At 45.4% G+C, this 235,465-nt stretch overlaps 1 protein-coding gene across 1 annotated transcript; it reads right to left on the bottom strand.

The window, feature by feature from the left end:
* Nucleotides 1-22,246: 22,246 nt before the first annotated feature.
* Nucleotides 22,247-222,992, bottom strand: LOC138246144 (germ cell-specific gene 1-like protein). Its single transcript, XM_069200420.1, has 5 exons — nucleotides 222,453-222,992; nucleotides 108,132-108,179; nucleotides 66,533-66,685; nucleotides 64,342-64,453; nucleotides 22,247-26,029 (listed from the first exon to the last, which is right to left on the bottom strand). The coding sequence occupies exons 1-5, from the start codon at nucleotides 222,745-222,747 to the stop codon at nucleotides 25,729-25,731; spliced, it is 909 nt and encodes a 302-aa protein (XP_069056521.1). The 5' UTR covers nucleotides 222,748-222,992; the 3' UTR covers nucleotides 22,247-25,728.
* Between the last annotated feature and the right edge of the window lie 12,473 nt (nucleotides 222,993-235,465).

The following is a 235,465-nucleotide window of genomic DNA, read 5'->3' as shown; positions in this document are numbered from 1 at the left end:
CAGGAAATGGAGAACAGATAGGACTTGCACAAGAGGGGAGATCCCAGTGGGATTATGGGTTGCAGATATTAGGTCAGGCCCCAATTGGGCACACAGCTCTGTGATTCAAGTCTATAGGTGAAGATAATGTGCCTGTCCTCCATTGTTGCCAAATCCACAAGGGGTCTGTACATGGGGGTATGTCTCCATCTCCTGTTCATCCGCAGCGGTAGCAATCTATGGGGCAAAAGAGTGAGGAGCCGGTCACAAACTGTACATTGTAGCCACAACAGTACAATGCATAATGTTAATTTTTAATTTATAAGTGGCATTTGTCCTGTATGTCCAATTTTAAACTGTGAAGCAGTTATTATTCTGGGCCTACCCTCCCCCCCCCTCCTGAAATGGCGTCTGCCTGTCCTGTGTGGACGGACATGTGGAAGTGAGGTATTTCCGCTGACATTGTGAGCCGTTGCGGTAGGCGGTCGAGATCCACAGTGCAACTCCTCATTGGTTATTATTGGGCCCTATGGGTACAGTGGCCAATGGTGATGTACGCCGGCGGTAACGGTATGCACTGCCGTGGATGTAACTGCCATTTTCTATCTGATCACTCACTTGCTACCTTACCTTCAACAGGAGAGAACCTACACTGCATGTGCTTCTGTGACCTGTGTTTGGAACCTACAATGGCTTGTGTGACTGGTGAAAGCACCCCTGACTTCACCTCGGCGGAGTTGGAGTGACTGGTGGATAGGGTCCTAAACCAGTACGGACTGATGTATGGGCCTCCAGACCAACAGGTGAGTACACTGTGAGCACGATGCATGGGGCATGAATGCATGGAGTGGAGTGTGTGAAGGCCTCGTGTAGGGGGGGTTGGTGGATGTCCCCTGGGTGGCGTGCAGCTTGTTTGCTGGGCCCTGTGTGTGCAAATGGCGATGTGAATGGGTATGGTGGGCCATATGTGTAACAGGCAGGACAGTCTGACTGATACCTTTTCCTGTGTGCATTTCTCTGCAGGCCAGCTCCCATTAAAAGAAGAGTATATGGCGTGCCATCAACAAGGACGTGTGGACCCTGGAGGTCTACAGCAGGCAGAGCACCCACTGTCAGAAACAGTGGGAGAACCTGAGACGCTGGGCATGGAAGACAGCAGAGGCCCAGCTGGGGATGGCCTCCCAATGAGGAAGGGGTGGCTGTTGAACCCTGAACCCCCTGATGGCCCGCATACTGGTGGTGGCCTATCCTGAGCTTGGTGGGCGTTGAGGGCATCACAGCAGCCACAAGGGGGTGAGTACAGTTCCAATCAATACAACTTACACATGGTAGGGGGGTACTCAGGTGGGGGATGTGTGTCAGTGGGTGCTCCTAGGCCAGGCTTGACATTGCAGAGTAGGCCCCATGCTGGGCAGGGTTCTGAAGTGATAATCCTGCTACCTAGCTTGTAGGCATCCACTACTGGTCAGGGCTGTGTAGGTCTAAGGTGTGCTGCAGTTGGCGGTATGTGCCCTGGTGGCTAGCATTATTACTGGTGGTGCATTGCATAGTGCGCAGGGCTGTTCCCTGTATGTGGCGGTGGTGTGTATGCCAACGGTGGTGTTGGTGCACCATTGACCCAGTGTATCCTTTGTCTCTCTCTCCCCCTTTTTTGTTTTGTGGTCCTGTCCTTATGTGCATTAGCATCACCTGGCAGAGGAGCAGAGGCACCGGCGATGGAGGGAACTGCATCCCACAGGGCCCAGGAGGCAGAGTCCACCGATGCTGAGGGCACCAGTGGGACGGAGGGCTAGGGGAGCACCACAGCGGAGACTGGAGGGGAAAGTTAAGACACAGATAGCTCCTCCAATGGAAGGTCCCTGGTGGTGTCGAACACTTCAGTGAACACCCCAGCTACAGGTACAGCTGCCAGCCCCCATACCAGCACCGCCCTCCCAGCAGCCATCAGCGAGTTGCCCGTGCCCGCTCACCCAGGAGGGTGGGCATCTCCTTTGCCCCAGGCACCTAAGGTCCTGCCCCAGTTAGCCCTGCTGCCCTGAGTGAGGAGGCTATTGACCTCCTGCGATCCATCTCTGTAGGGCAGTCAACCACTGTGAATGCCATCAGGGGCTTGCACTGCAAATGCAACAGACAAATGCATTCCTGGAGGGCATTCACACTGGCTTGGCGGCCCAACAGAGATCAATCCAGGCTCTGGCCTCCTCTCTGATGGCAGCCATTGTCCCTGTTTCCACCCTCCAACTTCCTCTTCCAAATCCCATTCCCCTCAACCCCAACCTATCCCAAGCACACAGGCAGACGAGCATGCACACAAGCACCACATATCATCCCACAGGCACTCACACAAACACCATCCAGATGCAGACATACCAACATTCACTGCCTCCACTGTGTCCCCCCCTCCTCCTGCTCCAACTCCCTCCCAGTTGCGTCTACACTCACACCTGCATGCACTACATCCTCATCTACTACCACCATCACCACCACACCTATCAGAACACACACCTCACTGGTAGACACCACCACAACAGCCATGCTCATGTCCCCTGTGTCCTCTCCCACTTTGTCTGTCCCCACCCTCCCAAGGTACACAAACGCAAGCACTCAGAGACCCAACAGCCATCCACCTCACAACAGCATCCAGCCCTTGCACCTGCACCCAAACACAGCAGACAGACACCTCCAACAACCACTCCCTCTTCCTCTACTCCCAAACCTTCTACCTCTTCCCACTCCAATGTCCCTAAGAAGCTTTTCCTCTCCACCATTTACCTCTTCCCTACCCCTCCCCCCTTTCACATCTGGGCAGGGTGGCAAAAACCCAGGCAAGCACCTCAGCCGCCCAGTCACAGGACCAGTAGTCTCCACACCCACTCGTGGTGGGAAAGGATTCAGGGCACCAGGCAGCCTAAAGGAAAGGGTGCCTGCTCCTAGTGCTGCCAGGAAGGGTAAGGAGCCATCAACAGCTGCTGCCAGGAAGGGCAAGGAGCCTGCCCCTAGTGCTGCCAGGAAGGGCAAGGAGTCTGCCTTTAGTGCTGCCAGGAAGGGCAAGGAGCCATCCCCAGCTGCTGCCAGGAAGGGCAAGGGGCCTGCACCAGCAGGCAGGATGGACAAGGGGCCAGGTGCAGGGACTCAGTCAGAGCCCTCACCACCAACCATAGTTGTGCAGCCATCCGAGGGTGCAAGGGATGGGCTGGAGCCTCCCCCCACCAGCAGCAGCAGCACCATCACCAGCAGTGGGCAGCCATCCGAGGCTGCAAGGGATGGGCTGGAGCCTCCCCCAACCACCAGCTGCAGCAGCAGCACTCCCACCACCAGCAGTGGGCAGCCGTCTGAGGCTGCAGGGGATGGGCTGGAGCCTCCCCCCACAACCATCAGCAGCATCAGCAGTACCACCACTGACCAGCCATCACCGCCGACGGACGGTCTGTAGTCCTGCCTCCATAGGCTGCTGTGCAGCCTGCCCCCTGCAAATCCTGTGGGAATGACACCCCCCTGAGAGACTGTGACCTTGCACTCCCCAGGATCTGAAGCACAGGGCACGACGACTCCTCCAAAACCAGTGGGTATGACACCCACTCATCCCGTCCTCCCCAGGATCTGAAGCACAGGGCACAACGCCCCCTCCAGAACCAGTGGGTATGACACCCACTCACCCCATCCTCCCCAGCATCAGAAGCACAGGGCATGGAGCCCCCTCCAGAACCAGTGGGCAAGTCACCCACTCCAGAGCCAGTGGGCAGGAAACCCACTCGAGAGACTGTGGCCCTGCACTTCCCAGGACCAAGCAGTGGGCAAATCACTCACTTGAGAGACTGTGGCCTTGCACTCCCCAGAACCAAGCAGTGGGCAAATCACCCACTTGAGAGACTGTGGCCTTGCACTCCACAGGACCACGCAGTGGGCAAGTCACCCACTTGAGAGACTGTGGCCTTACACTCCCCAGGATGAAGCACAGGGCATGTTGCCCCCTCCAGGACCAGTGGTGTTGTTCCATCTGACGACTGAGGTGCCCCCCTGTTCCCCGTCCCCCTGAGGTGCCTGCCTATTTTTCAACTGGTGCCCCTGCAGTGTTCTCTCTGTGTTGTTGCTGGTGACAAGTAGGGCCTTGGACTTTGGCCTGTGGCCCACACACATTGAGGACTGAGCATTGTCCCTTGAACTGTACATATGTATAGACCATTAGATTGAATTTTCAAATTTCTACTGTATTTATATTATTACACTCACTTTTCCTTTTGTCCTTGCATTGTTCCTAAGGGGTGTGGGGCAAAAATGTTTTATTACTGCATCTGATTGTGTGTATGGTGTTGGGGGTGTGTGTTGTGCGTGTGTGTGTGTCACTCTCGTTTTCCTTGCCCCCTCCCCTGTGTGCTATGTGGCTGTACTCACCGTGGTCGTCTTCGCCATCGTTGGTGTTCGTGGTGGAGCAGGACATAGAAAATTATTGGGAAGATCTGAAGTTCAGGCTCCAGGGCAGCGTGGTTGTTCCCTGTGTCTCCAAAGGTGAGTCTTTTCCCTTCTGATGTCTGTTTCCGCGAGGCTTTTGATGTTGTTGGTACCGCCCCGGAAAAGGTGGCAGATTTGTGTCTCTTAATATGGTGGGCGGAACCCCAGCTGTAGGCGGCTGTTGTTTACGCCCTGACGGTCGGTGTGGTAAAGTGGCTGTCAATCTGAGCTGCCATGGTCATAATGGTCATAATCATAATTTGGCAGTAGTTACCGCCAGCTTGTTGGCGGTATTACCGCCACTTTATCACCAACCACCAGGGTTGTAGTGAGGGCCTAAATGTTTTTTAGTGCATAGAAAATAAAAGAGCCAATCTGGACATCTTGTCGCATTCGACCGGGGCAAACTCAAAATTTGAGTCCGACCACAATGAAGCCCTGCTCGGCTACAGTGAGTGGGAGCCCTTGGTCAAAGTTTTACCTTCAGACTTAGGGCCTGATTACGACCTTGGTGGATGAGATACTCCCTAATAAAAATCACAGATGTCCCGCCCACCGTTTTACAAGTTCCATATGGTATAATGGAACTGTAATATGGCAGACGGGATATCCGTCACATTTGTGATGGAGTATCCCATCCGCCAAAGTCGTAATCAGGCCCTTAGTCTTTTTTTTCAAGATTTTCTTCACCAAGATGAAGTCGCACATCGGATCTGACCTCTCTGGAGCCCTCTTTGGATCTGCATCATAGGAGAACTCATTGAAGAATTCTACGTTCGGAATTAGATGATTTTTCATGACCGAAATCTTCGTCTGCGGTCTACTTGAAATTGAAACCGAGCCCTTGGAGCCCTCCGCCGATACGCTGCTCTGGAAGCTTCAGTCAACTTTTTACGTTCGGACTTAGAAACATTTTTGGAGCTTTATCTCTCTAATGTCGGCCGACCCTCCACAGCAAGCTGATTTTGAGTCAACATTGTGAGGTTGCCTTTCCACGAGCCCCTGGTGAAATCTTTGAAGTCTGAGTCTCTGGAGCTTTTCAGCTGGACGAACCTGAAAGTCAGGCTGGGTCAATGTAAGCCGGCTTGACTCACAACGCCAGGTCAGTCCACTTATGGAGCTTTTTTCCAGAGTTGCTCCAATCTTCTGGATCTTCTTCCAGAAGGTCCTTGAAAGTCCTTTAAGAGTCCGCAACTCAACCCAAAGTTCCAGAAGCTCTGAGTTGCTCCTTGAGGGTTAGGACACCAACTCCCATGATGTACCAGGCTCAAATCTAAAAATGACCACTTGTCTGCTTGTCAGTTTCTTGAGGGCTTGATGCAGGGGACATTGGTCAGCTATTTTCTGCCTGTAGCAAAGAGGGAGTCCCGTCTTAAAGCAGATGAAAACAGGCAAAGTAATTTAAGTGGTGAAGCCCAAGTGTGCAGCTGGTGCAATTCTTCATAGTGAAATGTCCAGGGGTCCAGCAGGGCAGTCCTTCTTCTTCTTGAATTGTTCTTGTAGGAAGTGGAGTGGAGCTCTGCCAGTTTTATCCTTGCTCCTAAGGGTGGAAAGCAGGGGGGCCTCTGTCCAATCACATGCAGGCCACCACCCTCTTGAGTGACCACTTCCTGGGAAGCGTGGCAAAAATCAATCCCAGGGAGAATCAATCCAAGGGAACTACATTCTCGAACAATCCATGATGGCAAAAATTTATTCTCAGAGGTTAGGTCTGGCTGAGCACATCCACTGGTGTGGCTAAGTTTTTCTTGGCACACCCCTTTCCAGCCATCTCTTAATCTAATTAGGGGGCACCTGGCTGTCTGGTTTTGCAGGAAATGGGGGCAGTCCACTTGCTAGCCCAAATGTCTTCCCTCTTTAAAGTATAGTTTGGCTGCTCCCCCTCATCCTGTGTCACCATCTGCTGAGGCAGTTTCCTCCCCCAGGCACTTCCTTTGTGTTCAGCTCAGGCCACTTCACACCTCATCAAGGCAGCCTGACAAGCGTGCCAGAGGCTGGCCAATCAGAGAAGGGCACTACAGAGCTGAAACTGGTAACTTTTGGAAAGAGTTCTAAAATTATTTCTAGGTGCTTGTTCTATTAATTCCAACAGTGGCAAGTTGTTGGATTTATTATAACTCAATTTGGTACTAAACATTTCATATTTAGCTCCTTGCTATGGAAAATAAGACTTTATTATTTTAAAATAAAGTCTTCCCATGTTAGCCTATGCAGCCACTTCACTACAATCTGGGAAAACTAATTTAGCTATTTTTCCCTCACCAGGGCTTTAAAACATATTTTATAAGGTCCCCGTTTATATCTACAGTACACCCAATCCTGGAAGCACCTCAGGCACACCTTAGGGGTGACTTACATGTAAATAGAAGGTAGCTTAAGGCTTTGTAAGTACCTTTAATTCCAAAATCGAAATTGAGGTTAACTTAAAAGAAGCCAGCAAGGCAGGCCTGCCTGTAAAATGACACTGGGCAGCTCAGCAGTGCACCTGTTGTCCACTACCTATGCTGGGGTCCCTAAACCTACATGCCCTACCATATACTAGGGACTTACAGGTAGGTTGATTCAGGCAATTATAATTAGCCTAATTTGAATAAGCCATTTTACACAGAACACTGGTCCGCAGTATACAAGGCACAGTCAAGAGTCAGTAACCTCCAGTATCAGTCCAAAACGTTTGGGGGGGACCAAGGGAAAAAGGAGGATTTTCCTACATGTGCTTTAGGAAGTTAATCTACAATTGTGATGATATATATTAATCTGTCACTTTGGACCTGATTCACAAAGATAGAATTACACTTTTGTGTAGGCTTACAAATGTTTCTCATTCACAGCTATTTTATGAGAAGTATCTTTACAACTATGGAGTCTCTACAATCATGGCAGAGACACAGCATATTAAAAAAATAGAACAGTCTTTAGTAATTCAGTCTGGAAACGGATTATCTGAAGGAAGATTTATTTTATAGACAGAGACCGTTTCTCTGCACAGCCTTCTCAGGTAACAGCCTTGTGATAACTGACTTCAACTCAACCTGTATAATCCACAAAAGAATGTAATACAAGAACTAAATGACATCACTTTGAATACTTCATTACTTTCCCCTTTCAGAAAATAACTAAAACTAAAGCAAAGTAAAGGACATACACTATGTACAAATACAGTACAGGAAACTCAGTCATAAACTAACATTTTTAATAAAGAAGAACTGAAATTACCACAACTCATACCACACTGAAAAAAGGTCTTTAAACATGACAAATGTCCAACAAGAGATCAGAAATAAAAAAATGAAACCTGTTTCAATATAAAGAAATGGTGCATGTTTACAACACATGAAAAGTATAAACCACATAACATTAATTCAAACATCTAGAGAAAGTAATGTGATAAACAGTGACTAGAATAACGGAACCTGATGCGCAAGTTCCTTCCGAGATTACTTCCACAAGGAAATACCTTGCCTCCCCTTTTCTTAGTGGCCATACAGGGTTGCCCATGATCCTCCTCCTCTAGTTTCTTTATCTCTGCAAACAGTTTCTTGACTTTCACCAATTTCTCAACATCCCATCTACATACCATATCCGCATCCCCACAAACTTCATCAATAATCATAGGTTCACTAAATTGAATTCCACCCTTAATTGTGTGAACAGGAACCTTGATCTTTACAACTTCTTCCACCACAAAATGTTGAGTACTGACTCTATTCCTTAGCTCAAAAGATATTTTTTGTTTAGTTTGTACTTCACATTCCTTCTGACTACATTGTCAATACTGTGCACATGTTCCTGCTTGAACACTTGGATATTCATCGTGGACAAACTTTAGAAAAAGGTTTGCACATCTTTTTTGTAGGATGAAGAGCTGTGTGAGAACTCCATTACATGGAACGCCCAGCATGATTTACCACACACTTATTATTTGTGGGCTACTGAACACATTCAAACAAAACAGGATTCATTTGTTCAACCAAACCATTGGTCTGTAGGTGATAAAACAAACTTTTGAGATGTTTAATATCACCTTACTTCAAAAACATTTGAAACTCCTCACTCACAAAGTGGACACCTTTTTCCAAAACCTAAAAAGATGAAAACATTCTCTCAAGAAAACATCCCTGAATAATTGAATGGCACCTTTGGAAATAGTTCACCAAAAAACTGAACTTTGGGACATATCGAGTAGTAGTCAATTAGAAATAAAGCAAAATGTAAGTGACTTGGTAAAGAATTGAATGAACCAATAAGATCAGTACCTACATTCCCCCAAGGTTTGGATGATAAATCAATAGGTTGTAATGAAGGATCTTCAATCTCTTCTCACAACTGTTATGCACAGCACAATTACTTACATGCCTATTTCCGAGATGATTCATGCCAGGTCATCAGAATACCTCATGCATCCTACGTTTCGTTAGTATCCTTCCCAAATGACCTTCATGAGCACCCCGAATAAGCCTTCTTCATAAATTATCTGGGGGTAAAATTTCTTTCTCTGGCAACAATGCCATCTTCCGCTAAAAGATCTGAAGATATTTTGACAAATGTTTGTCAAGAGTACCATACATTTATCCCTCTTGGCCAACCGTGCATAACAGAATTTGTGACAGCAACAAATCTTTGGTTAGTTCTTCACTTCATTGAACCTCACGGATGGCACACATAATGTCCAAATCAATGGCAGTAACGAAACAAGCTTCATTATCTTCATCATCAACACATCAATACCATTCACATTCAACTCATCCGATGAAAGTCTAGACAAATGGACAGCTCTAAAATTCTCACTCCCCGGTAAATAAGAAATATCAAAATTATACTGCAACAATTTTGGAGAAATACAAGAAATACAAGTTGTGTGGTCTTTAAGCTTTTCACCTCATGAAAATTAGACTAATGGATTGTGATCTGTTCTGATCATAGATTTGCTGCCTCAGATATACGAGTGAAATTTTCGTATTGCCGACCAACATGCTAGCAGTTCCTCTCCATAACAGAAAAAATAATCTTAGCACATCTCAAAACAAGGGAAGTGTTAGAAATGGGGTCTTTGGTTGGCAGTCAGGTTATCCCCTGTCCAAGCAAGGACCCTTACTCTAGTCAGGGTAAAGGAAAATCACCCTCAGTTAACCCCCACCCACCCTTTGGTAGCTTGGCACAAGCAGGCAGGTTTAACTTCGAGACTAGGTGTAAAGTATTTTTACCAACACACACAGTAACTCAGTGAAAGCACTACAAAATGACACAACACCGGTTTAGAAAAATAGGTAATATTTATCTAAACAAAACAGGATAAAAATGACACAAATCCACCATACACAAGTTAAGTTATGAATTAAAAAGCAAAAAGAGTCTTAAATCCTTAGAAAACAGTGCTAACACTGTTAGCGTGAAAAAGTACCTGGGTTGCATCAAAATAACACCGCACGGGTGAATGTGCGTCGGAAAAGGCCAGCAACGCGTCGATTTCTCACTTGCAGGTGAGACCGCGCGTCGTTTCTTCTCCGGTCGGGTCAGCGTGCATTGTTTTTCCTCTCCGCAGGAGAGCGATGCGTCGATCTGGACAGGCACCCTCGAGTTCGGGCACGCTTTGCGATGTTTTTCCACGCTCAGTGATGTTGTGTAGAAAATTCAGTCGCACGGTATCACAAAACCGCGCTGCGTCGGGTTTGCGTTGTTATCAGCCTCCGTTAGCAGGTTTTGCACATCATTTCTCCAGCCACACTGCATCGACCTTCCAGCTGCGATGCAGGTGGAACGTCGATTTCAGCCGCGGAGCCGGCGACGCATCGTTTCTCAGCCGCGTCTCGGAAGGTGCATTGAAAATTTACCCACACAACGGTCTGTGCGTGGATTTTCAGTCTTTGGCTGCCAGCTTTACCTTTCAAGGGCCCAGGAACCCGATAGGGCATCACTTGGCAGGGCAGGAGTCTCAGCAGAGAGTCCAGGTGCTGGCAGGGGAAGACTTTGATGGCCCTGAGACTTCATTACACATGGAGAGAGGAAGAGGGAGAAGGAGGGACAAATGTGGAGGAACACACCGTACTTAGCTCCCTATAACTCAAAATACACAAGAAAGTACGGGGTTCTCTTAACGAGGGCGTCGCGGATATCAGCGTAGCCCTGGGTTGTATGTGTTCCTATTTGGAAGGGAAATGTCAGTGAAATGTCAGTAGGTAACTGCAGAGTGCATGCGCGGGGAGGAACAGCGGGGGGAGGAAATTCCTTTTACGGACTAGGTGGTCTCACACACTATATAGTGTCATGCTTCATCATTTGACCACCTAGACCCACCCAGGTAGGACAGTGCCACCTGGGCGGACTCAACCTCACTGTTAAAGGAACAGGAGGGAGTGCGTAAATAAACTTGTTTCTGGAAAGATCGGGATCCAGCTAATCTACTGAAAAAATTAAAAACACCTAAGCAGACACCTGTGAGGAGTAACAAATTTAATAGTGGTATCTGATTGGTGTAGTTAAAACGGGGGTTGGGACACCTCTGTGAGGACAAGGACTCACAGGGTCACCTAACTAATAGCCAACATGTTTCTGCCCTCAGAAGTGAGCCAATGAAGGTCTCGGGGAATTCGTCAGGGCCTAGGATCCCTACGTCTCACGTTGGAGAAAATAACTATATGTGAAAGTCAAAGAGTGTGAAGTAAAAGGTCTACCTTACCCAAGGAATTACCTTGAGGCGGCCTAAGGGGGATAAACAAACAATTAGAACACTAGTGGCACACAGCACTGCAAAACCAACCAACTGCACACGTGTCAAGGAGATGCATTCATGCACGTAACACATATTTAAAACCCGAACAGAACTAGCGGGTTTGTTCCGTAAAATTCGCTTGAAAACTTTCTTTTTGGGTAAACATTTCGAGGCTCCTGAACCAAACACTGGTCTACGCCCCAAGTCCACTTTCTGCCCAACCACTGGACAGATGCCCCCCCGAGGTCCTGGCTTTCGAGAAATCAGTATCCTTAAAAGTCAACGCACTTACCGGGACCACCAACAAAACATACCATAACATGAGTATGGCTGAGCTTTCAGCTCTAAAAGGTCTAACATCTGACCCTACGATAATCATTAAACCAGCAGACAAAGGGGAGCAACGGTAATTTCTCCACTAAAAATGTATAGAGATGAGTGCGAACGTCTACTGGGTAATACCCATCATTACAAACGCTTATCTCGAGACTCCACACCTGATATTCAAGACGAGATTTCCTTTCTCGTGATGAAAGGAATGGAGAATGACTGGATTACTCGACATGAGGCAGACTTCCTGATACAGGCAAACTCTAGGATTGCCTATTTTTATATTCTTCCTAAAGTGCACAAAGGGAAAATCCCCCCTCCAGGTAGACCTATAGTATCCGGTATCGGATCGGTTTTAGAACCCCTCTCTCAATTCATGGATTTCTTCCTTCAGCCACTGGTCAAAAGAATTCCAACTTACCTAAAAGACACTACGGGTGTGTTAGTCTTATTAGACTCTGTGTCCTTTGACACAACTAGAGAATTGTTGATCACCCTGGATGTGGAATCCCTGTACACCAACATTCCCCAGGAGGCCACTCTGCAGGTCATCAGCGACCTCTTGGAAGCCAATAGAGGAGAGTCACGTACACCCCCTGACTTCATACTGGACCTGGCACATTTGGCTCTCACAAGGAACTATTTCAAGTTCGAGGATAACTTTTTCCTGCAAATACAAGGAACATCTATGGGCAGCACTTTCGCACCTAGCCTGGCATGCCTTTATGTTGATCACTTTGAGAGACAGGTGGTCAATCATGATGACAACCCGTTCCTCCAGCAGATTAAACTCTGGAAACGATATATAGATGATATTCTATTGGCCTGGACAGGAACTAGAGATGAGGCTATGATTTTTGCAAATTGGTTGAATGCAGCGAACCCTTTCCTGAACATCACCATGACCATAAGTGACAACCAACTAGCATTTCTTGATTTATCAATCTATGAAAGCAATGGGGCACTGGCCACAGAGGTTTATTATAAACCCACAGACCGGAACAACCTGCTCCAATTTCAGAGTTTCCATCCAAGGTCCCTGAGGGAGAATCTCCCTGTAGGTCAATTTTTACGTCTGCGACGGAATTGTTCCACCCTCACAGACTACCGTAAACACGCTGATAAATTGGCTATTAAGCTACAAACCAAGGACTATCCTACACATCTGGTGAAAAGAGCATACAAAAGAGCGTGCAATAATAACAGGGACCAACTATTGCAACCACGCACTGGGACATCAGACACTGAACAAATAGTGTGTGTAACTACTTTTAACCCACTCTCCAATAAGATTCTGAAAATCATTAAAGAGGAGTGGAAAATCCTTACATCTGGGGGTTTACCTTTTCAGCAGCCACTACATGCTTTTAAAAGAGCCGCAAACATACGGGACATGGTTGTCCACACAAGACCCAAAGAAAAAAACAATTCCCTCACTACACAAACCACACTATGGGGTCTTCCACCACCAAGAGGACACTACCCATGTGGCAACTGTAGTGTCTGTTGTTTTACTCAAAAATCAACAACAGTAGACCTAGACCTTAAGACTCCATGGGTTCAAAAATCCCTAACCAACTGTAACAGCAAAAACGTGATCTATTTGATCAGATGCCCCTGTAACCTCAAATACGTGGGTATGACATCAAGAAAGGTCGCCACAAGAATCTGTGAACACAGGAGCACGATCCGTTGTAAACGAGAGGCCACTAAATTGACTAACAACTTCCTTTTGAAAAAACATTCTGCAGATGACTTAAACTGGACGGTCATAGAGCAATTACCTCCATCGACCTCCAATATGACACAGAGACTGCTCCAGACCGAACAACGTTGGGTCTGGAGATTACACACGGACACCGATGGTCTTAATGACGAGATCCCCTTGTTCACACTCAACAAATGAGTTCTTCGACTAAGCTATGAGTCCTCTAATCCTTCCGCTTCTGCCCCTGCTTCCCTGCTCCTCCCCCTTAGGACCCCGCCCCCCCCAACCCCAAACCCCCCCCTTCCCCTCTTCCTGACCCCGACTTCTTGCTCCTCCCCCTGCTGGTTTCACCTTCTTCTCCTTCCCCCTCTCGGTCTCCTTTTTCTTTGACCCCTCTTCTTCTCTGCTCTTCTCTTTCACCCTGTTTGTCTAACCCCCTACCTTGTCTCTTTTTAAAGAAAGTCTCCCCATCACTCTCTCTTACCCTTGCCCCCTCGTTTCCCTCTCGGTTGTCACTCCCTCCCTTCACCTTTCCTTCTTCTCCCCCTCCTTGTATCCCCTTTTTCTCCCCCCCCTCCCCCCTTGGTTGTCACCCCCTCCCTCCCTCCCTTTCCTTCTCCTTTCCTTCTCCCTCTTTCCCCCCTTTTGCATCTCTTAAACCCCCCCTTTTTTCCCCCCCTAAACCCTCCCTCTTCCTCCGTTCCTTTCTGTCTTCTCCTTTTCCTTTTCCTTTTTTTCCCCCCCTAAACCCTCCCTCTTCCTTCGTTCCTTTCTGTCTTCTCCTTTTTCTTTTCTTCTCTCCACTGGGCCACGGGACCGCTGGGAACTACGTTTCCCAGCGGCCACCAGGAACGCGAGACTTCCGGTTGTGGCGCTCGGGCCGGAACCTTCCGGCCTGGGCCCTACCCGAGCATTCGCTCGCATTCATGCCGGCGCCCCGGCTCAGCTGGGGCGCCCGCCATTACGGCGACCATATCGAGGTCCTAAACGCTAAAAGGCCCGCGGCGGTGATTGACTTGAATTGAACTCTAATGACCGTGCTAACAGGGCGCACATGGAACATCTTACAGCCATAAATAGATCGTTCTCCCTCAGCCACTTGTCACAAGCGGTCCAAGGGGAGGACGATATAGGCGCACGGCGAGCGTCCCCTTTGATGTAGTGAGTGGCTGCACGGGTCACAGGCAGCACAGATAAGCCTTCCCTCATTAATTTTAACTTTACTTTCTACCTGTTTTTATGACTATTATCTATAGCCCTTCGGGTTACTACTTTTTCTATTAAGCAGTATCTCTTTATTTTAGCAATGATAGTGGGTCCCTAGTGGAAACCCCCCTCTAGTGCCCCCCTGTATCTATCCTAGCTACTCCCTCCCCTTCCTCACTTTATCTTTGTGTCCGTCTCTTTCTATGTCTTCCCTTAGTGTTTGACTATAAGGGGACACTCCCCCTCCTGGATACCAGAGGCTAGCAGCCTCTATGAAAAGGGTAAGAATTGTAATTCCCTGCTGTGGTAGGACTGTCCACCTGTATAGATAGATATATCCACTTGGTCACTCCACGCATGTTTTTTGCCTATTTTGAACATATGTGTTACGTGCATGAATGCATCCCCTTGACACGTGTGCAGTTGGTTGGTTTTGCAGTGCTGTGTGCCACTAGTGTTCTAATTGTTTGTTTATCCCCCTTAGGCCGCCTCAAGGTAATTCCTTGGGTAAGGTAGACCTTTTACTTCACACTCTTTGACTTTCACATAGTTATTTTCTCCAACGTGAGACGTAGGGATCCTAGGCCCTGACGAATGCCCCGAGACCTTCATTGGCTCACTTCTGAGGGCAGAAACATGTTGGCTATTAGTTAGGTGACCCTGTGAGTCCTTGTCCTCACAGAGGTGTCCCAACCCCCGTTTTAACTACACCAATCAGATACCACTATTAAATTTGTTACTCCTCACAGGTGTCTGCTTAGGTGTTTTTAATTTTTTCAGTAGATTAGCTGGATCCCGATCTTTCCAGAAACAAATTTATTTACGCACTCCCTCCTGTTCCATTAACAGTGAGGTTTAGTCCGCCCAGGTGGCACTGTCCTACCTGGGTGGGTCTAGGTGGTCAAATGATGAAGCATGACACTTTATAGTGTGTGAGACCACCTAGTCCGTAAAAGGAATTTCCTCCCCCCGCTGTTCCTCCCCGCGCATGCACTCTGCAGTTACCTACTGACATTTCCCTTCCAGATAGGAACACATACAACCCAGGGCTACGCTGATATCCGCGACGCCCTCGTTAAGAGAACCCCGTACTTTCTTGTGTATTTTGGCCCTGAGACTTCAACAACAGGAGGCAAGCTCAGGTCAAGCCCTTGGAGGTTTCTTCACAAGCAGGAATGCACAACAAAGTCCAGTCTTTGTCCCCTTTCACAGGCAGAAGCAGCAACTGCAGGATAGGTCCACAAAGACTAGTCACAGGCAGGGCAGCACTTCTCAGCTCTTCAGCTCTTCTTCTTGGCAGAGGTTCCTCTTGATGTCCAGAAGGGATCTAATGTTTCTGGGGTTTGGGTGCTCTTCTCATAGCCATTTTGGCCTTTGGAGTAGGCCTACTTCAAAGGAAAGTCTCTCTTGTTTGTGAGATCCTGCCTTGCCCTGGCCAGGCCCCAGACACACACCAGAGGGTTGGAGACTGCATTGTGTGAGGGCAGGCACAGCCCTTTCACGTGTAAGTGACCACTCCCCCCTCCCTCCTAGCACAGATGGCTCATCAGGATATGCAGGCTACACCCCAGCTCCCTTTGTGTCACTGTCTAAAGAGAGGTGTAAACAGCCCAACTGTCAAACTGACCCAGACAGGGACAAACAGGCAGAGCCACAGAATGGTTTAAGCAAGAAAATGCTTACTTTCTAAAAGTGCCATTTTTAAACACACAATCTCAAAACCAACTGTACTAAAAAAAATGTATTTTTAAATTGTGAGGTTCAGAGACCCCAAACTCCACATGTCCATCTGCTCCCAAAGGGAAGCTACACTTAAATCATATTTAAAGGTAGCCTCCATGTTAACCTATGAGAGAGATAGGCCTTGCAACAGTGAAAAACGAATTTGGCAGTATTTCACTGTCAGGACATATAAAACACATTAGTATATGTCTTACCTTAAACATAAACTGCACCCTGCCCATGGGGCTACCTAGGGCCTACCTTACGGGTGTCTTGCATATAAGAAAAGGGAAGGTTTAGGCTTGGCAAGTGGACTCACTTGCCAAGTCGAAATGGCAGTTTAAAACTGCACACACAGACACTGGAGTGGAAGGTCTGAGCCATGTTTACAGAGTTACTAATTTTGGTGGCACAACCAGTGCTGCAGGCCCACTAGTAGCATTTGATTTACAGGCTTTGGGCACCTCTAGTGCACTGTAGTAGGGGCTTACCAGTAATTCAAATATGTCAATCATGGAAATCCAATTACACACACATTTTACATAGGAGCACTTGCACTTTAGCACTGGATAGCAGTGGTAAAGTGCCCAGAGTAACAAAACCAGCAACAACAGAGTCCAGCACAAATCAACAACCTGGAAACAGAGGCAAAAAGTTAGGGGAGACTATGCCAAGGATGCCAAGTCTAACAGGAAGCATAACTTGATGTGTTCTGAGCTCTATTCTTGAGTTAATCAAAACTGCAGCAAGACCTAAATTATACCAAAAGGTTTAAGAATAATTGATGCAACTAACTGTGGCTTAATCCATTCAAACGCTCCTTCACAAGATTTGTTCCAAACGAAAACAACATTCTTCCTTATTAGTGCCATTTTAGGTTTCACACCACTTCTCAGCACAGCCTTCTCAAATAACAACCTTGTGTCAACTGAATCTTCTCTGTCAACCCAACCTGAACATTCCACATTAGAACGAAATACAAGAACTAAATGACAGAGACTCATCAGTCATAAATCAGTCATAAAGTTATTACTCGTAAAATACCCTCATAAAGAGGAAAACACCATAAACTTACACAAAAGTGTATGTTCATCTTTGTGAATTGGGAACTAAGGGCCAGATGTAGGAAGCCTTTTGCATGTCGCAAACTGCGAAAACGCAGTTTGCGGCATGCAAAAGGCCGAACGCGATGCACAACCTCAAATTGCGAGTCGGTACCGACTTGCAATTTGAAGATGCGACTCGCAAATAGGAAGGGGTGTTCCCTTCCTATTTGCGACCGCATTGCCATGCTGAGTTGCTTTGTGACCGCGAATGCCGTCGCAAACCAACTCGCAGTTACCAACCACTTGAAGTGGGTGGTAACTCATTCGCAAAAGGGAAGGGGTCCCTATGGGACCCCTTCCCCTTTGTGAATGCCGAAAAAAATGTTTTTTCAGAGCAGGCAGTGGTCCTATGGACCACTGCCTACTCTGAAAAAAACGAAGCCAAATGGTTTCGGAAGTTTTTCTTTTTGCAACTCGTTTTCCTTTATGGAAAACGGGCTGCAAAAAGAAAAAAAAACTGCTTTATTAAAAAAGCAGTCACAGTCATGGAGGTCTGCTGTCTCCAGAAGGCCACCATCCCTGTGAGTGCATTGGCTCGCTATGGTGTCGCAAAATGCAACCCACCTCATTAATATTCATGAGGCGGGTCTTTGCGACCCCATAGCGAGTTGCAGAAGGTGTCTGAGACACCTTTCTGCAAACAATTTTGCGAGTTGCAAATTGCGAGTCGGTCTGACTCGCAATTTGCAAGTCGTAAAAATGTAGATTGCTACATCTGGCCCTAAGAGTGTAAGATCTAAATACAAATATGATGGTTCATACCTTTATTTAGATGCAGCTTCCAGTGGTATTTCTTTCAGTGCGGTTGTTTGAAGCAGTGCCCCACCAAACATGGAAGAGGTAGGAAGAGAAAGTGATCAACTTGATGATCTGTTGCTGCTCTCCCACTGGCCAGACTGGCAGTAGAAGTGCAGAACAGCAATGTACATACAAACACTGGACATGTAAGGATGGATACCTCCACTTTCGAAATATTGTGTGTGCACTGTGAGTGAGTGAAGCAGCAGTGAAGGTGGACAGGTGCTGCCATAGACGCAAGTTTTCTCAAGTTCGGGTGAGTAACTGGTTTACCGTGAGACCTGAAGCAGGCTGAGCCCAAATATTCCAGATCTTGTACCCTGTTCTTATTTGCTGGCCCATTTTACAGTCACACAATGAAAGGAGAAGACACTATCCGGGAAAGACAGAGCTTCAGACAACAAATGTTGCCTTTGATCAGGCGTGTACTCACCGCTGGGAGCCTCTTCTATCATCTTGTCTTTATATTCTTCCTCCCCCTGTTCTTTCAGACTACAGCCTTTATCCTGAGCCGCTGGACCATTTTATGTTCACGTTTGGCCTCCTAGGGACTCAGGAGGGGGTGATCCCGTCCGTGACATGCGGTAGGCATTCGTAGATTTGCTATCGTGATCATAATAGTGGCCCGTTTATGACATACTGTGTACATTTATAGTGACATTCTTGGCAGTATAGGCATAATACAGGGACATTCATTGTATACCATAGGTATTCAGAGCAATATTCTGGCTACCCCAGACACAAAAGGGCTCCATCTTTGACATACTCTGAGCTCCCCTGATGCCATTCATTTTGCCTATTCCTAGGATAAAATAAGTTACCTATTTATGACTTACGGTGGCCATTCATGTAGATTTTCTGGCTATCATGACAATGCTAAGGGCTCATCCATCACAGACTATGGGCATTCATGGTAACAACCTGGCTGCTCAAGACATACTAGGAGACCATTCACCTCATATTATGGACTTTCACACCAACATTCTGCATATAGGAAAAACAATGGCACATCCCTGACATAATATGGGCATTCAGGGTGACATTCTAGTTACCCCGTGCGTAATCGGGGCCCATCCATCACATGCTGTGGGCACTCATGGAAGCATTCTGCTTATCCTAGGCATATTGTGGCCATATTTGACAAAATTGTGGTCATCCATCGCCTAGTGGAGGCTCTGTCACAACGGTGCATATCCATGACCGACTGTGTCCATTTTTTACATATTTGTTAATGTTCCTGGCACAATGATGGTGAAAATCACTATTGTATCATGGACATCTTTGGTTTTTTATTACGATGATAAATAGGTGTGAAAAGCAGAATCCGTCCAGGAGTGAAAGCATAAAATGTAACTGGTTGGCATACATAATACACAGCCGTTTGGGAGCCAAACATGTATTAGCTAAGAATTTATTTATGATATTTCAGAACAAAAATACTGTACTATGATGAAAACCAGAAGCTTCTGTTGGGAGTGGGAGAGGAGTTAGCTTACAGTGCAAAAATAAAATGTGGTTTTTCATGCTGAAATATCAGAATTTTCAGAAACTGCTATGCAGGCTGATTGTTTTACTCAAAATAAAATTACAAACTAATATTTAAAGGATGTTTCATGTTAGGTTTTCGGGAGTTTTACTGATACTAACTGGTTGGTAGGTAACAGAGGGTTCGTACTGCTAAGACTGTTATTTCATGACTTCTTTGGAGGCATTTCATTATCTATATTATGAAACAATTCAACAACATTATTAATACTGCCGTCTGAGGTTTGAGCTTGTGAGACTGGTGTTACGGCATTCTGCCTGATCCTGTTTGTTGCATATAATTTAGCTGTGGCATTCCATTATTGAATAAGACAGTATGATTAGTCTAGATTTATTGTCTATAGTCTCTTATTATTTATAATTTGTATAACTTTAGATTCTTTTTTATTTTGTTTAATATTTTCCTTAGAGATTCCCCCCACATACGCTCCTGAATATGAATTTACACCTCACCACTTTAAAGGTTCGCCGTTCATCACTGGTACTATCTTATCAACACAAGACTCCATTCTTTTCTTAATCAACATGTATCAAGTGTACTTTTATGTTCCACTTCGTTATGATTTGGTGTTATAGTTAAACATTTATTTAGAAGCATAAGCAGGTAAAATGTTTAAGAAAGATGAATCCTGCCTGGTTTCTCAAAATTCAATAGTGACTCCGCTTTTCACCAGGCTGGTGTACTCAGTGGCGTAGCGTGAGGGGTGCAGGGGGGGCCGGCCGCACCGGGCGCAACATCTGGGGGGGGGGCGCGCTCGCACTCGCGAGTGCTAAAATCCACGGGTTAGGGGGCGCAAATTACTTGCCTTGCCCCGGGTGCTGACAACCCACGCTACGCCACTGGGTGTACTTACGGTAGAGCACTCACTATTCTCAGTATGTAGCAGATAAAAGCAGACTCTCATTTGGTCTCATTTTGAGCACTTTGTTCCATCAAACATAAACCAACCACCACGAATCAATTGATTAAGTACTAATTTAAGCCGGAGGTTGACCTTAGTGGGCACTTTCATGTATTTTTGGAGACCAGAACATTTTTTCACCATCAGACGTTCACTCAAGGGCAAGCCAGAGAAAGGCAGTTAAAAGGAGAAAGGAGTAAGGGCCAGATGTAGTAAGCTGTTTGCATGGTGCACAATGCAAAAATCGCAGTTTGCGCCATGCAAACAGCCTTCTGCGATGCACATTCACAATTTGCGAGTCGGTACCGACTCGCAAATTGTGAATGCGACTTGCAAATAGGAAGGGGTGTTCCCTTCCTATTTGCGACTCGCATCGCAATGCAGAATTGCTTTGTGACCGCGAATGCGGTTGCAAAGCAATTTGCAGTTACCACCAGTGTCACACTGGTGGTAACTCATTCACAAAAGGGAAGGGGTCCCCATGGGACCCCTTCCGCTTTGTGAATGTTGCCCAAAAGGTTTTTTCAGAGCAGGCAGTGGTCCAATGGACCACTGCCTACACTGAAAAAATGAAACCAAATGGTTTCGTTATTTTTTTTATTTTGCAACTCGTTTTCCTTTAAGGAAAACGGGCTGCAAAATTTAAAAAAAAACTGCTTTATTGAAAAAGCAGTCACAGACATGGAGGTCTGCTGACTTCAGCAGGCCACCATCCCTGTGAGTGCAGGGACTCGCTATGGGGTCGCAAAATGCGACCCACGTCATTAATATTTATGAGGTGGGTCTTTGCGACCCCATAGCGAGTCGCACACGGTGTCTGAGACACCGTTCTGCATCAGGATTTGCGATTCTGAAATTGCGAGTCGCACCGACTCGCAATTTCAGAATCGCAAATTCTGACCTTGCTACATCTGGCCCTAAGAGAATGATGGGCATAACTACCAAATGCACCAGAGTCCGGGCATGAGGAGCCCCCTGCACCCCCATTATTGCTATTTCTTCTACCGAATCAGTGGGTGGCAGCTCAGTTTCGCTGCTTGCATTAGGGCGCATGGTGGTGAAGAGAAAGATAGAAAAGCAGTGACAAAGATGGAATGAAAAAGCATCAGCAAGTCTGGGATAAAGAGAGGATGAGTGCAGAGTACTGCCAGAAAGGGCATGGGCTGGAATCAAGAATAAGCAGCCTTGGTCTTCAGCAATCCTGGCATTTTGTATCACTGGCAGTAGGGTGCAAATAAACAGTTTGGGACCCTGCTCTTACTTATTGTTGGCAAAGTAAGCATTGCAGATGAGTAGAAGACATGAATTCCACTAAGCAAGCGTTCAATGTCGCCTCTTGGCATGAATGCGAGCTGCGTAACCCTTCATCGCTCCTTGTCGTTGGTAAGCGTAAGTAACAATTTATTGTACAGTTAATTAAAACCTTAATGGCGTATGTTCAGGACAACAGTTTAAAACAGAACGTGAACCACCGTTAAAAACGTATTAAAATGAACCACAGGACTCCCGAGGGAGTTAGTTGAGACATTAAAAAAGGCAAAAGTGCAAGCCAGGCGATCTTTTATAGACGGATACTTAGCAGCAAAGCAGGAGAAGCGATTCTAATTAGTCGGATACTTGGCAGCAGGGTATATGAAGGAGCAAAAAGCAAAGTGCCAAAGAGTGCAAGAAAAAGTACAAAGTGGAGAGTGTAAGAGTATCTTAATGCAAGAGCTGAGAAAGTTCCATATAATTCATTGAATAACCAGTCCTACTCATTCAAATGTAAAACTTGATTTACTTTGAAAAAAAAATGTATGTCAGTTTAAATGCACCTTATACACATTTTGTAACTTAATATTGACTATTACAGCTATTTCATCCATGTTTATTACTATTTTCAACTTATCTCTAAATTTACAAAAAAATAGGATTCATACTAATCTTATTGCACACATAAATCTTTTATAGATTCATTGCTTCTTCCTCATTACATCAAAATATTTCAAAAATCAGAAAGGACTACATTTTGTGTGGTAAGGATGTACCGGCTATAATCAAGTAGAAAACTGACAAATGTTTTAACCTCTATATTACAGTGGTATTTCATTTATTTCTCTCAACATCTTGCCAAGTACCCGCTTTTTCACACATTGGATCAATTTCAAAATATATTTAAATCACTAACCCTATGCAGATGAAATAAAACACTGTGAGCCCAAAGTACCTTCAAAATGGTAGAATGAAGACACATTGAGGCAGAAAGGTATACATGATGGTGCAGGAGTTCCTCTTCTATCAACACCTCAACTGTATTTCCACATTCATTCAAATACAGATTCTGAATCAGTTTATGTCAGACCAGCTATCCTCGGATATAATCAAAGAACCTGCAAAATAAAGATTTCATTGCGTCTTCTTTTCTGCATATTCCCAGTACTAAGTAAATACATTTTATACGCGTTAGATTAGTGACACCCAATTGACCACATAACACCTTCTCGTTGAAGAAAATGCCAATTTCACAGATATTGCTGAACATCTGGTTAAGTAGGACGAGCACATTTATAGTAGTTTGAACAGCAACCGACCTAATCACTGATAAGTAAGTAAGGGTAAGGTATGTTGTGAAACTGAATTCCTAAATCTGAATATCCTTGTAGATTCTTCAATTCATATCCTTTAGTTTACCAGTCATGGACCTGGTATTGAGCAGCCTGCCAGTGGATAATCCTTTAATTGTTGTAGCAATTGCTAAATCCAGTTGAGAATCTGCAGGTGGAATTTCCTTCATCATAGGCTTAGTAGTATAAAGGTAAAACCACCCCCATTTTCACTCAAATCTAAATCAGTCCCAACATATAGTTGTCTACACCCAAAATCATTACGTTTGTTTCCTAATTATTAACAATAGCACTAATTTAACAGTAACCTAATGATGCCTCCATAGTTTGATGAAGCGCATCCAACCTGTGATCCACTGCTACAGAGCCAGTTCACAGAAAGGATACGTTTATTTGGCAGCAACATACTTGCCTGACTTTAAAACTTGATGCAACACTTTGAAGGGCATCACTTCAAACTGCACCCTGAAAAGAGTCCAGTCCTTTCCGCTTTTGAAATTTAAGTAATGCTCCAGCTGTTTGGGTTTCTACGGCCAATGGGAAATTCCGGAACAGTTGCTGTGCTACTTGTAATTAGGACCTGAGGATTCCCAGTCTTGATTTATCAGTGAATACTCCATATGTCACCACCTGTAGTGGATGCACAGAACATTTTACAAATAATGTGTTTATTTATTTAATCTAAATGTTTTTGCACGGCATTCATAGCACAAAAAAGAAGTTAGAAATTTCTATAAAAAAAGAAATGTGGGGGAGGGAGTGAAACTGAGTGGGGTCATTAGGAGACCAGTGTATGGCAGAGCAGGGAAGTCTTTGGACATTTGTGGAAAGAAAGACAGACTTTAGATTCCACCACTGACCAAACAATTATTCAAAATCTGTGTTGTCCAGCAACCAAACTACATCCCTGGTTATGGCACTCACTGCCATGCAACTCTGCAACTCAATAGCAGAATAAATGATCAGAAAAAGCAAAAAGAAAAAGAAAAAGATCTTGAGACCTACATTCTAACAAAAACAGGTAAGAACCTACCACATTACTAATGACTCCACATGATAACCATAACAATCTACACGCCAAGCTTTTCATGTAGACAACTACTAATAAGAGATATAATCAACCGCTAACCTGCAGACGCATATCCACTGCTTAACTCGAAGACCAGTCTCAAATCTAGCTCTGGGCCAAACCAGCAGGAGTAATCATCAAGAAATTACTATTAAATTACTATCACCAGGAGAATTCCCCTCGGACTTAAAAATATCCTGTATTCAATCAATCTTGAAGAAGCGAGGACTAGACCCAGAATACTTTCCAAACTACAGAACCATGTCAAGTGGATGATTGCAAAAGGAGCTCTTTTCCTGATTTCAGAATTCAAACAGCTTCTTTGTCTAGACCGAATATGCAGTATTCATGCTTGAAAACACAGCAAATCAATGCCTATTATAATCTGAGATGACCTCAAAACACTATTCATTATAACGCAGTTGCTCTACTAATTCTACTCTACATCCTATGTGCTTTTCAGTAACAATCCAATAACCAGCTACCTCTCCTATCACTATCACTATTTCACTGTGTGCTTGCCTTTTACTCGGTACAACACTCTTTTGCCTTTTTTAGCCAGTTTTGCGCTATACAAATCACATACATACAGGTTATTTTTCAAACCTGCAGTTACTTAACATTATGAAATGAATTCCTGTTTAAGGCTCCACAGTTGCTCTCCTCAAGGGCATCCTACACACTACTGTATGTCTCATTCAATGCCTGAAGAAAGACAGTCACATCACCCCCATCTTGATTGACCACACCATTTTCAAAACCAGCTGCATAGTTTACAAACTCATCACAGTCTGCACTGCCATTTATCTTGCAGACAAGCTCACCATCTCTGGTTGTTCTTGGCAGAACTGCAGTCAGAGCACCATCAGTTTGCAAACTAAGAAGTGTGAAAAAGAAAATGCAAGCAGACTTTTCATCTATGCATCCAGGATCTGGAGCCACATCCTTAAATCTGTCAGGACTGCACCAACACTGCTCCAATTTCGGAAATAGTTGAAAACTCACCTTTTTAAAAGAACAATATATCACAAAGCATTACTACCATCAAACCAGATTCCTCTCCTATTACTCATTGACTTTATGCTTGTCTATGACCCTGTATAGTGCACCTCTGCATTTTGGCTAAGTTCATGCAATAGGCATACCACATACATACATACCTCAGTATCATCCCCCTAGCCTTAATTCATGCTAGGTCAATCCAACAATAAGAAGACTTTAATCAAGGTGAAGAAAAATGTAACTACAGAGAGAATGTAGGGGTTGAGGCCAACACCTAGTGGTTCAATATTTCTAATAAATTGGATTGCAAGAGGGATTATGAAGTTAACTATACGTAGTACTAGTGTAAAGTAAAGCTCCGGTTGGAATACCACTCCCTATGAAGGCAATCTCAGTGATAGTGCAATTAAAGTGCTTTGTAGTTGGTATTTTGTTAAAATACACCAAGTACTGCTCTTTTTATTGGTTTTATAAATGACAACTATCTTTTTAAAACTGTTCAACAGCCACTGATGTCTGTTAAATTTGAAACAGTCTATCAAAATGAGTACAGTAAACGTATTCACGGTCATAAAACACCTTTTGAATGTGTTCTTTTTCTTAGCAGTATTCCTCCGACTGTGTTTTGGTAACCATGTTCACATTTGCAAACATTGAGGTGCTGTTTGTGTTATGTCCATTAACAGGAAGGTCCATCAAGTTGTCTGTAGTGCTGTGGACAGTTCCAATATACATATCCCAAACCTGCTGTGCAGCTGCATGTGCCGGCATCTTGTGTTTACTTTTCAAGGTTCTTTCAAGATTCCTCTTCTTGTGTTTGAATTCTAAAATGGTTTTCGTATATCTGTTAATTGTAGTCACAGAGGCGGCCATGCAGCAGGTAAATGATCCCCATGCAAGGCTGAAAAAGAAAGTTTGATGAGAAAACAGGAGATTAAATGCCTATACATGTTCTTCGAATATGAACAAAAATATGCTTCTTGCAAAAACATCTACAAATGAACCTAAATGTTTCCCAAAAAACATATCACTAATGTAGACATTGTCCTTTGTTTAATATACAAAGGGTTCTGAATTGAAGTGATCCAGTGACCTCACCATTTTCTGCATAATTATGAACTAGACACACTTGCCACACAATCCATCTTCTATTGCATAATTTTCAGACTTAAAAAAACACTCAAAAACATCAGGCCCGTCCCCATGGTTAACTGTGAAGGACAACTCAGACATCTATTGTTCGGAGGTTACTGAAATGAGTGTTATTTAACTGTACTGTGAAAATGTGACACATGAGCTATAATTAAGTAAAGTTACTTGCTTAATTTTTTTTTACATTTGAAGAGAGGTAAAGAAACATTTTGGACAGGTTATCACAAAAGCTCATATGTAGGTGACCCCTGCAATGTCATCACATGTTATCAAAATGGAACAATGCAAATGACATCATCAATGACATTGTAGGGAACTGGCTCCTTGTTGCATTCCCCCCCCCTTTTTGCCTGATATTGATGCTGACTTTACTTAGAAGAGTGCTGGGATCCTGCTAACCAGGCCCCAGCACCAGTGTTCTTTCACTAAAAATGTACCATTGTTTCCACAATTGGCACACCCCTGACACACAGATATGTCCCTTGTAAAAGGTACCATTAGTCCCTAAGGGCTGCAGCCTGTGTTGTGCCACACTATGGGACCCCTCACCTAACACATGAACAATATCATTGCAGATTGTGTGTGTTGGTGGGTAAAACAGGCAAAGTCGACATGGCATTCCCCCTCAGGATGCCATGCACCCAAAGTACTGCCTGTGGCATAGGTAAGTCACCCCTCCAGCAGGCCTTAAAGCGGTAAGGCAGAGTGCACTATACCACAGGTGAGGGCATGGCTGTATAAGCAATACACCCCTACAGTGTCTACGTCCATTCTTAGACATTGTAAGTACAGTATGGCCATATTAAGTATATGGTCTGAGAGTCTGTCAAAACAAACTCCTAAGCTCCATAATGGCTACACTGAATACTGCAAAGTTTGGTATCAAACTTCTCATAATAATAAACCCACACTGATGCTAGTGCTGGAGTTATTACAAAGTGCACACAGAGGGCATCTTAGAGATGCCCCCTGTATTTTTACCCAATCCTTCAGTACAGGACTGACTGGTCTGTGCCAGCCTGCAACTGAGACAAGTTTCGGTCCCCCTGGGGTGAGAGCCTTTGTGCTCTTTGAAGCCAGAAACAAAGCCTGCACTGGGTGGAGGTGCTTTGCACCTCCCCCCTGCAGGAACTGTAAGACCTAGCAGTGAGCCTCAAAGGCTTAGGCTTTGTGTTACAAAGCCCGAGGGCACTCTAGCTCATGGAGATGCCCAACCCCCGGACACAGCCCCCACTTTTGGCGGCAAGTCCGGAGGAGATAATAGAAAAACAAGGAGGAGTCACCCTCCAGCCAGGACAGCCCCTAAGGTGTCCTGAGCGGAGGTGACCCCTGCCTTAGAAATTCCTCCATCTTGTTTTGGAGGACTTAGCCCAATAGGAATAGGGATGTGCCCTCCTCTCCAAAGGGAGGAGGCACAAGGAGGGTGTAACCATCCTCAGGGACAGTAGCCATTGGCTAGTGCCCTCCAGCCCTAACACACCCATGAATTTAATATTTAGGGGCAATCCTGAACCAGGAAATCAGATTCCTGCAACCTGAAGAATGAAGACGGACTGCTGACCTGAAAGCCCCGCAGAGACGACAGAGATGACAACTGACTTTACCCCAGCCCTACCGGCCTCTCTCCAGACTCAGAGAACCTGGACAGCGATGCATTCAGCAGGACCAGCAACCTCTAAGGACCTGCATCTAAAGGACCAAGAAACTCCCAAGGACAGCAGCACTATCCAGAAACAGCAACAAAGAAACTAACTTTAAAGAGACTCCCGCCTCACTCCAGAAGCATGAGTCTTCCCACTCTGCACCCAACGCCCCCGGCTCGAGTTTGGAGAAACAAACACTGCAGAGAGGACTCCCAGGTGACTCCAATGACGTAGACACCCTGGGTCGACCTCCCTGCACCACCACAGTGACAACTGCCGAGAGGATCCAGAGGCTCCCCCTGACCGCGACTGCCTGGTAACAAAGGAACCCGATGTCTGGACAAAGCACTTCTTCTCGCAGCCCCCAGGACTGAGAAGAAACAACTACTGGTGCAGGAGTGACCAGCAGGCAGCCCTCATCCTAGCCCAGTTGGTGGCTTGCCCGAGAAGCCCCCCTGTGCCCTATCTGCATTGCCAGAGTGACCTCCGGGTCCCTCCATTGCTTTCAACGCAAAACCCAACACCTACTTTGCACACTGCACCCGGCCGCCCCTGTGCAGCTGAGGGTGTATTTTATGTGCCTGTTTGTGACCCCCCCAGTGCTCTACAACCACCCCCTGGTCTGCTCCCCAAGGACGGCGGGACTTACCTGCTAGCAGACTGGAACCAGAGCACCCCTGTTCTCCATAGGCTCCTATGTTATTTGGGCCCTACATTGACCTCTGCACCTGACCGGTCCTGTGGTGCTGGGTGTTTGGGGTTGACTTGAACCCCCAACGGTGGCCTGCCTATGCCCAGGAGACTGAACTTGTAAGTGCTTTACTTACCTGAGAAACTAACCACTACTTACCTCCCCCAGGAACTGTTGATTTTTGCAGTGTCCACTTTTAATATAGCTTATTGCAATTTTTGCCAAAACTGTGTACATTACTGTTTTAATTAAAATTTCCTTACTTACCTGTGTGAAGTACCTTACAATTTATGTACTTACATAAATTCGGAATCTTGTGGTTCTCAAATAAATTAAGAAAATAATATTTTTCTATATAAAAACCTAATGGCCTGGAGTTAATTTTTTGAGTGTGTATTCTCATTTATTGCCTGTGTGGGCACAAAAAATGCTTAACACTACCCTCTGATAAGCCTACTGCTCAACCACACTACCACAAAATAGAGTATTAGTATTATCTAATTTTGCCACTATCAACCTCTAAGGGGAACCCTTGGACTCTGTGCACACTATCTCTCACTTTGAGAAAGTATATGCAGAGCCAACGTCCTACAGACATCATACATGATATTACCAAACTCATCATATATGATACAGTCAAGATATCAGGGTTTGGAGAGATTTCTGAAGCGATACTCTTCCCCATGTGGAAAAAACCTGAAATTCAATTCATTGCCGGAGAAATGCTAGGATATTGATACCAGGGTTTGAGAATCTGTGTTGGAGTGTTTTAGGGAAATCGCCAATGTCTTGAACACTTGAACAATGAACACTTAAGTTCCAGTACTGTACCCACAACAAACCCAGAAACAGAGATCTGATTGGACAAAAGCAGGGTCCATCAGCACCAAGGCAGAGGATACACAATAATTGTCTCGGCATCCTTTTGTCTTCCTTTGAAGTGTACCCGAAAGTGTAACTCAACAGACTGTGAGTCAGGATTTTACAGCCTGGTGTCACAGGATGCCCACTGTCCCCACTCTGAATGTTTTGTGGAGTTCAGAGGAGTCCTCTCTGCTCATTTAGCCCAGCTTATTGTGTGCTCCTGGGAGGACTTTCACCCCTCATTCACACCTTAATTAGGATAACTATAGGCTGGGAGAAGCTGGCAAGATAATGCAAATTAGCCTTGAAGAACTTTAGGCAGGGAAACAGTGGTATTCTAAAAGAATATGGGGCATATTTATGAAAAGTGGCACTGCGCTTAGTACAGCACCATTTTTTTTGCGTCCCTTAGCTCCCCCCTAACGCCACCATCGTAGCGCCGTATTAACAATACAGCACACCATGGCAGTAGTTAGGGTGACTAGTGTCGTAATTTTTTACGCTAGTCTGATGCTTTGCAGATTGAGCATCAAAAATGATGACGCTAATCCTGCAAAGTACCAAGAGGCCCACTGTAATCAATGGGAGCCTCTTTTTAATGCCTACACTTAACAGGCTTTACAAAATGGAGATAAAATTGGTGCAAAGGAATCTAATAGATTCCTTTGCACCTTTTTCACGGTCCTCCTAGTGCTGAACACCCCCTAGCATACATTATGCCTGGCACAGGCATATTGTGGCACAAGGATTGATAAAGTGGCACAATACATGCATTGCGCCACTTTAAAAATATGGCACTGCGTTTTTCCCTTCCAACGACAAAATTAGCATTAAAAAAATGACACTAATGTGATGTTGGAATGGCACAAGGGCTCCATAAATCTGGCCCTATGTTTCTCTAATATTCTTTAAAATATGATTTTACAATTGAATTGGATTTTTTTATAACTATTAGAAACAGTTGTTTAATTAATTTTCTAGTTGGCCCTATTCCTGAAATAGCAATGTAGCATTTTAATATGTAGTTCGGTTTTCTACTTTGGTCAGCTACGCTGCCCAGACTGGAAATAGCTTTTAGGGCCTTATCACTGTAGAGGCATGGTAAGAACAATTTTCTACATTTTCCACTTTTTAATATAATGCACCCTACCTTGTGGGCTACAATGCTTACATAAGAGTGATTTACTAATATTTAAAAGGGATTGTTATTTTAACAGGCTACACTGCTGGTTTTACACTGCAGCAGTCAGGCTACACTGGTGGGACTGAAGCCATGATTCACTTTGTCACACTAGTGGGTGGCACAATAACTGCTGCAACCCACCGCTGTCATTTAACTTTCCATGCCATAGGTGTAGTTTTTACACTACATATTATGGTCTTATGGGAGAGTTAAACCTGCAAATTTTTACATGCTTTAGGGGTTAGAGCACATACACTGAGCACTGGACAGCAGTGTCCCAGTCTGCAGGGTATAAAAGCCAGCAATAAAATTCAGCTAAAAAATGTGGGTGACCACACAAAAAAGGCATTTTTTCACAGCTACTTTGTCAGAGCAATTACGAATAGTACATAATGGAATCAATGAACTTTCAGAATTACAAAATGTCATGTAGAGGCTCCAGAAAAAATAACATTACTTATCAACCAATGTATACTTGCCAATTCCACCAAACATTGGGGCAGATTTAAGAAAAGTGGTGCTGCCCCCAGTGCAGCACCACTTTCCTTGCGCCCCTTAGCGCCCCACTACCACCACCATGTGTGCACTGTATTTAAAATACAGCGCACAATGGCGTAGGGTAGGGGGCAATAGTGTCCGAATTTTTTATGCTATTGATGCACTGTTTAGGGTTAGCACCAAAATGTTGGCGCTAGCCCTGAACAGTACATAGATGCAATTATAAACAATGGTGTGCCCCCTTTTAACGCCTGCTCTGAGCATGCATTAAAATTAAAAATGCTGAAAATAATGACGCAAAGAAATCTGGCACAGGCATAATGTGGCGCAAGGGGTTACAAAGTGGCACAATGCATGCGTTGCGCCACCTTGTAAATCTAGTGCGGTGTTTTTGCCATAAAATTGCCATACTAGCTTAAATAAAATAACACTACTGTGATGATATTATGGCACAAGGAGCTCTTAAATCCATTGTGCGGTAATAGACAATGATGCCGATATGACCCAGCAAAGGTGTGCATATAAGTCAGTAAATTATTATGAACGTGCGATAATCATTAGACAGGAGGAAATATAAACAGCCCAGGCTGAGGTTTATGGCCACAGCCTCATTTTTCACATCTCATAAACATGTGTCCAGCACAAGGATTTGATCAGCAGTGCTTTTGACAGTGATAATGAATGGCAGGAATATCTATATTGACCTTCATCCAATTTATAACAACATGTGACCAGTATAGGGATCAGAGTGTAGACGTTTAGTCTTAACATGTAGCGATGCAATGAGTAAACACAACTCACGCCCTTGTAATTACTTGATATTTCCAAAGGCCAGAGTACAGCTCCTGGAAGATGTGCAACTAGGCAGCAAGGGACAGAGCATGTCCACGAGTAAGATAAAATAGTCAGCAAAAGGCACCATTCTCCTCCGACAGAATTAAGAACCCCAGCTCGGTATTCATACCTAGACATTTCGAGCAAGCAGGAAAAATGCTGGCATCCTGAAGTCACTGCAAGATTTGAGTCACAGTACATAGAGAAAAATGAACAACATTGACAGGAAAAGGTGAGTGGGAATAGTTTGCAAAACAGAGGTCTTTGCACAGCATTTGCTTGTTGATTTGTTCTGCATCTTATTGCCTTTCCAATGTTTTTTTTATTTAAAAAATCACAAACTGTAAATAAATGAATGCCAGGTGAGGGGACACACAGGTTGAACTGGTACCAACACACTAAATGGCAGATTTAAGAGCCTCTAGTGCCTCCTTGCGCCACATTAGCGTCATTTTATTTTACGCTAATGTGGCCCAATGAGGCAAAAATCGATGAACCAAATTTACAAAGTGGTGCAAAGCATTCATTGTGCCATTTTGTAACCCTTTGCTCTACATTGTGCCTACACCAGGCACTCATAGCAGGCGTTAAAAGGAGAGACACCATTGTTTACAATGGTCCTCAATGGGCTTTGCAGGATTAGTGTCAACACTTTTTATACCACTCCTGCAAAGCTCCAAACTAGCATCCAAAATGTTGATGCTGGTTCTCTAACTACCGCCATGGTGCGCCGTATCTTAGATACAGCGCAAAACATGGTGGTGTTAGGGGGGCACTAAGGGGTGCAAGAAAAGTGGCGCTGCACTTGGTGCAGTGCCACTTTTTAAAAATCAGGCCCTAATTTTTAGACCAATTTAATGAAAAACGATTTTAAAATAAGCATATACTGTTTTGATTTTCTAGACTTATAATTTCCATGTGAATCACGCCCTGGTTATCTGGTTACCCAGGTGCATTCTTATGGTCAGTATCTATGAATATGCACCTACTTATAACCATTTATAAAATAAGTCCATCATAGCCAATAGTTCAGAAATTATTTTTTATGCTTTGTAGAAAAAAACAAAGCCGGAAGAAGACTTCATAAATTATTTTTTTCCTATAAAAAGATGTTGAATCGTTTTAGAGGATCTAAATACTGAGAAGATTCAGTGACCTTTGAAAACTTATGGTTCTAATATTTTGCTGAACTGTCCAAGAAAAATATTAAAGTGTAGGCTATGTTGCTCACTACGGGCACAAAAACCATTTAATTTTTGGATTGGGCAGTTTAAAAAAAACATGAGCCTTTGATGCTGTTACAAAAATAAAAACAAATCAACACTAGAATATTTTTCAAACTAACCATTTGCACAATTCTCACTTCAAGTCACAGGATCTAGATTTGCAGAATGCAATTAAATTCTGATAGGAATAAAAACTCTTATAACAGCTATAACATTTCAGATAGGTTTATTTTCATGAAGTTGCATATATATGTTATAAGTGAAACGATTTTAAGGTAAGTGATTGCAATTTTCCACTAGAATTATGTTCACATAGAGCAATACTTGTAGTAAAAGATTAATCTATGGTTGAGTGAAGGATGCTTACGGAGAAAACTGTTTATTGATTCAACATGACAATTGCCCCATCCATTTATGAGCCAAAGACCATGCACCATCGCAATTCACCATCAGCCAAATGCACAGCCAGGTGACATGTTCTTGAGTCAACAGAAAGACTTCTCCAGCTTGGGTTTCATGAATTAGAAAAGGTGTATTTTTATTTCTGGACATACACACCACCCAGCTCTCTTTGTCATGATATATGGTTATCTTTCAGCTCAATCAATTTGGCTGTTTCATGTTTCCTCACCTTTCTACTACTACCTGAACATGATTTGAAGTGTCAGAGGAGTGGCACATTGTGCTTTGCAAACGTTATAATAACCAATAGTATTATTCAGTGGCAGTCACCACAGAGCAGATGTAGTGATGACCATGTTGAAATTGATTTTTTGGTTTGTGGACAACTCTGATGCCATTTAATGAACCTTCACGAAACATTAAAAAAAAAAAAGTCTTATCTCACTCAGCTCCTTCCTGGAAGGTTTTGGGGTGATCCATCAAGGGGGAGCTAATTGAAAGGAGGTCAGGGTGTTTCTTAAACATGTTTTCCACATACAAGTTTACACAGGAAAATTGGACACAAGTACAGCAAAACTGCCAAACGGAATTATACTAAATTTGGCAAAAAGTGAGATCCTAATCCAGAAATCATGCTTTTTCTAATTTGATGTGCATCAATTCAATAGTTCTTGAGTAATTATGATTCAAAGTGCATGTATATGTGACGCCATAGGGGATCCCCAGATGAGCCTGATCTAAAAATAAAATCTGATGGCTGCCACCACAACAAAGATGTAGCAGCAGCCAATTTGGGCCTCTGGAAATCAGTTATCTGTCCTGCAAAAACGTTAAAAAACATATGGGGTGACAGTACAGGGATACCCTGCTCCCTGGACCAGGAGGGGCGGTTGCAGACGGACAGAAACATACATATTTTTTTAAGTACTGTGTATATACAGATCTGCGGTCCCCTTAAAACAAAGGCAGGCTCCCACCTGCTCTAAATATAAGCCCTCTGGGGTAGGCCAGGGTTGGAGGATAGCGCAATTGCTTTTTTATGAGGAGAGGACATAATTTTACATTTTTTTATGTATATGTTGTCGCTGCAGTGTGTTTGAACTTCACTGGGTTGCCAAAAGCTAAATCTGCGCTGCATATGAAAATCAGGTTCATTTATATGAAAAGAATTGTCAAGGTGACTTGAAATATAAAATGCTTTGTCATCTTTAGCTTTGCATGGTTAAGACTTTACTCACTCGTGAGCTTTGCAGAAAATGTAATTAGGATTCGTCCTTTTCTGGCCAGGGTTGCATAACAATTAAGCTAATCTTACTCTTAAAACTTTATGAGAAAACAGGTATTTAATGTCAAGGTAATGGTTCAAACAAGGGGAAACTAATAAAAAAGAAGAGGTAGGCCCACAAGAACAGGATGAAACTAAAGGAGGCCAGCGAATAGAATACAATAGCCTTCTGCTTGAAAGGATGTGATGATACTACATAGTTCAGTAAAACGACAAAGTAAAGGTTTAAAGGGCTTGGAAGTGCTGCAGAAGCGCCTTCTTCAAATATAGAGGCTGGAAACGGTCCATTAGTTGGTTATATAACGAGGCATCCGTTCCTGGGATTCTATAAATTACCCAGTAATATCTCTATGGGCCATAACAGGGAATCGTTTTGTTATTACAGTTTCAACGAACCACCCTACCAGTGTTTGCCTCGGTAACTATGTGTTCTGTTGGTAAAAGATACATTCATTTGAACTTTGAGTCTATAGATTAGCTCTGCATTCAATCATGCAGATTGTGGTTTTGTTTGGAGAGAATTAGTTGGGTGGTCTGATCCTATAGTCAAGCAAATTGCAGAGTTGCACAGGCGTGTGTATTGTGGTGAAAAACATTTTTAATTTTGCTATCATATTGCAGCCTTGGGTAGGGTAAAGTAGGGATGCATTTTAGCCCCCACATCTCTTAAGTAAGATGGATAGATAGAAGGATGACACGTTCTAGCCTGGACTGAGACGTCTGAGTTGCAGATGAATGCGGATTACCAGCTAACTGGGAATTATGGACAATCAGCTTTCAAAACCAATTCCGCACATCCTGTCACTACCCCTAAAGCTAATGTCTCTACCTAGACAGCTGCGGACTGGCTCGGCCACAGTCCCTGCACTAATACTGCTGTTGCTCCCAGCCATCTGCCTTTGAATCAGTGTTCTCAAGTTTCTAATCCTTTGTCATCTATAGCTTCGGAGGAAAGCAATATATCCACTTCCCCAAATCACCCACATCTGAGAAAGTTACAGCTTTTATCTGAAGCTACAGCAGTCTTGTTTGTCCTTAAAGGGGCTCCCCCCACTTGGGCTTCCTCAGCTTGAGGGACATGATCAGCTGCTCAACAAGGTGACTCATTGGCTGAAAGGGAGAACTGGTGGCAGTAATTCATTGCAGAGTGAGATTAAGATGGTGTAGAGCACTTCACGGGTAGGGAATATGCCGAAATCGTTTCTTAATGACTGTATTGTCACCAGCTTCAGAAATGAATTTGTCGTTTGTGATTCGATACTGACTCCACTTCACAAGCCGAAGTTGGAACAGGATGGAGGCATTCCCTCTGTGTTGTTTTATTTTTTAATCATAGTAGATTTAAAGCCATGAGGCTTGATAATGCAAAGAATGTGCGGAGTGAATGCAATGCTCTGACATGTTTTACTTTCCCAGTTGTGAACAGATTTATGGCGTTGGCCCAGCACGTGTCTATAAACTGACAACTGGGAGTTTCTGAAGTGAAACCTTCAAACAGACCTGCCCAAAAACACAAAGGGGGTCATTTTAACCCTGGCGGTCCAAGACCGCCAGGGCTAAAATGACGGGGGCACCGCCAACAGGCTGGCGGTGCCCCGCTGGGCATTCTGACCGCGGCAGTTTGACCGCGGTCAGAAGTGGAAAACCGGCGGTCTCCCGCCGGTTTTCCGCTGCCCATTTGAATCCTCCATGCCGCCATGGGGATTCTGACAGCCCATACCGCCATCCTGTTCCTGGCGGTTTGCCCGCCAGGAACAGGATGGCGGTATGGGTTGTCGTGGGGCCCCTAGGGGCCCCTGCAGTGCCCATGCCAATGGCATGGGCACTGCAGGGGCCCCCGTAAGAGGGCCCCACAAAGAATTTCACTGTCTGCATTGCAGACAGTGAAATTCGCGATGGGTGCCACTGCACCCGTCGCACCTTCCCACTCCGCCGGCTCCATTCGGAGCCGGCGTCCTCGTGGGAAGGTAGCTTTGCACTGGGCTAGCGGGCGACCTTTTGGCGGTCGCCCGCCAGCCCAGTGCAAAAACCAAAATACCCTCAGCGGTCTTTCGACTGCGGAGTGGTATTTTGGAGGGGAAAGTCTGGCGGGCGGCCTCCGCCGCCCGCCAGACTTAGAATCACCCCCAAAGTGCGTTCCAACAGAGTTGTTTTACTGCATAATACCAATGCGTGCTTGTCCCCCACATTTTTACCAGTTACTCATCGTATTCCCCATAGATTCCTCATAGATTCGCCTCATGTCATATAGTAGGCCTGGGTTCCAGGTTAAAAAATCCAAAATGGTTGGGTCTTTAAGATGTTTTGGCATTCCTTCATGAAACCTGGGGCTTAGATCGACAACATAGGGATGAGTTCAGTTCACATTTTTCATCTGGGGTCCCTCACCTTCAGGTAGGGCAAAGGGTGGCCTAATCACAGCGGCATCACCCTTGTTCCCTGGGAACGTTGTCTAGTCATATTTGGGGTCTCCATACTTCCAATTGTCGTGGTTCGACTGTAGCCCTATGAAGTTTTAATTAGTTAATTTTTATAATGACAACTTTGAGTTGAGCAACACTGATATTGTCAACTCTTTGACTAGGGAAATAGAAAGCTTTGTAATCAGACATATTGGCCCAGTTTCTTTTGTATGGATGGGATATTTTAATCTTAGGGGCTCTTATCTTTCCAGCTCGGCTGTCTGTCGAATAGTGAATCTGACTAGTGAAGCTTGAACACTCTACTGCTGTACACCCCACTGTGAAGCCCTTAATCTGCGTCTTTACAAAAATAGTCTGCAGTTTGCCTTTGTTTCTTTCTCAGGCATCCCGGTGTTAAAACTCACATTTATTGGTAGTGGCCACACTAGTTTAATTGATTTTGTTTTGATTTTGAGCGATGTGTTCGGGCTTTTTTTCTGATTACATAGTCCTAGGAAATGCACAAAGGAATCACGACCCATGGTGAATCTCCTACTACGGTAGCATGATCGCCGAGGGATGAGTAGCAAACACTTTAACACTCACAGCGATTAAGAATAAGGTGGTCTTGATGCGGTGGGAGTGAATTGACACGGAAAGAGTATACCAACTTAATTTAAAATAGCAAGACTTAGCTCTTAGCTACCCAGATGAGGGAACTGGAGCAGAAGACCTTATCATCTGCTTTGCGGTGTTCTGCAGATCAATTAGAGAGTTTCGGCTGGTCCCTCTCCACCCCGGAAATGTAAGCATACAAGATGGTTCAATGTGCAATGCTTAAAAACACAAATTAATATGATAAAAGCACTTAAATTATTCCCCACAAACTCTGAGGATGTGCGCTATTTCAGACCAGAACATAACAGGCCAATTGCTAAGAGAAAGAAAGTGACGAGGCTGGAGACTTATGAATCTTTACCAGCGACCTGTTGTAATGAATATAGCAGAGTCTTCAGGCAGTAACCTTCCTTTTTTTCAAGGATTCCCAGGATTCAGGGCTTGATCTTGTAATCCTCCCTGACAATCAGATAAGCCATATTAGGGAGGTCTACAGTGCCACTACAATTTTTGTTGAGCCCATAGGGAGTGTGGTGGCACAGTGTGAAGACCTTGGTGTACACCTTAAAAATGTGATGATTGTAATTAATAGATACGCTAAAAACAAGGCCCATGGCTACAATATGGTCCCAGTAGATTTATTCAGGGAGAATATTGACCATTGTCTGATATGATACTAAAGGACTGCATCATATCAGACAATGGTTTGAAGAATCTGTAAATGGTCTATAAAAAGTAAACTATAGCTTGATTACGCCAGAAATGTTTTGCAATCCAGAGGCCACGTCCCCCTCTTGCAAAAACACATTAAAGACCAACTTTCTTGCCATGTGAAAAATCAAAGAACAATTAAGAGTCTTTGAAACATAGTGAGAGAACACATGTTAATAATCACAACGCTTGGGATGGAGCCTTATTTTCCTGGATACTCAATAGCCATAGTTATTTGTTGATATGATTAAGACTGAATACGATGCACTTTATGGCTGCCTTCCCTGCACATTTTATTTACAGCGCTTCGACCTGTATGCTCTTGTGATGCCTGTTCTCTCTAGACCATGATGCATTTTCTTGTTTTGCACATTTTATGCATCTTTCAGGTGACGTTTTTCGTCAAATACTGAGACATGCCAATTTTAGGTATTTTTGTATTCAATCTTTAACTTCCATTCACCTCTTCTGGGTGGAGGGTAAAGAATATAAAGCATGCTGAGAATTAGAAATGCTTTAGCAGTGTTCAACTGTTTCTCATGTTTGTTCTGATTTTGAATTATCTCTTGCTGCTTTTTCAGCCATATGTTTTAAAATGATGAGTCTGTGACCCTTGTCAGAGATTTTATGAGAATATGTAATTTCTTCTATTGTTTTTACCCTAATGTTTTGGAATGGTGTGTGATGCTGGACATTACGTCTGCATTTCATGGTTATTCTGTTTGTTTCTTTCATGGTTAAAGTATTAACCTCATAGAAATGCTGATGCAAGCAGCGAATGCGCTTTATACTATCTTCAAGGAGGCAGGTTTTTCCAGAACAGACATGCCCACAAATTTTACTGGGCGAGGACAGGAAACTGGTTTCCCCTCTTGAGGAACAATTCTTTGACCCAGTGATTCAAAGAAGGGGAGTAAAGGAACCAGGGACTCTGCAATTCTTATGAACATCTTCTTTATTCAAGTCCAGATGTACACATCCAACCCTGGCAGATCTCAGCAGCAACTGAGCCCACCTCACATTCTACCTCAGCATTCTACACGTTGCTAAGCACAAATAGAACCTAACTAATTCCCACTATAATACAACATATCTCCCCCCTTAAAATAACAAAAAAATGAAGACACTACAAAACTAACTAACCAATAATACATTTCCGTAAACTAAATAAGACATATATAATTAAACATTATTCCTTATTCAATATGGTAATCTTTCAAATATTCCGGTCTCCTTGTCACCCTTTGTGGCCATTTCCTAAGACACTTATCAGTATAATCATCACCCATATATTCATGTTTCTCCCATTTCTCCCTCTCCTTAACACAACATTTAACTACATCAACCATGTTCCACTTCTTTCCATCATTCAACACCACACTGTACGTCCTTACTTTGACCACTTGTTTAGCTTCTGACCACTTAGATAAACCCTTCCTTGTGCCTTGCCATAGCCTAGTACGCACCCAGTCTCCGATTACTAAATTATGTGCTCTTGATTTCTCCAGACATCTTTCGTCATATTTTTCTTGTTTTTTTTCTACACGTGCCAACACACTTCTCACATTACACACTTTCTTTCCTGCTCTACCCATCCATCCAGGGACGGCTTTCGTACAAGGCTTCCTACCTTTCAATAACATAAATGGAGTTTCTAAAGTCGTTGAATGTGGAGTAGTGCGATAATTCCACAACATTTTTTTAATTTCAGATCTCCAGTTCAAATTACTCTGTAGTGAAAGTTGAATGTTATCACCCAAAACTCTATTAAATCGTTCAACTAATCCATTTTCCCTTGGATGTGCCACAGCAGTCCTAGCATGCGTACAAACCTAAAAGCCCCTTTGGGTGTAACAAATGACGTGAGATGACGAGAATCAGGATGTAACATGATCTGGTGATATGCATTTGATAGGTCCAATGTTGAATACACTTCACCCCCTTGAATCCACATACCAAGTCATTAATGTTCGGAATCGGATGCCTATCAACCCATATATTATCATTTAGATCTCTTAAATCTACACACATTCTTATTTTTCCATTTGGTTTGCGGGCCAAAACAACCGGGCTTAACCACTCCGATGCTTCTATTCTTTCAATCACACCCAAATTTAACAGTCTTGATAACTCCTCTCTAAGTGCATCTCTCAGAACAACTGGCACACTCCTCACCTTATGCACACTCGGAACCGCCCCATCCTTTAACACGATGGAGTGTTGAAATTTCTTTAAGCATCCTAACTTACTACTAAACAGATTTGGAAATCTCGTCCTCCATTTTTTGGTATTTTCTTGTACAACTGTACTAACTTGTTCTTTACTATTAGGATCCAACACTACTTTTAAATTCTTCTGTTCGTTCCAGCCGACATCGCCCACATTCCAACACATACACATCTCAAACCACCTGTCTATGATTAAACATCAAATTCCCTTGGAAATACCCCAAAACAGGAATCTTGTTACCTCCATAGCCCACCAAATCCACTTCGGCATTAACCAATTCTTGACCACCCACTCTCTCCCATGTTGTTTTATCTATAAGAGTATATGGTGAACAGGAGTCAGCTCACATGCACACCATTACACCATTTACACTGACTTCACATTTAGGAGGTGAGTACTTACTCAGTTCCATTGCTGAAATATTTTTTTGTTCACACATAGACATACTATCAAGCATCAATATTTCAATATGGTCATCTTTTACCTCCTCACCACTGCTGGAACTTTCATTTTCACCTCTTGTATGTGCACCATCATATAAATAATTCACACTTCTCTTTTTGCATAATGCTTTCTTCTGATTGCACACTTTTGAAAAATGCCCCCTCTTGTCGCATGTGAAACATTTGGCATCTCTTGCAGGACAACTTGTTGAAGACTCCAAATGCCTTGTACTTCCACACTTATAACATTTCTTTTTTTCATCCAACTTGTTCAGATTCCTAGAAATCTTAACAGAATTTACAGCTTGTATTAATGCATTCTCATCATCTTTCTTATTCAATTCTCTTACATACTTTGATGTACTTTCTACTCGTTTTGCAACCCTTATTGTCTCCTCCAAAGATGGATTCCTCAAATTTAACAACTTTTCCTGAATCTTCAAACACTTCGTATGATTAATTAACTGATCTCTGATAATTTCCTCATGTAAGTCCCTAAATTTACATGTATTTGCTAATGTACGTAATGCACTTACAAATTGATCTACAGATTCATGAGCAGCTTGAGCTCTAGAAAAAAAACAATGTCGCTCCACAACAATGTTCAGTTTCCGACCAAAATGTTCCTCCAAAGCTTCAAATGCCCTTGTATACACATCATCTACATCACCGTTCTCATCTTCATCCGAACCCCTACCTTCAGTAGTTAATAAATTTGCAGAAGGTAATGTTTTCAGAATTTTCTTACCTTCTACTCCCAAGTTGTGTTTTAACAAAGCAAGCTTCCTCTTATCAGTGAAAATAGCCCCTCCTAAAGCTTCTAGATAAGTTTCAAATGTCTCTCTCCAATCCTCCCACGACATGCTCGGTTCACCCGGTACGCCCAAAAATATAGGTGGAGGTGCAATAGATTGCATTTTTCTATATTATAACGTACCTATAATGAATTTAATAATTCAAATATGCATACAAAACAACAAACTAACATAAAAAATGTAGTCACCGTCGTCTTTCGCTGAACCCACTTGGAACCAAATGCAATAAATGTCTAATAACACTCAAGTCTTGAAATCCGATGCGCAATCGGCACAAAAAATAATGTAGCTAATGTCACAAAAAAACGATGCTCTCCCGTTAAAACAAACGATCCATGTTTTTGTAAGGAAACAAACCAATGGGTTTGTTTCTATGGGTGGTTTCCCTCATACAGCGTCAGCGTCATACGTGCGTCATGACGCAGCTCGTCTCGCGTCAATCCACACACATCTACCCTCGCGGACCCGGTGAGCCAACACGCGAGGTAAGATGCAGACACGCGACTTAATAACAGCAGACGCACAAGAGTTTACTAACGGCAAACGCGTGAGCTTAACGAACTTAAACAAAATTAATGTCTCTTCCCTCACACGCTGCTGCTTGCGTTGTGACCCACAACATTACCACTTGTACCGTGAATAGCGCTCGAACATATCTTCTTCCTTCTGTTTCCTTCTGTTTTCTTTTCAAATTTAAGTTCCTAAACACCGTTATGTGCGTCCAAACTTAGCGCTTTCCAACCAAACTAATGCCTTTCAAAAGTCCAAAAGACTACAGTTCACTCGTCTTAAATCCGAAAAAAAAAAAATTCAGTACAGCAATTAAAGAAGACGGAACGGAAAAAAAACATCCATCAAAACCAGATGCTCTGCCAGGGTTGATCCTTATAAACGATATCCCATCCTCGTCACCACTAAAGGAACCAGGGACTCTGCAATTCTTATGAACATCTTCTTTATTCCAGTCCAGATGTACACATCCAACCCTGGCAGATCTCAGCAGCAACTGAGCCCACCTCACATTCTACCTCAGCATTCTACACGTTGCTAAGCACAAATAGAACCTAACTAATTCCCACTATCATACAACAGGGAGGAACAAAGTCTTGTCCAAATCGAATTCCCAGGAGTAAAACATCTCCTCAATATAGGCAGAAAGTCTCTTCTTGGGCGTTCCAAGCATTCCCATGAACCCTATTGTTAATTTTACTTCCGGGTCCTGTAATTGCTGTGCCTACTGGTATCAGAATCCCCCCCAGATTGCTTTGTGTCTAAAAATTGACTGTGGCACACAAGATTCGAGATTCTGGAGCAAAGCTCGACCTCTTCCAATTCCAACTTCTCCTCTGTCATCCAGTTCAGCCCACCTCATATCAAAGGAGCTCAAATAATATTGACCAACACTATCTCAGAAAACAAACTCAGTAAATCTTGTTACACAGATGAATTACTTGGTATAAGAAAACAATTACCTGTCATATTCAGACCAACAGGTGCAAACAGTACTTCTAAATACCACCATTTCCACTTACTGACTTAAATGTGCAAGTTCGTTTGAAGCAGAGCAGAAAATACTCTCGGGAGGATGGTAAAGAGGTTTTAGCTTAATCTGTCTCCTCCAGGCAGAGGCGAACAGTAGCTAGGAGAACGGAGCTAAATTACGCCTTAAATTAGGCAATACGACGACTAGGTATGGCATGTGATATCCCTAGTCACAAGAGGCACAACATTAAAATATTTGAGTATTTCAGGCTAAATTATGTCTAGCGTATAATTGATATGTTTTTTTGTATTTTCAAAAGTGAAGTATACATGAGGTATCCATGGAAATATAGTGACTATATATTCTGTATTAATAATATAGGACATGGTGGGTTTATTTTTATTTTGAATTTGAATTGGCAGATAAGATAACGGGGCATATTTACAAGTCCTTAGTGCCACCTTGCGTACTTTTCATATACATGATCACATTTTGTGAAGTTCTCAGACTAACTTCACGTTTGTGGAGGGTGTTCTCTAAATCATCTTATATACGGAACCCCTGGGATTCTCCTACTAAACCAAGATACCACAATCTCCCAATATGCTAAAAAGATGCAACTGTTCTTGAAAGTAGAATTAGCAATATCTTTAAGATATCTCTATTCTTCATTTAAACTTGGATGTCAAATGTCTACCTACTCACTTGAATGAGTCTTTTACTACTACAGAAACAATCACTCACAAAAAGTTCCTGGCAGCTAGATATTAGACTTGGTGCTAGAGGGCTTCGGCTATTAACACAGATTAGATCCCCAGTCTACCCCACTATTTCAATATTTCTGAAACATCTCCCATAAATATATATAGACTGTGCTAAACCAGGTCTTTTTAGAGTATCCCCTTACTTTTTGCCCCTATTCCTGACCCCTAGGTACTGGTTTTCTAGCTCTGAGGGTGCCCTGGGCTCCTCTAACCAGAACCAGGGCTGGTGCCCTGATTAAAAGCATATGCAAATAGGCACAACTGTAATTGGCATGACAACCTACCTATAAGTCCCTATGATATAATTGGGACATGGAGGGTTATAGGCCCAGTGGATTTAATGCACTTAAGTGTGCATTGTTGTGGTGCTTGTTGCCATTTTAAAGGCAACCCTGCTTTGCAGGCTGCTTTTAAAAGTAAATGATATCCAAATTTGACTTTGGAATAAAAGGTACTTCCAAAGATTCAAACTAACTTATTTTTACATATGTGTCACCCTATGGCCTCCCCTAAGTGCCCAGCAGTAGGGCGCCTTGTAACTACATGCAGGGACATGATAAAAGATATGATGTTTTATATGCCCTGGTGAGGGAAAAACTGTCAATTTTGATCTTCCCCAATGTAGTACAGTAGCTCCATAGGCTAACATTGGAAAACTTTATCAAAGTATAACTTTTGCTAGACATGGGCTACAATTTCCATTCTCAGAATAAAAATAATAGTTAGAATAAATCCAACAATTTGCCAAAGTTAGATTTTTTATAACTATCACAGAAAATAAGTTATAGAACTTTCTTTTCTGTAAACCAACATCTAGCTCTCCAGCTGCTCTTCTTTGTTTGGCCAGCCTTTTCCAGGCTGAGCCATGCTGTCTTATTGAGCTGTGAAGTGGCCTGCATTGAGACATCTGGTGAGTAGAGGTAAGCACGCTGCAGAGCAACAGGCTTAAAGGGGGCTGTGTAGCCAAACTGGTCTTCAAAAGGAAACTGACACTTTGAACAGGACACAGGTTCACCCCCACATCCTGCCACCCCAGATAGATGGGAGCCCCAGTAATGAGATTAGCAGAAGGAATGGAGAAGGAGTGTTTTTGTGGAAATAAGCCACACCAGTGGGATGGCTTAGCCAGACCCGGATCTCAAGGAGAGACTTTCTCCATCTTGGATTTTAAAAGAATAGTGTTTCCTGGGATAGATTTTTGCCACACTGCTCAGGAGGTGGTCACACCAGAGGGTAACACCCTACACCCCACTGGTCAGTGGTGCCTTCCTGCTTGCCAGCCCAGGAACACTGGATACATATGGGAGAGTTGGCCAGCAATGCAGAACACTGCCTGAACTACAAGGAGAAGGACTGCCTTGCTGGAACCCTGGTCTGCACCACAAAGGACTGCACTTGCATGACTGCACCTCCTGCACACTGAGGAACTACAGCTCTAAGGACTTTGCTTCACTTCAAGAGAGGGAAGGAGTGGACTCCCTGACAGCAACAGGTTGAATGTGCTTCAACTGCAACATCCTCACCAAGAAGGACCCAGCTGACCACCTTCAGCTGTACTTTTGCAGATTTGCCTGGTGCATTCTGGGAAACATAGTCTCAACATTTCAAGGACCATCTCAGACCTGCTAGACCCTTTGATTGGTGTTGTTGACCACTGGACACCCAAAGAAGGACTTCTGGCAGGAGATCCAAAAGTTTGGAGAAGATTGGAGAACTTCTGGAAAAAAGCTCCATAAGGTGAACAACCCATCGACAAGAGTGAATCCGCTGATGCAGAACTGTGACCCGGCCTAAAATTCAAGTTTATTTTGCTGAAGCTCCGGAGCTTTTCCCCGTCAACCAGACTTCCAGGAGTTGACCGGGAGCGTGCGTTGAGCCAAGCCAACAATGTTGCATTGAATCTTGGCCTGACGAGGAGCCTCATCCAATGACAAGAGAAAAATCTCCAGAAAAACACCTACGTCCGAAGGCCAATCTCTGACCGAGGACTCCCACTAAGTGCATCTGAGCAGAGCTCCATCACGGTCAGCCTCAAATTGTGAATTGCTTCCAGACAAGTGTGACCAGATGTCCCCAGTTGCTGCTATTGTTTTTTTAAGCACTAGAAAGCAATTTTTTTGTTTATTCATTAAAAATTAATATCTCTGGTATCGTACATTGGATTGTATTTCTTATGGTGTCATTTTAAAGATAAAAATATTATGGCCCATATTTATACTCGGTTTGCGCTGAATTAGCATCATTTGTTTATGCTAATTCAGCGCAAACCTAACTCCATATTTATACTTTGGCAAAGTTATGGAGTTAACGTTGTTTTCTGGAGGGGAAAACCTACCTTACGTCAATGAGATGCAAGGTAGGCATTCCCGTCCGGAAAAGGATGATATGGCCTTTGCGCCATATTTATCCCCCTGTGCTAAAATCCAGCACGGGGAGATGGGGGCCTTAAACAATGGCAAACAGCTTGCTTAGCGCCATTATTTAACACCTGGGTCTGGGCAGGTGTAAGGGGACCTGTAGGCATATTTCCATGGTCAGAGACCATGGAAATTGGCCACAGGTGCCCTTCCATGGCCCCAGGGACAACCCCACCAAGCCCACCCACACCAGGGGGACACCTAAGGATGGGGGACCCATCCCAGGTAAGTCCGGGTGAGTATTTTTATTTTTTTTCCAAAACACTGCTCGGGGCCCTGACTTGGGGGCCCTCTGCACTGCGATTGCTCCAGTAGCCATGCCCAGGGGGCATTCATCCCCTGGGCATGGCCATTGTGGTGGTGGGTATGGCTCCTGTCTTTATGTAGACGGAAACCATGTCCATAGGGGTTGTGTGCCAGAAAATGGTGCTACGCTGCTTAGAGGCAATTCTTTTGCCTCTAAACAGTATAGCGCCTAATTTGGTGCACAAGCCCCGGTTCCCCTTATGCCTCCCCAGCTCTGTTAGCGTCCTTTCCAAGGATGCTAAAAGGGTGTTAGTGATGGCTAGCGCTAGGCTAGCTACAAAACATTGACAAAGCCAGTAGGTCTTGAATAGGTGAGACATATTGGCTTTGCCAATGCTTGTTTTATGAGATGTGTGGCTTCAGTAATGGCTCATTACTTCATCTAAATACAGAACTCTAATTTGTGTGTGGGCTAGATGCTGAATTTGCGTGTCTTACAGCAGTCACCCTTGTAAAACATTCTTTGAATGTTGGAATAATCTTGTGTTTCATTCACACATGAATGACTTTTGCTCAGCCCTTGTCCTGAGCACGCCCAGCCCTTGTCCTGAGCCACCTGTACACATTTTATGTGAGCCAAAAAACAGCTACACCCTTTTCACTAAAAAGTATTTTTTTCTTTTTATAAACAGCAGTACCTGGTATCAGATCCCTTGAAGCCTGTAAGATTGTGTACTGTTAGCTGCTTCCAGAGACTGTTTGGTTTGTAGAAAGCGCTATACTATTGCTAATGAGGAATTTATTGTTAAATATGATGGTAAAGAACTCTGCGTTTGGAGCACATTATGCTCAACCTGCATGGATGAGTGGATGGGAGGGGGAAGAAGGATGCAACATTATGGGCAAAGATGACGACTTCAGAACTGAGGAACCAGTTTCAAGTCTCAGCATCACCTCAACATCTTATGATTCTGGGCACATCACTTAATCTCCTCCTCATTAAAAAATGAATGTGAACTTGTGTTATGTAACTGGTGCTCATGTAAAGCACCCCAATGACTTCCAGTCAGGTATAATTTGAGTTATTTAAGGATGCAAAAAAAGAAGAAATAGTACATCAATCACAGTGAATGGGCACTAATTACGGTAAATCAAGATGTACTTGATCCATGCTCCACATGAAGACAAGGAAGTGACAGCATTACACTCACTGCCAAACTAGAAGGCAGCAGAGATGAGTGATAATGATACTAACAAATAGTAAGTAGTAGGCAAGCTTAAAAGAGTTTTTTTCAGATACAACAGATCCTTACCATAGCAATAGCGTAGTCTCGACCCGAAAAGTAAAAAACACTGATTACAATATAAGCTCTCATGCTGAGTACTGCAGAACTGTTTGGAGATAAAATTGCTGAAGGCAAATATTGCTACTGCACATTCTGGCCATTCTTCTGGATGACATTACCTCCCTGAGCCAGGTTCTGCGGGTCAGAATTACAGTTAAGTTGTGGTGTTTGTTTTACAACATGGTAAAACTGCACATGTTCTCTCCATATTTTCTCAGCCTTAGGGTGGTTTGCCCTAAATTGTTTTTGCTGATGTTGTTTTTGGTGGCTTTAGGAGTCTGTGCACTTTGCCACTGATAACCAGTGCCAAAGTGTGTGTGATCTCTCCTTTAAACATGGTGAAATTGGCTTACACCGAATTGACACAATTAATTTACTTGTGAATCTCTAGTAAAGTGGTACTACCTGTAGAGGGGGGCCTGCAAATTAAATTCTACTAGTGGCCTGCAGTACTGATTGCACCACCCGCTTAAATCTTAAGTAGCCTTTAAACATGTCTCAGGCCTGCCATTGCAGCCTGTGTGTGAAGTTTTAAACTGACATTTTGACCTGGCAAAATAAACCTTTTGCCAGACAGACCTAAACCTTCCTTTTTAATGGATATAAGTCAACCCTAGGGAAGGCCCTAAAAAGAACATAGGACAAAGTTCATTGCATTAAAAATGGTGGACAGTAATTTTAACTTTTACATGTCCTGGTAGTGAAAAACAATTACATTTGTTTTTACTGCAAGGCCTACCTTACCAATAGAATGATATTGAGTTATTACATTTAATAAGTGATGATCTTCAATTAGGAGCAAATCAGAATATTGAGTTTGGTGTCCAAAGAATTGTAATTGAAACCCCTCTTTAATGGTAATGCCAGATTATTAGTCACAATTCTGAAAATGCCTCTTTTAGAAAGTTGACATGTGCTTGTTGCAACCATTTGGTGCCTGCAGCCTGTATCATGGTTCACATGAGTAGGTGTATCTGGCAGTTGAAACAAAGCACAACACCTAGGCATGGTAGGGTAGGCCATCTCTGGGTTGAGGAGGGAGAGGAGCTGTCACGTACCATGCTTGCACATCACAAACACGCTGCTTTGGCACATCCGTAAATGGTTTAACACATGTTTTTTGTGATCCCCAGACAAGCTGGGACAAGGGCAGGAAATTCCTGCCACGACTGGGTTTGGAAATCACCAGAACCTTTCTTTACTTCAAAGTGAGCACCAAATTTTAAATTGGACCACTAGACCCAACTCTTTAGTGCACCACTGGACTTGTTGAATACTCAGAAAAACAGCTGAGCTGCTCTGCAAGAAAGATTGCTACTCAGTTGCCCTGCTGCCCTACTACCTTGCTATCTGGGTCACAGGACTGGACCTGCATCTTGATCCCAATACTACTAGAGTGACTCCAAGGTCAAGTTGGATGGCCTCCTCATCAGAGCTTCAGGGACTGAAAAGATTCCAACAACCTTGACCCCAGCACCTAGACCCTGTTTTCTGTGAGTCCTACTCCCAAACTGGTGCACCTCCACTCCTGGACCCTTGGAAGTGGGGGTGAAGGTACTCTGCTAGTCAAGCTGTGGTCCTGTCCGCAGAACCAATGCAGTTTGATACATTTTCTTACAACTCCGCTTCAGAGCTGTAGCAGTGTAATGCATGTCTTCGCAGCTCCACTTTGGAATCACCGCAGTTCAATGCATCCCCCACACTGCACCTCACATTGCAGCCTACAGTCTCCTCAGAACATCCTTGAGGCAAGCCTTTGCATTGCAAGCCCCTAACTGACAGCCTCCTCAATGATGACGCAGGACTCTGCATTGCAGCTCTACAGCTTCTTCCGAACCACGGGTGTGTGATGCATCTTTGACACAAGACTTTGTTTTGCAAGCTCCTGGTCGACGACACCCTCAATGATGATACAGGACTTGGAAATGCACCGTTGTAGCTCTCCAGAATTGCCGCTGCATGACCCATTCTTGATGCAGGATTTTGCGACACTTCACAACCAACTAGAATTCAAGTTACTTTGTTAAGTGGGCCTAGCTTGGTCCCTGTATATGTCCTGCAATCTATCACAGTCGGCCTGAACTTGTGACTTTGTCCTTGTCCGGCCGCACCAGATAACCAGACTGGCACTTTGTGCTGCATGACATTATTTTTACTGAAAAAAATGAAATTGCATATCTCCATTTCTACTGATAGGAGTTTTGTTGTTTTGGTCTCAAATGATTTATTCAATTTTAATCTGTTTTTCTGAATTAGTGTGGAATTATTCTTGTGTTGTGTTTTCACTTTATCACTGTATTAATTGCTGCACCAGTACTTTACACATTGTCTCTAAGGTAAACCTGACTGCTTTGTGCCAAGCTATGAGAGGGTTAAGCAAAGTTTAATTTGGGGTTGCTTGTGACTTCATACTGGCAGGAATGGTGGTTTCTGCTTGAGTAGGGTTTCATCCCCTTAACCAGTAACCCAATTTCCAACAGTCCTGTACTGCAAAACTTTGAATCTGGACATTTTACAGTCACAAACTCCTTCAGGTGACACATGGAGGGGGTTTTGTTGGGAAAGAGCAAGAGTATGAGTGCAACACTTGCAATCTGAAATGTCAAATTTGGGTACATTGTTGGCATGTGGTTTTACAAACTCTGAATGTAGGTCTCCTTCACAAAATAACATCATCTCATTATGAAAATTGCACCGTGGTACATAGTTTTTTTAATCTAGAAAGGGATACTTATTTAATGACAGGCATGCCAAACTTCCCTTTCAATCATTATGGTATTATCTCCCCAGCGACACATATGATAGAAGAAAAAGTGTCTATGTGACTATATCATTGGCATGTGGGTAATCATTTTCTGGTTTCCACTCAAAAAGGGCATTCCATTCAAGAATAAAACTAAGTTAAAGTGTAATCTTCACACACAGAATGAGTCAGAATCAGGAAACTTGGCCATTTGCTATGTTTGGTAAAGTTTCTGAAATTTCCACAAGACAATCATTATTCTGACTGACACACCAAAGGTCTAGATTGCCTGCCTTCTTCACATTTTCCTGAGCTCTCAAGACTTGTGTAGGAAATTGGAGTATTATGCAGTGATGCTGGTTAGACTTCAGGATGTAATACTCTCACAATACACCAAGGATGACCCTTTGGATTCACAATAATGAATCATTAGCTCAGTCCTGGTAAAACAATGCGTCAGGCTTTGCTTGAGGAACATGTGTTAAGCATTTCAGAGCACCAACATGAATGATAAGTATTTGAGATGACTTGAAAGAACCCCAACACCAACATATAAAATTAAAGCAGATTCTTAGATAAATGTAGACATCAAAACAAAGTAAATCCCATATGTATAACCAGAGTTATGAATTTTAGAGTGAAAATACAATCAGTACATTTACAAGCTGTCAAACGTTACCATTGCAGTCTCTGGGGAAAATCACTACCAATTTTACCTGGCTTGTGGGGACCCGGATGCAAGGTGTCCTCGATGTCCTTGGTGCTTGTAGTGAATCCTAGTTTGTTTTATTGGGATACAGGAGTAAGCTTAGCCTTTGGCTTGCAGACTCGTTCCCCCGTTACCTAGTGACTTTTACCCTACTTAGCTTGCTCTGTTTTAGCACATTTATTTAATTAAATATTTTTAGATGGCTGCCTTGTTTTTAGTTAGGCCCATGCTTTAGTTTGCGTTATCAGTGCCACGCGCTAAGGCATCAATATCAAGCGACAAAGATAAACAAACTGTAGGTGTTCACTTGAAGTACTTTCCCTCTTCACGCTTTCGAGGGATTGTTTATATGTCCCAAGCATGCTTTTTTAACTACTGTTTGGGAACAGACCTACGTCAGGGGTCCAAGCAGATCTGTATGAATACTCCTCACTTAAATAGATAGTCAGAGGGATTCCAACCAGATGCCATTGCTGCTATCGATGCTGCACATTGCCTTGACGCTCACCCAGTCTTCGTGTCCCTACTGAATCTAAGCTAGAGACCTCATTCCAAGGTAACAAAGGTTGGGGCTCTTCTCATTAACATGGCATTGGCAGATTAGGTTTAACACGCCTAGCTCTCTTTTAAATTAGAGATTAGGTACATAAAATTACGGTTTTAGAACATATTTCACATTCCATGTCTTTTCATGTTATTGCAAGATGGTTGGGGTCTTTGTATTAATGACTCTTGTCTCTACCATTCTGTTTCTTGCACTGTTCATTATCCTAATCATTGCAGCCCATGCAATTTATCGCAGATTGCAGTTTTGCTAAATAAAACCTATTGAAAACCTATTGAAACTTTACTGCATCTTCTTCATTGCCTGTGTTTGATTGAGATATGTTGTTAATGTGAGAAAGGGGTAATCTACGTTTAACCACAACACTACCTGAGATGTCACACTCTTGAGCCAATGCGTAAAGGCTGCCACAAATCACCTTTGCCTACTTGGGTTTCTGGTGAGGTGCTGCTTGTAAACCGGGAGGATTGGGACGACAGTGGCGGCTTGTGGTAGGACTGGCATAGTCGCCTAAAAACATAAGTACTGTCATCTTTAAACCAGCAGTCTTGTCTAGAGCAAGAGTCCAACTACGACTACATGGATGCTGTGGGAGCTGAAAAATGGTACTTGTGATGCGCAGTCACTTGCAGGTTGAGTTAGTGGAAGCCCACTGGAGGTTATGGTTGTGTGGGACCCTGGACCAGGATTCACCAAGCAGCCAACTCCACCTAACTTAGGCGTCTTGGGTGCAAAGGTGTGCTTGGCTATACTTGGTGCTGAACAGGAGCAGCAGTTGCTGGATTTACTACTGTGAAGTGTGGAAACCGAGCCACTGCTGATGTTGGATGTAGGTGTTGAAGTGTGCCCTCAGTTTGCGGCGTCGAGTAAAGGTTGTGATGACCAGACTGGTCACCAACAAGCCTTGGCAGTGGTAAGGTGGAGTAGAAGCTAGCTTCTCTTCTGGAGGTCCAGTGGAAAACGGTAGCCGGCTGTAACTTGGAGAAAAGCTGGACTACACTTCCTACAATGCAATGGACCATCACTTTTGGGCGATCCACCTGAGAGCCCGATGGCCTCACCTTTTGATTTTGGTGGGACAGAGGACTAGTGCCACTAGTCCAAGTGTGCCTGGTCTTGACTTTGGCTCACAAAGGTTTCCCTCTTGCTGGGGGAAGCAGTCTTTGGTCCAGGAATAGCTGCCGTCAAGCAGTTCCAGGAAGGCTGCCACAGATTCAAGGTATCACATCTTTTTTTAGTGCATGTTTCTGTTGTAGTAATTGTCCTTTCTTCCTAAGTTGTTTCAGATCTGAAGATGTGGTGTCAGGGGAGCCCCTTAAATCCTAGATTTAGATGTGTTAGGGGTGTAGGCTACTACCCTAGCAGCTAATCCGCCCCTGAGGTGACCACATCCGTTGAGTTGTGGTACCTTTTCCACCCTGAACCCTATATTTTGCCACATTTTAAATGGCGGAAGTCTTCCTCAGTTGTACAGACCAGTCTGCCCACCCTAGAGGTGTGGCCAGCTCTCTGGGGGGTACTCCTCCTGACTAATTAATTTTCCCACCTGCCCAGGTGCAAATGTGCCTTGGGGCATGGGATCTGATTTGTCCTCCGCCATGGGACAGCCTGCTTGCATATCAGATGCAGTGTGCCCTTTGAAGCTCACCACCCTGATGTGCCACTTCACTAGGCTCCCGGGCAGAGAGGGAGGGAGGTGTGACCATTGTTCTGACTCCTGGGAGTGTTCACACCACTGCCCGGGGGGTTCACCTGGACACCTAACCTGCCACTTGCCTGTGGCTTCCAGTTTCTGCTTACTCCAGACAGTGACACCGCAACTGCCTGGGTTTTCCTGACGGGTTTTCCCACTCACCATTCTTTCCAGCAAAGAAGCCCTGCCGACCCCGGGACCTACTTAACGAAGGCCGCAGCATGACTATATCAGTAGGCATCTGGACACCTAGTCTGCCACTTGCCTGTGCCTCCCAGCTCCTGCTTGTTCCACACTGATCCAGTGACACCACAGCTGCCTGAGTTTTTCTGCTGGGGTTTTCCAGACTGGATTTTCCCTCTCACTGTTCTTCTCAACAACAGCAGCCCTACTTTATGCAACCCGCAGTGCGACCACTCAGCAGATACATGCGGAGGATGTGCTGCTGGCATGCCAAAGGCAAGCCCATCTGTGCCTAGGCTGTGCTCATCACCACAACACCTTGGCCCTCCCTCCCCTCGAAGATATACCATCGCTGAATTCTACACCCTCGACTCCAGACACCTCAACAAACACTGCCACTATGCTCAACCATGCTCCACGTTAGGACCTTTCACCTGCACTCAATGCCACTTCACGTGCCACTGCACACACACCAGCCTCACCCTGAATACACCTCAGACACCAGCTGAACAAAAACACCAACTTTCATGCTCCCTTCTTAACACATGCTCACTATGCAAGTATTCCACCAAATTATGGGACCTCATCACCATTCTCGCACCTGACATCGTGTTCCTCATCGAGACCTCACTCAACCCCACATCTGTCCTAGGCATTTCCACAACGATCCCCGATTGATAGAAAATCACTCACCATGACAGAACCAACAAGCCGGGAGGAGGAACAGCCATCATCCACAAAGAGACCCTAGAGTGCACCACCACCACCGACACCACCACCCCCATGGAACATCTCAACTTCAAGCTCCACAAGGACGACAAAACAACCTTCAGGGGCACCCATGCATACTGACCCCAGGGCCCATGCTCCAGCTTCTGCAACACAAATGCAGACTTGATTGTGCCCCTAGCCTTAGACTCAAAGGACTACATCTTCCTCAGCACCTTCAATTTCCACAGTGACAAGCCCAATGACAACAACACTGTACACCTCCTCAACGGTATGAGTAGCCTTGGATTGACCCAGATCATCCCTGACCCTACACACTGCAAAAACACCCTCCGCCAACCCCAGTGAATCCAAAAACTATCAGCCAATCTCCCTGCTCCCATTCCCACCGAAGGTACTGGAAAAAATCATCAACAAGCAACTCATGATATACCTGGAGCAGAACCAGCTACTCAACGCCTCCCAATTTGGCTTCTGCAGCAATCACAGCGCCAAAATTACCCTGAACTTAGCCACTAGCACATCCAAACCCTCCTTGACCTAGGAAAAAACAGCAGCTTTGATCCTCCTTGACCTCTCGGCAGCCTTGAACACCATATCCCATCACATGCTGATCGAAAGATTCCACCACATTGGCATCCAAGGGAACAATCTGAGATGGATTACCTCCTTCTTCACCGGAAGAACCCAAAGCACCCACCGTCTACCTTTCACCTCCGAATCCAAGGAGATCACTTCCAGTGTCCCCCAGGTCTCATCCCTCAGTCCCATGCTCTTCAGTGCATCTATGACCCCACTGCCCAATATCTGACCAGTATCCTCAGATTCCACGGTCTCAACATCATTTCCTACGCTTTCGACACCCAACTCATCCTCTCACTCACGATGACCCCTCGACCACCTGAAGGAACTTCTACAGATGCATGTCATGGTCACTGACTGGATGAAGAACAACTGCCTATCAGGTGAACACAGACAAGAGAGAAGTACTGATCATGGCAACAGCGGCAACACACCTGGTGGCCATCAGACTTAAGACACGCACCCATTCACTCCGACCTCGCCCAAAACCTCGGAATCATCATTGACAACAAGCTCACCATGAAATCACAGATCAACTCCATCTCCTCTGTCTGCTTTCTCACTTTGTACATGCTACATAAAATCTTCAAGTGGCTACCCCTACATGCGAGACGCACTGTGACACAGGCCTTCATCACCAGCCAACTGGACTACGCCAAAGCCCTCTACATAGGAATCACCACAAATCTCCTACTGAGACTTTAGACCATACAGAATGCTGCGGCCAGACTTATCCTTGGCCTTCCCCAACGAACCCACATCAGACCCCTCCTCAGGCAACTCCAGTGGCCCTCATACAGAGGAGATGCCAATTCAAGCTGCTGACCCACGCACACAAGGCTCTACACAACCATGGACCCGCGTACATTATCCACCACCTGAACTTTCACCAATCCTTGAGAAGACTACGCTCTGTCTCCCTTTCACTTACCCATACTCCCTGCATCTACCGAAGCAGATGTGGGGGATGCTCCTTCTCTCACATCACACCAAAAACCTGCAACAGCCTCACCATGCACCTCTTGACTGTCACCTCACTTCTGGAATTCTGAATGGCCCTCAAGACAAGGCTGTTCAAATAAGCCTTCGGGGCCTGCAAGCGCCTGGATATCCTATCGGGTCATTAGCCGCGCTTTATAAATCCTGATTGATTGATTTACCTTAACAAGCAATAACCCACTTTGTTGCAGTTGCAAAGTGTCAGATTTGCAAACTTTGCAATGTCATATTCCCCACACCTTCCTATTTTGTTGTGGGAAAAGATCTCGAAGTCTTATTCCTCATGGAACATCTATCACCACAGAACTGAAAACTCAAACTCCCTATGGCAACCGCCTTGGCAACCCATATATTCATTATGAATGACGATTGAATCGTATCCGTTGTTTATATAAAAAAATAAAGTAAATGATACATTTTACTGCAGAATGTAACAATTCTCATATGACCATTCATACAATTGTTGTCGCCCTATGGGATGTGATCAGTCAATTTTTGAATGCTGAAAAAAGGTGAGTGTATCTCCCTAGCTTTAAGATTACTACACATTTCTGCTTTCAGAATTACAATTGTAATGATTAACAAATTATTTTACATTTGATTATTTTTTAATTATATTACTTCTATTTGCTTTTCATTCATCCGCCTATTTTTAACACTACATATACAGTATAATTAGGTGATTCCTCGTTGTAATTTATAAAACCTTGACAAACCTTTTCCATATTTTAGTGTTTATTCAGTTACAAAAAACAATACCAAAATTAATGACACTTTTCACGTATTCATCGCTCACAGAATCTAGGTTATTTAAAACTGCTTCTTTTTTATTTGAATCTTAATTTTTTACTGCTTCTGTTACTCTCAAGCCTATGGCCCCTCCTAGGGCATGCATAATCCCCAAGGACTGTGTTTTATATTCACGCGGTTATGTTGCATCTCCATGTGAAGTAATGTTCACATTGCTAAAGAGCACGAAAGGACAAAAACAAGGGCACGAAGGACATGCTTCATTATGAACATAGTCCTTGATAGCCACAAGCCCTGCACTTGCTGACTGGACGTTTAAAGATGCCGCAACAAAAAGGCAATGTATTTGGCATATTATTTTCATATTATTGTCACAACAGAATTTGGAAACATGATAGAAGCTTCTTTATTTACCGTCAACAGCGAATTCATTGAAGAAGGGCTGGGATTTCAGGTTGGCTATATCCGTAATTATTTTTTACATCAAAGAGAGCATAATCATTCGGTTTTTGAAATTGGTGTCCCCCAAAAGCTACCACAAACATCAGAGCTAGAACGTTGTCATTTGGTTGATGTTCTCTCTATTTTTGGCTGTAATGCCCAGAGCTGATGAGCTCATCAATCGGTTGGCAGCTGCTGAGTTCCTCAACTTGTTTGACTTAATGCTGGGGTACTGGCAGATTGCCTTGACTGTGGGAGCCAAAAAGAGGTCTGCATTCTGTGAGCGAGAATGGCACTTCCAGTTCCAGGTAATGTTCTTAGGGTTGAAGAACTCCTCTGTCACCTTCCAGATGTTAGTTACCCAGGTCCTGGCTGGGTTGGAAAAAAAACAGTGCCACATGTCTAGAAGACATTACTGTCTTCAGCTGTAGCTGGGAGGACCACCAGTGCCACCTTAGGGAAGTGTTTCAGGATCTGCTGAGGGCAGGCCTGACTATCAGGCCAGTAAGTGCCAGATAGGGCATAGTTCACTGGTCTACAGGTCTACTCCCAACACCAGGTTGTAGGAGGGAAGGTGCAGCCCCTCAAGGCCAAAATCCACACCATCCTGACTTGGTAACCCCCCAAGACCCAGACAGAGGTAAGAGCCTTCTTCGGCCTCAGTGGCTGTTACAGGATATTTGCCAAGGTGTATGGCACTATTGTTGCTCCCGTAACAGAACTGACTTGTAAGAAGCAGCCCAAACAGGTGATCCGGAAGGAGGCATGCCAGAATGCTTTTGATACCCTGAAGGGGGCCATGTGCACAGCACCCATGCTCAGGGTCCCTGACTTCTCCAGGAATACATTGTCCAGGTGGACACCTCTGAGCGTGGCATGGGGTAATTTTCTCACAGCTAAATAAAGAGATCCAGGATCAACCCCTAGTCTTCATTGGTAGGAGGTTACTTCCCTGGGAACAGAGGTGGTGTGTAATAGAGAGGGAAGCCTTTGCAGTGGTCTGAGCGCTGAAAAAGCTGAGACCATACCTATTTGGTGCTCACTTCCAGGTTCAGACAGACCACATAGATGAGGGAGGGGAGAGAATACCAGAATGTTGCGGTTGTCCATCTTCATACATGGAATGGACTTTAAGGTACAACTCCATCCTGAAATGGACCATGCCAATACTTATGGTCTCTTCAGGTTTTTCCACCTTAGTAAAGAGAACTCCCAAAGGGTTGGGTAGTTCTTCCCACTTTCAGCTTGGAGGGACTAGTGTTAGACCATGCATCCTGGCATGGTATTTCCATAACTCTTTTGCCTTCAGACTTCTTGTTTTGCTGACTTCATTTCCGTTGGCCTAAGGACTCTGCACACTTTACCCTTGCTAATCAGTACTAGAGTGCCTGTGCTGTCTCCTTAAAACATGATAGAATTGTCATATACCCAAGTGACATATGTAATTAATTTGTACATCCCTAGCAAAGTGGCACTATCTGAACCCAGGACCTGTAAATTAAATGCTATTAGTGGGCCTGAACCATTGATTGTGCCCCCCATTTAAGCAGCTCTTTGAAAATGTCTCAGGACTTCCATTTCTGTCTGTGTGGGCAGTTTTGCCCTTGCAGAAAAACAAACTTTTGCCAGGGTCACTCCTTCCTTTTTAATACCCTTAAGTCACCCCCTATGGTAGGCCCTGGATGGCAAAGTGCACTGTCTTTAGAAAGTTGGATGTCTACTATGAAGTTTACATGCCCAGGTAGTGAAACCTCTTAAATGTGTTTTTCACTACTGTACGGCTTATCTCTCATGTAGAATAGCATGAGAGTTACCTTATTACATTTATTAAGCTATAAAAATCCGAATAGGAGCAGGTAACCAGATCATGGTTGGTGTATGATGAAATTGTGATGAAAAATCCTAACTTATGGTGAAGGTGGATTTTAAATTGCAATTCTGAAAATTCAACTTTTAGAAAGTTGGCGTTTTCCTGTCTTAGCCATTTGGTGCCTGCAGCCTGTCTCTGGGTCACATGACTGGGAGTAGTTGACAGTTGGGCTTTGTGTTTTCCTCCTATGCAGCCACACACAACAGGGAGCTTAGGTGTGCCTGGATAGGCCATCCCTTGTGGCATGGAAGGGAAAGCTGGGCCCAGTCCCACCTACACATGATTAGGCTGTGTCCTGTCTCCACTCAAAGGCCTGCATACCCACTGTAAATAGACTGATGACAAGGCTATGAAGGCAGGATAACTGTATACCTCAAAGACATGCTTCTAGAAGCTTCTCCCCACTTCAAAGGCACAATTGGGTATAAGTATTGGAGCTCAGACATCAACTCTACAATACATTTCTGGACCTTTGAATGCACCAAGAAGAAGGACTGCTGTGCTGCCGAAAAGACTGCCACTATGCTGGACTGATGCTCTGAAGGACTGCTCCCTGCTGTGCTGACCTGCTGCATGCTGCCTACCTCCCTGGGTAAAAAGATCTGGACCTGCATCTGTTGAACCCAGGACCCCAAAGTGACTCCAAGTGCTATGTGACGCTAAGAGGTAGAGCATCAGGGATAGAAGGCTCCAACAACCTTGAAACCAGCACCTGGACTCTTCCAGCAGTGAGTCGACCCTGGCAAGTGGTGTCACCACAGTCCTGGATTCTTGGAAATGGACCTAATGAGCTTTGCCAGCCTTTGTGGTTCCAGTGGAACTGGTGCATCTACTCTGATGCACAGCGCAACCCTGAGCAGAACAGATGCATCACTGCTGCTGCATGGATTAGTACCAACACAAAGACCCGCATTCCAGGCTGACATCTCATTGGAACGGCCGCTGTGCTCTGTATTCTCAGTGCAGGCCCTCACATCTCTTGTCAATGGCAGTCTCGACAATGATGCCGGAATCCGTATTGCAGCTTTGCTACTCGGTGGAACTGCTGTATCGCCCGGACTGTGTGCAGCATCCTCAATGTCAGACTTCTCATCACAAGACCTCTTCAACAGGATCCTTGACAATGATGCAGGACCTCACACGGCACCCTCACTGCACCTTAGAACGAACACACCTCTTTCGCTGTGCAACACATCTTTGATACAGAGGCTCACAATGCTCCACAAACCAGAAGTTAAAGCATCATGTTCAGTGGGCCTAACTGGATCCCTGTGGCTGGCTCAGGCTCCATCGCAGGTGGCCTGAACTTGTGACTTTGTCTCAGTCTATTGTGACCAGATTTTCACAGTTGGTGCTTTGTGCTTTTTGGCACTGATTTAACTGAATTATTTAAACCTTCATAACTCCGGTTCTACTGAAAGGATGTTTTGTTATTTAGTCTTGCTATATTTAAAAAAACATAACTCTATATCTGTAATTTGGATTGCTATCCTTTTTGTATGATGTTTGTCACTTTATTACTGTTTGAAGTGTTTCACAAATGCTTTAGACATTGCCTCTAAGTTAGGCCTGACTTCTCTGTGCCAAGCTATCAGAGGATTGAGCACAGGTTAATTTAGGGTTTGCTTGAGCTTCACCCTCACAAGGATAGTTGTTGCTGCTTGAACAGGGCTCACATCCCAGTCAAGCAACAACAGAGTTTCTCAAAAGCACCTATTTCCATTACTCTGCTGCTATGCTCAATGTTTGGTACCTATTTCCATTACTTTGCCAATATGCTCAATGTTTGGCAGCCATTTCCATTACCCTGCCACTATGTTCAACTACAAGTCTTGGATTCTGAGTATAAAGAGTGCTTATGCTTGGCATTTTTGCAATTGGTAACCTACTTTCTGCAGCATGTCCTCACAATGAACACAATTTATCTGACTCTGAAAAGAAAATAAACAATGGCTACATAGTAGGATGCAATGTGTACCTTGTAACAATGGTTATGCTGTCCAGTTCAGTCTCTCGCCCTCAAAAAAGCAAAAGCTACCAGATGACTCCATGTCATTAGGGACATCTTACTCTGGTCCTCGGCTTTCCTTTATATAACATTTTTTACCAGTGGCAGACAGTCATTTTAGCAGGAAGAGGGACAGATGTGACACACATGCACACATACCCACTCACTCACACCCATGCATCCACACATGCTCACGTACACATACACATGCACACAAATCCATTTACAGCACTCACTTCTAAATATTCAGACATACACACAACAAACATTAAAAGCAATCACACTTACCTACTGAAGCTCTGCCTCCGACATCCCAGTAGGGTTGAGATTGCTACCTTCTCTCACTGGCTGACCTTAGATCAACCAATGAGAGAAGGCAGAAGTCCCTACCTCATCACAGAGGGGGATGGTGCCATTGAGAGTTGCTGATCCCACCTTACTCTGTGATGTGGTGTCACTGATTGACACTCGGCACTGGGCACTTTAGGACTTAAACCTGAAGTGCCCAGGTCTGAGGAAATCATCTCAGGTGGAGGACCTCAATGTGTTTTGCTAGACTGAAGTGGTTATGCCCACAGGAGGTATGACATCATATGCTCAACAGAGTGCAGCTCAGGAAGGCAGGAGCCTCCACATTTAGAGCATGTCTAGCTCCTGGCTGCCTAAGCTGAACAAGAAGAGTGTCTGTCAGGCCGACCTTTCCGCAGCCTGTCAGATATACTTCTTGTTAGACAAAATGTGAGTGGACATGGCCCCTTTCCTCTTCAGGGCGGACAGTAGCTGTTATTTTTGTGTGGTTTAGTTTGTTGGTTGGTTGGTTTAGTTGATGTGAACTAGGAATACAGCTTCCAAAATGCATTAGCTTGGTAATCGAACACCAGGACTGTAAAAACAGTACCCCTGATAGTACGAAGTTGAGTGGAATTTTTAAGAACCCATCAGCAGCAAAGACAAGGGAGTGTTACAATGAAAAGCTTTTTCTACTTAAATTCGAAGGAAATACTGAATGCCTTAATGCAGTAATATATCTGTCCAGTGATAGCCTCAAGAACATATATACAACAAGTTCACAATATTATAAAATGAGTGACTTATCTGTATAACATGGCATGCCTTATAGCAGAATGCTATTTTTGAAAGCTGCAAAACCTGCTACCATCTTTTGACAGTTTTTTCTAAGTATGCTTAAGAGAATGTATTAGGTGTTTTTGAGAAATATAACTTATTTTCATTTTTATAGATCGTGCTTTATTTCTTGATTCTCGATGCATAGTAATAGGCATGTTCTATGGGTTGCACTTGATCGTGATACCCAATTCATCATCCCTGTTTCTAGAAAAAACTGGGAGGAAGTGGCAGATCGGGTCTGGAATTGTATGCGTGAGATTAATCGTTGGATTGGTCAGAATTGGCTAAAGCTTAAAGGTGACAAAACAGAAATTATGCTTTTCGGCTCTAGTAATGAGCTGTGAAATCCCCGATGGTGGCCCCCAGAGTGTGGTGAGCTTCCCACTCCTATTACTGCCACCAGAAACCTGGGAGTCATCTTCGATAACTGTCTATGTTTCAAGCCTCAAGTAAACTCCATGGTCAAAACAAGTTATTGGATTTTAAAAACTTTGAAGAAAATTCTTCCTTACTTGCAGTTGGAGGAGAGAGTTGCGGTCATTATGGCTTTGGTGATGTCCAGACTTGACTACTGTAACTCTATGCTGCTTGATCTGGATAAAATGTCACTGAGAAAGCTCCAACTGATTCAAAATAAAGCGGCCCGTTTGATTTTAGATCTCCCTCGCTCGGCCTCTGCCAGCAATAGCCTGAAATTATTGCACTGGCTTCTGGTTGCGAAGCGGATTATATTTAAAACTCTATGTTTAACGTTCAAGTTTGTATATGGAGGAGGAGCAGATTACCTAGCTTCTAGGCTACGCTGGTACAGGCCAAGTCAGCAACTCAGATCAAAAGATGCTCATCTGATTCAAGTCTGTCATACTTGCAGGGCTAGATGGGGAGAGAAGGCGTTCACAGTTGCTGCGGCTAGGCACTGGAACTCGCTTCCTTTTGACATAAGGAAGGAGCACAATTTCCTGATTTTCAGGAGGTTGGTAAAAATGTGGCTTTTTCCTCGATAATCTTCTGTCTTCTCACCTCCTCCTGCTTTTGAACACTTATTGCTTTCACTCCAGCGCTTTGATGCCAAGGCCGGAAAGCACTTTATATATATTAAATACAATACAAATACAATTGTGGGCAATGGTAGGTTGTTTGGTGCTTAGACGATCACTGGATAAATGTTTGATGTACATGACGTGGGCAATGATTAGTTTACGTGTAGGTGGATGGGACAATGTGTAGTATGTAGATGGTCATGTCACCATGGTTGTAATATACATGATCATGGGAGGAATGTTTAGTTGCTAGGTTAGTTGATAATCATGGAACAATGTTTGGAGTGTGGATGATCATATGGCAATGTTTCATTGGTATGTAGACATTGAGCATGGGGTAATGTTTAGTTACCTGGTTATATTGAAAATCTAGTTGGCTATATTCGTTGTGCAAATTATTATACAGTATTCTTGAAATGCTTGTGATGTATGTAAGCATGGGGGAATGTTTGTGTGTGTGGGCTGCAGATGACCATGTTTGGAATACTTCTTTTCTATTCAGATATTTATGAGCTGCTCACCAGTAGGACCACCCGTAATCCCACGTCTGTGGCTTCCAGTCCTCTGGGCCGAGATTCACCGTCATTTGAAATACAGTTGTGTACATCATGTGTGCCACCATTCCAAAAAGTCCTGTGGAAATAAAATATGTGTAGGAACAAAAAAGTGTAAATATATTTTCAACTGGAAACTAGTGAATTGTAGTAAAATTGTATTTTAGTGTAACTGTGGGCTGCAGTCGAGCTAGATTTGGCTAGTCACACACATTTATCTTTTAAGCTATCACTCTTAAAGGAAAAACGTTTTTAATGCCATAATATTTGTGTTCAGAGTAGAGGATAAATTCCTAATTTCTAGGTGAGTGCTTAATTAACTTATACTTCACGGGTTCTGCAAGAAAGGGGGCCAGGTACTCTGGAGGTTTGTTATTGCATGAAGTTTTTCATTTCTCACATAAACCTCCTTCCTAAAATATCATACGGGACATTAGAGTGACCACTTCACTGCAGGTCATTACAGACACTGTCTTCAGTCCTGAACTTTTCACCTACAAATTATTGATTTTGAGTGTATTAGTCTATTTAGTTCAATGGAAGCAAACACCCAGACTACATTATCACAAAAGCCCAGGACTGCAAAAAGTTTCTGTATTGACCAAGAGAGAGGTGGTAACCCTCTGTGAAGTACATTTCTACTAAATGACTACATATTCCCCAGTAAGGTAAGTAAAGCTTAGTTCACCGCAATATTATATGTGTGTGTGGTTATGGCAGGATTTTAATTATATTTACAACATGTCAGCGTTAACCACTGTCTTTTCTTTTCATATAGTGCCTCTTGATGGTTAATCTGTCTCTAAAGACCCCCAAGTTAACAAACGATAAACACAGGAAGCCACACTATGGGCCTCATTATGACCCTGGAGGTCACCAGACTGCCAGGGTCACGGTCGGGCCTCCATCAAAGTGGCGGTCCAACCACAATATTATGGCGGTGGCAGTCGGACCACCGACACAGACAGGTTGCTGCCAGCTGACGGCCTGTCTTGGTGGTTGTAATCCTCCAGGGCAGCGCTGCTTGCAGTGCTACCCTGGGGATTATGAGTCCCCTTTCCTCAAGCCTTTGCATGGCGGTAGCCCCGCCATGCAAAGGCTGGCAGAAAGGGGGTGCTGGGTGCCCCTGCTTGCCCTTGCCATGGGCAGTGAAGGGGTCCCCATGGACATCCCCATTGTGCGTTCCCCTGCCAAATTACAGGCAGTGGAATGAGCGATGGGTGCTGCTGCATCTGCCGCACCGCTGTATTGGCGCCGGCTCCTAATGTTAATGCTCTGTTCACTGCTGGGCCGGCGAGCGGAAACGCTGTTTCTGCCAGCCGGCCCTGCACTGAACTCTTTATAGGGCATGCAGTGTTCAGGCCGTACAGGTGGCCTGACACGGGACGAGTTTGGCGGGGGGCCTCAACCCCCTGCCAAACTCGTAATGAAGAGCTAAGTTTCCAAAGGTTTCACGATCTAGTCAAATTAGAGAGCCAGAACTAAGATCCTGGCTTTAGATTATTAAATTGTCCCACATCTCCAATTTGCACTTTGTGGCACCCTCTCACAGATCGTCAGACACATGCCAGTGTCCATTTACCAAAAAACTGCAGATTTGCAATCATGCTAGCACATGCGGAGGTGCATAAAAGACAGCACAGCACACAAAGGCAGTACACTTTCTGCTCGTGGAAGGAGGAAGTGACATACGAACATCTGACTATTAACATTTGCTAACAAGAACGAGTCACTGACATGCGTGACTGTGCTATTGAATAGTGGTTGTACAAAGTTTTTTTAGAATAACATTTTGAATAATTCCCGATTACTCATAGTTCATACTGATAATCTTTTCTCTATTTTACTATTTTCAGCAAAAGATGAATGCTCATCTTTTTCTCGCATATTAACGTTAAAACAGTTTCTTGCGACTTTAAAACTATGTGGATATTATTTGATCAAAACAACCTAAAATAGGTGCGAGAGCCAAGATATTAATTTGAAAACCAAAGGCAGAACATTTTGCGAACTTCAGGCAGTACTAACAGAATCCGCAAGAAACGGGCTAGGTTCGCAAGAGAAAAACTTACGCACTCACACGATTGAATGGCCCTATGAAGTGTCAACCAGATCACTCAAGGAGTAGTTACAAAACAGAAGGAGATTGCACATTTACCTGATAGGACGGTCACTATTGCTGCAAACGCATTCAGCTTTAACCCATCGATAAACGTGGTGTAGTGACAAACTTCAATCGACATGAGACTAACTCCAGCGAGAAGTAACATTATATAAATTAACTCTGCCACAATCGAAAGCCATAAGACACCTGAAGATACAAAAGCACAGTAACAGCATGAATATTTTCACCAGAACAACGATGTTACTATAACTAGCAGAGATTTGTTTGCACACATGCACTGATGATTGCTTGGAGAAACTAATCGTAACACATACGGCCCACACTTGATGAAATTATAGATTAGTCTCAGACAAGGCCCACCAACATGTAAGGATTTATGTTGATTCAACTACTGTAAAATGAAAACACAGGTGTGCAGGCTGACTTAGTTTTTTTATTTGCATTTCCTAAAATGTTTCCCTAGGCGTTCATTAAGTGTAATATTCTGGGGGTACTTATGAAAGAGACGGTTGTTTGAATTATAGTGTGATATTTGGAATACACTGCTAGATCATGAGGACTATAAGACACTTGAGGTCAGATTTACAAGAAAGTAAAGCATCAGTACTGATGCAGCACTTTTTTTTGCGTCGCCCTTGCCCCATCTAATGACACCATGGGCCATATTTATACTTTTTGACGCTAAACTGCGCTAACGCAGTTTAGCGTCAAAAAATTTAGCGCCGTCTAACGCCATTCTGAAGCGCCATGCGGGCGCCGTATTTATGGAATGGCGTTAGCCGGCGCAAGCAGACCGGCGCTGCCTGGTTTGCGTGGAAAAAAACCACGTACACCAGACAGCGCCGGCGTAGGGGGAAAATGGCGTATGGGCGTCTTAAAATGGGGCAAGTCAGGTTACGTAGAAAAAATCGTCGTAACCCGACTTGCGCCATTTTTTTTCGACGCCCATCCCCCATCAACATGACTCCTATCATTGTAAAGATAGGAGTCATGCCCCCTTGCCCAATGGCCATGCCCAGGGGACTTCTGTCCCCTGGGCATGGTCATTGGGCATAGTGGCATGTAGGGGGGCACAAATCAGGCCCCCCTATGCCAAAAAAAAAAAAAAAAAAAATACTTACCTGAACTTACCTTAATGTCCATGGGATGGGTCCCTCCGTCCTTGGGTGTCCTCCTGGGGTGGGCAAGGGGGGCAGGGGGGGTCCCTGGGGGCAGGGGAGGGCACTCTGGGCTCATTTTGAGCCCACTTGTCCCTTAACGCCATGCCTGACCCAGGCGTTAAAAAGCGGCGCAAATGCGCCGTTTTTGGCCACGCCCACTCCCGGGCGTCATTTTTGCCCGGGAGTATAAATACCACGTAAAGGCCTGGGAGTCATTTTTTAAGACGGGAACGCCTCCCTTGCATATCATTAACGCAAGGAAGGGGTTCACGCTAAAAAATGACGCACACTCCGGGCACTTTGGCGCCCGAAGCGTCTAACGCCATAGTATAAATATGGCGTTAGTTGGCGTTAGTTTAGCGTCGAATTTGCGTCGAAAAAAACGACGCAAATTCGGCGCAACCAGAGTATAAATACGGCCCCATGTGTGTGCCCTATTTATAATACAGCAAACCATGGCTGTCATTAGAACAACAGCTTCAACATTTGTGACGTTATTGTGGCGCTTTGCTACACTAGCGTCAACAACTTTGACACTAGTGTAGCAAAGTGCAAGGAGGCCCATTGATTTCAATGGGTGCGTAATTTTAACACCTGTTCTGAGCAGGCATTAAAATTGATGATGCCAAAAATGGTGCAATGAAATCTTGTAGATTTTACTGCGTCATTTTTGCAGGCCCCTTGCATACATTATGTCTGATGTAGGCATAATGTGGCACAAGGGGTCTCAAAGTGAAGCAATGCATGCATTGTGCCACTTTGTAAATATGGCACAGCGAAAAGTGCCTCCTTGAGCCACAGCATAAAAAACGGATGCTAATGTGGCACAAAGATGCTCTAGGGCCTTGTAAATCTGGCCCTTAGTGAGTAGGTCAGCAAGTCTTGGCCAGAGAATATCAGGTGAAATTCTAAAGGTGATAAACCAGGCTTCGAAATAAAGAGAAATATGACCATAAAGAGAACTAAAGGAGTGCAAAAGGACTGTATTCAGTGTGCTCACAACCACTCTCTTTGCTACCCCCTCCTTCTTCAACGAGGTAACAAGGCCTGATAGACTAGTGGAAGGACCAGCCAGGAGTCCATAGAAAGTACAGAGGGAGGCCTACTCTGCTACCTGTACAGTGGAGACTGTCAGGAAACAATATTATATTAGATGTATTTCTACAGTTATCCAACACTCCATCACTTCTTTAGGGGCCGTTTGTTGCCTTATGCAATCATCAACGGGTAAGTGAAAGGTTGAATGCAGCATTGATAAGGTGCTATCTCAGATTATCGTTTTTCTAAAGTAAGAACCAGCAAGTAAAACCTTCTGACCTCAAGCACAATAGTGTAAGAGCTTTTCCTGCCTGAGGAAGAAAGTCATCATGTCATGCATGAGTATCTTATATATGAACCAGACTTTTACTTTGGTTAAAATAACTATTTTAACAATTCACCATGGTACTTAATGTGAGGAAATAGGGTGTATTATTTGGTGTGGTTATACAACCTCACCGTGAAATACACTTACCTTACCTTACCTTTGGGTCCAGTAGGTTTTGCCTGGAAAAACTCTCAGCTCAACCCAGGGTAGCTGTGGCACTGAGCAGCAAGGTTTACACATAGGAACAAGTGTTAAGCATTGAAACAGCATCAAAACAATTGAAGAAGAAATTGACGCAACGCTCAAGAAATCCGACACCAATTTATAAAAATATGTTGTATTTTTATAAGAATTTAGAGACTAGAATGAAAACGATCCACTGGAGGATTCTGTAGATATAGATTTTACAAGCAATATTAAATCACTTCAATTTCACTCAACCACGAACAAGCCTTGGCAAAGGCAAGAAATTGGACACAAACTTTTTAAGGAAAACTTAGGCAAGTGTCAATGCAGTTGATTAGAGGTTCTTGGGGTGACCAACTCTGGCAGAGAGCTAGTCAAGGGGACCAGCAACGTCCTCTAGAATGATTGTCTTCACAGGAGAAGCAGTCCTTCAACAGTTCCAAACACTTTATCTGCGTTGCAATGGATTCCTATGGAGTGGCCCTAATGCAAAGGATGAAGGATGCTGAAGATGCTCATTGGGTGCTGTGAATGTGACGTGGTCAAGGGGGATCTTCCTGCAGGGATTGTTTTTAGTCCAGAAAGATGGTGACGGGGTCCTAGTTTCAGGGTCAAAATTCCATGAAGTCCTCCAGACTGATGGAAGTCCAGTTGCCACTGGACTACCAGTTGCATTGTTGCAGTCACTGGGCAATAATCCCTAGGTTGATAGCTTTCCTTTAGAGGATCCCAGCAACTCTCTGACAGCACTTCTGGAATCAGTGGACTTGGGTGCAACTCTGTGCAGCAGGTCTTGGTACTCAGTAGTGCATGGCGGCAGTGGTAACAGCTTGAAGACTTTGGGCTACCAACTTGCCCCAGCATACTTCTTCAGCTGGTGTGTCCTTGTGCTGAGAACAGGAGGACAGTCAGCTGGCCCTTGGAGTTCTGTTGGCTTAGCTGAGCTCTGGAGACAACTCTCCCCCCCGAGGAGACCATGACAGGCAGAGTCCCTCTCTTCAAAAGCCACCAGGTGCAATAGGTGCATTCTTCGATAGTGCAGCTTCTCTTTGCTGTTTCCTAGGTGCAGCAGGGCTGTTCTTCTTTGGACCTTTTTTCAAGTTGGTTGGGATCTGAGTTCTGGTGCTAGGGGTGCCCTATTTATCTTCAGTAAAGGCCCTCAAGGTAGGATGCGGATGGTAGGCAATGGACTACCAGGTTTCCTCCCTCCTGATGACCACTTCCTGGGAAGTGTGGCCTCTGTCTATCCAAGGATGTACCACTATGCCCACTCTAACACATGGTGAGACCTCTATCTTGACACTTGGAGCTCCCTAGCCCACCCCCAGAGTTGTGGCTACCAATGGACTACAAGGCCCTGGAAAAAACAGTTTGACAACTGCTTCTCCTCTCCTTTCTCTAGTGCCATCTTGGCTGCCTAAACAAATGAGTAGCACCTCTGCCAAGTGTTACCCATTTCTCCTTCAAAGGCAGCTTCTCCTCTAAAGCTCACCTTTTGGGCTAACACCTGTGTGGCTTCCAGCAGAAGGGAGGTAACACCTCTCTTGCATGCAGGCCCTTCTTGTGTCGTTTCCTGGGTGTTGTTAGCACACCTCCCCAAGAGCGCAGAAAGCTGTCGGCAGGGCAAGTCAGGTGTACTTCAGTAAACGGGCACTGGAAATCTTGGAATGAAGTTGCAACTTCTAAAGTTGCCCTTTACCCACCAGTGACATCAACTTCGATGTAACCATTAAATTGGATTTACTGTACTCATTCTTTTGACACAAAACAGTACCAACATTAGTAGTCCCATTGAGAAGTTAGCAGGGTTGGGTTGTCAGTCTGTAACCCTGTATTGACCAATGGGGCTACTATCCTTTCCACAGTAAAAATGACATTTTAGGGTTTTTACTGCTGCAACATGTAAAAGTACATTTTCCACTTTTTTTGAACAGCCATTTTCACAACAAAATATCCACCATCTACAGGAAATTCAATCTCCAACGCAAAACCTCCACATCCTCCTCACCCCAACGGATGCCTCTCCCAACCAGCCACTCACCGCATGGGAACAGATCACCAGACAGAACACCACAGCCATCATGATCTCCATCCACTCGGGAGCAGCCATGGCCCCCTGTACCCACCGCCCCTTTAACCTAGGAAACACAAATATCAGCTGCCAACTCACGACCATCCTCAACACATCAATCGTTACAACCCCCTTTCCAGATGCATGGAAACATGCAGAAGTCAGACGTCTCCTCAAGAAACCCTCTGCCAACCCAAGTGAACTCCAGAACTACCATTCCATCTCGCTCGTCAAAGTCCTCGAGAAAGCCATCAACCAGCAGCCCACAAAATACCTTGAAAGAAACAACCTGCTAGATGCCTCCCAATCCGGTTTATGCACCAACCACAGCACAAAGTCCATCCTGATCACTGCCACTGATAACATCCACATCCTACTCAACAGAGGAGAATCGGCAGCCCTGATCTTCCTCAACCACTCCACCATGTTTAACACCATATCACACCACACACTCATCAAGAAGAGACTGCACCACATTGGGATACAGGGAGACGCACTCAGCTGGATTGCTTTGTTCCTCACAGAACAAACTCAGAGGATCCGCTTACCTCCCTTCACCCCGGGACCCAAGAGCATCATCTGCGGCATCCATCAAGATTCATCCCTTAACCCCACCCTCTTCAAACCTACATGACACCTCTAGCTGACATCATCAGAACCCACAATCTCAATGTTATATCTTACTCCAACGTTACCCACCTCATCCTCTCACTCTCAACAGAACCCACCACCCTGAAGAGCAACTTTCATAACAGCATGAAACATGTCGCCGACTGGATGAAGGCCAACTGTCCAAACCTCAACATTGACAAGACAGAAGTGTTGATCTTAGACAACAATGCATCCCCTTGGAAGGACACCTGGGGGCCTACCAAACTAGGACCTACGCCCACATTGACAGACCACACCCACAATCTCAGCATCATCCTGGACTGCACATTTACCATGAAACAACAGATCAATTCAGTCTCTGCCACCTACTTCCACACTCTCCTCATGCTTCGAAGAATCTTCAAATGGCTCCCCATCGGCACAAGAAACACCATCACTGAAGCCCTAATCACCATCCGGTTGGACTACTGCAACACACTGTATGCACGGACCACCACTGAACTCATGAGAAGACTCAAGATGGTCCCGAACTCACACACCTTAGGAACCTCCAGTGGCTGCCCATTGAAAAAAGATGCCAATTCAGGATATTGACACACAACACAAAACACTTCATGACCAAGGACCGGCATACATGAACCACCGCCTGAACTTCCACCAAACATCCAGAACCTCCTTCGCCCTCGCACAGACCCTGAGCATCTGCCAAAGCCACAGTGGAGGTCATTCCTTTTGCTACCTCGCATCCAAGTCCTGGAATGGCCTCCTCCTCCACCTCCAAACATCACCCTTGTTGGCAGACTTCAGGAAGAGATTCAAGGCCTGGATTTTCAATTGAGCTCAGCAATCTAGAGCCTGTGATAATATACAGCACCCTACCTTAGGACTCATTAGGCCTGTATCGATTAAAAATGGAGTTTTGGGCTTTGCCATTCCCTTAAATGCAGAGCCAAGTTAGCAGTTTTTAAACTGCCCTACCGGTCTGCAGTGGCAGACTGGCAGACATGTTTTATTTTGTCCCACTCAGGGTGGCACAACATGTGCTGTAGTCCTTGCAGATCCTGTTTTTTTCATGTGGCTCGCCCATGGCCTAGTTGTTGAGCACAAGCGAGACTTTGCCTCCCTGCAAATTATATGAAATAATTGCATTATTGATAACACACAGATGATATTTTGCAGACAAGTCCTCTTCCAGCTACAGGGTTGGATGCCCGAACACCAGATTTTTGTCGAACTTTCAGGCAGGCCTCCTTTGACTAGATGTTTTACTTCATGACCATTTTTTGGAAGTACTTCTCCATTAAGAAAGACCATTTATTCGTAGCCTTCATAAATATGGGGGCTGCATTCAACTTTATGGGAGGTACTGGGATAATATGGAATGCCACAAGATGTCCTTAATATTATAGTTAGATTAATTCAGGTGTTTATGCACAGTTCAGGTGGAATGCCCAGAGGGAGTTCATCACCAGGGTCACAAAGGGTGCGTCCTGGCTCCCACCTGTTCTCTCTGTACATGAACAGTGTAGTGGAAACACTGAATGAATGCCAGCAGGATGCCCCCAGGATAGCTGGTACCAGCACCCCGATATTGCTGTTTGCTGCTTGTACTTTGTTATTGTCACACACACCAATGGGTTTGCATGAGTTGCTGGACTACTTTGTGATGTTTAGCAAGTCCAAGAGCTTGGAGATTAATGCCGGCCAGTCTAAATTCATGGCCTCATACCCCCATCATATATTCAAGAATAACATGTTTGTGAATGGAGCTACCATTGAGACAGTCAAGAACTTTGACTCCTTAGGTGTGAGAAGTATAAATATGCTTTCTTGGGAGCTCCAGCTTTCAAAAGGTAACTCTATTATCCTGCATAGATTAGCAGCTAAAACAAATAAGTCAACTTCTAGCAGGGCAGTATTACCAGCCCTTGAGGTATACAGAGCTGTAGCCTTCAGGGGAGCTCTGTATGGGGCATGAATTTGTGCATTGGGGTGTTGCATCCAACTCAATCACTAACAAATTGAGAGATCTCTCCTAAATCTTCAGCTAGCACACGGCAAATACTCCTAAGGTGGGACTTGAATTTATAATGGATTGATCATATTGCATGACTTAAAATCTTGATTTACTGGGTTTGAATTTGGATAATGTCTGCACTGACGTCATACAGAGCTGCTCTTGAGAAGCTAATCACTTTAGCCATGCAATGTATCACGCTATTGGCTGAAAGCTGTGAAAGTCTTGTGTAGCCTGCTGAAAACAGAGGGAGTTTTGAAAGAGTCCAGTACAATTGGAAAACAAAACCTTTAATTGGATTAAGAGTATATCTAGTTTTTAATTCACAAATGTAGCCCACTATTTGAATTATTTCTTAACAGAATCACCCCTTTAAGACTTTGTACATTGGTTTTAGACTTGACACATTGTGACTTAAGGCCTTATCAACTAAGATGGGATGCCCCTTCTGTCTTAATACTTCAGAATCTGATGCAAATTGTTTATTCTACTGCCATAGATATAAATACCCGAGGTCAAAGTAGATTCTTCCATAATGCGTCACTTAGGTGTGAGATGGCATATGGATGCCTTACGTTTACTAAAATCTGATACTTCAGAAACAGTTGTCTTGCCCTGTATAGATTTTTAAAGTGTGCTTGGTTTTTAAGAATTAGCTTTGAATAGCCACTGAACAGAGATTTCTCCTTGCCATAGACTATTGCATTAATAAATTATGGTTACCTTTATGTAGGCATACTAGCATATTCTCCTGTTTTAGACATGTAGTTTCATAATGCTTTAACTATCCACATATTCAAGCTGTTTGTCAAGTCAGGATCTGAGACCCTCACACAATCAATGCCAAGTGTTAGGATCTTCATAATTGGTATTTTCCTCTAAATATGTTGTATATACTGTATACTCTGTAGCACAAGCCACTTTAAAATTGCTTGGCCTTTTTTTTTCTTGTTAAAGCAAGTGAACTGCTATCTTGAATTACTGAATCTTGTTATTTTGAATCATGAACTTGATGTGTAAGTTATATGTGTTCTGGCCTTGGGATCATTTCCCGAAAAGTTTAATTTGTCCCTCATAAATTCTTGTAGTTTGCACATGCTGACCTCTTCATATGTTTTAAATGTAGGTTCACACAAACTAGACATTTTATAGCTGGCTGGCTTTTTATCTTGTTGCTGGAAAATGGGTTATTGGTAAGGGCAGGTAAGTACCTACATTCAGCAATAGGCCACTAACCTCCACTTAGATACAGTTAGGTCTCAGTAAATGAAACCCAGTTCAACCCTCGGTAGCTTGGCAATGAGCGACAAGGCTTAATTTAGGAGACAAAGCGTAAAGCATTCAAATATCACAAAACAGTAATTAAGTAAAACACAGGAAACAGTTTAAAAATCGAAAATCAATTTATAAGGATAGGAAATATTTTTAGCTTTAAAATTACACCAAAACAAATACAATCGGGTAAGGGGAACCGGAGATGTGAATTTAAAAAAAATTATTGCTTTCTAGCACATAGAAACAAAAAGCGGCAATCTGGTCATCTGGGCGCACCTCGACTGGGGCAAAGTCAAAGTTTAAGGCCGACCGCGATGGACCCCAGCTCGGCTACAGCCCGCGGGAGGTCTCGGTCAAAAGTTTACCTTAGGACTTAGTCGTTTTTCTGGAGATTTTCTCCAGTGGAATGAACCTGCCAGTCCAATCCGACCTCCTGGAACTCTTCCTCGGATACGTGTCATGGAAGCCATTGGTGAAGGTTTTTACCTTCAGACTTAGTCATTTTTTCAAGGTGAAAATCCTTCGACCGGGGCAAACCTGAATCTTGATCTAACGTCCTTGGAGCCCTCTTGAATACGCTGGCTGGGAGGTCCCGGTCAGCTTCCTACGTACGGACGTAGTCTCTTTTTTGGAGATTTTCTTCACCGGGACAAACCTGCAAGTCAGGCCGGGTCGCTGTTGAGGCAAGCCGGCTAGAGTTGCCGCTGCGGGTCGGTCCCTCTATGGAGCTTTTTTTCAAAAGTTCCCCAAACTTTTCCAAACTTCTGGATCTTCTTCCAGATGTTCTTTTAAGATTCTTTTGAGGTCCACAGCTCACCCCAAGGTTCCAGAAGCTCTGAGATGCTCCTTGAGGGTGCGGACTACAACTCCCAGAATGCACTTGGCACAAACTCCTTTTTGGCTACTGGACAGGGTCAGCTGGTTGGTTTCTTCAGGAGTTGGTGCAGGGGACTCTGGTTAGCAATTTTTCACCTGTAGCAAACCGGGAGTCCCTACTTGAACCAGTTGAAGCCTGGCAAAGTCCTTCTTGTGGTGAAGCCCAAGTGTGCAGCTGGTGCACTCCTTTAGAGTGCAGTGTCCAGGTGCAGGTCAGGGGTCCAGCAGGGCAGTCCTTCTTCTTCTGTAGTTCTTCCTGGTAGGTATCTGGTAGGGAACTGAGGTGTGGGTAAGGTCTGCCAGTTTTATCCTTGCTCCTGGGTGAAAAACAGGAGGGGGTCCTTGTTCTCCAATCAGGGGCATGGTCCTTCCCCCTGTGATGACCACTTCCTGGGATGTGTGGCAAACATCAATCCCAGGGAGCAACATTCCTCAAAAGTCCATCATGGCTGAAAGTGATTTTTGGAGGTTACATCTGGCTGAGCCCACCCACTGGTGTGGCTAAAAATGCTAAACATGCCTCTCTCCTGCCCTCTCCTAATCTAATCAAGGGAGCACCTAATTGCCTGGTTTTGCAGGATGTGAGGGTGTTGCTGGGTTGCTCCAAATCTCCTTTCCTGCCTTTGAAGACCAGTTTGTATGGCAGCTCCCCCCCCTCCTGCTTCCCCATCTGCTGAGGGGAGATCTCCTCCCCCCAGGCACATCTCTTTGTGTTTAGCCAGGCCACTTCACACCTCATCAAGGCAGCCTGGCCAGGCTGCCAGAGGCTGATCAATCAGAGCAAAGCAGCAAAAACACTGCAGGGCTGAAGTTGGCAACTTTTCAGGTAAAGTTTAAAACTCTTTACCTGAACAAGGTATGTATAATATTTATTATAACAATTAATTTGATACCACACTTGTGGTATCTGTTTCTTAAGGAGACTTTTCAAATTAAAATAAAGTCTCCCCATTTGAGCCTATGGAGGCCATTCAATGCAATGAGGGCAAAACTAATTTGGCTGTTTTACCACACCAGGGCTTATAAAACTATTTTTATAAGGTCGCTGCTTATAGTTACATGGCACCCAGCCCTAGGGGAACATAGGGCACACCTTAGGGGTGACATATATGTAAGAATAAGGTAGTTTAAGGCTTTGGAACTACTTTTAATTCCAAAGTCGAATTTGTATGCAACTTTAATTTAAAAGCAGCCAGCAAGGCAGGACTGCCTTTAAAATGACACTGGGCACCTCAGCAGTGCACCAATGGGTGCACTACCTATGCTAGGGTCCCTAAACCTACATGTCCTACCATATACTAGGGACTTAGCCAATTATAGTTAGCCTAATTTGCATACTGATTTTACACAGAGCACAGACCCTGGGACTGGTTAGCAGTACTCAGGGCACCATCAGAGTCAGGAAAACACCAGCAAAAAGTGAAAAATGGGGGCAAAAAGTTAGGGGGCCTCTGTAATCAGCCCTGTTTTCTCACACTTGCAATTTGATTTTATTGGGAATTGTGACATTACACATGTGAAGCAGTGGATTATTTTAAATTTGCTAATTTGTATCAAAGTATACTTAATCTAAAATGCTTAAAAAAAATTTATTATGTTTGTAGTGTACTTTTATGGTTGATTATGATTAAAATGAAGTAAATACCGAATTGGTGTCCCCTTGTATGATTTTTGGGTGCTAGGAGGGCAAGCAAAGAGGTCACTGGCAGTCACTACCATTCATGGTGAGAAAGCTGCCGCTCAAGTAGAATATGTACTCAAGCAGCAGCAATATCAAGTCAAGCAGCAGTGCCCTCTGGTGCACCATGTGATACCGTTCTCGTTGATTTATCATAGCGGAATGAGCTCCCAAAGGTAATAATAGGCAGCTCCAGCGTGCCATGGCAACTTCCACCTGTTCGTGGTACTCTGCAGAATCTTGTGGAGTTTTCATGTAAATCCACTGAATAGGCACGTTGAGAAGCTCTGTGAGTTCTGCCCACCCTTAATAAATGCATGCATATTAAACTAAAGAAGAATCAGACCACTATAAACAGAGACATTGATAAAGAAATGTAGTTTTTAAGCATCCATGCTTGATACAAAGTCTTCAATTAGAACAATGTACATATCTTCAAATTTCAATTATTTAAGCAGTGAAAGGCATAGCATAATCCAGGTGTACTGAAAGAGGTGAGACATCATTGTATGATATATGAAAGCATAGTCTCAGAAAATGTAAACAGTGATCGGAAAATGTCATCCAACTGCAGTGATAGGTAAGGAAATTATTAATTATGTCTGGAAAGAAATACCTTATACAGCAATAGTTAATTGATCAATACAAGATACTGAAACCCTATAGAGGAATTGTTTCAGAAACTAAATCCCTGGCATAGCTCAAGATAGCTATCTTTTGATAAATTTTCATCTAGCCCAATTCACTGTGCCCATGTTGTCTACATTTTGTGTAAGGTTCATAAATCAATAAATGACTCCTCAGAGGAAACAACCGTTTCTCGCAAAGAAATGTCCCCACTCACAAGAATTAATGTATCTTCCAACACGTTAACAGTATGTAATCCTATGTGCAAGATCCAAAAGATGTATTGAAGAAGATTCAAATACTAAATTGTGAGTCTACATAAACATGCATGGAAGAACTGAATAGAAGAGTATAAAGTTTAGTGTGGAGATGCTCATTGAATTATTAAATGTTCTTCTAAGAGGCAGCCATTGTTGTGACATTCAGTTTTAAAATATGAAGTTAAAATATGCACAGAAGGGCAGGGGCTGGAGCAGGGGGATGTAACTCCCTTTTTGTTTTACCACTTCTCTCCAGTTTACCACAGACACTGTCTTCAGTTCCGGACTTTTGTGTGATACGTAAGGCATGTTTGGTGCTGTAGCCTTCTTATGATTCCATTGTACTAATTCAAGAAAAACATATACAATCATTCATTTGTAGGTAAATAATTCAGGACAGGAGACAGTGTCCATAATAACCTGGTGTGAGGTGGTAACCTTACCAACTTTGTCCCAACCTATTTTAACCTATAGATTGGCTGTGAAGTGGAGACAATGATGTGACTGATGAGTGGTATGTGCACTCCTAAGTGCCGGCCAAACTGACATGCTCACTTAGAACTCTCCACCCGGCTGTGTTGCACAGCCAGGTGGAGACCAAGCGTAGTCTCTCACTCCCTTCCTGAGCAGCATTTCAGCCAGCTCTGGCCAATCCCGGTGCTTCTCTCATGCTGGGTAACAGCATGAATGAAGCGTCGGGATTGGGTGGGGAGGGAAGGAAGAAGTTGAAAAGAACCAATGCAGCGGGAGCGAGGTAACACCGAGGTGGCAAGTATGTTTTTGAAAAATTATTATTGCCCTCCCACCCTCCTCTCTGTGCACTGCCTCGCACCCTCCCACCCTTTCCTGGCAGCAGCTGCTACAGCAATACTACTGTCATTCTAAAGTAACTTACTGGTTGAGATATATTGTATGGTTAGGGGAAGAATTGTTCTGGTTGGAATATGTGTACATTTTACATGTTAATTACCTTGATCTGCAATATGTAAGTACAATTTCTAATGAGTCTGCAATATAATTTAGCTTAGAAATAAGATTAAAAGAAACTGGTTAGATAAAGCAATTCATTACATGCTACATTCTTGCACAAGTTAAGATGGTAAACCCCTATTGGAAATTATTGAATGCAGAGAAACATAGCAAGAGGGAAATTACTTTTGAATAGATCAAAGCAGTATGTCAAAGCTTGATTGACTGCTAAAATGACTTACTGCGAAAGTAAAGGTACTCCCTCTTAGAGAATAACTACTACACCTCATGTGACACTGGTAGATTTAAAAGTAACATTAGAAGTTGAAACCAAATCCAAGAATTCAAGCAAGTCATGACAGAATGCTAAATCTAGAGCACGCCCTAGGCAAGATGAATAAATATTAGCAGGATACTGATTGGTCTCCTAGGTCATGTTACAACTAGGGGTTTGTGAAACTTGCCATAATGGTGTCGTTTTGGAATTTCATGTAACATGAAATGCTGCAAATAGGCAAGATTATTTCAGCATAACAAAAAAGATGCCCACGCCTAGTAACAAACCGATGGATTGTACACATATGGGCACAACAGCATATGTAATTTGACAATCAGGGACGCAAAGAGAGCTGGTCAATTAAATAGAACATGAATGTATGTACATGATACATTGTGTTTCTACAGTGGCATCCCCTCTGCTATAGCGGAGAAGCGTTGCCCCACTGCTGAAAGCAGAAAAATAAAGTGATAATAAAATACTTTTATTATCACTTTATTTTTCCAGTTAGTTAGGGTGGGATAGGGCCAGCATCCTCCATGTCAGCAGGTGGAGGATGAGTGGTATGTGCACTCCTAAGTGCGCATGTCAGTTTGGCTGGCCATCTGATGCCAGCCAAACCGACATGCGCACTTAGAACTCTCCACCCGGCTGTGTTTCACAGCCGGGTGGAGACCAAGCGTAGTCTCTCACTCCTCCCTGAGCGGCATTTCAGCCAGCTCTGGCCAATCCTGGTGCTTCTCTCATGCTGGTTAACAGCATGAGAGAAGCGTCGGGATTGGGTGGGGAGGGAAGGAAGAAGTCGAGAAGAACCAATGCAGCGGGAGCGAGGTAACATAAGGTGGCAAGTATGTTTTAAAAAAATTATTATTGCCCTCCCACCCTCCTCTCTGTGCACTGCCTCACACCCTCCCACCCTTTCCCGGCAGCAGCCGCTACAGTAATTTTATAGCAGGCACCTGGCCAAAAGACAGTGGAATACAGTACAAGATCAAAGACAAGTAAGCATACAGTCAATGAGTGAGTGATAGAAGAGGAAACTGGATCTAAGACAATTTATAAACTAGAATTCACATTGGTACTGTATTATCTCAATTGTATTTGTGATTCTCTCTACATAGGATGGGGTAACAAAATTAAAGTAAAAAATCGTAGGGCACAACTGATTTATCAGGAATGAATCTTTCTTGTGTCCAATATCAACGCACTTCGAAACCCAACATATCAGTTATTTTTACCTTTTGTGAGTTGCAGCTGATCAAGCACCTTGGATGCACAGGTAAGCAAGAAAAAACGTTAACAATAAAGCCGGCTCCATAAATGGATTAAATCCACAAAGGGGGCTTTATTTCTTTCTTTACTAATATTCATGCGTTTTGTGGTGTGAGTTCTTTTTATAATAATAAAAATCTATTTTTTTCATTTGGTCTACAACAAAAAAAATAAAAATTCTGATATAGACAAGCAATGATCATAAAATGTTAGTGGGAGATGAGAATTCAGGAATACTGGAGAAGCCCTAAAGCATGCCAGAAGATGCATAGTCCCATCCCATTAATGCATGTTAAATGCCACCGGGGAAACGACAAATGGGTCCCTTAGAGCATCTCACAAGTGGGTTCAGGCATTTCACTTCTAATACTCCTAAATGGTGATTCTCAGACCTTCCTAATTTGCCACAGCTGTCCCTCTAGGGAGTTTGAGGCAGTTTGTGGCACCTTAAGTAAATGTAGAGTCTAGCCTCCATTACACCATTCTGACACCAAGAACCATGTGCAAACTCCTCAAGTCTCAATGAATAACGTTCTACTAATTGTCATGAGATGAACACTCATCCCCCTAAAAAACAGACTGATGTTCCACAAGCTCTGATCCACAAGGTTTACAGCCCTACTATAGCAGTTCAGAGATGCTGTTCATTTGCTTTACCTCTTCTTAATTTGCTTTCCCAGTCAACATAAGCTTTTGGGCCCAGCTCAGTGAGCTGGAAGACAGACACGCAGCAGTGAAATGACCAGTAGCAGCCATTGAGCAGTGCATTCCTCAGTCCGTCTATAAAATGCCTTTGCAGCCTGTACTTCAAGTACAGCTATTATACTTAGGTAAATGTGCCAAAGATGATCTTTAGGGAAAGAGTGATTAACAATGTGTGGTCTGGCCAGGGGTGTGTTGGAGTGTCGTCACAGCTCAGGTCAACACCCACTCTTCCATCTGGCATGTCAAGTGGACCTGTTACACGTCAATGAGATATTGCTATGGGTATACATATACTTTTCCCTTTGGTACATGTCTCAGTATACCAGACCCCATAATCTCAAAGTTCTAGCTAGGGCATCCTAAGGTAGCAAGGCTGTGCTGTGAGAATTCTCTAGGGTGCAGTTGCTTAAAATATCTCTCAATTACCAAAAGAACACTGCCTCTAGGGGCCTCTGTTTCATGCTGTAAATTTCCTCTGCGAAATCTCAAAATGCTACAGATTACCTTAGACATTAACATTATTCTCTTGTGAATCAACATGATTCCAAATCTCTACAGTAAATCCACGATGGCAAACAGTCAGCCACATACAACCAGCATACAGGGCTAGAGAAAGGTACAGAAAAGTGGAATTAACACTCGTGTAGCACATTTATAAAACTGGGTCAAATGCCATTATAGGTTTTTTGGTTAATAGGAAATCATAGCTGCATTTGTTTTTTTTAACAACTTTACTTTTGGATTCTAAGGAAGACATACACTTTGGCATTAAAGTGTACTTTGATTATCTGTTTGTAGAGGCAGATAGTTCAAGATTACATTGTTTCATCCATACAGGCAGTTTTATCTTTGAGCGACCCGAACTTGCTACCCCAGGAAACCCCACCACCCCTCAGTGTCAATAAAAAAGACAATACGCAATGCAACATATTGACCTCTAGTCAAAATGTCTTAAGAAGGATGACTGGCTCCTCGCTGCAGAGAAAGGCATCTCTCACACACTAGTGACGTCCGCAGAGTCTTAGACATTATCATAGGTAGCCCTCCAGAGCTTTGCTGTCTCTTCACAATTGTGGTGAAGGGGTGCCAGAGAGTGTCAAACTTTGCAACTTGATTGGTCAATTGTTGCGAGTTTCTCATTGCATTTATTGACCACAGCCTCCCCACCACATATTAAGCATTTGCACCTGTTTCCACACCTGGGCCACATTCAAGCAAGTGGACAGTGAGAGGTCAGAGAATAGCCTGCTCAAAGGGGTCTTTGTAGGCTATATCCTATTGTTCCAGGGGTTGACCCAGGAGTGGGTCTGGGGCAAACAGAAATTAGTGAGACCTTTGCCCAAAATGCTTGAATTCGTGGGCATGACCACCATGCATGCTTGAATGTATCCCTATCTCTGCGACCCTTCCAGCACAACTCTGAACCCTCAAACATCTTGCGGAGGGGCACGGGTGTGAGGTACCAGCATGTCAGTATTTTGTAGCCATTTTCTTTATAGTGTAGGCAAATGGAGGATTTGGAAGACAAAGAGCCTCCCAGGCTTTCTCTGTGATGCTAATAGTTAAAATGTAGCAGAACTGCCAGGATATCCCTATATGTCCTATATTGTTGGTGTATAAGCTTTCTATTGCACTTTCCTCCCTCTGTAATGCTCTACGAGCAGGATCCCTGCCTGGCCAGTGTAGCCGTTGCATAAGCCTATAGGTGTCCCATCGGGTCACTGCATATTTCTCAGTGAGTTCCTCCCTAGTCTGCACTTCCCCGTCATTGAAGAAGTCTTTTAAAGAAGGTGATCAACCCTGGTCCCAGCAAAAGGGGCGCAGGTCTGATATACCTAGAGGAAATTCTGGGCTAGGTGAGATAAGTAGGCAGGAAATGTATGTTTGCACCTTACAATTCACCAATTGGCCAGCAGTTTGGCTGTAAGTGGTGGAGGGCCATCCCAGGCAGAGGATGGAAGCCACAGAAGCTATCTAAGAGGGACTGGTGAGAAAGCTTGTTCTACATGTCCCCAAGGTTTGCCCTCGAAATCGTGGTTTCAATCGAGGCTGGGACATACCATGGATGCCAGTTTGTACATTGTATCATCTGGGAAGCACAAACCCCTCTCAGCTCTGGTAAGGAAGATTTTGCTACCCTAGGAGCTTGCTGTCCCACACAAAATTAAGATTTTGCCTCTGATCAGGGATTGAGTTGGTTTGAGGACTGAAAGACGCAGAGTTTGCAAAAAGTATTGAAGTCGGGCATGAAATTCATTTTGCAGCTATTGAGTCTATACAGCTAAGGTATCTCCAGCTCTCCACAGTGGTAGAGGTCCTTGAAAAAGGTTGTGAAAAATGGAGGGATGTTGCTGTCGTATAGGGCATTTGTATGTGCCAGAAGATGAATCCCCGGGTACCGGATAGAATATTCTGCCCATGTAGAATTGTCTTGTTGGATGGGATTGCGAAGGGCACACTACGGGTCCACCAGGCCTTGGCCCTGGAACTTAGAGTGGTTGATTTTAAAGCCTGGTACCCAGGCCAACCAGTCTAACGCCTCAAGCAATGCCGCAATAGTAATAGCAGGCTTGGTTATGAAACACAGTATGTAATAAGCAAGGATGGCTAGTTTGTGTTCTATTCTCTCCACCATCATGCCATCAATAGTGTGATTGTTCTGGATCTTAGCAACCAATGGTTCTATGGCCAAGGCAAAGATGAGAAGGAACGGGGCAACCCTATCTCATATCCCTTATTAAAGATTAAAGGAATGTTGAGGGTAAGGGGTTCATTGATTTTAAGCTTGACAGACAGCTTCTTGTATTTAGCCCCGATAAAGGCCCAAGAAGCCTTGTCTAAGAACCTCAACAGGTATGCCCAGCTTATTCTATTAAATGTCTTCTTAGCATCCAAGGAAGGGCCGTTGGTTGGTGGCAACGTTCTTCTACCTGCATGAGTGTGTGAGCGTGTCTGACTTTACTTGGTCTTTCATAATTTATTCATATGGGGACACGTTGGAGGTTCAACAGATCTCTTGACCGCGCTTAGAGGAATCTCACCATCACCCTTTTCAGTCTATTCACAACCAAATCGAGAGACCACAACGAATACAACAATCAATTTGTCAGAAATCTTGAGTCAGTAAACTTCTTGCACCATGACCCATGTGGCCATGAAAAATCACACCTTTTAGTAAAAGTTTGAAAGTTTATTTCCCTATATTAACAATGCTAACATCACATATATTAGTCTCAATACCAAATGATAAACACATAAGAATAACACCGGCTGACCAAATTTTCTAAAGAATCTCAATTTAACTAATGCTTTTATAATCAAGCATTCAAGAGTCACAGAACAAATCAATAGTAACAATAGCTGCACAATAGAAATGACATACATCTAAATTCAACAGGTGAACACAATCAATTCTTAGTTAATAACATTTATCAGCACTGGTATGACTAACTAACCCTCCAATTAGCATGGCATGTTTGGACTTCATGCAAAAGTAATTTAGTCATAAGTTAATTTGGAAAACATCTAACTAGGCCTCTATCAAAATAGCGGTAGGTACTTAGAAAGCTAAGAACAAAACCTACAGCCAAGACAATAGCATTTTGTTATACTTCTCCTCAATGGATTGGCAAGCTGCCATTCCCTTCGTCTGTAGGACTTCCGTCTGGTCAGCTTCAGCAATGGAACAGTGAAAGGGTATGGCTCAGACATGGTGGGCTCTATGTTGCCAGAACCATTTAAGAAGCAATTTCTAAGGGATAAGCATCCACTATTAGCAAAGTATGCTATAAAGTCAAAGTTTAGAAATAAAAAGACATCAGGAACTGCTCAGCTCCTCAAGCAGAATAAGACAGTGCTCAAAGGAAAAGAATGGCTCCTCTCCCTCTGTGCAGTCAGGCTAAGTTAGAATTCCCTAAAGAATCTTCCCACATTGTTAGGAAATTGTATGTTTACAGCTGGTCCAATAAAAACTAAAACCCAAATCTGAGATATAACTAAACTTTCTTTTGCATGGCGATGATTGGCTCCTCTTCTCCTGTTCTCACTGTCAGGCTCGTTAGGTAACTCTTTTGTTGCTATCCATACTCCAGCCAGTGCATCCATTGTTTGTTCCTGGGAACACCGTTGTCTCATGCGTCAAGTTTACTTTGTTGCATTTTCTAGTTTTCTAGTACAACATGGTTCTACAAGCAGTTCTCATGAGAAAGTTGAAGGAAAATCTACAAATCGTTTGGTCAACACAGCCTGAACAATGAAAACAATAATTCTCTAGGCTTACAATATATTTTCCACCATTTATTAAACATTGCAGCTTGACATGAGGCTTTGCAAACTAGGCCCAAACCTCACCATCTTATGGCCTCAAGTTATTAAAGCAAGCACATAGCATGAAATCATTAATATGATATACTAATATATTTTGTTCTGTTAACATGATTTCTTTTACGCTAATTCGGCGCAAACTTAACCCCATATTTATACTTTGACGCTAGACGCGTCTAACGTCAAAATATCCCAGTGTGCGCCATTTTCTGGATGCGTGAAACTGCCTTGCATCAATGCGATGTAGGGTAGGCGTTCCCGTCTAAGAAATGACTTAAACACCCGTGGGACATATTTATCAAACTGCGCAAAAATGGAGCATGTCTGGTAGGCGGAAATCCCGATTTGCAGCAAAATGTAATGCCTGGGTCAAGGCAGGCGTTAAAATGGGGCAAACACACCACTACTTAAGGAAAACTCACAGAAGCAACGTCACAGCTCAAAAAGGAAGACATGGAGGTGATACTCATGCTGCATGCAGGAAGACGCAGAGCACAGGAGAAACCGCAGCAGCTACCACCACACCAACATGGACCCCAAAGGCAACGCAGAAGGCAGAAGAGGATATTCAGAACCAGGACAACTCTTCAGGGCCTCAGGAAACATGACATCATCCAGAGGTACAGACTAAACTGGCAAGCCATACAGCAGCTGCAGCGCCACATTGATCCACAGTTGGCACCCAGCTTGCAGACACCCCACATCATTCCACCGGAGACCAAGCTGTCCTGCACATGTTGGCAAGTGGCTCTTTTCAAACCACTGGTGGCCTGGTTGCTGGGATCTCACAGCCCTCATTCTCTGCCTTCCTTCCCAAGGTACTTGATGCCATCATCTCCCTCACACCCGCCACATCCGCTTCCCCAACACACAGCAGAAGCAGCAGGAGACCAAACAGTGGTATTATCAAATTCATGGCTTCCCGCACGTGCTTGGTGTCATTGACTGCACACATGTCAGGATTGTGCCACATGCTGCAATGGAGCACCTATACCGCAACAGGAAGCACTCACACTCCATCAATGTGCAGGCCATTGTAGATCACTGTGGATTGTTCACCAACATTATGACACAGTATCCTGGGAGTGTACATGATTCATTCATCTTCCGCCACAGCACCATCAATCAGCACTTCCAAAATGGATGATGCGGCAATGGCCTACTTGTTGGTAAGTACAGAAACCTAGGTATTTACACACAGCACAGCAACCCTGTAGGACACTCAACACATACACCACTATATTGACACGTAGCCAGGAAGACACTGAGGTGTGACACTGGTAATCATGTTTGATATCCTGACCCAATGGGATATACACCTATAGACAAATGACAGATGCAAATAACAAAAGATGCCACTCTAGAGCCACACAGGATCAATTTAAATCCACACAGTTACAATGACATGGCCTTAACTGGCAGTACAACTTGGAAGATGAACCTTTCAATATCACATCAATAACACTCAATCCCACACCCTTCCAAGCAATACGTCCTGTGTAAGGGGTGTGTAATGTGTTTTGCTGCAGGTCAAACACCATGAGACACATAGCATGATGGCGCTGACTCTAATGAAGGTGACATGGAATCATTGAGGCAGTACCAACATCTCACATCACTCCTGGGGTGACATTGCCAGCTAGCAATAAGGAAGCGGACTGTGCTATGAAAACATGTGGATGTGACACTAATGCAAAGCGCACACTGCTACACATACGGAGTGAGACAATTCCCCATGTACATAACAGATGTACAGGCTGATGGACCTTCCGACACTAAAACCTTCACCCCCCACAACCAAGTTAGCCAGCTTACCTGGAGCAAGTTCAATAGAGTAGGTACACATTTGCACATGAGCCAACTCGGTGAGTGCACAAAAATAGGTTTTCAAAGAACTTGTCACACATGGGATAATTGTGCATTGTCAATTGTGAACACTTCAGTGCTGCCAACTTGTGGAGATGTGTTGTGCATTGTTACCTAACCAAATCACTGTTGCATTTCACCTGCAATTATATATGTCTAATTGGATGGGATGTTCAGGCCATATAGTGCAACCGTGTTACCACCACAGTGGAATCTATTGTGGGTGTGGAAGTATCATGTCACCTCCAGTGAAGGCACACAGACACTTTTTTCACATTACATAACGCATGGGAGATACACACTGAAATGCAAGTTTCTAAATATACCACTGATATCATGTCAATCAGCCAAACACCAGTTTTGATAGTTAAACAAGCCAATGCAGAAATAACATCACAGAATCCTAGGATGCCACACAATACCACAAACACAGATGAGTCACAGACAACACAAGAGAACAACTGCCATGCAAAGTGACAATCACGGTACAACCAACAACCAAATACTTACCCTCATTTTCTCTTTCAGCTGATCAGGGTTATGGGATCCAGCCATGGGTCATGACCCCAAGTGCCAACCCAAGCACAGCAGCAGAGCGTGTCTATAATGAGGCACATCATAGGACACGCACCGTAGTTGAGAGGACTTTTGGCATCCTGAAGTCCAGATTCAGGTGCCTGGACATCACCGGAGGCAGCCTCCTATATTCCCCTGAAATGGTCTGCAAGATCATTTTGACCTGTGCCATCCTGGACAACATTTGTGTGAGGAGGAACATTCCCCTCTGTGAACCGGATCCACAAATGCCTGAAGAGGAGGATGCTGTCTGTGAAAATGAGGGGGAACATCCAAACACAACTACAGGATTCCGTCGGAGACAACACATCGTACAAAACTTCTTCTAACTGCAGTCACCATCACCACTTTGTTATCATATGTAATTAAACACCTCACTTCATCAATCAATCATGCTCTGGGTAATTATTTATACATCACATGATCTCTAGGATTCATAATCAGAGTTTTGCCCCATGGAGCATTGCAGAAATACAAATTTGCATTCTGAAAAAGCCACATCACATTTGATGGGTATGAATGTATTTGTGCCAATTTCCATACCTATAGCGTAAACAAAGGAAGCAAATGCAACACCAAAAAAGAAAACACATCTGGCCCTTAGCTCATAGTTTCTGTGTGTTTATGTCTGGACAGATAATCTTTCACATGGCCAAACCCAATTGTGCCAAGATGCTACCAGTTTGCAGTAGCCCAAAACAGGTTCATCTTGTGGCTTTTCGGAGTAGGCGTTGCAATCCTATTATTGAGTAGCATGGCCCAACAACATTTTTGCCTTGGGCGCAATGAGTGGTACTGAGCTAGTGCAGTTGCCATCTGTGTCACTTTATAGGCAAACAATTTTGTAAAGTGAATGGCTCATCATGGGATCCCTGCTCTTTGTGAATGCATGGTCACAAACTATTTATTAGCATTATGTTGTGCAAGGGACCACTGACTGTGTCCATTATACCATTTTAGTGACAAAATAGGTTGCTATTTTACTTTTGGTACACCCCTGCTGATATAGTGCAGAATATGTACAATTGTTAACTTCTCAGTCTGAAGGCTATCACAGACATGGTGGTATGCTAAGATCAGCAGGCCAGCATTCCTGTGAGTACCGACATTCCCAAGGTGCTTTCAAATAGAGTCCTACCTCATCAAGATTGCAGAAGTAGGACATTTGCTAACCCATGTTTTAATTAGCGGACAGTGTCAGTTCGGTTGTATTACCACAGATCACCCAACTTGGCAATTCTAAGTTAATGAATGTGGCAAAGTGTGATTTACAATACCTGATATAGGTACACAGGGCCCAGAGTACCACATTTCGGCCCACAATAATACTTTTTTGGCACTGCTTTTGCATCTTTTTTTACTCAAAATCGGCCCAAACTTACAAAATACAATTGTATTTAGTAAGTTTGCGCTGCTTTTACATAAAAAAATGATGCAAATGGGGCGCCAAAAAAGTATAAATATGGGCCTTCATGTGCAATCACTACACCTGTGCCCATGCATTCTGTCACGGATGATCAAATTAGGCACTGTCAGCATACATTTTTGTTGTTGTTTTGAATCAGATAAATGGCCAGTCCATGTTTAGCATAACATTGTCATCAAGTAACACACAGGATCCCTGTCATCATGTTGTCATAGGGGACATATACTGCTCTGGGTACACTGCCAATGTGGCATATGTAACCTACATACAACACTGGCACACATATAATGGACCATTGAAAGCACAATCATTCCTGAACGCAAATCAACCTACATGAGCATCACACAGTAAGTCATTGTTCCTTGATGCACAAGCCGCAATACCTGAGTCACTGGTATTGCAGTGCACCAGGAATGTGGCATTGCATGTCTCTCATAATCACAAATGAAGAAATGGAGTACCCTCTAGAATGACTTAAGCACAAAATTGAGTAATCATGTTTGGCACCGCATGAATGTTAGGGCCTATGCCTGTTTGCATATGTGTGTCTATCACTCATTGGAGTGACAGTGTCAATGCATGTTTGCAGTAGTATGTCTGTTGGTGTGTCTACATGCCTGATGTGCAGCTCTATCAGATAAAATGTCACACACAGTTATTTGTTGTTCCAAGTTTTGTACAGCGAGCAGACATTGAGCACATATCACCCTTCCATGTTTTACAGGTGGACCAGCCCTCTATACGATTGGTGAAGTGGCTCTATTTGCGGACCCAGACGTATCCAGTAAGTGTTAATATGTTTGTCCTGTGTTGTGTTTGCAGCTGTTGTGTGATATTGAACCCTGTGTGTTGGACTCATTGCAAAGTATGATGTGCTGGCACTCGATCTGATATGTGACTTGACTGGAGGTTGACATTTTGTTCCATGTTAGAGTTAGACATTATGCGGCGGAGAGTCATATATTGGGAGTCGAGTGCTGCGCTATAGGCATGGGCAGGTGAACTAGGTGATTAGTTGCTACATGTATGCCAATAATTAATGTGGAAGTGGCCAGTGTCATAATTTAGTCAGCAAGTCCAGTGTGTATATGTTTTACACACAGACTTGAGCATCCCTGTTATGTAATGAACATGTAGGACTGTATGGGTGACTTTCCGGCAGCATCTAGCTTCACATGTTGTACTCCATTTATGTGGTACTTGAATGTAATATCATAGGCGTGCATGCAGGTCAAGGCCAGATGGGTGCTTGCATCAATGTACTTGATTTTGGAAATGTGTCAGTGAGATCTAATGATGTTGACAATTGTTCGTAATTAGAAAAATAAATGTAGAAGTGATTGTCCAATGGTTGACTCAATCCTAGTTGGCAGGCCTCCTTACCTATGGTGGACTGACTAAACCCATGTACAGCTGTCCAAAGCTTTGTGGTTGTCCTTGATGTTTGAAAGTATGTGTTGCATTTCCATCCCTCCCTGAGGCTCAAGGTTAGGTCTTGAAAATATGTGTACCTAGGTGTGATGGTCACAGTGTAGATTGTCTTGAAGGAAAAGTTGGCCACATTGAGTCTCATCTTATAAAAACTTTGGAGCTGACTTTTTCAGTTCTACACAGCATTATACTGTTTGTTATCTTTTAACTTCAGAAATAAGCCTAAGGAAGCACAGATGGCATTAATGCTGTGTACTTCATAATGTAAGTAACAATACCTGATGTGTATTGCGCCTACAGACATAAGCATTTGACAGGATTTACACTTTGTTAGGAAATACGGGGGATTGATAACGTTGTCATCCTGAACCCTCTAATTTGGGTGTGTTTGACCCATGGGCACCTAACTGCCATTTGCTACTTGACCAGCACACACAGCACAGGTGGTAGTGGCAACTGTTGTCAATGGTACATGCCACTTGTGGATATGGCCTGAGACTGGAAATTGAGACCTAGTTCATGTTCTGACAATACCAGCTGTCCTGTGACAGCAGGACAGTTTTACGTTCTACCCTACCCTCCTGGACTGGCTTTGCCTTTCCGACAGCCTTGGCATGGCAGAGTACCCCCATGCAAAGGTTTTTGGTGTAGTGTTATGCTGTGCTCCTGGTTTCTCCTGCAAAGCCCATGCACCCATCCCGTGCCCCTTTGCCCTTTCCACTTCCTGATTTCCATGGCTGACATGCATTGTGCAGTAGGTATGTACCTCCCCCTGCTTGCAGTTGACATTTAGGCATTTTTGTCCCCCATACAACTTACCCTGCATCTGTGTTGTTTCCTGGTAGACTGCGCTGTCCTTTCCTCGAATTCCTGTGATGATCTCCTCTGGGATGACGGCTGCCACCATCTCCTCCACCTGGTCCCGGGCCTCCTGCAGTGATGGACTCCCACCTCCAGTCTACAGTGCTGCCTTCCTGTTCCCTGCCATTTTTTCCTTTATCCTGCACTTGCAGTCATGCCAGCATTTCTTGCACTCAGTGACTGTTCTCCGTACTTCTGCCACACTGTTTATCTTGTCCACAATTTGTTGCCAAATTGCCTCTCTCCTCCCAATTGACAATTTTGAGGTGACAAAAAGTTGATGCTGATGTTTCGTCACCTCTTTCACCAGTATTTCCTCCTCACTGAAACAACACTTCCTTTTCTTCTTCTCCCTCTCCTGGGTCTTGTCTGGGTCCTCCTGGCTGGTTCCTGGTCGTTTGGGGTCTCCCTGGGGACTCTCCTGGCTTCTGGGATCCATTTTTAGGTTCCTTTGCACATTTTGCTGTGTTTGTGCCGCTTTTTGATGCTATTGCGGGAAAAAATGGCGTGTATCGTGTTTGCGACATCGTAAACCGGATTAAAGCCATTTTCTCTGCGTTAACGTCGTTTTGCTTCACGATGTGGCGCAATGGCTAGATTAAAAAAAAATGACTCTAACCCGTGGTTTGTGCCACGGAGCATCAAAGTATAAATTTGACGCCCGGGTGGCGCAAACAAATGGAGTTAGCCGGCATTAAACTTTTTGATGCAAAACTGCGTATAAGTAGGGCCCTAGGTATTTATTGGCAGCCACTCAAGGGGGCACATTTTCCAAGTCGCACATTATTTTCTATGCTAGCCTAATTCCATGCCAATTCTTAACCCATAATAAATGCAAAATTATTAGAAATTCATTCAGCTTTCACAACCCATCCTCTGATGACTAAATATATCATCACACCTTACATGCTTCCATACAATTTTTTTGTTTACCTAAAATTTGGATTCGCTTTAGCTTTTAATTCTTCCTCCCCTTTTCAAATTTTCTCTAAAGTACTTCTCCATCTTAATTTCTTCTCTCCTCTAATCATTTTTTAACTTCTTCATTTTAATCACGATACAATTTCTAAATTCCCCTGGCTCCAATTATACAAGTTTCAATAATCAATATTATCCGTATTATTTTCAAAATATACCTTTCCCTAGGTTGCCCAACCAATTTTCCACAAAAGCAAAACCTTTGCCAACCTTTTCCCTAACTCCGGGCTCTTTTAATTTGGTTAAATCAGAGCTGCTATTAGTCAAATTGTTAATAAAGCTTCTAATTTTCTTACTATTGTCTAAAAGTACAACAGTGTTGTGATCGTAGCAATTTACACACTCCGTCCCCTTTTCCTAAAAGGATGTCTAATGCAAGATGGTTCTGAAGAGTCATAGATCTTACCGCAGCCATTTCTGTATCCATTAGGATCATGGCTCCTGAAAATTAGTTAGCATGTTATCCACAACAGTAGATAACTTTTGAATTTTCACTGAATTCAGAATAACTCTCACTGAGGGAGTCATTGCTCCAAATATATCTCCTGCTATGCCAGAATAAGATTCTCTATTTGGTCTAACATGATGTAATCCTTTCAGGTTCTTGAGGTGATAAATCTTTGGGAAGACTATCCCCAAGTAACATGTGCCATACCATTCTCTTGGAAGAAGGTAATAGACATTTGGTCCACAGATGTAATAAACCCCTGGAATTGCTGGGTTTTGTCCATTTAACATAAAAGTCAATTTATTCTGGAAAAGAAACACATGTCTACATTCGCTCGTTCCCACAAACAGTGTGTTAGTTCTAGATTTAGTCCTATATACGCAAAGCTTCCCTACGTGTTGTGCATCTAAAGCTAATTTCCCTTGGGTTTTGATTTCATTAAATGCATAGTCATTTCTAAATGTCCTTTTCTTTAGGGCTTTTTTATAACTTCTCCTTCAGTGCCTTTCTCCTGTCATCAGTCTGATCTAAAAATCTCTTTTTCTATTGGTGTTAACAGACATGTCAAATTGTTCCTGTGTGTGTAAGCTGCCCCAAATGTCAATGTAGGTTCACAAAAACCTCTCACTAATTCTATACTATTTTCTTTAGTTACCCTACTCAAATACTTAATTATAGGAACAAACGAAAACATTACATCATGATTTGAATAGAAATACTGGATAAACTCCTGGTTATAGAATCTTGTTAGTAAAAGACTGCAACTAATCCCATATGTTAATGGCAAGCTATGACAGGTATTCCCTTCCTCTACTGATGAAGGAATTTGCATGCATACATACAGAACATTTTTTCGCATTCATCGTCTCAACATACTCATCTAATAAGCGATAGAAGACATTAGATGAAAGATCTCCCTGTGAATTATTTGCATGTAAATATATCTCATCCCTCTTAAACTTCTCTAATTCTGTAACTGTAGTGGTTGTCTCTAAAGCAGAAGCATTATTAGCCATAGTTTTCTCAAGAAGACTCACCTTCACAATCAATATCAAGCATACTAACATGCACACAATTGCTAAGCCAATACCTATATTTGCAATACCTACTCTTTCTAATTTGCTTGTTAGGGTTACTCATGGTCCGTAAAGAACCAGAAAGTAGAAAGAACCCAAAAATGTACTTATGCAGCAAAAACAAAAATCTCCCTTTACAAATATTTACATCTTTCAGTCTCTTTTCCAGGACCTTTTGTTGAAAATAGTTAACTTGTCAAAATCGGCAATTGTTGTCACAAATCAGTTTAGCAACTTAGTCAAATCAGTTTACTCAAAATGTCTCATCTGGTTAATTTCAATTGTCTCTTTTCAATTTTTAGTTTCACAACATTTATAAAGTTCATATTGACCTGGAATTTCCTGATCAAAACAAAAAGACAAAAAATCACTCTGCCATTCACTTGTCATTGTGTACGCCCATTCGGGACTTGCGTACCTTCTGCTTGCAATTCGCTTTCTTTTCAGTCTTCGATCTCCATTTAACCCTCCATCACTCAAATCTTCTCTCCTTGTTGTGTCTATTTCTTCTTCAATTGTTGTCACTGTAACCTATTCTTTTCTCTCGGCTTGTGATTTCAGCCACTTATCTCCTTTTAGTGGACTCTTGGTCAATGCTCTTTTTCAACGTTGGACTTTCAATTTTTTCTAGTTCTGCAGGATTTTGACTTGATATACCTGCAACTTCTGTCGGGGGAGTAAGAACTTTTTTACTTTGATCTGCCTCGAATTCTTTAACCTCTGGGTCTGCGGCTTGCTCTCTTTGTCCTTCAAGACCATCTGCTTCTGGAAGAACCCTCCTCTGACTAGACTCTCCTGTTGTCTCATTTAAGGTTGGTTCGCTATTACCCTCCTGTATGTCTTCTACTTTGTCTCTCACAGGAGTGCCTAAACGATTTTTGGTGTGCTCAGAGTCAGTCTCTGATTCTCCAGTTTCCTTCTCCCTTTCTGGAGATTGTATACTAGTTGTTGGTACCCTCAACAACTTGTCTTCATTGTCCAGAGGACAGGCTCCTTTCCGAGTACGGCTGGTATGAATCCAGTTAGGGACTCCTGCACACTTCACAACTGTAGTAGTAACCAGTACTACTTGAGACGGACCTTTCCACTGAGGCTCCAAGCAAGTCTTCCTCACGTGTTTTCTGATCACAACCCAATTTCTAGCTCTCAGGTTGGGACGGTTGCACAGTGGTGGCTTCCACATCTTTGCAAGTCTTGACTTCAAGGTACCATTCATTTGCTCAACAAGTCCTGATGCTTCAGGCAGTAGCTACAATGCAATTTCTGCTCACTGCTGAAAGCTGACCATACAAATTTAATAACTTCATTGTTGAAGTGACTTCCTCTATTTGATTCTAAAGAGACCGGAAACCGAAAACGAGGTATCAGTTCCCTAAGCTATAGTTTAGTTACAGTAAGACCACCATTTCTTAATGTGGGGTAAGCGTCAATCCAATGAATAAAAACGCACACAATCACCAGCACATGACTCAATCCGCCCCACATACAGGCATCTCAATAAAATTCATCTGCATCCTGCTAAATAGACCTCCGCTCTTCCAATGTGGCTCACATTAACCACAGTTCCCTTTCCCACATTCATCTGCTCACACATGATGCAACAGTGGCAAACTGCTTCCGTAACCTGTCTAAACTTAGGATTGAACCCAAACAGTTTAAAGGTGCGAATCATGGCATCCCTCCCAACATGTGCTTGACCATGATAATATCTAGCCATTTGAGTCAAAAACGTATTGGGTAAGACCACTTGTCCCTCCCCGGACACCCAAACATCGTCTTCTCGCTGAACAAGTTTTCAATTTTACCCAAATTTTCTTTTCCTCCTTGTCAACATTATCCTGAAGCGCTTTCAATTATTCCCAAGTTTCAATCACATTTAGAGAAAAAGTTGTACATATTTCTTCCTCAGGTAACAGTTCCCATTTGTCCTTGAAGGATATACAATTTAGGGAGCAAAACCTTGTGACCTGATCTGCATATCTATTTCTTATTGATACAAAATCTTGTGACTTTAGATGTGCACTGCATTTCACCACAGCAAGCTTTTCAGGCGTTTGTAAATCTTGTAACAAATCATGTATTCTTTCCTCATTTCTAACTGGCAAACCAGAAGAGGTCAGGAAACCTCTCTGTGACCATAGCTGACCAAAGTCATGGACTATTTCGAATCCATACTGACTGTCAGTATAAATGGTAACTTTAAGCTGTGCAGAAACATGGCATGCTCTAGTAAGAGCCACTAATTCAGCCACCTGTGCAGAATACATTCCTCAAAGCCAAGGCACTTCGAGTATACCAGAAATCGTACACACAGCATATCCTTCTCTCAATGTTCCCATGTTATCTCTTAAAAAGGAACCATCAACAAAAATGATTTGGTAATTTTCTTTCAATCGAGTATCCTTAGTGTCAGGTCTCAGTTTTGTGCACAAATCAGTTCCTTCCAGGCAGTCATGTTCAACCTCCTTCCATTTATCGGTTTCAACATTTTCGTTGGGAAGCAAAGTTGATGGGTTAAGCACTGTACACTTTTTCAGAGTGACATTCGGAGAACCCAAAATTAAAGTTTCATATCTGGTCAACCTTGCAGTGGTTAGATATTGGGTCTTGGTTCGAGTAAGCAAAACTTCGATAGAGTGAGGGACCATAACAGTTAAAAGATGTCCAGTCACAATGCTCTCACTCTGAGTGAGGCTCAGTCCAACTGCTGCTACTGTGCGCAAACAGCCAGGTAGTGCTGCTATGACAGGTTCCAAAGTAGCTGGAAAATGAGCTACTGGGTGGTTCACACCACCATGGACTTGAGTCAAAACAGACAAGGAACACGCATCACGCTCATGAAAAAACAACGTGAAGGGTTTTGTATAATCGGGCATTCCCAAAGCTGGATTATGCACAGACTCTCTCTCAATTCAGTAAAGGCTTTCATACAGACTTGGTCTAATACTAAGGGATCAGTAACTTCTTTGTGAGTCAGCTTTTGAAATGGCTTTGAAATAATTGAAAAGTTGGGAATCCACTGGTGACAATAGCTCACCATTCCCAGAAACATTCTGACATCTCTCTGTGTGACAGGGGGATTCATCTGTAATATTGCTGTAATTCTCTCCCTGGAAATTTTCCTATCTCCCTTTTCAATTTGGTGTACCAAATAATTTACTTGTTTCTGACATTACTGTAATTTAGCAGGGGACACTCTATGTCTGTTCTTTTCTAAGTGATTTAACAAGGCAATAGTATGATACTTGCATTCTTCTCTTGTCTGTGAAGCAACCAATAAATCATCAATGTACTGTACCAAAGTTGATTGGAAAGGCATCTCCAATGACTCCAGATTCTTCTTCAATATCTGATTGAAAATGCACAATGACTCTGAAAATCCTTGAGGAATTCTGCACCAACAATAGACTTTGTCCATTAATTTAAAGTAAAAGATAAACTGGCTATCCTCATGAAGAGGCACAGAAATGAATGCATGTGACAGGTCCTCTACGGTAAATCATTCAGCATCACATGGGATCTATAACAATATCACTGCTGGATTTGGCACCATGGGACAACACTTAATCACAATATCATTAACTTTCCTCAAACCCTGAACAATTCTAAATTTCCCACAAGGCTTTTGCAAACCCATTATTGGTGAGTTACATGGGCTGCTCAGTACCTCTTTTAGAACACCTTCGTTTACAAATTCTGCAATTGTAGGTGCAATCCCTTCAATAGTATCCTGTGTCATGTTGTACTGGGGAATATGGGGAAAAATCGCATTTGGCTTGAATGGAACTGGATCAACTCCTTTGATTAGACCAATGTCTTTTCCTGTAAAATCCCACACTTTCATTTTAACTGATCCCTGCATGTCAGAGGGAAGATCTTGTATAGTAAAAACTGGAAATAAATTGATCAAAGGATACTCAACATTCACTGAGTCACAATCTGTTCCTGCAGGCAAGTCATCTTCATCAACACTGTTTGTCTGGATGGAAATGCCATCATTCAAACAATTAATTGAACATCGTGTTTGACATAGCACATCTCTTCGTGGTAAGGAAACCGGACTTGAGTCACAAACTACGCATTTGTGTAATCCTTTAAAGTTACAAATTTTAACTGGAACTGTTTCAGTGTTCGGGTTTGTCAAATACTGATTTGCAACTCCTACAGTCTGCACTGTTTTCCCTGAAAGGGGCAGGTTTGAAACTTCTGCAGTCCTCACTGTAGATCATGTAGCTCCTGTGTCAACTAAAAATGAGACTTTGTGACCCATCACTTTTCCCTTCACTATTGACCATTCTGATCTACTTCAAATGAAGCTGCTAACATGCATTCCTCTTCATCTGAACTCTCACTCACCCACTCATCATTCGCTTTATCCTCACTGTGTAATTGGTATTGGTGTATTGTGTTATTACTCAGGTTAAGCCTTTGACCTGTGACCTGCTGAGGAAGCATCATCTGCTGCCATTCCATTGGGGCTTGAGGTATCTGAATTTGCTGCCTAGGTACTGTTTGGACTTGAGGGTTTCATTGGCTGCGACTGTGGCATCTGCAAACGTGGTATTCCATCTGGTTCATTCATTTTGGAAATTGGGATTTTGATCTCTCATATTTGGAAAATAATTAATTTTGTTTGTCTGCTGAACAACACTTTCCCGACTTTAACATCGGACACTCCTGTTTGTAATGTCCGAGGCCTCCGTAAGAGTGACAAAGTAACATCCTTTTCATCCCTTGCACGTCATTCTTAATAACCACAGGATTTAAATCAGGACCACGGTTCACATTTCCAACTCCACCATGACCTCTACCTCTTGCCTGGTACTGCCACCACGTGTTTCCCTGCTGCTGCTGCAGAAAACTTCCCTGTATAACTGATTGTGCCACTTTAATCAATATCACCATTGCCTTTTCTTTCAACATTCTCTGCTTCAACTCAATCTTGTCTCTACAGTAGCTTGCATACTGCAACACGTCATTGATCGGCTTTGCTTGCCAACAACTCAAATGAGTCTTAAACATCTGGCTAATTTCAGGTCTCAATCCTTCAACAAACCTGAACACAAAATAAATCATGTCTTTCGGCTCGATTGTTTCTGCACCACTGTAATGTTTGAATGCCTGCAACAATATCTCATAGTACTCATGTATTGACTCTTTCCCTTCCTGAGCTGTCCTGTCTATCCTCTCAGAAGTTCTCTTGTTGGCCAATCTACACTCCTCTTGCATTCGACCGATAAGTCTGCTGGAATTACTATTTCTAACAGGGTGTCCAGAACCTCCCAGAGGCATTTTGAGAGTTTCACAAACCTCCCTGTTTGCTGGTACCATTCTGCAAACAGGGGTAATCATTGGTGAACAACAATATGTCCCTTCTGCCCGAGGGGCATGAACAAAATTCCCTCACAGAATCTCTGTCATTGGTAATATTTTAACTGGGTCCTCAACCTGTGGCACATTTGCAGTAAGATTCACAGAATGAATTTTCTTCCTGTCTCTTTTCTTCACCCATCTGCCTTCCCACTTATTTAATGCTCCCCATGTTTGAATGTTCTGAATTAATTCCCTGATGTGAATGTTCATTCCTGGTATTCTCATGTTCTCAAAGAACTCTGAGTCAAACTCTAATCTGTAACTCCTCTTTAAATGCTTTGTTTTCACAATTTCGACGTCATATTACTCTGCCAGGTCTGCTAATCTCTGATGTACTATTCCTGCTTTGTTGGTAATCAGTTTGCACAAATAATTCAATTCCCTTTCATAGTATGAGTTAATTCTGTCTAACCCTAATTGTTCCTTCAATTATGTCTTCTACTTCTAGTCTAAGCCTGGTCAAATTCAGTGCACTTCCTCCACTGGAATCCAGTGGCGGCTCCTCCGCTTGGGCGCCAGCAGGAGAAGCTTCAAACCTTTCACAAGGATAGGACAATAAACATAGTTTATTGAACCTTCCTTGTGAAAAGGGTGGGGCCATGGGGTGACAAGCAATGAGGGGAGTGCACTGTGCATTCCCTCACTGCGCATGTATGTTTGACCGGCTGTCTCCGGCCGGCCAAACATGCATGCGCAGTAGGCTGTCTCCAGCCCAGCAACACTGTTGCCGGGCTGGAGAGAGCCTGCAAGGGCTCCCAGTCTGCACGGGAGCACCCTAGCTGGGCATTCCCAGCCAATCCTGACACTGCTCTGTGCAGAGTCAGGATTGGCTGCAGTGCAGGCTGGGAGCCTGTGCCTGCATGCAGCGTCAACGAGGGAGAGAAGCGCAGAGGTAAGTTTGTTTTTTATTTTTTTATATCAATTCCATTACGCTATCACCCCCCACCCCCAGGCACTACCCTGCCCTGCCCTCTATAATCCTGGCAAGCTGCAGCTGCTGGAATCTCCCTGTTTGCTACGCAGCTTCTCTAACCATTCAGTTAAATGCTGAGCTGTCAAATCTTGTAATGAAATGTTGTTATTACTTACACTAGGCACTTGCTGTAACATTAGGCTTGGGGTCTCTGGTGTTACCAAGCTTGGATTGGAGTCTATGTCGAATCTTCCCTGATTATTTGGAGGAGTCCTAAAATAACTCAAATTGATTAACAGACCTGTTCCATCAAATGTAGGTCTCATGGGAGTCATCCTTCCTGCATTTTCAATCAATCTCTCCTTTCTACGCTTGGATTCAGAATTTTCTTTTCACTGCTTTCAATATTTCCCTGGGCAAACAATGGTATAACTGGACCTATGGTAACCGGTACTGAAACATTATCTGGACTTGACCGGACATTTAGATCTCTAAGATACATTATTTCTGTATTCTGACTTATCAATGGAGACATCTCTGTCTGTGACCCTATTATTCAGGTTTATCTCGGGCTTGTCTGTGTTTGTATTGGAGACATTAAATTTGGGGTAGACTCTATCTGGATCAGCATTAGCTTCTGATGAACCTGTCTCATGTGGGCAGCCTCTCCTGTCAGCACCAATAGGTTTGTTGCAGTGTCTATAATAGATACATCTGGATAGATTCTGGGTATGTCAATCTTTGGCATGGGCATTTGAGTCACATCCAATAGGCATCAGAGCTGTAGGGTCTGCACAAGTGCTTGTACTTGACTAATGTGCTGCATATGGTGGGGGACGATTCCTCAATAATTGCAAAATAAACTTGTCTTCATCTGAGTCTTCAACAAAAGTCATTTTTTTTCTAGACTCGGTCGTCTCTGCTCCTTGTCATCAGAAGGATAGGAATCCCTCATCTTAGTACTTTTTCTAGCCTCCCTCTCGTTCTCTTCTGTAATTGCAGAAGACAACTTAATTCCCCGTAAAGCCTCAGCTCTCCAAAATTTCTCCTCACTATCCCATCTTGCCTCAGCTTTTCTCATTCTCCTTTCAAATTTCTATTGCTGTTGCTGTATGGCCACTAATTCTGAAATAGCTAATGCTTCATATTGTGCAGGTCTCAGAAGAGGCTTCGAATCATATAGTACTCTCCTCAAATTCTCTGAAATTCTCAAATTAAATGATCCATGGGCAGTGAATGCTAAGCTCCCATCTCCTTCTGTTTCTTTGCACCATTGTTTCAGCCATTGACATGGCGCATCACCTTGTTCTTCCAATACAATATAGGCAGGTCTACCTTCTGGCGGTGTAATTTCTCCTATTCCAATTAGAATGAATGCATCTCCCCTTAGGACACTTTTTAAACCTTTGATGGATTTAATTTTCTGTAATTTACACTACTTCAGTCGAATCAGGAAGTATATTTCAATCCCAAAATCCCTTTCGTCTACCTTCTCAACCAATTACGCTTCACGGTTCATGACCTTTCTCACTAACTGACCTATTCCAGCACGGCTCTAGTGACGTCACACTCACACGTACACCGGCTGACAAAGCCTTTTGGCTTGCCCTCCTAAACTCGGATCCGCGCAAAACTAAATGCAAATATTGTGAGCACTAAATAAAAATCAACACACATCTTGTCTGTTTATTACAGGTAGGTAACACAATCACATCAGAAACCTTACAAAATTTTCAACTGTGGCATTTGCTCTAACAGATCCTCCTTCTATCTCAGTTTCCCTGACTCACAAGCAAAATTCGACCAGCAAATGTTACCCTCAACTGATCAGTGGATCCTTTTGGTGCACAGAGGACTCACCAAATCTCAGTCGAAAACCTATCACTCACTCTAACACGCACCCTGAGTTTGTCAACCTCGCCGACTGACCTATTAAACAGACAAATTACAATGTAACCAAGTGTCTCATACACGTATACAATATTTCAGAGCCTTAGACCATGCAGTGCCCATATACCAACAACCACATGGGTAATTTTGAGCACAAAGTGCCACACACAGGTGAACTTCGATGACTTCCCTACTCACACGCTTTGGTGTACACAAACACTCTAAACAACTTCATTTGGATTACGGAAACTTCCGAAACAACTTAATTTGAAAAATTCACTATCCACTCACAAACATCACAGTTCACCTGCGATTTGCTTAAGCTGTGCAAGCAGAAAACCTATTTCATTCACCCTCTTACTAGAACGCTGAGAACATCTTCAAACAATCATTGGCAAACTCCAAGGTTTCGGGTAAATCATGGTAGACTCCTATGGAGACATAGGGGGTCATTTTGACTCCGGCGGTCGGTGGTAATGTGGCGGTGGTACCACTAACAGGCTGGTGGTACATACCGCCACATTATGAGAATGGCGGTTTGCCTGAAGCCAACCTGCCAATGTACCACTCGACCGCCATGGCGGTAGCAGCCGCCGGGCTGGAGATAAGAATCTCCATCCTGGCAGTCACTATTGTACTGCCTCAGGCATTTTGACCCTGCCAACCGCCATGGTTTTCGTGGTGTTTGTAATGGCAGGAAAACCATGGTGGTAGGCCCTATCAGTGACAGGGAATTCCTTCCCTGTCACTTATAGAAGGCCCCCCTCCCACCAAACACTCCCCAGATGCCCCCCATCCACGCTACCCCTTCCAATCCCCCACCCCTCTACACACACACACGCAGACACGCACCACGCATACAAACACTCACCCACACAGGCATACATGCTTTCATACATGTATGCATCCATTCATTCATGCACACATCCATACCACATTCACACTGACACGCATTCACATATCAATTCATACATGCATTCTCACACATGCATACACACACAAACAATACTACACATACATTCGCATTCACGCACACACTCACACATTCATGCACACATACCCACACACACACACACGGCATCCCCCACCCCCGTTCCCCTGTCAGAAACCGGACTTACCTGAATCCAGGGGGTCTTCCTGCAGGGGATGGGACGGGCGTTGTTATCACCAGCAGCGCCCGCCAGCAGAACACCGCCAGGCCGTATTATTTTTCATGATACAGCTGGCAGCGGTCTACTAGCGTGGCGCTGCTGGTGGTAGCAGTGCCACCGTAACACCGTCCGCCAGCATGGCCACAGCTGGATTTCCGTCCTTCTTGCAGCGGAATCCGGCTGTGGTCATTATTTGGCAGTTGGCTCTTAGCCGTGGCGATGACCTTATGGCGGCTGTCATCACAGAGGTAGGTGGCACTTACGCCAATGTCTTAATGAGGGCCATAATCCTTTGTTTCTTTTACCAAATCTGAGATATTATAGCTGTTGTATCTGGGGAATCATGAGGGTATCTACTGAATTGTAACACTCCGTTATTGTTACCAAGAACTAAAATGTTGACCTCTTTGAGGAGATAAACCATCCGACTCTCCAAGGAGACAAACCATCCACCTCTTCCAAAAACTGAAAAATTATGGTGTCCTCCCAAGGAGACAAACCATTCGGCTGTCCAGAAACTGAAAAATGACAAAAACTGAAAAATGATGGCGTCCTCGTAAGGAGGCAAACCATCCGACTGTGCTACCAAAAAAACTGTGAGCGCTTCTGACCTTATTTGGTCTTTTATAAATTATTCATAATTCATAAGGAGTCGCGTTAGTGGTTTGATAGATCTTTTGACCGTGCTTAGAGGAAGCTCACCATCATCCTTTTAAGTCTATTTACAACCAAATCAAGTGACCACAATGTACACAACAATCAGTTCATCAGAAATCTTGAAGTCAGTAAAAGTCACACACCATGAACCATGTGGCCATGAAGAACCACATCTTTTAGTAAAAGTTATAAAGTTTATTTCCCTCTATTAACAATGCTAACATCACGTATATTAGCCTCAATACCAAATGATAAACATATAAGAATAATACCGGCTGACAAAATCTTATAAAGAATCTCAAATTAACTAATGATTTTACAATTAAGCATTCAAAAGTCACAGTACAAATCAATAGCAACAATAACTGCACAATAGAAATGACATACTTCTAAATTCAACAGGAGAACAAGATCAATTCTTAGTTAATAACATTTATCAACATTGGGATTACTAACTAACCCTCCAATTAGCATAACATGTTTGGACTTCATGCAAAAGTAATGTAGTTAAAAGTTAATTTGGAAAACATCTAACTATGACTCTATCAAAATAGCCGTTGGTACCCAGAAAGCAAAGAACTGAACCTACAGCAAAGACAATAGCATTTTGCTATACTTCTCCTCAATGGATTGGCAAGCTGCAATTCTCTTTGTCAGCTGGGCATCCATCCGGTCAGCTTCTGCAACGGGACAGTGAAAGGGTATGGCTCAGACACGGTGGGCTCTAAGCTTTCTGAACCATTTAAGAAGTAATTTCTACGGGAACAGCAGTCACCATTAGCAAACTAAGCAATAAAGTCAAAGTTTAGAAATTAAAAGGCATCAGGAACTGTTCAGCTTCTCAAACAGATGAAGACACTGTGTGAAGGAAAAGAATGGCCCCTCTCTCTCTGCACAGTCAGGCTAAGTTAGAATTCCCTAAAGAATCTTACCACATTGTCATTGGTCAGGAAGTCATACATTTACAGTTGAACCAATAAAACTAACTAAATTTTCTTTCACAAGTCGATGATTGACTCCTCTTCTCCTGTTCCCATGGTCAGGCTCGTCAGGCAACTCTTTTGTTACAATTCATACTCCAGTCAGTGCATCCATTGTTAGTTCCTGGGAACATCTCTGTCTCACGCATCAAGTTTACTTTGTTGCATTTTCTAGTACAACATGGTTCTACTAGCAGTTCTCATGAGAAAGTTAAAGGACAGTCTACAAATCATTTGGTCAGCACAGCGTGAACAATGAAAGCATTGATTCTCTAGGCTTACAATAAATTTTCTACAATTTATTAAACATTGCAGCTTGACGAGAGGTTTTGCAAACTAGGCCCAAACCTCACCATCCTATGGCCTAAATTTCATAGCATGAAATCATTAATATGATATACTACTACATTTTGTTCTCTACACGTGCACACTAACTAATAATAAGATGCATTCAGTGAAAGCATTACGAATTCAAAAGCGACCACTAAGCGGACACATTTTCCAAGTAGCACATTATTTTCTATGTTAGCCTAATTCTGTGCAAATTCGAAACCCACAATAAATGCAAAGTTATCAGAAATTAATTCAGCTTTCACAATTCCCACCACTAGCCTTGCGTTGCCATTTGCTTGCCTATTGTGAATGAAGCCCGACTGCTGAGGAACGATCACAGCAAGCCAAACAGGTTGAAGCTGGGACAGTAAAATCAAGAGAAAGATTATGATGTCACAATTCAACAGTGTGATTGGCTTGTAAGAGGAGCAGAGTGTTGGGGGCTTGTTAGGCTTCAGAAAGGTAAAATGGAACAACAGCATTGTGTCCGTCACCACCCCAGATACCAAAATAGAGATGAAACCTTTGTGAGGGGTTCCAACATTTGAGAAGCATAAGCCTTGTAAAAGGAGGCCTAGAACTCATTAGGACTAGGGGTCTTTCGGGATGGAAGACTCTTAATGGCTGCCCAAACCTCCTCTGTTGTGATCCCCTTCTCTAGCAATATCAACTCGGAATCCATGTCCAGAGGCATAAAGTGAATCAGATATTCACCTTGCTGCTGCTCATCTAGGACTTGGGCCTGGAACAGTGTGGTGTAGTATTAGTAAACAAGCATTTGCAATGCAATAGGTCTTGCATATTTCGAAAAAGTTAATTGTCATCTTTTGACAACAGCGCCCATGAGCAAAACCAAAAGAAAACATAAGAAGAAACCGAGAAAAGATGACTTGGCAAAATAACAGAAAGTTGGCTTTAAAAACTTAGCAATTTTGTGCCTACTGAGCATGTTTTTCCCAGTCACAAACCTTCTGTTTGCAGGGCACTCAAAGATAAAAACAACAACTAGTACCTCGATAATCTGAGGATCAGTGGACAGGCACTAATTAAGTTGCATCAATTAGTGCTTGAACCCTGCTTCACACAGAGAAATGGAAATGATGCCAGGCGTGCCTTGACGAATTACGGGCCTGTCAAGAAGAGTGTCACGCAAACCAACAAATGGTAAGCGGCATGCAGGCTCCATGCCCTTTATGGAACACAACAGTCCCTTGCAAACGAGATGCATGCACTAGCACATGCATTCTCAGGCTCGACCATAAAAGCAACGCCAATCTCCGCCGTCTCTCGATAACAGCTGTCTCTTCTCGTCCCTCATCTCATACAAAGGCATTTGTAAGAAAGTGGAAAATATTTTCCTGCTCTGCTACCACACATAAAAAATACTTTATAGGAAAAGAAAGAATATTTTTTGGGGAAAGAAAGCCAACAGTGACCCTGCATATGAAGCTTAAATCCTTTCTAACAGTACCCTATACCTGTTAGTTCGAATTCCCACAATATAAAACGATGCTATATATCAACAGGAATTGATGCATCGGTTAGAAGCTAGCAATGCATTTTGAAATAACACTATTAGGAATATCATTGTGTATTTTTGTTAAAGCAAAATTTATCAAAAGGTTGAAATCAATCCTGATTATCACATTTATACATCCACAATCTAATCTATAAATTGAATACATATAAAAGTCCAGCATGAATGTTCACAAGATACAAAGTTCATAATATTTCATTCAATTTTAATAGTTTCTTTGTGTATTTACTAGTTAAATGCCAGTAGAATCATTCAGTTTCTCAACAGATCCAAAGTAGAAGAAGCAAAAACCTCCAAATTAAGGTTCTATTGTGTTATGTCGCCAGAGACATACAAAGTATTAAGGATAACAAGTCCACCATTATAGGGAACCAGTCTATTACCACACATGCTGCTTTGGTCTGTTCTGTATGAGAAACGATGGCATCTGTGTAAACTCAAATTTTATTAGATTATATTTACCTCGATCCTCTAGAGGGGTTAGGGTAATAAAGCTTCGGCATTTTTCACCTATAAAAAAAAATATCCCGTGTTATTAAATAATAAAGAAGCAGAGGTAAACGAGGTAATGACATAAACACCTGCCAAAATATATACAGAGGCATCAGGCAAATATGACTAACACCGGTAAAGAAAAAAATAACATGGCTCTACATAAATCATTTGAAAAAAACACACGCATTTTATTCACATAACAATACAGTAATATTATGCAGGGGCAGGTCTCTTAAAAGTAGTTCCTCATTTCATAGCATGGTAAAACGAGACACAAAGAGAAAAACCTCAAAGTATGGCATATAACGTAGCTTTTACCGTGCTGGGCATTACAAGCACTGCTCCTGCTGGAAAACAATTTAGAAAAAAATGTAATGACATTTCTATTTTGTTCTTCCAGACATAGAAACATGTAAATATATATGTGAGCTTAGATTTTGTTTAATGTTTTAGGGACGTGGCCTTGTCTTGATTTTATGGAACTTAATTGGTAATTGATAAATTAATTTACTTATTTAATTATTACATTCAATTTGGAGGTAAAACATTGTTTTTTGCATTGCAGATGGTGAATATACGGGAAACTTTTTAATCTACTGCGTTTGATGGGATGTGATTAGTGACGTTAAACAATTATCCCAGTGGATACAACTCATGCAACACTCTTTTTGAAGTTCCATACTTGGCGTGCAGTGGAGGCTTGATCTTGACATTTTCACCAATTATTATTATGCTTTCCAGTATTTTGGATGCAAGAATGACTCTGTGCATAATCACCGCCATTTCTTTGGACTGATGCTGCTGATTTTTTGACAATGTGCACTGGGGCTCAGCTATCCAGGCTACAGTGCAGGTGCACTGATCCTTAAAGATCCTTAAAATATGTTAAAATAGGCATATTTTACTTGCATATTGCTCCCTAGTATATGGTACAGAGTGTTGCCAGGGTCTTTTAGGTAAATGCTTCTAGTGAACTACAGCACCCCACAGGTCTGGGGTGGGCATAGGAGCTTTTCATAGGGGAAGAAAGATTCTTTGTTTTAAGCTGAGAGGGGCACTATAGTGCTGTCTGCAGTAGGGGACTAGGAACTGCTGCAAAAGTGGGTAAGGTTACAGAGGAGAAAACACACAGGCTAGTACTAGACATAAATGTGGCCATCCAGGGCACCCTCACAGAATACCAATTGGCCTGTTGAAAACAGAAAAGGGACTGCACCTGCTGTTGAGACCTGAGAGTCGACCCAAAAGGCTGGACCTGCTCCAATCTGTACACAGGGCAAAAAAAGTGAACTCCAAGGGTCGGTTAGCAGAACTCCTGTTAGGCTAGAGGGATACAACAAGCTGCCAGAAGTCCTTTCCCTGAGGAGCCAGGCTGACCAGTTTCAACTGGACCTACCCTGGACCATGTTGGTGGCTTCTGCTAGAGTGAGCCTTGAATCCCAAGTGCAGTTCCTGGGATGCAGAAACTCTTGGCTATGTCAAAGTGTACTCCTCCTAAAATCCTGAAAAACTTGAGACATGGAAGGTGTTTGGCCCCAAAGACCTCCAAAGGACTGGTAAAACCATTGAAAGTGTGTTGCCACTGGGCCAAAGATCCAGGTCCCTGTCACTTGGAACTTTTCCACAACAGCAGATCTCATTCAGCAGGCAGTCACAAAGAGTGTATCGGGCCATGTGGAGCCATGTTTGGCTACAGCTTGTAGCCTTGCCCCGCTGGAGGAATTTGATCTCCATAAAAGTGACTAAGGACCCGATTACAAGTTTGGCGGTCAGATCACCAGATTGCCATGGTGGCGGTGGTCTCAAAAAGACCATTGTGGTGGCGGTGCGCAGACTGCCATATTATGAAGTATATAACCAGAACCACCACCCATCAAGCCAAAGTGCTGACCGCCGGAGGCGGTCTGTTATTTTGTCAGTTGGTACTCCAGCTCAGTCTGTGCCTTAGCCAACTACTGAGCCAATTCCAAACACACAGTCCATGTGGTGATCTTCTTGCGGTGGATCGCCAACGGCTGTCGACCACGGTGGCATACGTTCAGCAAAGCACCAGACAAGTGCCCCCTGGATGAATTAAAAAACAACACAGATGTCAATCATGGGCCCAGTGGACACACCTTCAACCATACTATAAAACACACCCCTCCACAGTCCATGACCCTTTGTATCTTCACTGCAACCAATAATTGGTTTTGTTAAGAGATGTGAGGAACCCCTTTTTTCACTATCCCTCAAACTCCTTTCACTCAATTTTCTCCATTTACTCCCCACATCACTTTCTTTTTGCAAGTAACTCCCTGTTACCCGCGTTAATTCCCCACCATGTTACATCTCATAAATCCCTGTTTTTCAGAGGAGGAGTTGGGAGCCATGGTGGATGAAATAATAAAAGTAGAACCACAATTGTTTGGAGCCCAACTCCAGCACACTCCTTTCCCTAGGAAAATGAAACTGTGCAAAGGATTGTCGACAGAGTGAAAGCTGTAGTCACCCCCCTGCTCACAAAGGAGAATATTAGGAAGAGGGGGAACGACATGATGGGCAAGGTACCTTCTCTGGCCTCCACGCAAAATATGAAGGCCAGCAAGACTGGTGGTGGCCCTTCGGGTGCCCCATTACAACTCTTTCCCTGCGAGAAAAAGGTCTTGGCCATCCTGCATCCTGAGGGCTTGACAGGAATAACTGGGGGAGCTGAGTCTGGTAAGTTACAACACAAAAACTGTTGCAAACAGCAATGTCATGCATGCTCACAGCTCAGCGTTTGTCACAGTGTTGATCATTGATTTTACCAACATTCAATAACCAAAATATCTGAAATGTAAGACTGCTAATGTGTATTGTTGCACCTAACATCACAACTACCAGTGCCCAATACATGCCATCATTTGGAACAGTACCTGAAAGTGTTCCAATATCAAAAATTCATCCCAGGACTCAAGGTATGTCTCAACATGTAAATGAGTGCTCCAACCTAAATGCAGTTTGGCAACAAATATGTAACACCCAACATTTGTCAAGTGTTGGGAAATAGAGGGAGGGACCTGACTGCAACTCCCAGGAGGCGCTCTTTCTGTAACTCCAACCACCAGCCTAGTGTTAACTTGCCCCAATAAATCTGTTAGAGAGCTCTCAATGATGGTTTATCACCTGGGAGGACATTATTTGTCAAGTATTGGGAAGTAGAGGGAGTGACCTGACTACAAAGCCCAATAGGCCCATGTTTCTGTAACCCCAACCACCAGCCCAGTGTTTACTTGTCCCAATACATCTGTTAGTGAACTCTCAAATGAGGTTTGATCACTTGGGACTCAACTCAAAGACATACGTGTCTAAATAGTTCCATTTTGACCTGGTATCCAAAGATTAAAACATTGAGGACAGGAATGACATCTTATCATGTAAGTAATCCAAAGTCAATAAGATGCATCTGCAGATTGGTAGCAGCAGCAAACATATTGACACTGCACTGCTCACATGATGACTTCCGGTACAGATACAACAAAGTTGTGTGTTTCCCTGTATCACACTCCACCACGCCTCCTATTGGTCAAATGGACTTGTTGCCTCTCCATTTGTGTTGGCTTCACAGTGGTGAGATGTCATTTTCATTCCCTCATCCAAAGTGCAACTGATCAGCACATCGAATGAGCTGCTTGCGTCGAATAGTTTAGGTAAGCTTCACATGTCATGTAAAAGACTCCAAAACCATGGTAACATGGCATAATAGGCTAAGCTACCACTTAAGAGTGTCCCACATTTCTAATTACTGTAACACAAAAACTTTGGCTATAGATGTCACACTTCAATCAATACCAATGTACCCTCTTACTCAACAGGTCGACCTGGCACAGCCCCTGAGCACACCTTCTCCACCAACTAGACTCACACACCACGCCTGGATGAAGACCTAAGTGATGACAACACTCCTGGACTTGTGGATGTGGAGGACCGTGCTGGTACATCTGGACAACCTGGTCCAACAGTAAAAGTGAGTCTCACTGTGCCCACAATTACACCTCCCAGTCCTGTTGCCTCAACATCAAAGGCAACAATGCACCCCCCACAACCTGTGTACCCAGCACCATTTCAACTATCTTGTGCACCCCAGTCCTGGATCCTGAGGTACAACCCAACACTCTTGATACTGAGAGTCCAGGACCCAGTTGGAGAGCGCACCCTGTGCGAAGGGCAAAGGCTTGTGGGGGGAGGGTGTGTGGGAGGGATGCCGTGGGCCAGCAGAGTGAGGTGCTGCTGTTGACCAAGATACCATCAGCCACATCTTGGGGGGTCTATCAGGAGTTCCAAGGGGTGATGGGCCAGGTCTTAACTGAACTCTGGGAAATTAAGCAGCTGAGGAGGAATATGATCCAAATAATTCACAATTCAAACATAGGCACCTTAACAGCGATGCTGAGGGACATTCACACAACCTTGAACAAGGCTTTTCCACCACCATCCACCCCTTACAGTGGGCCAAATAACTTAAGCCCAAGTACATCTGCAGCTGCTGTAGGAAGAAAGGGCCACATCCACCCTCAGCCACTCCTGCCTCTGCAGCAGCTGATCCCCCTCCTCGCAAGCAGGGATATCCAAGCAAGAATCCAGGAGGTGCGGATGGCAAGACACCCACCACTGTCATCAAGAAACCTCTACCTTAATGTCTTCCTTTGTGTGTCACACATACACTCAGTGGACTGAACCACATTCCAGTTCCAATGCAAGGAGTGATCTGGACTTCCGATGGTGTGGTGTCTACTCCAATGATTTCATTCACCAGGACTGACCCCTTCACTGTACATTTGTGATTCTTTTTGCCCCAAATTGACTTTCTGTATTATCATAGTAATAAATTCGCCCATCACAAACTCATTTTCTGCTGTCTTAAAATTCACATTTAGTTATGTAGATATGTAAGACCATGTGAACCATACAAACCATACGATGAAGATACAAGCTACTTGGACAAGCAGGGATATGTTTAACATACAATGTGTCCAGCTCAGGATTTACAACCAGTACACACCAACACATTCATACACGTTTCCAAGATGTCAGAATCATAGAAATTCAGACATGACTATATCAGACTATGTGGGCCACCAAATATACCGGTACAGACCCCCAGAGCAATGTAGGAATGGATAAATCAGCCATTGTCCTGTTCAGTAGGCAAAAATGGATATGGTTGATGTCATTAACTGGAGCCATATCCCTGGTTCTCAAAGAGAAGCCCACCTCATATAGAGATGGCAGTACAACTGTTCCTGATCACAGGGTCATTGCAATCCAGTGCTACTGCATCTGGTGTTATGACACAAACAAATGTCAGTTATGTGCCACAGACCTACGATGATGAAACACATAAACGGCTATAAACAGTGCAGACAAAAAGAGTGTTTAGCCAATGTGAAGGGGAACAGACATGATTGTGGCATACAACAACATTTTAATGACCACATGATGACACACATGAAGCATCAGGACCACCACACAACAATGATGAACAAGTCCAACAAAGTCTTCTGCACTTCCATCTTATCACTGTGCAAGGTGTCTTGACACAGGTTCTCTACACCCAAAGTCTGTGAAATACATTCCCAAGAACAATCCATTTCCACTTTGTATGTCACAACAGCACAATATACCTGCCAATATCACAACTCTTAAATGCCCAAATGAAGATCTCATGGTACCTGAACAAAGAAAAAAACAAGGAATCTAGTTATGAAACCATACATATGACACAAGTCACATAGCAGACATCTAGAGAAAAAAGTCCATTAGAAAAATCTGACACAAATAAAGCAATATCATCAAAATGTGATTGTGTCAATAGCTTCCTCAACAAACGCCCTTTGGCAGTTTTTGCCTAAGCATCAGCTCCCTAACTATTTCCAAAAATATACTCCATACATTATCACAACTACAGTTCATTGTACAGTCAAAGTAATGACATCTAAATACATACTTACACTCATGAAAAGAAGCTGTCAATGAGATCTTGGTGCAAGTCGGCTTCTTCCTCTTCACCATTATTATCTTCATTTGCCCTTTCCAGATTCTCACCCGATGGCACCACAGGCTCCTCTGGGATGTAAGGGATATTCCTCTGTGGGGTGATGTTATGGAGAATACAGCATGCCACAGTGATCTGACACAGCTTCACAGGTGAGTAGAAGAGGGCTCCCTCAATCTGTCCAGACAGCAAAATCTGGCCTTCAGGAGCCCCAAATCCCTCTCCACTGCCCACTGTTCTTCCATGGGCCTCATTGAAGAGGACTTCCACTGGAGCAGTTGGATTCCTCAGCGGTGTCAAAAACCACAGACAGTTTAGATATGCTAACGCTTCTGTTATGGAATGAGACATAAGCCCCACAGTTCTTGATTGTAGTACCTGACATTGTACACACAAAATAAGGACAGATGTGACTTACCACCCAGCCAGGTCCTTTCTGGTTGCAGTTGTGACAACAGTGAGGGCATGGTGCTGTTCCTCATTAAAAGGAATCATGAGCTAAAACTGGAAACTGGGCACAGGCGTTTGAGATGTAGAAATCTGAAAAACAGACAACTTGCACGTTGATAGAAAGGAAGTGCTTCTTGTTGTGATAGACTTGTTCACTGATCTGGGGTAGCACCAAGGCAATATGTGTGCCATCAATGGCTCCACCATATCTGGGAGGCAACCAAAACCATAGAAGTCAGCCTTCACATTGGATAAATCCTCATGTCTCGTGAACATAATATAGCTGTCAATGTGTTTCCTTATTGCTGATGGCACACCTCTTAACAGACCACTGAACATGGGTTGGGACATACCACCAGATATGGCCACTCCATATTGGAAGGACTCTGTGGCCAGGAAGTGTAACACCAAACTATCTGTTCCTCATGTGCCCTCTGAAATTTAACAGTCTGTTCCGACCACCAAAAATACTGTCACCGGCAGTGGACAGTGTACCGCCGTAATATCCCATCTGTGACCAGCGAGATACTACACTGTTGATTGTGTAGGAGGACACACACAACAAGGCAGTTGCACATTGTTTGACATGACCAGACACATATATTGATGTTGTGACTCATTTAACAGGGCCCAACACTAGTTACAATTGCCTAAATGGCAGAAGCCTGACCTAGTTCTCTGAACATTAGGTACCGCCCGTGGCACCCGGCGGAAGTTGACTACACAGTGGGCAATTTTAACTGTGGTGAACACAACCATAGACTAACATTGGTGACTGTGACAGATGTGGGCCAATGGCTCTGGCCGTCATCGGTGATGACCCTATATGTGGCATACATGTACACCATGTTTTGTTTACTCACTCACTTGACTCCTGACACTGCTGCCATCAATTACTCCACCACTTTAGCTGTTGTATGCCACCTCTGCGAGCAATCATGCCAGGTCAAGCAGGTGAAAGGGCCCCTGCTTTCTCTACTGAGGAGCTGGAGATGGAAAGGATCGTTGAGGAGGCACTTCCCCTGTGTGCTCAGCACTATGGATCACCAGAGGAACAGGTAAGAACCTCCTTTCCTTCCTTACAGGCTACAATGTGCCTCGGAGTATCAGTTAGACTTTTCGGGTGCCTGTTGTCACATTTGGTGTACCAATCGTGGGATGTACATGGTACTTGCAGTGGTGGTACGTACTCCGTGTATTTCACATTAGCATTGTTTTGTGTTTTGTGTGATGAGCACTAGATTCCCCTTCTGTTGCAATCCTATAACTAGGCAAGGAGACTTTACAACTATACAATGACATATCTTCGGATATGATGTTTGTAAATGGAAAACAACATGTAAGTGCATTACAGCATGAGATGCATATGTATACTGTTTGAGTCATTTTATGATCTCATTAGCAATGTGTATATTCCCACAGTTCACTCAGCCCACATGTGTCCTTGCCAAACTGTTGTATGAGACCCATGAAAAACTCACTGTGTCGATCAGAGTGCCACACAACCCTGAACGCACATAGAGGATGGGTACAAGATATACTGTCATGCATTGAAGTGATGGAAATGTGGGTCTTATGTAGGTTACGTATGCTAAGCCTGCAGAGACCAAGAAGTGTCAAATGTTTCTCCAACTATGGGACATAGACCACGCTGGGGTAGAGATACTGTGGCTATGTAACTGTGGCATCAGTCTCACGCCCTGTAGACCTGTAGATCCTTGGATATGGCCACTGTAGGTAAGTACCCTCTTTTTGGCATGTTACCCTCAATTTCTGCCTGATGTCAGGGTCTTTTGAATGTGTCACTGGGATCCTGCTAGTCAGGACCCTAGTGCTTATGGTTTTGTGGCCTGCTTGTCAGTATGTTTCACTGTTTTCTAAAGTGTCACTGGATGCCTGCTAACTCAGTATTTTACTCCAAATTGGCACACTGCCCCCCTTAGAAGTCCATAGTATATAGTACCTAGGACCTCAAGGCATTGGGGTTCCAAGGGATACCTATGGGCTGCAGCATTACCTTTGCCACCCATAGGGAGTCCATGCAAAGACTTCTGCAGGACTGCCATTGCTGCCTGCGTGAAATGGTGTGCATCCTTTAACATCCATATTCACTGCACCAGGTCACTTATAATTCACCCATATGTCAGGCCTTCCAACCCTAAAGGCTGGGTGCAAAGTACCTGTGTGTGAGGGGACCCCTGCACTAGCAGAGGTGTCCCCACATCATTCAAGACCATTTTTCCACACTTCATGAGTGTGGGGATGTCATTTTACGCATGCACTGGACATAGATCAATACCTATGTCCAGCTTCTCACTGGTAACCCCAAATATGGCCATGTAAGGTATCTAACAACTGGGAATTGTACCCCAATACCGATTCCAGCATTGGTTGCACAATCCTATGCACTCTGGGGGCTCCACAGTGGACCCCCAGTACTGTCATACCAGCCTTCTGAGGTTTTCAAGGCAGCCCCAGCTGTTGCCACCTCACAGACAGGATTCTGCCCTCTTGCTGCTTGAGCAGCTCAGGCCCAGGAAGGCAGAACAAAGCATTTCCTTTGGGAAATAGGTGTTACAGGCATGGGAGAGGAATAATCCCAGAGCCTCGAAATGCTTTGAAGGGCACAGATGGTGCCCTCATTGCATAATCGAGTCTAAACCAGTTCAGGGACCCCCCATGCCTGCTCTGGTAAGAAAGTGGACAAACGAAAGGGGAGAAAGTGCCCAGAGCTCCTCCAGAGTGTCCCTGGGTTTTGCCATCTTGGATTCCAAGGTGGTGGGGCACTCTGGGAGCATCTGAGTGTCCAGTGCCAGCAGGTGACATCAGAGCCCTCCCCTGATAGATCCTTACCTGGTTAGGTGACCAATCCCCCAGACTGCAGCAGGATTTCTCTGCATTCTTTACTTGATCTTCTACTGACGGATCAACCACTGACCACTCCGGGAACTTCAGCTCCTGCCAGAAACTGCAACAGTTTGCAGGTCATGCATCCTCTGAGGACTGCCTGTCTTCAGCCTGCACCAGAAGAACTGAAGGAATCTCCAATTAAGTGACAGAGTCACTTCCTGCTTCAGCAGGCACCTCTCTGCAGTGACGACTGGTGGCGTGGGTCCCCTTTCCAGATGACGAGCATGGATCCAGCATCACGGGTGGTGGACTAAAGTTACCCCAACAGTCCCAAGGTCCAGCTAACCAACTTTGGTGGAGTTAAGATCTTGCCTCCCCACGCAAGATAGTACCCCTGTGCACCGCGTGACTTGCAGTTGCCAAGGACTGTATCCGATCTTCCACAAAGTTCTTCTTGCACAGCCCAACTTAGGCCCCCAGCACTCCATCCTGTGATGCACAGCTTTCTTAGTGGTTCTCCGGCGGCATGCGACCCCTATGTGTCTTGCTGGGTGGGCCTCCATTTGCACCCCCTTGTCCCCATGCTGTGGGACTCCTGTGCATGTTGCCTGGTCTTCTGAGGGCTCTCTGAGTTGCTGAGAGATCCCTCTGCTTCCTCCTCCTGGGTAGAGGCTACCAGGTCTCTCCTGGTCCCAGGCAGTGCCATTTTACACTAACTGAGAGCTTTGTGGGTGCCAAGGCTTGTTGGTGAAATCCAGTGATGCAAACCAGACTGCAATCATCCATCCGATGTGGGATATCTTCTGCACCAACCAGGAACCCGCATCTGTCTTCTTTAGTGCATTACTGACTTTGTCTTCTCACTGGTGGTTCTTCTTTTGCACCTTCATCCGGGTTAGCAGGGACTCCTGGACTCTTCAGTGCTTCTTGGACTTGGTCCTCTTCTTCCACAGGTCTTCAGGTCCAGGAATACATTGTTGGTGTCTTGCAGTATCTTCTGGTTCTTGCATTATCTTTTATCATGCCTTCTTGTGTGTTTCAGGAAACTTACTGTGATTTAGTCCTGTTTTCCTGGGTTCTGGGGTGGAGTCTAATACTTACCTTTATTGTTTTCTTACACTTCCAGTGCCCCTCTACACACTACTCTTGCCTAGGTGGGAAACCGACTTTCGCATTCCACTATTTTAGTATATGGTTTGTGTTCCCTCTGGGCCCATTGCAACCTAATGAGATTTTCACTATTTGCACTGTTTTCTGAATGTGTACTTACCTGTTTTTAGTTACTAGTGTATATATTGTGTATAATACTTCTTTCCAGCCCCCTCGCAATGTTCACTGTCTGCTGGGAGGGTGCTGGTGCCCCCTGCGGCAACAGCATTGCCGCTGGTTCGATTTCGAACTGGAAATAATGCTGCTGCCAGTTTCCCGCTAGGCTGATGGGTGGAAACCTCTGTTTCCGCCTGTCAGTCTTGCAGGAAACTCACAATAGCTCCAACTAGATGGTCACCACTACCGCAGCAGCCACCATGTTAGGAGTTTGGCGGACGGGTGTTCCTGTTTGCCAAACACATAATTAGGCCCTTAGTTATACCATTGGTTGTCCCTGCGATACTGGAGCCCCAGTTCCTGTGCAAATCATTTTTTAGGGGCATGTGCAATGTGCAATGTGTCCCAGGAAGGCATCCTTCCTGGGGTCCCCCTGATGCCACCATTCCTTTTCTACAGGTATTGTTTACATTGTGAGCTTTGGATATTTGTCTCACAAAATATTGTGCATCCTATTTACCTTTCATTCTCATATTACAGGGATGTTGCATTGAAGGAATGTTTGGGTTAAATGACAAATCCATACATATGTGTATTCAATATCATGACAGGCCATGGCATGTGAGCAATGTGATGGTGTCAATTCACTTAGTAGGTGTTATATTGATGTGGTGTTACTGTTGTGTAACACAATATATTGTACACTTCACTGTCCCTGAAACTGGAATGTGCAGACGTGTGGTTTTATGTAGTGTGGTGGTGCAGTGTCAGTGACCTGTCCACAGGCGGCATCATGGGGCTGGGATTGGGTGATACTTTTTTAATTACTCTGACCCGGGACACACAAATTTATACTTGGTCCAAGGTGCACAGCCCCCATATCAGGTGTATGGTGGCACATCGATTTGCTGTTGAGTTTGGGGATACAGGTAGGTGTTTTGTCTTAGCATTGGTTGCGTCAACGTTGGTATTGATCTTGTGCTCCTTCTAACAGAAGTGGCAGGATGTGAAGGATAGGTTCTATGGCAGCACAGAATGTGAAAAGCTGCCTACAATTGAGTTTCTGCCTTATATGCCTCTGTTTCTTCTGGCTGAGATGTAGTGGATGGACCGCCACAGTGACATCAGCAGAAAGCACCATCATAATAAGTCTGGCTGACACACTAGTGGTCTGCCTTCTCAGAGCCTCATTGGGCTATCTCGCAACCGCAGTGGTTTGTGCTGCCTAGCAGTTTCATCAATGGAACCCCATGCATCATAATACAGTGGTCTGACTGCCAACCTGGCGGTGGTTGGACTGCCACCACTGCCATGGCGGTCCATGGACCACCAAACTCGTAATCAGGCCCTAAGTCTGAATGTAGAAATCTTCACTGGGTGAAGGTGCTAAAAGTATCCAGCCCATTACGGGCCTTCCTTGGCTGCAAATTTTGAATTTTTCTCACTCAGAGATTTCCTCAAAAAATCAAAGGCCTCACCCAGACCTCGTTCAAGGTTATCTGGCCTCATGGAACCCTTCTTGGCCACAGCCTGTTGACTTGTCCTTCTCATAAGTTTTGATTTCTATTTTTGAGAATGTCTGAGGGTAAAAGTTTGGACTGCTACAAAGCTAGTTGCTGAATCCAACCCGAGCTCCATCACGGTCAGCATTAAATCATGCCTAGGTCCAGATCAAGAACAACCAAGTGGCTACAGTTGCTGAATAATGCTATTCTGCACTATTTTCATTTAAAACTTTAAAAATGGATATCTCTAGTTCCTCATAGTGCATATTTGTTGCTATGGTGTTATGTTGGTTATTAAATTATTAACTATTCCTATCAATTAGTGTTGTGGTTATTATTTTGTTGTATTTTTTTACTTTTTAACTGTTTTGTTACTTCTCATTACTTTACACATTTTCTTAAGTTAAGACTGTCTGCTCTGTGTGATTGCCACTTGGGGCTGGACACTGGTTTAATTAAAGGAAACTTTTATTACAGGACCTAACAAGAATAGTGAGATTATTACTTTTGGTGGACTACCATCTACATCAACTAATAATCAACTTGTTAATGCCTCCTTACACTTGAATTTGGCCTTACACTTGAATTTCTTCTATGGAACGTGATTAAGGAATATCTTATTGACCGCATATTTGGTGAGTAATATCAGGGCCACCCAGAACAAACATTTGAACTGCATATATGTGGGAAAACAGTGAGTTAGGGAGTCAGCAATGTGCACAGTTTTGTATGTGCCACAGTGCAATGCACTGTGGGGGTCATTACGAACTCATTGGGAAAACCCGCCGAGTTCGGTGCTGGCGGTCAACAAAAGACCTCCAGCGTGCAGAAGACCCTGTTGGCCACATTATGTACATTCAGGTGGGCCGGTGCCGGCAGCAGTGTTTCCATCAGCCGGCCCAGCTGAATGCAGGGCCTGTACATTGACGCCGGCTCCACATGGAGCCGGCGGCAATGTAGCAGTCTGGCGGGTGCAGCAGCACCCGTTACGCATTTCACTGCCCATAAACCAGGCAGTGAAATGCGCAATAGGGCTGTGCATGGGGGTCCCTGCACTGCCCATGCCTAGTACATAGGCAGTGCAGGAGCCCCCAGGGGGGCCCGAGGCACCCATTCTGCAGCCTTTCCCTGGTGGGGTAAACTGCCAGGGAAAGGCTGGTGGAACCAGGAACATTATCTGGCGGGCAGCACTCCATCGCCAGGCTGCCTGGTGGCGGAAGCCTGGCAGTGGGGGAGGGACACAAGTGGCGGTTCTGCCACAATTATTATATGGTGGTCTGGGCCGCCATCGCCAGCATGGCGGCCCAGACCGTCATGTTCATAAGGAAGGCTTGCATCTTCTTAATAAGAATAATGCTCAGCCCGAGGGATCAGGTGGAGGTGGGGAAGAGTGAGGGATGCTGCTTAGAAGACTGAAGAGTGCTTTGTTTTATTTTTCTCCTTTTTCTGGATCATAGCGGTAGATTGTTGCATGATGTGCAGAGTGATGATATTTTCTACTTGAACCACTCTCCTGATCCCTTCTTCCCTTCCAAGCCCAAGCCAATCCTACAAGAGAAGGCCACAATTTTTTAAATGGCAAACACATTTCCTGCAGCTGACGGGTTGGGCAAGATTATGAAAATTGACATTGAGGGGCTATTTGCCAACATGTAATATAAGGGTGTGCTTTGGGTGTGCTACGTTGCTCCATTTGTGTTTGTTGCCATCATTCCTGCCCTGGTTCAGCAGCAATACATATGCGTGTTTATCTATATCGATAGAATAACTTTTCAATTCCAGTGATTATTGGAGTATGGAAATGATGGGAAAGGAGGTGATTCAAGGTATCTCAAAATGCACCTCACCGGACAACACAGTAGCTACTATAGCGCTTTGTATACATAACAGCAGAAGTGGTAATCCATCTCAACCTCTGCATTCACTCTGACTATAGGCAATGGTTGGCAGGGGGAATGGGAGCAGGCAGAGGGAAGCAAAGTTGTTCGAATGAATGTCACTTTGGTCCCTTCATTATAATCCTAACTAGCTTATCCTGCCTTCTTCCCCCCCTGTCACCTGCCCCTCTGATTTACTCCTCTCTCCTACGCCCCTGGTCTCTCCCAGACGACAGGAAGAAATGCTGTTAATGAAATGTCACACAACCAGCATTGTTATTAAAACTCACAAATTACATAAAACAATCACCATGGGTTAAGTAAAAATCCTAATGGGATCTGAAAAAACGTGTACTAGCAGAAGCTGTTTCATGCATGAGAACCCCGCTCAGTACCGGAGACCTTGTTCTTTTCTCTCTCCTCAAGGGCATGGCTAGCAGAATATATTGATGTTGTCCTCTGCAAAATTTTAAATGGCTCACATATTAGGTGTCTGCAAGTCCTTCGTTTGCCTTCACACCATAATGAGCGTATTTCTGCCCTGCACCAGACCCGACCAGACTATAATTCAATGCATTTCTTCTGCATTTGCTCGTGGTCTTTATCTACGTTAACCCGTGTCGCCCTATAAGAATACATTTTCTTGATTAATTTTGCCTTAGCATAACACTTTTCAAGTGTAACCTATATTCCGCACCTGTAGAGCAGGACTCCTTTTACATTTCTCACTCACAATATTTCTTCGAATGTGCTGCCGTGTGTTTAAAGGAACATATGTTGTCTTTTCCATCTTCATTTTGCCTTTTGGTAAAAAAAAACTAAAAAAACCACAGAACTGAATGACCCGAATTTGAAATTATTTCTTTATAATTTCTCTGTTTCAAAAATCTGGCTTAGATTTACTGCAGGTGCTAGTGGTGTTTAACTCTAATACCGATGTAAAAGATCATGTAATATTAATATAGTTAAAAAAACATACGTTGGTGACAACAATATCGTGAGTCATATTATCACAGGTATGACTATTGTTATTTTTATTAATATTGAAATGTTAAATAAAAAAAGTGTTTCATGTACGATTGATTGTAATAACTGCTTTTGACTTTTTTCGAATGTTTAACAGTTCTACTGTTCTAAATTATTATTTGATAGTTTTGTGTGAATATATGTATTGTAAAATGATTAGTATTTTATCAACGAAATATGTTTTTTTTATTTATTGGTGTAATGTTGAATTTGTCGCGGAATAAGATGGGACATGTTTACAAAAAATATATTTTGTAATATATTACAAATTGTCACTGTATTACTTTTTTATTGCTAATTTAATTATTTAAGTATACGCTTGTGTATATTAAAATGTATTACATTTCTTTTTTATTATTATTTCAATGTAATAGGTGTGGCCTTTTTATATCAGAATGTTACTTTTCAATTATATTTTGATTTTGGCAGGGTGTTTTGTAGGGAATAGGGTAGAAAATATCAATTCATTTTTAATTTTGTATATATATATATATCCTAAACTATAAATCAATTCATTGTTAATTCTTTAGTTTGTGAAGTAAATATTAAAGATAATGTAATTTTTTCTACAACATTTTATAAGTATTTGTTCTATAAAATTGCTGAATACAAATTTTATATTTGTTTGAATTGGTTCAAATTGTATTTTGTGTATGATAATAAAAAATAATCGATATATATTTTAAATATTTTTTAGTTTTTACAATTGGTGGGTTTGATTTGTAGGGAAGTAGTGTGGAATTGTTATTTATATTATTTTTTAATTTTATGTAGTAATATGTAGTGCTATTATTTAATAAACAGTAAATTAATTTTTTTATATTGTATATTTAATTGATATTGTTTATATATTTTATATTATTTCATTTATGCGGAAGCTGCATTTTCAATTATTGTGCTAATGCTCTGTCCCTCCTAAATCCAATACTTCCTCTACCTTTGTTTAGGTTGGAGTCTGAAAAGTAATTCTAGTCCCTCCAAAACCCAACCTTCTGCCCATTGTAAATCTGACCACTCTAACGTGAATATTTTCACTGCTGTTGCTTAGGTTGTAGGTTCAGTAGTAAATATTTTCTTGGACTTTTGCATTTTTAAATGTTTTGTTCGAATGGAATAATAATAGAATGCTCTTTAATAATTTTGTATTAAGTTGAAGTTAAAATTGTAATTGTTGTTTTCTTAAGTTGTATTTTATTAATGTTTTTTAATTACATTTTCAGCAGTTGATGGTATTAGGTATAGTTTTACATGGTTTATTATATCATTTTTTTAAACAATTTAATCAAAATGTGTATCCATTAGTTTATATATAAATATATATATATTTGTATATATATATATTTATATAAATAGTCACTTAACAAAATCAAAGGTTTCAGGGACGTTATAGTTAGGTTCTAAATTTACTCGTACAAAGCCATAGAAATTCAGCAGCTATAGTTATGGTTATTTCAAGTAACTTTAGCACGTGCCCTAAGGTAACTATAACTCTTGCTCCCACCATTCACAGTTTTCCTATTAATAATGTAACTGCAAATGTTACAGTGATATTATCACTGATGTTATAAAAGATATCATGAAGGCGCAAGTTGTAATTACCATAGGGCGCGAGTTATAGTTGCCTGAGATAGCCATAACTATAACTGCTCAATTTCCATGGTTTTATGCGAGTAAATTCAAATCTAACTTTAGCTATAATGTCCCTGTCACCTTTGTTCTTTTAGAGAATTTCTATGCTTTCTTAAAATGTAAAGTAAATTACTTTATGTTACTCCAACCACCAACGTGCAAGACCTTTGGCCGGGGTTGGCCATAGAGCCGGGCCTGTGGCCAGGCCTTGCTGCCAACCTCCTATAACCACCCAAGCCTGTGTCACGCATGGCTCTTGGCCATGTGCAGTGAGGGTTGGCTGCAGGGCCTGGCTGAAGGCCAGGACCTGTGGCCAACGCTGTATAACCACCCAACCCTACACCACTCACGGCCTTCATCCGTGAGCAGCGGGGGTTGGTCGCAGGGCTTGGCCTGTGGACATCTCCAAAATCATTGGGCAACACATTTTTTTTTTTTTTTTTAGTAAGCTGTTCATCTGCCTTGGAAAATGGGAGGAAGAAGTTGCATATCATTAAGATATATGGGTTAGGGCCAAAAGAGTGGGGCTTCTAGACCATGTCACTACATGAGATTCCGCACTCAAAAAATGCAATGATACAAACACCTCCTTCAAGATTTACAGATAACTTGTCACTGTGGAAATGCAGAGAAAACACACTTACTGTGCCTTGGCCATGTGCCCGAAGTTAGGTTGCTTATTACTTTACAGAAGAGGAGCTTTAAATTGGGCATCTGCTTTGTTTTTATCTTAAAGTGCTTCCCAATGAGGTTTAATTTCTGTGAAAAGAGCTTTGTGTCAGAATAAATCCTGCCCTGCATATTTAGCTATCACAAATATGCAAGGTAGAATTCATTTTTTTTTATTTGTTGGGGATTGTGGGGGGAGTCTCAAGGGCCTCGCTGTCCCAGCCAGCTCCCTGCCCCCTGTGGGAGCCCTCATTGCTCCTGCACGCAGGGAGCTGCGGAAAATGCAGCTCCCTGTGTGCAAGAGCAATACTTTTATCTCTTTCCCTGCCTGCTTGTCTGTGGGCAGGGAAAGAGATTAAATCTCAACTTCTAGCAAGTGGGAGCATTTTTACGGCTCCCGCTTGCTGGAAGCAAAGTGTTTGCTTTTGCTTGGTAGGAGATGTCATAGCCCCAAACCAAGCAAAATCAAACAGCTATCTCCAGAGGGTGGGCACCTCCATAGACTGCAGGAGCTGGCCTTGGGGAGTGGCAGTCCCTAGAGTCCTTTATGCCTCCAGGAAGGGGGGGGGGCAAATGCACGGGCCAGCCCCGGGGAGCTGGGGCTGTATATGGCCTAGGAGGGAGGCCCCCTTCCCATATTAATTGTTGTAGTTGCCACAGGGAGTTAGTGGTCCCCGGGACACAGGGGGGCAGTCACCAGTAGGTAGTCATATAGACAGTAAATAGAAAGGGCCCCTCCTGGAGCCATACATGGCCCTGGAGACCGCCACTCCTCAGGGCCAGCTCCTGCTACCACACACCAAGCAAAAGCAAACACTCCATTTTCAGTAAGTAGGAGCTTTAAAAATGCTCCCGATTGCTGAAAGCAGAGTTTTCATCTCTTTCCCTGACCACCATGCGGTTGACTTCCAGGCCGGCCCCATTACAAGTTTCATGCTGGTCAGCTCAGTGGGGAATGTGTGGTAGCATTGTCGCTGGCTCATAATAGAGCCAGCGGCAATGCTGCCATATGCAGGGGGCACCAGCTCCCTTGAAATGCACACTGTCTGCACAGCAGAGAGTGTGCATTTTGAGGATGCTGGGCAGGTGGGCCCCTGTGGCCCCCGCACCTGTTCTCCACCAGCCTTTACATAGCGGTGGTACAGCCATGAGAAGGCTGGGGGCGAACAAGGTTGTAATCAGCAGGGCGGCGCTGATGTCAGTGCCACCCTGGGTGATTGTAACCTGCACCGCCATCTGCCCATCGGGATTTGAGATCCTGGTGGGGACGGTGGAAGGTTGGTGGTTCTGCCCACCAACCTCGTAATGTGGCAGTCAGACCGCTACAGCCGTGGTGGTCTGACAGCCAGAGCGAGGCTGGCAGTCTTCGGACCACCTTTCCTGTAATCTGGCCCTAAGTGTGAAGGTAGAAATCTTGATCAGGCATAACTGCAAAAAATATCAGCTCAATGAGAGGACTTCATTGAGTATGAAATCAAGATTTTCCCTCTTGGAGCTTTTCACATCAAAGCCATCTCATCTTTGAGAGGACTTTGATGAATACAGCCTTGTAACGAACCATACGGAAGGATTTTGTCTTCCATCAAAAACTATAAAGGCCTCATTGTAGGAGGCTGGCCTGGCTTGTAGTGGGTACCAAGGGGTACTTACACTCTGTACCAGGTCCAGTTATTCCTTATTAGTGTAGAAGAGGTGTTTCTAGCAGCTTAGGCAGATAGAAGGTAGCTATAGCAGAGCAGCTTAGGAGACATGCAAAGCTCCTACTATACCACTGGCGTCATATGCACAATATCATAAGAAAACACAATACACAGATATACTAAAAATAAAGGTACTTTATTTTTATGACAATATGCCAAAAGTATCTCAGTGAGTACCCTCAGTATGAGGATGCCAAATATACACAAGATATATGTACACAATACCAAAAATATGCAGTAATAGCAAAAGGAAGTAATGCAAGCAGTGTAAAGTTACAGTAGATTGCAATAGGAGCACATAGGTATAGGGGCAACACAAACCATATGCTCCAAAAGTGGAATGCGAACCACGAATGGACCCCAAACCTAGGTGACTTGTAGAGGGTCGCTGGGACTGTAAGAAAACAGTGAGGGTTAGAAAAATAGCCCACCCCAAGACCCTGAAAAGTAGGTGTAAAGTGCACCTATAACCCCCAGAGAGCACAGAAGTCGTGATAGGGGGTTTCGGCAAGGAAGACCAACACCAGCAAAGCAACAACAGTGGATTTCCAGACCTGAGTACCTGTGAAACAAGGGGACCAAGTCCAAGAGTCGCGACAATGTTGAGAGTGGGCAGATGCCCAGGAAATGCCAGCTGAGGGTGCAAAGAAGCTGCCACCAGATGGAAGAAGCTTTGGTTTCTGCAAGAACGAAGAGGACTAGGAACTTCACCTTTGGAGGATGGATATCCCACGTCGTGAAGAAGCTTGCAGAGGTATTCCCATGCAGAAAGACCGCAAACAAGCCTTGCTAGCTGCAAGGGTCGTGGTTAGGGTTTTTGGATGCTGCTGTGGCCCACGAGGGACCAGGATGTCGCCACTTGGATGAGGAGACAGAGGGGGCGCCCAGCAAGTCAGGGAGCCCTCACAGAAGCAGGCAGCACCCGCAGAAGTACTGGAACAGGCACTTAGAAGAGGAGTGAACTGGAGTCCACCCGAAGTCAGAAAAGGGAGTCCCACGACACCGGAGGACAACTCTGAAGGTTGTGCACTGCAGGTTAGAGTGTTGGGGACCAAGGCTTGGCTGTGCACAAAGGAAATCCTGAAAGAGTGCATAGGAGCCGGAGTAGCTGCAAATCACGCGTTACTCAGCAATGCAGTCTAGCGTGGGGAGGCAAGGACTTACCTCCACCAAACTTGGACTGAAGAGTCACTGGACTGTGGGAGTCACTTGGACATAGTTGCTGAGTTCCAGGGACCACGCTCGTCGTGCGGAGAGGGGACCCAGAGGACTGGTGATGCAGTCTTTTGTTGCCTGCGGTTGCAGGGGGAAGAGTCCGTCGACCCACAGGAGATTTCTTCAGAGCTCCTGGTGCAGAAAGGAGGCAGGCTACTCCCAGAGCATGCACCACCAGGAAACAGTCGAGAAGGCGGCAGGATGAGCGATACAAGGTTGCAGTAGTCGTCTTTGCTACTTTGTTGCAGTTTTGCAAGCGTCCTGAGCAGTCAGTGGTCGATCCTTTGGCAGAAGTTGAAGAGGGAGATGCAGAGGAACTCTGATGAGATCTTGCATTCGGTATCTGAAGAATTCCCCAAAGCAGATACCCTAAATAGCCAGAAAAGGAGGTTTGGCTACCTATGAAGGAGGATAGGCTAGTAACACAGGTAAGAGCCTATCAGAAGGAGTCTCTGACGTCACCTGCTGGCCCTGGCGACTCAGAGCAGTCCAGTGTGCCAGCACACCTCTGAATCCAAGATGGCAGAGGTCTGGGGCACGCTGGAGGAGCTCTGGGCACCTCCCCTGGGAGGTGCAGGTCAGGGGAGTGGTCACTCCCCTTTCCTTTGTCCAGTTTCGCACCAGAGCAGGGCTGGGGGATCCCTGAACCGGTGTAGACTGGTTTATGCAGAGATGGGCACCATCTGCGCCCATCAAAGCATTTCCAGAGGCTGGGGGAGGCTACTCCTCCCCAGCCCTGACACCTTTTTACAAAGGGAGAGGGTGTAACACCCTCTCTCTGAGGAAGTCCTTTGTTCTGCCTTCCTGGGCCAGGCCTGGCTGGACCCCAGGAGGGCAGAAACCTGTCTGAGGGGTTGGCAGCAGCAGCAGCTGCAGTGAAACCCCAGGAAAGGCAGTTTGGCAGTACCCGGGTCTGTGCTAGAGACTCGGGGGATCATGGAATTGTCTCCCCAATGCCAGAATGGCATTGGGGTGACAATTCCATGATCTTAGACATGTTACATGGCCATGTTCGGAGTTACCATTGTGACGCTATACATAGGTAGTGACCTATGTATAGTGCAAGCGTGAAATGGTGTCCCCCACTCACAAAGTCTGGGGAATTTGCCCTGAACGATGTGGGGGCACCTTGGCTAGTGCCAGGGTGCCCACACACTAAGTAACTTTGCACCCAACCTTCACCAGGCGAAGGTTAGACATATAGGTGACTTATAAGTTACTTAAGTGCAGTGGTAAATGGCTTTGAAATAACGTGGACGTTATTTCACTCAGGCTGCAGTGGCAGGCCTGTGTAAGAATTGTCAGAGCTCCCTATGGGTGGCAAAAGAAATGCTGCAGCCCATGGGGATCTCCTGGAACCCCAATACCCTGGGTACCTCAGTACCATATAATAGGGAATTATAAGGGTGTTCCAGTATGCCAATGTTAATTGGTGAAATTTGTCACTAGCCTGTTAGTGACAATTTAGAAAGCAGAGAGAGCATAACCACTGAGGTTCTGATTAGTAGAGCCTCAGTGAGACAGTCATCACACAGGGAACACATACAGGGCACACTTATGAGCACTGGGGCCCTGGCTGGCAGGGTCCCAGTGACACATACACCAAAACAACATATATACAGTGAAATATGGGGGTAACATGCCCGGCAAGATGGCACTTTCCTACACTCATTACGAGTTTGGCAGTCGGACCACCAGGCCGCCATGTTAGAGGTCCCAAAAAGAGCAGCACCCTGGCAGTCGCCAGAGCGCCGTATTGCGATGCAAACAGGCAAAACCACTACCGACCAAGCAAAAAAGGTAGACTTACCAACCAGCCAGGCACTCTCTGGTTGCAGTTATGACACCAGCTGGGGTATGATTCTGTTCTGCATTATGAAGGAATCATGGGTGATCCAGGGAAATAGGCACACATTTTTGAGATGTAGAGACCAAAAAAGCAGACAACTTGCAGATTGATTGAATGGAAGTTCTTCCTGGTTTTTTATACTTGTTCAGTGGCCTGTGCTGGCACCAAGGCAACAGGTGTGCCAACAATGGCCCCCACCACATGTGGGAGGTGGGCAAAACCATTGAAATCAGCCTTCACATTGGCCAAATCCTCACATCAGGGGAACATGATATAGCTGTCAATGTGTTTCAGTGTGCTGATAGGAGCTCTCTCAACACATAGGTTGGGACATACCACCAGATATGGTCACTGTATGTTGGAAGGACCATGTGGCCAGGAAGTGCAATACTGCCATGACTCTCACAATGGGTGGTATGCATGTTGGATTGGTATTTTCATGCATTAGATCTGGCTCCAACTGATGGCATTACTCCTCTATTGTTTGTCTTTTCAGATGGTACGTTGTGGCGTTCTTCCATGGTTAGAAGGCCTGGCAGTGGATGGTACACTGGAGATCGTTGCATGCTCCCTCTCCCTGAGTACACATGTGTGAAAATACATGAGTGGAAGGATTAGCCACTGTGTCTACACCAACAAACATGATGAATTTCAACAAAAGCATATGACAAAGCATTTCTGACTTGAAATACATTACAATCAGTATACATCACAGCTGTCAAATACACTGGAGTCAATTATGACCCCCATGGTTGACAAGACATGTGTCCACAACAAGGATTCATGCAACACCCGACCATCTGCTACTCAATTGCCCCTCCAAATTTAACAGTGTTTTACAATCGTCAAAAAAACATCAATAGTGGTGTACAGTGCGCAACCATCATATGACATCTGTGCCCAGAAACACACTACATTGGTGATTGTGTGGTAGGACCTGCACATCAAGATGATTTGAGATGTTTGTGATGATCACACACATATATTGTTGTTGTGATGCATTTAGCAGGGTCACTTACTGTATTTCCAACCTCCAAAATGGCGGATGCCTGACCTACTCCACTGGACATTAGGAACCTCCCGCGACGGCTGGCAGAAGTCATCTGCATGGTGTGCGGTATGAACCATGGCGGGAACAGCCATAGGATAACACTGATGCCTGTGGTGGTCTTGGTCCAATGCCTGTGGCCATTGGTGGTGAGGATCGCATACAGTGTTGTAGGAGGCTGGCCTGGTTTATAGTGGGTACCTAAGGTGCTTACACCTTATACCAGGTCCAGTTATCCCTTATTAGTGAAATGTAGACAGTTTTTAGAAGCCAGGCTCTCTAGGGGCAGTGTGGATGAGCAGCCAAGGCCTAACTATGAGACATGCAAAGATTATGCAATACCACTGTAGTCACACCGTACTCACATACATGAAAGAAAATACTCAGTGTTACAAAAATAAAGGTGCTTTATTTTAGTGTCACAAATGCCAAAGATACCATAGAGACTATACTCCTTTAGGAGGTGAGTAATACACAAATTATATACACTAGTATGCAGAAATAGCTGTAAAAACTGTTAGAAAACAGTGTAAATAGTGAAAATCACAATAGTTAGAAATGGGAATGCGAAAGTCGGTTTCCCACCTAGGCAAGTGTAGTGTGTAGGGGGGCACTGGGAGTATTAGAAAACACCAAAGGTAAGTAATAGAACCCACCACAAAGCCCAGGAAAGTAGGAGTAAATCGCAGTAACTTTCCTAAAACACACAAGAACACGAGTAAGAACATAATGCAATAACCGGAAGAGACTGCAAGACATCAATAATGGATTCCTGGACCTGAAGACCTGTGGAAGAAGGGGACCAAGTCCAAGAAGCACTGAATAGTCCAGGGAGAACAGGAGCCCCTGCTAACTTGGATGAAGGTGCAAAAGAAGAACCACCAGTGAAGAACAACAGTCAGTTCTGCACTCAAGAAGATGGATACGGGTTCCTGGTTGGTGCAGATAGTGTCCCACACTGAATGGATGATTGCAGTCTGGTTTGCGTCGCTGGATTCCACCAACAAGCCTTGGCACATGCAAAAATTGCCTCTGACAAAAAATGACGCTGTCCGGGACCATGAGGGACCTGGTGGACTCTACCCATGAGGGGGAGTCAGAAGTGGCTCTCAGCAACTCTGAGAGCCCTCAGAAGACCAGGCAGAATTCAGAGGAGTCCCACAGCACGGGGACAAAGGAGGTGTAAAAGGAGGCCCATGCAGCACTACACAAAGGGATCTCACGCCGCCGGAGAACCACTCAGGAAGCTGTGTGTCACAGGAAGGACTGCTGGGGGCCACAGCTGCATGGTGCATGAAGAACTTTGTGAAAGAATTCCAACAAGCCTTGGCAACTGCAAAACATGCAGTACACAAGGGTACTGTCTTTCGTGGGGAAGCAAGCTCTTACCTCCACCAAAGTTGGACAGTAGGACGTCTGGACGGTCGGGACCAGTTCAGTCCATCACCCATGATGCAGGATCCACGCAGCTTGTCAGGAGAGGGGATCCACACAGCAAGTCGTTGATGCTGTGAGGTGCCTGCGGAAGCAGGGGAGTGACTCTTTCACTCCAAGGGAGATTTCTTTGCTCTTCTAATTCAGGCTGGAGACAGCCTGTCCTCTGAGGATGCACGACTGGGAAACTGTTGCAGTTGCTGGCAGGAGCTGAAGCTACAATGTTTTAGAAGTCATATTTGCTTCCTTGTTACAGTTTGCAGAGTTCCAGGAGGGTCCAGATGCAGTTTCTTCGGTAAGAAGGTGAAGTAAAGGATGCAGAGGATTCCTGCTGGAGTCTTGCAATCCGAATCTGAAGAACCAACCAAGAGAGAGACCCTAAAAAGCTCTGAAAGGGGGATTGGTCAGCTAATCAGGTAATCACCTATCAGGGGAGGGCTCTAACATCACCTGCTGGCACTAGCCACTCTGATGCTCCCAGAGTGCCATGCCAACTTGGAATCAAATATGGCAAAACCCAGGGACCCCCTGGAGGAGCTCTGAGCACCATCGCTGGGGTGGTGATGGACAGGGGAGTGGTCACTTCCCTTTCCTTTGTCCAGTTTCACTCCAGAGACGGGACTGGGGGTCCCTGAACCAGTGCAGACTGGATTATGCAAGGACGGCACCATCTGTGCCCTTCAAAGCATTCCCAGAGTCTTGGGGAGGCAACCCCTCCCAAGCCTATCCCACCTATTTCAAAAGGGAGAGGTGCAACACCCCTCGCCCAAAGGAAATCTTCTGCTTTGCCTTCCTGGGCTTGAGCTGCTCAAACAACAGGAGAGCAGAAACCTGTCTGAGAGGTAGCAGCAGCTGGGCTGTGTGAAAAACATCAGAGGGCTAGAATGGCAGTACTGGGGGTCCTCTAAGGAGCCCCCAGAGTGCATGGAATCATACAGCCAATGCTCACAAAAGCATTGGGGCATGATTCCAACATGTTTGATACCAAACATGCCTATGTTAGGAGTTACCATTATGTAGCTGGACATAGGTAGTGACCTATGTCCAGTACACGTGTAAAATGGCATCCCCGCACTCACAAAGTCCGGAAAAATGGTCCTGGAGGTCGTGTGGGCACCTCTGCTAGTGCAGGAGTGCTCTCACACACAGGTACTCTGCACCCTGCCCTCAGAGCTGAAGGGCCTGCCATAGGGGTGACTTGTAAGTGACCTGGTGCAGTACAAATGGCAGTGAAAGGGTGCATGCACCTTTTCACATAGGCTGAAATGGCAGTCCTGTAGAAGCCTTTGCATGGGCTCCCTATGTGTGGCAAAAGATATGCTGCAGCTCATAGGGATCCCATGGAACTCCAATGACTTGGGTACCTTGGTATCCCATTCTAGGGACTTATAAGGGGGCACCAGTATGCCAATTTTGGGTGAAATACTGAGTTACCAGTATCCTACAACCATAATTTAAGGGAGAGATGTAGGAGGCTGGCCTGGCTCATAGTGGGTACCAATGGTACTTACACCTTTTACCAGGTTCAGTTATCCCTTATTAGTAGAGTGTAGTAGTGTTCTAGCAGCTTAGGCTGATAGGGGTAGCTATAGCAGAGCAGCCAAGGCTGAACTAGAAGACATGCAAAGCTCCTGCCATACCACTATATCATATAGGTACCATATCATAAGAAAGACAATACTCAGAGTTACTAAAAATAAAGGTACCTTATTTTAGTGACAATGTGCCAAAAATATCTCAGTGGATATACTCCCTTAGGAGGTAAGTAACATACACAAAATATTCACAAATAACCGAATCAGGTAAGTAAAACAGTCAGAAAGTAGTGCAAACACTGTGAAAAATACAATAGAATGCAATAGGCCAAAACTGCGCTAACGCAGTTTTGCGTCAAAAAAATTAGCGCCGGCTAACGCCATTCTGAAGCGCCATGCGGGCGCCGTATTTATTGAATGACGTTAGCCGGCGTTAGCCGGAGGCGCTGCCTGGTGTACGTCGTTTTTTTTAACGTACACCAGACGGCGACGGCGGCTAACGCCGGCTAACGTCATTCAATAAATACGGCGCCCGCATGGCGCTTCAGATATGGGGATATGGGGCTTGGGCGTCAAGAAATGGGGCAAGTCAGGTTGAGGCAATTTTTTCACCTCAACCCGATTTGCGCCATTTTTTTTTCACTCCCAACCCCCATAGAAATGACTCCTGTCTTAGCAAAGACAGGAGTCATGCCCCCTTGCCCAATGGCCATGCCCAGGGGACTTCTGTCCCCTGGGCATGGTCATTGGGCATAGTGGCATGTAGGGGGGCACAAATCAGGCCCCCCTATGCCACAAAAAAAATAAAAAAATAAACTTACCTGAACTTACCTTAATGTCCCTGGGATGGGTCCCTCCAGCCTTGGGTGTCCTCCTGGGGTGGGCAAGGGTGACAGGGGGGGTCCCTGGGGGCATGGGAGGGCACCTCTGGGCTCCTTCAGAGCCCACAGGTCCCTTAACGCCTGCCTTTTGCAGGCGCTAAAAAACGGCGCAAAAGCGGCCGTACGTCATTTTTTTTGACCCGCCCACTCCCGGGCGTGAATTTTGCCCGGGAGTATAAATACGACGCACATGTCTCGGAGTCGATTTTTTAGACGGGAACGCCTACCTTGCATATAATTAACGCAAAGTAGGTGTCCACGCTAAAAAAATTACGCTAACTCCGTGGACTTTGGCGCTAGACGCGTCTAACGCCAAAGTATAAATATGGAGTTAGTTTTGCGTCGGAATTGCGTAAAAAAAAACGACGCAATTCCGGCGCAAACGGAGTATAAATATGCCCCCAAGGGTGTAAAGGAGACCCCACCCCATGACCCAGGAAAGCAGGAGTAAGGTACTACTATTTCCCCAAAAACACACTAAAGTTGTGATAAAGGATTTTGCAAGGACCACACCAGACTTCAAAGCACTGAAGACGGATTCCTGGACCTGAAGACCTGTAAAGGAACGGGACCAAGTCCAAGAGTCGCTTAAGTGTCCGGGGGGTAAGGAGCCCACTAAACCCCAGATGAAGGTGCAAAATGACTGCCTCTTGTTGGAAGAAGATGCTGGTTTTGCACCAATGAAATGAGGTAGGAGGTTCTTCTTTGTGGAGAAGATGTCCCACAGCGTGCTCGTGGTTGCAGAGTGGTTTTCTTGGCAAAATACCACAAACAAGCCTTGCTACCTGCAAGAGTTGTGGTTGAAGTAAAAGGGTGCTGCCCAGGCCCAGGAAGGACCAGGATGTCGCCACTCAGGAGGAGAGACAGAGGGGGCCCTCAGCAATGTAGAGAGCCCACTGGAAGGAGGGAAGAACCCACAGGAGTCCTTGAACACGGGTTCAAGAAGACTGAACATGATGGTCATCTCAACACTGCAAAGAGAGGTCCCACGACACCGGAGGTCAACTCAGGGAGCTGGCCATCATAGGACGGAGTGCTGGGGACCTAGGCACAGCTGTGCATGGAGGATTTCTTGTATATGTGCACAGAAGCCCTTGTAGCTACACATCACACGGTGCACAGGATTGCTGTCTGGGGAGGGGAGGCAAGGACTTAACTCCTCCAAATTCAGACAGTTGGACCACTGGACAGTTGTGTTCACTTGGGTTCACCACCTTTGTTACAGGGGTCACGTTTGTCAGGATGAGAGGGGACCCAGAGTACCGGTGAGGCTGTAGTTTGGTGCCTGCTGGAGCAGGGGGAAGATTCTGTCAGTCCACGGGAGATTTCTTTGTGGCTTTCGTGGCTTCATGCAGGGTGAAGGCAGGCAGCCCCCAGAGCATGCACCACCAGGAAACAGTCGAGAAAGTTGGCAGGATTAGGCGCTACAATGTCGCTGGTCGTCTTCTGGCTACTTTGTTGCAGTTTTGCAGGCGTCCTGGAGCAGTCAGCAGTCAATCCTTGGCAGAAGTCAAAGAGAGAAGTCCAGAGGATTCCTGGTGGATTCTTGCAAGTCGTAATCTGATGAGAATCCCACAGGAGAGACCCTAAATAGCCCTGAGAGGAGGATTGGCAACCTACCCAGGTATGCACCTATCAGAAGGGGTCTCTGACGTCACTTGCTGGCACTGGCCACTCAGAGGCCTCCAGAGTCTCCCCACACCTCTGAAAACAAGATGTCAGAGGTCTGAGACACACTGGAGGAGCTCTGGGCACCACCCCTGGGGTGGTGATGGACAGGGGAGTGGTCACTCCCCTTTCCTTTGTCGAGTTCCGCGCCAGAGCATGGACTGGGGCACCCTAAACTGGTGTAGACTGGATTATGCAAGGAGGGCACCATCTGTGCCCTTCAAAGCATTTCCAGAGGCTGGCGGAGGCTACTCCTCCCCAGCCTGTAACACCTATTTCCAAAGGGAGAGAGAGTAACACTCTGCTCTCAGAGGAAATACTTTGTTCTGCCTTCCTGGGACTTGGCTTCCCAGACCCCAGGAGGGCAGAACCCTGTCTGTGAGGTGACAGCAGCTGTAGCGGCAGTGCAAGCCTCAGAGAGCTGGTTTGGCAGTACTTGGGGTCCATAGTGGAGCTCCTAGGATGCACTGAATAGGCTCCCCAATACCAGATTTAGAATGGGGGGACAAGTCCATGATCTTAGACATGTTACATGGCCATATTCGGAGTTACCATTGTGAAGCTGCATATAGGTATTGACCTATATGTAGTGCACGCGTGTAGTGGTGTCCCCACACTCACAAATTCTGGGGAAATGGCCCTGAACTATGTGGGGGGCACCTTTGCTAGTGCAAGGGTGCCCTCACACTTAGTAACTTTGCACCTCACATTCAGGAAGTGAAGGTTAGGCATGTAGGTGGCTTTTAAGTTACTTAAGTGCAGTGAAAATGGCTGCGAAATAACATGTGCGTTATTTCACGCAGGCTGCAATGGCAGTCCTGTGTAAGAATTGTCCGAGCTCCCTATGGGTGGCAAAAGAAATGCTGCAGCCCATAGGGATCACCTGGAACCCCAATACCCTGGGTACCTAAGAACCATATACAAGGGAATTATATGGGTGTACCATTGTGCCAATGAGAATTGGTAAATTTAGTCACTAGCCTGCAGTGACAAATTTAGTAAGCAGAGAGAGCATAAACACTGAGGTTCTGGTTAGAAGAGTTAGGCACCACACAGGGAACACTATGAGCACTGGGGTCCTGCCTAGCAGGATCCCAGTGACACAAGGGCAAAAACAAACATACATACAGTGGAAATGGGGGTAACATGCCAGGCAAGATGGTACTTTCCTACGTTTTTTTTTAAATATGGTAAGCATTTCATCTTGGGTTGTCAGCATGTATGGTGTTAGAATTGTCCCCCTCATATAGATTGTATATTTATCTCATGTGTGGGAGCTCGAGTTTTGTTTGTCCACACATGGAGTGTGTTCAGTTGTGCTACCTTCCTTTACAACTTACTAACCATATGTCCAGTTGCTGTGGAAATGGTGTTTTAGGGCATGTGCAAAGTGAAATGTGTCCCATAACAGCATCCTTCCACGAGTACTCCTGATGCCCCATCCCTATTGAGAAGGAATTGTCTGCATTGTGAGCTTTGGATATTTGTCTCACAGTATAATGTGTATCCCATTGACCTTCCATTGTGTTGCAATGTGGGTGATATGTGTGGGTCCATTACAGGGATGTTTAATGGGAGGGGTGCTTGTGTAAAATGACACATCAATACATATGTGTTTTCAGTCTGGTAAAAGGCAGGACATGTACCTGTGTAGTTTACATGTCCTGGTAGTGTAAAACTCCTAAATTTGTTTTTACACTACTGTGAGCCCTGCTCCCTTCATAGGCTAACATTGGGGCTGCCCTCATACAGTATTGAAGTGGTAGCTGCTGATCTGAAAGGAGTAGGAAGGTCATATTTAGTATGGCCAGAATGGTAATACCAAATCCTGCTGACTGGTGAAGTTGGATTTAATATTACTATTCTGGAAATGCCACTTTTAGCAAGTGAGCATTTCTTTGCACTTAAATCTTTCTGTGCCTTACAATCCACGTCTGGCTGGGCTTAGTTGACAGCTCCTTGTGCATTCACTCAGACACACCCCAAACACAGGGTACTCAGCCTCACTTGCATACATCTGCATTTTGAATGGGTCTTTCTGGGCTGGGAGGGTGGAGGGCCTGCTCTCACACAAAGGACTGCCACACCCCCTACTGGGACCCTGGCGCTTTACACATTGCTTTCTAAGTTAAGCCTGACTGCTCGTGCCAAGCTACCAGAGGGTGGGCACAGGATAATTTGGATTGTGTGTGACTTACGCTGACTAGAGTGAGGGTTCTTGCCTGGGCAGAGGGTAACCTGACTGACAACCAAAAAACCCATTTCTAACATTGGTGGCAGCGGTGGGATAGGACATGTATTTGTGCAGTGACATACAGTAGCTAAGTATTTCACTACCTACCCACAGTTGAAGGGCAACTTGATTTTTATCTCTTTTTTGCAAATTCATTTTTCCTGACAATTTTCAAAAACTAAATCCTCACTCAAAATGTCTCTGGCTGGGTCTCAAGTAGGAGATTTTGACCTAGCCCTGTTGGATACATATACTGTCAAACTGCTAAGAGGGTTCTGCAAGGTGATGAGAGTACCCACCCAAGGGGCCTCCAAAAAGGTGGACTTTCAAGTGGCGCTGAGGGCCTGGGCAGAAGCCCATTTAGAGGAGGATGATGAGGAAGAGGAGCCAGAAAAAGGCCCCTCAGAGGATTTGTTGCTATCAGTGGGTGATGTTACCACTGCAATTGTGCCCCCTTCCAGACCATGGAGCAGTGTCTCTGTGCAAAGCCTGACCGCAGAGGAAAGGAGAGAAGAAATGGAGTTCCTATTGCAAGTGGCAAAACTGAAAATTGAGGCTCAACAGGAGGAAAGAAGGGCAGAGAGAGAAGCCAAGCAAGCTGAGGCTGAAAGAGCAGCCAAACAGATTGAAGCTGAAAGAGCTGAAGCTGCAGCTGAGAGACCCTTGGCTGAAAATAAACTTTTGTTGGCTCATGAACTGAGTCTCAAGGAGCTGGATCTCAAGGTAAAGCAGTCTGAATCCATCAGTACTGGTGGCAGCATACAGACAGGACCTGCTGGAGGAAAGAAGGTTAGTATATCCAAAAATGTGGTGCCCAGTTTTGTGGTGGGAGATGACATAGATAAATGGTTAGCTGCCTATGAAGTTGCACTAGAGGCTTATGAGGTTCCTAAAGGGCAATGGGGTACAGCTATGTGGAGTTATGTACCAGTACTGGGGAGGGACACACTTCTCACACTGGATCCTAAGGATAGAAACACATACCCACTACAGAAAGCCATTTTACTTGCCAAGTTTGGGCTGACCCCTGAGAGATACCGTCAGAGGTTCAGGGACAGCTATCCACACAAACATGGGTAGATTTCTTTGACTTTTCCAGTAAGGCACTGAATGGATGGGTGCGGGGCTGCAAAGTAGATGATTACACAGGATTATATAATTTGATTCTGAGAGAGTATATGCTTGGTATTTGTTTTCCAGAGTTGCGCCAGCACCTAGTAGACAGTAAGCTGACTGATCCCAGGAAGCTTGCTGAGGAGGCGGACCTCAGGACTAGTACCAGAGTGTCCAAGAAGGTATCTGGGGGGGACACCCACAAAGGTGGTCAGGGTTCCCATCAGAAGAAAGAGGGGGGAGAAAAACTTAAAAACAAGGAGTTCTCAAAAGGCCCCCAAAATAGTTCCCAAGGGAGTAATGGTAACCAGTCCCGGTCTGATTCTCAAAAGAAAGGTTTCACTGACCCTAAGACAGGGAGGTTTGTACACCACTGTTCAGAGTGCAATAAATATGGGCACTCTGAGGGTGACTCCAAGTGTCCCAAGAGGGCACAGCCCCCCCAAGGAGGGCAGACACCTGGGTTGGCTAGCGTAGCGCTCGGGGAGGAGATGGTCCCAGACAGTTTTGGGGTGCAGACAGAGGTAACCATAGTGTCCCTGGGGGATGCAGAGATGGTGCCAAAAGCCCACGTGCCTTCCAATACTTCCAAGTATAGACAGTGGGTCACCATCAATGGGCAAAGGGTGGAGGCTCTGCGTGACACAGGAGCCAGCATGACTACTGTCAACGGTCAGCTGGTGTCAGCAGAGCAAGGCATCCCCAATACATTTCACCAGGTCATAGTCGCTGACAATAGCGAGAGACACCTACCGGTAGCTCTGGTTCCCTTAGAGTGGGGGGGGGGTCTCTGGTACTCTGAAAGTAGCTGTGAGTCCTGCCATGCCTGTAGATTGTCTGTTAGGCAATGACCTTGAGCACACTACCTGGAAGGAGGTAGAGCTAAGGTCTCACTTGGAAATGTTAGGATTGCCTGAGTGGCTCTGCATGACCACACGGTCCATGGCTGACCGAGAGGGAAGTCAAGTGTGTCTGGAGCCTGGAACAATGGCCCAGACAACTGCCAAGAGGAGGGGCAAGGGGCGCGGGAAACCGGCCTCAGAAGTTCCCGAATTGGTTGACGGAGTTCCTGAGGAGGAGGACGAGAGACAACTGGGGAAGACATTGCCACCCTAGGTGATCTACCTGAGCTTGCTGGCTGGCAAGTTGAGGGTGGACCCACCAGGGAGGAATTCTGCAAGGCGCAGAAAGAATGTCCCACTCTAGAGGGGATGAGGATGCAAGCCTCAGCCCACGCAGCAGGTGAAGCCTTTGGCGATCACTACATATATTGGGAGAGTGATCTCCTCTACAGTGAGCCCAAGGTTCCGGCCAATGGGGCATCGTGTGCGCTGGTGGTCCCCAGTGTTAACGAACCTTCCTACTGGGTCTGGCTCAAGACATTCCCCTGGCAGGACATTTGGGGCACGACAAGACCTACACAGGCTTTTCACCCACTTGTATTGGCCCAGAATAAGGACAAACTCAGATACGTTCTGTAGATCTTGTCCTACCTGCCAGGCCAGTGGTAAAACAGGAAAAAGGGTTAAGGCCCCCCTGATTCCACTTCCTGTCATTGTCACAACCTTTGAAAGGGTGGGCATCGACATTGTTTGTCCATTCGACCCCAAAACTGCCCTAGGCAACAGGTTCATCCTGGTTTTGGTGGACCATGCCACCCGTTACCCAGAGGCAATCCCTCTGAGGACCGTAACTGCACCGGTGGTGACCAGAACTCTGATGGGGATATTTACCCGTGTGGGATTCCCAAAGGAGATAGTGTCTGACAGAGGCACTAACTTCATGTCTGCATACATGAAGTCTATGTGGGAGGCTTGTGGTGTAACCTACAAGTTCACCACACCCTATCACCCCCAATCTAATGGTCTTGTGGAGAGATTCAACAAGACCTTGAAAGGCATGATCGCAGGCCTCCCTGAGGCCATGAGACGTAAGTGGGACGTTCTCTTACCATGCCTTCTCTTTGCTTACAGAGAGGTACCCCAGAGGGGGGTAGGGTTCAGTCCCTTTGAGCTTCTCTATGGGTACCCTGTCCGGGGACCCTTAACCATTGTCAAGGAGGGGTTGGAGAAAGCTCTAAAGGCACCCCCTCAGGATGTGGTCAGCTACATGTTGGCCATCCGCAACCAGATGAACCGCTTCTGGAAAGAGGCCAAAAGTAACCTTGAGGCCAGTCAAGAGGTAATGAAACGCTGGTATGACCAGAAGGCCACACTGGTAGAGTTTCAACCTGGAGACAAAGTGTGGGTAATGGAGCCAGTAGAGCCTAGAGCTCTCCAGGACCGCTGGTCTGGCCCATTTGAAGTAAAGGAGCGGAAAGGGGAGGCCACTTACCTAGTGGACCTCCAAACCCCTAGGAACCCCCTAAGGGTGCTCCATGTCAACCGACTGAAGCCTTATTTTGAGAGGTCTGAAGTCAACATGCTTCTGGTCACAGATGAAGGAATGGAAGAGGAGAGTGAACCTCTCCCCGACCTCCTCTCTGCCCAAGAAGGTGATGGGTCAGTGAGAGGTGTCATTCTCTCTGACTCCCTGACTCTAAGCCAGAGAGGAGACTGCTTTGAGCTGTTGGAGCAGTTCTCCCCCCTGTTCTCCCTTCCTCCTGGACTGTCCCACCTCTGTGTTCATGACATTGACACAGGTGACAGTCTCCCTGTGAAGAACAAAATTTACAGGTTATCGGATAAGGTGAAGGCCAGCATCAAGGAGGAGGTCTCCAAGATATTAGCTTTAAGGGTTATTGAGAAATCCAGTAGTCCCAGGGCCAGCCATGTGGTGTTGGTCCCTAAGGCTACTGCCCCAGGTGCGAAGCCAGAACTCAGGTTCTGTGTGGACTACCGGGGTCTCAACTCAGTCACACGGACTGATGCTCACCCCATCCCCTGAGCTGATGAGCTCATTGACAGACTAGGCGCTGCCAAATTACTGAGTACGTTTGATCTTACTTCAGGGTACTGGCAGATCGTCCTGACAGAGGGGGCTAAAGAGAGATCTGCATTTTCCACACCTGATGGCCATTACCAGTTCCGGGTGATGCCATTTGGGTTGAAAAATGCCCCCACTACCTTCCAACGGTTGGTTAACGGGGTCCTAGCTGGCAAGAATGCCTTCTGTGCAGCCTACCTGGACGACATAGCTGTCTACAGTTCCAGATGAGAGGAACACCTGCTCCACCTTAAGGAGGTGCTTCAGGCCCTGCAACAGGCAGGCCTGACCATCAAGGCTAGTAAGTGCCAGATTGGGCAGGGTTCCGTGGTGTACTTGGAACACTTAGTGGGTGGTGGCAAGGTGCAGCCACTCCAGGCCAAGATTGAAATTATCAAGGCCTGGCAACCACCTAGAACACAGACTGAGGTGAGAGCCTTTTAAGGCCTCACAGGATACTACCGCAGATTTGTCAAGGGCTATGGTACCATTGTGTCACCCTTGACAGAACTCACTTCCAAGAAACAACCTAGGTTTGTGAATTGGACAGAGGCGTGTCAGAAAGCCTTTGACTCTCTGTAGGAAGCCATGTGCACGGCCCCCGTGCTCAAAGCCCCTGACTACTCCAAGGAATTTATCAGTCAGACAGACGCTTCAGAGCATGGCATAGGGGCGGTCCCAGCACAGCTAAATGAGGAGGGCCTAGACCAACCAGTAGTCTTTATTAGCAGAAGGCTATTACCACGGGAACAGAGGTGGAGTGCTATTGAGAGAGAAGCTTTTGCTGTGGTCTGGGCGCTGAAGAAGCTGAGGCCATACCTGTTTGGGAATTACTTCCGGGTTCAGACAGACCACAGGCCCCTCAGATGGCTCATGCAGATGAGGGGTGAAAATCCTAAACTGTTGAGGTGGTCCATTTCCCTACAGGGAATGGACTTTACGGTGGAGCATCACCCAGGGGTTGACCACGCCAATGCTGATGGTCTCTCCAGATACTTCCGCCTTAGCGATGAGAGCTCCTAGGAGGTGGGGTAGCTCTCCCCACTTTCAGCTGGGGGGGACACATGTTAGACCTGACAGCCTTAAGGTGGTCACCACTAACTTTTTGCCTGCCTCCCTCCACTTTTTGGACACTGTTTTTGCTGGCTTTTAGACTCTGCGCACTTTATCACTGCTAACCAGTGCTAAAGTGCATATGCTCTCTCCCTTTAAACATGGTAACCTTGGATCATACCTGATTGGACTATTTAATTTACTTATAAGTCCCTAGTAATGTGCACTATATGTGCCTAGGGCCTGTAAATTAAATGCTACTAGTGGGCCTGCAGCACTGGTTGTGCCACCCACTAAAGTAGCCCCTTTACCTTGTCTCAGGCCTGCCATTGCAAGGCCTGTGTGTGCAGTTTCACTATCACCTCGACCTGGCATTTAAAAGTACTTGCCAAGCCTAAACCTCCCCTTTCTCCACATATAAGTCACCTCTAATGTGCGCCCTAGGTAACCCCTAGAGCAGGGTGCTGTGTGGGTAAAAGGCAGGGCATGTACCTGTGTAGTTTACATGTCCTGGTAGTGTAAAACTCCTAAATTCATTTTTACACTACTGTGAGGCCTGCTCCCTTCATAGGCTAACATTGGGGCTGCCCTCATACAGTATTGAAGTGGTAGCTGCTGATCTGAAAGGAGTAGGAAGGCCATATTTGGGATGGCAAGAATGGTAATACCAAATCCTGCTGACTGGTGAAGTTGGATTTAATATTACTATTCTAGAAATGCCACTTTTAGAAAGTGAGCATTTCTTTGCACTTAAATCTTTCTGTGCCTTACAATCCTCATCTGGCTGGGCTTAGTTGACAGCTCCTTGTGCATTCACTCAGACACACCCCAAACACAGGGTACTCAGCCTCACTTGCACACATCTGCATTTTGAATGGGTCTTCCTGGGCTGGGAGGGTGGAGGGCCTGCTCTCACACAAAGGACTGCCACACCCCATACTGGGACCCTGGCAGACAGGATTGAACTAAAAGGGGACCTGGGGCACTTCTTATCCACTCTTTGAAGTCTCCCCCACTTCAAAGGCACATTTGGGTATAAAACAGGGCCTCTGGCCTACCTCATCAGACACTTGCTGGAGAAGAAACCTGAACCAGAAACTGCATCCTGCCAAGAAGAACTGCGTGGCTACCTAAAGGACTCACCTGTCTGCTTTCTACAAAGGACTGCTGCCTTGCTGTTGCCCTGCTGCCTTGCTGAACTCTGGCCTGGCTGCTGAAGTGCTCTCCAAGGGCTTGGATAGAGCTTGCCTCCTGTTCCCTGAAGTCTCAGGACCAAAAAGACTTCTCTTTTTCATTTTTCCATGTATCTCTTCCTCTGCGGCCCTTTGCGGAGATTTTCCACTTTAAACCAGGTACTTTGTGCTTGAAAGAGACTTTGTTTGCTTTTTAAAGACTTAAGACACTTTGGGGGTCATTCTGACCCTGGCTGTCATTGACCGCCAGGGCCAACGACCACGGAAGCACCGCCAACAGGCTGGCGGTGCTTCCTGGCCAATTCTGACCGCGGTGGTAAAGCCGCGGTCAGAAAAGGGAAACCGGCGGTTTCCTGCCGGTTTTCCCCTGGCCAAAGGAATCCTCCATGGCGGCGCTGCAAGCAGCGACGCCATGGGGATTCCGACCCTCTTCCCGCCAGCCTGTTCCTGGCCGTTTACACCGCCAGGAAGAGGCTGGCGGGAACGGGTGTCGTGGGGCCCCCCAACAGGGCCCCAGCAAGATTTTCAGTGTCTGCTTGGCAGACACTGAAAATCGCAGCGGGTGCCACTGCACCCGTCGCACCTCAGCATATCCGCCGGCTCCATTTGGAGCCGGCTTCATCTTTGCTGGGGCTTTCCCGCTGGGCCGGCGGGCGATCTTTTGCAGATCGCCCGCCGGGCCAGCGGGAAAGTCGGAATGCCCCCCGCGGTCATCTGACTGCGGGCGGTGTTTGGGCGGTTTCCGCCCGGCGGGTGGCGCCCGCCGCCCACCGGGGTCGGAATGACCCCCTTTATATCACTTTTCAGTGATATCTCTACAAATTCATATTGCATCTTTGATCGTTTTGACCTATAAATACCCAGATAAATATTATATTTTTCTAAACACTGTGTGGTGTATTTTTGTGGTGCTATATTATGTTATCGTATGATTTATTGCACAAGTGCTTTATACATTGCCTTCTAAGTTAAGCCTGACTGCTCGTGCCAAGCCACCAGAGGGTGGGCACAGGATAATTTGGATTTTGTGTGACTTACCCTGACTAGAGTGAGGGTTCTTGCTTGGGCAGAGGGTAACCTGACTGCCAACCAAAAACCCAATTTCTAACAATGGCAATGAGCAATGTTCAGGTGTAAGTTGAATTATGTGTGATGTTGATGTATTGTGGCTGTTGTGTGACACAATGCTTTGTTACACTTCACTGTTCCTGTGACTTAGATGAGCAGACATGAGGTATTGTGGAGTGTGGCCATGCAGTGTCAGCTACCTGCCCAAAGGAGGTGTTTTATGGCTGTGGATGTGCCATTCAATGTGAATGACTGCGAACCGGAACACAATGACAAGTGTACTTAGCCCACGTAGCATGACCACTGGGATCTCTGATCCTGGCGGTGCTGGCGGACTGACCACGGCACAACTGCCATGGTCAGAATATGGCGCTCGTCCCGTTAATTAAGCTGTTCAGTACTAATATGCCCAATAAATTCTGAACTGCTGACCTGCCCTATGTAAAACCCGTGTTATGTCCTGATGCTGCTGTCTATGGATGCTGAGAGACGGTGAATGCTCTGTCTTGATGAAAACTTTTCTGTCTGCTGTCCCATGAGGAGAGGTATAATTGAAATGTGGTATTGGGCCTGCAAGGTCGTCGCACTCCTGCGATGAACACAGCTTCGGTTGCAGGAAGCTTCATGGGATTCAGCAGCAGCATCGGTCCGGAGTCATCCGAAGTCGGTTTTCTTAGATCTTCTTGGTTTTCCATCAGCTTCTGCTTTCAAGAACCCAAGGACTGGATTAGGCACCACTTGGCAGGGCAGGAGTCTCAGCAGAGAGTCCAGGTGCAGGCAGAAGAAGTCTTTGATGGCCCTAAGACTTCAGAACAGAGGGCAAGCTCAGTCTAAGCCCTTTGAGATTCTTCTCAAGCAGGAATATACGTCAAAGTCCAGTCTTTGTCCCCTTTCACAGACAGAAGTAGCAACTACAGGATAGCTCAACAAAGCACAGTCACAGGCAGGGGCAGCACTTGTCCTCTGCTCTTCAGCTCTTCTCCTTGGCAGAGGTTCCTCTTGAATCCATAAGTGATCTAAAGTCTGGGGTTTTGAGTCCAATACTTATACCCCCTTCTGCTTTTGAATTAGGCAAACTTCAAAGTAAAGTTTTTGTTGTTTACAGGATCCTGCCTTGCCCAGCCACCAGGGCATTGGAGACTGCATTGTGTGAGGGTAGGCACAGCCCATTCAGGTGTAAGTGACCACTCCGCCCTCGAATCCAGCTCAGATGGCTCATCAGGATATGCAGGCTACACCCTAGCACCCTTTGTGTCACTGTCTAGAGGAGATGCACAAACAGCCCAACTGTCAAACTGACCCAGACATGGAATCCACAAACAGGCAGAGTCACAAAATAGTTTAAGCCACCAAATGCCTACTTTCTAAAAGTGGCATTTTCAAACTATCAATCTAAAAACCAACTTCACTAAAAGATGTATTTTTAATTTGTATGTTCAGAGACCCCGAACTCCAAACGTCTATCTGCTCTCAAAGGGAATCTGCACTTTAAGGATGTTTAAAGGCAGCCCCCACGTTAACCTATTAGAGACATAGGCCTTGCAATAGTGAAAAATGAATTTGGGAGTATGTCACTGTTAGGACATGTAAAACACAGCAGTACATGTCCCACCTTTGACATACACTGCACCCAGCCCATAGGGCAACCTAGGGCCTTTCTTAGGGGTGTCTTACATGTATAAAAAGGGAAGGTTTTGGCCTGGCAAGTGGGCAGACTTGCCAAGTCATGTGGTTTAAAACTGCACACACAGGCACTGCAGTGGCAGGTCTGAGCCATGTTTGCAGGGCTATTAATGTGGGTGGCACAATCAGTGCTGCAGGCCCTCTAGTAGCATTTGATATACAGGTCCTCTGCACCTCTAGTGTACTTTACTAGGGACTTACCAGCAAATCAAATATGCCAATCATGGAAAAGCCAATTACACACATAATGTACACAGGAGCAGTTGCACTTTAGCACTTATCAGCAGTGATAAAGTGCCCAGAGTAACAAAAACAGCAAAAACAGAGTCCACATCACAGAAACAACTAGGGAAATAGAGGCAAAAAGTTAGGGTAGGCCACGCCAAGGATGCCGGGTCTAACATTATGGATTTTATGTATGTTTGTAACTTAGTTTTGTGCACCATTTACGTTACATTGACTTTGTGGTTGTAATAAAGCTTTGAAACTTTATTTAGTTTGGAGTTTGCTTTTGTAGTTGAATTGTCATGGTGTTTAAAAGTGTCTGTGTTTCTCATGTTGTTGATTTATGTTGAATGAATCCAATTACCACATTCCTCAATGGGTCCAAAGATCCAGTCGACTTCTAATAGGTGGGATGAGTTATGGTGTCTCACCAGAGCACATGCGGTTTCTGAACCTGAGATGAGAAAAAGACCTCTGAGGACAGGCCAATGAGTCAGTCAGAGACAGTGTTTTTCGCCAGACACATTATGATGTTGCCTTCCATCCACATGACCGTGGTGGTCCAACCACCACATCCCAGCAGACGGAAACAGAGAGTATAAAGGAAGAAACTTACCTGCAGGCAGTGTCACATGTCCTGTGCCGACATGGAGCTAATCACACATGCCCTGCTGTTGCTCATAGATGGAGCAAAAAATTAATGCCACTGTGGACGCAACTGATGGTATGAACACACACCTACTTGTGTCAGTAAGCTGAACAATAGATCATCGCGCCATCAGCCGCACTTGGCATGGCAGTGCAGGGGACCCCCGGCCAGCACCCTTGCAGTGTTCACTGTCTGCTTTGCAGACAGTGAATATTGCAAGGCTACTCGTGCACCCTTCATCCTACAGGATTGTCGCTGGCTCAATTACGAGCTAGAGACAATGCTGTAGGGTGTTTCCCACTTGGCCAGCATGCGGAAACTCAGGTTTCCACCTGACCTAGCAGAAAACTTTTAATAGGCCTGATGGGGAGGTAGCCACTATGGTGGCAACCTACCAATCGGAAGTTCGGCGGCGGCCTAAACCGTCCGCCGAACTCATAATCAGGCCCTAAGTACGGCAGAAGACTTGAAGAGGAACAGGAGGTGACAGCACGAGTACCCTAGGTGGACTCTGACAGACTTCACTCATCTGACCAAAATTTTAAAAAATCTCTCCCTTCTCAGGGAAGATGCGTAGTCATCTCAATGAATTAATACAGTTCCACCAAAACATTACATTTATTTGCCAATTGCAACTTTGGGATCCTTTCCCACAGTTCATATGATGATTTTATTACTGAGGAAGCACTCATATCCTGCCCAAGTATTAACTGATTTTCTTATAGTGGTGATTTGATTATATGTTACAAGCTACTTTGGACTCCACTCAAACAAAGATGTAATTCTCATAAGATGTATTCATGCTGCAATTTTTTGCTCATAGATATATGTGTAATGGGGCAGTTCCACTAACATCAGACAAGGTTAATTTTTTATTGCTAGTCATCACCAATATTCATACATTAATATTTTCCTGATGATTCCTTGATCGCACTACCCCAACGGTTGAATGTTCACTTTACAAATACTGGAATAAAGGGTGCAGAGGGCAGACACAACAATCAATGATTTCTGAGGTACAAGCAAGCCATTTGTAAGGAAATCTGACTGAAAAATGAATCCTCTTTGCATGAGTACTAAAAATATTTTACTGTTTATTCTTTGGTGTCTGCTCACACCAAACAAAAAACTACTAACGTGAGTGACAGGATTCAGTGATGGCTATCTCTGAGAGTACAAAACGCCTGATTTGTTATATCACAGCAACTGTGGTCTCATCACTACTTCTTCTACCAAGTTTCTTTCAGTGGTAGAAGTTATTCCTTCTACCCTCTGTGACTTCTTGTGCAACATTTAATCTGTATGTCTGGGCAAGACAACCTGTCCAAACTTGAGGCGTATTCACTTTCAAGTGCTGTCAGTTCTTTTTCTAATTGATGTGACTGGAGTCTGCAGCTCTATTGTGACAGTGATGACCTGCGAAAGACCCTTAGATATAAGACTGCGTCAGTCTGTAATTTCATTCTGGGGATACAAATGGCAGTAATCAATGTATTGACAACACTCATGTAACGTTATAAATGTTACAAGCATGTTGTGTTGCTGGTATGTTTGGGCCAGACTCATCTTGCAGAGCATCACACAATGTTGTTACGGCTTCTGTAAGGGAACTCATGCTGTGAGCATTCCTTGGAAATCCTGGTGTTTGTAAGAGCCCAGCCAGTCAATGTGAGATACAAATGTTGCATTGCCTGTGATTATTGGTGCTGTATAAACATTGGGTTTCTGGTTGGCTAGGGTATCCACCTCAGCCAGGCAGAACCTACCCACTCTAGTCAGGGCTAGGAAGTTACACATCCAAGATAACCCCTGCTCACCCCCTTGGTAGCTTTGCACGAGCAGTCAGGCCTATCCCAGAGGCAATGTGTAAAGCGTTTGCACAACACACTCAACACACATGATGCAAAATGTACACCACAAAGTAAACACAACACTGAGCTATGTAAAAATAATCTGTATTGCACAAAACATAATTAGACCAACATTACACGTAAGTAATACCCTGCTACATTAGCAGTTGTCAGAATGTTAAACAAGTTACTAATACTCTGCAAGAATATGCAGTGGTCACATTAGAACACACAAGTACTCAGGATTCTGCAACACAAGCAGTAGTCAGGAATTACAGTAAAAGATATATGCACTTGTCATGAACAATTCCAAAATACCCATAAAAGGAACATTAGAGAATATCTCCCAAGTCATATAAATACATATCAGTTAGACATGCCCATAAAAAGGAAGATTAGCACATATATGTAGGAACAGTAACAGGTAGGAAATCTAAAACATCCCAAAAGTCTGTACTAGGCTCCTAAAGCTCAGATTCCCTAAAAAGTACCTGTTTTCAGTTGAAGAGGCACTCCCAGTGCCTAAAGATGAGCATAGGGGGCCCCTGGCGCTCCTGTGTGCAAAATGGGGGTCACACTGTGTTTTTGGGGGAGAGAGTGGCGGTCAGCACCCTCTCCTCGTGAACGAGCCCCTCTGGGGGCCTACATTCTGGCTGGGGGCCTGCCTCGGCCTCCTCACACCCTGTCCGTGGGGTGGGGGCCGGGCATGGCCCAACAAACAATTATGGGGCAAAGGCGGGAAGGGGCCTCCCTCGAGGTCTCCCTTCCCGATTCTGGCTGAGGAAAAATTCCCAACGTGAAAAAAAAGGAGAGTCCTGCTCCTGGGGCAGAGAAGGGGGAAGGGGCGCTCCCCGCGCCTTCCCCGCGTCCTGCTTGACGATCCTTGGGAACTCAGACCCCTCTGGGGCCCGAGGAGACACTAGCTCGCACCCGAAGTGGTGCGCGAGTGTTGGAAGCTGATCCCGGGACGCTTCCACAGGAAGAGGAGGCAGCTGGTGCCCCGGGGGTGCTCCCAGAAGCGGGACATGCCTCGGGGGCACCGAGAGGAGCACGCTCACTCCGGTTCCTTTGTTGGTGTGCCCCGGGGGCACTGAGATGAGCGCGATCCTCGCGCTCCGAAATAATTCGAAAACCCGGCTGCGGTGCTGAAACTTGGCAGCAGGGGATCACTTTTCAGAGCGCTAGGGCAAAGTTAAAGCCCGGGCTACAGCGATGATCTTTCTGCAGTAGGTCAAGAAAGAGTGCTGTTCCCAAGCGCTACAGACCCAGCTGTAGAGATCGTGGCAGAGGTCAGGGGCCACAGCACCCCGCCCTGGGAACAATAAAGCAAGAAAAAGGTACAGGTCTGGTGGACCCAGCTACAGGCCAGCAAAAGGGGTGCAGATGGTGGCAGTTCCTCCTAGTGACCAGGCAGGTCACAGGTCAGCACAGCAGCAGCAGTCCAAGGTGGTTTCCTGGTGAGTCAATTCATCAGCGTTCTGTGTCCAGTTTCAAGTTCCAAGAGAGTACAAATTGTGGGGAAAATCCCCCTGTACTTATACTAGGGTTACAGTGTGTTTTACAATGGAAGGGAGAGGAGGTTCCAGCCAGTTACAACTGGTTCTGGGAGTGTCCCCTCTCTCCTTTCAGCACAGGCTCCAAACATCTGTGGGGGGTTAACGACCCTAATGTGTGAGGCCAGGGCACAGCCTTTACAAATGCAGGTGTGCCCCGCCCCTCCCTTCTCTCAGCCCAGGAAGGCTTTACAATATGTAGATGCACCTTTGTGTCACCTCCACCGTCCCTGTGTTCAGGCTGTCTGAGAAGTATGCACAAAGCCCCAACTGTCAGTCTGCCCAGACGTGGATTGGAGACAAGCTGCAAAACACCAAAGTCATAAGCACAGATAAATGCGCACTTTCTAGAAGTGGCATTTCTGTGATAGTAATAAAAAATACACCTTCACCAGTAAGCAGCATTTCTCACCACTATCACAACCATACCAAACATGCCTATGCTACCCCTCATAAATCAGACAATACCCCTTACACATAAGGCAGGGCATTTCCAATGCAATTCTATGAGGAGGCAGCACTCACAGCAGTGAGACACCAAGTTAGGCTGTTTGTCACTACCAGGACAGGCCACGCAACATGGCACATGTCCTGCCTTCTACATACATGGCACCCTGCCCAAAGGGCTAGCTAGGGCAAGTAACTTTAGATGCCAGGTCCCTGTGGCAGGAAACTGCGCACACAGGCTCTGCGCTAGCAGGCCTTAGATAGGTTTGACAGGCTACTTCAGTGGGTGGCGCAAGCAGTGCTGCAGGCCCACTAGTAGTATTTAATTTACAGGCACTGGGTATAGAGATACCACTGTACAAGGGACTTATAGGTAAATTAAATATGCCCATTAGGTATAAGCCAATCATACCAACTTTAGATGGGAGAGCACCTGCACTTTAGCACTGGTCAGCAGTGATAAAGTGCTCAGAGTCCTAGAGCCAACAGCGAGAGGTCAGAAAAACCAGGAAGAAGGAGGCAAAAAGACTGGGGATGACCCTGCGTAAGGCAAAAAGTCCAACACTTCTCCTGTGACCTCCTGTGCCCTGTAGCGTTGAAGATGTGGCCCATTTCCTGGGTATAAAGAAAAATATGTGGCTATTTTCCAGCTATTCCTTTCACTGAAAGCAGCCCAGTATTAAAGCTGAAAGAGCTAAAGGCAAAAACACCTCTCTATAGGCACTCTGTGGCTTGTGGTTACCACAAACATAACAGAGGGAATGTAATCACCTAAATATGTGTTGGACTTGGCCCTCTCTGCGGGGTCACGCCAAACCTTTTGCTTTCACCACTCCTGTTTTCTGGGCCCATTTTTGTTTACCTTTAACAAAAAGGCGGTCATTACAACATTGGCAGTAAAAGCCGCTTACCGCCGTGCAGAAGACCGCCAACAAACTGCCACGCCCGCAGAATTCCGCCACAGCTATTATGACCCACATTTCGGAATCCGCCAAAATGCAGACACCCACACAAGTCCGCCACACCAAAGGTCAGTGATAAACTGGCGAAAACAAATCCTCCACCGTCACGCCAACAGAAATACGCCCCCACTATCACGACACATGAATCCACGCGGCGGTCTTTCAACCGCGGTATTCCATTATGTGTACCCCTGCGCTAAAAATACACACACATATACAAAACACTACCACATTGCACAATTCAAAATGCACACACCTGATACACATACACACACCACTCCCACACAACCAATACAATATGAAACACACACCCACTTCACCCACAAACCCCCACGACCAAAAATGCTGAAAGAAGGCCAGAGAGAGATAGCAGCAGCAAGAACAACAGCATCCACAGGCACACAACACCATCACCCACAGAACTTTCACGCACCTCACACAACACACCACTACATATCAGCACACTTAACACCACACACTCCACCCCACACATCACCTACACCACTCCATGGCACGGCAAAGACACCCCAGGTTCTCGGAGGAGGAGCTCAGGGTCATGGTGGAGGAAATCGTCCGGGTAGAGCCACAGCTATTCGGAGCACAGGTGCAGCACACCTCAATTGCAAGGAAGATGGAGCTATGGCGAAGAATAGTGGACAGGGTCAACGCAGTGGGACAGCACCCAAGATATCGGGAGGACATCAGGAAGAGGTGGAACGACCTACGGGGGAAGGTGCGTTCCGTGGTCTCAAGACACCACCAGGCGGTTCAGCGGACTGGCGGCGGACACCCACCTCCTCACCCACAACTAACAACATGGGAGGAGCATGTCTTGGCGATTCTGCATCCTGAGGGCCTCGCAGGAGTAGGTGGAGGAATGGACTCTGGTGAGACAAATCTTAATTATTACATCCCCCACCCTACCTGCATGCCATCATATACCCCCACCCTCACACTCACCCCCAGCACCCCAACTCCTCACATATGTCCCAACATCTCAAACCACCCATCCCAACACCAAACCCTGCATGCAACAACAAAGCATGGACACCCATCACTAAAGCATGGCCACTGCACATACCCATACAACCCCCTAAACAATCCTCACACAAGGTCCCACACAGGAATGCAAGCACTGGGGTACACGGTCACCCACCCATTGCACACCATGACACACACAGATGTAAAAACCATCCTTTTATACCCCTGAAGGACCCCTACCCAACGTCACCAGACAGGAGGGTCCACACATGTCCACACCACCAACAGAAGAGGCCCACAGTGATGACAGCACCTCTGTCCAACTGGATCTAGATGACCAACTCGGCCCATCGGGGACATTGGGACAGTCGGTTCCCCTCACCCAGTCACAGGCCACCACAGACCTTCCTCCCTCTGGAAACACCAGCTCAGCACCCACCCATCGTGCCCATACCTCCTTCCCCTGGACACGTCAATCAGCAGTGTGTCCACCACTACAGGGAACCCAGGATAACCCACCACCCTAACAACAACAGGGACCTGGTGGCAGTGGTAGCGGGCACACGGTCAAGGGGACTGAGGCCCAGGAACACCGGGGAACTGGGAGGGCTGCTGTGCGACAAGGGGAGGGCAGGCCCTGGGAACCCACTCTCCACGAGGCCCTCTCCTCCATCATGGGAGCATACCACCACTCCCAGGAGACGATGGCAACAGTACTGGCTAAGTTTCAGTAGACCCAGCGCCTGCAGGAGGAACAGTATTTGGGTTTCAGGGAGGAACTCAGAACCATCAGCTCCACCCTGGGCATCATCGTAGGGGTGCTGAAGGAAGTACTCAACACCAGGAGGGACACTGTGGCACTACAAGGGGCCCCTGACACTAGCATGGACGATGAACTGCCCACCACCTCCGCCGGTGCTAGTGGACAGGAGGCACCACCACAGGACCACCACACCAGCACCCCACCCCTTGCAGAGGGAGAACCACCCCGCAAACAGTCCCTGAGATCCAGGACAAAGACAGAGCACGATGCCAAGACCCCCGCCAAGGAATGAGACCTCTCTGATTGTCATTCTACTGTCCCACTTTGTCACCCTGTCCATACTTTAACTGCCCCAGCTCAACTTCCTATGCCCATTTGGACAATGCACCTGTGAAACAAATAGACTGGACTCTGCCATGGACATTCCTCCGCCATCACCCCTCACCATTTCATTACCCCCTCCAATATTGAGCACTTAAATAAACACACGTAAAGCACAAAACAATCTGGAGTCTGTCTGTGATTTTGAAATAGTGTATTAGCAATTACATTGACAAAATGCTCTTTCAATTGTAATGTCAACATACCTATGTCACACAGCTCTAGTCCATGAGGAATCTAAGCAGATGTCACACAGTGGGACCCACATCTGTGAAATCGTAAGGGAAAGTGACAACTCAGTGACCATACACTGGGTGAAAACGACATACAGTGGAGAGGTAGTAGTGTTAAAGTACATGTAGTAGTCGATGATCTGGCACACCTTCTTTGGTGAATAGAATAGGGATCCACCTGTCATATGGAGGCACCTGAACCTGGCCTTCAGGAGGCTGAAGGTCAGCTCGATCCCCCTCCTAGTTCTTCCATGGGCCTCATTGTAGCGTTCCTCTGCCCTTGTCCTGGGATTCCTCACTGGGGTCAGTAGCCATGACAGGATGGGGTAACCAGAGTCACCTGCAAATGGTGAGGGACAACTGTTAGACAAGCACTAACCTGTAGGGATATCCCCAGACCCAGACAACCATTCCCACTGACTTGCCTTCAGGTGCTCACCTAATAGCCACACACGGTGCCTCTGGAGTTGACCCATCACATAAGGGGTGCTGCTATTCCGCAGGATGTAGGCGTCATGCACTGAGCCAGGGAACTTGGGAGATGTACTGGTCTGCCAAACATACCATCTGTACATTCATAGAATGATAACTCTTCCGGTTTCTGTACACCTGTTCACTCCTATGGGGGGGGGACCAAAGCCACATGGGTCCCATCAGTGGCACCTATAATGTTGGGGATGTGTCCCAGGGCATAGAAATCACCTTTCACTGTAGGCAAATCCTCCACCTGAGGGAAAACGATGTAGCTCTGCATGTGTTTCAGAAGGGCAGACAACACACTAGACAATACGTTGGAACACATAGGCTGGGACATCCCTGATGCTATGGCCACTGTTGTTTGAAAAGACCTACTTGCAAGGAAATGGAGCGCTGACAGCACCTGCACTTGAGGTGGGATTCCTGTGTGGATGGCGGATTGCTGACATCAGGTCTGGCTCCAACTGGGTACACAGTTCCTGGATTGTGGAACGGTCAAGCCTGTATGTGATAATCAAATGTCGCTCCTCCATTGTCGACAGGTCCACCAACGGTCGGTACACCAGAGGATGCGCCATCTCCTCACATGTCCCAGCAGACGGTGCCTATGAAGGACAACAGCGAGCACAGAGTCAAATAACTCAGAGGTACGTACCCACAGTTTACCCAGAACACCAATCATACACAAAAGGTGGCCTGTATGTGTGTTGAGACGAGGCCTAGGTATGTGTGACGCAGTTGGAAATGAAGCCATGTGGGGCCCTGAAATGGCAGCTGCCTGACCTCTGAAGTGGGACAATGGTATGTGAGGTAACTGCACAGGCATTGTACACCGTCGCAGTAGGCGGTCGAAGATGCAATGCTGCATTGGTTAACATTGGACCCTATGGGTCCCAGGAGCCAATGGCGATGTACGCCGGCCGTGATGGTACGCACCGCTGCGGACGTGACCGCCATTTTCTATCTGTTCAATCACTCGATATCTGATCTTCGACAGGAGAGGACCTACAATGCAAGTGCTGCTGTGACCTTGGTCTGGAAGAGACAATGGCTCGAGTGTCTGGGGAAAGGGCCCCTGCCTTCACATCGGAGGAGTTGGAGAAGCACGTGGATGGGGTCCTCCCCCAGTACACGCTACTTTACGGTCCTCCAGACAAACAGGTAAGTACACAGGGAGCATGTTGTATGGGCTATGCCTGTGTGGAGAGGGCTGGATGTAAGAAGGAAGGGGAGAGAGTGCGGCGTGCATGAAACGACGGTAAGTGCATGTGCCACATGGCAATGGTAGGGATGGGGGCCAATCACTTTGATGGTGCAGTTGGTAATAACTTCTCTTTTTCCCCTGTACATTTCATGTAGGTCAGCGCCCACTAGAAAAAAGATATTTGGCGTGCCATCGCCAAGGACGTCCGAACCCTGGGGGTCTACCACAGACGGAGCACCCACTGCCAGAAAAGATGGGAGGACATTTGCCGTTGGAGCAAGAAGACGGCGGAGGCTCAGCTGGGGATGGCCTCCCAACATGGGAGGGGTGCCCGTCGCACCATGACCCCCTGATGTTCAGGATCCTGGCGGTGGCCTACCCGGAGTTGGATGAGCGTTTGAGGGCATCACAGCAGCCACAAGGGGGTGACTACACTCTCATTCTGCTGACTTTGCGAGCAGTGGAGGGGTCTGGGTGGGGGAGGTGGGCTGTGGGTTTCCCTAGGCCAGGGCGAGTTTCATAGGCAAGGCCCCTCCATAAGGCAGGCCATTTGGCACCCCAGCCCACCTCTGTAGAGTGCCAAGTACACCTAGTCATGCCCCTGTGTCATCTATGTGTGCAGATGTCATACATAGCCTTGTAGGCCGTTTCCCAAGAATGGAACAGTGGAGCCCAAGAGCGCAGCGGAGTACAGGGGGCTTGTGTGTCAGTCGTGTCCGCCAACTGTAGCGGTAATGCATGCACTCAACATGTCTTTCTTCTGTCGTCCCCCCCTTCCTGTGGTCTCCCTGTTCTTGTGTGCATTAGCATCATCAGGCGGAGGAGCAGTGGCACCGGAGCACGAGGGAGCTGCATCCCACATAGCCCTGGAGGGCGACACTACGGAGTCTGAATTCACCAGTGGGACGGAGGGCGAGGGGAGCTCCACGGCGGCGACAGGAGCTGACACCATCGACACGGACTCGTCCTCTGATGGGAGCTCCCTTGTGGTGGCGGCAACATCTGTGCCCCCCGCATCTACAGGTACAGCCACCCCCCTACCAGCACCGCCCTCCCAGCAGCCCCTCAGCCTTTGACCCGTGCCCGCTCACCCAGGAGGGTGGGCATCACCTTCGCCCCAGGCACCTCAGGCCCTGCCCCAGTCACCCCTGCTGCCCTCAGTGAGGAGGCCATTGACCTCCTAAAGTCCCTCACTGTTGGGCAGTCTACCATTTTGAATGCCATCCAGGGTGTAAAGAGGCAGTTGCAACAAACAAATGCATTCCTGGAGGGCATTCATTCTGGTCAGGCGGCCCTTCAGTGCGCTTTTCAGACTCTGGCCTCAGTACTGATGGCAGCCATTGTCCCCGTCACTAGCCTCCCCCCTCCAACTTCCTCCACCCCGACCCAATCCCCTCTACCTCAGCCTATCCCAAGCACACCTACAGACCAACATGCACGCACCTCAACACCCAAGGGAAGCTCAGGCAAACATAGGCACCACACATCCCACAGGCACTCACGCAAGCATCACACACATGCAGACACACCAACATCAACTGCCTCCACTGTGTCCCCCTCCTCCTCGTCTCCCTCCTCCCTCCCAGTCTCGTCTACACTCACACCTGCATGCACTACCTCTACAGCCACTACGTCCCTCTCCAGCACACCCACCACCACACCCCGCTCACATGCAGTCACCACTCCCACTACCATTCACACGTCCCCTGTGTCCTCTCCCAGTGTGTCTGTGACGCCCCCTCCCAAGATACACAAACACAGGCACACACCCACCCAACAGTCATCCACCTCACGACAGCCTCCAGCGCATGCACCTTCACCCAAAGTCACCAAACGTACACCTCCTACAACCACCACCTCTTCCTCCACTCCCAAACCCCCTCCAGCTACCCGTCCCAGCGTGTCCCAAAAACATTTCCTGTCCAACCTTGACCTCTTTCCCACACCTCCCCCACCCCATCCGTCTCATAGGTTCCGAACTAGCACCTCAGCCACAACATCTCTGGGACCAGTGGTGCCTGTAGTCACCGGAATCTGGAGTGCACCGGCCACCAGGGGAGCCAGTGTGACACGGAGCCACAGCACAGACAGTCCCCCACCTGTCAAGCATCAGAAGTTGGCCAGTGCCCGGCGGGAGAGGGGGAAGACTCCAGCCACCAAAGCTGCTCCCAGGGGTACAAGTAGGAGTGTGGAGTCAGCTGTGACACCTTCCAAGGTGGGGAAGGGCCACAAGAAACCCGGCAAGTCTGGGAAGAGCAGCACGGCGGAGAAGACTGCCATCATCCCCGCTGCCCAGGAGGCTACCGCAAACACCAGCCCAGCTGCCCAGGAGGCCACTGCAAACACCAGCCCAGCTGCCCAGGAGGCCACCGCCAGCACCAGCCCAGCTGCCCAGGAGGCCACCGCCAGCACCAGCCCAGCTGCCCAGGAGGCCACCACCAGCACCAGCCCAACTGCCCAGGAGGCCATCACCAGCACCAGCCCAGCTGCCCAGGAGGCCACCGCCAGCACCAGCCCAGCTGCCCAGGAGGCAACCACCAGCACCAGCTCCGCTGGGCCATGAAGGACCGCCAGCAAAAGCCCCGCTGGGCCATGAAGGACTGCCAGAAAAAGCCCTGCTGGGCCATGAAGGACCGCCAGCACCAGCCCCGCTAGGCCATGAAGGACCACCAGCCCCGCTGGGCCATGAAGGACCGCCAGCAGCTGAGACCCTGCAATGGAGCCCGCCGTCTCAAGCACCGCTGAACAGGGCACCGCCGTCTCAAGCACCACTGAACAGGGCATCGTCATCTCAAGCACCGCTGAACAGGGCACCGCCGTCTCAAGCACCGCTGAACAGGGCACCGCCATCTCAAGCACCGCTGAACAGGGCACCGCCGTATCAAGCACCGCTAGCCCATGAGCGGCAGGGGCACTGACGCAACTGAGTCCGTCACGGGGTGAATGATGCACTCGGGGCACCATGCCCCCTTCAGAACCAGTGGAGAGATCCATCCACTACCTCTGTCCTTAGCAGGATGAAGCACTCTGGGCACCATGCCCCCTCCAGAACCAGTGGAGAGATCCATCCACTACCTCTGTCCTTAGCAGGATGAAGCACTCTGTGCACCATGCCCCCTCCAGAACCAGTGTAGAGATCCATCCACTACCTCTGTCCTTAGCAGGATGAAGCACTCTGGGCACCATGCCCGCTCCAGAACCACTGGAGAGATCCATCCACTACCTCTGTCCTTAGCTGGATGAAGCACTCTGGGCACAATGGCCTCTCCAGAACCAGTGGAGAGATCCATCCACTACCTCTGTCCTTAGCAGGATGAAGCACTCTGGGCACCATGCCCCCTCCAGAACCAGTGGAAAGATCCATCCACTACCTCTGTCCTTAGCAGGATGAAGCACTCTGGGCACCATGCCCCCTCCAGAACCAGTGGAGACTGTCATCCACTTGTGAGACTGTGGCTTTGCACTCCCCAGGATTGAACAGTGGGCAAGCCACCCACTGTAGAGACTTGAGAGACTGTGGCTTTGCACTCCCCAGGATTGAACAGTGGGCAAGCCACCCACTGTAGAGACTTGAGAGACTGTGGCTTTGTACTCCCCAGGACTGAACAGTGGGCAAGCCACCCACTGTAGAGACTTGAGAGAACGTGGCTTTGCACTCCCCAGGATTGAACAGTGGGCAAGCCACCCACTGTAGAGACTTGAGAGACTGTGGCTTTGCACTCCCCAGGATTGAACAGTGGGCAAGCCACCCACTGTAGAGACTTGAGAGAACGTGGCTTTGCACTCCCCAGGATTGAACAGTGGGCAAACCACCCACTGTAGAGACTTGAGAGACTGTGGCTTTGCACTCCCCAGGATTGAACAGTGGGCATGTGGCCCCCTCGTGGATTTGGCATAAGTGCACTCATGCGGCTGAGGTGCCCCCCTTTCCCTCCCCCTGCGATGCCTGTTTAGTTGCTATCTGATGCCCCTGCAGTGTTCTCTCCATCATGGTCGGAGATCTTGTGTGGGCCTCGCCCATACCGTGTGGTCCCAGTGTTCCACGGACTTTCTTTGTGCACTACCTGGGCTACTATGCTTGGTATATATTATGTACATGGTGTATATATATATATTTTTGCCTACTTGATTTTAATATACTACAATGGTTACACTCATTTTCTATTGTCTTTGCATTCTTCCAAGGGGTTTGGGGGGGTGTAACTGTGAGGTATTGATATGCATTAGTGTGTGTGTTGTAGTGGGTGAGGGTGGGGGTGTTGTGTGTGTGTGTCCCTGTTTTTTGCCTCCCCCCTCCCCTGTGTCGTAGGTGCAGTACTCACCGTGGTCTTCGCCGCCGGACTTTGTGCTCCTGGTAGAGGAGAAGGAAGACTATTGCAGGTAGAATTTGAAGTTCCGGATCCATGGTGTCCTCGTTCCTCGTGGGGTGTGTAGAGGTGAGCGTTTTTCCTTCGGGATTCCTGTTTCCGCCATGTTTTTATCTGCGGTTAATCCGCCCCGGAAAAGGTGGCGGATTGGCCTGTCATAATAGTGTGGGCGGTACATTGTCTCCCGCCTGTCTGTTGGCGGTGACCGCCAAGCTGTTTGTTTGTAGTGCCGTGGCGGTCGGAGTGTTAAAGTGGCTGTCTTCTCTGGCGCTTTCCGCCACGGTCATAATTGCATTTTTTTTACCGCCGGCCTGTTTGCGGTCTTACCGCCGCTTTAACATCGACCGCCAGGGTTGTAATGACCACCAAAGTCCTTGTGCTGTCCCCTTAAAAGATGGTACAGGTGGCTTACACCTGATTGGTACATTTAAATTACTTCTAAGCCCCTAGGAAAGTGGCACTGCATGCCCCCATGGCCTGAAAGTTTTAAATGCTGCTAGTGGGCAGCAACACTCAGTGTGCCACCCACTAAATGTAGCCTTTTAAAACATCTCTCAGGCCTGCCATTGCAGCCTGTAGTGTGGTTTTAAACTGCCAATCCGATGTGACAAAATAAACCTTGTGCCAGACTTAAACCTTCCTTTTTAAATGCATAAAGGCCCCCCCAAAGCAGGTCATAAACAGCCCATAGTGCAGGATAAATTGTATTTTTAAAAGTAGGACATGTGTTTTTACATGTGTTTTAAGTTTAACAAGTTCCAGTAGTGAAAAACTCATAAATTTGTTTTTCATTACTGTAGCACCTATCTCTCCCATAGGATAACATTTCATAAGTGCTAACATTTGATTAGGATCAGTTACAAGTATCATTTTTGGACTCAAGTGAATTGTAATTTAAAATCCTCTTTAATGGTAAAGGCCTTCTCATAGTTTCCAGCTGCCTAGGCCTGTTAATAGCTCCCCCATCAGGAATTAATATTGGGGCAGACAGTGAGCAATAGGATCTGTCTGTCGGTTGGAGAGTCCATCCTTCCACGACAGAAGGGGAGGAGCTGTTCCCTGTCCCACTTAGCAGGGATGCTTCCAGCTCACAAAGGAACTTGACACTGGTCCTTTGTCACCCTACACCACTTGGAACCCGGGCAGGAGAAGAAAGGGGAAGGAAGGAACTTTCCAGAACCAGATGTGGGGGTGGACTAGAAGTTTCCCCCACTTCCATAGGTGGCATCAGATGTAAATATTGGACTTCCAGAGCCACTCATCAGTTCACTCCTCGACCTGCTGAGGACTTCCAGAAGGATTGCCTTGTACTTCAGAGGCCAGGCCTACAATGAAATTTAATGTTATTTATGCCAAAGTAATCAGAGTACTTTCGGTAACTACGCATTGCTTTTAAGATGGGAAATTACAGAAGTTACACAATTATGCCAGCTTTAGTAATTAGGAGTAATTTGGGGCAAACATTCTACCGCATGAATACAGGAAGAGTGAACTAAGAGAGAGTGAGCAGATGCTGGCTACTGGTGTTCATGTCTTGTAGCATTTAGTGCTATTTTCGTACCACAAAATGCATCCTCTCATAATGCCAAATGTTTGATTATTCTTCTCACATAATTATACATAATTATGAGTAATTTTGAGGTAATTACCAGTAATTACGCCAGAGAGAGTTACACCAGTTATACCCACCCCTATTTGAGGCCTGCTTGGTACTTCAGAGGACTGCCCTGCTGCTACCAGAAGACATTCTTGATTTTGGAGTCTGCCTTGTACCCTCAAAGGACTGCCCTGCTGCTTAAGTCTGCCTTCCTGCTTGATACCAGGACTACCAGAATGACTCCAAGGGCTAGTTGGCTGCACTCCTGTTTTAAGGTACAGGGACACAACAAGCTCCAACAACTGGACCCATCCTGAAGTGGGGCCTGCCCTCCAAGTAGTGCCGCCCCAGTTCTGAACCCTTGGAAGTGGTGTTAAAGGTTTCCAAACAACCAAAACTGAAACTTGGGACTACATTTTCCACCAAAAAGTGGACTTAGAACTGCCAGGAGACCAGGAGTTACCTGCTCGTCAATCTACCCAAGGTGCAGCATAAGTTGGCCTGACTTCACAGTAGCTCCCACTATATCCTTATCTCCAGCAGGAAATCCAGTTCAGCAGCTCCTCTCCAGAAGGTTATCTGGCCTTGTATTTTCAATTTAGTCCTGTTTGTGTGATGCAGAAATACTTAACACATGGCTTCTAAGTTAAGCCCGACTGCTTTTGTTCCTCGTTACCAGAGGGTAAAGCACAGGTTACTTTTATGACTTTTGTGGTTCACCATGACAAGGATTTTGGTTGTTGTTTAAGATGGGTCTTCACCACCCCAATCAAAAACCTAATTTACTACAATATGTATGAGGAACATAAAGGTGAACGGAACAAAAGAGAAAAAACTGGGAAGTATCTGATCAAATTATGTTATAGCCTATATGAAATTCACCTTTGTACATGATCTCCCCAAATTTTTGCTCTCTGACACTGGATTGACTGGTGTGTGTGAGGGTGTGAGCTCTGCCCTCTAAACATGGTAAATGATTGGCTCAGTGCACTTCACATATTTACCTTTAAATAAGGCCATGGCAATAAGTTATAGGAAGGGAACCAATGGCATAAATGTTGTGATAAATGTGGTACAGTGAAAATATGCACCTCCTGAATGGGCACCTTTGAAAGCATGGATCTCAGGCCAGAAACCATTTTTACATATCTAAGTCACCAAAAATGTAGTGCCTTGACATCCAGCAGGTTTAGATGCATGCTGTGCAAAAGTGTGACATGCCTAGGATTTAAACTGGGAAGACATATCTTAAAGATATGATAGGGAAGTGGACAGAAACAGCAGCTGGTATTACAAAACAGTCTGTGGTCCTGACGGGTGGTATGTTTATAATAAGCAAGGCATTGATGTAAGGAAGTCCTTTGGTGGTGTCCTTTTCTCAGCCAGGCTGTGTACACTGACAATAGAAAATGATGTGGTCTCCAGAATCCGACAGCACTTGTGTTCCAGGTGAGTTCCCCCAAACCCCAAACACAACAACCCATGGATAGGAGTTCAGAGCTCAGAATACCACTACAGGGGTGCTACCATTTTGAATAAACTCAGTTTTAGGAAGTCCTATAAAGTAAGGCTGGGCTGGTTGACTTAATTTTTCTTTCTTAGAATTTGGATTAGGAGTTTTTACCAACCTATTATAACAAAGTTTTCCCACAAATAGCACCTCTCAACAGAATTGATATGGAGGAAATATGTAAGAGGAAAAAACTGTTACTGACAATGTTGGCCTGGTCTTAGGTCTGCCCCTGATCTCCTTCTAGTCTAGCCCTGGAGCTGCTTCTTGGGTTCAGACCAGCTGGCTGCCTGTAGTATCAGGGAGGTAAAAGACAAAGGAAGGGCACCTTGAAACACAAACCATCAGTTCAATAGTGCCCGGAAGTCATGCCAGAAGCCTTGAGTAGAGTGAGTGGTTGAGCTGGCCTACTCCTACCTGTCTTGAGAACCTAGAAACCTCCCCTTGTGTTTTGAACTGTGGGAATGTTCACTGGAAAAAAAATGGCAAAATGGGAAATTTGCAAGCAATTGAAACCTGGGAGCTAAGTGACCCTGCTCTTCTCTTCTGGTCTCTGTGTGGAAAAACAGTGCTAGTAATTGCTTTTAGTCTTCGCTGCAAACATGGCAAAAATAACCTCCAATGAACACTTTTTAATGCGTTTGCTTCTCAGCTGTTCCAGTGGCATTGTTTTATATTTTTATACAATAATTCTAATCTCCTGCTCCCATTATCCAATTATTTTATAAAAACTAAAAAAAAAAAATGTTAACACTCAATAGGTATTTTGCCTCCAATGGTGTATTGGTATTGCATTACTACGTAAAATTAATTTCTCTAGGGGAATGTCTGCACTTTACATATCAAGGCACTAGATTCCTACTTTTGTCAGAACCAGTGCTTATTTGAGCTAGCGTTTTCAGTGGTCAGCACTGGCACCTATTTCCCAGGTTCAGGACTAGGGATTTTTGCTCCGCCTGGCGGTGATCTCAATATTAATTGTTCCAATCCAAAATTAAAGTAATTATGTACTTCGCTGGATGGCTGCCTGAAATGTATCAACACATCAGCTCACCCTGTTCCAACCAGACATTAATGTATACCATCCAGCCTGTCATATCCCCAAGAAGTCCTCACTAATAACTGACTTGCATTCAGTATTAGCCGTTCGTTCATTAGCCATCTGCTGCACTCTGTACCTACAAACGCCTAAGCCTCCCATTGGATACATTGGATTTGGATGCTGGCTAATGGCTGAGTTGGGGCAAAGCAGGCTGAGAGAGTGCAGGTGCAGAACGAACTTTGCAGGGAGGACATGTGATGATGAAGAACAAATAGAAGTACAGACTTTGGCCCTCATTCTGACCGCCGCCCGCCAAAGTCCCGCCGTCAGATTACCGTTCCGCGGTCGAAAGACCGCGGCGGTCATTCTGACTTTCCCGCTGGGCTGGCGGGCGGTCGCCTTCAGACCGCCCGCCAGCCCAGCGGGAAAGAGGCTTCCACGATGAAGCCGGCTCGGAATCGAGCCGGCGGAGTGGAAGCTGTGCGACGGGTGCAGTTGCACCCGTCGCGTATTTCACTGTCTGCGCAGCAGACAGTGAAATACATGTAGGGGCCCTCTTACGGGGGCCCCTGCAATGCCCATGCCAGTGGCATGGGCACTGCAGGGGCCCCCAGGGGCCCCGCGACCCCCCCTACCGCCATCCGGATCCCGGCGGTCCGACCGCCGGGATCTGGATGGCGGTAGGGGGGGTCGGAATCCCCGCGGCGGTGCAGCAAGCTGCGCCGCCGTGGAGGATTCAATGGGGCGGCGGTACACTGGCGGGAGCCCGCCAGTGGTGCCGGTCCGACCGCGGCTTTACCGCCGCGGTCGGAATCCCCATTGGAGCACCGCCGGCCTGTCGGCGGTGCTCCCGCGGTCCTCCGCCCTGGCGGTCAAAGACCGCCAGGGTCAGAATGACCACCTTTGTGCCGGCAGCCTGGCAGTAGTAAGTATGTTTTGCAGTCCACTACCCTCAACGTGCTGGAGGTAGCCAAAGCCAACTGCCACTTTCATGCTCCCTGGAGTAACACCTTCTACCGGTGTGCTGCCTCCCAGCATCCTAATTGGTGATATGCCTGAGTCCAGTGGACACTCTTCAACAGCCACACTCTGGCATTCACAGCACGCAGCATGAGACAACGCTTGTGCGAGCAGGGGCCGGGCAAGCTAAGCAATGAATGCATGCCGATGCCACCTTACTCGACCGGATGAACTACAAGCAGCGCCAGCGGTGACGAGACCAGAGACCTGCTGTGTCCAATGTTCCTCTTGAGCATCCGTCTGTCTCTCAATGAATCAGACCACACCCATTTCTACGTCCATCCATGCTTGCTCTTGGCTTCCTCTCCAGGTTAGGTCTGAGGCTCCCCATTTTACATGTGTACTATTCAGAAAACGGTGTCGTTCAAAAATACATGGTTATAGAATTGCATTGTGAATGTATCCGTTTTTCTGGAGTGTTCAAAGAAAGTTCCCAACGCCTTCCATTTTCGTTTCTATAGAATTGTATTTATCTCACCTACACAAAATGGTGCAGCATAATAAGTGATACAGTACAATCCGCGCAGTGTTAAAAAATAAGTAATAATATGTGCAGTGTCATATGAAAGTACCATTATAACCTGGTGTTGATGCTCTGAACAAATGAATACTCTCAGATACCTCATATAGGTTTCCACATTAATCAATCCAAATACAACCAAGGGTAATATGTCAACGTTTTTTGCACTTTGTGAGTTGGGAAGAGTCATGAGGACGGTTGCCATCTGTCTATGCATCTGTATGTAAATTCCATCGGTCTGTGTGTCCTGGTATGTGGCAGTTATTATTCCACCAATACTACACAGTCAAATGGTAAAAGGATGCTATTCGGTGTTCCCTTAAAATTGCCAATGTCAGTCACCCGGGCGGTCGCAACTTCTGATTTCCCTGCGTCTTCTCTGTCTGTCTCCTCTCAGTTCAAAGTCAAGAAAAGGGAACATTTCTGGAACCTTCTGCGCGCTCCACAAAGAACTGATGTATTTAAGATGACATTTTATAATGGTGTATCCTGGTATCATAGTCTTTTGTGAATAGTATGACCTTGAAATGAGCCCCATGCGACGTCTTGTGGCATGCATTATGATTAGCCTGGTCCTAGAAGGCTAAAGTTTTTTACATGCGGAAATCTGAGAACGTCCAGAAGTTTCTTCCTGACCAGACCGAGATGAGTAGGAGTCTCCACCACACTTTGGGAAACTAAGTCTTCTTTTCAATCTGGCACACTCTTAGATGGCATACTACTGTTGAGTGGACAGGTTACCTTGAAAAGTCACACTGCATGCCTTGCTATTTTGGGGAAATATTTCTGGGTAAGGTAATAGGGCTCTGAACTGTAGTTGCCAAACTACTTGATGTGCACAATTTTTGTGAGTGGGAATTTAAATTTTCGGGGACACACTGTATTTGTGCGAAATTACAAACAGATGAAATTGCCTTTCTCGCCCACGTCTTTGTTCTGAACAAAAGGAAAGGGGACGGCACGAGAGGACGTTGTTGTATCCTGGATGGGCCTGGGCTTGTGGTCCCAAAGAGTGATTTCAACCTTGAAGAAATCATGGCTCTGTAGAGGTCTGTGGTTTGTAAAGTGTCAGCAGCACCTCATGTGAACTCTCCCAGCACGAATGGGATAATCGGTGCCAAGAACTTTTTACAATTTCAAGGTGTGTTATGAGGTCAGAGGCTTCTCTCCAAGGATCGACTGCATAAAGTTTGAAACAGCATTTGCAACAACCAACCAGTGCTATACCACCGCCATGATCAATATGTGCAACAAAAATAATTTGGTGCAAGTTTTGTCCTTGCAGTGATGAAGAAGTTAAATGTATATGACCGTCCTCTTGGTTAGGAATGACAGTGACAAAATGCCGTATTCAGAATAGCAGGGATATGTGCAGACCAGACAGAGAATACAAAGCCGTGTTTAAAGCGAGAGACGAGAGAGAAAGCAGAAGTGGAGATGAGAGAGGGGAAAAAACAACGAGAGAGCCGTAGGCAAAAAGGAGCTTAGTAGATGGAAAGGAGGAGAGCACATCAAAGATGGAGAGAAAGTGCAGATAGGAGGTGAAGAAAAGAAACATAGGAAATGAAAGGATGCAGGGGAGAAGACAGAGAGGAAAACAGCAGAGAAGGGGTAAAGAGAGAACATTAGAGCAGGGATAAGATGCAGAGAGAGCTAATGAGTACTAGAAGAGAGGCAGAGAGCAGGGTCTGGTTGGAAGGGAAGAGGAAAATGGGTAGGGGAACAGAGACAGAGAAAACAGAAAACAGGTATAGTGGAGAGGATATATTGTTAGAGCAAAGACAGAAGGTATGGTGACCAGAGCAAGGGAAGTGAAAATCGAATGAGGCAGCACAAGTATTGAAAGTGGACCGCACTGGTGGTAGAAATAGGAATGGACCACCTTCGGACAATTTTTGGTAACAGTACTATTCCCTTTTTTTACAGATAAAACAATGGAGCCCCCGTCCACCTTCTGACTAGCAATCCAGATATATGTCATATTTTAAATGACAGCATTTCTACATCTTTTTCTGACTTTTTATACTCTGTTCCTATTGGTTCAGTGAGGAAATGCAGCTCTTTCCGCATTTGTAAGATGCCGATAATGTGCACATGATAACTACTTGGAATAATTCGAAGGCTGGATTGTTTTTTCCTTTTCAATTTTTGAGCCAGGTGTGTCAGTAAATTATTGTATGGTCCGCACATATAATTATGTTTCTCCTGCCTCAACTTAATACTAATCTCTCACCCACTTTCGATTTGTTGCTATCAGTATGTGATATCTCATTGGAACTTATGCCTGGCTTGTTCATCTCCCTCAAATCTATTTACAAAGGTATACAGTGCTTCTTAATTACAAATACATAAAAAAGGAGATTGTTGATTAACCTAGAATCTCTCAAAGATTTGAATAACACGGTCACTCTTGATGATGTTGAGGGAAGAGTGTACCATCGAGCCTCCATCCAAAGTGGTACCCAATTTTTGAACAAGTGCATTCCATCTCATCCTCAGGCAATAGCAATGCTGATGGTTAGTGGTATTTTTTTGTAGTTGAATACATATTTTTACCTACTCTCTTATGTGAACAGCCCGACCGAATTTGTTGATAAAATATATTCAATCCGTCTTAAGTGTTATGTATATTATTTTGGTGTGGGAGATTATACCAAGAGCCAAGTCACCAACAGCGTTCACAAACTGTGCTTTTTTCTCTAATTTTACTATGTAGCAAATCCCTAGTTCCAGGGAGTCACAGAACAACCTGCCTAATGAATACTGATTGGGAGGTCGCAACCTGCCCTGCAAGTAACAGAAGACTAAAATCCCTGTATTTGTGTTCCTAAACCAGATTTTGTTAAAGTTGCCTTTGTTCCTTAACTGAACTGATACTAATAGTCAGTCAGTCAGAAAAACTTCATTCGGCATATTACCATAAAAGTGCACATGCATATATATATATATATATATCTCCATAAAAAATACAATACTTATTGCTTAACTCTAAAAACAAACTTCTTCAATCTGCTAATTTACAAAACAAAAAATCCAAACGTGTCCCTTAGACCTTCTAAATCAGGATAATAGTTAATTCTTATAAAATCATATGCAACAATAAAACAGTATTTAAAATTACGTTAACAAATAGTCACATCAACTAATTCATATTGATTTCTAATAGCAATAGCTGATTTGATAAAACTTAAAATAGAACTACACATTTGTTTAGATGAAAGACTTTGTATACCAATCAGTCTTTCCTTATAAGAAAGAGTATGTAAGTTGCGCAAAATTGGTAGTATAAAGGTCTTCCTAGGAGCTGAGTAAAGTGAACAAAATAGAATAAAATGACAAGTACTTTGTTTCGAGAAGTTGTCACAAGGACATAGCGGTAATATATTTTTCCATACACATTTTATTGGAAACGCCATTCTAAAATGAATCATATTAAATCTAAAAAGTACAAGTAAAGAATATAGGGAGGGAAGCGGAAACCAGACAAAATAGGGTTCTATCGAGTTTGAAGATGAAATTTATACATATAACTCAAAGGATCTCAGTTTCTCTGCCACTTGGTATCTAAGATTCGTGACATACTCCTAGTGACAGAATTTTAAAATTTCCTTCACGTTGGCAGGCATAAACTCCGGATTAAGATACATAAACTCCAGGTCCAAATTCCGAAAAAAAATTGAATAAAATTTAACCATGGAATTTTGTTGTAGTTTGCTAACGAAGAACAGTCTTTTACACAGTCCTGTGTTAAAATGGCCACTGGATTTGACCATATTTTTACCCATAGCAAAAGGGGGGCAATGTCTATCAGATCAGTAATGTAGCCGATTCCCAGCTCCTCATGACATATGATGTTCGCTACATTCTTGGGTACCATAAGTAGCCGATGGAGAAATGTATTCTCTGCCCGTTGTAATGTAATTGAGCTGGTGTATCCCCAAAGCCCCCCCCCATAAATCGCCGCCGAGACACATTTGGATTTATAGAGCGTGATGATCTGACGGACTGGTCTGTGCCCTAGTCAACGAGCAAAGCGAAAAATTGCTTCAACGTTTCTTTCCATTTGTTTGAACTTAAAATTCAAGTGGGGTTTCCATGTCAAAGAGGAACTTAGGTACAAACCTAAATAACAAAAATCTTTTACCTTTGTTAAGGTGTTCCCCCCCCCCCATTTTAAAACATTTAGTATGTGTATTTCTAGGGCCACAGATCATTACATGTGACTTTTTAAAATTAACTTTCAGATCAAGCTCTTGTGTATACGTTAAAAAAAGATCCAAAAGTGTCTGTAGGCCATTAGCCATACAGGCTATTAAAACAGCATCGTCAGCATACAATAAAATCGGCAATTGTCTAAAACTCATCCTTGGGAAATCCTTACCATTTTGGGCTAAATAACTGTACAAGCCGTTAATGTATAGCAGAAATAAAAAAGGTGCCAAAGTACAACCCTGTCTTACACCCCGATTGGATGCAAGGAGATGGGACCTTTCACCATGTTGACCAAACTGAACTGAGATAGTAAGATCAGAGTATAAATGTTTGATCAGATCCAACAAATCTTGCTCAACCCCCATTGTGTCCATTAGCGCCCACAATTTCACTCTGTTCACCGCGTCAAATGCACTGGATAGGTCTATAAAGGCTAAGTGAATAGATTCCCTTCTAGCAATAACATATTTGCTAAGAATAAGGTGCAAGTTTAGGGCCTGATCCACTGTACCTAATCCAGGCCTAAACCCATATTGAATTGGCAATAGGAATTTGTACTTGCCACCCACTCCTCGAGCCGATTCAAGATGACACACCCCAGGATCTTTGCCGTAGAGTCAATGAGAGAAATGGGTCTGTAACAAAAGGGGTCAAGCCTATTACCTTTTTTAAATATCGGGACAATTATTGCCATTAGCCATGATGAAGGAATAGAGCTTTGAATGGCACTATTCAAAACACTTGTGATTATTGGAACCCACAAATCAGGTAGAGATTTAAATACGTCCACTGGTACCCCATCAGGGCTGGGGGCTTTCCCTGGTTTCATTTTGTTTATTGCTAAGGCAATCTTGTGTATCTCAAATGAAATTCCACTCCTATTTGGAATGGAAGTAACCAGTGCCGGAGAGCCACATACGTCCGTACCATGATTAGGGTCATTAGTGGACTGAAATACAGATGAAAAATGTTCTACCCAAACCCCCTCTGGTATCAGACCGTCATCCTCCCTATTCTCCTGTCCTGAAAAATATGGATGGTTAATCACCTTCCAAAATTGAGAGGGGTCCCTCAATTCCGTGGCTGCCATGAGATCTTCCATGCTCTAGTACGTATTTCATTCTTCCTATCCTCAAGGACTGACTTATATCGACCCCTAGCCTGTATAACTAAGTCACGGCTAAATGGAATAGTTTTAATAGCTATTTTAAATCTCTGTGGGCAGCCGTACAGGCAGAGTTAAACCAGCGTTGAGGTTTTACGGCTTTAGAGTGTTCAGCATACGTCAATACCTCAGAAATAGCGCAACTTAAAGACTCATAAGCAGCTACAAAATAGGCACAAACAGGTTGCAGAGACAAACAAGTATTAATGTGGACCTTATTTTGTGTTCTAAACTCCTCATGAAAAGTGTTTCAATTTACTCTCTCCCACTTCATGCGGGGGCCAAAATTTCTTTTAAAGACCACTTTCCCCTTACATTCTATCCTAGGTAAAATTACCCTAGTTTTAAGGGCTAGTTTTATAGTCAAGGGATTATGGTCACTGGCACTGGCATGATAGGGGACCCAGAGTACCGGTGAGGCTGTAGTTTGGTGCCTGCTGGAGCAGGGGGAAGATTCTGTCAGTCCACGGGAGATTTCTTTGTGGCTTTCGTGGCTTCATGCAGGGTGAAGGCAGGCAGCCCCCAGAGCATGCACCACCAGGAAACAGTCGAGAAAGTTGGCAGGATTAGGCGCTACAATGTCGCTGGTCGTCTTCTGGCTACTTTGTTGCAGTTTTGCAGGCGTCCTGGAGCAGTCAGCAGTCAATCCTTGGCAGAAGTCAAAGAGAGAAGTCCAGAGGATTCCTGGTGGATTCTTGCAAGTCGTAATCTGATGAGAATCCCACAGGAGAGACCCTAAATAGCCCTGAGAGGAGGATTGGCAACCTACCCAGGTATGCACCTATCAGAAGGGGTCTCTGACGTCACTTGCTGGCACTGGCCACTCAGAGGCCTCCAGAGTCTCCCCACACCTCTGAAAACAAGATGTCAGAGGTCTGAGACACACTGGAGGAGCTCTGGGCATCACCCCTGGGGTGGTGATGGACAGGGGAGTGGTCACTCCCCTTTCCTTTGTCGAGTTCCGCGCCAGAGCAGGGACTGGGGCACCCTAAACTGGTGTAGACTGGATTATGCAAGGAGGGCACCATCTGTGCCCTTCAAAGCATTTCCAGAGGCTGGCGGAGGCTACTCCTCCCCAGCCTGTAACACCTATTTCCAAAGGGAGAGAGAGTAACACTCTGCTCTCAGAGGAAATACTTTGTTCTGCCTTCCTGGGACTTGGCTTCCCAGACCCCAGGAGGGCAGAACCCTGTCTGTGAGGTGACAGCAGCTGTAGCGGCAGTGCAAGCCTCAGAGAGCTGGTTTGGCAGTACTTGGGGTCCATAGTGGAGCTCCTAGGATGCACTGAATAGGCTCCCCAATACCAGATTTAGAATGGGGGGACAAGTCCATGATCTTAGACATGTTACATGGCCATATTCGGAGTTACCATTGTGAAGCTGCATATAGGTATTGACCTATATGTAGTGCACGCGTGTAGTGGTGTCCCCACACTCACAAATTCTGGGGAAATGGCCCTGAACTATGTGGGGGGCACCTTTGCTAGTGCAAGGGTGCCCTCACACTTAGTAACTTTGCACCTCACATTCAGGAAGTGAAGGTTAGGCATGTAGGTGGCTTTTCAGTTACTTAAGTGCAGTGAAAATGGCTGCGAAATAACGTGTGCGTTATTTCACGCAGGCTGCAATGGCAGTCCTGTGTAAGAATTGTCCGAGCTCCCTATGGGTGGCAAAAGAAATGCTGCAGCCCATAGGGATCACCTGGAACCCCAATACCCTGGGTACCTAAGAACCATATACAAGGGAATTATATGGGTGTACCATTGTGCCAATGAGAATTGGTAAATTTAGTCACTAGCCTGCAGTGACAAATTTAGAAAGCAGAGAGAGCATAAACACTGAGGTTCTGGTTAGAAGAGTTAGGCACCACACAGGGAACACATGCAGGGCATACACTATGAGCACTGGGGTCCTGCCTAGCAGGATCCCAGTGACACAAGGGCAAAAACAAACATACATACAGTGGAAATGGGGGTAACATGCCAGGCAAGATGGTACTTTCCTACAGTTTTTTTTAAATATGGTAAGCATTTCATCTTGGGTTGTCAGCATGTATGGTGTTAGAATTGTCCCCCTCATATAGATTGTATATTTATCTCATGTGTGGGAGCTCGAGTTTTGTTTGTCCACACATGGAGTGTGTTCAGTTGTGCTACCTTCCTTTACAACTTACTAACCATATGTCCAGTTGCTGTGGAAATGGTGTTTTAGGGCATGTGCAAAGTGAAATGTGTCCCATAACAGCATCCTTCCACGAGTACTCCTGATGCCCCATCCCTATTGAGAAGGAATTGTCTGCATTGTGAGCTTTGGATATTTGTCTCACAGTATAATGTGTATCCCATTGACCTTCCATTGTGTTGCAATGTGGGTGATATGTGTGGGTCCATTACAGGGATGTTAAATGGGAGGGGTGCTTGTGTAAAATGACACATCAATACATATGTGTTTTCAGTCTGGTAAAAGGCAGGACATGTACCTGTGTAGTTTACATGTCCTGGTAGTGTAAAACTCCTAAATTTGTTTTTACACTACTGTGAGCCCTGCTCCCTTCATAGGCTAACATTGGGGCTGCCCTCATACAGTATTGAAGTGGTAGCTGCTGATCTGAAAGGAGTAGGAAGGTCATATTTAGTATGGCCAGAATGGTAATACCAAATCCTGCTGACTGGTGAAGTTGGATTTAATATTACTATTCTGGAAATGCCACTTTTAGCAAGTGAGCATTTCTTTGCACTTAAATCTTTCTGTGCCTTACAATCCCCGTCTGGCTGGGCTTAGTTGACAGCTCCTTGTGCATTCACTCAGACACACCCCAAACACAGGGTACTCAGCCTCACTTGCATACATCTGCATTTTGAATGGGTCTTTCTGGGCTGGGAGGGTGGAGGGCCTGCTCTCACACAAAGGACTGCCACACCCCCTACTGGGACCCTGGCGCTTTACACATTGCTTTCTAAGTTAAGCCTGACTGCTCGTGCCAAGCTACCAGAGGGTGGGTACAAGATAATTTGTATTGTGTGTGACTTACGCTGACTAGAGTGAGGGTTCTTGCCTGGGCAGAGGGTAACCTGACTGACAACCAAAAACCCCATTTCTAACATTGGTGGCAGCGGTGGGATAGGACATGTATTTGTGCAGTGACATACAGTAGCTAAGTATTTCACTACCTACCCACAGTTGAAGGGCAACTTGATTTTTATCTCTTTTTTGCAAATTCATTTTTCCTGACAATTTTCAAAAACTAAATCCTCACTCAAAATGTCTCTGGCTGGGTCTCAAGTAGGAGATTTTGACCTAGCCCTGTTGGATACATATACTGTCAAACAGCTAAGAGGGTTCTGCAAGGTGATGAGAGTACCCACCCAAGGGGCCTCCAAAAAGGTGGACTTTCAAGTGGCGCTGAGGGCCTGGGCAGAAGCCCATTTAGAGGAGGATGATGAGGAAGAGGAGCCAGAAAAAGGCCCCTCAGAGGATTTGTTGCTATCAGTGGGTGATGTTACCACTGCAATTGTGCCCCCTTCCAGACCATGGAGCAGTGTCTCTGTGCAAAGCCTGACCGCAGAGGAAAGGAGAGAAGAAATGGAGTTCCTATTGCAAGTGGCAAAACTGAAAATTGAGGCTCAACAGGAGGAAAGAAGGGCAGAGAGAGAAGCCAAGCAAGCTGAGGCTGAAAGAGCAGCCAAACAGATTGAAGCTGAAAGAGCTGAAGCTGCAGCTGAGAGACCCTTGGCTGAAAATAAACTTTTGTTGGCTTATGAACTGAGTCTCAAGGAGCTGGATCTCAAGGCAAAGCAGTCTGAATCCATCAGTACTGGTGGCAGCATACAGACAGGACCTGCTGGAGGAAAGAAGGTTAGTATACCCAAAAATGTGGTGCCCAGTTTTGTGGTGGGAGATGACATAGATAAATGGTTAGGTGCCTATGAAGTTGCACTAGAGGCTTATGAGGTTCCTAAAGGGCAATGGGGTACAGCTATGTGGAGTTATGTACCAGTACTGGGGAGGGACACACTTCTCACACTGGATCCTAAGGATAGAAACACATACCCACTTTAGAAAGCCATTTTACTTGCCAAGTTTGGGCTGACCCCTGAGAGATACCGTCAGAGGTTCAGGGACAGCTATCCACACAAACATGGGTAGATTTCTTTGACTTTTCCAGTAAGGCACTGAATGGATGGGTGCGGGGCTGCAAAGTAGATGATTACACAGGATTATATAATTTGATTCTGAGAGAGTATATGCTTGGTATTTGTTTTCCAGAGTTGCGCCAGCACCTAGTAGACAGTAAGCTGACTGATCCCAGGAAGCTTGCTGAGGAGGCGGACCTCAGAACTAGTACCAGAGTGTCCAAGAAGGTATCTGAGGGGGACACCCACAAAGGTGGTCAGGGTTCCCATCAGAAGAAAGAGGGGGGAGAAAAACTTAAAAACAAGGAGTTCTCAAAAGGCCCCCAAAATAGTTCCCAAGGGAGTAATGGTAACCAGTCTCGGTCTGATTCTCAAAAGAAAGGTTTCACTGACCCTAAGACAGGGAGGTTTGTACACCACTGTTCAGAGTGCAATAAATATGGGCACTCTGAGGGTGACTCCAAGTGTCCCAAGAGGGCACAGCCCCCCCAAGGAGGGCAGACACCTGGGTTGGCTAGCGTAGCGCTCGGGGAGGAGATGGTCCCAGACAGTTTTGGGGTGCAGACAGAGGTAACCATAGTGTTCCTGGGGGATGCAGAGATGGTGTCAAAAGCCCACGTGCCTTCCAATACTTCCAAGTATAGACAGTGGGTCACCATCAATGGGCAAAGGGTGGAGGCTCTGCGTGACACAGGAGCCAGCATGACTACTGTCAAGGGTCAGCTGGTGTCAGCAGAGCAAGGCATCCCCAATACATTTCACAAGGTCATAGTCGCTGACAATAGCGAGAGCCACCTACCGGTAGCTCTGGTTCCCTTAGAGTGGGGGGGGGTCTCTGGTACTCTGAAAGTAGCTGTGAGTCCTGCCATGCCTGTAGATTGTCTGTTAGGCAATGACCTTGAGCACACTACCTGGAAGGAGGTAGAGCTAAGGTCTCACTTGGAAATGTTAGGATTGCCTGAGTGGCTCTGCATGACCACACGGTCCATGGCTGACCGAGAGGGAAGTCAAGTGTGTCTGGAGCCTGGAACAATGGCCCAGACAACTGCCAAGAGGAGGGGCAAGGGGCGCGGGAAACCGGCCTCAGAAGTTCCCGAATTGGTTGACGGAGTTCCTGAGGAGGAGGACGAGAGACAACTGGGGAAGACATTGCCACCCTAGGTGATCTACCTGAGCTTGCTGGCTGGCAAGTTGAGGGTGGACCCACCAGGGAGGAATTCTGCAAGGCGCAGAAAGAATGTCCCACTCTAGAGGGGATGAGGATGCAAGCCTCAGCCCAGGCAGCAGGTGAAGCCTTTGGCGATCACTACATATATTGGGAGAGTGATCTCCTCTACAGTGAGCCCAAGGTTCCGGCCAATGGGGCAGCGTGTGCGCTGGTGGTCCCCAGTGTTACCGAACCTTCCTACTGGGTCTGGCTCAAGACATTCCCCTGGCAGGACATTTGGGGCACGACAAGACCTACACAGGCTTTTTACCCACTTGTATTGGCCCAGAATAAGGACAAACTCAGATACGTTCTGTAGATCTTGTCCTACCTGCCAGGCCAGTGGTAAAACAGGAAAAAGGGTTAAGGCCCCCCTGATTCCACTTCCTGTCATTGTCACAACCTTTGAAAGGGTGGGCATCGACATTGTTTGTCCATTCGACCCCAAAACTGCCCTAGGCAACAGGTTCATCCTGGTTTTGGTGGACCATGCCACCCGTTACCCAGAGGCAATCCCTCTGAGGACCGTAACTGCACCGGTGGTGACCAGAACTCTGATGGGGATATTTACCCGTGTGGGATTCCCAAAGGAGATAGTGTCTGACAGAGGCACTAACTTCATGTCTGCATACATGAAGTCTATGTGGGAGGCTTGTGGTGTAACCTACAAGTTCACCACACCCTATCACCCCCAATCTAATGGTCTTGTGGAGAGATTCAACAAGACCTTGAAAGGCATGATCGCAGGCCTCCCTGAGGCCATGAGACGTAAGTGGGACGTTCTCTTACCATGCCTTCTCTTTGCTTACAGAGAGGTACCCCAGAAGGGGGTAGGGTTCAGTCTCTTTGAGATTCTCTATGGGTACCCTGTCCGGGGACCCTTAACCATTGTCAAGGAGGGGTTGGAGAAAGCTCTAAAGGCACCCCCTCAGGATGTGGTCAGCTACATGTTGGCCATCCGCAACCAGATGAACCGCTTCTGGAAAGAGGCCAAAAGTAACCTTGAGGCCAGTCAAGAGGTAATGAAACGCTGGTATGACCAGAAGGCCACACTGGTAGAGTTTCAACCTGGAGACAAAGTGTGGGTAATGGAGCCAGTAGAGCCTAGAGCTCTCCAGGACCGCTGGTCTGGCCCATTTGAAGTAAAGGAGCGGAAAGGGGAGGCCACTTACCTAGTGGACCTCCAAACCCCTAGGAACCCCCTAAGGGTGCTCCATGTCAACCGACTGAAGCCTTATTTTGAGAGGTCTGAAGTCAACATGCTTCTGGTCACAGATGAAGGAATGGAAGAGGAGAGTGAACCTCTCCCCGACCTCCTCTCTGCCCAAGAAGGTGATGGGTCAGTGAGAGGTGTCATTCTCTCTGACTCCCTGACTCTAAGCCAGAGAGGAGACTGCTTTGAGCTGTTGGAGCAGTTCTCCCCCCTGTTCTCCCTTCCTCCTGGACTGTCCCACCTCTGTGTTCATGACATTGACACAGGTGACAGTCTCCCTGTGAAGAACAAAATTTACAGGTTATCGGATAAGGTGAAGGCCAGCATCAAGGAGGAGGTCTCCAAGATATTAGCTTTAAGGGTTATTGAGAAATCCAGTAGTCCCAGGGCCAGCCATGTGGTGTTGGTCCCTAAGGCTACTGCCCCAGGTGCGAAGCCAGAACTCAGGTTCTGTGTGGACTACCGGGGTCTCAACTCAGTCACACGGACTGATGCTCACCCCATCCCCCGAGCTGATGAGCTCATTGACAGACTAGGCGCTGCCAAATTACTGAGTACGTTTGATCTTACTTCAGGGTACTGGCAGATCGTCCTGACTGAGGGGGCTAAAGAGAGATCTGCATTTTCCACACCTGATGGCCATTACCAGTTCCGGGTGATGCCATTTGGGTTGAAAAATGCCCCCACTACCTTCCAACGGTTGGTTAACGGGGTCCTAGCTGGCAAGAATGCCTTCTGTGCAGCCTACCTGGACGACATAGCTGTCTACAGTTCCAGCTGAGAGGAACACCTGCTCCACCTTAAGGAGGTGCTTCAGGCCCTGCAACAGGCAGGCCTGACCATCAAGGCTAGTAAGTGCCAGATTGGGCAGGGTTCCGTGGTGTACTTGGAACACTTAGTGGGTGGTGGCAAGGTGCAGCCACTCCAGGCCAAGATTGAAATTATCAAGGCCTGGCAACCACCTAGAACACAGACTGAGGTGAGAGCCTTTTAAGGCCCCACAGGATACTACCGCAGATTTGTCAAGGGCTATGGTACCATTGTGTCACCCTTGACAGAACTCACTTCCAAGAAACAACCTAGGTTTGTGAATTGGACAGAGGCGTGTCAGAAAGCCTTTGACTCTCTGTAGGAAGCCATGTGCACGGCCCCCGTGCTCAAAGCCCCTGACTACTCCAAGGAATTTATCAGTCAGACAGATGCTTCAGAGCATGGCATAGGGGCGGTCCCAGCACAGCTAAATGAGGAGGGCCTAGACCAACCAGTAGTCTTTATTAGCAGAAGGCTATTACCACGGGAACAGAGGTGGAGTGCTATTGAGAGAGAAGCTTTTGCTGTGGTCTGGGCGCTGAAGAAGCTGAGGCCATACCTGTTTGGGAATTACTTCCGGGTTCAGACAGACCACAGGCCCCTCAGATGGCTCATGCAGATGAGGGGTGAAAATCCTAAACTCTTGAGGTGGTCCATTTCCCTACAGGGAATGGACTTTACGGTGGAGCATCACCCAGGGGTTGACCACGCCAATGCTGATGGTCTCTCCAGATACTTCCGCCTTAGCGATGAGAGCTCCTAGGAGGTGGGGTAGCTCTCCCCACTTTCAGCTGGGGGGGACACATGTTAGACCTGACAGCCTTAAGGTGGTCACCACTAACTTTTTGCCTGCCTCCCTCCACTTTTTGGACACTGTTTTTGCTGGCTTTTAGACTCTGCGCACTTTATCACTGCTAACCAGTGCTAAAGTGCATATGCTCTCTCCCTTTAAACATGGTAACCTTGGATCATACCTGATTGGACTATTTAATTTACTTATAAGTCCCTAGTAATGTGCACTATATGTGCCTAGGGCCTGTAAATTAAATGCTACTAGTGGGCCTGCAGCACTGGTTGTGCCACCCACTAAAGTAGCCCCTTTACCTTGTCTCAGGCCAGCCATTGCAAGGCCTGTGTGTGCAGTTTCACTATCACCTCGACCTGGCATTTAAAAGTACTTGCCAAGCCTAAACCTCCCCTTTCTCCACATATAAGTCACCTCTAATGTGCGCCCTAGGTAACCCCTAGAGCAGGGTGCTGTGTGGGTAAAAGGCAGGGCATGTACCTGTGTAGTTTACATGTCCTGGTAGTGTAAAACTCCTAAATTCATTTTTACACTACTGTGAGGCCTGCTCCCTTCATAGGCTAACATTGGGGCTGCCCTCATACAGTATTGAAGTGGTAGCTGCTGATCTGAAAGGAGTAGGAAGGCCATATTTGGGATGGCAAGAATGGTAATACCAAATCCTGCTGACTGGTGAAGTTGGATTTAATATTACTATTCTAGGAATGCCACTTTTAGAAAGTGAGCATTTCTTTGCACTTAAATCTTTCTGTGCCTTACAATCCTCATCTGGCTGGGCTTAGTTGACAGCTCCTTGTGCATTCACTCAGACACACCCCAAACACAGGGTACTCAGCCTCACTTGCACACATCTGCATTTTGAATGGGTCTTCCTGGGCTGGGAGGGTGGAGGGCCTGCTCTCACACAAAGGACTGCCACACCCCATACTGGGACCCTGGCAGACAGGATTGAACTAAAAGGGGACCTGGGGCACTTCTTAGCCACTCTTTGAAGTCTCCCCCACTTCAAAGGCACATTTGGGTATAAAACAGGGCCTCTGGCCTACCTCATCAGACACTTGCTGGAGAAGAAACCTGAACCAGAAACTGCATCCTGCCAAGAAGAACTTCGTGGCTACCTAAAGGACTCACCTGTCTGCTTTCTACAAAGGACTGCTGCCTTGCTGTTGCCCTGCTGCCTTGCTGAACTCTGGCCTGGCTGCTGAAGTGCTCTCCAAGGGCTTGGATAGAGCTTGCCTCCTGTTCCCTGAAGTCTCAGGACCAAAAAGACTTCTCTTTTTCATTTTTCCACGTATCTCTTCCTCTGCGGCCCTTTGCGGAGATTTTCCACTTTAAACCAGGTACTTTGTGCTTGAAAGAGACTTTGTTTGCTTTTTAAAGACTTAAGACACTTTGGGGGTCATTCTGACCCTGGCTGTCATTGACCGCCAGGGCCAACGACCACGGAAGCACCGCCAACAGGCTGGCGGTGCTTCCTGGTCAATTCTGACCGCGGCGGTAAAGCCGCGGTCAGAAAAGGGAAACCGGCGGTTTCCTGCCGGTTTTCCCCTGGCCAAAGGAATCCTCCATGGTGGCGCTGCAAGCAGCGACGCCATGGGGATTCCGACCCTCTTCCCGCCAGCCTGTTCCTGGCCGTTTACACCGCCAGGAAGAGGCTGGCGGGAACGGGTGTCGTGGGGCCCCTGGGGGCCCCTGCACTGCCCATGCCACCTGCATGGGCAGTGCAGGGGCCCCCCAACAGGGCCCCAGCAAGATTTTCAGTGTCTGCTTGGCAGACACTGAAAATCGCAGCGGGTGCCACTGCACCCGTCGCACCTCAGCAAATCCGCCCGCTCCATTTGGAGCCGGCTTCATCTTTGCTGGGGCTTTCCCGCTGGGCCGGCGGGCGATCTTTTGCAGATCGCCCGCCGGGCCAGCGGGAAAGTCGGAATGCCCCCCGCGGTCATCTGACCGCGGGCGGTGTTTGGGCGGTTTCCACCCGGCGGGTGGCGGTTTCCGCCCGGCGGGTGGCGCCCGCCGCCCACCGGGGTCGGAATGACCCCCTTTATATCACTTTTCAGTGATATCTCTACAAATTCATATTGCATCTTTGATCGTTTTGACCTGCAAATACCCAGATAAATATTATATTTTTCTAAACACTGTGTGGTGTATTTTTGTGGTGCTATATTATGTTATCGTATGATTTATTGCACAAGTGCTTTATACATTGCCTTCTAAGTTAAGCCTGACTGCTCGTGCCAAGCCACCAGAGGGTGGGCACAGGATAATTTGGATTTTGTGTTACTTACCCTGACTAGAGTGAGGGTTCTTGCTTGGGCAGAGGGTAACCTGACTGCCAACCAAAAACCCAATTTCTAACAATGGCAATGAGCAATGTTCAGGTGTAAGTTGAATTATGTGTGATGTTGATGTATTGTGGCTGTTGTGTGACACAATGCTTTGTTACACTTCACTGTTCCTGTGACTTAGATGAGCAGACATGAGGTATTGTGGAGTGTGGCCATGCAGTGTCAGCTACCTGCCCAAAGGAGGTGTTTTATGGCTGTGGATGTGCCATTCAATGTGAATGACTGCGAACCGGAACACAATGACAAGTGTACTTAGCCCACGTAGCATGACCACTGGGATCTCTGATCCTGGCGGTGCTGGCGGACTGACCACGGCACAACTGCCATGGTCAGAATATGGCGCTCGTCCCGTTAATTAAGCTGTTCAGTACTAATATGCCCAATAAATTCTGAACTGCTGACCTGCCCTATGTAAAACCCGTGTTATGTCCTGATGCTGCTGTCTATGGATGCTGAGAGACGGTGAATGCTCTGTCTTGATGAAAACTTTTCTGTCTGCTGTCCCATGAGGAGAGGTATAATTGAAATGTGGTATTGGGCCTGCAAGGTCGTCGCACTCCTGCGATGAACACAGCTTCGGTTGCAGTAAGCTTCATGGGATTCAGCAGCAGCATCGGTCCGGAGTCATCCGAAGTCGGTTTTCTTAGATCTTCTTGGTTTTCCATCAGCTTCTCCTTTCAAGAACCCAAGGACTGGATTAGGCACCACTTGGCAGGGCAGGAGTCTCAGCAGAGAGTCCAGGTGCAGGCAGAAGAAGTCTTTGATGGCCCTAAGACTTCAGAACAGAGGGCAAGCTCAGTCTAAGCCCTTTGAGATTCTTCTCAAGCAGGAATATACGTCAAAGTCCAGTCTTTGTCCCCTTTCACAGACAGAAGTAGCAACTACAGGATAGCTCAACAAAGCACAGTCACAGGCAGGGGCAGCACTTGTCCTCTGCTCTTCAGCTCTTCTCCTTGGCAGAGGTTCCTCTTGAATCCATAAGTGATGTAAAGTCTGGGGTTTTGAGTCCAATACTTATACCCCCTTCTGGTTTTGAATTAGGCAAACTTCAAAGTAAAGTTTTTGTTGTTTACAGGATCCTGCCTTGCCCAGCCACCAGGGCATTGGAGACTGCATTGTGTGAGGGTAGGCACAGCCCATTCAGGTGTAAGTGACCACTCCGCCCTCGAATCCAGCTCAGATGGCTCATCAGGATATGCAGGCTACACCCTAGCACCCTTTGTGTCACTGTCTAGAGGAGATGCACAAACAGCCCAACTGTCAAACTGACCCAGACATGGAATCCACAAACAGGCAGAGTCACAAAATAGTTTAAGCCACCAAATGCCTACTTTCTAAAAGTGGCATTTTCAAACTATCAATCTAAAAACCAACTTCACTAAAAGATGTATTTTTAATTTGTATGTTCAGAGACCCCGAACTCCAAACGTCTATCTGCTCTCAAAGGGAATCTGCACTTTAAGGATGTTTAAAGGCAGCCCCCACGTTAACCTATTAGAGACATAGGCCTTGCAATAGTGAAAAATGAATTTGGGAGTATTTCACTGTTAGGACATGTAAAACACAGCAGTACATGTCCCACCTTTGACATACACTGCACCCAGCCCATAGGGCAACCTAGGGCCTTTCTTAGGGGTGTCTTACATGTATAAAAAGGGAAGGTTTTGGCCTGGCAAGTGGGCAGACTTGCCAAGTCATGTGGTTTAAAACTGCACACACAGGCACTGCAGTGGCAGGTCTAAGCCATGTTTGCAGGGCTATTAATGTGGGTGGCACAATCAGTGCTGCAGGCCCTCTAGTAGCATTTGATATACAGGTCCTCTGCACCTCTAGTGTACTTTACTAGGGACTTACCAGCAAATCAAATATGCCAATCATGGAAAAGCCAATTACACACATAATGTACACAGGAGCAGTTGCACTTTAGCACTTATCAGCAGTGATAAAGTGCCCAGAGTAACAAAAACAGCAAAAACAGAGTCCACATCACAGAAACAACTAGGGAAATAGAGGCAAAAAGTTAGGGTAGGCCACGCCAAGGATGCCGGGTCTAACATTATGGATTTTATGTATGTTTGTAACTTAGTTTTGTGCACCATTTACGTTACATTGACTTTGTGGTTGTAATAAAGCTTTGAAACTTTATTTAGTTTGGAGTTTGCTTTTGTAGTAGAATTGTCATGGTGTTTAAAAGTGTCTGTGTTTCTCATGTTGTTGATTTATGTTGAATGAATCCAATTACCACATTCCTCAATGGGTCCAAAGATCCAGTCGACTTCTAATAGGTGGGATGAGTTATGGTGTCTCACCAGAGCACATGCGGTTTCTGAACCTGAGATGAGATAAAGACCTCTGAGGACAGGCCAATGAGTCAGTCAGAGACAGTGTTTTTCGCCAGACACATTATGATGTTGCCTTCCATCCACATGACCGTGGTGGTCCAACCACCACATCCCAGCAGGCGGAAACAGAGAGTATAAAGGAAGAAACTTACCTGCAGGCAGTGTCACATGTCCTGTGCCGACATGGAGCTAATCACACATGCCCTGCTGTTGCTCATAGATGGAGCAAAAAATTAATGCCACTGTGGACGCAACTGATGGTATGAACACACACCTACTTGTGTCAGTAAGCTGAACAATAGATCATCGTGCCATCAGCCGCACTTGGCATGGCAGTGCAGGGGACCCCCGGCCAGCACCCTTGCAGTGTTCACTGTCTGCTTTGCAGACAGTGAATATTGCAAGGCTACTCGTGCACCCTTCATCCTACAGGATTGTCGCTGGCTCAATTACGAGCTAGAGACAATGCTGTAGGGTGTTTCCCACTTGGCCAGCATGCGGAAACTCAGGTTTCCACCTGACCTAGCAGAAAACTCTTAATAGGCCTGATGGGGAGGTAGCCACTATGGTGGCAACCTACCAATCGGAAGTTCGGCGGCGGCCTAAACCGTCCGCCGAACTCATAATCAGGCCCTAAGTACGGCAGAAGACTTGAAGAGGAACAGGAGGTGACAGCACGAGTACCCTAGGTGGACTCTGACAGACTTGACTCATCTGACCAAAATTTTAAAAAATCTCTCCCTTCTCAGGGAAGATGCGTAGTCATCTCAATGAATTAATACAGTTCCACCAAAACATTACATTTATTTGCCAATTGCAACTTTGGGATCCTTTCCCACAGTTCATATGATGATTCTATTACTGAGGAAGCACTCATATCCTGCCCAAGTATTAACTGATTTTCTTATAGTGGTGATTTGATTATATGTTACAAGCTACTTTGGACTCCACTCAAACAAAGATGTAATTCTCATAAGATGTATTCATGCTGCAATTTTTTGCTCATAGATATATGTGTAATGGGGCAGTTCCACTAACATCAGACAAGGTTAATTTTTTATTGCTAGTCATCACCAATATTCATACATTAATATTTTCCTGATGATTCCTTGATCGCACTACCCCAACGGTTGAATGTTCACTTTACAAATACTGGAATAAAGGGTGCAGAGGGCAGACACAACAATCAATGATTTCTGAGGTACAAGCAAGCCATTTGTAAGGAAATCTGACTGAAAAATGAATCCTCTTTGCATGAGTACTAAAAATATTTTACTGTTTATTCTTTGGTGTCTGCTCACACCAAACAAAAAACTACTAACGTGAGTGACAGGATTCAGTGATGGCTATCTCTGAGAGTACAAAACGCCTGATTTGTTATATCACAGCAACTGTGGTCTCATCACTACTTCTTCTACCAAGTTTCTTTCAGTGGTAGAAGTTATTCCTTCTACCCTCTGTGACTTCTTGTGCAACATTTAATCTGTATGTCTGGGCAAGACAACCTGTCCAAACTTGATGCGTATTCACTTTCAAGTGCTGTCAGTTCTTTTTCTAATTGATGTGACTGGAGTCTGCAGCTCTATTGTGACAGTGATGACCTGCGAAAGACCCTTAGATATAAGACTGCGTCAGTCTGTAATTTCATTCTGGGGATACAAATGGCAGTAATCAATGTATTGACAACACTCATGTAACGTTATAAATGTTACAAGCATGTTGTGTTGCTGGTATGTTTGGGCCAGACTCATCTTGCAGAGCATCACACAATGCTGTTACGGCTTCTGTAAGGGAACTCATGCTGTGAGCATTCCTTGGAAATCCTGGTGTTTGTAAGAGCCCAGCCAGTCAATGTGAGATACAAATGTTGCATTGCCTGTGATTATTGGTGCTGTATAAAAATGGGGTTTCTGGTTGGCTAGGGTATCCACCTCAGCCAGGCAGAACCTACCCACTCTAGTCAGGGCTAGGAAGTTACACATCCAAGATAACCCCTGCTCACCCCCTTGGTAGCTTTGCACGAGCAGTCAGGCCTATCCCAGAGGCAATGTGTAAAGCGTTTGCACAACACACACAACACACATGATGCAAAATGTACACCACAAAGTAAACACAACACTGAGCTATGTAAAAATAATCTGTATTGCACAAAACATAATTAGACCAACATTACACGTAAGTAATACCCTGCTACCTTAGCAGTTGTCAGAATGTTAAACAAGTTACTAATACTCTGCAAGAATATGCAGTGGTCACATTAGAACACACAAGTACTCAGGATTCTGCAACACAAGCAGTAGTCAGGAATTACAGTAAAAGATATATGCACTTGTCATGAACAATTCCAAAATACCCATAAAAGGAACATTAGAGAATATCTCCCAAGTCATATAAATACATATCAGTTAGACATGTCCATAAAAAGGAAGATTAGCACATATATGTAGGAACAGTAACAGGTAGGAAATCTAAAACATCCCAAAAGTCTGTACTAGGCTCCTAAAGCTCAGATTCCCTAAAAAGTACCTGTTTTCAGTTGAAGAGGCACTCCCAGTGCCTAAAGATGAGCATAGGGGGCCCCTGGCGCTCCTGTGTGCAAAATGGGGGCCACACTGTGTTTTTGGGGGAGAGAGTGGCGGTCAGCACCCTCTCCTCGTGAACGAGCCCCTCTGGGGGCCTACATTCTGGCTGGGGGCCTGCCTCGGCCTCCTCACACCCTGTCCGTGGGGTGGGGGCCGGGCATGGCCCAACAAACAATTATGGGGCAAAGGCGGGAAGGGACCTCCCTCGAGGTCTCCCTTCCCGATTCTGGCTGAGGAAAAATTCCCAACGTGAAAAAAAAGGAGAGTCCTGCTCCTGGGGCAGAGAAGGGGGAAGGGGCGCTCCCCGCGCCTTCCCCGCGTCCTGCTTGACGATCCTTGGGAACTCAGACCCCTCTGGGGCCCGAGGAGACACTAGCTCGCACCCGAAGTGGTGCGCGAGTGTTGGAAGCTGATCCCGGGACGCTTCCACAGGAAGAGGAGGCAGCTGGTGCCCCGGGGGCGCTCCCAGAAGCGGGACATGCCTCGGGGGCACCAAGAGGAGCACGCTTACTCCGGTTCCTTTGTTGGTGTGCCCCGGGGGCACTGAGATGAGCGCGATCCTCGCGCTACGAAATAATTCGAAAACCTGCGGTGCTGAAACTTGGCAGCAGGGGATCACTTTTCAGAGCTCTAGGGCAAAGTTAAAGCCCGGGCTACAGCGATGATCTTTCTGCAGTAGGTCAAGAAAGAGTGCTGTTCCCAAGCGCTACAGACCCAGCTGTAGAGATCGTGGCAGAGGTCAGGGGCCACAGCACCCCGCCCCTGGGAACAATAAAGCAAGAAAAAGGTACAGGTCTGGTGGACCCAGCTACAGGCCAGCAAAAGGGGTGCAGATGGTGGCAGTTCCTCCTAGTGACCAGGCAGGTCACAGGTCAGCACAGCAGCAGCAGTCCAAGGTGGTTTCCTGGTGAGTAAATTCATCAGCGTTCTGTGTCCAGTTTCAAGTTCCAAGAGAGTACAAATTGTGGGGAAAATCCCCCTGTACTTATACTAGGGTTACAGTGTGTTTTACAATGGAAGGGAGAGGAGGTTCCAGCCAGTTACAACTGGTTCTGGGAGTGTCCCCTCTCTCCTTTCAGCACAGGCTCCAAACATCTGTGGGGGGTTAACGACCCTAATGTGTGAGGCCAGGGCACAGCCTTTACAAATGCAGGTGTGCCCCGCCCCTCCCTTCTCTCAGCCCAGGAAGGCTTTACAATATGTAGATGCACCTTTGTGTCACCTCCACCGTCCCTGTGTTCAGGCTGTCTGAGAAGTATGCACAAAGCCCCAACTGTCAGTCTGCCCAGACGTGGATTGGAGACAAGCTGCAAAACACCAAAGTCATAAGCACAGATAAATGCGCACTTTCTAGAAGTGGCATTTCTGTGATAGTAATAAAAAATACACCTTCACCAGTAAGCAGCATTTCTCACCACTATCACAACCATACCAAACATGCCTATGCTACCCCTCATAAATCAGACAATACCCCTTACACATAAGGCAGGGCATTTCCAATGCAATTCTATGAGGAGGCAGCACTCACAGCAGTGAGACACCAAGTTAGGCTGTTTGTCACTACCAGGACAGGCCACGCAACATGGCACATGTCCTGCCTTCTACATACATGGCACCCTGCCCAAAGGGCTAGCTAGGGCAAGTAACTTTAGATGCCAGGTCCCTGTGGCAGGAAACTGCGCACACAGGCTCTGCGCTAGCAGGCCTTAGATAGGTTTGACAGGCTACTTCAGTGGGTGGCGCAAGCAGTGCTGCAGGCCCACTAGTAGTATTTAATTTACAGGCACTGGGTATAGAGATACCACTGTACAAGGGACTTATAGGTAAATTAAATATGCCCATTAGGTATAAGCCAATCATACCAACTTTAGATGGGAGAGCACCTGCACTTTAGCACTGGTCAGCAGTGATAAAGTGCTCAGAGTCCTAGAGCCTACAGCGAGAGGTCAGAAAAACCAGGAAGAAGGAGGCAAAAAGACTGGGGATGACCCTGCGTAAGGCAAAAAGTCCAACACTTCTCCTGTGACCTCCTGTGCCCTGTAGCGTTGAAGATGTGGCCCATTTCCTGGGTATAAAGAAAAATATGTGGCTATTTTCCAGCTATTCCTTTCACTGAAAGCAGCCCAGTATTAAAGCTGAAAGAGCTAAAGGCAAAAACACCTCTCTATAGGCACTCTGTGGCTTGTGGTTACCACAAACATAACAGAGGGAATGTAATCACCTAAATATGTGTTGGACATGGCCCTCTCTGCGGGGTCACGCCAAACCTTTTGCTTTCACCACTCCTGTTTTCTGGGCCCATTTTTGTTTACCTTTAACAAAAAGGCGGTCATTACAACATTGGCAGTAAAAGCCGCTTACCGCCGTGCAGAAGACCGCCAACAAACTGCCACGCCCGCAGAATTCCGCCACAGCTATTATGACCCACATTTCGGAATCCGCCAAAATGCAGACACCCACACAAGTCCGCCACACCAAAGGTCAGTGATAAACTGGCGAAAACAAATCCTCCACCGTCACGCCAACAGAAATACGCCCCCACTATCACGACACATGAATCCACGCGGCGGTCTTTCAACCGCGGTATTCCATTATGTGTACCCCTGCGCTAAAAATACACACACATATACAAAACACTACCACATTGCACAATTCAAAATGCACACACCTGATACACATACACACACCACTCCCACACAACCAATACAATATGAAACACACACCCACTTCACCCACAAACCCCCACGACCAAAAATGCTGAAAGAAGGCCAGAGAGAGATAGCAGCAGCAAGAACAACAGCATCCACAGGCACACAACACCATCACCCACAGAACTTTCACGCACCTCACACAACACACCACTACATATCAGCACACTTAACACCACACACTCCACCCCACACATCACCTACACCACTCCATGGCACGGCAAAGACACCCCAGGTTCTCGGAGGAGGAGCTCAGGGTCATGGTGGAGGAAATCGTCCGGGTAGAGCCACAGCTATTCGGAGCACAGGTGCAGAACACCTCAATTGCAAGGAAGATGGAGCTATGGCGAAGAATAGTGGACAGGGTCAACGCAGTGGGACAGCACCCAAGATATCGGGAGGACATCAGGAAGAGGTGGAACGACCTACGGGGGAAGGTGCGTTCCGTGGTCTCAAGACACCACCAGGCGGTTCAGCGGACTGGCGGCGGACACCCACCTCCTCACCCACAACTAACAACATGGGAGGAGCATGTCTTGGCGATTCTGCATCCTGAGGGCCTCGCAGGAGTAGGTGGAGGAATGGACTCTGGTGAGACAAATCTTAATTATTACATCCCCCACCCTACCTGCATGCCATCATATACCCCCACCCTCACACTCACCCCCAGCACCCCAACTCCTCACATATGTCCCAACATCTCAAACCACCCATCCCAACACCAAACCCTGCATGCAACAACAAAGCATGGACACCCATCACTAAAGCATGGCCACTGCACATACCCATACAACCCCCTAAACAATCCTCACACAAGGTCCCACACAGGAATGCAAGCACTGGGGTACACGGTCACCCACCCATTGCACGCCATGACACACACAGATGTAAAAACCATCCTTTTATACCCCTGAAGGACCCCTACCCAACGTCACCAGACAGGAGGGTCCACACATGTCCACACCACCAACAGAAGAGGCCCACAGTGATGACAGCACCTCTGTCCAACTGGATCTAGATGACCAACTCGGCCCATCGGGGACCTTGGGACAGTCGGTTCCCCTCACCCAGTCACAGGCCACCACAGACCTTCCTCCCTCTGGAAACACCAGCTCAGCACCCACCCATCGTGCCCATACCTCCTTCCCCTGGACACGTCAATCAGCAGTGTGTCCACCACTACAGGGAACCCAGGATAACCCACCACCCTAACAACAACAGGGACCTGGGGGCAGTGGTAGCGGGCACACGGTCAAGGGGACTGAGGCCCAGGAACACCGGGGAACTGGGAGGGCTGCTGTGCGACAGGGGGAGGGCAGGCCCTGGGAACCCACTCTCCACGAGGCCCTCTCCTCCATCATGGGAGCATACCACCACTCCCAGGAGACGATGGCAACAGTACTGGCTAAGTTTCAGTAGACCCAGCGCCTGCAGGAGGAACAGTATTTGGGTTTCAGGGAGGAACTCAGAACCATCAGCTCCACCCTGGGCATCATCGTAGGGGTGCTGAAGGAAGTACTCAACACCAGGAGGGACACTGTGGCACTACAAGGGGCCCCTGACACTAGCATGGACGATGAACTGCCCACCACCTCCGCCGGTGCTAGTGGACAGGAGGCACCACCACAGGACCACCACACCAGCACCCCACCCCTTGCAGAGGGAGAACCACCCCGCAAACAGTCCCTGAGATCCAGGACAAAGACAGAGCACGATGCCAAGACCCCCGCCAAGGAATGAGACCTCTCTGATTGTCATTCTACTGTCCCACTTTGTCACCCTGTCCATACTTTAACTGCCCCAGCTCAACTTCCTATGCCCATTTGGACAATGCACCTGTGAAACAAATAGACTGGACTCTGCCATGGACATTCCTCCGCCATCACCCCTCACCATTTCATTACCCCCTCCAATATTGAGCACTTAAATAAACACACGTAAAGCACAAAACAATCTGGAGTCTGTCTGTGATTTTGAAATAGTGTATTAGCAATTACATTGACAAAATGCTCTTTCAATTGTAATGTCAACATACCTATGTCACACAGCTCTAGTCCATGAGGAATCTAAGCAGATGTCACACAGTGGGACCCACATCTGTGAAATCGTAAGGGAAAGTGACAACTCAGTGACCATACACTGGGTGAAAACGACATACAGTGGAGAGGTAGTAGTGTTAAAGTACATGTAGTATTCGATGATCTGGCACACCTTCTTTGGTGAATAGAATAGGGATCCACCTGTCATATGGAGGCACCTGAACCTGGACTTCAGGAGGCTGAAGGTCAGCTCGATCCCCCTCCTAGTTCTTCCATGGGCCTCATTGTAGCGTTCCTCTGCCCTTGTCCTGGGATTCCTCACTGGGGTCAGTAGCCATGACAGGATGGGGTAACCAGAGTCACCTGCAAATGGTGAGGGACAACTGTTAGACACGCACTAACCTGTAGGGATATCCCCAGACCCAGACAACCATTCCCACTGACTTGCCTTCAGGTGCTCACCTAATAGCCACACACGGTGCCTCTGGAGTTGACCCATCACATAAGGGGTGCTGCTATTCCGCAGGATGTAGGCGTCATGCACTGAGCCAGGGAACTTGGGAGATGTACTGGTCTGCCAAACATACCATCTGTACATTCATAGAATGATAACTCTTCCGGTTTCTGTACACCTGTTCACTCCTATGGGGGGGGGACCAAAGCCACATGGGTCCCATCAGTGGCACCTATGATGTTGGGGATGTGTTCCAGGGCATAGAAATCACCTTTCACTGTAGGCAAATCCTCCACCTGAGGGAAAACGATGTAGCTCTGCATGTGTTTCAGAAGGGCAGACAACACACTAGACAATACGTTGGAAAACATAGGCTGGGACATCCCTGATGCTATGGCCACTGTTGTTTGAAAAGACCTACTTGCAAGGAAATGGAGCGCTGACAGCACCTGCACTTGAGGTGGGATTCCTGTGGGATGGCGGATTGCTGACATCAGGTCTGGCTCCAACTGGGTACACAGTTCCTGGATTGTGGAACGGTCAAGCCTGTATGTGATAATCAAATGTCGCTCCTCCATTGTCGACAGGTCCACCAACGGTCGGTACACCAGAGGATGCGCCATCTCCTCACATGTCCCAGCAGACGGTGCCTATGAAGGACAACAGCGAGCACAGAGTCAAATAACTCAGAAGTACGTTTACCCAGAACACCAATCATACACAAAAGGTGGCCTGTATGTGTGTTGAGACGAGGCCTAGGTATGTGTGACGCAGTTGGAAATGAAGCCATGTGGGGCCCTGAAATGGCAGCTGCCTGACCTCTGAAGTGGGACAATGGTATGTGAGGTAACTGCACAGGCATTGTACACCGTCGCAGTAGGCGGTCGAAGACCGTGGCGCAATGCTGCATTGGTTAACATTGGACCCTATGGGTCCCAGGAGCCAATGGCGATGTACGCCGGCCGTGATGGTACGCACTGCTGCGGACGTGACCGCCATTTTCTATCTGTTCAATCACTCGATATCTGATCTTCGACAGGAGAGGACCTAGAATGCAAGTGCTGCTCTGATCTTGGTCTGGAAGAGACAATGGCTCGAGTGTCTGGGGAAAGGGCCCCTGCCTTCACATCAGAGGAGTTGGAGAAGCACGTGGATGGGGTCCTCCCCCAGTACACGCTACTTTACGGTCCTCCAGACAAACAGGTAAGTACACAGGGAGCATGTTGTATGGGCTATGCCTGTGTGGAGAGGGCTGGATGTAAGAAGGAAGGGGAGAGAGTGCGGCGTGCATGAAACGACGGTAAGTGCATGTGCCACATGGCAATGGTAGGGATGGGGGCCAATCACTTTGATGGTGCAGTTGGTAATAACTTCTCTTTTTCCCCTGTACATTTCATGTAGGTCAGCGCCCACTAGAAAAAAGATATTTGGCGTGCCATCGCCAAGGACGTCCGAACCCTGGGGGTCTACCACAGACGGAGCACCCTCTGCCAGAAAAGATGGGAGGACATTTGCCGTTGGAGCAAGAAGACGGCGGAGGCTCAGCTGGGGATGGCCTCCCAACATGGGAGGGGTGCCCGTCGCACCATGACCCCCTGATGTTCAGGATCCTGGCGGTGGCCTACCCGGAGTTGGATGAGCGTTTGAGGGCATCACAGCAGCCACAAGGGGGTGACTACACTCTCATTCTGCTGACTTTGCGAGCAGTGGAGGGGTCTGGGTGGGGGAGGTGGGCTGTGGGTTTCCCTAGGCCAGGGCGAGTTTCATAGGCAAGGCCCCTCCATAAGGCAGGCCATGTGGCACCCCAGCCCACCTCTGTAGAGTGCCAAGTACACCTAGTCATGCCCCTGTGTCATCTATGTGTGCAGATGTCATACATAGCCTTGTAGGCCGTTTCCCAAGAATGGAACAGTGGAGCCCAAGAGCGCAGCGGAGTACAGGGGGCTTGTGTGTCAGTCGTGTCCGCCAACTGTAGCGGTAATGCATGCACTCAACATGTCTTTCTTCTGTCGTCCCCCCCTTCCTGTGGTCTCCCTGTTCTTGTGTGCATTAGCATCATCAGGCGGAGGAGCAGTGGCACCGGAGCACGAGGGAGCTGCATCCCACATAGCCCTGGAGGGCGACACTACGGAGTCTGAATTCACCAGTGGGACGGAGGGCGAGGGGAGCTCCACGGCGGCGACAGGAGCTGACACCATCGACACGGACTCGTCCTCTGATGGGAGCTCCCTTGTGGTGGCGGCAACATCTGTGCCCCCCGCATCTACAGGTACAGCCACCCCCCTACCAGCACCGCCCTCCCAGCAGCCCCTCAGCCTTTGACCCGTGCCCGCTCACCCAGGAGGGTGGGCATCACCTTCGCCCCAGGCACCTCAGGCCCTGCCCCAGTCACCCCTGCTGCCCTCAGTGAGGAGGCCATTGACCTCCTAAAGTCCCTCACTGTTGGGCAGTCTACCATTTTGAATGCCATCCAGGGTGTAAAGAGGCAGTTGCAACAAACAAATGCATTCCTGGAGGGCATTCATTCTGGTCAGGCGGCCCTTCAGTGCGCTTTTCAGACTCTGGCCTCAGTACTGATGGCAGCCATTGTCCCCGTCACTAGCCTCCCCCCTCCAACTTCCTCCACCCCGACCCAATCCCCTCTACCTCAGCCTATCCCAAGCACACCTACAGACCAACATGCACGCACCTCAACACCCAAGCAAACCTCAGGCAAACATAGGCACCACACATCCCACAGGCACTCACGCAAGCATCACACACATGCAGACACACCAACATCAACTGCCTCCACTGTGTCCCCCTCCTCCTCGTCTCCCTCCTCCCTCCCAGTCTCGTCTACACTCACACCTGCATGCACTACCTCTACAGCCACTACGTCCCTCTCCAGCACACCCACCACCACACCCCGCTCACATGCAGTCACCACTCCCACTACCATTCACACATCCCCTGTGTCCTCTCCCAGTGTGTCTGTGACGCCCCCTCCCAAGATACACAAACACAGGCACACACCCACCCAACAGTCATCCACCTCACGACAGCCTCCAGCGCATGCACCTTCACCCAGTCACCAAACGTACACCTCCTACAACCACCACCTCTTCCTCCACTCCCAAACCCCCTCCAGCTACCCGTCCCAGCGTGTCCCAAAAACGTTTCCTGTCCAACCTTGACCTCTTTCCCACACCTCCCCCACCCCATCCGTCTCATAGGTTCCGAACTAGCACCTCAGCCACAACATCTCTGGGACCAGTGGTGCCTGTAGTCACCGGAATCTGGAGTGCACCGGCCACCAGGGGAGCCAGTGTGACACGGAGCCACAGCACAGACAGTCCCCCACCTGTCAAGCATCAGAAGTTGGCCAGTGCCCGGCGGGAGAGGGGGAAGACTCCAGCCACCAAAGCTGCTCCCAGGGGTACAGGTAGGAGTGTGGAGTCAGCTGTGACACCTTCCAAGGTGGGGAAGGGCCACAAGAAACCCGGCAAGTCTGGGAAGAGCAGCACTGCGGAGAAGACTGCCATCATCCCCGCTGCCCAGGAGGCTACCGCAAACACCAGCCCAGCTGCCCAGGAGGCCACTGCAAACACCAGCCCAGCTGCCCAGGAGGCCACCGCCAGCACCAGCTCAGCTGCCCAGGAGGCCACCGCCAGCACCAGCCCAGCTGCCCAGGAGGCCACCACCAGCACCAGCCCAACTGCCCAGGAGGCCATCACCAGCACCAGCCCAGCTTCCCAGGAGGCCACCGCCAGCACCAGCCCAGCTGCCCAGGAGGCAACCACCAGCACCAGCTCCGCTGGGCCATGAAGGACCGCCAGCAAAAGCCCCGCTGGGCCATGAAGGACTGCCAGAAAAAGCCCTGCTGGGCCATGAAGGACCGCCAGCACCAGCCCCGCTAGGCCATGAAGGACCACCAGCACCAGCCCCGCTGGGCCATGAAGGACCGCCAGCAGCTGAGACCCTGCAATGGAGCCCGCCGTCTCAAGCACCGCTGAACAGGGCACCGCCGTCTCAAGCACCACTGAACAGGGCATCGTCATCTCAAGCACCGCTGAACAGGGCACCGCCGTCTCAAGCACCGCTGAACAGGGCACCGCCATCTCAAGCACCGCTGAACAGGGCACCGCCGTCTCAAGCACCGCTAGCCCATGAGCGGCAGGGGCACTGATGCAACTGAGTCCGTCACGGGGTGAATGATGCACTCGGGGCACCATGCCCCCTTCAGAACCAGTGGAGAGATCCATCCACTACCTCTGTCCTTAGCAGGATGAAGCACTCTGGGCACCATGCCCCCTCCAGAACCAGTGGAGAGATCCATCCACTACCTCTGTCCTTAGCAGGATGAAGCACTCTGTGCACCATGCTCCCTCCAGAACCAGTGGAGAGATCCATCCACTACCTCTGTCCTTAGCAGGATGAAGCACTCTGGGCACCATGCCCGCTCCAGAACCACTGGAGAGATCCATCCACTACCTCTGTCCTTAGCTGGATGAAGCACTCTGGGCACAATGCCCTCTCCAGAACCAGTGGAGAGATCCATCCACTACCTCTGTCCTTAGCAGGATGAAGCACTCTGGGCACCATGCCCCCTCCAGAACCAGTGGAAAGATCCATCCACTACCTCTGTCCTTAGCAGGATGAAGCACTCTGGGCACCATGCCCCCTCCAGAACCAGTGGAGACTGTCATCCACTTGTGAGACTGTGGCTTTGCACTCCCCAGGATTGAACAGTGGGCAAGCCACCCACTGTAGAGACTTGAGAGACTGTGGCTTTGCACTCCCCAGGATTGAACAGTGGGCAAGCCACCCACTGTAGAGACTTGAGAGACTGTGGCTTTGTACTCCCCAGGACTGAACAGTGGGCAAGCCACCCACTGTAGAGACTTGAGAGAACGTGGCTTTGCACTCCCCAGGATTGAACAGTGGGCAAGCCACCCACTGTAGAGACTTGAGAGACTGTGGCTTTGCACTCCCCAGGATTGAACAGTGGGCAAGCCACCCACTGTAGAGACTTGAGAGAACGTGGCTTTGCACTCCCCAGGATTGAACAGTGGGCAAACCACCCACTGTAGAGACTTGAGAGACTGTGGCTTTGCACTCCCCAGGATTGAACAGTGGGCATGTGGCCCCCTCGTGGATTTGGCATAAGTGCACTCATGCGGCTGAGGTGCCCCCCTTTCCCTCCCCCTGCGATGCCTGTTTAGTTACTATCTGATGCCCCTGCAGTGTTCTCTCCATCATGGTCGGAGATCTTGTGTGGGCCTCGCCCATACCGTGTGGTCCCAGTGTTCCACGGACTTTCTTTGTGCACTACCTGGACTACTATGCTTGGTATATATTATGTACATGGTGTATATATATATATTTTTGCCTACTTGATTTTAATATACTACAATGGTTACACTCATTTTCTATTGTCTTTGCATTCTTCCAAGGGGTTTGGGGGGGTGTAACTGTGAGGTATTGATATGCATTAGTGTGTGTGTTGTAGTGGGTGAGGGTGGGGGTGTTGTGTGTGTGTGTCCCTGTTTTTTGCCTCCCCCCTCCCCTGTGTCGTAGGTGCAGTACTCACCGTGGTCTTCGCCGCCGGACTTTGTGCTCCTGGTAGAGGAGAAGGAAGACTATTGCAGGTAGAATTTGAAGTTCCAGATCCATGGCGTCCTCGTTCCTCGTGGGGTGTGTAGAGGTGAGCGTTTTTCCTTCGGGATTCCTGTTTCCGCCATGTTTTTATCCGCGGTTAATCCGCCCCGGAAAAGGTGGCGGATTGGCCTGTCATAATAGTGTGGGCGGTACATTGTCTCCCGCCTGTCTGTTGGCGGTGACCGCCAAGCTGTTTGTTTGTAGCGCCGTGGCGGTCGGAGTGTTAAAGTGGCTGTCTTCTCTGGCGCTTTCCGCCACGGTCATAATTGCATTTTTTTTACCGCCGGCCTGTTTGCGGTCTTACCGCCGCTTTAACATCGACCGCCAGGGTTGTAATGACCACCAAAGTCCTTGTGCTGTCCCCTTAAAAGATGGTACAGGTGGCTTACACCTGATTGGTACATTTAAATTACTTCTAAGCCCCTAGGAAAGTGGCACTGCATGCCCCCATGGCCTGAAAGTTTTAAATGCTGCTAGTGGGCAGCAACACTCAGTGTGCCACCCACTAAATGTAGCCTTTTAAAACATCTCTCAGGCCTGCCATTGCAGCCTGTAGTGTGGTTTTAAGCTGCCAATCCGATGTGACAAAATAAACCTTGTGCCAGACTTAAACCTTCCTTTTTAAATGCATAAAGGCCCCCCCAAAGCAGGTCATAAACAGCCCATAGTGCAGGATAAATTGTATTTTTAAAAGTAGGACATGTGTTTTTACATGTGTTTTAAGTTTAACAAGTTCCAGTAGTGAAAAACTCATAAATTTGTTTTTCATTACTGTAGCACCTATCTCTCCCATAGGATAACATTTCATAAGTGCTAACATTTGATTAGGATCAGTTACAAGTATCATTTTTGGACTCAAGTGAATTGTAATTTAAAATCCTCTTTAATGGTAAAGGCCTTCTCATAGTTTCCAGCTGCCTAGGCCTGTTAATAGCTCCCCCATCAGGAATTAATATTGGGGCAGACAGTGAGCAATAGGATCTGTCTGTCGGTTGGAGAGTCCATCCTTCCACGACAGAAGGGGAGGAGCTGTTCCCTGTCCCACTTAGCAGGGATGCTTCCAGCTCACAAAGGAACTTGACACTGGTCCTTTGTCACCCTACACCACTTGGAACCCGGGCAGGAGAAGAAAGGGGAAGGAAGGAACTTTCCAGAACCAGATGTGGGGGTGGACTAGAAGTTTCCCCCACTTCCATAGGTGGCATCAGATGTAAATATTGGACTTCCAGAGCCACTCATCAGTTCACTCCTCGACCTGCTGAGGACTTCCAGAAGGATTGCCTTGTACTTCAGAGGCCAGGCCTACAATGAAATTTAATGTTATTTATGCCAAAGTAATCAGAGTACTTTCGGTAACTACGCATTGCTTTTAAGATGGGAAATTACAGAAGTTACACAATTATGCCAGCTTTAGTAATTAGGAGTAATTTGGGGCAAACATTCTACCGCATGAATACAGGAAGAGTGAACTAAGAGAGAGTGAGCAGATGCTGGCTACTGGTGTTCATGTCTTGTAGCATTTAGTGCTATTTTCGTACCACAAAATGCATCCTCTCATAATGCCAAATGTTTGATTATTCTTCTCACATAATTATACATAATTATGAGTAATTTTGAGGTAATTACCAGTAATTACGCCAGAGAGAGTTACACCAGTTATACCCATCCCTATTTGAGGCCTGCTTGGTACTTCAGAGGACTGCCCTGCTGCTACCAGAAGACATTCTTGATTTTGGAGTCTGCCTTGTACCCTCAAAGGACTGCCCTGCAGCTTAAGTCTGCCTTCCTGCTTGATACCAGGACTACCAGAATGACTCCAAGGGCTAGTTGGCTGCACTCCTGTTTTAAGGTACAGGGACACAACAAGCTCCAACAACTGGACCCATCCTGAAGTGGGGCCTGCCCTCCAAGTAGTGCCGCCCCAGTTCTGAACCCTTGGAAGTGGTGTTAAAGGTTTCCAAACAACCAAAACTGAAACTTGGGACTACATTTTCCACCAAAAAGTGGACTTAGAACTGCCAGGAGACCAGGAGTTACCTGCTCGTCAATCTACCCAAGGTGCAGCATAAGTTGGCCTGACTTCACAGTAGCTCCCACTATATCCTTATCTCCAGCAGGAAATCCAGTTCAGCAGCTCCTCTCCAGAAGGTTATCTGGCCTTGTATTTTCAATTTAGTCCTGTTTGTGTGATGCAGAAATACTTAACACATGGCTTCTAAGTTAAGCCCGACTGCTTTTGTTCCTCGTTACCAGAGGGTAAAGCACAGGTTACTTTTATGACTTTTGTGGTTCACCATGACAAGGATTTTGGTTGTTGTTTAAGATGGGTCTTCACCACCCCAATCAAAAACCTAATTTACTACAATATGTATGAGGAACATAAAGGTGAACGGAACAAAAGAGAAAAAACTGGGAAGTATGTGATCAAATTATGTTATAGCCTATATGAAATTCACCTTTGTACATGATCTCCCCAAATTTTTGCTCTCTGACACTGGATTGACTGGTGTGTGTGAGGGTGTGAGCTCTGCCCTCTAAACATGGTAAATGATTGGCTCAGTGCACTTCACATATTTACCTTTAAATAAGGCCATGGCAATAAGTTATAGGAAGGGAACCAATGGCATAAATGTTGTGATAAATGTGGTACAGTGAAAATATGCACCTCCTGAATGGGCACCTTTGAAAGCATGGATCTCAGACCAGAAACCATTTTTACATATCTAAGTCACCAAAAAAGTAGTGCCTTGACATCCAGCAGGTTTAGATGCATGCTGTGCAAAAGTGTGACATGCCTAGGATTTAAACTGGGAAGACATATCTTAAGGATATGATAGGGAAGTGGACAGAAACCGCAGCTGGTATTACAAAACAGTCTGTGGTCCTGATGGGTGGTATGTTTATAATAAGCAAGGCATTGATGTAAGGAAGTCCTTTGGTGGTGTCCTTTTCTCAGCCAGGCTGTGTACACTGACAATAGAAAATGATGTGGTCTCCAGAATCCGACAGCACTTGTGTTCCAGGTGAGTTCCCCCAAACCCCAAACACAACAACCCATGGATAGGAGTTCAGAGCTCAGAATACCACTACAGGGGTGCTACCATTTTGAATAAACTCAGTTTTAGGAAGTCCTATAAAGTAAGGCTGGGCTGGTTGACTTAATTTTTCTTTCTTAGAATTTGGATTAGGAGTTTTTACCAACCTATTATAACAAAATGTTCCCACAAATAGCACCTCTGAACAGAATTGATATGGAGGAAATATGTAAGAGGAAATAACTGTTACTGACAATGTTGGCCTGGTCTTAGGTCTGCCCCTGATCTCCTTCTAGTCTAGCCCTGGAGCTGCTTCTTGGGTTCAGACCAGCTGGCTGCCTGTAGTATCAGGGAGGTAAAAGACAAAGGAAGGGCACCTTGAAACACAAACCATCAGTTCAATAGTGCCCGGAAGTCATGCCAGAAGCCTTGAGTAGAGTGAGTGGTTGAGCTGGCCTACTCCTACCTGTCTTGAGAACCTAGAAACCTCCCCTTGTGTTTTGAACTGTGGGAATGTTCACTGGAAAAAAAATGGCAAAATGGGAAATTTGCAAGCAATTGAAACCTGGGAGCTAAGTGACCCTGCTCTTCTCTACTGGTCTCTGTGTGGAAAAACAGTGCTAGTAATTGCTTTTAGTCTTCGCTGCAAACATGGCAAAAATAACCTCCAGTGAACACTTTTTAATGCGTTTGCTTCTCAGCTGTTGCAGTGGCATTGTTTTATATTTTTATACAATAATTCTAATCTCCTGCTCCCATTATCCAATTATTTTATAAAAACTAAAAAAAAAAAATGTTAACACTCAATAGGTATTTTGCCTCCAATGGTGTATTGGTATTGCATTACTACGTAAAATTAATTTCTCTAGGGGAATGTCTGCACTTTACATATCAAGGCACTAGATTCCTACTTTTGTCAGAACCAGTGCTTATTTGAGCTAGCGTTTTCAGTGGTCAGCACTGGCACCTATTTCCCAGGTTCAGGACTAGGGATTTTTGCTCCGCCTGGCGGTGATCTCAATATTAATTGTTCCAATCCAAAATTAAAGTAATTATGTACGTCGCTGGATGGCTGCCTGAAATGTATCAACACATCAGCTCACCCTGTTCCAACCAGACATTAATGTATACCATCCAGCCTGTCATATCCCCAAGAAGTCCTCACTAATAACTGACTTGCATTCAGTATTAGCCGTTCGTTCATTAGCCATCTGCTGCACTCTGTACCTACAAACGCCTAAGCCTCCCAATGGATACATTGGATTTGGATGCTGGCTAATGGCTGAGTTGGGGCAAAGCAGGCTGAGAGAATGCAGGTGCAGAACGAACTTTGCAGGGAGGACATGTGATGATGAAGAACAAATAGAAGTACAGACTTTGTGCCGGCAGCCTGGCAGTAGTAAGTATGTTTTGCAGTCCACTACCCTCAACGTGCTGGAGGTAGCCAAAGCCAACTGCCACTTTCATGCTCCCTGGAGTAACACCTTCTACCGGTGTGCTGCCTCCCAGCATCCTAATTGGTGATATGCCTGAGTCCAGTGGACACGCTTCAACAGCCACACTCTGGCATTCACAGCACGCAGCATGAGACAACGCTTGTGCGAGCAGGGGCCGGGCAAGCTAAGCAATGAATGCATGCCGATGCCACCTTACTCGACCGGATGAACTACAAGCAGCAGAGACCTGCTGTGTCCAATGTTCCTCTTGAGCATCCGTCTGTCTCTCAATGAATCAGACCACACCCATTTCTACGTCCATCCATGCTTGCTCTTGGCTTCCTCTCCAGGTTAGGTCTGAGGCTCCCCATTTTACATGTGTACTATTCAGAAAACGGTGTCGTTCAAAAATACATGGTTATAGAATTGCATCGTGAATGTATCCGTTTTTCTGGAGTGTTCAAAGAAAGTTCCCAACGCCTTCCATTTTCGTTTCTATAGAATTGTATTTATCTCACCTACACAAAATGGTGCAGCATAATAAGTGATACAGTACAATCCGCGCAGTGTTAAAAAATAAGTAATAATATGTGCAGTGTCATATGAAAGTACCATTATAACCTGGTGTTGATGCTCTGAACAAATGAATACTCTCAGATACCTCATGTAGGTTTCCACATTAATCAATCCAAATACAACCAAGGGTAATATGTCAACGTTTTTTGCACTTTGTGAGTTGGGAAGAGTCATGAGGACGGTTGGCATCTGTCTATGCATCTGTATGTAAATTCCATCGGTCTGTGTGTCCTGGTATGTGGCAGTTATTATTCCACCAAAACTACACAGTCAAATGGTAAAAGGATGCTATTCGGTGTTCCCTTAAAATTGCCAATGTCAGTCACCCGGGCGGTCGCAACTTCTGATTTCCCTGCGTCTTCTCTGTCTGTCTCCTCTCAGTTCAAAGTCAAGAAAAGGGAACATTTCTGGAACCTTCTGCGCGCGCTCCACACAGAACTGATGTATTTAAGATGACATTTTATAATGGTGTATCCTGGTATCATAGTCTTTTGTGAATAGTATGACCTTGAAATGAGCCCCATGCGACGTCTTGTGGCATGCATTATGATTAGCCTGGTCCTAGAAGGCTAAAGTGTTGTCCTAGTTTACATGCGGAAATCTGAGAACGTCCAGAAGTTTCTTCCTGACCAGACCGAGATGAGTAGGAGTCTCCACCACACTTTGGGAAACTAAGGGCCTGATTCTTACCTTGGCGGTCGGCGGAGAGGCGGCGGTCGCACCGCGAACAGACCGGCGGTCCAAAAAATGGCATTCTGACTGCGGCGGTCACCGCCGCGATCGACCGCCACTTCCCCACTCTGACCGCCACGGCGGTCATGACCGACGGGCTGGAGTTCGCACACTCCGGCCCGGCGGTCGACCCAAGACCGCCAACCGTATCATGACCCTGCTTACCGCCGCGGTTTTTGGCGGTCGGGAACCGCCATGCGAACCATGGCGGTAGGCACTATCGTGGCCAGGGAATTCCTTCCCTGGCACTGATAGGGGTCTCCCCCACCCCCCACTGCCCCCCACGAGTCCTCCCCCCACACCCTTCACCCCCCTGCCACCCCCCAGAGGTGGTACGAACCCCCTGCCCCCCCCACCCCGACATGCACATACACGCACCCCGACATGCACGCACCCCCAACATGCACATATGCACACCCCCTACACACACACATACACAATGGGGGCACATACCCGCACACATACATGCCGACATGCGCACCCGCCGAACTACACACATTGCCCAAAGGCACAGCAGCACCCCCCGCCCGCATGCACGCACTCACACACCCCCTCTACACACCCCCATGCACGCACACATCACACAACACCCCCCCACCCCCTCCCCTCACGGACGATCAACTTACCTTGTGCGTTGGTCCTCCGGGAGGCGACGGGAGCCATAGGGACGTGACCGCCAACAGAAGACCGCCAACAGAAGACCGCCACACAGAAATGTGGGTCGTAATTCTGGGGGCGGTGTTCTGCTGGCGTGGCGGTGGAGGTTGACCAGCCTCCACTTTCCCGCCGACCGCCAGTGTGGCTGCTGGCGGTATTCCGGCGGAACGCTCCCAGCGGTCGGAATACGCGCAGCGGCATACCGCCGCGGTCGGCGGTCTTTACCGCGGCGGTAACTCGCGGTCTTGCGAAAAGACCGCCGGGGTCAGAATGACCCCCTAAGTCTTCTTTTCAATCTGGCACACTCTTAGATGGCATACTACTGTTGAGTGGACAGGTTACCTTGAAAAGTCACACTGCATTCCTTGCTATTTTGGGGAAATATTTCTGGGTAAGGTAATAGGGCTCTGAACTGTAGTTGCCAAACTACTTGATGTGCACAATTTTTGTGAGTGGGAATTTAAATTTTCGGGGACACACTGTATTTGTGCGAAATTACAAACACATGAAATTGCCTTTCTCGCCCACGTCTTTGTTCTGAACAAAAGAAAAGGGGACGGCACGAGAGGACGTTGTTGTATCCTGGATGGGCCTGGGCTTGTGGTCCCAAAGAGTGATTTCAACCTTGAAGAAATCATGGCTCTGTAGAGGTCTGTGGTTTGTAAAGTGTCAGCAGCACCTCATGTGAACTCTCCCAGCACGAATGGGATAATCGGTGCCAAGAACTTTTTACAATTTCAAGGTGTGTTATGAGGTCAGAGGCTTCTCTCCAAGGATCGACTGCATAAAGTTTGAAACAGCATTTGCAACAACCAACCAGTGCTATACCACCGCCATGATCAATATGTGCAAAAAAATAATTTGGTGCAAGTTTTGTCCTTGCAGTGATGAAGAAGTTAAATGTATATCACCGTCCTCTTGGTTAGGAATGACAGTGACAAAATGCCGTATTCAGAATAGCAGGGATATGTGCAGACCAGACAGAGAATACAAAGCCGTGATTAAAGCGAGAGACGAGAGAGAAAGCAGAAGTGGAGATGAGAGAGGGGAAAAAACAACGAGAGAGCCGTAGGCAAAAAGGAGCTTAGTAGATGGAAAGGAGGAGAGCACATCAAAGATGGAGAGAAAGTGCAGACAGGAGGTGACGAAAAGAAACATAGGAAAAGAAAGGATGCAGGGGAGAAGACAGAGAGGAAAACAGCAGAGAAGGGGTAAAGAGAGAACATTAGAGCAGGGATAAGATGCAGAGAGAGCTAATGAGTACTAGAAGAGAGGCAGAGAGCAGGGTCTGGTTGGAAGGGAAGAGGAAAATGGGTAGGGGAACAGAGACAGAGAAAACAGAAAACAGGTATAGTGGAGAGTATATATTGTTAGAGCAAAGACAGAAGGTATGGTGACCAGAGCAAGGGAAGTGAAAATCGAATGAGGCAGCACAAGTATTGAAAGTGGACCGCACTGGTGGTAGAAATAGGAATGGACCACCTTGGGACAATTTTTGGTAACAGTACTATTCCCTTTTTTTACAGATAAAACAATGGAGCCCCCGTCCACCTTCTGACTAGCAATCCAGATATATGTCATATTTTAAATGACAGCATTTCTACATCTTTTTCTGACTTTTTATACTCTGTTCCTATTGGTTCAGTGAGGAAATGCAGCTCTTTCCGCATTTGTAAGATGCCGATAATGTGCACATGATAACTACTTGGAATAATTCGAAGGCTGGATTGTTTTTTCCTTTTCAATTTTTGAGCCAGGTGTGTAAGTAAATTATTGTATGGTCCGCACATATAATTATTTTTCTCCTGCCTCAACTTAATACTAATCTCTCACCCACTTTCGATTTGTTGCTATCAGTATGTGATATCTCATTGGAACTTATGCCTGGCTTGTTCATCTCCCTCAAATCTATTTACAAAGGTATACAGTGCTTCTTAATTACAAATACATAAAAAAGGAGATTGTTGATTAACCTAGAATCTCTCAAAGATTTGAATAACACGGTCACTCTTGATGATGTTGAGGGAAGAGTGTACCATCGAGCCTCCATCCAAAGTGGTACCCAATTTTTGAACAAGTGCATTCCATCTCATCCTCAGGCAATAGCAATGCTGATGGTTAGTGGTATTTTTTTGTAGTTGAATACATATTTTTACCTACTCTCTTATGTGAACAGCCCGACCGAATTTGTTGATAAAATATATTCAATCCGTCTTAAGTGTTATGTATATTATTTTGGTGTGGGAGATTATACCAAGAGCCAAGTCACCAACAGCGTTCACAAACTGTGCTTTTTTCTCTCATTTTACTATGTTGCAAATCCCTAGTTCCAGGGAGTCACAGAACAACCTGCCTAATGAATACTGATTGGGAGGTCGCAACCTGCCCTGCAAGTAACAGAAGACTAAAATCCCTGTATTTGTGTTCCTAAACCAGATTTTGTTAAAGTTGCCTTTGTTCCTTAACTGAACTGATACTAATAGTCAGTCAGTCAGAAAAACTTCATTCGGCATATTACCATAAAAGTGCACATGCATATATATATATATATATATATATCTCCATAAAAAATACAATACTTATTGCTTAACTCTAAAAACAAACTTCTTCAATCTGCTAATTTACAAAACAAAAAATCCAAACGTGTCCCTTAGACCTTCTAAATCAGGATAATAGTTAATTCTTATAAAATCATATGCAACAATAAAACAGTATTTAAAATTACGTTAACAAATAGTCACATCAACTAATTCATATTGATTTCTAATAGCAATAGCTGATTTGATAAAACTTAAAATAGAACTACACATTTGTTTAGATGAAAGACTTTGTATACCAATCAGTCTTTCCTTATAAGAAAGAGTATGTAAGTTGCGCAAAATTGGTAGTATAAAGGTCTTCCTAGGAGCTGAGTAAAGTGAACAAAATAGAATAAAATGACAAGTACTTTGTTTCGAGAAGTTGTCACGAGGACATGGCGGTAATATATTTTTCCATACACATTTTATTGGAAACGCCACTCTAAAATGAATCATATTAAATCTAAAAAGTACAAGTAAAGAATATAGGGAGGGAAGCGGAAACCAGACAAAATAGGGTTCTATCGAGTTTGAAAATGAAATTTATACATATAACTCAAAGGATCTCAGTTTCTCTGCCACTTGGTATCTAAGATTCGTGACATACTCCTAGTGACAGAATTTTAAAATTTCCTTCACGTTGGCAGGCATAAACTCCGGATTAAGATACATAAACTCCAGGTCCAAATTCCGAAAAAAAATTGAATAAAATTTAACCATGGAATTTTGTTGTAGTTTGCTAACGAAGAACAGTCTTTTACACAGTCCTGTGTTAAAATGGCCACCGGATTTGACCATATTTTTACCCATAGCAAAAGGGGGGCAATGTCTATCAGATCAGTAATGTAGCCGATTCCCAGCTCCTCATGACATATGATATTCGCTACATTCTTGGGTACCATAAGAATCCGATGGAGAAATTTATTCTCTGCCCGTTGTAATGTAATTGAGCTGGTGTATCCCCAAAGGCCCCCCCCATAAATCGCCGCCGAGACACATTTGGATTTATAGAGCGTGATGATCTGACGGACTGGTCTGTGCCCTAGTCTACGAGCAAAGCGAAAAATTGCTTCAACGTTTCTTTCCATTTGTTGGAACTTAAAATTCAAGTGGGGTTTCCATGTCAAAGAGGAACTTAGGTACAAACCTAAATAACAAAAATCTTTTACCTTTGTTAAGGTGTTTCCCCCCCCCCATTTTAAAACATTTAGTATGTGTATTTCTAGGGCCACAGATCATTACATGTGCCTTTTTCAAATTAACTTTCAGATCAAGCTCTTGTGTATACGTTAAAAAAAGATCCAAAAGTGTCTGTAGGCCATTAGCCATACAGGCTATTAAAACAGCATCGTCAGCATACAATAAAATCGGCAATTGTCTAAAACTCATCCTTGGGAAATCCTTACCATTTTGGGCTAAATAACTGTACAAGCCGTTAATGTATAGCAGAAATAAAAAAGGTGCCAAAGTACAACCCTGTCTTACACCCCGATTGGATGCAAGGAGATGGGACCTTTCACCATGTTGACCAAACTGAACTGAGATAGTAAGATCAGAGTATAAATGTTTGATCAGATCCAACAAATCTTGCTCAACCCCCATTGTGTCCATTAGCGCCCACAATTTCACTCTGTTCACCGTGTCAAATGCACTGGATAGGTCTATAAAGGCTAAGTGAATAGATTCCCTTCTAGCAATAACATATTTGCTAAGAATAAGGTGCAAGTTTAGGGCCTGATCCACTGTACCTAATCCAGGCCTAAACCCATATTGAATTGGCAATAGGAATTTGTACTTGCCACCCACTCCTCGAGCCGATTCAAGATGACACACCCCAGGATCTTTGCCGTAGAGTCAATGAGAGAAATGGGTCTGTAACAAAAGGGGTCAAGCCTATTACCTTTTTTAAATATCGGGACAATTATTGCCATTAGCCATGATGAAGGAATAGAGCTTTGAATGGCACTATTCAAAACATTTGTGATTATTGGAACCCACAAATCAGGTAGAGATTTAAATAAGTCCACTGGTACCCCATCAGGGCTGGGGGCTTTCCCTGGTTTCATTTTGTTTATTGCTAAGGCAATCTTGTGTATCTCAAATGAAATTCCACTCCTATTTGGAATGGAAGTAACCAGTGCCGGAGAGCCACATACGTCCGTACCATGATTAGGGTCATTAGTGGACTGAAATACAGATGAAAAATGTTCTACCCAAACCCCCTCTGGTATCAGACCGTCATCCTCCCTATTCTCCTGTCCTGAAAAATATGGATGGTTAATCACCTTCCAAAATTGAGAGGGGTCCCTCAATTCCGTGGCTGCCATGAGATCTTCCCATGCTCTAGTACGTATTTCATTCTTCCTATCCTCAAGGACTGACTTATATCGACCCCTAGCCTGTATAACTAAGTCACGGCTAAATGGAATAGTTTTAATAGCTATTTTAAATCTCTGTGGGCAGCCGTACAGGCAGAGTTAAACCAGCGTTGAGGTTTTACGGCTTTGGAGTGTTCAGCATACGTCAATGCCTCAGAAATAGCGCAACTTAAAGACTCATAAGCAGCTACAAGATAGGCACAAACAGGTTGCAGAGACAAACAAGTATTAATGTGGACCTTATTTTGTGTTATAAACTCCTCATGAAAAGTGTTTCAATTTACTCTCTCCCACTTCATGCGGGGGCCAAAATTTCTTTTAAAGACCACTTTCCCCTTACATTCTATCCTAGGTAAAATTACCCTAGTTTTAAGGGCTAGTTTTATAGTCAAGGGATTATGGTCACTGGCACAGTGGGATATAATCTTAAAATCCACAATTTCACGTTGGAGTGAAGGGCACATAAGGATAAAATCAATAATGCTACCATTCGTGCTCCCTGTATAGGTAGGTATTTTCCTTATCTGACTATTTTAGGAAATCCCTTGCAAAAACCAGGTCAAATTTGTAAATGAAGGAATTCAGAGCGTTACCTAAATTAGAGTGAATAAAATGTGTAAATGACTCTCTGCCTTCTATAGGTGCACCACACATATGAGGTAATTCATGATTACACAACTGAACATTAAAATCTCCAACCCAAATCATATCAGATTCCCTATCCTGAAATTTTCTTGCAGAATCTAAAACGTCCGTTAACTCTTCAAGGCTTCCTGGTAAAGAATTGCACGGAATGTTATTATAAAAATGTAAAAGTAGAATATCCTTATGCCCAGCAATTGATAGTAAAACCACCAGAAAAAAGGCAGAAGACCAAATCAGAGAGACCTCGATTTTTGGAAGTAGTAAAGACACCAGTACCAGGAGCCCACCACTTGCTCTGCCCGCTATGGATGGAAGAGCTGGCTGAAACACAGAATAATAGCCATCCAAATAAAAAGGGGTCATAGACCAAGTTTCTTGGAGACAAATAATATCAGAAGTAGATACAAACTCCAACCATTCTAGGTTTCCAACTTTGGATCGAAGCCCTGCAATGTTCCAACTAATTAAGGATAGAGATTTAATACTTTCCTGGGACTTATTCCTTGGCTCCTTAATGACAGCAATATCTGTTACATCCTGTAATAGTATAACTGGCTCGTCAGACCCTGTTGATAGTGCCAGAGATATGTGCCCTCCCACCATCTCATTCCCCTGCGGAGTATCAATTGGGAACCCCTTCCCCTCCACTTGTCAATCATTAGCATCCAGGGGTGACAGATTTTGATTACCTTCAAAATCGAAGGTGGGGTTCCATGGTGGTACCTTTAACGGAGCTACATTTAATCCATAAGGAACCTTCATAGAGGGAATTGGTAAAACAGTCTGCTCATAGAAAAAACTTAAGGGGCGAATTTGGATCCCACCACCCCCCTTCGCAGACAATGGCAGGGTCACCAGCAGATAGTTAACCAAATGAGGGTTGACAAAATTAATCACTATACAATCACCTTCACATGCTTTTTTAGACAGACCTACCCACTTCACCCTTCTTGCCATAATAATTCTGTTATTTAAGTCATCTTGATATCTAAGTTTTCTCCTCATCCAGTGTGCACATTTCCTTATTAGAGCCCGAGTATCTTCCTTCTGAGAACAATCAAGAGGGGACACATTAGCTAAAACTAAAACATATGGCATACTGTCCGGCGGAAGCTGTAAAACCTCCATTGGAGTGATGAAAGATCCAGGGCTAGAGGCTGTATCAGGTTTCAACAAAGTAGTCGTACTGCCAGTCAGAATAGGCAAAGGGTCTATGGGTAAGTCACCATGAAAGCCACGAGTAGGTTTACCGGGGCCGAAGTCTGATTGGAATCCATTAAGCAATTAACTTGCTGTAAATCTTTAGGATGAGACGCAATTTTCTGGGTAGAAGAAACCACAGGATTTATATCTGTTTTTATAATGCACTGTTGAGACAAAAAGTTAGAAACAGTTTCTTGTAGCTGCTTGAATTTTGAATTAATTAATTATGTTAATTTCTCCTCTAAAGCCACGAAAAGCGGTTTGAGAATTTGGTCCAAGTTGGGCAGAGAGTTATCATTTAAATTCCTACTATCTGAACCCAATTCTCCTGATGGTAGACCTGTCGTGGACAAGTGATCAACCGGGGCGTCCAAAGATGAAGAAATAGGTTCCTTAGCCCTCGGCGCTTGTTTGAACAGCTTGGTGCTTTTACGATGACCTCCAGCTTTCCTTTTTTTAGGAGGAGGGGAGATAGCAGCTAAGTGTTCTTTAGTGGCTTCATTACATACATTAGGGGACTGTAGGGAGTACGAAACATTAATTTTATCTTTAGATTGAGGCAGACCAAAATTGGAAGGGGCAGTTAAAGAATCTGTAGACTGTATATAAACCATAGGCTCTGAAGGGATTCTTTGAGTTAAATTGTTGGCCACCCCAATCCTTTCTTCTACTTGACCAATTTCAGTTTCAATGGCCCCAATAACTGTAGATAAATAGCTGGTTATTGATGATTGAATTGGCACAGCATGTACTCCTTCAGCCCCAGATGTGATGTTCTTCCTTTTGCCCATCATGTTCAAATGATAATAGGGCAGAACGCCCAAAATTAACCAAAACAAACAGTAATAAGGCACAAAAGGTGCTGTGTAACGGTTTAAATACGTAAATAGATAAACTACTCAGATAGCAGGACAAGAATATGGCTTACTTCTCCTCTCGTACTTGAATGCTGGACACTCAATGCCTCCTGGTCTGCAAGTCTCAGAGGGGGGGCCGAGCCCGGCCTCAACCGGTCACAGACGGTCACAGGACGGGCCCGCCCTTGGCCTGGGCTTTGCCTGGGTGTGTACCGCGCGTGTCCCGTGAAGCGGGTTGCGCTTTCCAAGTTTAAAGGGGCCAAAGGTCCCGCCCCCGCAGCAAGCCGGTCTCCAATAGCGCGTCCCGTGAAGCGGGCACGCTTTCCAAGTTTAAAGGGGCCAAAGGTCCCGCCCCCGCCCCCGCAGCAAGCCGGTTTCCAATAGCGCATCCCACAAAGCGGGCGCGCTTTCCAAGTTTAAAGTGTCCAAGTTTAAAGGGGCCAAAGGTCCCGCCCCCACAGCAAGCCGGTCTCCAATAGCGCGTCCTGCAAAGCGGGCGTGCTTTCCAAGTTTAAAGGGGCCAAAGGTCCCGCCCCCGCAGCAAGCCGGTCTCCAATAGCGCGTCCTGCGAAGCAGGCGCGCTTTCCAAGTTTAAAGGGGCCAAAGGTCCCGCCCCCGCAGCAAGCCGGTCTCCAATAGCGCGTCCCGCAAAGTGGGCGCGCCTTCCAAGTTTAAAGGGGCCAAAGGTCCCGCCCCCGCAGCAAGACGGTCTCCAATAGCGCGATACTAATATATATATATTTTCTAAAACTACTTTTTGGCAGTACATCAAGCATGAAGGGGATCAGGCAGTTGGCCTTTGAACCACTGCCTCCTCCACCCAATGTTACTTACCACAATTTCCAAATACGAAGCTGTTGAAAGGGGACATGTTTCTTTTTGTAAAGCAGTAACCACCTCCTTTGAGGAGTCACTAAACGTTACATACCTTTGATACATACATTACTGAGTCACAGTTGGGAGGGAACTACCTCTTCACACTCTATCCTGTTTACGATTGGTAAGTGTTGGTAAAATTGTGCAAGTAAGAAATGTTTTTCATCTTGCATAACTGGATTATTCATTAGCAAAAACATATTTTTTGTCTCACATTCCGTGATTTAGCTAAACATAGAGTTTGTGTTGTGAAAAAATAGTTTTGTACTCAAGACTCAAAGTTGCTTCAGAAAATTGAGTGATTTTTCACACACACAAATATTGTTTCTCCATCAACTACTAGTAGTATCACATGTGTTTCATTTTTGACTTGCAAGTGTTGATCTGATATACTCAATATTTAACCAGGCTCCACTGACCAACTCTTCTCTGCCTGCCCTCCATCTCCTGTTCACCCTCTGAGCAAACTAATTTACATCCCACTTCATGCAATCCGTGTGTTTCTTACTTACACCTCCCCTTCTTGGATATCTTTAGAGCAGTCTGTTTCATGGGACCTGTCTATCACAGATGCACCAAAAGGTACCTTTATGGGGAAAAGGTTTGGGTCGGACTCACAAAGTGATTAGGAAACTAGATCATTGCTTGCATCAATACTGTAGCTCTCGCCAGCATTTACTCCCAGGTGGATTCTCTATAAGTTACTTGTGGGACTCCTGTGAGTTTTATACGTCACATATGCATAACTTTGCTCTTGCATTTTTATCCCTGCAAGATCTTGGCAAGGTTATTACAGAGTTCTTTTATTAATTGTACCTGAAATTTTAGTCGTACTTAGCTGATATCAGTAATCTACGAATGCACTTGGAATGCAACACACATTCTTTACTAGATAGATAGATAGATAGATAGATAGATAGATAGATAGATAGATAGATAGAGACAGAACCTGCCTAGGGTGCTGGCCTGGCTTCAGACACTAACCTCTATCATGCAAAACCCTGGTTTGACGTTGTTTGTCCACAGCATTCGCCCTCAGTGCTCTTGTCAAATAATCAAGAATCAAGCGAACCATGAAAGTAATTCCAGCAGATACAGCACACCCTACATTCAAGTGACCTTACATTTGATTTAAAACCAAGTTAACGCCTATCTCTGCCTCCAGATTCCCCTCTTTATGTAAAGGATCAAGGCACTCTAGTGCAAGGGGACTACTTCGGTTTTAGGGTGCTTTCTTAATGTTCCAATTGCTTCATAAACTTTAGTTTAAAATGGTTTCGTCTCTACCCCCACCCCCGAGTCACTGCCACCACCAATTTGTGAAAAAAACAATGGAATACTATCTGGAGGCATAACTGAAAGTCGGAATTGCTGAACTGACAACAAAAACAATTATCTGGCTTAAACTATCTACTTAACATTCTTTTTTTTAAATAAAAAGAAAATTCTACCTTTCCCTTCATCAACTTTGTTTCTACGTATATGATGTGTAAAATGATACTCGACCATCACATTTGTCTGTATTATTGGTATCTGTTGGACCTGGCTTTATGACAGGGTCATCCCCAAACTTTTTGCCTCCTTCCTCCTATTTTTTCTGACCTGTTGTTGTTGGCTTTTGACCTCTGGGCACTTTATCACTGCTAACCAGTGCTGAAGTGCATATGCTCTCTGTGTAAATGGTACTATTGATTGGTTTATCCATGAGTGGCTATTTAATTTACTTATAAGTCCCTAGTAGAGTGCACTATATGTGCCTAGGGCCTGTAGATTAAATGCTGCTAGTGGGCCTGCAGCACTGGTTGTGCCACCCACTTCAGTAGCCCCTTAACCTTGTCTCAGGCCTGCCATTGCAAGGCCTGTGTGTGCAGTTTCACTGCCACTTCGACTTGGCATTTAAAAGTACTTGCCAAGCCGAGAACTCCCCTTTTTCTACATATAAGTCATCCCTAATGTGTGCCCTAGGTAACCCCTAGAGCAGGGTGCTGTGTAGGTAAAAGGCAGGACATGTACCTGTGTAGTTATATGTCCTGGTAGTGTAAAACTCCTAAATTCGTTTTTACACTACTGTGAGGCCTGCTCCGTTCATAGGCTAACATTGGGGCTGCCCTCATACACTGTTGAAGTGGCAGCTGCTGATCTGAAAGGAGCAGGAAGGTCATATTTAGTATGGCCAGAATGGTAATATAAAGTCCAGCTGACTGTTGAAGTCGGATTTAATACTACTATTCTAGAAATGCCACTTTTAGAAAGTGAGCATTTCTTTGCCCTAAAATCTTGTTGTGCCCTTCAATCCACGTCTGGCTAGGTTTAGTTGACAGCTCCTTGTGCATTCACTCAGACACACCCCAAACACAGGGTACTCAGCCTCACCTGCATACATCTGCATTTTGAATGGGTCTTCCTGGGCTGGGAGGGTCGAGTGCCTGCCCTCACACAAAGGACTGCCACACCCCCTACTGGGACTCTGGCAGACAGGATTGAACTGAAAGGGGGCTTGGTGCATTTCTAAGACACTCTTTGAAGTCACCCCCACTTCAAAGGCACAACTTAGTATAAAACAGGGCCTCTGCCCTACCTCATCAGACACTTGCTGGAGAAGAAACCTGAACCAGAAACTACATCCTGACAAGAAGAACTGCCTGGCTGCTCAAAGGACTCACCTGTCTGCTTTCTACAAAGGACTGCTGCCTTGCTGTTGGCCTGCTGCCTTGCTGAACTCTTGCCTGGCTGTGAAAGTGCTCTCCAAGTGCTTGGATAGAGCTTGCCTCCTGTTCCCTGAAGTCTCAGGACCAAAAAGACTTCTCTTTTTCACTTGGACGCTCTGTGCGATGAAATTTTAGACGCACAGCTTGTTCCGCGGCAAGAAAAACGCCGCACACCGACGCTGATCGACGCGACGCCTTCGGGACGACCGAAACTTTGACGCACGGCCTCGCAAGGACAACGCCGCCCGACTTCAAAGGAGAAATCTACGCGACGCCTGCCGTGAGATCGAAACTTCGACGCGCAGCCCCACAGAACGACGCACAGCCGGAAAACAAGCAGGAAAATCCACGCACAGACCCGGGACATCTGGTAAACCCCGCGATCCACAGAAAGAGACTGTCCGCGCGCCGGAAAACGACGCACGACTTCCCCGCGTGAAAAATAACAACGCAAGTCCATGTGTGCTGGGGAGAAATCGACGCACACACCAGTTTTCCACGTATCTCTTCTCCTGTGGCCCTCTGAGGAGATTTTCCACCAGAAACCAGGTACTTTGTGCTTGAAAGAGACTTTGTTTGCTTTTTAAAGACTTAAGTCACTTTATATCACTTTCCAGTGATATCTTTAGAAATTCATATTGCAACTTTGATCGTTTTGACCTGAAAATACCCAGATAAATATTATATATTTTTCTAAACACTGTGTGGTGTATTTTTGTGGTGTTATATTATGGTGTTGTATGATTTATTGCACAAATGCTTTACACATTGCCTTCGAAGTTGAGCCTGACTGGTCGTGCCAAGCTACCAGAGGGTGGGCACAGGCTGATTTTGGATTGTGTGTGACTTACCCTGACTAGAGTGAGGGTTCTTGCTTGGACAGAGGGCAAACTAACTGCCAACCAAAAACCCCATTTCTAACAGTATCATTTTTTTAAAAGTAAAATGAAGTTGGAAACTCGGGCAGTAACTTCACTTGACACCCTATGTATATTGAAAGAGAGAGGATTGGATTGGAGGTACATTTTTAAGGAGGCAGTATTTATTTGCCAAAATACCGATTTTAACAGACTCTGCCATTTCAACCACTGTAAATGCAGGCGGTGTTGCTCTTCTCACTGGCGTCTTCAGCACAGCGCCACAGGCTGCCACACCTTCCACACACGATGTGCAGATGCTTCTGAAATGCTGGTGACCAGCGCCTCTAGACTCGGCCATGACGTTACTAATGGCAATAATGGTGATATCATCGGTGAATGTGTGATCGAATATCGAGTCTACTTTTAAAACTTGAAAAGTTAACACATTATTCAAATGATAGAATTTACTCCAATTAAAGACTGACAAGCTTGCTGTTTGTTGTCAGTCAGCTGCACAATGGACGTGTTGTCTTTCTGTAGGGTACTTGGTTGGCGTCAGTGAGCTGATGAGAAGACTTGTACATCTGAAAACTGTCAACTGTCAACTTCTAGGCACTTCCAGGCTTAACTATTTCGGCGTATTACCTAATACTGGCGTGTGGCCGTTTTCCAAGTCCTCGGAATTTCGTCTGATAAGGAACGGGAAGAAGAGGAAGATGAACTGATTTCCACAGGGTCACACAAATGTGATGCTGTGGAGTATTCCAAGCAGTGTGAAGAGGCCAGAACTGCAAAGTGGACACTGGACCACAGCACCTCAAAAGGTGACCTCCTAAGAACAGGTTCTCTGTAAGAGTAATTTAATTGCCCAATGCTGAGCCTGGTCCGATGCGTTTAATCATTGAATAGTCAAATATTATTAACTGTTTTAGACTAATGAGAAATAGCACTAGGAGATGCTGCTGCGCACAGGCATCTACGTATGTGGATGTATGAAGAGTAAACATAGCAACAGCACAATAGAGCACTGTGGGTTACAAGGTCACATTGGTCAGATGAGTACAAGGATCCTAGGACAGGCACAGGGGCAGAGTGAAGAGCCATTGGAGCCTGTGTATTTCTGGTTATATCATTGAGAGTGAGCTAATGGCAGCACAAGCCCAGAACAAAAGTGCAATGATCAAGCATTTACAGATTGTTGATGTTTAAAGAGTAGAGTCTTCAATTCTTTGATGAAGCCAAGGTTTGGCGGTGCTTGGCCGACTTTGATAAGTTAAGAAAGGAACAATCTTTGCCATGATCTATGCCATGGATGAGCTATATTTCCTTTTCAGAGTCTTGCAGTCTGAGTTTTACTTCCTACCCATCCACAAATAAGAAAGGTCCTGTCAGTAGAAGGTGGTGGGGTGGAGTAATTGTCCTGGACTTGCACTTGTCCAAAGACAGTACACTCGTGGTACTAGGAAAAGTTTGCCAACCAAGATGTGCAAACCTCACACCTAATATTTTGTGAACTACCTTTTATTTTGCAATGTACTAATCAGTGACATTGGACATGTATATTTGTAGAGGGTCGTAAAAATCCTATCTCATGAATATTTATAATACAGTTTATATTTTGCCATCCATAAAGAATGGCAGTAAATACAGAGATGGAGGCCATGAAGGATAGCAGACCGCCATCCTTGCATTCTCATTCCTAGTATGTCAACATTTTTTTAAAGAGACTAGTGCTTCTTTAAAAAAATATATATATGCTGGGATGATAAAGAGAAAATGAGGGACACTGTTTTTCCCCTTTTGGGGAATCTAATTGGAATACTAAAAGCAGTGCTTTAAATGGAAAAATAGAAGTGCAGGTACTCTGTGATAGAGTACCTGCTTGTTTCCGAGAAGTGCCGGTACTCTCCAATTAAAAGTATTACGTTTATCTTGAGATATGCCGGTACTCTCCCTCTCAAAATAAAAAAGTGCCGGTACTCAGTACCGGAGAGTACCGGCCCATTTAAAGCACTGACTAAAAGGACAAAGGGTAACCCTATCCTTTAATTTGGATACGTGCTTCTACATTGGAATCACAATGCGAAAGTACTATTCAGCCACTGAATTCTGGCCTTCATTTTCTTCCCATGGAACAAGCCTTACTGGGTTAGGGGTCTCTCATTCTTGGACATCTGAATTCTATTTTATTGTACCCATTGAGATGAGACGGACAATCTCTGGGTTCTAACCCTTTGGTCAATAAATGCTGGGACGATGTCTGGGAACATGAGTGGGTCACTGCACCACTGTCTGCACCCCAACATTCACAAAGGGGAAGTTGTCCCTCGAAGATAGCTTCCACTCTGAAAACCAGTAAGCAACTCAACTCGAGTGTAAATAACTAAGTAATCGTTTGTGGCTGTTATTTCTACCACAAACCAGTATTTGCGGTCCCCCTACACTCCGCCATAGTTATCATTGGTGCAGCAGGTTCAGTGGCACTGGGGGCCAGAGCCCTCAGTGACCCCTAGAACCATGATAATTGTGTTATTTTACTTGTCCAACAGCTGCCTAAGGGGCCAGTTCCCTAGTTTGCAGCTTGGCCCATTGCATCTTTGCTCTACTATTGTACATCTCACTGTAACTCACAAATTGAAGGACGAGGCCCCATTCATGCGCATCCTATTCGCAATTCGGAAATGGTTACAAAACCTCCTTTGAGAGTCGGAGTGATTTTTCTGAATTGCAAAAGGGGGTTTGTATTTTTCAAAAATGTATTTCGCAGTTGCAAATTCTGTGTTTTTATGATTCCAACCAAAAATACCATTATAAGTAAACTTAATTGTTTCCGAAATGACTACTTTCTTTCATACTTAGGGTGTGAAAACGTCTGACATATTTTTCTGTAGAGGCATTCGTTTAACTTAAATATAAGTTTTGTTCAGTTCAATGTTCTGTTAGCCCAGTGACCCTTATTCAACATTAAAAAGCGAATTTGTACAACACAGACAAAGACCTATTGACTTATTGGGAAAGTTCAGCTATGCTTGATGTTCTGGAAGAAATATTCATTTGGCAGCACCTGAGGAAGTAGATTGGAATGACCAGGGACCTAGCTATGCAGACAGCAATTGGAACATAATCTTCCCGACCAATCGAGTGCCTCTGTTTCACAAACACTTTTAGAAATACTCTAAGACACAGATTGTCGTGCATTACATCGTTCTTTATATAACAGGGAGACATGTAAAAATGTCTTATATGTACTGGCCTAAATAATTATCGTAGAAAATAAAACATTACAGTATTTTCCTGCTGCTGTTTTTTTTTTGCAAACCTAGAACAGTCGCCTTGCTGATGATATGTTGTGCTTGCCACTATAGTCACTTCACACCGCTTACCAACCACTACATTAGATAAGTGGACGACCACCTTTGGCTTTGATCGATAGAATCGATAGTTATGGCCTGATTTAGAGTTTGGCAGGTGGGATAGTCCAACACAACTGTTATGGACATCTAGTATTCTGTATTACAAGGGCATTATATATTATGGCACTTATAATACGGAGGAATATGTAGTGTGTAGTATCCCATACACCAAACTCTAAATTAGGCCATTAGAATAAAGAAACCTTTCAAGGAATTGTTTCGTGATTACAGATGAAGAAACAATATGGATTACCGCGGTAAGGATCTAGCCTAGGAACATTAGTGACATCATTTTGATATATGAATGTAATATTGTATAAGTAACTGCAATAGTGATGACCCTGCACTGTGCTTCAATGTATCTAGGCAACGGTGACCGGGCGCTACAGAGCAGTCTACACTTGCCCAGTCTTGTTATTTCTCGAAACAACATACACATATTCATAAAATTGCTTAACTTTGGTTTCACTCTTGAAACCCAAGCAGTCTCCAAAATTAGCATTTAGATTAAATATTCTCATCATAGCCATGTCAACCACTTTTAAAAATGTTCCAAGTGTCACATGTTGCTGGTTGTGGGAATGTATTATCTCTGTTTTGCTTGACAGCACGTGAATATATCAATAGAAAAACAATAGCCATGCATATCATTGAAAAATGAAAACATTTGTTTGTCAGACTCATGAATGAATGTCTTGTTGATTTTTAACATGATTCGATTTCAACTGTAAAGTAGTTCCATTATTCATTTGCCACACGCTCCTGACCTAGAAGAAATGTAATGGGTGTGCTCCTTGCAGCTGAAGGCACATTCATCAGCCGGCACAGACTTGCTCCTAAGCAAACACGTCGCCCATGCTTCAATGATAGGCAAAGGTGATTCAAAGCAAATGGTGAGGCACATCATAAGACTATGACATCAGCATAATTACAGACTTAAGAGCGAGTCTAAACAAGTCATCTATCCCACATCTTTTAACGGGCCGGGTAGCAGATTTTCACTTACCGCTGCTCCCAAAGATCTCCTCGCAGGAGTACCAAATCCCAGCGTGGAAGTGTCGTTGGATGAATTTGTCATCGCCAGCTTCCCAGGTGTACTGGACCACGCTGCTGTCGTTCGAGTCCGAGCTGTTGACTCGAATGCAGTAGGTCTCGCGCTCTTTCACCTTGCTGGTGCAGATGGGTTTGGGAACCTTCCTGGTCCCTTGACACCAGTAACTGCTGGTGAAGGCGGTGATGGCGAAAATGAGTGAGAGAATATTCAGAGTGAGAGCGATCGATGCTCTGTGCCTCCTGTCCATCCCCGTAACACCGCGAAGCGAAGCCCTGGCGCAGCGAGGAGGCAAGGAGACTGAGAACCCGCCGAAGCACCTGCTCCAAGTGCCTTCGCTCTACTGTCATAAGCAGTCACTTGGTGGAAAGCGGGTTGCTTAATTTGCTTTCAGCCAATGAAATTCTTAGCAAGTGAAATTATTCACAGCTTGAAATATACCAGAAAACCAAGAGTACCGATTCATTTTCTTTCAGCACATATGGAGGCAGAAGTAGCAACAATGAACTTTAAAAAAAGAAAGAAATTAAAAAACAATGCTGAATTTTCCATTAAGAGAAAACAAACCTTAATAACAATGGTTTTACAATGGAATGCGGGAAATGACTGCATGTCACTGACTTATTAACCCCAGAAGATCAGCCACTGGAACTATTAACCCCGAAGCCTATTTGGAGACTGACACAACTGGTGCGGAAGGGGTCCCCTCGTTACCTCGCTTTATTAAAATAGAGCTCCGCTTGCAGCTTTACTAGGTTTCTCCTGAAACAAGAGATAATCCCTGATCAGCTGGAGGGAAGGGCAAGGAAGTATTTCAATCAAGGCACTTGTACAATGTCTCGCGCCACTCTGCGTCCTCTGCGCTTTGGGGATTTAGCATCCAATCAGCTCCTAGACTGTTCTTGTCTGTCTGAGCCGTGATTGGGATGCGAGGGTCAGTCTTTCCGGAGGGAGAAGTATTCCGCGAGGAACCGGGTAGTTACAATATTTTTAGTGATGGGCAGAGGTTGTTTGTTCGATTTTAAAAGAGATTTAGCATGCACGAGGGTTCGATCGCTTCATCTGGGGAACAACTATCATGTCAACTATTCGGAAGATTGATGGGATGTACTGGAACTTTAATCAGTTTTAGTCTTTCCGAGTGCTAGTGTGCATTGGCTAATGTTATACTTATACAGCTCTTTTAGGAGCAGGGATAAGGAGTAGAGGAATTCACATATGTGGGGACACGAATTATAATTAAAATAAGCATTTACCAGGCAACTAATACTTTTTTTTGTTTTGTTTTAGCAAAAACAAGCATTGACAAAGCCAGCAGGTCTACTTTTTAATTTGTACACGGAGACGTGTAAATGATGGTTTTAATGGAGAGGGTGATTTAATGGAGAAAAGGCTCATAATCGAGCTATTGACGGAGAAGAGGCTTTAAGAAGAAGGAGGCAATATAGGTGAAATGATGTAAAATAACCTTATTATACTAGTAGCAAGGTAGTAGTGCTAAATTATTTATTGCTACATTCATTGCAAACGGTAGGACACGTAGCATATTTACCTATAAACTCAGTAAAAAAGTAAACATGATGGTTCTAAAATATGTATACTTTGTTATGTGGGGTTTTCAGTATTACAAGTAAAACGTTGCTTATATAATATATGTATGGAAAGGTATATATGTACCAGTCCATGTAGAAAGCACTTCTGTTACATTAAATTGGAAAGAGTACATTAAGGCACATATGAAAAAGATGTTTGCAGACTCTAATATTATACAAAAGAACTACATATTAAGTAATAGCCGATGTTGATTTCCTGCACTCATAGAATCTTAAATTGCTGCTGTAAATTATGCCATATATTATATGTGCGTGATAAGCATCAACCCCATAAAATGTCTTCTAACTCTTCTTTTTGTTGGGGAAACTTCCCCTTGTACTTCGAAAGCTGTACCAAGGCCTGGACTGGGAACCCAAAGCCAGCCCTGGCAAATTTTATTAGACCAACCCCCATACGGTGCATAGCGAGTGAGCCTGACCACTATAATGAGGCTTGAGGGATACACCCCCAAGAAAATGTGGGAAAAATGACAACGGTGCATTCTATTCTTTATTAGGGTTCTTCAATTATTCCCTCAGCAGCACCCTCTAACAGTGCCTCTCATCTCTGCCTAGCCTCTCTCTCACATGTGTTTCATTTGTTTTATGTATCTCTCTTACCAGCGTAGGGTGTTGGAGCACTTTACATGACACACACACACAGAGATAATGACTCACACAAGTGTAAATCAGTGTATAGAAAATGTTGACAAAGGGGACTACAAGGCGTAGGATCCACATCATCCATACTGGTAGACATTTTGTAAGAGTGCTAGTTCTGGGGAAGCATAAACTCAGGATTCAGAACATAACACACTGGTTAGGGTTGAGTTTACTTATAGTTTATTTCTACCCAAACAAACAATTTTTAGAAACATTAGGACAATCAAAGATCGTGAAAACATAACTTTCTAACATGTTCCATGCAGTTTGCATGCAGCTCTTTGCGGGCTTTTTGGTGTCTCACTGTGCTAGATTAATTACAATTTATGAACTGCACAGCAACAAAAGGGTCTCTGTGACAAAATCAGTATCCCACTGAGCTATGCACATAAAATACTGTTCTGTGATCTGCATAATACATGTTCTGTGAGTTCATGTTCACCTTAAATGAGTCAAAACTACCAGTAGACAAAACCAGATCTCTTTCCAGCAGGTAAATTAATCACCAAAGTTATCATGGCATTTTTATTGTTGCCTTGAAAACTGTTGGATATACCTGGAACTGTACAGTGCTTTTAAAACTGCTGCACTGCTACAAAACCTTCCACAATAACAAAAGCCCCCCCGGAGAAACGATTGATGCCCTATACAGCCAATTTGGCTTTGGCTGTACTCGTTTTGTATGTTACTGAAGCTTATTAATTATCTTTTTTTTCTATTTAAAGAGAAGATCAATTGTCATTGCGAAGGAAGCAAGAAAATGCGGGGTGTAAAAGGGTGCGTAGAGCCCATGGTGCTAATGGAAAAAGGGAGTCATGGAGCAGAGAGAAATGGGTGTTGTGATTCATGTTTGCACATACACAAAAGCCATAGTGGAAAGAGCATCTTTGCATACTACCTACCCCTCCCCGGTGCACAGAACAGGGACCACATGAGCATCAGCAGTGCAAGGTTTCCATGTGACATCAGGCGGTCCTATATGGCTGCATAAGTGCGTGTATGCGTTTAGCCTTTGGATTTTTATATGCACATGGAAGCCCGTAGTTTTTTTTTTTTTTTGCTTTGCGTGCACGTGTTGTGTTTTGTGTATGCTTTACACAGAAATCAAATGAATTAGGTTTGCCTGTGTTTGCAAATGCATGGCATCAGAAAAGGAGCGATATGTAGAGACATCAGGGCATTTCTTTATAGCTCTTGTCACGTGTCAGAGGTGCAATTCGCTCCTAACATATAACTGCCTTTGCCACAGCCATTCCTACCTGTCCACTGATATTAAAATCCTTCAGATACCTGCCAAGTATTTTATATCGTGAGCAAATCAAAATATTTCATAATAATTTCATTTTTCATATTTTTCATTCACATCCCTTGTATTGACAAGTATATGTACTGTAAATTAATTTCATATACACCATCCCAGTGGACGTATTAGAAAGAGCTCAAAAAAAGTAAAGTAAATTCACATTTTCAAAAAAGGTTCTTAAGTATCCAGTTGAGAGTAGATTGCTATTATTGAAATCATTGAAATCAGTCTATTTCGACATTTCCTTGAAAAAACAGAGAGTTCTGCCCTGTATACAATAGAAAAACAAACTAACTGAAAATGATTGCAGAACGAATACATTAAAATGACGCAAAATAAAATAAAATGTAAAAAACAATGTCTAGTAACAGCACCACAAAGGGAAAGTAGGGAGAAGGTCTTCTTATCTACTCTCATACACTGACATTTTAGACAATACTAGAAACACATGCACTTACTCATCCTTATTTAAACCTACTTGTGTGACTGTATTCCATTCCAGAATGCACCTGGACTCCATTGGCACCCCTTACCATCCCGCCCTTATTCCATGTACTGAATAAACAGGAAAATATATCAAACACTCCCTTTTGCTGTAATGTTTCAAAGAGAAATGTTGAGAAACTGAGTAAGAAACGTCATTTGTGATTGCCCTCAAATATTGCAATATTCTTTTGTGCCAAGTAACGTAGCACTACTGATAAACGATTTTTTACAAGAGCAGAATAAACTACACACAATATAAGCACTTTCACATATTAAATGTTTGGAACTGTTGATTCCCTTGCTTGCAAAATAATTCCCAAAAGATCTAATATTTTGACCATGATTGACTAATTTGCAGTTTGCACATTTGTAAAAGCCTGGGTGTTCTATGAAGGATTAAAATTAATTTTAATCTTACTTTGGAAGACATACATTGAAGGTGCCACTTTGCAGGTCATACATTGAAGGTGCAATGTAAAAGTTACAGATGGTCTGCATGCTAATACATTTCCTACTTGTTTTTAATACTTTGCAATGTTTATGCAGAATTGCTCTTTCTGTTGTATGGGCCGTAGAGTATGTTGTCCCAAATCTAATGCCTACAGTCTCACTTTCAGAACATTTTCTTTGTCTAATACATCGCCCAAATGGAAGAACATCTTTTATTCTATTCTTTGCTCTATTTACTGCTTCATCTGAATAACCCCTTTTTTTAAAAACGTTTGACCATGTTTTTTCATTTCCTCCTCAAATTTTTCAGTAGTGCTACAATTTCTTCTAGCTTGCAGTCACTCACAGTTACAGTATATTTAACTTCTGAGCCCCGGGATTGAAGCTGCAGGCATAAAGAATTTTGTTTACTGATGTTGGCTTTCATAAATAGATGTCATTAATTCACTGTCAGTGATCTCTAAATTGATGTCTAGAAAAAAACAAATTCTTCTTTCTGATTGTTTAGGAGAATTGTGAATTCAAACCATTCTCTTTCTTTTTCCAAATTATTTACAGTAGTACTGCCCCCTTTCTAAATGAAGAATAGGTCATCAATGAATCATGATCACATCACCACCTCTTCTAAAAATTGTGCAAAACCTTCATCATGGAGTACCTTCTCCTCCTACCAACCAATATGAAAATGTGCACAGGGTGCACCCATCGCTGTGTCCTGAAGCTGTCTATAGAGTATTCCATCAAACATTAAAATATTGTGCACGAGACACCGATTGCTCTACTTGGGAAGCATTTTGGCACGGTCATGAATTCTGACAGGTCTAAATCTTAAAAAATGTTGACACCTTCCAACCATCCTGAGGCCTAATGCTCGTATATACCGAGTCGATGCATCCGTGGATTCCTTAGAGAAGTCAGATTCCAATCTAGCATCAAAGAGCCACCTAAGAAAATCTGTAGAGTCCTTGATGTAAAATGGGTGTGATTCCACATAAGGCCTAAAAAAGGAATGAATATAAGTAGATGTTCCTTCGAATAAACTGAAATAATAGGTCTGACCAGTGTTTTCATTGGGTTCTTATGCACACTGAGTATCAGATAAAGTGGGGAGTCTTGAATGGTCAGTTTATTAAAACGATACTCTTCCCGTTCCAGTAGCCCCACTTCCAACCAGAATTTCAGATCACTGTGACACTCTTCCTTGATATTCTCATTTCTGTTTTTGGAAATTAGATCATAACAATTCTTATCATTTAGATGGTTCATAATTTGCTCTACATATAATATTCAGGGCCACAACACCAATTTACCCCCTTTATCAGCAGGATTAAATATTATGTCTCAGCCTTTCCTTAAATATTTTAGTGCTCTTGAGTAAGTATTATTACAACCTCTTTTCCTCATTTTCTTTTGGGTAATATTTGTGCGATTTTGTTCATATTCCCTACTGCAAGTGTGCCTAAAGTATTATTGCTATCATAAGGCATCTGAGGTATGAAGGTTGATGTTGGTTTTAAATTTGTCATAGCACTATCTGTAGTACATAGGACTAAGGCCCCCATTATGGACTTGGCGGGAAGCCCTGCCTCCAACTGTGCCGGCGGTCAATGAAAGACCGCCAGTGGTGGTGGCCGGCAGCCCGCCAAATAATAACGCATGGAGCCTCACCGACATTGATGGTGGGGAGGGCGCCATGCGTCATGATGCTGGTCGGTGGCAGGGGTGGATGCTGCTCCACCCTCACGCCACATCATACCATACACCGCCACACCTATAATGAAGCAGTTATAGGCGTGGCGGTGTATGGAGAGGTTGCAATGGCGGCGGAGCAGCATCCAGGGAGCCTGTTCCCTCCCAGGGCAGTGCGACGGAAGAGGTAAGTGCATTTCGAGTGAGAAGGGGGATGAGGTGTGTGTGTGTGAATGTAGGTGAATGGGTGCATGTGGATGTGGGGGCTTAGGGGGACCTGTATGTAGGGGTGGGGGGTGGGGGATGGTGAGGGTCAAGTTAGGGTGCCCTACATGGGGTTTTTGGGGGTGAAGGGTTGGGGGGGTCGGTTTTCGGGGCTTGGGGGGTGGGGTGGATCTAGGGTCTGGGGGGGTCTGGTGTGTCACAACCAAGTGACAGGAATGGTTATTCCTGTCACCTTTATGATTTCTGCCAGGGATTACCTGGCAGGGTATCTCGCCAGGAAATCCCTGGTGGAAATGGGATCCAAATCCCACCACCGGTTCGACCTCCACTGCCTGGTCGAGTGTGCCCACAGTCGGCCCGGCAGTCAAATCTGGCCTGGCGGTGGGTGGTAGTAAACTGGCTGCTTTCCAGTCAGTTCACTACTGTGTTCAGAATATGGCGGTCTGGACCGCCATGTCGTTGGCAGTAATGACCGCCACCGCTGGCGTGGTGGTCCAGACCGCCATATTCATAATGACCACCTAAATGTCTAAGAAATCTTTCTTCACTAAACTGGAGAGTATTATATTTCTCTAACCAACATGTGTCCTCTTCCTCTAATTCAGTTAACACTTGCATAACTGTCTCATCTTCCCTCAAGGGTCTGCCAATCAACTGTCCCATGGATTAATTCTCTAGGGTTGTCAAATCGGATGAGAACTTCATTTCTTTAATCTCCAAGTTTCATAACTAATCTTGTGGTACTACTTTTGATTTCATCCTGGATTTCCCTAAGGCAAAATGCTTCACTAATTCCCCCTTCCGGATGATTTATAAATATCAACCCTTGCTTGTGAGTATCTGACAGACTTTTCTAGGTGAAAAGACAGTCCCAAATTTAAAAATCAAGTTTCTGCCATAGTTGTTTATCAGTCAGATTAGTTTCAAATTTGCTATCCATTTTACTCTATCTAGTTGTCTGTTTTCTGTTGTTCTGTTTGCACTCCTCCTTCTGCACCGACCATGTCTGCGTTGCTTTCTACATCTCTCCATGAACTGCTATTTCCTCACATATTACATAACTTATGATATGATCTATTATATCATCGATGACATAACTGCAACATCTGAAATTGCATTTTTGGTGACAAAACTGTTTATGGCGGGGACGCGAGTTATAGTTACATTAGGGCATGAGTTAAGTTCATGAATATAACTATAACTGGTGATTTTCAGTGCTTTTTTGAGTTTAAAACGTTATGCTGGCACTGAAAGCTAAGTATAACGTCACTTTAACCTTTGTTTTTCAGTGTGCATATATATATATGCACACTGAAAAACAATATATATATATATATATATATATATATATATATACTGTATATATATATATATATATATATATTTATATATTTTGCAAGACAGTAGATTCTTCCAAAATATTAATTTTAAATTAATCCATGGAACCAAGCTAACAGCATAAACGGCAAACAGTAGATGCATGTATTATTCTATGGTTTGGTTTATTTTGCAGTTAAATCTTAAGCTAAACCATGATTAAGAACAGCATCACTTCATTGTGCTTTACTGGAATGCAGTAAAGGGTTTAATGATTTTCAGTGAATGGTATTATTTGAGTTTAATTTTGCCTTATCTTACAATGGTATCCAACAATGAAAGACTGATTTAATAAAACAATGGGGGTCATTACGAACTTAGCGGGCGGCATCAGCCGGCCGCCAAGATCTGACCGCCATGCAGCCGCCAATGCGGCCGCACCCCGCCGCGGCCAATTGGAGATCCCCACTAGGCCGGCGGGGATCATGGCTGCAACATAGGAGCCGGCTCCAAATGGAGCCGGCGGTGTTGCAGCCGTGCGACGGGTGCAGTCGCACCCGTCACGCTTTTCACTGTCTGCATAGCAGACAGTGAAAAGCTGCATGGGGCCCGGTCAGGGGGCCCCTGCACTGCCCATACCAGTGGCAGTGGCATGGGCAGTGCAGGGGCCCCCAGGGGCCCCACGGCTCCCCATTCCGCCAGCCTTTTCCTGGCAGTGCAAACCGCCAGAAAAGGCTGGCGGTCGGGGACTCGTAATCCCCTGGGCAGCGCTGCAAGCAGCTCTGCCCAGGCGGATTAACACCGCCGGGGCAAAAGTGGCAGAATACCGCTGGCCCCGGTGGTGCGACCGCGGCGCTTCCGCCGCGATTGTAATACGCCTGGAAGCACCGCCAGCCTGTTGGCAGTGCTTCTGTCGTTTTAGCCCTGGCGGTCCCGTACCGCCAGGGTCAAAATGACCCCGTATGTCTTGTAACATCCAGTGTATCTGGCACTGTCACTGCTACCTTTTGTTCAAAATGGATCCTAACAGTGGTTTATTAAAGTTCTTTTCTAGATTGAAGCAAATTGTAAACATCCAACAAGACAGATCCTGCCTCTCATCTGACCAGTAATAATAGCTGTTTTTATTAGTATTGCATTATTCCATATTTCAGTTTGCATTTCTTTATGATCAAAAAGTATGGATGAGATCAAAATCTATATTTCGGCATGGTTTTATGTAGAAATGTTACTTTTCGTTGGTCATAATGATGATTAATTTAACATTTACATTTCTCACATGCTTCAGACATTGGTTGAAGGGGATATATTGGAGAAAGGAAAGCAGGAAGGAGGAACAAGGAAAAGCAGGTAGCAGTGTAAGAGGCATTCAGCTCTTATTGTTTTGATGGAAGTGGTTGTAGCATTTTCGAGAATCTTAAGTGGTTGTCATATTCTCAGTTTGCTTTGATTAGTATTTTCTGCAGGCAGTATTCCTTGCTTTGCCACCTCTGTTGCTGGGGATGTCAATAAGTTAACGTTTCAGTGTCTTACAAGGTATAGCACACTTTTTTCCTCTGACCTACTTCAGAAGACTTTATTGGCCTGGTAACCAGACCCATAATATTTTGAAAATGATCCTCCAAACAACTAGCAACACATGATAGTCATTGTTGGACCTGGCCCTTTTTGCAGGGTGTAAGGAAATGCCTCCTTGGCATGCTTACCCCCTGACTTTTTGCCTTTGCTGATGCCAAGTTATGATTTGAAAGTGTGCTGAGGCCTGCTAACCAGGCCCCAGCACCAGTGTTCTTTCCCTAACCTGTACCTTTGTTTCCACAATTGGCACACCCTGGCATCCAGGTAGGTCCCTTGTAACTGGTACCCCTGGTACCAAGGGCCCTGATGCCGGGGAAGGTCTCTAAGGGCTGCAGCATGTCTTATGCCACCCTGGAGACCCCTCACTCAGCACAGACACACTGCTTGCCAGCTTGTGTGTGCTGGTGGGGAGAAAATGACTAAGTCGACATGGCACTCCCCTCAGGGTGCAATGCCAACCTCACACTGCCTATGGCATAGATAAGTCACCCCTCTAGCAGGCCTTACAGCCCTAAGGCAGGGTGCACTATACCATAGGTGAGGACATAGGTGCATGAGCACTATGCCCCTACAGTGTCTAAACAAAACCTTAGACATTGTAAGTGCAGGGTAGCCATAAGAGTATATGGTCTGGGAGTCTGTCATACACGAACTCCACAGCACCATAATGGCTACACTGAAAACTGGGAAGTTTGGTATCAAACTTCTCAGCACAATAAATGCACACTGATGCCAGTGTACATTTTATTGTGAAATACACCCCAGAGGGCATCTTAGAGATGCCCCCTGAAAACATACCCGACTTCCAGTGTGGGCTGACTAGTTTTACCAGCCTGCCACACACCAGACATGTTGCTGGCCACATGGGGAGAGTGCTTTTGTCACTCTGTGGCTAGTAACAAAGCCTGTACTGGGTGGAGGTGCTTCTCACCTCCCCCTGCAGGAACTGTAACACCTGGCGGTGAGCCTCAAAGGCTCAGGCTTCGTGTTACAATGCCCCAGGGCACTCTAGCTATTGGAGATGCCCGCCCCCTGGACACAGCCCCCACTTTTGGCGGCAAGTCCAGAGGAGATAATGAGAAAAACAAGGAGGAGTCACTGGCCAGTCAGGACAGCCCCTAAGGTGTCCTGAGCTGAGGTGACTCTGACTTTTAGAAATCCTCCATCTTGCAGATGGAGGATTCCCCAATAGGATTAGGGATGTGCCACCCTCCCCACAGGGAGGAGGCACAAAGAGGGTGTAGCCACCCTCAGGGCTAGTAGCCATTGGCTACTAACCCCCCAGACCTAAACACACCCCTAAATTGAGTATTTAGGGGCTCCAGAACCTAGCAAGATAGATTCCTGCAACCTGAAGACGAAGAAGGACTGCTGACCTGAAAGCCCTGCAGAGAAGACAGAGACACCAACTGCTTTGGCCCCAGCCCTACCGGCCTGTCACCCCACTTCAAGAAAAACTGCAACAGCGACGTGTTCCATAGGGTCCAGTGACCTCTGAAGCCTCAGAAGACTACCCTGCATCTAAAAGGACCAAGAACTCCTGAGGACAGCGGCTCTGCTCCGAAGAAGAAACATCTTTGCAACAAAGAAGCAACTTTTAAAGACAACACGTATCCCGCCGGAAGCGTGAGACTTTGCACTCTGCACCCGACCCCCCGGCTCGACCTGCAGAAAAACAACACTACAGGGAGGACTCCCTGGTTACTGCGACCCTGTGAGTAGCCAGAGTTGACGCACCTGAGCCCCCCCCAGCGACGCCTGCAGAGGGAATCCAGAGGCTCCCCCTGACCGCGACTGCCTGCTTCTAAGAACCCGACGCCTGTTAAAGACACTGCACCCGCAGCCCCTAGGACCTGAAGGATCCGACCTCCAGTGCAGAAGCGACCCCCAGGTGGCCCTCTCCCTTGCCCAGGTGGTGGCTACCCCGAGGAGCCCCCCTCTTGCCTGCCTGCTTCATGGAAGAGACCCCTGGGTCTCCCATTGAAACCTATTGCAACCCGACGCCAGTTTGCACTCTGCACCCGGCCGCCCCCGTGCCGCTGAGGGTGTACTTTTTGTGCTGACTTGTGTCCCCCCCGGTGCCCTACAAAACCCCCCTGGTCTGCCCTCCGAAGTCACGGGTACTTACCTTCTGGCAGACTGGAACCGGGGCACCCCCTTCTCCATTGAAGCCTATGTGTTTTGGGCACCACTTTGACCTCTGCACCTGACCGGCCCTGAGCTGCTGGTGTGGTAACTTTGGGGTTGTCCTGAACCCCCAACGGTGGGCTATCTTGGACCCAACTTTGAATCCTGTAGGTGGTTTACTTACCTGCAAAACTAACAAATACTTACCTCCCCCCATGAACCGTTGAAAATTGCACTGTCTAGTTTTAAAGTAGCTTATTGCCATTTTTGTGAAAACTGTACATGCTATTTTGCTGATTCAAAGTTCCTAAGTTACCTAAGTGAAATACCTTTCATTTGAAGTATTACTTGTAAATCTTAAACCTGTGGTTCTTAAAATAAACTAAGAAAATATATTTTTCTATACAAAAACCTATTGTCCTGGAATTGTCTTTGAGTGTGTGTTCCTCATTTATTGCCTGTGTGTGTACAACAAATGCTTAACACTACCCTCTGATAAGCCTACTGCTCGACCACACTACCACAAAATAGAGCATTAGAATTATCTATTTTTGCCACTAACTTACCTCTAAGGGGAACCCTTGGACTCTGTGCATGCTATTTCTTACTTTGAAATAGTACATACAGAGCCAACTTCCTACACAGGGTCATCCATAAACCTTTTGCCTCCTTCCTCCTATTTTTCCGGACCTGTTTGTGTTGGCTTTAGGACACTGGGCACTTTACCACTAATAAACAGTGCTAAAGTGCATATGCTCTCCGTGTAAATTGTACTGTTGATTGGTTTATCCATGATTGGCATATTTGATTTACTAGTAAGCCATTAGTAAAGTGCACTAGAGGTGGTCAGGGCCTGTAAATCAAGTGCTACAAGTGGGCCTGCAACACTGGTTGTGCCACCCTCATAAGTAGCCCTGTAATCATGTCTCAGACCTGCCACTGCGGTGTCTCTGTGTGCAGTTTTAAACTGTAAATTAGACTTGGCAAGTGTACCCCCTTGCCAGGCCTAACCTTTCCCTTTTTCTACATGTAAGACACCCCTAAGGTAGGCCCTAGGTAGCCCCATGGGCAGGGTGCAGTGTATGGTTAAGGCAGGATATATACTAATGTGTTTCATATGTCATGACCGTGAAATACTGCCAAATTCGTTTTTCACTGTTGCAAGGCCTATCTCTCTCATAGGTTAACCTGGGGGCTGCCTTTAAACAGGATTAAAACGTAGATTCCCTTTGGGAGCAGATAGACATGTGGAGTTTGGGATCTCTGAACTCACAATTTTAAAATGCGTCTTTTAGTAAAGTTGGTTTTAAGATTGTGTGTTTGAAAATGCCACTTTTAGAAAGTGGGCATTTTCTTGCTTAAACCATTCTGTGAATCTGCCTGTTTGTGGATTCCCTGTCTGGGTTACTTTGACAGTTGGGCTGTTTGCACCTCTCTCTAGACAGCGACACAAAGGGGGCTGGAGTGTATCCTGATGAGCCATCTGTGCTAGGAGGGAGGGGAGGAGTGTGCCTGCCCTCACACAATGCAGTCTCCAA

Source organism: Pleurodeles waltl, chromosome 7 (genome assembly GCF_031143425.1).
Source record: "Pleurodeles waltl isolate 20211129_DDA chromosome 7, aPleWal1.hap1.20221129, whole genome shotgun sequence".
In the NCBI taxonomy this organism is placed as follows: Eukaryota; Metazoa; Chordata; class Amphibia; order Caudata; family Salamandridae; genus Pleurodeles; species Pleurodeles waltl.
This window is presented reverse-complemented; position numbering and strand designations above follow the sequence as displayed.

Excerpts from the sequence above, each read along its gene's own strand:
- LOC138246144 (XM_069200420.1), bottom strand. The coding sequence starts at position 222,747 with ATGGACAGGAGGCACAGAGCATCGATCGCTCTCACTCTGAATATTCTC. Across the intron at positions 108,180-222,452 it reads GGAGATCTTTGGGAGCAGCG|GTGAAAAATGCCGAAGCTTT; the intron begins GTAAGTGAAAAT and ends TTTTTTTTATAG. Across the intron at positions 66,686-108,131 it reads AACCCCTCTAGAGGATCGAG|GTGTCTTATGGCTTTCGATT; the intron begins GTAAATATAATC and ends TTGTATCTTCAG.